Genomic DNA, 288,358 nt, shown 5'->3' with positions numbered 1-288,358 from the left:
GGCATGAGCCACTGCGCCCAGCCTCACCATTCTTAAAGAAAAGAAATTCCAACCAAGAATTTCATACCAGCCAAACTAGGCTTCGTAAGTGAAGGACAAGTAAAATTTCTGTTCAGACAAGCAAATGTTAAGAGAATTAGTTACCACCAGACCTACCTTAAACAAGGTTTTTAAGGGAGTGCTACGCATGGAAACAAAAGACCATTACTAGTGACCACAAAAACACATTTAAGTACATAGACCATTGACACTATAAAGCAGTTACACAATCAAATCTATATAGGAACCAGGTAACAAGAAGATGGCAGGATCAAATCCACACATATTACTATTAACCTTGAATGTAAACAGGCTAAATGTGTCCACTTCAAAGGCATAGAGTGGCAAGATGGATAAAGAAGTAACACTATATGCTGTCTTTAAGACATCCATCTCATATGCAATGTTATCCACAGGCTCAAAGTAAAGGGATAGAGAAAAACCCATCAAACAAATGAAAAACAAAAATTCATAGCATTTCTATATACTAATAAAGTCCAAGTTGAGAGACAAATCAAGAATGGAATCCCATTCACGATAGCCAAAAAAAAAGAATAAAATACCTAGGAATGCAGCTAACCGAGGAGGTGAAACATCTCTACAATGAAAACTATAAAACTGCTCAAGAAATCAGAGATGACAGAAACAAATGGAAATGGAAATGGAAAAACATTCTATACTTATGGATAGGAAAAATCAATATTGTTAACATGACCATACTTCCCAAAGCAATCTACAGATTCAATGCTATTTTTATCAAACTATCAATGACATTCTTCACAGAATTTAGAAAAAAAAAACTATTCTAAAATTAATATGGAACCAAAAAAGAGCCTGAATAGCTAAGGCAATCCTGAGCAAAAAGAACAAAGCAGGAGGCATCACGTTACCTAACTTCAAACTATGCTACAGGGCTACAGTGACCAAAACAGCATGGTAATGTTACAAAAACAGACACATAGACTAATGGAACAGGTTAGAGAACCCAGAAATAAAGCTATAAATCTACAACCATCTGGTCTTTGAAAAGTTGACAAAAACAAGCAACAGGGAAAGGACTCCCTATTCAATAAATGGTGCTAGAATAACTGGCTAGCCATATGCAGAAGACTGATACTGGACCCTTTCCTTTCGCCTTTTACAAAAATCATCTCAAGATTAATTAAAGACTTAAATGTAAAACCTAGAACTATAAAAATCCTAGAAGAATACTGAGGAAATGCCATTGTGGACATAGGACCTGGCAAAGATTTCATGAAGGCTACAAAAGCAATTGTGACAAAAACAAAAACTGATAAGTAGGGCCTAACTAAATTAAACAGTTTAGTTTATGCAGCAAAAGAAACTAACAGAAACTATCAGCAGAGTATGCAGCAAAAGGAACTATATACAGCAACAGAAACTAACAGAAACAGAGTAAACAGACAATTTACAGAATGGGAGAAAATATTTGCAAACTATGCATCCAACAAAGGTTAATATCCAGAATCTATAAGGAACTTAAACAAATTAGCAAATAATCTCATTAAAATATGGGTAAAAGATATAAAGAGATACTTGTCAAAAGAAGACATATACACATCCAACAAACATACGAAAAGATGCTCAATGTTAGTAATCATTAGGTCCATACAAATCAAAATCTCAGTAAGATACCATCTTATACCAGTCAGAATGAATAGTATTAAAAAGTTAAATAATAACAGATGCTGGTGAGGTTGCAGAGAAAAGGGAATGCTGATTTGGTGCTGATGGGAATGTAAAGTTCAGCCACTGTGGAAAACAGTCTGGAGATTTCACAAAGAACTTAAAACAGAACTACCATTCAACCCAGCAATCCCATTACTGGGTATATACCCAAAGGAATATATATCATTCTACCATAAAGGCACATACATGCATATGTTCACTGCAGCCCTATTCACAATAACAAAGACATGGAATCAACCTAGGTAACATCATCAGTGGACTGAATAAAGAAAATGTGGTACATATACATCATGGAACACTATGCAGTCATGAAAAGGAATGAAATTACATCCTTTGCAGCAACATGGATAGAGCTGAAGGCCATTATCCTAAGCAAATTAATGCATGAACAGAAAACCAAATACCACATGTTCTCACCAATAAGTGGGAGCTAAACACTGAGTACACATGGACACAAAGAAGGGAATCGTAAACACTGGAGCCTACTTTAGGGTACAGGATGGGAAGAGAATGAGGATCGAAAAACTACCTATCAGTTACTATGCTTATTACCTGAGCAATGAAATAATCTGCACCCCAAACCCCATGACATGCAATTTACCCATATAACAAACCTGCACATGTACCCCCTGAACCTAAAAGTTGGAAATAAAAAAAAAAAGACATCCAGATTTGAAAGGAAAAATTTAGAACAGAAATTTTACTATGTAGACTTGACCAAATTATCTTTTATGTAAAGTGTTCAATTATGTAATGATGGGTATAAATGGACTCTTTCAAAAGACCAAAGAGCAAAAGAGACTGCTGGCATATCAGCTTCTGACTGTGAACTTCCTAAAGAAATGTCTTCATTTTTATGATCTTCAGAGCGTGAAACTCTGGATATAGCAGCAATTGACTTGACTCCTTTCCTTTGGGAGCAAAAGCAATAACAGAGACATGGTTAACCATTTTTTCCTAGAATGGAAATGTCTAGGTACCAGTGTGGATAAAGAAAAATAACATAGAGATCTGAAGTCAGGGGTTTGTGGGCAAACCTTCCAAATTCAAGCTCTGGCTCCTCTGTTTTTAAGCAAGCTGCTTCTCTGTATGTCTATTTATTCAGTTTTAAAGTGAAAATAATAAATGCAGTAGACCAATTTTTTGTTTGATCACCAAATATTTATGATTCTCTTTTTGATAGGTCTCTGCTATGACTGTACACCTCTGCCCCCTTGTAGTTAGACATGGCTAGGCAACTTGCTTTTCCCAAGTGTGTCACTTCTAGGTAGAAGCATTTAGGATCTGGGACATGATTCTCCATCATCCGTCTTCCCTTCTGCAACAATTCAGAAGCATGTGTCAAGATGAAACATCTAACCTGAGTCTCTGAATAACTACAACAATGCCTTCCACCTGCTAACCTGTATGTTAACAAAGAATAAGCCAGAAAAAAACTTTGGCTGAGGTCATCTTAAATCACTGGATTTGGGGGGCTGTTACCACAAGGTAGCTTAGATTATCTTGACTTACAGAATAAAATAATTCTACCTCCCTCATAGTATTTATGTAAGGAAAAATCAAGTTAATGTTTATAAATCACTTAGAAGAATACGTAGAACATTATAAATGCTTCATTCATTATTTAGCAAACACTTGGTGGAAGGAATATAGTGTGAGTAAAAACAAAAAGTACTTGTTCACAGGGTGTTGACCATATAGTGAGAGAGGCAGTTGTTAGTCAAATGATTACACAGAAAACTGCAACTCTGCAAACTGGAATCCCTAAGGGATAGATAATGCAACAAAAACATGAGGTAATTGACCAAGATGCAGAGGCTAATAAGGGCTTCCTTAAGGAAGTGCTGATTTTAGAAATCACGGGAAGGTGTAAATTAGGGAAAGTTAGAAGAAAGAGTCTTCCTTGAAGAAGAGAGCTGGTATGTAAGACCTTAAATCTGTGCAGTCTGATGCTGGTAGGCTCTACAGATTTGGTAAAGTGGCAAGGTGCATGGTACCTGCGAGACTAAACTTGCAGGTACAAGGGAAAAGAAGTACAAGATTAACTAAAGAGCTAAATAGCGATCAGTCTTTGTAGGCTAGGGAAGATTTTGGTCTTATCTAAAGGACAATGGAGGAGGGAGGTGAAGCAAGATGGCCAGAAAGCCTCCACTGATCTTCCTTCTGGCAGGAACACCAAACTTAACAACTATCTACACACACACAAAAAACACCTTCATAGGAACCAAAAATCAGGGGAGCCATCACAGGACCTGGTTTTAACTTCATATTACTGAAAAGGGCACTGAACAGGGTAGGAATGACAGTCTTGAATTGCCAACAACACCCCTCCTCCATCCCCTGGCAGCGGCCACGTGGCACGGAGAATCTATACACTTTGGGGAGGGAAAGCATAACAATTGTGGGACTTTGTATTGGAACTTAGTGCTGTCCTGTCACTCTGGAAAGCAGCACTGGGCAGAACTCAGCTGGTACCTACAGAGAGAGCATTTAGACCAGCCCTAGCCAGAGGGAAATCACCCATCCCAGCAGTCAGAACTTGAGTTCTACCAAGCCTCATCACCACAGGCTAAAGAGATCTTAGGTTCTAAATAAACTTGAAAAGCAGCATAGGCCACAAGGACTGCAATTCCTGGGCAAGTTACGGTGCTGTGCTGGGCTCAGAGCACATGACCTAGTGAGAAAACGGCTGGGATAGCCAAAGGACTTGTGCCACCTCTCCTCCAACCCCAGGGAGCGCAGCTGGCAGTTCCAGGAGAGAATTCGTCCTTCCACTTGAGGAGAGGAGAGGAAAAAGTAAAAAGGACTTTGTCTTGCAACTTGGATATGAGCTCAGTCACAGTAGGGATGGGACACCAGGCAGAATCCTGAGGCCCCATTCCAGGCCCTAGCTCATGGATGATATTTCTAGGTATACCCTGGGCCAGAAGTGAAACCACTGCCTTGAAGGGAAGGACCCAGTCCTGACAGGATTCAACACCTGCTAACTAAAGAGTTCTTAGACCCTGAAAAATCAGCAGCGGTGGCCAGGTAGTACACACCATGAACCTTGTGTGAGACTCTGAGACATGCTGGCTTCAGGTGTGCCCCAGCACATACCCAGCTGTGTTGTCTATGAGGAGAGACTCCTTGTGCTTGAGAACAGGAAAGGGAAGAGTAAGGGGACTTTGTCTTGCTGCTTAGGTACCGACTCAACCACAGTGGGGCAGAGCACCAACTGGGTTCTTGGGGTACCCAGTTCTAGACCTTGGTTTTTGGATGGCATTTCTGGACATGCCCTGAGCCACACAGGAGTCCACTGCCCTGGCAGTACTCATCTCGTGTTGACTGGGCCTTGACTGAACATCAAAAATAGCCAGATAGTACTCACTGCAGGCTTTGGGCAGTGGTTGCCAGGGGAAAAGACTCCTCTGCTTGTGAAAAGGGGAGGGAAGAGTGGGAAGGACATTGTCTTGTGGCTTCAGTGCCAGCTCAGCTGCAGTAGAATAGTGAATTAGGTAGATTCCTAAGGCTTCTGACTCCAGGCCCTGGCTCCCAAGTGGCATCTCTGGACTCACCTGCAGTTGAGGGAAAATTGCCGCCCTGAAAGGAAGGACACAAACCTGACTGATTTCACCATCTGCTGAGTGTTGAGCCCTAGGGCCTTGAGTGAACACAGGAGGTAGCCAGGCTAGTGATTACCGCAAGCCATAGAAAAGACCCACCTAGTGCTGTGCTGGTTTCAGGTCACACCCAGCACAGTCTCAGTGGTGGTAGCTACAGGGGTGCTTGTGTCACCCCTCCCCCAGCTCCAGGCAGCTCAGCACAGAGGAAGAGATTCCATTTGTTTGGGAGAAAGTGAAAGAAAAGAACAAGAGTTTCTGCCTGGTAATCCAGAGAATTCTTTTGGATCTTATCCAAGACCATCCCGGTGGTATCTACGAGTCTGCAAGAGCCATAGTGTTCCTAGGTTTGGGTGCCCCCAGTGCAGATACTGCCACAGTGATCAAAAACTTGGATCACAACACCCAAGTCCCTTCAAATACCTGGAAAGCCTTCCCAAGAAAAATGGGTACAAACAAGCCCAGACTGTGAAGACTACAATAAATACCTGACTCTTCAATGCCCAGACACCAAAAAATTTACATAAGCATCAAGATCATCCAGAAAAACATGACCTCACCAACCAAACTAAATAAGACATAAAGGACCAATCTTGGAGAGACAGTCATAGGTGATCTTTCCAACAGAGAATGTAAAATAGCTGTTTTGAGCAAACAACAAAATTCAAGAAATAACTCAGAATTCTATCAGAGAAATTTAACAAAGAGATTTAAATAATTAAAAAGAATAAAGCAGCAATTTGGGAGTTGAAAAACACAATTGACATATTGTAGAATGCATCAGAGTCTCTTAACAGCAGGATTGATTAAGCAGAAGTGAGAATTAGTAAGCTTGATAGGCTATTTGAAAATACACTGTCAGAGGAGACAAAAGAAAAGAAGACCAAAAAAAGTATGCCTACAGAATCTAGAAAATAGTCTCAAAAGGAGAAATCTAAGAGTTATTGACTATGAAAAGGGGAAGAGAGAGAGACAGGTGTATAAAGTTTATTGAGAGGGATAAGAACAGAGAACTTCACAAACCTAGAGATAGATATCAGTATTCAGGTACAAGAAGGTTATAAAACAACAAGCATAAGTAACCCAAAAAAGACTACCTCAAAACATCCAATAATTAAACTCACAAAGGTCAAGGATGAAAAAAGGATCTTCAAGGTGGCAAGAGGAAAGAAATAAATAGCATATAATGAAGCACCAATATGTCTGGCAGCAGACTTTCAGTGGAAACCTTACAGTCCAGGAGAGAGAGGCATGACATATTTCAAGTGCTGAAGGAAAAATCTTCTCTGAACACAATGGAATAAAACTAGAAATCAATAACAGGAAGAATTCTGGAAACTATGGGTCAATGAAGAAATTAAGAAGAAAATTGAAAAATTTCCTGAAACAAATGACAATGGAAACAAAACATACCAGAACCTACGATGCAGCAAAAGCAGTACTAAGAGGAAACTTTACAGCTAGGTTTACAGAAAGTTTACAGATAAGTGCCTACATCAAAAACATAGAAAAACTTCAAATAAACAACCTAGAGGTGTTTGTCCTAGAGTAATATGCCCAGTGAAAATAGCCTTCAAACATGAAGAAGAAATAAAGACTCTTCCAGACAAACAAAAGGTAGGAGATTTTATCAACACCATACCTGTCCTGCAAGAGTTGCTAAAGGAAGTTCTTCAATCTGAAATAAAAAGACATTAATGAGGAAATATAAATTACCTAAAGGTACAAACCTCACTGTTAATATTATGGTAAGTACACAGAAAAATACAGAATATTATAACACTGTAATTGTGATGTATAAACTACTCATGTCTTGAGTAGAAAGACTAAAAGATGTACCAATCAAAAATAAAAACTACAACTTTTCAAGTCATAGACAGTACAAGAAATCAACAGAAGCAGCAAAAAGTTGAAAAGTAGGGAGATGAAATTAAATTGCACAGTTTGTATTCTTCTTGCTTGTCGGTTTGTTTGTGCATTCAGTATTAAGTTGTCATTAATTTAAAATAGTTGGTTTTAAAATATTATTTCCAAGCCTCATGATAACCTCAAATCAAAAAAAAAATGCAACACATACCAAAAAAATAAAAACCAAGAAATTAGAACATATCATCAGAGAAAATCACCTTCACTAATGAACTAAGCTCTCTAATCAAAAGACAAAGAGTGCCTGAATGGATAAAAAACCAGGAACCAGCTATCTCTTGCCTACAAGAAAACACATCACTTATAAAGAGACACATAGACTGACAATAAAGGTATGGAAAAAGGTCTTCTATGCAAATAGAAAACAAAAAAGATTATGAGTCACTATACTTATATCAGACAAAATAGATTTCAAGACAAAAGCTGTAAAAAGAGACAAAGAATGTCATTGTATAATGATAATGGGGTCAATTCAGCAAGAGCTTAAAAACAACTGTAAATACATTGGACCCAACACTGGAGCACCCAGATATATAAAACAAATATTATTAGAGATAAAGAGAGATATACCCCAATACAATCATAGTTGAAGACTTCAACACCCAACTTTCAGCATTGGACTAGATCATCCAGACAGAAAATCAACAAAGAACATTGGACTTAATCTGCATCCTAGGCCAAATTGACCTAATAGATATTTCCAGAACATTTTGTCCAGTGGCTGCAGAATACACATCCTTCTCTTCAGCACATGGATCATTCTCAAGAATAGACTATGTGTGGAGCAACAAAACAAGTCTTTAAAAATTCAAAAAAAAAATGAAATTATATCAAGCATCTCTCTGGCCACAATGGAATAAAACCAGAAAATAATAACAAGAGGAATTCTGGAAACTATTGGTTAATTAAGAAATTAAGAAGAAAATTGAGAAATTTCTTGAAACAAATGACAATGGAAACCAAACATACCAAAACCTAGGATACGGCAAAAGCAGTACTAAGAGAAAGCTCATACCTATAAGCACATATATCAGAAAAGTAGAAAGCCTTCAAATAAACAACCTAAATGTGCTCCTTAAAGAACCAGAAAAGCAAGAGCAAACCAAACACAAAATCAGTAGAAGAAAAGAAATAATAAAGATCAGAGTGAAAATAAATGAAATGGAAACAAAGAAAACAATATGAAAGATCAAAGAAACAACAAGCTGGTTTTTTGAAAAGATAAACAAAATCAACAAACCCTTAGCCAGACTAAGAAAAAAAGAGCGAAGACTCAAATAAATTAAATCGGAGATGAAAAGGGAGACAATACAACTGATACCACAGAAATTCAAAGGATTATTAAGGCTACTATGAGCAACTACGTGCCAATAAATTGGAAAAACTAGAAGAAATGAATAAATTTCTAGACACATACAGCCTACCAGTATTAACCATAAAGAAATCCAAAACCTGAAGAGATTAATAACAAGCAACAAGATTGAGACTGTAATAAAAAGTCTTCCAGAACAGAAAAGCCCAAGACCTGATGGCTTCATTGCTAAATTTTATCAGATATTTAAAGAAAAACTAATACCAATTCTACATAAACTATTCTGAAAAGTAGAGAAAGAGGGAATACTTCCAAACTGATTCTGTGAGGCCAGTATTACCTTGATACCAAAACTAGAAAAACACATCAAAAAAGAAAGCTACAGGTCAATATCACTGATGAATGTTAACGCAAAAATCCTCAACAAAATACTAGGAAACAGAAATCAACACATTAGAAAGATCACTCCATCATGATCAAGTGGGATTTATCGCAGAGATGCAAAGATCGTTGAACATGCACAAATCAATTAATGTGATTCATCATATCAACAGAATGAAGGACAAAAAACATGAACATTTCAATTGATGCTAAGAAGCATTTGATAAAATTTAACATTCCTTCATTAATAAAAAGCCTCAAAAAACTGAGAAGGAACATAAGTCAACACAATAAAAGCCATATATGACAGACTCAAAACTGGTATCATCCCAAATGGGAAAGAATAAAAGCCTTTTCTCTAAAATCTGAAGTAGGACAAGGATGCCCACTGTCACTAGTTTCTCAATATAGTACTGGAAGTCCTAGCTAGAGCAGTCAGAGAGGAGAGAGATATAAAGGGCATCCAAATTGGAAAGGAAGAAGTCAAAGTATCATTGTTTGCAGATGATAAGGTCTGCACATTTGGAAAAAACTAAAGACTCTGTAACAAAACTATTAGAATTGATTTTTAAAATTCAATTAAGTTGAAGGATTCAAAACCAACTTACAAACATCAATAGCCTTTCTATATGTCAACAGCAAACAATCTGAAAAATAAATCAAGAATGTAATCCCATTTACAATAGCAACAAATAAAATTAAATACCTAGGAATTAACTTAACCAAAGAAGTGAGTATTCATAAAAGAAACTGAAGCAAACACCAAAAAAATGGAAAGATATTCTATGTTCTTGGATTAGAAGAAACAATATTGTTAAAATATCCATACAACTCAAAGCAAGCTACAGATTCAATGCAATCCCTATAAAAATACCAATGACATTGTTCACAAAATAGAAAAAGAAAAGCCCTAAAATTTATATGGACTCACAAGAGACCCAGAATAGACAAAGCATTCCTGAGCAAAAAGAACAAAACTGGAGTAATCACAATACCTGACTTCAAATTATACTACAGAGCCATATTAATCAAAATAGCATGGTGTTGGTGTAAAAACAGAAACATAGACCAATGGAACAGAACAGAGAACCTGGTACAAGTCCACACATCTACAGTGAACTCATTTTCAACAAAGATGCCAATAGCATACACTGGGAAAAGGACAGTGTTTTTAATAAGTAGTGCTGGGAAAACTGGATATCCATATGCAGAAGAATGAAACTAGACCCCTATCTTTCACCATATACAGAAATAAAATCAAAATGGATTAATGACTTAAATCTAAGACCTCAAACTATGAAACTAATTTTTAAAATGGGAAAAGGCTCCAGGACATTGGACTAGGCAAAGATTTCTTAATACCCCACAAGCACAGGCAATCAAAACAAAAAAGGACAAATGAGATGACCTCAGGTTAAAAAGCCTGTGCACAGCAAAAGAAGCAATCAACAAAGTAAAGAGACAACCCACAGAATGGGAGAAAATATTTGAAAACTATTCTTCTGACAAGGGATTAACAACCCAAATATATAAGGAGCCCAAACAACTCTATAGGAAAAAACTAATAGTCTGATCAAAAATGGGCTAAATATCTGAACAGACATTTTTCAAGACATACAAATGGCAAATAGATATAAGAAAAGTGCTCAACATCATTGATCATCACAGAATATTCCAGTTTTGATTCCAACCCAAAACTATAATAAGATACCATCTCACAACAGTTAAAATGACTTTTAACCAAAAGACAGGCAATAACAAGTGCTGGCAAGGATGTAGGGAAAAGGCAACCCTACTGCACTGTTGGAGGAAATGTAAATGAGTACAACCACTATGGAGAACAGTTTGTAGTTTCCTCCATAAGCTAAAAATACAGCTACCATATGATCCAGCAATCCCACTGCTAGGTATATACCCAAAAGAAAGGAAATCAGTATATCAAAGAGATATCTGCACTCCCACGCATATTGCAGCGATATTCACAATAGCCGAGATTTGGAAACAAGCTAAGTGTCCATCAGCAGACAAATGGATAAAGAAAATGTGGTACATATCATATAATAGAGTACTATTCAGCCATAAAAAATGAGATCCTGTCATTTGCAACAACATGGATGGAACTGGAGGTCATTATGTTAAATGAAATAAGCCAGGCATAGAAAGATAAATATCACATGCTATCACTTATTTGTTAGAGCTAAAAATTAAAGCAATTGAACTCATAGAGAGTAAAAGGATAGTTACCAGAGGCTGGGAAGGGTAGTAGGGGGTAGGAGTAAAGAGAGGATGGTTACTGATACAAAAAATAGTTAGAAAAAATGAATGAGATCTAGTATTTGACAGCACAACAGGGAAACTGTAATCAATAATAATTTTTGTACATTTTTAATAACTAAATGTATAATTGGATTACTTGAAACACAAAGGATAAACACTTGAAGTGGTGGGTACCCCACTTAACCTGATGTGATTATTACATATTATATGCCTGCATAAAATATCTCGTGTACCCTATAAATATATACACCTACTATGTACCCACAAAAATTAAAAAATATATATAATATAAAAAATATAAAGAAAAATGGAGAGCTATTGATTATTTTAAGTGACAGAGGTCTGCATATTGAAAAGCTCATTCAGGCTGAAGAGTAGAGAGTGGATTATAAGAGTTATAAGGAGCACAGTAGATGCAGAGTTTAACGAGCCAAGAGGCTATTGATAGAGTCCATGTAATAGATAATGAAAGCTTATAATAGGATAGTGGTAGTGGAGATGGAAAGAAAATGATGGATTAACTGGCTTTAAAAAATATATCCATTGACCTAATCTAATGTAAGCAAAAAATGAGACTATATCAGGATATTAAGTACCTTATAGAATTTCTAGCAGGGTCAAAGCACCAAGATGGAATGCCCCACAGCTAGAAGCAACACAACAAAGAGAAAAGTCTAACACGATACAAGACTGACTGTTCTACTGGAAACCTCCAAGGCCCTCATGATGCTAAGGACCAGACAGTATAACTACTGCCTTAGCTGCCCCAGAAGAGTCGTCATCTCCACAATAGTGTTTGCTGCATGATCTGAGCCCCTCCTATGGGGCTGCCACCTCTCATTATTTGTATTCACCTTGGAAAATTCACGTGAATACATCTGCCTCACAGAATCCAAGGCTAATGAGAAATCTTAGCTACCAAAAAAAAAAAAAAGGAAATGTTATCTTTAACTTTTTAGCCTCAAAGCTACAGGGAAGGGCACACTTGTGGGGGATAGAGTAGATGAGTAAACCAGACTGAAGCACCGGCCACAAATACATAAAATGAATTGGAATTTGTGATGGATTTGATAAAAGGGATGAAGTTGAGCAAGGTATCAACACAATTCTAGGATTTTTGCTTCCCAGTTTGATGGTTGATAGATGATATTCAGTGAATTTTGCTTGAAAGTAACAAACATAAGTTTGATTTGAACACATTGCAATTGAGATAGCTTTAAGACAGCCAAGAGAAAATGTCAAATAGATAATTCGGTATACAAGAGAAGGTCTTGCTGGAGATATAAATTTATGACTCATCTGTAATAACTGAAGTCATGTTGTATTCATTTTCCTATTGCTGCATCACAAATTACCACAAATTCAACCACTTAAAACAACACCCATCTATTGTATCAAGTATCAATTTCCATGGGTCAGGAGTCCAGTCAGGGATAAACTGAGTTCTTTGTTCAGGGTTTTACATAGCTGCAATCAAAGTGTTGGCCAGAACTTCAATCTAATCTACAACTTAGGGTTCTCTTTGAAACTCACTGGTCATTGAAATAATTTAGTTCTTTGTGGTAATAGGACTGAGACCCTCAGCTCCTGGAGGCTGCCTGCCATTTCCTGCCCTGTGACCCTCTTTAGAACATAGCGGTTTACTTCTACAAGGTCAACAACAGTGCTTCCTGTCTCTCTCACTTTGAATCTCTCTAATTTTGAATTTCAAGACCCTCTTTTAAAGGCTCCACTTGATCTGGTCAGGCTCAACCAGCATGATCTCCCTTTTGATTAACAAAAAATCATCTTACTAGGGACCTAAGTTATATCTGCAAAATCCTTCCATCTTTGCTACTCAAAAGTCCCATCTGCACTAAAGAGAGAAATACATAGCATGTGTACATCACAGGATGGTAATCTTGGGGGCCATCTTAGACTTCTGTTAACCACACACATCACAAAGTGAGGTATCTTAGAGAGAAAGTATAGAGTGAGAAGAGCGTAGAGCCTAAGAAAACAACTATGAAGCATTCCAGTATTTAATAATGGGACAGAGATGACTGAGATTGATGTAGAGAAGTGGAAGCTCTCTTATTTTTAATGTTTTCATAATTGAAAGCCTAATGTGCTTAATTATAATACACCAAAGTATTTTGTTTTTGTTTTTTGTTGTTGTTGTTGTTTTGTTTTGTTTTTGTTTCTTTTTTTGAGATGGAGTCTCGCCGCTGTCTCCCAGGCTGGAGTGCAGTGGCATGCGATCTCAGCTCACTGCAAGCTCCGCCTCCCAAGTTCAGGCCATTCTCCTGCCTCAGCCTCCCGAGTAGCTGGGACTACAGGCGCCCGCCACCATGCCCAGCTTTTTTTTTTGTATTTTTAGTAGAGATGGGATTTCACCGTGTTAGGCAGGATGGTCTCGATCTCCTGACCTTGTGATCCACCCACCTCGGCCTCCCAAAGTGCTGGGATTACAGGAGTGAGCCACCGCGCCCGGCCTACACCAAAGTATTTTGAATAACTGATCTATTTCAGGCTTTGCAACCTGACAGAGAAATGTAATATGGCCTGAGAAGTTTATCAGTAGTTTAGACTCATAACTCTGTAGTTTCTAAATATAATAAAAGTTAGAAAAGACCTAGTAAAGCCTCCTTGTTTTATTAATGATGACACTAATCATAATGACTTTGCCAAAGTCATTCCAGTCAGTGATCTCCTGACTCTGAAATCAGTATTGGCTTTTTTCTTTAAGTGTGTTCCATGAGATTAAAATTTGCTATGATGCTTTTTGCAGAAAATTACCATCTTTAAGATCTTTTTTCTCTAGTGCTCCAGGACTTCCCCTCAATAATTTCCTATATATAACTCATTCAAGAGGCCATAAACATTAGTGTATAAAACACTGTTCCACACTATGGCAAGCATATTGTCTCCATCTCTGCTGAAAATGCTTAAACTATGTTGTAAATTCTATTTTATTACAAGCATATTGTGTCCATTTCTGTTCAAACACTTGAACTGTGTTGTAAATTATATATATTAGTCTTCCCCTACCAGGCCTTTAGGCGTATGTGGGCACTCAATAGCTATTTGTTGTTCATCCACGGAGGACTGGAATGTTTATTGCCTTTGGAACCAAACAATAATATATTGGAGTCCAGCCTCCATTACACAACAACTACGTGATTGAGAAAGTTGTTTCTATGAATCGTTTTATCTGTTAAATATATATGACTATTGAATTCATAATATTTTGAGAATTTAATGAGATAACGGATGTAACATACCCCATGAATTACATAATCTTCAAGGTATTGTTCATTTTCTTTCCATTGCCTCTCAGTCCTTTCATCTATCCTTTTGTCATAGAGGTTCTTGTGAACTAAAAATAATAGAGCCATCCTATCTTTATTTACATTATATATGTTTTGGTTTTCATGTAAATCACTCAATTTTTTATTAAATAAGAGCCATCTCTTTTACTGAGTCGAAATCAATTTTTACTAGCCTATTTAACTCAATTGGAAGTGGAAAGAATAAATTCTCAAAGGAAAGAGGAACTATACTGGGCAAACAATGACATCATGTCCACTACAGATATTAAACATCATCAGCAGTTAATATCAATAACTGCTATTCTCTTGCTGAGATTTTCTCCTGAGAATAGGATCTGAGGTAGGAAAAAATACCCCTTTAGAAACGTATATGAGAAGCTCCAAAAAGAGAGTAAGAGGAGCACATGTAGTTTGAACAGTCTCCCACTCCAGGTGATTTAGAAATCTACCCCCAAGTATGGGCTGCTTCCTCCTGATACCTTCCTGTTAGGATTGAGATCCCTAGATAAATGTTCTGATGCATGTTTTATTGCTATTCAATGCATGTTTAATATTTTTTCTTCTTTGCGGGTAAATCATTACTCACAAACAATCCTTTGTTTCTATTAAAATTAGTCTAAGCTGCTTTTCTTTTCCTAATGTTCAGTTTTAAATGGCCTGATCTCATTTACTTTTTGAGCCAGGCAGATTTATTTTTCTATTTCTTTAATCAATATCTTTAGTTTTAAGCTTGAGTTCACTTTGTGCATTTTGTCTTGAGAATGTTCATGTTCAGTCAAAGTTGTGACAATAACTATGATTATTATATTTTATGTTTTTAGCCTTTTGGTGTCATGTGCATAATGCACTTGCTGGCAAAAAGAGACATGTTTCAGTTGTTCTTCATTAATTCTGGTTCTTGTTTGCAAATTGAGTTTATACACCCTAACTACAGTGTGGCCATGAGATATAGCAGCCTCAGTGAGGCATCCCTCTATTTTACTGTTCTAAAGAAATGTGCATTGGATATTTAATAGGCCTCTTTCAATTATAATCAGTAGACAACCAACTCAAACTGGCTTTACAAAAAGGGACATTTTGGCTACTAAGAGCTGGGTAACTCAAATATTTGAAATAAAAGCCAAAGAGAATTAAGACAACCCAGATCTTTGTGGTGTGAAACTAGTATCTCAATGCTTCTCTGCCTGCTCTTCTCTCTGCACCTACCCATCTCCCATCTCTGTTGGTCTTCCGGTAGTCTTATTCTCTCTCCCACTAAAATCAATATCATCTTGTTGCCTGATTTGTCTTCTACCAGCTCCACGACCCAGGGACAATACCCCTTCATATTCACCTCCAAACAAAACAATTCCTGGGAGACCTCTGTCTCAGGGTGGGTCACTTAACCTTCTCTGGACTAAATCATCTTAGACTGGGGAATGTGCCAATATGATTGGTCTTGTCTTGAGCCCTATGAATGTTGGGCAAAGAACCACAAAACAAAGCCCTACCAGAATCATTCAATTCGAAGTGGAGAGAATAAATTCCCAAAGGAAGAAGGAACTATACTGGACAAATAATGACATCATGTCCACTAGAGATATTAAACATCATGAATGTAAGAGTTAACTTTCAATTATGTGGCATGAGGACTTCAAACTTCTTCTGCCAAAAAGAAATAGAAACAAGGATACTTGGCTAAAAGATACTGCTTTAATTTATACTTTGTTTATTCAAGGGAAAAATTTCCACCTCGTTGCATTCAAGAAAAGAGTGTAGGTGTTTTCCAAAGCAAAGCAGTTTAATTCAGTTATGTTAAATTAAGGTGAATTTCCCTTAAAGAAATGATTAATGATCACATATTCTCTGACTGACAAAGTAACCAGAAGATAAGTATGTTTTGAAGGAAGTCAATCCTTTATCACAGAGACCAAATCCAAGGGAGGCTTAAAGAGTTGTATGAGTTATTATGAGTTCTGAACTAGCAGCACTCAATAAATAACCCATGACAGACTAAAATTAGCATCTCCACCAATGATGTGAACAAACATATGAAGTGTTTTTGTATTAAATGTTTTTATATTGTATTGCAAGGCTGAAAGATATAGAGAATAACATTAACTAGATAACTAAACAGTGCTTGTGCTGTGAACTAAAGTGGAGCAACCTAACCCTTGCTACTCAAAGTGTGGTCCATAGACCGACAAAGATTGACATAACCAGGGAACTTGTTAGAAATACAGAATCTGTGGCCCCACCTCAAACTTACTAAAACAGAATCTTTTAACAAGATCCCTAAGATCTTGTTAAAATGAGATACACCAAAGACAAGATCCCCATAGACATTTAGATGCACTGTCCTAGATTAAGTCTATGAAAGCAACAACTCAAAAGCAGCCTAGGTTATTATGTCAAGCAATCTGGACTAAATGTAAATACAAAGAAATGGCTTTGGCCAAGCTGACAAAGAACAAGAATAGCATTTTCGAAGTTAGACTGCAGATTTTAAAAAGCAGAGTTCTAAACAGAAACAAATCCTAAAAAGAATAACAGTGGCCATTATTACTAAGACAGTATGAGGACATTCCTACAAACTGGCAACAATAGCTTTGGCAGCCATATCTTTATATCGTCATAGGGGAATATAGAAAAGCTATATTCCTGTGTGTGTGTGTGCGCATGTGTGTGTGTGTGTGTGTGTGTACCCTCTCACATGTGCAGGCATATTTGAGCTTCTTGTCTGTGTGTCTGTCTGAGGTTTCCGCCATCTTTTTTTGCCTCTCCCACCCCTATCTGCTAGATGTTCTCTATAACTGCCATCTTCTGGCACAATTTTTCCTTCAACTCCTCTTGCCAGAAAGAGAGATAAGAATACACAAGAAAAAAATGCTGAGAGTCTTCAATTAATACTTTGTTACACCCAAGGAAAGAACATAGATGTTTTCCAAATAAAAATACAATTTAATTGACTACAATTAAAATCAAAGTTATGTTAAGGTAAATTTTTCTTAATTTCCTTATTGTACAGTCATCTTTAAAATAACATGCTCTCTTTTCTTTTAAAATGCTTTTTAATTCTTTTTCTGTTTTTTATTTTTGAGATGGAGTCTCACTCTGTCACCCAGGCTAGAATGCAGTGGCACGATCTCAGCTCACTGCAACCTCCACCTCCCAGGTTCAAGTAATTCTCCTGCCTCAGCCTCCTGAGTAGCTGGGATTACAGGCACTCGCCACCACGCCCAGCTAATTTTTGTATTTTTATTAGAGACGGGGGTTTCACCATGTTGGTCAGGCTGGTCTCGAACTCCTGACCTCGTGACCTGCCCGCCTTGGCCTCCCAAAGTGCTGGGATTACAGGCGTGAGCCCCCGCACCTGGCCTTAATTCTTTTTCTTTTTGCTTCTTTAGAGATCAAGAAAATAAAAAGTGATTGAATTTTCCTATTCCATCTCCTCTCCCTATAAATGCACTTCTTTCAAACTTGTGCATCTGCTCAAATTTCAACTGGGATCTGAATATAATAGCCTGAAAATGTATTGCTGATTATAATAATTTCTACATTTTTACATTACAAACAAATATTTGCCAAACTTTCTCTGATGCCTCTAAATATTTTTAAAGGGCTGTATTGTACAGGCTGCATAAAAAGGGAAAAGGTCCTAGGTGTAAATATCTTGTAATGAATATTAACAAATCCCAAATCATAAAAATTCTATCAAAAGGCCAACAGGTTTAGGCAACTGGCTCTGCCCAATGTGCTAACTAATCCCTGGCTCAACAAGTGTTGCTATTGCTGTAGGCAAAGTTCTAATATATGATTTTGTGCATTAGTTAATACATAGTACTGCACAATGTTGGCAGAAGTCTCAGATAGACACAAAGAACTGTAATTCACCTCCATCAACACTCAAGGAAATGAAATCTCACCACCCCAAGACAAGTTTGGGTTCTTGCCAGTCTGTCATATTAAACTGTAATTGACCTATGGAATCAAGACCTAATAGAGGGGAACACATACATATAAGTACAGACAGGCTGATTTTATAAGTTTCAACCTTGCTGCTGCCCTCTGAAGCAAGAATCAGAGCTAAGTGGACTTGTCAGGATAGTCTATAGTGGCTGGAAGAATTGAAAGAACCCAGTACACAGGGATTCTAGTATATGCAATACCTTCTCTCCCTCCATGGTGTGAGAGAGTCATAGCCTAACGGCAGAGAATCTGGTCCTGAATCTTTTTATCAAACTGGCAAGCAATGTAGCTCACAGATGGGGGCCTTGCCACTTCTCTCACACCTATATACAATAACAGCTGAGGTGATGCATTCTGCACCTGCCACAGTTTCTGGAGAAGTTTCAGAGGAAAGCCAAAGAACAGTAAATTATAGTTGACTGTCCAGAAGAAAATGAAGATGCTTATAATATCTGTAATCGGAAGAAAATAACATCCCATTGAATCTTTTTAACTTATAATTATTTCTTTAATGCCTACAGTTTTATTTAAAAAATGATGAAAAGCTGTAATACAGTTTTCTTGCACATGGAAACAAATCTTGCAAATGGTTGGTTGTTTTTTGCTTGGTTAGTTGGTTGTTCTTAACTAGTATAATTGCCCTACAAAGTCATTATTGAAAACAGAACACATTAATACACACACACACACACACACACACACAAAATGATGATCCCCTCCCAGAGATAACTACATTGTGTTGGACAGCTTTGTAAATTTTTATTTATGCATAGATTTTTTAATGAATCATTCTATACACAGAATATTCTAATATTATTTTTAATATGTAGTAGTACACACCTAAAATGTCATTTTAATGGCTGCCTGATATGCCATCAAGTAGATTATAATTTATTTAACTAATCACATTTAGATTATCTCCAATTTTTGACTATCACAAATAACATTATAATAAACATGCTTGTACATAACAGCTTTGCATACTTTGTCCTGGGGCTGAATTGCTAAATTAACACAAATACATATTTCAAGGCTTTTGAGATACACTAATACAAGCTGGCTTTGAGGTCATCTTTACTTATCGCAATATAAATTGCTTTTCACTGCCCCCAAATTTATTGCACTCAATCTGCTGGTGACCAGGGTAGGCTGAAGTCATAAAACAGACTCCTGGTACACTTGGAGGATCTCAAATGGAAGGGTACAACTTTACTGATATTTCTGCTCAGCGTTTTGAATCTGTCTTCTACTTTTTAAGTGGTTGGAAAAAAATCTAAGTGGTCTCTTCCAACTTTGAAAATGTTATGAAAGATAAGTCCCATGCAGTAGAACAGCTAAGTAATTTGCAGGGCTCACTGCAAAATGAAAATGTGAAAAGATTAAATTGTTCAAAAATTACTGAGACTGTCAAGACAGCAACAGCAGAGCATTAAACAAAACATGGGGCCTTCTGAACTCAGGGCCCTGTGCAACCACACAGCTCCCAGGTACAGAAAGTGGTGCTAGTCTCATGCTCACTCACAAGCTACCTGCCATGATTACTTGGTAAGCCACAGCCAGTTGTCAGACATACTGCTTTATTTCTCAGAAATTCATACTTTGCTGAAGAGCAAGAAACATCCTTTATGCAACTGCTGATGTAACCGTTTGTTACTTCCTACTATCTATATCCAACCACACTTTCCTTACACTTCATATAAAAGGGAAAAAAAATCATCCTAATTCTATAAATGAATAAGGTCATCAGCTGTCAGGGAACAGTTTAAATTTACAGCAAACACCATCTTTGCTTAACCCAGCAAAGATGAAGCTCCCATAGAAATCACATTGAAACAAAAACCTCATTCATGAAGGTTATTTTTCCAAATTCTTCAAGTTTGTGCATGTTTATAACTATCTGTTTTAACTCAGCCAACATATAAACTTTAATTTTTAAAGTTTTTTTTTTTAATTTGAAAAGCCTTGGTCTAGCTGTTAACATTGAATTAAAGAAACCAACACAAAACTAAAAGAAATCAGGCAATGGGCTGAAATTTGGCAACCAAAAGACATTTTATATTCAATCCCTCCCTTTTCTATTGCTTTTGGTTTGGTTTCTATGGAAATATATATTTTCTGCAAGCCAAAGCTTTTTGTGGTCTTAGCTACAGGGGGAAAAGAAGTAGAAAGAAAGGCAGATAGGTAGTCAGAAGACATGTTGACTTAAAACATTTGTGAGGCACATGCAAGCCTTAGAAACTGGATGAAATTCTGACTAGCCCATTGAGTTCTTAATAATCTTTACAAGTAAACCAGTTTGCTCCAAAATATGGGTACATCAACCTAAGAAACACAGAAAATATGTTTATGTTGGCAACAATATGTTAAGCCAGGCTTTGTATATAATGCTTATCTTTACTTTATCCATCAGATATTTATTATTATTAAACAGACCTTTATTGAGCACCTACTATATACCAGACACTGCATTATGTACCAGGGCTACATATGAGTTTAAGTTAGTTTATTTCTGTGGCTGGCAAAATGGTTAAACAATGTTATTTAATTCAGCATTTTACATACACGTATAGGGCATCTTCTCCGTGGTGGACTCTGGAGAATACAAACATAAAAATAAGTAAGACTAGACATATATGGTATTAAATTAATGGTGCAGGGGAACGTGAAGCAGTCATAATTATAATTTAATACAGTAGAATAACGCACCATTGAACAGGCTAGCAGTTTCCACAGATACATTCCATACAATTCAATGAAGAATATAAAAGTACTCTGAATTGGATTTTAATGATCAGAGGCCAAAAAGAAGTAATTGAGTCAGGTGAAAAATAAATATTAGAGAAAATGAGGAGAATGAAGGAGTAGAAAAATAATTTAGAGGAAAATAAAAGTAAAGAGAGAATGTAAGGAAAAAATATAGGAGAAGAGCAGAAAAGAAAAAAAGGAATAAGAAGAGCAGAACCAAGATATAAACCATCAATGTCAAATGCCTGAAGAAGTGGATGAGTGGAGAAGGATAGAGGGCTCTGTGAAATATCATTTGCACAAAAACAGGACAGCAGGCTTATTCTATAATTTAATGGGTCCATTGTGTAATTGATAGGATCCGGATCAATCCACAGGAGGGACATCTGTGGAAATGCTGTCCAGTTCTTGGAAGGCAATGGTCCCATATGGAGTATGTAGGATAAAACAGGCAGCATGCAGGATATACAAATGAAAGATTGTGTTCCATATAACCGCCAACTTTCACACCTTTGTTCTATCTAAGGAAAGCAATTTGTCCAAAGAGTGATGTAGAATTAAATCTGTGTCAATTTTTTTTCTATTTGGATTTTCTTTCTATGAGCAGAAACAAATTTCAAATGTAACATTTATTGTTTAAAATCAATGGCCAATATTCAAAACTGTTTCCGAAGCACTATCATGGCTATTCCAGATACATCAAAGCACTTCTCCATGGACTTCTCCATGCAGTAACCAAGGAGACTGAATCAATAAACATATCATTTGTTAAAGATGCCAAGATTTCATATGGAATATGATATTGGCAGGGAGTACGCTTTGGATTGTCACTCAAATTTGCATTTAAAGCCATGTTAGCAGACAGATCTGCACAGCCTTTGTCTAAACACCCCCTATTCTAAATGCTTCAAAAATATTTGCACCCTTATCTAAAAATCATTGCCTCCATAGAAAGAACTACTTCTCCTAGTCAGAGAAATCAGGACAGGCCAATGATGAGTCAGCCTTTATTTATAAATGCATGTCGGGCCGGGCGCGGTGGGTCACGCCTGTAATCCCAGCACTTTGGGAGGCTAAGGCAGGCGGATCACAAGGTCAGGAGATTGAAACCATCCTGGCTAACACGGTGAAACCCTGTCTCTACTAAAAATAAAAAAATTAGCCGGGCGTGGTGACAGGCGACTGTAGTCCCAGCTACTCGGGAGGCTGAGGCAGAAGAATGTCGTGAACCCAGGAGGCGGAGCTTGCAGTGAGCCGAGATTGTGCCACTGCACTTCCAGCCTGGGAGACAGAGCAAGACTCCGTCTCAAAAACATAATAATAATAATGAATGCATGTTGGACTAGGATGTAGATTTAAACACTAAAGACTAGTATTTTATCACACGTTGCTTAGCAGTGAATTCATAGCTAGGTATAAACTCCAGAGATTAAGATATTGAGTTATTTTTAACTTCTGACTTTGTATTTTAAAATAACGGTGCCATTTTCTAGATGAGAAGTAGGTAAATGCTAAGGCCAGAGAATGTTATGGTAATGATAGCCTTGCACCCGATGTATCTTTCCTACTTCATTTGATGTGGCCATTGCTTTCTTCAAGCTTCCAGGAGCCATCCTCAAAACATGTTTTGGATATCTTCGAGGATCTTTGTCAGGATGTAAACTCCTCCACTGGGAGAGTATTTCCAACTTGATAAACTCTTTCTTGTCTAACTTTCTGTTCTTCTCTGTTTTCTGAATCTAGCACCTTCAGAATTCTGTCCCATTTATACTCTCATGACCCCTGCCCTTACAAGTTGGTTAGGCCCTGCAGCTTCTTCATTATCTAGTCCCATTCCTCCCTTAGCTGATTGCTCTTATCTCTGGGCACCCTATATTGTTTCTCAACCACCTTATACATGTTACCCATCAGTGCATTGCATTTCATTAGTATTCCATCTTAGCGTAACATTAATGAAAAATGTTAAGTTAGATCACTTCCTGGTTCCAAGGTGTATCTGTTCTCCATCTATCACCACTGATGAGGTCTTCATTGCTAGGCAGGCTACAGGTGATCCAGGTCCAAAATTCTATCTTAGAATCTGCCTTCTTTAACCACATTATTTATTACCAACCAATGTAGCTTGGGATTCTAGGAAAACAGACTTCAAGACATACATTAGCATGTCCCTCTGCCACTACCGCTGCCACCATCACCACCCTTTGCTAGTTTTAGTTTCTCTTTTGGTTTACAGCAGATTTACAGTGACCACAATATATACAAGTGACAGTCACTGTTTTCACTGAAATAAAGTTTTAATTTGTGACAAACTAAATTCTATAATTTATAGTGCTAGCATTTGAATACTGACTTCAAGAGCCCTGGATGAGTCTAACACATTTGGACTCTGAAAGCTCAAGTTGTTCCAGCTTGGGAGGACAAAGTATGTGAACATTGGGGTGAATATCTAATCTTCGACCAAAGCAAATATGATCTTTTGGGAGATTCAAAGAGATGTCTGCAGAGCCTGAGCCTGAGATTGGAAGAAAAAAACAGACTAGAGCATCTTTTATTTAAATTCAAAATTGAAATGGAATGTTTGTTACCCTAAGTATACACATAGATGCTTCTGCCACAGTGGTTTTTGTATAAAGCAGGTGCTCATGACATCAGGTGATCCTGCGAGCATATTAGAAGTGTTTGTCCCTCAAGTCCTTTGTTGGCTTTGTGTTCACAGCTGTTATAGAAACTTTTCTCTGTTTAAGCCATTTTTATTTCCAGCTACACACCAATTATTTAATGGATGTCCAGTTATGTTAACATATTATAGAAAAACATTCTTTGTTCCTCCTCCTAGGACTCAAAGTACTTTAGTTATAGTCCTACCAGTATTATTGTCACTGGATCCAAAACAAACCTTTCAAACATGAGAGAGAGAAATAAATTGGAGGACAGAGATCAGGGGTGGCAGGCCCCCTTCATGGTCATTTTAACTACACATCAAGGTTCTTGGGAGGTTGTGCTGCTTACATTTTGGGAGGAAATACTGCTGTGCTCTTCTCCCCCATGATGATGATTTGAAGCATTTACAGTAGAAATCCTTCACCCTGAAAATATGCATAGAGTTTCTCAAAGAGAGAGAGGGCTCATGAAAGCAAGCAGTTATTTTTACCCTCTCACTACCCATAGTGCAAGACATTCTCACGTTTGCTGGATTTCTGTGGCAGCCTTTCAGACAAAGAAAGAAGAGGTTTTGTAAACTGAGATTAACTAAATAGTGTGGTCTAATCCCGTCTAGTTGGTGTTTATGCATGCTTCACTGTGGGATTTACAGCCTTAGCTCATGGAAAGACAGAATAAATGTAGTGAACACAAAGAATCCAGGCTTTATGTTTCTGGAATTAGGATCAGGTTCAGGTGGGAATCCATCAGAAGATTTATCTGAAAATAAGATATGGAAATAGAGAGACAGAAGAAATCAAACTCTCTTAGCTTTCATGAAGACCCATTTAAAATTACCTTTAAAAAAGGAAAACACCCTTATATATGTTCTATACAAGAATAAACACAATGACAAATTTGTTTGATAGACAGTAGTTCTTATGCTTGTTTTTTCCCTACAATGGTTTCCTCCATTTCTGACCCTAAGTTTCTGCCACCAGAAGTACCGCACCAGTGTTAGAGATTTATTTTTTTGTCATGCATCTGGAAGATTCTTGGACTTATAACCCATCAGGCTTGTCAGTAAAGAGATGGCAGTAATTGACAGAGGGCAGTGACTGTGTCCTGAAAGGTTAAGAGTAGAATGTAAGCTATGTCTAAAATGTTCCCACCGAGTCCATTCTACTTTATTAAGCTGTTTCAAAGACTACATTCATTCTTTCCACTCCAGATCAAGTTGACTGATAAGGAGCTTTTATTATTTCTTCTCACCTGGATAAGAAAGGGTCTACTAGTTATGAGAGGTCTTTTTGTTAGATGGCATATGTCCTTTGTGTTCATGTTTTCCTTTGGTCCCTCACTGCCTCTTGGATTTTATCAGCTTTCACCTTGGGAGAGCTGAGGGCAGCTGGGGATCAGGATTGTGATAGCTTTAGCTGCACAAAAGTGGTGGGATATGACACTCAAAGGAACAAAGCCAAAATAAGAAAACCTCCATATTTGTGTCCTTATTGCATTCCTATCTCTTAGATGATCTTGTCAATGATATAACAAAGCTGATTTATGTGGAAGGAAAGGAAGAAGAACAAGTCTGCTTTGTACAATGCAGATATATAATGTATAATAGGTAGTGAAAATAAAAGATAAGGAATCTGAGGAATATACAGAAATCTTTTATGGATTGAACTGGCCATCAGAAATTGCACTAATAACTTCCCATAAAGTGAAATAGTATGTAGCTTTTAAAATGCGTAATGATCAAGGATATTTAACAACATGGGAAAATGTTCCTATTATATGATTAAGTTAAAAATATGTTAGGAAAGAGATTATCAGCCTCTGGATAAAACATGGAAGACTGAACAATTCACTTATATTTGTTTCAACCTGAAATCCCATTGAAATTACAGAAAAAATTTTTTTCTAAGGCATAAATCCTAAAAGACGAAGCAAAAGGGAAAGGAAATGATGACCAGCTAGAGAAGTCAACAGATATTGGAAACTGGTAAGTGGTAAGTGGTAAGGAGCAATAACTGGCCAGATAAAGCAGAAGAAGTAGAAACACAAGCAACTGCAGAGGGAGTGGCCAGGATCATTCAACTTTAATGTGTGTTAAATTAAATACATGTAAAGTTGATAAATAGGTAAGAATAAATAGATAACAGACAGATAGATGATAGATGAATGCTTTAGGCATCAAAAAACTCAATTCAAAATAGTTTACACAGTGAACTTCAAAATTTTGGGGCTAGTGTATCTTCTCATTTTTTTTGAGAAACTATGTATCTTCTCATTTTAAGTTGATATCTAAAATTTTTTCTCATAAGTTTAAATATTTGTGAGGTATATAATACCAGAAAATCATAAACGTTGTTTTTTTAAAAAAAATTTTAATTCCCAGTTTTGAATTTAACAATGGAAATTTAATGGCATTACAGTTTTATGCCCATTGTCATGAATTTTTAAATGAAACTTAAAAGGTCTTATTTAATAGGTATTCCTTTTCTTCCTTGAACTTGTACTTCCAATATACCTTCCTCACAGCTATTCTAATGAAGTATGTACTTTTACGCTTGAAAATCCTTTACAGATATTCTGTCACACTTCTGTGCAATAAAAATCTTTTTTAATTTTAAATTTAAAAATTAATTTTCTAGTATCATAAAACTCCAAGTAATCAAAATATCTTCTAGTTATGTCAAATAATATTAAAGAATTAGTCAAATTGCCAAAAAGTTGTAAATTATTAAAAATTATTAATAAAAAGAAAATTTTTATTGAAAATAATATTGTTAATCAGATAGATGAGGGATTGATTTTGATGCCCCAATTAAGGGAGCTTTCTTGATGTTATTTTACAACTTAGGTGATAAACCTTAGTGAAACTTAGAATAAGTGAGTGGTAGATCTTTCGTGTGTAAAGCGTAAAAGAAGCGATTATGAAAGAGGTGGGAAATGAGAACTGCCACAACCTCCTTGTTTCGTGTGTTTTCCAAAGGTCAATCAATTTTAGTACAGAGTACTTGTAGAAGTTGAGGATCTGGAAATTGATTTCTTTAAAGCTATTTATACCTATTTACCACCTGGATAGTTTTTGACTTTCCAGGGTACTAGCATGAAGTTTGAAAACCATTGGCTTAAATAACAAAGTATTTTATCTCACTGAGCCATATGAGCAGAGATAAACAGTTCTAAGGTTGGTTAATTCAGCAACCTAATGATGTCATCAAGGATTCAAGTTACTTGTAGCTTCCTGATTTGCCATTCTTAGTGCAAATAATTTTCTCTCAAGCTAGCCCAGCATCCCTCATAGCCACAAGATGATAACTTTACTTGCAAACCACACAGAGACATGAAAATGTCCAAAGAAAGAAAGAGGCCATCTCTTCCTGTGTGTATCTCTTAAAACAGTGAATCCTTTCCCTGAGCCACGAAGCTGACTTCCCTTCATGTCTCATTGGTCAGAATTGCATCACCTGCCTAAGCCAATCCCAAACAAGGGAAAAAACCATGATTGGTTTAGACCAATCAAGAGTCACCCTCAGGGCTGATGAAGGGGTCAGCCTCTCCCTCCAAAGTACATGGCTATGGGAAGGGGTAAGATGCCTGAACATACTTGAGATTCTGTAAGGAAGGATAAAGGAAGTCGGGGATGTACACTGAATAAACAACAATGTTTCCAGAAATATATATTTTTAAAGCCCAGACAGAAAAATGCCAGAATGTTTACATCTGTGAATGGTTTTTACACTTTTCCTTTTATTTATTTCTATTTAAATTTTGTTCCAAAGTCTGTGATAATAAACACAAGATGATTAAAAAATTGCCAAAATACTTAATATATGAGATTATCACTGAAAATATTTGGATAAAGGCAAAACAGCAATTTATGTGTGAACATAAGACAAGCAGAGATTATATTCATATTGCTTAAGACTCATTTATCTTATTTTCATCACGATTTAAATATACTTTTACTAAATGTTCACTAAGAATGTTTTGCTTCTATTGAAAATAAAAACATGCCTTTTAAAAGGGGAAACACATTGTTCCAAAAGCCTGCTGTTGAAGCTTTGTGTAATCTGAATTATCTGAATCATAAAGTAATTAATTTTTACCAATAATTTTTATAACAGGGTCTCACTCTGCCTCCAAGGCTAGAGTACAGTGGTACAATCACAGTTCATTGCACCCTCAAACTCCTGGTTTCAAGCAATCCTCCTGCCTCAGCCTCCTGAGTAGCTGGGACAACAGGGGCATGCCACCACACCCAGCTAATTTTTTTTATTTTTTATAGAGATAGGGTCTCACTATGTTGCTCGGGCTGATCTCAAACTCTTGGGCTCAAGTGATCCTCCCTCCTCAGCCTCCCAAAGGGCTGAGATTAAAGGCATGAGCTACTATGCCCAACCTAGTTTTTAAGTACTGCAGGTGATAGGTAAATTAGGACCAATGCTCTGTGACTATGCTTAAATTCTTTCTAATAACTAAAGTTTTGAAGACTTGGTATAAAGTATATTTCTACTCTTTTGAAAGCAAAGCAAATAAGTTTGTTAATGTTGATTCACAAAGTTGAAAGGGACAGTGAAAAGTTGCCTAGTTAATGCCCCCACCGATATTTGGAACTAAACATGCCCAGAGAGTTAAGAACTATCTGAGTTTTTAAATTCATTTAGAGCAGTTCCAAAGTTTGGTGGTCCATTCTAAGTTCTAAAACCATTACAATAAGATTGTATTAATGTATCTGTGAATCAGTGAACATTAGGGCTCGAAATTAATAAGGTCTTGTTGAGTGCACAAGGAGAAACAACTTCATAAAGAAATCATTGTCATATAAATGGTCAGTAGTGTGTACCATCAGTGAAATGGAAAGGACCACAAAGAGGAGAACAAACATGTATTCATCCAATACCGAAGAACTCAAACATATAAAGCACATATTAAGAGATCTAAAGGGAGAGATAGGCTGCAATATAATAATAGTAGGGGACTTCAATACCCCATCTTAAGCAATGGAATGGACAGAACACTTATGCAGAAAATCCACAAACGTCAGAGTTAAACTATACTCTAGATCAAATAGACCTAACATACATTTACAGACCACTTCATCCAACTTCTCTTTAGCACATGGAACATTCTCCAGGATGGACCATATATTAGGCCAAAAAGCAAGTCTCAACAAATTTTTTAAAGTCTAAACCATATGAAGTATCTTTTCTGACCACAAAAGAATAAAACTAAAAAGCTAGAGGAATTTTGGAAACAATACAAACACATGGAAATTAAACAACATGTTCCTGAACATCTAATGGGTCAATGAAGAAATTAAAAGGAAAATTTAAATTTTTTGAATAAAATTCAAATGAAACACAACATACTGTACTATGAAATACAGCAAAAGGGGCACTAAGAGGAAATATTATAGTGATGGAGGTCTACATCAAAAACACAGAAACGCGGCCGAGCATGGTGACTCACGCCAGCACTTTGGGAGGCTGAGGAAGGCGGATCACGAGGTCAGGAGATCAAGACCATCCTGGCTAGAATGGTGAAAACCCGTCTCTACTAAAAAATAGAAAAAATTAGCCAGGCGTGGTGGCGGGCGCCTGTGGTCCCAGCTACTCGGGAGGCTGAGGCAGGAGAATGGCATGAACCTGGGAGGTGAAGCTTGCAGTGAGCCAGGATTGCCTGCACTCCACCCTGGGTGACAGAGTGAGACTGCGTCTCAAAAAAAAAAAAAAAAAAAAAAATACAGAAACGCTCCTCTTAAATAACCTAACAATGCACTTAAAAGAACTAGAAAAGCAAGAATAAAGCAAATAATGGTTAGTAGAAGGAAAGAAATATTAGAGATCAGAGCAGAAATAAATAAAAATGACACTTAAATAATATAAAAGATCAACAAAATAAATGGTTGTTTTTTAAAAAGATAAGCAAAATGGACAAACCTTTAGTTAGACTAAGAAAAAAGAGAGAAGACCCAAATACATCAAATCAGAGATGAAAAAGGAAACACTACAACAGTTACCATAGAAATACAAAGGATTATTAGAGACTATAATAAACAGCTAGATGTCAATAAATTGGAAAACCTAAAATAAATGTAAAAAATACAACCTACCAGGATTAAACCAGGAAGAAAATGGAAAAACCTGACCAGACCAATATTGAGTAATGAGACTGAAGTAGTAATAAAAAGTCTCCCATCAAAGAAAGCCCAGAACATGACGAATTCACTGCTGAATTTTACCAGGCATTTAAGAAAGAACTAATACCAATTCTACTAACCTATTTCAAAAAAAAGTTGAAGAGGAGGGAATACTTACAAACACATTCTACAAGGCATGCATTATGCTACACAAAAGCAAGACAAGGACATACACACAAAAATAAAACTATACGCCAATATCCCTGATAAATGTAGATCCAAAAATTCTCAACAAAATATTAGCAAACACATTAATGAGATAATTTACCATGATCAAGTGGGATTTCTCCCAGGGATGCAAGCATGGTTCAACATAATCAAATCAATAAACATGATACATCATATCAACAGAAACAAGGGCAAAAAAACATATGATCATTATGTTGATACTGAAAAATTATTTGATAAAACTCAACATCCCTTTACGATAAAAACTTTTGACAAATTGGGTATAAAAGGAGCATACCTCAACCCAGTGAAAGCCATATATGACAATCCCACAGCTAATCTCATACTGAAAAGGGAAAAACTGAGAGCCTTTTAAGTAAGATCTCAAAAAAGACAAGGATGCCCACTTTTAACACTTTTATTCAATGTAGTACTAGAAGTCTTAGCCAAGAGCAGTTAGGCAAGAGAAAGGAAAAGAAGGCATTCAAATGGGAAAGAAAGAAGTCAAATCATTCTTGTTTGCATAAGACATGATCTCATATTTATAAAAACCTAAAGCCTTCACCAAAAAACTCTTAGAATTGCTAACCCATTTTAGTAAAATTGCAAGATACGAAATCAACATACAAAAATCAATAGTTTCTATTTGTTAACTATGATTAATCGGAAAAAAAATTAAGAAAGCAATCTCATTTGTGATAGCTATAAAAAATACAATGCCTAGGAATAAATTTAACCAGATAAGTGAAAGGTATCTTCAAGAAAAGCTATAAAACACTGATGAAAGAAATTAAAGGACACCAAAATATGGAAAGATATCCTGTGTTCATGGATTGGGATAATTAATACTGTTAAAATGTCTATACTTCTCAAAATAGTCTACAGATTCAGTACAATTTTTGTCAAATTACCAATGAAGGTCATCACAGAAATAGAAAAAAACTTCTAAAATTCATACAGTACAGAATCACAGAAGAATCCAAATAAAAAAGCAATTCTGAGGAAAAAGAACAAAGCTGGAATAATCACACTACCTGTTTTCAAATTATACTACAAAGCTGTAATAACCAAAACAGCATGGTGCTGGCATAAAAACAGACACATAAACCAATGGAACAGATTAGAGAACCCAGAGATACATCGTACACTTATAGACAACTCATTTTTGACAAAAGTACCAAGAACATACATTGTAGAAAATACAGTCTCTTTAATAAATGGTTCTGAGAAAATTAGATATCTACATGCAGAAGAAGGAACTAAATACCCATCTTATACAATACACAAAAATCAACACAAATTAGACTAAAGATTTAAATGTAAGACCTGAAACTATAATACGATTAAAAGAAAACATTGGGGAAATGCTACAGGACATTGATCTAGGCAAAGATTTTGAGGGCAGGGCAAGACCTCAAAAGCACAGCTACAAAAGCAAAAAAAAAAAAAAAAGACAAGTAGGATTACATCAAGCTAAAATCTCCTGAACAACAAGGGAAATAACTAACATAATGAAGAGACAGCTTATAGAATCGGAGAAAATATTTATAAGCTAGCTATCTATCAAGGGGTTAATAACCAGAATATATGAGGAACTCAATTCAATAGCTATAAAGAAAAAAAACTAGTAATCTGATTTTAAAATACACAAAAGATCTGAATAGACATTTCTCAAAAGAAGACATATAAATGGCCAACAAGTATATGAAAAAATGCTCAACATGACTAGTCATAAAGAAAATGCAAATCAAAACCATAAGGAGATATCATCACACCTCAGTTAAAATGGCTACTATCAAAAAGGCAAAAAAATAACAAATGCTGGTGAGGATGTAGAGAAAAGTTAATGGTCATACAGTGGATGGTGTGAATGTAAAGTAGTACAGCCATCATGGAAAACAGTATGGAGGTTCCTCAAATAATTAAAAATAGAACTATCCTAAGATCCAGCACTGCTAGGTATATATTCAAAAGAAAGGAAATAAGTATGTTGAAGAGATATCTGCACTCCTGTGTCTATTGCAGCACTGTTTACATTAGCAAAAATATGGACTCTTCCTGAGTGTCCATCAGTGGATGAATGCATTAAGAAAATGTGGTATGTAGACACAATAGGATATTATTTAGTCATAAAAAAGAATGAAATCCTGTCATTTTTAGCAACATGGAGGGAACTGTGGGTCATAATGTCAGGTGAAATAAACCAGGCACAGAAAGTCAAATATTACATGTTCCCACTCATAGGTGGGAGTTTAAAAAGTAGATCTCATGGAGGTGGAGCCTGAAATCATGGTAAACAGAGGCTGGGAAGGTGTATTCATCCATTATCACACTGCTATAAAGAATACTACCTGAGACTGGGTAATTATAAAGGAAGGAGGTTTAATTGACTTGCAGTTCTTCAGGCTTAAGAGAAAGCATGGATGGGAGGCCTCAGGAAACTTACAGTCATGGTAGAAGGTGAAGGGGAAGCAGGTACCTTCTTCACAATGCATCAAGAGGGAGTGTGTGCAAGAACAATGAAGTGCCCCTCTTTAAAACCATCAGCTCTCATGAGAACTCACTCCCTATCTCGAGAACAGCATGGGAGAAACAGCCCCCATTATCCAATCACCTCCCACCTGGTCCCTCCCCTGACATGTGGGGATTACATCAGAGTGAACAGGCAACCTACAACATGGGAGAAAATTTTCGCAACCTACTCATCTGACAAAGTGCTAATATCCAGAATCTACAATGAACTCAAACAAATTTACAAGAAAAAAACAACCCCATCAAAAAGTGGGCGAAGGACATGAACAGACACTTCTCAAAAGAAGACATTTATGCAGCCAAAAAACACATGAAAAAATGCTCATCATCACTGGCCATCAGAGAAATGCAAATCAAAACCACTATGAGATATCATCTCACACCAGTTAGAATGGCAATCATTAAAAAGTCAGGAAACAACAGGTGCTGGAGAGGATGTGGAGAAATAGGAACAGTTTTACACTGTTGTTGGGACTGTAAACTAGTTCAACCATTGTGGAAGTCAGTGTGGCGATTCCTCAGGGATCTAGAACTAGAAATACCATTTGACCCAGCCATCCCATTACTGGGTATATACCCAAAGGACTATAAATCATGCTGCTATAAAGACACATGCACACGTATATTTATTGCAGCATTATTCACAATAGCAAAGACTTGGAACCAACCCAAATGTCCAACAATGATAGACTGGATTAAGAAAATGTGGCACATATACACCATGGAATACTATGCAGCCATAAAAAATGATGAGTTCATGTCCTTTGTAGGGACATGGATGAAATTGGAAATCATCATTCTCAGTAAACTATCGCAAGAACAAAAAACCAAACACCGCATATTCTCACTCATAGGTGGGAATTGAACAATGAGATCACATGGACACAGGAAGGGGAATATCACACTCTGGGGACTGTGGTGGGGTGGGGGGAGGGGGGAGGGATAGCACTGGGAGATATACCTAATGCTAGATGACGAGTTAGTGGGTGCAGCACACCAGCATGGCACATGTATACATATGTAACTAACCTGCACAATGTGCACATGTACCCTAAAACTTAAAGTATAATAAAAAAAAAATAAAAAAAAACAAAAAAAAAACAAAAAAAAAACAAACAAAAAAAAAAACAAACAATTCAAGATGTGATTTGGGTTGGAACACAGAGCCAAACCACATCAGAAGGAAAAGGGGAAAGCGGGTAGATGAAGTGAAGCTAGTTAATGGGTACAAAAATGCAGTTAGAAAAAACAAATTCTAGTATTTGATAGTACAGTAGGAAAATTATAGTTAATAATCTATTGTATATTTCAAAATAGCTAAAAAAGAAGAAATTATAATGTTTCCAACACAAAGAAAAGATAAATGTTTGAGGTGATGTATATCTCAATTACCCAGATTTGATCATTACTCATTGTATATATGTATGAAAATATTATATGTAACCCAAAAATATGTACCACTATGATATATTTAAAAATACAAAAGAATCAAAGAATAAAAGGGCTTGTAATGAATATATTTTTCTTCTGAAATAAATAACTTTTTAAAAACAATGACTGTTTTGAGATATAAACAGAAACTTGGGATTACTACATGTTAAAGTACTATATTTACACTTATCTTGTAAAAATGTCCAGTATGCTACCTTATTACTAAGCCAAAAGTAACCTGAGTACCGCAGCCCCAACCAACAATAAAATAAAACCCAAAGAACTAATGACATGTACTATAGGCAAAGTGAAACCTATTTTTATGTTTATTGGCCATAACAGGAACTGAAACCTCAGAACCTGAGGTGCTCCATTTTCCTTAACCCTAAGGGAAGTAATTAAGTAACAATTTTCCCATTTTCTATAAAATTTTATTGGGAAACATAAAAGAGGATTTGAATGTTCATGGATTTAATTTTTTTAAATGCAAGATATTTTTGCCTATAAAATTGGCAAAGATTAGAAAGAGATAGTACCCCAACCTTCTTTAGAATTGGGGGCTACAACTCTTGATTCTTATCAGAAGAAGGATTGTAGTTAATAATATGAGCTGCAATTTAGTGAATACCTACAATATGTGAAGCACTGTCTTGAACACCTTTTAAATGAAACTCATTTAACCTCACCACTGCCCATTAAGTCTGGCATCATTATACAGAAGGAAACTGAGGCCCACAGAGGGTAAGCAATTATCCTGCATTTAAGTCATTGAAGTACTTGGTAAATAAAAGATCAGTACAGGGGTCTGTCTGACCCCACAGTCCAACTCTTAATCCCTTCACCAAATCCCTTAAAGGCTCTGCTTTCAGTCTGTGACAGAAATTAGAAAGAACCAACCCTTCTCCCAATCCACAAAATAAATAAAATGAGAGTCTATAACCTCCTATGATTTTTTTTTTCAATTAGGAGATAGTCATTGCTTTTACCCTTTTCTTTTCATGTTTAAAATGTACTTCCTCCAGACAGAACAGCTGGCTGATTTGAATATAATATAGCTATATGTATTTAATGCATTTCCTCAACTGTAAAATGTACCATTGATTTAATAAAAAGTCCTTGGTAAGAAGATCAATCAGTTGTCAGATTTTGAAATTGGTTGTAAGACAATACATGTGTTTGGGATTCAAGAAAATGTGATAAACAACAGTAACTATATAGTGGCTGACTTAACAAGGCTTTAATTTGCAAACTTGTCTACATGCTCTTTGAAGGTACCAACAACTTTGTTTCACCCATTATGAACTATAAATACATAATTGTTGGGTAATTGCATGGATGAATAACATTTTCCAGAAACAATTTTATCACATAAATCAAATCACTTTGAATAGAATTTAACATGAACAGAAATTGAAACTCATTTCACAATAGCACTGATCTGATTCCAGTTGCTCCATAACCTTACTAACTTTGAAAATTGCCAGACATTGTTTATTTTAGCCATTCTAGTGGGTATGGAATGTTATCTTGTGGTTTTCAATTGCATTTTCTTGAGTACTACGATGTTGAATCCATTTTTATGTGTTTAATTTTTATCATTCAGTTATTTTCTTTTTGAAGTTCTTGTTCAAATCTTTTGCCCATTTTTTATGGATTTGATTTTTATTGTCAATTTGTAGGAAATCTTTATCTATTCTAGATGTGAATCTTGTCAAATGTAAGCATCGTGAATATTTTCTCTCAATTCATGGTTCACTTCTCAGTTCTTTTTTGTTTTCTTGGGATATGGGGGGTTGATGATATCTTCTAATAAGTAGATTATTAATTTTGATAAAGTTTATTTTATGAATTGTGTTCTTTTAAAATTCATGCTTTTGTATCCCCTCTAAAAAATCATTGGCTACCTCAAGATCACAAAGATATTTTCTTGAGGTTTCTGTAGACATTTTATGGTTCTAGCTTTTATTATTATTTGTCTCAAATTAGATTTTATTTATGGTGTGAAGTAGGGAGCTAAGGGTCACCTTTTCCAAAAGAATAGTGAATTGTGCCATTGCCATTTCTTAAAAAGATTCCTTTCCTCTAATGAATTTCCCACTGACAGGGTGCTTGATGGAAAAGCAATTTACTGTATATCCATGAGTCTATTTCTGAGCTCTGTTCAGTTTTCTTGACCTATTTAATCTATCCTTACCCCATCACCTCAGTGTCTTAATTATTATAGCTGCAAAATAAATCCTAAAATAAGGTCGCATAAGTCTTTACACTTTATTCTTTTCCAAGATTGCTTTGGCTATGCTAGATTCTTTGAATTTCAATTTCAATTTTAGAATTTATCAATTTCTTCAGAAGTTTTAGAATTTATCATTTCTCCAAAAAAGTATGTTGAGACTATGATTGAGATTGAGTTGAACATATAGATCAGTTTGGTCTTCTTAACAATACTGAGTCTAACAATTTACAGACGTGATATTTATCTATCAATTTAGATCTTTTAAAGTTTCTCCAAGTAACATTGTATAAATTTTAGTGTAGGGTCTTGCACATTTTTTATTAAACTTGTTTTCAGATATTTGATTTTTTTTACTGTATTGCAAATGGTATTATTTTTCAAGTATTGTTTTCCAATTGTTAGCTGCCAGTATATAACAATTCAATTGACTATTTTATATCAATCTTGGATCTTGCAATTTGACTAAATTCACTTATTATTTCCAAGAGTTTTTTTGTGGGTTCCATAGAGTTTTCTTCATACATGATCATATCATCTACAAATAAAATGTTTTATTTCTTCTTTTCAAATTTACATGAGTTTATTTCTTTCTCCTTATTGTACTGGCTAGGACTTTGATATAATGTGGAAGAGAAGTGATGAGAATGGGCATCCTCCCCTATTTTGATCTTATGCAAAGTATTTCATTTTGCCATTAAATAAAATATTAACTGTAAGCTTTTTTATAGATGACTTTATTGGGTTAAGCAAGTTCTATTTAAATACTAGTTTACAGAGAAATTTTTATCATTAATAGGCATTGACTTTTTATAAAAGTTGGAAGAATATTTCTTTATTAATACTTGAAATTCAAGATTTAAGGTCATTTTTCATTAATTTTACCCAGCACTTCATGAGCTCTCGTGATCAGAAAACTAAAGGTCACGAGAGAAGTATTCAAGATTCAAATGCAGAATTTGAAGCTGTGTCAGAAAATAAAACATCAAGGGAAAAAAGTGACTAAACATTACAAAGATCTATGCGGATATTTAACAAAACTCCTACAACATATATGGAAGATTCCTAGGTAATAAAAAGGTAGTTTCACAATCAACTTGAGTGAGATGTCTAAGTCAATATAATTAAAACAGCAATTTTCCTAGGTAATATTTAATTGTAATTTGTGAATGTTTAAGTCAACATTTTATAGTCATCTGAAAGATGCAACCAAAATATTACATTGCTTTCTTTTCCAAAATCAGAATTTGATGTAGCTTTTTAGTTCAACATCCCACTTCTTGTATCACTCTACAATTCTAGGAATTTAATTAAACTATTTGGTTGTTTCGAAGTTGAATTTAGATATTTTTATAGATCCCAAAGCAAGGTGTTTCCATAATTAAAGGAAAAAAAAGAATACTGCTTTATCTTGAATTTAGATAAAATCAAACAAAATTATAGTTACTTTGTGCCCAAGATACATCTGACTTTATCAGTCTCACCAAAATAAGTAGTGATGCTCTGCCCTCTGTACTGTAAACCAGTAAGCTGCCTATATTATGTTATTTGGTAAGCTATGAAAGACCTTTGTGCTCTGACAAGAAAATTATAGAGCTCCAAATCTCACAATTAAAGTAAAGCTTTGGAAATAAAGCATTTTCTTCAGAAGGATATTTTAAAATGCACATATCATTATGGAGGGTGATATGGTTTGGTTGTGTCCCCACCCGAATCTCATCTTGAATTAGAGTTGCCATAATACCCACATGTCATGGAAGGGACCTGGCAGGAAATGATTGGATCATAGCGGCAGTTTCCCCATGCTGTTCTCATGTCAGTAAGTGAGTTCTCATGAGATCTGATGGTTTTATAAGCATCTGCCATTTACCCTGCTTACACTCATTCTCTCTCCTGCAGCCTTGTGAAGAGGTGCCTTCCACCATGATTGTAAGTTTCCTGAAGCCTCCCCAGCCATGCAGAACTGTGAGTCAATTAAACCTCTCTTCTTTATAAATTACCCAGTCTCAGGTATTTCTTCATAGCAGCAAAGGAACAGACTAATAAAAAGGGCTAACTAAACCCTAAAGCCATTATCTTAAATTATGGTCTCATTTATTTTATCAGCAAGCTTTTACCCTGGAAAGCAGTAAGAAAGAGAATAGAAGAACATTAGATAGAAAAACTAAGTATTGATGAATGAGAGAATATTTAAAAATTAGAAAAGCATATCAGTAAGATAAAACAAGTGACCTCTCCTTAGAATACACAGGCTCAACAGATATGCAATATGTATTTTAGGTGGATGTTAAGAATAGTCTGGGGCCAGGACATGCAAAAGAAGCCTGGCTCCTAACCAGGTCATTGCTCACCATTCTAGAAGCTGAAGAGTCCCCTGAAAAAAGAGCATGAAGAGTGCCAAAAAGATTTGTGATGGCTTCCTGGAGAAGACTGTAGGAATAAAGATAAACTTTGCTGACCAAAACAGCTTATCTATACTAGTCCTACTGACTCTACCCTTCACTTAGAAATAAATCTTCATTACCAAATAAATATATGAATCAAGGAAAAAATGTGACTTATTTCCAGGGGATTGCCTGCAAATACCTCCCCTACTCACCTACCATGTTTTCTCCTTTCTCTTGACCTTCAAGATCTACAATTAGAATTACTCTTTGAATTAGAACAATGTTCCTCAAACTTGAGTGGACCAGGAAGAAAGACATGATCTCAAAGACCCACAATGTTGATATTACATATACTTAAAGTTGTTTAATAATGTGCAAACACAAAACCAGGTCTGTCACTCCTTTCTGCTTGATCCCACACAAGCTGCTGTCCCTGTTTTGTGTTTTTGGACAAGGAAATTCTTTGTCAGGCTGCCTCTGATTGCATTTAACCCTAGTTACTATGCAGCCTCTCATCTTAAAGAAATACTTTTCCCCCATACTGACAACAACAGAGAGCCAGGTTCAGGTTCACCCTACTCTTGGAACCCACAGAATCCTCCTACAACACTGGCTGGGTCTACAATCTTTCTCAGCTACTTTCCTTCAGTTGAGGGAGCCCAAGAAGGTCTGAAGGAACCAAGAGAAAGCACCAAGAGAAAGATACAGGGGGAGAGAAAGGGTCAGACAAGCAAGTTATTGCCATCAAGGGAAACAGGCAGCCTCAGTCTGCATCCCAGCTTCACCATATTGGTTGTGTGATTTGCCATTCTGAGTTTCAGGTTCTTCACCTTTCAAATAAATAATAACAATAATCGAAGTATTACATGTAATGTTTCTGGCATAGTATAGCAGTTCAAAACCTGTAACTGTTACCATGATTATGCTCTGGACTTCAAAGTAAGAACATTGTCACCTAATGTCCCAAAGCTTCTATTTAGCCAGTCAGTGACCAATATTTACTAAGCAGTGGAGAATTAGAGAACACATATAATATACCCTCCTTGCCTTCAAGTACTTAGTTCAAAGAAGACCTCTAGTCTATCAAAGTACAATTTTTGAGAGGTATAGAAAAAACTAAAAATCAAAAATCCTGGATTCTTAACATAGTTTGCACTGTGCATTACCTGTGCTTCATAAGGTAATCACTTGACAGTTCTGAGTCTCATATTACTCCTCTTTAAAGCAGAGATCATGTTTTGTGCTATGCCTACCTCAAGGATTATTATAAAGCCAAATAAGATATATTAGGGCACGAATAAATATAATCTATTATTATTAGTGATTTTCAAGACCAAAATGACATCTCATCCAATTCTCTCATTTTCCAGATGGCAAGACAGAATCCCATAAAGGCTTCATGATTAGTCTAATAACATACAGCTAGAGCTGAGACTCGCACTAAGGGCTGAGGTGCCTCTCTCTCAGGTTGTTCGCATCACCTTCCCCTCCCTCCCACCCTCCTTCCCCACGTATTGTCCCCAATGCCTTAAAAAGAGGAAGCACTCTATAAGTGCTAACAATTAATCTATAATTCTTATTAAAAACGGTGAGCTGATAGAGTAGGAAAATAATCAGAGTTTAGAGTCAGGGAAGGTTCCATAAAGATGAGTTCCCAGAGCAGGTGCTCTGCAGATCACAGGATCTCATTTCAATTCCCTGTCCAGTACCATTGCTTACAAGCACAGCAATAAACTCCCCCAGCATTTAGCACTCCCTGGGACCTCTTTAAAAGGCCCTCCACTCTTCTAAACTGCCCAAGTAGGCTAATTAGTGAGGCTATCTCAAATCCTTTACTCCAACTGTTCAGATAGCTGCACACTTTGGGGACCTACCAATTGTTTCCCGCTTTCCATGAGGTGGCTTATTTTTGTCAATGCAACACCCCAACACCTCTGCCCACTCCTGAAAACTCTCACCCCAGATCATCTGGGCCTTATTATAGAAGAAACTTTTACTCTCAGTACTTTTAACTTGGAGTGCTATTTGGAAAGACTCGGCTCATAAAGTCTTACAGTTCCTTTGTTGGCCTTATCATGACCTGAACATTTTGTTAACAAAGCACCCTGTTAATGTTTTGACCACAAGAACTAATGTGCTTGGGGTTGATGGTGTTGCCAAAGTGATGCTTGCTCCTAAAAAGGGAAAGTTTTAATTCTATTTTCAAAATAAGTCATCTTACCCCTGCTATATTAGGAAATGTCATCAATCAGTCTACGAAGCCTGCAGTGGGTGGGTGGTGTTGGAGGGATGGGTGTGTTAATTCACTTGTTATTCCAGTTTCCCAGTTTCACAAACCTCACCTCCCTGTAGGGGGCAGGTGAAGTTCCAACAGCCCCAGTTGAAATGGGCCTGAAATTGGCCTTTTAATTACAAAATATACAAAGGTATTATCAGTGGGTGCAGCCAGGCTGATACCTAGTGACTGGGCAGAGATTGCAAAATAAAAAAGGTGATCTGAGGGTCAAAAGACAGACAATGATTCAATTCATTATTTCCTGGGCAAAGTCATTCTCAGCTCAGGAAATCACCAGAGTCCTAAGTTCCAAAAATAATCCCTCTAAGAGCAAATCTTTAAAGCTGTCTGCCTACCTGCACAGGAATGAAGGCTGCAAGCTCAAGTCAGGAGGAAATGTAGTATAGTATTGTACAAGGTGTCCCAGAGAAGAGGCTTAAACACCTGGAAAAGGGTCACACTGCATGGTGGGGTTGGGGGGAGTCAGGGGTCAGGCTACCATACTGATCTCAAGCACAGACCCCATAAGGGAAGATGACAAAAAGGGGTCCTCAAAAAGAGACCACTAAGGCCTTCAACAATCAAACCCCATTAGCCCAGATGCACAGTAAAGCAGTCCTATACCAGGTCTTCCTGAGTGGTAAGTCCAAATCCTCTTGAAGAAACGACCACCAAGAAGTGGGAAAAAAAGAAGAAATGCTACCCAAGTCAGCAAGGCTCTATTCACAGACAAACTCCCTTCAACCCTTCTGCTTTGCGAGGATATGCTGATTATCACAGGATCCCCCATCCGTACCTCCCAAAGAGCACCTCTTCCTTCCCCAAAATCTTTCCCTCAACCCTGAAAAGTCATATTCTTTACATCCTTTTTGTAGAAATGTTCTCAATCCCATTCTGCTTTGATGAACCTGTGCATTCTAGAGTTTATGTTAATATGTAATATTTACATTCTATAAAGTTATAAAAGCTTTCATGTTTTATATGCTTTATCTACGAGGTTGTTATCTCCTGTCTTATCTCCATCAGTCTGTAAAATCATTGATAGTAGAAACTGTCTCCAATTTCTTTTGAATCTCTCTTTTCAGACCAAGGAGTTTTATCTTGAAATATCTGTTTTTGACAGGATGACTTGCTATGTATTTGGCAAACTGTATTCCTTACCTCTAAGTGTTAACAAAAAGCCATTAAAATAATAGAATTAATAAAGGAAAAGAAATAAGGCTAGTAAGAACTTTGGCTCAGTAAGCTGCCTCAGTTGCCTCAGCTCTCCTGAAAACAGGCCAGATATTAGAACACTTTACACTCACAGGATACTAACATCAATCCCAGTCTTGGAAAACACCCTCTTCTTCATCCCCAGAGCCAACATGGCTGACAATGTTTTTCTATTAACTATCATAATCACAATCCCACTGGAACAATGGTGCCCTTTTCTTTTAAATCAGAGGTCACCTTGGGCAATTTACATTCCTGACCTTTTAAGGTAAAGCCTTCTTGCTCCTTGGTCCAACCCACAAAACCCTTTGATATGTAGGAATCTGTATTAGGGTAAAAACAGTTGGTAACATGACCCAAGAGGCCTAAATTGAACAGAAACTTCTCTATCACTGGAAGAAATCAAACAGAAGTTAGGTGATAATCTTAAGCAAGGCTGTTGTCAGGGGAATTTATAAAATGAGGACAGGAGTGGGACTAACAATTATCACATGCACTTCCAACTATTAGGGTTTGGGATTATGAATGTTTTAACAAAAATAAGAGGATTTAGGTGAAACATTTCTACCAGCCTGGTCATGCATTAAGCCAGAGGAAAATTTCACCCAGACACAATATCTTAATTCAAAGCAATAACTGGGAGTGAAAACATTTCTATTCTTAACCTCACAGCAAAGATTCAAAAAATAATCTAGAGCAAGTTTCCAGTAACATCAAGCACTAAAAGAGTTTTATGTTTTTAGCCAGAAGTAATCACTAAAACATTCCTTTAAAAAAAAATCCTCTTTCTAAATGTGTGTCCTATTTATGGAACAATGAGCAGTTTAAATCTTGAGAAAATTGTGTTCTTGTAAATACTTATTATGTAAATAATAAAACATAAAGTAAAATATAATTTGTTTTAAAATTTCCAAACAAAAGATTTTACTGCTCAGGGAATGCCCTTTGCGCTTTAAACTATTAAATTAAGTTGTGTAATTAGTTGGGCTTTGTCACCAGAGTCATGTTTCTATTACATGAAAAGACAATAGGACAGAACTTTAGCAGTCAGAGTAAGACAAGCAATTCCCATGACTCGTACACCACAAAACTGTGTGGCCAAGTGACTAAGGCATCAGCACCTGTCTTAGGCTCATATTGCCACATGCATAAGCAGTTGTTGAAGAAAAATAGATAGTAACTCATTGATTTGAATACTGTCTTAAAAGTATATGAATCATTCTTGTTTCTATATGTCATAGCTCTGACCTAAACTTACTACTTTCTTTACAGTAATCCATTTAAGGACTAACATGTTAGGAATTACTGTGTTTATAACTCTAACACTAAATTTTCTTTGCCAAATTTTCCCTGCATAAATTTTCCTGGCCTCCTGGCTATAAACATGATAAACTACACATCCTTGCTAAATTGTCCTTGCGTCCTTTCTGAGAACATGATAGACTGTATAATAAATGAAGGTGATACTAGGTTCACTTGGCTAATGGCAATAATTACTATGGCTTGGACAAGGTATTTATCACTTATACAGAATATTTAGCTCTCTGGTACAAATTCTGATTTGAATGGCATAAAATATACTCAGGTATATTTTTAAAAAATTATAATACATATTCACAATAGGTAATCTTTGTAGATCATCTAAGATGACCAAATAAAATATTTCTGAAAATATAACCTCATGAGTCAATGATCAAAAAATACAATGATTGAAGTTTTGTCTATAAAGTTATATCTTTTTTCCAATTTCTTTCATTCCAAACTATTTTTTCAGTCCTTTATCACGTAGCATATTCTATTCGAACAAAGGAAATTTGATTCAGGCATATTGATTTATTATAGTTTACGAATAGGTTTTTCTCCTTTCTTATACAGAAACTGGTTTGACAGAGTTGGATATAGTCTTTAATGAAAAAAATTCAATAAGCATGAATTTAATTTGTGTGTTTTTAAGTTTTCTTCCCTAATTATTAGAGGTAAGTTAAAATGTGTTCATATTTTTTAGGTGTTTGAACCTTATAACAATATTTCAGAAAACGGAAAAAGTTTAAAATCATTTTACTTGCTCGAGTGCTAAGTGAATATCTTTGAAAAGTATATACTTCACTCTCATTTGTGAGCTGTCTTATAGTTATTCTTTGCTATATGTGAAACCTGACATGTAGTCTTTCAGTTTTGTCATCCTATCTGCTCTTGCACTTTAGTTAATATTATTTGGTAGAAATGCCATATTTTGATTTTTTCATGACAAGTTAATCTTTGGGGAAATGAAAGATTAAACAATGGGAATGAACAGTCAGAAAAGGAGAAAAAAAACTTTGTTCAGTGTGATATCCTAGAAGCCAAGTGAGGAATGTTTCTAAAAAGAGGACAGGATCAACACTGTCACATGCTGCTGATTTGGTACAGTAAGAGTACTCTGATGGGTTCAAACAAGTTCAATCAGAGCATGTATATATAACTATGCTCTTTCCAACTCTACTTAAATAACAATACAGAAATTTTTAAAGATCTGAACCCACATAGATAAAGAGAATGGAAGCAGGGACCACAGCAGAGGAGCAATATTGACAAAATCTTGAAAGATGAAGAGTGAATAGATAAGCAGTAATTCACTTAATTGAAAGCAGAGAGCCTCAAGCGTTCACAGGAAGGAAGAAGGTCCACAAGAAGTGACACAATTTCTTCTGCAGAGCCCTAGAAAGGACCAAGTTTGGGAGGTATACCTCTGAAGGCACAGTGGAGGCAGGTGGGTGGGGGAGCTGATAACTTTAATTTTGAAGTAATTGGTTGAAATTTTGTTTAAGGAAAAATTAGATTCCTCCAATCACTTCCCAATTTCACATATCCTAAAATTACCCCTCCTATATACCCTGATAGACAATAAGAATAAAGAGAATTATCTAAAGAATTCTAAACAGAGAAGTTTAGTATGTTTTTCAGGCAGAATTGAAATTGGGGCTGAAATTCCAGACTAAAAACCTAGACTATTAAATTAAAATGTTTACACTAATAATGTAACTCCCAACCCCTTCCCTGACTAGATCCCAGAAAGCTGCTAGCCAGGTTTATGCTCCCCAAGCAGGAGAAAAGATGAAACTGTCTGGGGTCAAGAAAAAAGACCTAGACACCAAATAAACAGTTGGTTTTCTCAGTTTTTCTACATGGTGACCCTAAGGAAACATGTGCTATACATACTTAGGATTTCAATCAACTTGTCTTTCACATAAGGCAGAACAGAAAGCATCTAGCATAGAAGTCAGAGTCTACAATGCATAAACAGAATAAAAGTAACTTAGAAGAGACAGATATATTGTATGAAGAAGAATATAGTCACAGCTATGTTTCCCTGGGAGGTAGACTCTGAAATGGGCTTGAGCACGCAAGATATTTATTAGGGAGTCACTTTGGAGGGGACAAAAGCAGGGGTGGGCTAACAAAGAAGGCAAGCTGCAAGGCCAGTCCCATGACAGCCTCAGCCTCAGTGTCTGGGGCTAGAACAGCCCTTCAGAACTCTCCCACGTTGGGCCAAGATGGCCAAGCACTCATAGCTCACATGGAACAGTCTTTGGGTATGGCTACCTCAAAAAGGGAAGGTGATCTTGGGCAACAACTCTTTCCTTGAAGGGTGATATGAGTGTTGCATCCAGTGCCTACCATAAAAACTTTAAAGAAACTATAATAAATAAATTTAGAAAGCTAAATAAAAGCACTATTCCATCTGATGAAATAAGAAAATAATGTTATGTATTTTTTAACATAGAGTATTCTGAAAACATAAAATCGCTCTTGAAATTTTAAAATATAACAATGGAAAGGGTTAAAGAGAATCCCCAGTTTGATAGTAAGGGGAAGACCCTGGACCAGAGCTTGCAGTAGGCACAGGGAACAACCAGTTGTGGGAGGAGGCAGCCAGAGGGCTTAAGGGAAAGGGGATGGATACTTTGAAAAAAATGAAACTGATGGGTCACTTATTATATTTGCACTGAGAGAGGTTGTATACCTTGGATTTGGGGGATGAATCAGTAGTAGAAATATAAAAATTAGCTAATGAAAAAATAATGCAATTTTTCATTTAGGAAAGCAAAGAGTTGAAAAAAAAGGTCAGAGCACCCTTCTTAGCTCATCTGTGTATAGTATTTATGTAGTCATAATAAAGCAAACACAGAATAGAGGTTAAACCAAAAATGATAATTTACCAGCATTTAGAGGCTGAGGAAATGGGAAGTATATATTAAGTGGTGTGGGGAGAGTTGATAGGGCTGGGTTCTTTTCTCCAATAAGAGGAAGCAATAGGAAATACCTAAAGCTTTATTGCACATATATAAGAAATTAGTATAAACATGTTATTTAGCCATTTGGAATTAGATGCCAGAAGAAATAGCTAAACAAGTTGAAATTGGTATCTGCACATCGAGAGTTGGGGATAGCAAATGGAGAAGTAGAGTACTGCTGTTTTTCATTATAAATCTTATAATCCTTTTTGACTCTATATACTATATACCTGCATTAAATCCTGCTTTATGTTGATAAAAATTCCTGTTGCCATAATAGTTTTGCATCCAATCTTTTTGAAAAGTTTGGTTTATGGCACTACAATTCAGTCCAAGAGGAATTAACCCAAGTTCAAGCATATTTTATGATACCTGGGAAAGAAGAAATCAGAGAGCCAATGGTATTCGTACTTTAATGATTTGATTTCCCATTTCAATAATTAATAATTTTCTTGACTCTGATGAAATACACTGACTTTGTTCCTACATGACCCATTTTACTCTTCATCTCAGCTAACTTTTCTTCAGCCACAATTTCTTTGTTCTTTTTTCTTGTTAAAAAACATCTGTTGAAGTCTAGGTAAAATTAACTTTAGTTTTGGTTTCTTTCCAAATTCTGCATTTAACCTGGATGAGTGAATGAAGGGTTGAAGGACCATCGCATTTTCATGTTATAATTGATGTTTATGTTGGGCAAGTGAACACTGTTCATATATCAAGCTGTCAAGTATTGTCACCTTAATAGAGTAAACAATTAAAAAGAAGAATTGTAACAATCATTTTAATGGGCTTCTTGTTCATTAATTTCATAGAAAAAAACTAAAACTGATTCGTGAAAATAAACTACCCATACTTTGCCTTTTCTCTCTTTTTAAAGTGATCCATCAGCTAGACCATCACAAGTGTTCTGTAAATCTATTTTATTCCCCTTACTTTATAGGAAAATTAGATTATAGATCCAAGTGGAGAAAAGGCCATTGTCTGGGTTCCTGTGATCTCATTTTACCCATAGGTCACAGGAGGTATTCAAAGTTCTTAAAATTGCACACTACGAAGAAGGAACTGAGGTCCTTTTTCTAGACAAGATAACCCACCACCTCCCTCAAGTGGTCAGTTGGATTAGTTTTCTGTTTCCAGAGCTGACTTGTGGTTTATTTCCAAGAACTATAGAGTCATGTATAATGGCTGGGTTGAATGGACTTTTTTTTCTTTAATAAATTGATTGGATTTTAGGGTGGAGTGTGCTGACTATATTAAATTGCACTATATTTTAACTTCTCTATGTCAAAAGAAAAAGACACTTAACCAGGGGCTAGCAGTTGTTTACAGGGCTGGCCAGCTCAGGATTGCTTTCACTGTGGCCTTTGCCTTTCCTGCTAAGAGCTTAATCCAAACTTCATCATTTTGACTTCCTTAAAGTCTTGTACCAATTTCCTTTTCACTAGAGCAAAGGTGTTAATTCCTGCTTCCTGAACAAATTGGCCTTTCAGTGATTACACATCACCCAGCAAAACTTGCTTAATGATGTTATTTCCTAACCAAAACTGAAAACTTTTTTAAATGTTTCCTCAATTAATCTCTGAGAAAGGGGATAAGGGGTGGAGAGAGGGCAAGGAGACCCAGGCTGTCTTTCTGATGAACAGCAGTAAGTAAAATTCTCAGTGATATCTATAGTTAAATCATTTTCAGGGCATTTTGTACCAAAACATCATTTCAGGAGAAATTTATGAAAGTAATTGCTTTAAGTCATTAAGGCTAACTTTAGTTCTAACAATCCCAGAATAAAATATCCAACAAGGATGTCTGCAGAGTACTAACCTGAATAAAAATATATGAGTTGATGATATTCATGCTTTCTAATGGTAACTAAGTAAAATGCCTTTTCTGTTATGTTCATTCCTCAGGTTTGTGAAAGGATGAAAGGAACTGGAAAAGAAGTCAGCCGGGAAGCTAGGTATCAGAGCAAACATAATGAAATAGACTTTTGTTGCCTTTAGTGTTTGAATAATGCTTATCCAAAGTTTCAGGTTGATTTAGATAACCTAGCAATCAGCTAAATCAGATATTTGAGGGCAGTTTTTAGCTTTTTCTTTTTCAAACCCAACCACAAAATAAACTAACTCTTGCTACAAAAACAGTCAGCCTCTCTGGTATTTTGGCTCCACAACTCACATCTCAATGAAGCCAAACCCCTAGGAATGAAAAAATATCTACAAATGCACACAAAACTTACTAAACCTATGTCAGAAAAGGGCCAAGTGTGTCAGGTTGGAGAGGACCCTGTACACTCTAATCTCAAAGTAGATCAAGCTATAGCAGGTTTAATTCTTCTATACCTTGATCTATTGCTAAGCCCCTCCAACTATTATTGACAAGAATACCTGGGTTCAATCACTGTCCCAGCGCTAGGGGTTTGAAACAGTAGAGTGGACAGACACAGGAAAAGTAGTCAATGATACAAAACATTCCAATATGTGTATCATACTGGCTGAAGGTAATATGTTAATATCATAGTTGGATAGTTTGAAGCCAACTTGGGAAAGCTGCAGCAACTTTGCACATACAATATGCTCCTTTTGATACAACATTCTGTAAGGAATCATTTTCTGAGCTTTGGTTGTTATCATCAAGAATGGATGTGGTTGGGACTCACCAGGGTGCTCCATTTCTGTCATTTTCTCTTTTTGTGACTCACTCTTCTGCTTCTCAATCTGCTCTTGCTCTCTCACTGTCTTTTCCTCTGAAAATTCAAAGGCACAATTATAGCATGAAGTTGCAAAGGTTTTTTACCTTTCACCTGCAAGGAACTAACAAGCAAGGGCATTCAGGGTGGGGATGTAGACCAAAGAGAAAAATTCCTTTAACTAGATATAACCTTAATTGAAGAATTTTGACTTGTCCACAAGAGATCTGTGATAACGGAATCAAATACTGTTCCTATTTTACAAAACAGAAAGCATTTATATTAACTGCCGGGGAATAAATACCTCTGTTTGTTTTTTGTGTAAAGTGCTAAGTGCCATATAGGCAAGCGTGGTTAGGAACAGTGTGGCTTTAAGGTCCTGAGGCTGAGAGAAGCATCAACATTTTCCTCATTATTTGGGTAGAATGCCATAAAGAAATTTCCATATTTTGGTAAATTGAAGGGCATGGTAGCCCAACAGATGTCAAGAAGTACAGATTCAAAATTCACACCCTAAAATGTCCAGCAGCTTTTTGTGGGCTTCCTGACATTTAACCAGCAAAGACTGTAGATGCGTCTGAAATAAGACTGTTCCTTTGCTTTCTGTGACTTAAGACTTTTCTGGGTTTGGAGTCTTCTGGGTTTAGAGTTTGTAAAATAAAGATCAGAATGCTTCCAGCTACACCTTCACCAACACTCCACCAATGCCATTCCTGAGGGTAGCCTATGAGGAGTGGGCGACAGTGGGGAGTGAGAGGCTACGGAAAGGTGAGGAAGGAACATGTGTTGCCAAGGTCAGTGCTCCAAATAAAAACATCAGGTTCTGGGATGGAATTTGATATTCTGCATGTCCAGCAAACTCCTAGGAACACACTTTGAGCAGCCAGGACGTTGGATCAGTGCTTCTCACACTATCTGTTGAGAAAGAATAGCTCCCCCACCCACATGATCCCAGGCAGGACTCTGCTCTTCTGTTCCCCAGACATTCTCCTGGGGCAGAGAAAGAGGCCACAGTGACGTGACCCACTAATCACTTCTGCAGCACACCAGGAACCAGACGCACCATCAAAAATTCTGCTGGTTTCCAGGTTGGGCATATGAGAAAAAAGACAAAAAGAATTCTTCACTTCACTGCTTGAGGCCACACAGTCTCTGTAACACACTGAAGGATGCTAAGTTCCTTTGTTTTTCCTGCAAACAACCGCTAACACCAGTCTTGTATTTAGAGTAGGATTTAAAATCCATCCACAGCCCATACTTTTTAAGGAAGCAAATCATGGGGTTGGCTTCCCATATGCTTCTCATCTCTGGGGTCTGCTTACTAATTGACTTCTCATAGCATGCTTGCCCCGACTGCCTTGCGGTCTTTCCAGATGAAATTCAAGATTCTCCGGTAACTGTAGCAGGACAACTCCTAAGATCAGCGACCTTCCAAGTAACCTTCTCATTCCTCTCATGTTCAGAGAATGGGAAAGGATGCCAGAAAGCTATGTGAGGGTGAATGAGGGCCAGAATTGTAATTTATATCTATGACCTGACAGAAAGGTGGAAACGGGGAGAATGTTACTCAATACTTTTTTGCACTGTACTAATCTCTCCTCAAGGATGCTTTGCCAAGACAAATCATATATTTTTATATAAAGCATCTACCATTTCTACTCCTTTGCCATAAACAGGCATTTCAAACTTAGCAAGGGCAAGAGAACTTTTTTACTAGAATAGAATGTCAGCTCCTTGAAGACAGAAATTCTGCTAGGCTCATTTACTGCCATACCCTGAGCACCAGAATAATGTTTGGCACACAGTAGGTGCTCCGAAAACGTGTTGGCAACTACCTAACCATAATGGTAATGAGGGCATTGCGAGGCCTCATGACATATCTTCTCTACCTACATATTGTACACATCCTTCTTACACCCCGGTTCACCTCCTGCCAGCCTTTCCTGACTCTTCCCACATTTTATAAACTCCCTTCCCTTCTGTGCAAATTTATCATCTTCCCAGTATCCTCACCTCGTCTATATGCCTCCTTTGTTCTACATTTTCTCTGATCTTGCATGCATCAGAGACTTTTACAGCATAAGTTTAGAAACAGTGAGCGTTACAGCTCCACTGTCCCTTCTAAGCTTTACTGCCTAGAACCATGAAAGAATGAAGACTCTAGTTTGCAAAGATTTCCTGCAGAGGCAACAGCTGTGAGTACAGCAAATATCGGACGGATGGGACACAAAGTCACGCTAACAGTATTGAAAGTGTTTCAATAAGACAGAAAAAAAATACACTTGAAGAAAATGTCCTACTTCACACTTTTGACCATGGCTAGAATAAATTTGTGAGGAAATATTTGTTGAGTCTTTATGTGATTCTGAGCAATCTGTGAGGTAAAAATCACATAACTACCGGGGACTCTTTTCAGATGTAATGAAATGCAGCCATGGTCCAACCTTGACTAGAGATTCTGCCTGGGGGTTCTGCCACATGATGGGAAAGACAGATGGCCTACAGGATTAGTGTTTCTCTGCTCACACAACTTCTTGGAGTAACACTCAAGAACAGACCAAAATGACATCTTATTCTAAATACCTCCCTTCGTCGATGTGACACCTCAGCAATCCCCCCACAATGACAGAATTTTGGCTCCTCAGCTAAACTTAATGATGCAGAAATAATTCAGGACATGAAAACTGAGGGGGAAAAAAAGGTGCTGTACTAAGCAAAAACCACGTAGGGAAAATACCTTTTTTTTAAATTTTGATCAAGTAATTCAGCCACTCCAAACAATGTAATCATGTTTGTGTTTCTCATTGAGCACTGGTGAAAAACATTTAACCTTTTTTTAAAAAGCCCTTTAAAGGCCAGGTGTGGTGGCTTTTGCCTGTAACCCCAGCCAGCCATTTGGGAGGCTGAGGCGGGTGGATCACCTGAGATCAGGAGTTTGAGACCAGCCTAGCCAATATGGTGAAACTTTTCTCTACTAAAAATACAAAAATTAGCTGGGCATGGTAGCAGGCTGCCTGTAATCCAAGGTACTCGGGAGGCTGAGGCAGGAGAATCGTTTGAACCCGGGAGGCAGAAGTTGCAGTGAGCCGAGATCACACCATTGCACTCTAGCCTGGGCGACAAGAGCGAAACTCTCTCTCTCAAAAAAAGAAAAAATATTTAAAGACACAGTTTCTCAAGATCCGATTTTAAAACTACAACATTAGAGTATCACCACCTAATAGTATTTTCACACCCTCCACTCTTGCGACAAATTGTTTTATGACTATTCCCTCCCCAGTTCTCACACTAAGAATACTATAAGAGCAGTTAAAAAAAAAAAATCTTGGTTTCAAGTTTTCTTAAATCAGCTACAGTTCAACAACCTGAAATAATTAAAATAAATTAGAACCTAATGTTCAGTAACCCAATCATAGCATGTGGCTAATTGTGAGTATCCAGTCAACACCAGCACCAAGTTCTGATGAAATAAAACCATCCCACTGACATATCCCCCGCACCCACCACCCCCAAGACTCTTAGGATACAATGTCTATCTATCACTTGCCAGGGTTACTTCCTTCTGTTACCACAAACACTCCCATTGCCAGCAAAATCCTTAATCAGTCTTGAGAAAAAAAAAAGTAAGTGAATCCTGCTTTTGCTTTCATAATGCTATAAAAATATATATAGCCTCCTTCGATAGTTATCTATCTCCCCAGTTATGGCCTCCCCAGAATAAATTCTGGTGGGTTTAAGTAGATGAAACCAAATACTTCGAAGTTCCTCTTTCCATAGTAATTACTTACCTCACAACCAAAAGAGGGCAGCACTGAGGGCATCAGTAAAGGAGGTCAAAGTTAAATAGCATATTTAAGTGGGGATCAACCTGCTCATTAAAATCACCTGGTACAGTAAAAACTACCATCCCCAGAGTTTCTGAATCAGCTGCTCTGAGGAGGGACCTCTAAGGCATTGACATTTTATTGATGCTTCCCAGGTTATTCTACTGTGCCTTGTAACCAAAGCGGTTTTCACTTTATGTTTTTCCCTTATTTTCACTTATTAAAATATTTCACTTATTTTCACTTAGTAAAATAGGTTTTCACTTATTTTTCAGCAAAGTTAAACCTGGAAAAACCCTCAAAGAGCATCGAGATTGTGCTTCTCAAACTTCCATGAGGGCACAGATCAGCGGGAGATCTTGTAAAAATGCAGATACCACGTCAGAAAGTGTGGAGTGAGGCCTGAGGTAGTACAGTTCGGGCGAGCTCACAGGTGTGCCTCGTCTGAGAACCACACCTTGTTCTCCCTGTTAACGTTACTAGATAAAAAAAAATGAGACCCAGACAGAGACTGTGGCTTCCTTCAGGTAATACAGCCAGCGAAAGAACAAGATGTGATCAGAACTGAACATAATGACCTCCGTCTTGGGTTACCACAGCAGCTGACATGTGGAAAGAACATCCACTGAATTTTCTATGGGAAACTGGGAGAAAACTAAGTGATAAGGAAATTTTGGCAATTTCAAGTATAAAAAACTCATAGTATAAAGTTAGTATAAATAAACTAGGGAGAGGGTTACAATTAAAACAAGTAAGAATCAGTTTCGGGTTTTTTGGTTTTGAAGCAGGAGGTATGAATGCATGGTAAGAGAATAAAACAAACTGAACAGAAGTGAAAAATAAGCAAACCCTGTATAATAGCACATGACGAAGGGCACAGAGAGGGAGAAAATGAAACAATAGAAAATAAAAGACACCAGGCTGACAAAAGGAAAATAAGAATAAAAGTAGAGAGCTGGAAAATTAGACACAGGTTCTAAAATAAAAGGAAAATACAGCAGCATGGAAAGGAACAAAAAGAAAAATCTAATGAGACGGGAGGATTCCTGGAAAAAGACTATATAAAATAAATTGCAAGAGAGTAGAGACCATGAGAAGGTAAAGTACTAAAGAGAGTCAGGAACCTGAACACATATAAAAAAAATTTGTCTTATTTAGTAGAAAACAGAAAAGAAGTTGTATTTCATGAAATATCATGGTTTTTATTTTTCCTGTTTATATTTTTTAAATAACAAAAAGTAATTTCTCCATTACCAGTTGGGACCTGAAAGATTTGCACAGTTCTAGGAAGGGGAAGTAAGAACTCTTCTGAGGCTACCATCTCCTCTAGGCAGAAGGAGTTGAAAAGAAAACAGGTTTAAGTCCAAAAGCATTCCATTTTTTGTGTCCTATGTAAAATATTATGGGACCCAGAAACTCTTCACCAGCCAGGTGACCACATATTTTACCACAGCATGAGAGACAGGCTTCTTTGAAGAAGCCATAACTCCAGCTTTATGAACTGATCCAGGCAGTCAAAACCAAGAGGAGTCATCTTCAGGAGGAAACGTTTCCCCTGGGCATGTATCTGTGAAAACTAAGTTCAGACTGATTAGTCTTTTCGACATGGGTAACACTAAGCACCATTGTTGCCCAAAGACACTTGGATCGTGGCTCTAGGGAAGTCCATTTAATTACATATTTTCACTGACCATTTCCATTCACTAACCATAGCTCATTTCCAATTCCAAAACATCACTTAGAGTCTCAAGGAAGAAAAAAAAAGATTGCAGAAGTTTTCTTTCCTATAGACCAAACATTAAAAATTCAAATGCCTACAAGGACAGGGCAGCTCACACAAATGGGTAAAGCTGGCCTGCCTTAATAAGACTGGGAGCACGTGTCACATTAAAAGGTAGCTCCATCTACCCAATTCCAGTATGCAGAAATGCAGACTCAGTGCTACCACATACACTTGCATTCCAGGAGACTGAAGAAATGCGGATTCTTAGGTGTGATCTCCTGATTTTTAAATGTTAATGACTAGTTTGTTTGTTTGTTTGGTTTGATTTTGGAATAACTTTGCAATTCTGTTTTAGATCCTGCATTTTCTTTGGAAAAGATGGAAAATTTTCTTAGGGAATCAAAAAGGAAAGAAGTAGACATAATGCTATGAGACAAGTGGATCCACCACAAGTAGACTCACCCATAAAATAAAGCACAAGTGGTTTGTACTTTTATAAGATTTCTTTTCATGGCAGGGCATGGTGGCTCGCACCTGTAATCCCAGCACTTTGGGAGGCCGAGGCTGGCAGATCACAAGGTCAGGAATTTGAGACCAGCCTGGCCAACAGGGTGAAACTCCTTCTCTACTAAAAATATAAAAATTAGCTGGGCGAGGTGGCACACTCCTGTAATCCCAGCTACTTGGGAGGCTGAGGCAGGAGAATCGCTTGAACCCAGGAGGCAGAGGTTGCGGTGAGCCGAGATCGCGCCACTGCACTCCAGCCTGGGCGACAGAGCAAGACTCCTTCTTGGAAAAATAAAATAAAATAAGACCTCTTTTCATCCAAGGAGAGGGAAAGTGGCAATTCTAACATAATGGCCAATATGATCAGTAGGATACAGCTGGCAAAAACTTAGCCTCACTTCTAGCATTTATTCCTATAGCTCCATATATTGAGAGCATTTTCTTTCCATTCACCAATGACATGTCATTCATATCATTAACAGAAATAAGTTTAGTTCTTAGATTTTGACTTGAAATCCCCTGGGTAGTCCCTTTTTACTCAGTATCAACGACTGTTGGAGAAACCATAAAGAACTCCCCCTGACACTGGTTCTGACTACACAGCTTTTCTAGGAGGGCTGAGGTTGCTGGTGTAAGAGAAGGAGTTCCACAGCTTCACTGTTCAGCATTAATATTCACTGATAAAAAGAAATGTGTTTCTTAATATGGTAACCAGCTCCTAGTCTCCTGAGGCTCCACTGTAGCTGAGTTTCATGAGGCCCACATCAATCTTCCAAAACACATCTGAAGCCATGCAGTTCACATTCCAGCTATAAATGGGAGACACTGACCCAAGTCCAAACAAAAACAAAAATCATCCAAAACCTCCTCTTTCCAACATCACAGGCTTCTGAATAAAATGTTTACATTCTCCCAGGCTGGAGTTCTTCCAGACAGGGCTGGAAACCAAAGTCACAGCGAATATCAGAGGCTGACTGATTACAAATCAGGAAACCTACCCAGAAACATATGTCCGAGGTGGAAAAAGAAGGCTGGTCTGTTGAGTGTATGAAGACTAGGAAATACACATATGTGCTGTATCACTTGCATACATTTGAGAAACTAATGATTATCCATAGGCACAAATACAGACACACACCATATACACACACATAAGAGCATTGCCTTCTCCTCAAAATTCACTGATTCCCATACTTTATTTTTTAGATAAGCTGAACACACAATAGCAAATTAATGTTTTAAGAACCATAACAGATGGCTGGCAAGATGGTTAGGAACAGCTCTGGTCTGCAGCTCCCAGTGAGATCAAAGAAGAAGGCAGGTGATTTCTGTATTTCCAACTGAGGTACCCACTTCATCTCATTGGGACTGGATAGACAGTGGGTGCAGCCCATGGAGGGTGAGCAGAAGCAGGGTGGGGCATCACCTCACCTGGGAAGTGCAAGGGGTCAGGGAACTTCCTCCCCTAGCCAAGGGAAGCTGTTAGGGACTGTGCCATGAGGAACAGTGCTATCCGGCCCAGACACTATGCTTTTCCCATGGTTTTCGCAACCCACAGACCAGGAGATTCCCTCGGGTGCCTACACCACCAGGGCCCTGGGTTTCAAGCACAAAACTTGGCAGCCATTTGGGCAGACACCGAGCTAGCTGCAGGAGTTTTTTTCATACCCCAGTGGTGTATGGAATGCCAGCGAGACAGAACCATTCACTCCCCTGGAAAGGGGGCTGAAGCCAGGGAGCCAAGAGGTCTTGCTCAGTGGATCCCACCCCCAATGAAGCCTGACAGGCTAAGATGCACTGGCTTGAAATTCTTGCTGCCAGCACAGCACTCTGAAGTCAATCTGGGACACTTGAGCTTGGTGGGGGGTGGGACACCCATCATTATTGAGGCTTGAGTAGGCAGTTTTCTCCTCACACTGTAAACAAAGCCTCCAGGAAGTTCGAACTGGGTGCAGAACCCACCGCAGCACCATGAAGCCACTGTAGCTACACTGCCTCTCTAGATTCCTCCTCTCTGGGCAGGCCATCTCTGAAAGAAAGGCAGCAGCCCCAGTCAGGGGCTTATAGATAAAACTCCCATCTCCCTGAGACAGAGCACCTGGGGGAAGGGGCAGCTCTGGGTGTGGCTTCAGCAGACTTAAACGCTCCTGCCTGCTGGCTCTGAAGAGAGCAGTGGATCTCCCAGCATAGCGCTCGAGCTCTGCTAAGGGACAGACTGCCTCCTCAAGTGGGTCCTTGACCCCCGTGCATCCTGTCTGGGAGACACCTCATACAGGAGAGCTCCGGCTGGCATCTGGTGGGTGCCCCTCTGGGACGAAGCTTCCACAGGAAGGAACAGGCAGCAATCTTTGTTGTTCTGCAGCCTCCGCTGGTGATACCCAGACAAACAGGGTCTGGAGTGGAACTCCAGCAAACTCCAGCAGACCTGTAGAAGAGGGCCCTGACTATTAGAAGGAAAACAAACAGAAAGGAATAGCATCAACATCAGCAAAGAGGATGCCCATGCAAAAACCCCATCCAAAGGCCTCCAACACCAAAGACCAAAGGTAGATAAATCCATGAAGATGAATTAAAAATAGAGCAAAAAGGCTGAAAATTCCAAAAACCCAATGGAAGGAAGCTAAGAACCTTGATAAAAGGTTACAGGAACTGCTAATTAGAATAACCAGTTTAGAGAAGAACATAAATGACCTGATGGAGCTGAAAAACACAGCACAAGAACTTCATGAAGCTTACACAAGTATGAATAGCCAAATCGATCAAGCGGAAGAAAGGATATCAAAGACTGAAGGTGAACTTAATGAAATAAAGCATGAAGACAAGATTAGAGAAAAAAGAATTAAAAGGAATGAACAAAGCCTCCAAGAAATATGGGACTATGTGAAAAGACCAAACCTACATTTGATTGATGTACCTCAAAGTGACGGGGAGAATGGAACCAACTTGGAAAACACACTTCAAGATATTATCCAGGAGAACTTCTCCAACCTAGCAAGACAGGCCAATATACAAATTCAGGAAATACAGAGAATACCACAAAGATACTCCTTGAGAAGAGCAACCCCAAGACACATAATCATCAGATTCACCAAGGTTGAAATGAAGGAGCAAATGTTAAGGGCAGCCAGAGAGAAATGACGGGTTACCCACAAAGGGAAGCCCATCAGATTAACAGCAGATCTCTCTGCAGAAACCCTAGAAGCCAGAAGAGAGTGGGACCAATATTCAACATTCTTAAAGAAAAGAATTTTCAACCCAGAATTTCATATCCACCCAAACTAAGCTTCATAAGCAAAGGAGAAATAAAATCCTTTAAAGACAAGCAAATGCTGAGGGATTTTTGTCACAAGCAGGCCTGCCTTACAAGAACTCCTGAAGGAAGCACTAAATATGGAAAGGAAAAACCATTATCAGCCACTGCAAAAACATACTGAAATGTAAAGACCATCAACACTATGAAAATACTGCATCAACTAATGGGCAAAATAACCAGCTAGCATCATAATGACAGGATCAAATTCACACATAGCAATTTTTTTTTTTTTTTTTTTTGAGGCACGGTCTCACTCTATCACTGGGCTGGAGTACAGTGGCACCCATCTTGGCTCAGTGCAACCTCCGTCTCCCAGGTTCAAGTGATTCTCCTGCCTCAGCCTCCTGAGTAGCTGGGATTATAGGCACCCACCACTACGCCCAGCTAATTTTCTTTATTTTTAGTAGAGACGGGGTTTCACCATGTTGGCCAGACTGGTCTTGAACTCCTGACCTTGTGATTCGCCCGCCTAAGCCTCCCAAAGTGCTGGGATTACAGGCGTGAGCCACTGCACCCAGCCAACGATATTAAATTTACATGTAAATGGACTAAGTGCCCCAATTAAAAGACACAGACTAGCAAATTGGATAAAGAGTCAAGACAGTGTGCTGTATTCAGGAGACACATCTCATGTGCAAAGACACACATAGGCTCAAAATAAAGGGATGGAGGAAGATTTACCAAGGAAATGGAATGCAAAAAAAAGCAGGGGTTGCAATCCTAGTCTCTGATAAAACAGACTTTAAACCAACAAAGATTAAAAGAAAAAGACAAAGAAGAACATTACAGAATGATAAGGGGATCAATGCAACAAGAAGAACTAACTATCCTAAATATATATGCACTCAATACAGGAGCACCCAAATTCATAAAGCAAGTTCTTAGAGACCTACAAAAGACTTCAACTCACATACAATAAGTGGGAGAATTTAACACTCCACTGTCAATATTAGACAGATCAATGAGACAGAAAATTAAAAAGGATATTCAGGACTTGAGCTCAGCTCTGGACCAAGTGGACCTAATAGACATCTACAAAACTCTCCACCTCAAATCAGCAGAATATACATTCTTCTCAGCACCACATAGCACTTATTCTAAAACTGACCACATAATTGGAAGTAAAACACTCCTTAGCAACTGCATAAGAACAGAAATCATAACAAACAGTCACTCAGACCACAGTGCAATCAAATTAGAACTCAGAATTAAGAAACTCACTCAAAACAGGTGCAACTACATGGAAACTGAACAACCTGCTCCTGAATGACTACTGGGTAAATAACAAAACGAAGGCAGAAATAAATAAGTTATTTGAAACTAATGAGAACAAAGACACAACATGCCAGAATCTCTGAGATGCAGCTAAAGCAGTGTTTAGAGGGAAATTTATAGCACTAAATGCCCACAGGAGAAAGTGAGAAAGATCTAAAAGCAACACCCTAACATCACAATTAAAATAACTAGAGAAGCAAGAGCAAACAAATTCAAAAGCTAGCAGAAGACAAGAAATAACTAATATCAGAGCAGAACTGAAGGAGACAGCAACATGAAAAACCCTTCGAAAAATCAATGAATCCAGGAGCAGGTTTTTTGAAAAGATTAACAAAATAGGTAGACTGCTAGCCAGACTAATAAAAAAGAAAAGAGAGAAGAATCAAATAGACAGAATAAAAAATGATAAAGGGAATATCACCACTGATCCCACAGAAATACAAACTACCATCAGAGAATACTATAAACACCTCTATGCATAGAAGTGAATAGACCAATAACAATTTCTGAAATTGAGGGAGTAATTAATAACCTACCAACCAAAAAAAAGCCCAGGACCAGACCGATTCACAGCTGAATTCTACCAGAGGTACAAATAGGAGCTGGTACCATTCCTTATGAAACTACTCCAAACAATAGAAAAGAGGGACTCCTCCCTAAATCATTTTATGAGGCCAGCATCATCCTGATACCAAAACCTGGCAGAGACACAACAAAAAGAGAAAATTTCAGGCCGATATCCCTGAGGAACATTGATACAAAAATCCTCAGTAAAATACTGTCAAACCAAATCCAGCAGCACATTAAAAAGCTTATCCACCATGATCAAGTTGGCTTCATCCCTGGGATGCAAGGCTGGTTCAACATATGCAAATCAATAATCCATCACATAAACAGAACTAATGACAAAAACCACATGATTATCTCCATAGATGCAGAAAAGGCCTTCAATAAAATTCAACACCCCTTCACACTAAAAACTCTCAATAAACAAGGTATTGATGGAAAGTATCTCAAAATAATAAGAGCTATTTATGAAAAACCCACAGCCAATGTCATACTGAATGGGCAAAAACTGGAAGCATTCCTTTTGAAAACCAGCACAAGGCAAGGACACCCTCTCTCACCACTCCTACTCAACCTAGTATTGGAAGTTCTGGTCAGGGCAAACAGGCAAGAGAACAAAATAAAGGGTATTCAAATAGGAAGAGAGGAAGTAAAATTGTCTCTATTTGCAGATAACATGATTGTATATTCAGAAAACCCCATCATCTCAGCCCAAAATCTCCTTAAGCTGATAAGCAATTTCAGCAAAGTCTCAGGATACAAAATCAATGTGCAAAAACCACAAGCATTCCTATACACAAATAATATACAGAGAGCCAAATCATGAGTGAACTCCTATTCACAACTGCTACAAAGAGAATGAAATACCTAGGAATCCAACTTACAAGTGATGTGAAGGACCTCTTCAAGGAATACTACAAACCACTGCTCAAGGAAATAAGAGAGGACACAAATAAATGGAAAAACATTCCATGCTCATGGATAGGAAGAATCAATATCATAAAAATGGCCATGCTGCCCGAAGTAATTTATAGATTCAATGCTAGTCCCATCAAGCTACCATTGACTTTCTTCACAGAATTACAAAAAACTTCTTTAAATTCCATATGGAACCAAAAAAGAGCCTGCATAGCCAAGACAATCCTAAGCAAAAAGAACAAAGCTTGAGGCATCACACTAGCTGACTTCAAACTATACTACAAGGCTACAGTAACCAAAACAGCATGGTACTGGTAACAAAACAGATATATAGACCAATGGAACAGAACAGAGGCCTCGAAAATAACACCACACATCTACAACCATCTGATCTTTGACAAACTTGACAAAAACAAGAAATGGGGAAAGAATTCCCTATTTAATAAATGGTGTTGGGAAATCTGGCTTTGCCATATGCAGAAAACTGAAACTGGACCCCTTACTTACACCTTATACAAAAATTAACTCAAGATGGATTAAAGGCTTAAACTTAAGTCCTAAAACCATAAAAAACCTAGAAGAAAACCTAAGCAATACCATTCAGGACATAGGCATGGGCAAAGACTTCATGACTAAAACACCAAAAGCAACGGCAACAAAAGCCAAAATTGACAAATAGGATCTAATTAAACTAAAGAGCTTCTGCACAGCAAAAGAAACTATCATCAAAGTGAATAGGCAACCTACAGAATGGGAGAAAATTTTTGCAATCTATCCATCTGAGAAAGGGCTAATATCCAGACGGATATCCACTTTTGATATCCATCAAAAAGTGGGTGAAGGATATTAACAGGCACTTCCCAAAAGAAGACATTTATGCAGCCAACAAACATATGAAAAAAAAGCTCATCATCACTGGTCATTAGAGAAATGCAAATCAAAACCACAAATGAGATACTATCTCACCCCAGTTAGAATGGTGATCATTAAAAAGTCAAGAAACAACAGATGCTGGAGAGAATGTGGAGAAATAGGAATGCTTTTACACTGTCGGTGGGAGTGTAAATAATAGTTCAACCATTGTGGAAGACAGAGTGGCAATTCCTCAAGGATCTAGAACTACAAATACCATTTGACCCAGCCATCCCATTACTGGGTATATACCCAAAGGATTATAAATCATTCTAATATGAAGACACATGCACACATATGTTTATTGCAGCACTATTCACAATAGCAAAGACTTGAAACCAACCCAAATGCCCATCAATAATAGACTGGATAAAGAAAATGTGGCACATATATACCATGGAATATTATGCAGCTATAATAAAGAATGAGTTTATGTCCTTTGCAGGGACGTGGATGAAGCTGGAAACCGTCTTTCTCAGAAAACTATCATAGGAACAGAAAACCAAACACCATATGTTCTCACTCATAAGTAGGAGTTGAACAATGAGAACATATGGGCACAGGGAGGGGAACATCATATGCCAGGGCCTGTAGGGGGGTTGGGGGACAAGGGGAGGGTTAGCATTAGGAGAAATACCTGATGTAGATGACAGGTTGATGGGTGCAGCAAACCACCATGGCACGTGTATACCTATGTAACAAACCTGCACATTCTGCACATGTATCCCAGAACTTAAAGTATAATAAAATATTTAAAAATAATAATAATAAAAAGAACCATAATACCAGATGTACCAGGTGGTGGCTGCCAACGTGTGCCACAGATTAAGTTTTGACCTTTTGACTCACCCCGGTTTGTACTTCGATTTCTAAACTTTCTGTACTTTTATTTCTAAATTTTCTGTACTTTTATTTCTTTCTTCTTGCTTGAAGAAAATTGTCTAAATAGGAGTTTTCTGACAGGCTCCTGTCAACCAATCATTTGTTAGCTTCACCTAAAAGAAGATTATTGTTTGGAGATGGAGATGAAGTTCTAATTATCATTAGTCTTTAACACGTTTTATAGCTCTCAGTAAAAGCATATGAGGTCAGAGTGTCTGCTGTTTTCAGTTTGGGATTAAACGGGTCTCGTCATGTCTGTGAGGGTGGTAAGCAGGAGGGTCAAGAGAAAAGGAAGTAATGCTGGTCAAGAGTATATCTGACTAAACAGACCCCTGGCAAGAGCTTATGCTGAGGGAAGGAGAGTTAGAAACACAGCTACACAGTCACCAGGAGGAGCGAGTAGAACAATGCTTCAGCATGAAGTCTTCCTATTGTTGAGATCACTGTCCTTCTTACCTCTCCAGAATCATCTCTGCCTTCCTTCTAGTCTCCACGGACTTGAGCATGAGGTCTAGAAAGATGGTGACTCTTCTTTCATGTAAATATATTTTTTGAAAAAGAAAAAAAAAGAAGCAATAACAACAACTCTGAGACACATTGGGTGAGGAAAAAAGTGTGAAAAATAAATTTTTCCAGTATCAGTGAAGTACAGCATGGTCATAGTCCAGTGGGCTTCAGTAATAAGTCTCCCTGCGAGCATATAATCACCTCCAAAAAGACATGTTTAAAGTTCTAATCTTTAATATATGTGAGTGTAACCTTATAAGGAAATAGGGTCTTTGCAGATGTAATTAAGATATACATGACTACGAGGTCATACTGGAGCAAGGTGGTTTCTTGATCCAACATGGCTGGTGTCTTTATAAGAGAAGAGCCATGAATATGTCCAGAAGTGAGGGAAGAGTATGTTAAAACACCCGAGGTAAGAGATCAGACAGGATAGTCCTGCTGTAAAATTGTATTATTTCACACTTTTTTTATCACTTATATTTTGTAGTTTCCTTCCAATTCCTGTTGACTTCATGAAAATAAAACTATGTACAATGTTATTATTTGAAAAACGAGAGAGGAGAAAAGACACAGAGACAAACACACAGGGAGAATGCTATGTGAAGACAGAGGCAGATTGTAGTGACCAGGACTGACGGATGCCACCCAAAGCTAGGAAGAGGCAGGGAAGGATTCTCCCCCAGAGGTTTCAGAGGGACTACAGTCCTTGATTTTGGATTTCTGGCCTCTAAAACTGCAAGACAATAAAATTCCACTGTTTTAAGCCTCCTACTTTGTAATAATACTGTGTTATGGCAGCCATAGGAAACTAAAACATGAATGAAATACAATAGAAACTTATTTGTCCGTATTATAATAGTGGAAGATGGCTGTTCCTGGTTGACAAGCAGCTTTCCTCTATGTAGTGATCAGTGGCCAAGTTCTTTCTGTCTTGTGGCTCTGCTATCCTCTAGGGAAGGTACCAGCAAAATATAGCTCAGAGCTTCTTTTTGTAAATAAAGTTTTATGGGAACAAAACCATACATATTTGTTTACGCATTGTCTATTGCTAGTTTTGCACAATAACAGCTGAACTGAGTACCATAGTCATGACAGAGACCATATGACACTAAAGCCTAAGGTATTTGCAGACCTCCGCCCAGAGTGCCATCACCATTTGGATCTAGCCAGCACAAAGGGGAAAGAAAGTTTGGAGGGGACAAACCAGCTATCCACAAAGTGGCACATATCACTTGCAAATATCTAGCATTGTCTAGAAATTAGTTACACGGTCACATCACATTGCAAGAGAGGTTGAGAAGTGTATTACAGGTGTCCCAAGAGGAGGAGAAAACAGACATTTAGAAGAAAAATTAGCACACTCTGCCCTTTGGCATCAGTGGGAAATGTCACCCACATCTGCGCAGTAGCAGTAGCAACTGCAAGGGGCCACCTAAGTAATGTTTCACAGAGCCCAGAGGCTTTAAAGAAGACATCATCAAAGGAAGTCAGAGCTGGATGGGCAACAAGGGAAGTGACAGAAAGATGCCACGTGGTAGCTGAGAATACCATTTCAAGAGCATCCAAAAGACACCATCTAGAGCTTCCCATAGTAACTGGTGAGAGAGAGAGGTGTTTGTAGGAGGGAGAAGTTCCACAAAAGCAGGTGGGAGATAGAGCCACAGAAATTGCTTTTTTCCCTAAAATTTGGCTCGACATTGCCCCAAGCTTGAAGTGGCCTTTGCAACCTGGTTTATACCAAATGCAATAAGTAAAAGGCATTTAGAATGTAAAAAATAAATACAGTACAATTTGGGGAAGCTTGTCTCCTATTTGCCTGACATTTTTTGAATCTTTCATATGCCATAAGGATCCAGAGCATGAAAGCAGCACTAAAGAACCTATTATATAATAGATTTAGACACTAAACATCAACAATTGTTGGCCTCATAAAAAGAAATAGACATGAGCTGCCTCCTATAGTCTTCCCAAACACTCCTTCTAGTATTGCCAAAGATATTGAACTTGAATCTGATCCAGTGTCTGGATCCAGCTGCTAATTTGCAGAAAATACAAAAGGACAAAGGAACATACCAAACTATACCATGAGCATGCATTCAGCAAAGTCCAGACCATGGGAAACTTTACAGGTCAAACAGTCCAGGTGTTCAACAGAAAAAGCACAGGGAAAAGATTGAGGTAGAGAGAAGAACCATAGACTGAAGGTTTCAAAAGACTGATCAAATTTTAAATAATGGAAAAGACTAAATTACAATGTGTAGGAGTGGACTTATATAAATGTTCAAACTAAACATACACACACATACAAGGAAGTGATTATCAAAAATAATGGTAATAAGCTTATTACTATTATTCTGTTATATAGCATAATTATTACATATGGCAGAAGGGAGGGGATTATAATTGGAACAGAGGATATAGAGGGGCTTATGAGTGGCTGACAAAGTTCTATTTGATCTAGTGTTGGTTACAAAGGCTTTTGCCTTAAAATTTATTAAGCAATTCATTAACATACACAAATTCATGGGAGAGCATTCTGTATCTGCATTTTATTTTACAATTTAAAAATGTAAAGACTAAATTATAAAAGAGAGAAAAAATAGCTGAATAACAGCAAGGTAAAGAAAACTAGAGTAACTCTCTTTTGAACAAACTATACAGTCATTAATAGAAATCCAAATGTAAATTTAATTCCTTTTCATCAGACCCATCTAAAAAATCCCAACAGTCAATTGGTGGCTTACAGATGATGTTGATGTACTGGATGTAATCTTTTTGTGATATTAAGCCAATGTCATTTCATCACAGGTAAACTTCAAATTGTAACTTTCCTATAGTTCTCCTTATCTTCCCTGCACCCTCTTAATCCAGCGGGGTTCATTGACTCAGGAAAAGAGCAACACACAGCCAAGAGCAGCAGTCATCAATCAGTTTACAGCTTTATAATATGAAATTTTACTTCCATAGCAAGGCTATTCCCTGAATGCAAAGGCTTTTGGTTTAGCAGGAGCCAGGCTTTCTTGAGGAGGAAAAGGGTTCTATTGAAATTCTCCAAAGCTAAGTATTTGTATATAAAAGCCAAACTTGAAGGACTCAGATCAATAATTACATGCTTCCCAGAGTAGAAAAGAAAGACAATAATCTATTGTCAATTCTAGAAGATAAAAATTGAAATGTAAAGCCATTTCTATGCTGGCAGAAAGAAGAAGAGGAAGTGTGGACGAGGTATCAGAGGTGGGCAGCCCACTTCCTGCCTCCCTACCCGGAGGTCAAACCTCAGGGACAGAGAGCAGTCCATGGACAGGAGAAGCAGTGATGTAGGTTTGGGGGCATCTGAGGGACCATTGTTGATCCTCTGCTTTCCTGGGCAGAGACTGGCCCTATCAAAAACCTTTCAGAGAAACTCTGCATTTGGAATGGTACAACCTCACAATGGCAGCAGGAGTGGACCCAGCTCAAGAGGCAGATTCCACCACTGAGGAAGATGCCTGTGTATGAGTGATATAGTTTGGATGTTTGTCTATCCAAATCTCATGTTAAAATTTAATCTCCAATGTTGGAGATGGGGCCTGTTGGGAGGAGATTGGATCCTGGGGGCAGATCTCTCACGAATGGCTTGGTGCTAGCCTCGTGATAGTAAGCAAATTCTTGCTAGATTCAGTTGTTTAAAAGTTTGTGGCACCTCCTCCCTCTCTCTCTTGCTCCCACTATGGTCATGTGAGATGCTTGCTTCCCCTTCACCTTCCACCATGACGGCCCTCACCAGAAGCAGATGCTGGAGCCATGCTTGTACAGCCTGCAGAATCATGAGCCATTTAAACTTCTTTTCTTTATAAATGACCCAGCCTCTGGTATTTCTTTATAGCAACACAAGAATGTACTAACACATAAAACTAGTACTGACGAATGTTAGTCTGTTCTTGTGATAAGCCTGCAGGTGCACAGACTGCAGGAGTGAAGGAGGCTTGACAGCTCCCACCTATATTCCAGAGGATGGATGGGAAAGCCTGGGTGCTGAGGCAGAAGCCTGCTATATGGGTGTTGCCCCCACAGAGAAACTCTACGAGGGCAGTGCCAGGGGAAATGTGGGGTGGAGCCCCCACACAGAGGCCCCACAATGACACTGCCTAGTGGAGCTGTGGGAGGGGGTCCTCCACCCCCTCAGACCGGAGAATAGTAGAGTCACCAGCAGCTTGCAACCTCAGTGTGCAAAATCCACACACACTCAACTCCAACCTGTGAGAGCAGCAACAGAAACTACACCCTACAAAGCCACAAGGGCAGAGCTGCCCAAGGACTTGGGAGCCCACCCCTTGCAGCAGTGTGACCTAGATGAGGGACATGGACTCAAAGGGGATTATTTTGGAGCTTTAAGATTTAATAACTTCCAAAAGGCTGGGCACAGTGGCTCACACCTGTAATCCCAGCACTTTGGGAGGCTGAGGCCGGCGGATCATGAGGTAAGGAGATTGAGACCATCCTGGCTAACACGTTGAAACCCCGTCTCTACTAAAAATATTTTAAAAAAAAATTATCCGGGCATGGTGGCGGGCACGTGTAGTCCCAGCTACTTGGAAGGCTGAGGCAGGAGAATGGCGTGAACCTGGGAGGCAGAGTTTGCAGTGAGCTGAGACTGCGCCACTGCACTCCAGCCTGGGTGACAGAGCGAGACTCCGTCTCAAAAAGAAAAAGAGATTTAATAACTTGCCTGCTGGGTTTCAGGCTTGCATGGAGCCTACTGTCCCTTTCTTTTGGCCAGTTTGTCCCTTTTGAGATAAGAATGTTTACTCCATGACTGTATTACCATCGTATCTTGGGAGCAAATAACTTGTTTTGATTTTACAGGCTCATAGGTGGAAGATGAGTCTCAGATGAGACTTAGGACTTTGGACTTGATGCTGTAATGAGTTAAGATTTGCGGGGACTATTGGCAGGGGATGATTGTATTTTGCAATGTAAGAAGGACATGAGATTTGAGGGGCCAGAGGCAGAATGATATAGTTTGGATGTTTGTCCCCTCCAGATCTCATGTTAAAATGTAATACTGAATGTTGGAGGTGGGGCCTGGTGGAAAGTGTTTTGGCCATGGGGGCTGATCCTTCATGAATGGCTTGGTGCTGTCCTTGTGATAGTGAGTGAGTTCTCACGAGATCGAGTTCTTTGAAAGTGTGTGGCACCTCCCTGCCAGTCTTACTCCCGCTCTTGCCATATAAAATGCCTGCTCCCCCTTCAACTTCTCCTATGATTGTAAGATTCCTCGGGCCCCATAAGAAGATGCTGGAGCCATGCTTGTATAGGCTGCAGAATAGTAAGCCAATTAAATATCTTTTCTTTTTAAATTACCTAGTCTCAGGTATTTCTTTATAACAACTCAAACAGCCTAATACAATGAGTTTAGAGACCAACCCCACAAGGTTCACACACACCAGTGAGGTATGGAAAATGGAAGGCCCCATGGACTGTCATGGGTGATGCAAAGGTGCTCAGAACCTAGGTCTAAAACAGTCCATCAACATTGATCAGGAATCTCAAAATCAAGGGTGCACGAGCATCAGTTATAGAAATTAGTAGGATGCTCAAAAGATCAGTCCATGCTTGGACCAGGCAAGCCCAGGCACCACTGGGCCAAGACCTGCAGGAACCAGGAGGACAACAAAAAAATCAAAGTCATGTCCCTGCCTCACTGCCTGATTGGAAATGACTTTTCCCAGTGTTCCCAGATGCCACTGAGGAAAATGGAAAGAAATTCTTCCAGATGCCCTTTACTGAGAAGTGGCCGGGCTTTGAAATGAACAATAACTAAAATATTCAATTTTGGCTAAGAAAAATCAACTGGATCAAATTGCTACTGGGCTAGAAGAAATGACATTATCTCCTCTAAGCATAACAGAACCTCAAGAGTATAACTTAGAGAGATTCTAGAAAAGAAACCACATTTCTCTCTTCTTAAGTTGTGATGTATAAATTTCTACATGCTACAGTAAAACTTTTCCATACAAGGGTTCATGCTATCACCCGTCAGAAAGTCACTTCATCTTCTTTAAACTTCTGCTACAGACACACACACACACACACACATATACACACACACATATCTTTATTACTGATATCTAACACTATCAGGACAACACCATCATAAAAATTGCTAAGAAAACTAAATGTCACGTTTAAAGAAAATTTAAATCTCACAAGGTTTATAATTCCATGTATTAGGTAGCAATACACTATAAAGACTGAAAGCTTATTTGATAAGTGGTAGTGGAAAGAACTTATTTATTACAAAATTAGGGGGCTTTTAAAAAGTGGCAGATGTCAAGAAAAAAGTTTTAACTGCCAGTAACCAATGAGTGGCATACAGTCTTCCCTATGCTAGTGGTACCAACGTGGAATAAATATGCCTGGCATCTGGTCTCAAACATGTAAGACCGCACATGGGGGCTTCAGTGTCAATGCAGTGAGAATGATTCATTGACAGTAGCCCAGCCTGGGTATGTCAGTGAAAAAGGAATTCTGGCTGCACATTGGATCTTTTCAGGCACACCCACACACATGGTTAACAATCATCAACACATCACTTAAAAATACAATGTGCAAAACATGCAATGCAGCATACATTGCTTAAACAGTTAAGTTAGACATTAACAAGACTGACGTGGTGAGTGGATACAGAATGACAATCTGAGTGGTCTTTTCCTACTTTATTATCTGTGATGTGGTTATGTGCAGATTTGGTTTAACAAGTTTATAAACAAATCATTCTTCCCTTGGCAACTAAGAGATTAACCCAGCTAAACAAGGAAAGCGCAACCACTAAATTTCTGTTTGTCAGAATTTTTTAAAGAATGGCTTAAAGTGACAGTATCTTCTTAGTCATGTACTCATATTTTACACTATAATTTACTTTACAATATGTGATAGTCTAAGTCAAGTGAATGTACACATTGAAACTTGGCTTTATTTTTATAAAAATCTTGAAACTAAATTAAATGTCTCAGGTTAAAACTAAATCAGACAACATGTTTTCAGTTTACTTCAATGACAAATTTTGCCTAATGGTTTTCACCATTGTTTAGACCAAAACACACTTTAGGGAAATGTTTAAGTGTTTTGTATGTAAATTCATTTTATTATCCTTAAATAAAAAGTTATTAGCCCTTTTAAAATGAAATAAATTATTCCAAAACTGTGTAAATAATGTCTGTATAAATTATGTCATAAATGTTATAGCCTTCTTGAAGGGAAAACATTCATGAATTTTCATCCTGGAATATTTCCAAGATATAATATTATTGAACAACCACATAGATTTTCAGTGCTTCTAATGCTGTGGATCTTTGAGAGGTACCTACATGTTTAGCAATTATCTGGAATTGTGAAAATAATCTAGCATTATTCCCTCAATTTTGCAGATGAAGTATCTGAGCGTGTAAGAAATTCCATCACATTCTTCTGGTCAAAAATGGGTTTAGACTCCGGGTCTCTGAAAACCAGTGTGGGAATTTACAGTCTCTCCCATAACTGCCTCAGGTTGGATTCCTACCCTGTCTTCAGGACTTGAATTGCAACAGCAGTGACTGAGGAAGGACAGCAAGCACAGTGAATCAAGACTGAGTTTTGAAACAGTATCCAAATCAACATGGCTTCAATCTTTCTTCCTGAGTAATACAACTAACCTAAAGAATTTGGGGCCAAATTTAGAAAGAATATTTAAAAGCAACCTCAGCTCCAGCACCACTCCCTACTCCAGCCTGAGAAATAGTTGTTCTTATTTCCTTTGTATTCAACCTTGGGAAAACAGTTAATATCATCTCTGTATTAGTTGTAATCTCTTAATCCCCATTGTCTTCTTTGACCTGAGGCATGTGTCTCCCAGTAATCTCTTCATTTAGTAATGATCATCTGCAATTTCTTCTTGTAATGCTAATAATCCTTGGATTCCACACAGGGCAGAGGGCAGTGACTTCCCAAACCACTGTCTTATCTTCTTTTCAAACACATTATCAAGTTAAAACAATTCTCTACCCACTTAGAGACTGAAGTTATTTTTGTGTCCACTATCCTGTTCTTCAACACACATGTTTTTCTCAAAAGGCTTTAAAAAGTAATAACTGTGCTAATCATGTTTGATTTTTTTTTTTTTTTTTAGCCATTTGGTGACATCACCTGAATCCAAAGTGAACTAGCATGCCACAACCTAATCTGCGTTTCAGGAAGTTACAAAATTTCATTCAAATTGCAGTTTAAACTTTTCTGTGTGAGGACACATACCCACTACCATACTTACTCAATCCCCAAAAAAGGAGAGAGAACTAAATAAAACAAAATCAGAATACATGCTGCCTGTAACAGAAAAAAAGAAAGAAAAGAAAAGAGAGAGAGAGAAACAGAGAAAGAGAGAAAAAGGAAGGAAGGAAGGAAGGAAGGGAGGGAGGGAGGGAGGGAGGGAGGGGAGAGAGAGAGAGGAAAGAAAGAAGAAAGCAAGAAAGAAAGAAGGAAGGAAGGAAAGAAAGAAAGGAAAGAAAGAAAAGAAAGAGAAAGAAAGAAAGAAAGGAAACTAAAGAAAGAAAGAAAGAAAAGACAGAGAGGAAGGAAGGAAGGAAAAGGGTGAAAGGAAGGGAAGGAAGGAAGGAAAGGGAAGGAAGGATGGAAGGGAGGGAGGGAAGGAGGGAAAGAGAAGGGGTGAATAAAAGGGTAGGAGACAGTGGGGATAGTCTACTTTTGTCAAGAAATTGGTGATGGGGATACTATGAAAGTGGGAGGAATTTGGCAAGGTGAGAGAGAGGTTGGGCAGGTCCCACAGGGCTCAGGTCTGACCTAAGTTAACAGTCATTCCTTGGGTCTACCTTGAGCTCTAAGTGTAAGGTTATAAGTATAGTAGGGAAATTAACGATTTTATGTAAGATGTAGAAGAAAGTCAGTAATGGAGTTCCTTGGGAGAAAGAGAGGAAGGAAGAAATCACAAATGGAGGGAAGAGGAAGGGAAACTTTTAAAAAATATTGAAGCCAAATAACTAGGAATCAGGCATGTTTAGTTCTTATTTTAATTCCTCTACTTAATTGCTAAGGGAACTTAAGCAAGTAACATAACTGAGAGCTCATAAATTAAAATGTGAAATTTATATAGTTCTTTCTCAAAGGGCATCATAGCGTTTTAACCAGTAATTGAAAAGGACTAGTGCCAACCTGAAGTGCTTTACATACATTTACAATATATGAAAGTATATTTGATCGATATAAAAAGAGAAAAATAACCGCAAGGTATATGCAAATGCCAGAAGGAAAAGTAAATAATATTTCAAAGGTTAACAGGTAGAAAATGAGAACTAATAATTCTAATAAATTAAAGTCCTTTCTTAAGAAATGTAATATGATGCTTTTGCTCTAGCCAACCATTTAGAAAACACATCCCAGCTCTAGTAATAGCTCTATCACTCAAAGTACACAAGCGGGAAAAAAAAAATGGATCTACAACTTAAGGAAGCTGACGTGAAAAATAATCTTTGTAAGGCAACCATCACTCAGCCAGATTCAAGGAATAGAACATTCCTTCCTAGAAGGGTGCTGGTGACCAAATAAGACCCTAAGCTATCAGATCACATGTTAGTCAGAAAAGGAGCAAGAATTCAGGAACAGCAATATGCAATGTACTTTTAACGGCCGCTGAAACACTGATGTTTTTAAACCAAGTTGGATAACTGGTTCTGTTTATTTGGAGGGCAGGGAGGAGGAGCAGTAAGCACAGACAATCCATGCCTTCAGGCCTGTCTCCTGAGCTTCATAGATGATAGAGAAACCACTATGCCCTGGTATTCACAAGTATTACTTGAGCACCTGCTACTAGCTAGACTCAACGCTGGGCACCACAAAGCCAGTAATGAATAAAATGGTGCTCATGCTTATGGATACAGTGATTGAGGTACTGTGATAAGGTTTATACAAACACCTAAAGATGAAACAATTTCATCTTGCTTTGTGTCTTGGTTCATTTTCTATTGTTTATAACAGAATCCCTGAAACTGGGTAATTCCAAGAAACTGACATTTGTTTCTTCTAGTTCTGGAGGCTGGACCATCCAAGGTTGAGGAGACACATCTGGTAAAATCTTTCTTGCTAGTGAGGACTCTCTAAAGGATCCCAAAGCTGCACAGGGTATCACATAGTGAGGGGGCTAAGTGTACTGATGTGCTAGCTCAGGTCTCTCTTCCTCTTCCTATAAAGCCACCAGCTCTTCACCCACGATAATTCATTAATCTATTAGTCCATTAGTCCATTAATCCATGAATGGACTAATCTATTTATGAGAGCTCTGACCCACTCACTTCTTAAAGGCCTCACCTCTCAATACCGCAACATTAGGGATTAAATTTCAACACAAGTTTTAGAGGGAAAAAGAATTCAAGTCATATCACTTGGGAAGTAAGGGTTGGGTTTTCCTATATCACAAAAAGCATCCAAGTGAAAACTACAAAATATAGTCACACTAATACAGACACAGTCCACTTTTATCATTTCAGAAGAGGTCAAGAGAGACATTCATGAATCACTGCTGGCTGCTCAGGTGGGACAATTCTTCAGTTGTATAGTCCTGAGCACTGCAGAATATTTGGCACTGCTGATCCCTGCCCAACAAATCCAGCAGCCCCCTTAACTCAGTCAGGCAATCAACACCCTCTTCAAACACTCCTTAGTGGGGTAGCACTGCTCTGGGTTGAAAACTCCTATTGCCTTCCCTTTTTCTGTGCTTACACTAAAGTAATATGAAAACCAGTGAACCAATGCAGTGGTAAGAGTATATACCTAACTTGAGTTTGGTAAGAGGGTTAATCTCAGCTCTCTCATTTAATGTTAGGCAAGTTACTGAGTTCCACTTTTCTTGTCTGTAAATATAGATGATAATGCATACTTCAGAGGGTGATTGTAAGGACAATATTAAATAATATCACTGAAAATGTCTCACAAATTGTGTATCCCAAGGTGGATGCCCCATAAGATGACCCCAATAGAGATACAAAATAAAGAGAAAGAATGTTCCTTATCAAAATGATTCTCTTAGAAAATGATGAATAATTCTGTACAGTAAGACACTAGCTAGGACTCCATAGTAGCTACAACAACACTTAAGCTAAAATGGCTTTAACAGGCAAAGAAAACAGAATTTGCAACTGCTTAGCCAGCCGTTCTGGGCAAAACATTCTGCTTCATTACAAACCATCCTTCTGGCTTTCCAGAAACACTGGCCCTAACTCAAAAGATTAGCACTCACCAAAATGTTGTCTTGCAGATTCTGGTCATTACATTGAGGTCAAAAGTCCTACCAGATACTACCTACTTGCTTTCAACTTTGACACAATAATTACACTATGGTTTGTAAATCACAGCCACACCCAGCAGCTCATTTAATTCTCACAGCACACCTGGATGTAGTTTATAGCATCTGTCTGTAGGTAATATTAATATTATCCTCATGTTGCCGGTGAGGAAACATTCTTATAAAAGTTAACTGAATCAAGCCTTATGACAATTATAATAATAGCTAACATTGACTGTTTTAATGTTAATTGTTACATTTACTATGTCATAGATTAATAATGTTAAGATATTGATAACCACTACATTTTTAAAAAATATTCACTATTATCAATCTCATCTAGTGATTATATTAATCACTCGACTAAATGACTCTCTTTTAGTTTTTACTTCTTAAAAAACTTTGGAATAATACTATTATTAGTCTTATTAGTAATAAAAACTTTGCAGTAATACTATTATTAGTTTTACTTTAAAGGGGGGAAAATAAGCTTAGAGAGGTTAAATAACTTACCCCAGATCATTCAGCTAATATGTGGTGGAGACAGAACTTCAACCCACATCTGTTTAATTTCAAACATGCTGCACTATATTGCCTTGCTTAAAATCCTTCTAAGTGATGCCCAGATACAGTGACCAGGGGAACCTTCATTATAGGGGCTTTCATGGAAAATAAGGTGCTTTGAGAAAGAACGCATGTAATTAAATAAATCACATAAACTGCCTCTACATTTAATTAAAGTTTTAAAGCCTAAAATGCATTTGTGATATTCACGGTCATTTCTGCATTGGGTTGATATGCTTGGCCTTGAAGAAAGCCATGTGTCCTTTGCCAGGTAAGACGGTCTTCTGGTCAGAGACCTGTGGCCTGGCTAGCCAGGCTCCAGCCATGGACCAGACTAACTGAGAGGTAAACAGGGCAATACCAGGAATGGTAGAAAGATTTAAATGAACAAATAGCTAAATATTATTTAATTTAACCTCTTTCTAAATTTTATATAGAGCATCATACAATCTCAGGATTTTTTTTTTTAATTATTATACTTTAAGTTCTGGGGTACATATGCAGAACATGCAGGTTTGTTACATAAGTATACATGTGCCATGGTGGTTTGCTGCACCCGTCAACCCGTCATCTACATTAGGTATTTCTCATGATGCCATCCCTTCCCTAGCCCCCTACCCCCCCGACAGGCCCCAGTGTGTGATGTTTCCCTCCCTGTGTCCATGTGTTCTCATTGTTCAACTCCCACTTTTTTTTTTAAATGCCTTCCTAATCTTGCATCTAGTTGCAAAGCGAGAAATGCTGGGTTATGTTTTTAACCTGCTTCACTTGTAGAATTTTAAACAGCCCTCTGGCTCTCCAGTGATTTCCTCTTCTTTTTAAATCCCCACCTCCACAGCTTCCTTCACAGTCTGTGACTATGAGGGAGAGTGAGGACACGAGGTAAGGTACCGCAGGGACGAAGCATTCCAGTAGCACTTACTGCAGTTGACCACTCAGTACAAATTCCTTAATACATGGACGAACAGCCATCATGAACACTAGATTGTGTTTCCTGGTTCGTGGAATGCAGCTTTTCCTTAGCAATTTGATGTTGTCTCTAGGAATATAAACTCTCAATTCTCCTAAATATAAGCACTTCTGCAAACACAGCTCCCCAGAATTAATTCCAGAATTGTGCACTTTCAAAGCAACAGCTGAATAGTAAACCAAGATTCTTAGAGATTTAAAGTGACATGACATTATGAGCATGTTTATTATTTTGGCACAGGTAACAGCTAAAAAATGAAATGAGATTCCATAAAAGGATACCAATAAAAGAAGGGAAAGAGAACGAAAAAATCCACAAAAATAGCTCTAAAACTCTATACTCTTTTGTTATATGCTTACTCATACTTTTTCTCCCCTGACCTCCTCTTTTGAACCTTAAATTCCCTTTTGTGTCTTTTAAATTCTACCCACTCTTCCAGGCCCAATTCAATCCTCACCTCTTCAGGAAGGTCATCTTATCCCCACTTGCTGAACTGCTTAAATCTTTCCTTAACCTGAGAGCCTACGATTGAAAATATGGCCATCACCATAGAGTTTAGCACTTCAGTATCCTCTAGGTAATTAATGCCTAAGTATTTTAACCCCTAAGCAGAATATGAGCATCTTGACATTATGTCTAATAATCACTATTAGTAGAAACAATATAAATAATTTAGTAATATCAGTAGTTACTACTTATGGAGAACTTAAGCACAAATAAAATGTCATTTAGGCTGGGCGCAGTGGCTCATGCCTGTAATCCCAACACTTTGGGAGGCTGAGGCAGGTGGATCACCTGAGGTTAAGAGTTCAAGACCAGCCTGGCCAACATGGTGAAACCCCGCCTCTACTAAAAATACAAGAAATTAGCGGGGCACTGTGGCAGACACCTGTAATCCCAGCTACTCGGGAGCTGAGGCAGGACAATTGCTTGAACCTGGGAGGTGGAGGTTGCAGTGAGCCGAGATCACACTATTGCACTGCAACCTGGGCAAGAAGAGTGAAACTCTGTCTCAAAAAAAAAAAAAAAAAAAAAAAAAATTTCATTTAGTCATCACAACAATCCTATGAGGTAGATGCTATGAAAACCTCATTAAACATATCAAGGAACCAAACTACAGTTAGAATATCAGTTCGATAGAGGAAGAGAGTTGGAATTTGAATCCATCGCCTAATCCTGCTGCTACTTTTTCCTCTGGAGCAAATAGCCCAGAGTGTTACACAAAACATGTCTCATGATGAGGATACTCAGTGTCCATATTAGAGCTAGGCAACTTCTGCTGGAAAAGGTGGGAAATTTCCAAATACTGGATTATGAACGAGACTGAATTCATAAAACAAGATGCAACTGTTCTACTGCATCCTTATTTTGGAAAAAGGCCAAAAGTCCAAATTATCCCAAAGGTCACTGGCAGATGCACACTTCCCATCATGTATATTCAAACTGAGTCACTGGCTTGGAAGAAGGCAATCATTTTGTCTTTTTCCTGAAGGTTAAGTTCTCCAGGATTCTGCAAAAGGACCAAATTCATATCTCTTCATGAAATAAAATGTTTGAGATAAAATAATCCTGTGGGATATTTGCCAGTGAAATACTAAAAGCACAAAGATGATGGATTAATATGAACCTTCAGTCGGTCTGGAGATTTATTTTTAAAATATCAGATTTTTAACCTGTAGAAAGTAAAAGGTTGAGAGCAAAATGATAATATAAAACATAAAAAAGGAGCTTAAACAAAAATTTAAAATTTAATTTTAGCTCAGCTGAATGGGAGAAATAGAGAGCTAGAGATACCCAATTATACAAAACATAAAATGGAAATCCAGAGAGAAGTAAACAAACACAGTAGATAAAGTGACAAGGCTGTTGAAGAACTCTGAAATGGCTGCTGAAAACGGCTAGGGTGCTGACCATAGAAGTCGTTACTGACCTTCTCTCCCTCTCTCCCACCTTCTCTTTACATTACTGTGGAGCGCCTTCTGGGAACAAAATGCCTGGCAGGAGGAGCAGCAGTGCAGCCAGGGCTATGACAAGGATAAATTGTCTTTTCTCCACTGGGTGCCTGGCGCTAAATGGAAAGTTGGCTGTAAATATCCCAAAGCCCCCTCTCCTTTTCTCTCAAGACTACTCCCAACCTGCTAGTCCAGCGTTCTCTGTCCTTCTTTTCCAATTTGGCTCCTGCATCTTATTTTCTACCATTTCCCTGTGCTCTCTTTCTTTTTCTGCTTCCCTCCTCTGTCCTAGGGAGTGAGGGATGGTGAAGAGATTCAGCATCCCAGCACCAATCTATTAAAGTTCCAAAATGCTCATTCACACTTAATGTAAGTGTAGTGTTTGGTTAGTGTTCTAAAATCTGTTGATTCACACCAGGTTGCAATTTCTTTTGACCTTATCAAACCATTTCTTCTCATTTCTGCTTTCTAGAAAGACTTAGTAAATGATACTTCTTTGATCTTCTCTATTTTCAAATCACACCTATTTTCTTCCTATAGTTACCCTAATGTCTAGGACCACAGAGATATAAAACTTTCACTGGCAGTCTTTAAAAAGCAGGATGGAGATCTATATTTATTGGCATGGAAAGGTGATCATTTTAAGTGAAAAATTATTTTAAAGCACAACAGTATTAAAAAGTCATATATTAAAGAACTTAATTGTATAGAAAAATCAGGAGGTCTGTTTAAAAATCTTGAAAATCTCTCTTTCATCTTCCACATCTTCTCAAAAAATAATTTTATAAAAACATACATGCATAGCTTGATTCATCAAAAACAAATAAACAAGAGAGAATTCAAAAGAAATTAAGCCTTTAGTACCTTCCTGACAAGGAAGAGTGTCTGAGAATCAAATGGGCAACAGGGAAGCAGAGTGAAGGGATGTAGACATCTGACTGATAAGAAAAAAAGGGACAATGTTTGGGCAAAAGTGAGGGATATTGTCATTCATTGTCTGCAAAGCTTTGGGGAGAGGCAAACTACTATTTATTTTGGGGAAAAGCTTTTTAGTCATAACAGTGGCACCGGCCATACAAACTGCTTCCTGCACCCTCATTAGCTGGTTTTAAGTAACTCACATAATCCAAAAAGGAGAGAAGAAAAAGTCTGGGCAGCAACCAGGACAAGAGCAGAAAATGCTCTTCCCAAGGAACACGGAGCCTGGGTTACGGTTTTAGTGAGAAATGAATTCACGCCAATTTTTTCCAATTTTAGCTTCCAAATAAGAACCTCCAATTTGGATGTTAGCCCTGTGGAAGTGATAATAGCCCCCATCAAATTCCCAAGAGGAAACAGCTATAGAAATAAAAGGAAAACACCACAACAATGTTTAAAGCTAAAGAACACAAAAACACTGGTCTGAGCTTTACAAAACGGAACAATTGGCCAAGCAAAACCTAAACTTCAGGAGCACCAGACCGTGAAATGGAGAAACAATGCATACTCAAGTGGGATTGAAGACTCAAAAGCAGCTATTAATTCAAACAAGATCAAAACAGAAATCAATCTATTCATGTGACTTCCAAAAGATCATTAAAAACTAATTACTTTCTGTCTACCTCAATTGCTTTGTTGCTTTAACTGGTAAATTGTTGTCCTCACTTTCTGTCTAGATGGCTGTGGAATAAAGCAGTGTGTTCCAATTCAGATCACAGTGAGTCAAGTGGCCCCATCCTAGAGCCCAGACACTAACTCCAAGTATTTCTAAGCATTATAACAGATGCCCCACTTATCAGCACAAAGCTTATGTATGCAGCCAAGCAACACTTGGTTACCTAAAGCAATGTCATGAGTTTTTCCAATTTCACAAAATTAAAGAATTATAAAAAACATGCTGAAATTTCTCAAACTTATAGATCTAATTTAATTTTTTTAAAAACCAAACCCTTCCTTTCAAGGGCTATGGTCAGTGATATGGCATGTTTCTTCTGTGTTGGTAAATTAGTTCTATTGTTCAGAAAAAGTCTAAATGACAGTAAGAGAGACAATTCTTAATTCTTTTCCAAATCTGATGAAATTATCCAAAAATAAAAGAAAAAGAAAATCTGCAGCTCAAGCAAATTTACTCTGTCAAGGGACCTTTCTTTTAGATAAGTATTAGCTTTCAAAAAATAACTTCTAACAATATTAATTTTATTTGATCTTAATAAGTAATCTCATTTTTCTTTCAACCTAAAATTTTCCATTTATCTTCATTCAAAATAAAACTCCCAATATTCTCCATACCCTTAATGTATATATGGTTTCTAGGAGAGGATTCAAGCTACTCTTGGTTGTTTCTTAGGAAGCTAAGGGTCTTTCCGTGACCCACAATTACATTTGTAAAAGAACAAATGTTAATAGTCAGAAAAAAATTATTTTTTGGAGTCCTATTTGCACAGGGACTTAGAAAAATGACCAAGGATAAATGTGGTGAAACATGACAAGGAAATATGTGTTAAAATATTAAGAACTCTTTTTTCCTGAATGTCTATTTATTCTGATTTTGAGATAAAATACAGTGTATACAACATTAGTGCCTGAATTAATATTTTCTTTTAAAGGAAATGGCTTATATATCTTTAGCACTCTATAATTTTCAAAGTTTATTGCATATTATTTTCTCATTTAATAGTCACAAAATTTCTCTAAGACAGACCTTTTATTTGAACAGATACTTCTTCTCATTCTACAGTTTAGAAAATTGTGACTCAGAACATTTATGGGAACTACCCAGGTCAGATACTTTCTGAGAAATGGAGCTGGGGACATAACAGGAGTCTCCCTGCTCTCAGCACTGTTAATATAGCTATTGAGCAAAAGAGGAATTAATAGACGTTAAAGTTCTTTTAGGTGTCAGACAGCTTACTAGTGCTTTACAAAAACATTTTATTTTATCTTCACAACAGCCTGATGAGATTAATATTATCATTCATGTTGATGTGTCTACTAAAATTCAGAAATTGTGAGTGCCTTCATCAAATTAATACAGCTAAAATATAGCACAGCTCAAATTCTAACCTGGGTTTTCTGACTATAAATTCATGTTCTTTCTGTTATTTCTTAACGCAATTTCTACCTACAAATCAAAAGTTACAATTAACTTTGTAACTTTGACCTTCTTTGCAAGATATTAATAAATGCCTTTTATTCTAAGCATAAGTGAAGTCAAGTCTAGTTAATTAAATAATATTTTCTTTCTCATAGTTTTGCATTAAGACTTCACTATTTCAAGACTTTGTCTCAACTGTCCTTGCCATTTTCTTGTCAATTTTAAAGTATTTCCTTCTTTAGGTACATTTAGACAACTCCACTCATTTATTTAAAAATAAAATATGTGATAGTGATGTTCAGAAATTATAATACAAATACAAATCAAACTCAAATGCCATGAAAGTGATCACAATATATCTGATATTTGTGCCCCCCTCTGGTAGGAGCATCTCTCAAGGATGTGGAATTGTTGGGCTGAAAGGTCTGCTTCTTGCTCTATAAAGCAATGCAAATATGACTTTCTTAATCACTCCTCCCCTCCTCTCTCCAGTATATTATTTATTCTCACTATGTATCACACATCTTCTTCTCCAGGGATGAAGAGTTAGGTAAAAGACAGAAAATCTCCTAATCACAAAAAGTCTGGAAACTCCATCAGTAAAAACGTACATTTATTGCTGTGTGACACAGTTTAACTTTATTGAGGAGAATAATGCAAGGAAGTATAAAAAGGACACAAACCTCTAGCCACTTAATCTGTGTCTTCGATTTGAAACTTTAAGACAGTAAGACAAATGTTCTTATGAGGAGAAATTGGAAGCACTTTCCCTGGTAGAGAAGGAAATACTTTAAAATTGACAAGAAAATGGCAAGGACAGTTGAGACAAAGTCTTGAAATAGTGAAGTCTTAATGCAAAACTATGAGAAAGAAAATATTATTTAATTAACTAGACTTCACTTCACTTATGCTTAGAATAAAAGGCATTTATTAATATCTTGCAAAGAAGGTCAAAGATAAAGGCCAGAACTGAGCAAATGTTGCTAAAGAGAAGTTGTTCAGCTGATACTGAATATACACCATATATAATCTCCTTTTCCAAAATAACAGATTTAAGTTGATTAACTGTGTCCCAAACTTAACAGAATATATAGTTCAGGTTCTTGACCTCATCTCCTGACCATTCTTCTCACATCACCTTCACTGGCCTGCCAGGCTTGGTGGACTTGGAGTAGATAAATTTATCTTTCTGTCAATTTTAATTTTTGCAACATCAGTACAACCTATATATTCATGCTTGAATGATATATTCAAATTTGCCACTTTCCTACAATTACAGTAAGACAACAAAATCATTCTCACTGATTTAACATGTGTGTGAAAACACAAATACTTTTGACTATTTAACTTATTTGACTGATTACATTGATTAAAGCTGTAACTAGCTACATGCAATCACTTAATTATTTGTTCATTTTATTTTTAGTTAAGCTGACAGGTCTACTTGTTTGATAACCAAAATTAGACAAAATAGTCCATTTATGCTTTGTCCTGCTAATTAATTAAGATGATTAGAAATAGTCCAAGCCCCACATTCAATTATAATTACTTACACATAGAGGAAAACTCTCTTATTCAAATTCACAGTTTGCTAAGTATATTTTCTCTAAAGCAAAGGGCATATATTAATACAAACTTATCCCTATAACTTAACACACACAAACGTTGTATGAAGACCAGTAGAGTCATTATGTACTTTAACATAACTACCCTCATGAGATAGCTATTTGTTATTTTCTATTTCACTGGTGAGGAAACATGGAGTTTAAGAAAATTCTAAGCATTTTTTAATTCTATGATTCCTGAATTCTGGAATCGAAGGTGTCATTATGAAAATACATTGTCACTTGATTTTTTTAAAAGCAAAATTTCCTATAATTATTTGATTGCAAAATAACTAACTTCATTGAGAGACCACAAAAACTAAAGCAGCATATAGTACAAATACTCTGTAGGTTGTTTTGTTGGTGGAAAGCTAAAATTAACTTGGCAAGTAGAACAATTTCTCTGCCCCTGGCAAGTGAGAAAGCAATAATGAATCTTCCATTTTAAGGTGGAAATTTTAGCATACCTATATGAGCACTTAGCTAAAATGGTCAAATTTCTAGAAAAATCATCAAAATCAGCTCAAAGAAGAATTTTTAAGACACGCACATCAGTAACCACTGAATACATTAAGCTAACAGAAAAGACTATACTTGAAATGGCACCCAACTCAAGATTTTGCTTGTGAATTTTATCACATCCTTAAAAAACACATAATTCTTGTGTTATATAAACTTTTCAAAGTAAAGACAAAGATAAGAAATTATCTGATCCATTTTACCAAGCAAATATAGCACTAATACCAAAACAAGAGAAAGCACAAGAAAGGAAATCATGGACAAATAACTTTTATAAATGAAGATATATACACCTTGAATTAAATATTAGCAAATCAGACACAGGGATTTTTTTTTAATTACACATCAGGACCAAATAGGGTTTATCCCAGGAATACAAGGATGGTTCAATACTAGAGAACCTACCAATTCTCTATATTACAAGACAAAAGACAAAAAATAAGTAATGTAAAGGTATTGACTAAAATTTAATACCTCATTTTTAATCTTCTGAAATTAGAAATAGAAGAAAACCTTTTTAATAAATGTCACTAGTGGAAATATGTAATAAGTACCATACTTAATGGATAAAATATTAGAAGTAATTCCTTAAAGTAAGGAATAATGCAAAATACTATCATTATCTATCCAGCACTTATGCATCATCCTTGTCTATCCAAGACAATAACAAATCAGATATAAGAATCAGAATAAAAAGAGACAAAATTATCATTATTTGCAAATGATATAATAATTACCAAAAAAACCTCTAAGAAATTAACTTGTGAATTGTTAGAGTTCACATTAGAAAGTTTAGCAAGGTAGCCAAATAGAAGTTACAAAATAAGCACATACATTAAAATACTATTTACATTTTAAAACACACACATAAAAAAAAACTATATAGATAGTATGTGGCCATAAATATTTGTTACATAGGCTGGGCATGGTGGCTCACACCTGTAATCCCAGCACTTTGGGAGAGTGAGGTGGGTGGATCATTTGAGGTCAAGAGTTCAAGACCAGATTGGCCAACATGGTGAAACCCCATCTCTACTAAAAATACAAAAATTAGCCAGGTGTGGTAGCAGGTGCCTGTAATCCCAGCTACTTGGGAGGCTGAGGCAGGAGAATTGCTTGAACCCGGGAGGCAGAGATTGCAGTGAGACAAGATCACACCACTGCACTCCCACCTGGGCAATAGAGCAAGACTCAGTCTTGAAAAAATATTTATATATATTTGTTACATAAATAAAAATAAAATCTTCTGAAAAGATATACATCAAATTAAATGCTGTTGCTACTTCTCAAAAAAGGATCAAGATTCATGGTAATGATCAAGGGAGATTGTAGCCATACCTATAATATTTTTATTTTATAGTCTGGATATATGTATTAGTTTTACTATTTAAATTTAATAAAATTTAAAATATGCAAAAAATAGTTTCAGCTACTTCTATATTTATTTGGATAACTTCATATCATTTCTTAAAATTAGAATTATTACCAGGAAAATAAAAGGGCACATCAAATGTAGGTCCATAAATTAACCTTGCTGCTAAGTATGCATTATTGTTTTCCTAGGTTAATATTTATGAGAACTGACTTACTAAAGTTTTTAAATTTCAATAAATAAAATGTAAGACTACTGAAGCCAGATATTGAGAAGGTTTATATATTTATACAAATACATATCTAGGTATATAATTTTCCCTACAACTTCACTAGCATTACAGTATAAAAAAATAAACAGTCCATTAATTTGGGTCAATGAAATACTTTCATTGTGATAAAACACTGAAAGTTATCATTCAAGATTATAACTAAATTTTTTAATGCTTTCAGAAAAGACCCTTATATCATTGGATTTCTCTATTTCTCAGAAATGTCAAACAGATTCCTTTTTGTACATTTTAGAAGCCTCAAATATTCAGAAAGATGGACCTCTGTTCCCAAATTAAATATTTGCCTTAAAAATAATAGCAAACTTTTCAAGAATTTCATGTAAATCTCTGATGATGATTCATTCATTTATCAACACCAGAACACCTTACCTCAGGTATAGCCACAATGTGTGCTTCAAATGATTAATATTATCTATATGCAATGTTGACAGAAAAGAATTCATATTCATTCTCAAAGGGAAGACAGCACATACATAGAACTGCCCTATCAAACTCATTACGCTCCATTAATATTGCATGACAAAATTGACTGTAGTAAAAGTCTTTTAAGAAATAAAATTTACTCTCTAGTATTCAGACTGTTAAGATTTTAAAGATTTTTATTTATATTACCAGATATTCAGCTATTCATAACACACTTTTATTGTATTTTTATTGCTATATCACAGTTGTACACATTTTTGTGAACATGGTATTTTAATATACATATACAACATATAGTGATCAAGTCAGAGTAATTGAACTATTCATCAACTCAAATATTTATCTTTTCTTTGTGATGGGAACATTATAATTCTTCTCTTCTAGCTATTTTGAAATATACAATAAATTATTGTTAACTATAATTTTCCTACTGTACTTTCAAACAATAGAACACATTCCTTCTATTAACTATATTTTTGTACTCATTAACCAACTTTATCCTCTTCCACCTTCTCTTGACAGCCTCTGGTAACTACTATTCTATTCTATATCCACGAGATCTACTTTTATTTGCCCCTACCTATGATTCAAAACATCCATATTTGTCCTTCTGTGACTGGCTTATTTCACTTATAATGACCTCCAGTCCTATCCATGTTGCTGCAAATGACAGGATTTCATTAACTTTTTTATGGCTGAATGATATTCCATTGTGTATATACACTATATTTGCTTTATCTATTCATCTGTAGATGGACACTTAGGTTGATTCCATATCTTGGCTATTGCAAATACTACTGCAATAAACGTGAGAGTGCAGATATCCCTTTGACATACTTATTTCCTCTCTTTTGGACATATACCCAGCAATGGAATTGATTAATCATATAGTAGTACTATCTTTGTTTTTCTGAGGAACCTCCATACTGTTTTCCATAATGATTTGACATTCTCACCAACAGTTTACCAGTGTTCTCCTTTCTCTGCGTCCTTGCCAGCATTCATTATTTTTTCTTTTTTGATAAAGCCAATCAGATAATATCTGATTGTGGTTTTGATTTGCATTTCCCTGACGATTAGTGATATTGAGCATTTGTCGCCATTTGTGTGTCTACTTTTGAGAAATGTCTGTTAAGGTCTTTCGCTCATTTTTAAATCAGATTTTTCTTCTTGCTTGCTAGCTTGCTTTTTTGTTAATAAGTTGTTTGAGTTCCTTACATACTCTGGTTATTAATTCCTTTTCAGATGGATAGTTTGAAAATATTTTCTTCTGTTCTGTAGGTTGTCTCTTCACTTTGTTAATTATTTCCTTTGCTGTTCAGAAGCTTTTTAGCTTTATGTAATACCATGTGTCTGTTTTTGTTTTTGTTGCCTGTGCTTTTGAAGTCTTATCCAAAAAAATATTTGCTCAGTCCAATGTCCTGTATGTCCCCAATGTTTTCTACTAGTTTTATAGTTTCAGATTTTACATTTAAGTCTTTAATCCAATTTGAGTTAATTTTTGTACATGGTGAAAGGTAGGGGTCTTTTTTTTTTCATTTTTCTACATATGGATATCCTGTTTTCCCAGCATCATTTATTAAAGAGACTGTCCTTTTCCCCCAGCATATATTCTTGGTGCCTTTGTCAAATATGAGTTGACTGTAAATACATGCACTTACTTCTGGGCTCTCTATCCTCTTCCATTGGTCTATGTCTCTGTTTTTATGCCAGTACTATGCTGTTATGGTTATTATAGTTTTGTCATGTAATTTGAAATCAGGTGGTATGATGTTTCCACTTTTGTTCTTTTTGCTCAGGATTGCCTTAGCTGTGCCAGATCTTTTGTAATTCCATGTGAATTCTAGGATTGTTTTTCTATTTCTGTGAAGAATGTCACTGGTGTTTTGACTGTAGTTCACTTAGGGTAGTATAGACATTTTAACAATATTAATTTTTATCATCCATGGCATGGGATATTTTCCATTTTTCATATCCTCTTCAACTTCTTTCATCAGTGTTTTATAGTTTCCTCACAGAGATTTTTCACATCTTTGGTTAAATTTGTATTTTGATATTTTTGTAGCTATTGTAAATGAAATTGTTTTCTTGATTACTTTTTCAGATAGATCTGTTAGCATATAGAAACACTACTGATGTTTATATGTTATTTGTATCTTGTAATTTTACTAAGATGTTATTTGTATCTTAAAATTTTACAAATTTTCAGTTCTAAAAGTTTTTTGGCAGAGTCTTCAGGTTTTTCTAAATATAAGATCAAGTCTTCTGCAAAAAAAAAATAATAATAATTTGACTTCCTCCTTTCCAATTTGGATGTCCTTTATTTCTTTCTCTTGCCTAACTGCTTTGGCTAGCATTCCCAGTACTCTGTTGAATACATATGGTGAAAGTGGGCTTCCTTATCTTATTACAGATCTTTGTAGAAAGGCTTTCAATGTTTACTCTTTCTGTAAGATTTTAACTGTGAGCTTGTAATATATGGCCTTGATTGTGTTGAGATATGTTCCTTCTATACCCAATTTGTTGAAGGTTTTTATCATAAAGGGATGTTGAATTTTATCAAATGCTTTTTCAGCATTTAAAAAAATTATCACATGGATTTTGTCCTTGATTCTGTTGACATAATGTATTGTGTTTATTGATTTGTGTATGTTGAACTATCTTTGCATCTATGAGGTGAATCCCACTTGATCATTGAGAATGATTTTTTTAACGGGTTGTTGAATTCTGTTTGCTAGTATTTTTGGGGGGATTTTTGCTTCTGTGTTCATCAGGGATACTGGCTTGTAGTTTTACTTTGTGTGTGTGTCTTTGTCTGGTTTTGGTATTAGCTTAATGCTGGCTGTATGCAATGAATTTGGAAGTATTCCTTCCTCTTTAATTTTTAAATGATTTTAGTATAATTGGTATTAGTACTTCTTCAAATGTTTTGGTAGAATTCAGCAGTGAATCCTTCAGGTCCTTGGTTTTTCTTTGATGACCAAATTTAGACTACTGCTTTAATCTCATTATTCATGATTGGTTTGTTTAGGTTTTCTATTTTTTCATGGTTCAATCTTGGTGAGTTGTATGTGTTCAGAATATATCCATTTCTTCTAAGTTTTCTAATTTTTTGGCATATAGTTGTTCATAATGGTCTCTAATGATCCTTTGTATTTCTGTGCTAACCATCATAATGTTCCTTTCTCATTTCTGATTTTATTTATTTGGGTCTTATCTCTTTTTTTCTTAGTTGATCTAGCTAAAGGTTTGTCCATTTGTTTATTTTTTCAAAACCAGTTTAATTTTGTTAATATTTTGTATTTTTCTTTTAGTCTCAATTTCATTTATTTCTGCCCAGATCTTTGTTATTTCTTTCCTTCTACTATTTTGGGGTTTGATTTGTTCTTGCTTTTCTAGTAACCTGGAAGTGAATTGTTAGGTTAATTATTTAAAATTTTTTTATTATTTGGATGTAGGCATTTACTGGTATAAAATTCCCTCAGTGCTGCTTTTTCTGTATCTCATAGGTTCAGGTGTGTTGTGCTCTGTCTTTATTTGATTCTCGAAATTTTTTATTGTCCTTTTTAATTTCTTCATTGATCCACTGGTTGTTCAAGAGCACGCTGCCTAATTTCCATGTATTTGTATGGTTTCTGAAGTTCCTCTAGCTATTGATTTCTTGTTTTGTTTCATTGTGTTCAGAAAATATACTTGATGTGATTTAGACCTTTTCATAATTTGTTGAGACTTGTTTTGTGGTCTAACATATGGTCTGTCCTGAAGAATGTTTCATGTGGTAATCAAAAAAATGTGTGTTCACATCCAATTGGATGAAATGTTCTCTAAAGGTATGTTAAGTCCATTTAATCTACAATACAGTCAAACAGCAATGTTTGTTTGTTGATTTTCTGGCTGATCTGTCCTTGCCAAAAGCGGGGTGTTGAAGTATCCTACTTCTATTGTATTGTAATCTGTCTTTCTCTTTAGATCTATTAATATTTGCTTATATATATGAGTGCTTCAGTGTTGGGTGCATATGTATTTACTACGGTATGTCCTCTTGCTAAATTGACCTTTTATCATTACAGAATCATCTTCTTTGTCTCTCTTTTCAGTTTTTGACTTAAACTCTATTTTATCTGATTTAAGTATAGACACTCCTGTTCTTTTTGGTTTATATTTGCATGAAATATCTTTTCCCATCCCTTCACTTTCAGTCTATGTATGTCTTTTCAGGTGAAGTGACTTTCTTGTAGGCAACATATAATTGGGTCTTATTGTTTAATCCATTCAGCCATACTGTCTTTTAAGTGACTAATTTAGTTCATTTACATTTAATGTTATTATTTATACATTAGGCCTTACTACTGCCATTTTGTTACTTGTTTACTAATTGTTGTCTAATACACATTTTTATATTTTACTATGAAATATAAAAATCTTATTAATTTTTTGCTCTTACCTTCTCTAATTGAAATTGATTTTTACTCAGATATCTACCCAAATATGAGAAGAAAAGGGGAGTATCAACAACTCAACTCATTACAGAAGGTTTGCTCAAGGAACTCTGGGGCCTATGGAAAATGTTGTAGTAATTTTTTTTTATTGAGAAAGGGTAGTTCTTTTCATTAGATATTGAGGTTCAAAAGACAAAATTTATTTCAGAGGTGCTCAACTTCTCTCTAAAATGATGAGAATATAATTTCAGGTCAATGCTGATCTGAAGGGCTTTATCTCTCACCCAACTCTTCAGGGACATTGTCTGTATATACCCGATCTAAAGCATATGTCGATTTTCTTGAGTTCTCTCCAGGAATATCCTCAGACACCAATCTTCCTGAGAAATACAAGACAGAAGGGAAATCCCACTATGTTGTCTAATAAATTCCCTAGATCCATCCTTCTACCCAGCAGGAAATATCTGAGGGCTCTGAAGGTGCTGAGGATGCAGACACAGTGAGGTCCTGTGTAGCAGTAGCTACCTACATTCATGAAACGCAGCAGAAGGAACTTTTATGGGCATAGCAGACATAATTCCATGAAAAGACTGGCAAGGAGAGAAAAGGCACAATGAAGGTTCAAGATCATAGCTCTGCATCAACCTCAAAAGAAATTTAGAGCTCACTTTTTTGTATATGCTCCTTATTTTTTTAACCTTGCTTTTATCCATTACACTAAAGATGGTATTTTGGGAAATAAGCATTTAGACACTTAACTGTGAAATAAAGATTTAAAAGATGTTCTAATTTAGCACCTTGGCTAAAGCATATTGATATCTAGAAGTAACTAAAAAACTGCAAGAGAATAACATGCGTTTCTAAGTTAAGTTTAGTAGCTTTCGGAAACCTTGTACATTCTCAATTTTCATCCGAACTTAATTATTTTGTGGGTTCCATTTCTGTTTCCAGCAAAACACGACTTCCTTGTACTGCGGAAGAAAAGACTTATAAAATGGGTTTTGTGGAGCTCAAATAACTCTTAAAAACAATATCTTGATGAGTTAAGTGTAAATGAGCCAAAACATATGGATTAAATGTCCCTTTAAATACACATGCCTTTAAAAATTAAGGGAAAAAAAGTTTTGGCAAAATGTGTTTCAGATTTGGTTGAAAGAAAACATTTGAAAGAAATTGTTTGAGGGACTATACTAACCCAAAACATACCTGAGCTCTTCTACTACAGTACAACCAACTCTAAAACATATGGATTTTATACGATAATTCTTCTACCACACCCACCCTGAGTTTTGAGTTCTAAGTTTTTCTTCCTATGTTGGAAGTCATTAAAAACAGTCGTGGTGTCATTACTGTCTTGGAGAGAATATAATCTACTACTGCAATCAGTTTCAGTCAAATAGACGGAATGGCATATTGGTCATCACTCTTCAAAAATTAAAATAGATCTTATTTCAAACCTATGATACATAATTCTCACCAGCACTCATTAGACAGTATGACTGCATGAAAATTATACATTGAGATAGATATAGGACTAGGCCAGAATATGAAATGATAGGATATCCATGTCATAGCTCTTTACTCAACCAAAGTCAAGTAACAGGCAAAGGTCAACAGGAGAAACACCAAAGCACAGCTTGAATAATGTTAGGTCATTTTCACTTTCTTGGGATATTTCAAAATGCATCTACCAGATGCAGGTGACTAAGAGCAAAAGCAACTGAACAATTCAGAAGTGAGTCCACAGAGTGACAGGTCCTTGAACCTGTGCCACCTATGCCTTATGTTTGTCTTCAAAGTTGTTGCCACCTCATACACATACAGATGATAATGCTGTCTTTAAACTCTACAGGCAATGAGGTTTAATTCTAACATGTTTGGAGCTAAAACCGTTAAAAACTGTGGGTATCAAATAGAAAACTGCTAACTGCAAATCTGTGAAATTACCTGTGTTGTCCTATTTGTCCCCATAAACCTGTGGAATTCCACTCTCTCTATTGAAGGTAGAATGGGTATGCATTGGCACTCTCTCTCAAATTACATTTGAAGAACAACCAACCATGAATAAATGACCCTAGTCATTATGCCATTAAGTTGCCCTAATTAGTATGCATCCTCATCCAAGCAACCTAGTTACTATGCCAGCAAGGCATATTGTATTTATTCAAAGGCTGAGGTTTTATATCATACTCATCAGAGCAAATCTCCCCTTCAAAGACCATTTTTGAGGACTTTCTTAAAAAAAAATGATAATCAATGTTTTAAAATTCATCACTAAAAGCATTGTGATCTGAATTAATTTGCTAGAAAAACAATGTCTAAAAAAATTATATAAATTGCTACATGCTTTTTGAGGCCTGGAAGAAAAAATCAAGAGCCTGAAACTGATGTGGTAGTGGGGTGGGTGGGACAGGAGGTAAACATACTTAAGGACTGACAGCAGTTGAAGAGATGAACAGGGGATTTGTCTCCAGGAGGGGCAGTCTGGCCTCGTTTCTGTGCTCTAATTTCCTTTTAAAGGCGTGGTGTAACTGCAGCTTTATGTGTTGAGTTGAGGATTTACTTGAAATATACTTAGACATACTGTTCTACACAGGGGAATTCACGCAAGTTCTTAAAATTCCTGCAGTTCTCTCTTTGGGGAGCAAACACTCTATAGCTAAATCCCATAATGCACCACCCTGCCAATACTGCTAAGCCCCAGATCAGTTATCTCCTGTGTGGACTGAGGTCTATGGGGGTGCAAGTTTTAAACCTAAGAGTTATCCAGACTGTGACAGGGTCAAAATTTGCTCTAACACCAATTCTTTTGTCCAGGATAAAATAATTTTTATATTTCATGCCTGTCTGTTGTCTTCAGACATGAAAGCTATTATTATCCTTTCTGTGGTATATTTTTTAAAGTATATTCTGCTTCGTTTTTCCACAGACAAAGTAGTTTTCAGAAATGTGTTTGTCTATGTCTGCCAAAGAAAATAAATGTAAATATCTACAAATATCAACATAAATAGACTTGGCTCCAAGCAATAACACTTCCCACTGCGTGCTTCGTAATTATAGAAATTCTCCTGAAGGCTAATAGATAATAACCAAAATTGTTCAGATGATGTCTTTCAAATGTATTCACAGAGAATACTCTGATGGCACCTTTCTTATGTGGAGGAGCAAAGGCTCATATTTACCTCGGATTCAAGCATTCATCCAGAGTCATTTGTCACTGCTAACGTTTTCCCATGGAGTTGGATGGCATGTGAAGAGAAAAATCCCTTTACCCTCCTGGAAGAAATCTTGAGAGTTGACTGCTGTGTGGTTTGCTGGGAGGTTGTGGTAAATGTTGAGAACCACCATCTCATAATCATATGCTTGAAGCTTTAAATCATGACTCTGTCAAAAATTCAAAGTTGGAAAACTGTGTACCACTTTGGAGAATCAGAAGTGTACTACAGACTAACAACAAAAAAAAAACAGTGAAACATACAAGGAACCTCTGCGTTTTATCCATTATCACATTCTTCTTCTCTAGGCACATTGGAGCACACACTCTACAGGCAGAAGAACATTCTGACTTCGCATTCTGGCTGGGCAGCCTGCTGGCACGTTATTTAACCTCTGCAAAACTTAGTTAAACTTTGGATTAAATCAAATAATAGTGATGAAGGATTAAAGGATATTACATATATAAAAGGATTTTGTATCCATTGAATTTCTATGTAGGTGTCAATTACTATCTTCCAAGGCATACTTCTCCCTGATATCTAGAGCACCACATCGAGCAACAGTGCAGACTCCTTGAGAACAAAGACCCCGCTGTTGTTCTCTTCATATCTTTCTCTCTTCTACCTCCAGTTGGATATATTTTCTCATATATACAAAACTAGAACAGAGCTTATCACAGATGAAATGCTCAATATATTTAATTTTACTTATAATATACTGAACTGAACTGACGGACCTCTTAACTATGCCAGTGTAACATTCATCATGCTCCAGGCAAAAATGAGGGCTATGGAAAATGGGACATTCTCATGCTGAGTCCTCCATCTCTATGCACCAGGTGTCTCTATCTATCGTACTGATGAGTTCTATGAGTACGGAAATGGCAACACCGAAGTCTCTACATGGTTCCTCAACACAGGACAGTGAGCCAGAAGCCAAAGATTAGTTGTGTAAAAACAAACACACTGAGCAACACAGGGTAGGGGATACAGATAGAAAATTATAGACTACAGTGTGTGAATGATCAGAGATATTCTGAGAACAGATGGAAATACAATTTTATATAATGCTACTTTAAAGAGGAACGTAGCCTGGGCAACATAGTAATACCTCATTCTACAAAAAAAAATTTTTTTTAAATCCAGTCATGGTAGCACATGCCTGTCATCCCAGCTACTTAGGAGGCTGAAGCAGGAGGATCACCTGAGGCTGGGATATCAAGGCTGCAGTGAGCTACGATTGCATCACTGCACTCTAGCCTGGGCAACAGTGGGAGACACTGCATCAAAAACTAAAAATTAAAAAATAAAGAGGAATGATATAAAATAGATTGAAAACCCATAGTGGGTAAAGTTCCTGAGTCAGGCACCATGTCAGGGGTTGGTTTGTAATTTTAACAACTGGAAATACACTAACATATTTTCAGCAAAGTAGTAAAATAAAAAGTTAACATCAGTGAGTATTCCACATCAGACACTGTTCCAACACTTCACATGCATTAACTCATTTAATCCTAATCACAACACTAAAAAATAGGTATCTTCCATTGTATACATGGGAAAGCTGAGCCACACAGAGGTGAAGTAACTTATCTCAAGTTGCGTACATTGTGAGAGGTGGAAAGAAAGGGGACAATGTCAGAGAGAGAAAAATCTCTCAACTTACTGTTAGAGATATGAGAGTTGGCAGGGGCTAGAAATCCAGTTAACTTTGGCTTCTTCATTTTATAAATGAGAAAGCTAAGACCAGAAAGGCTTGGTGCTTGGCCACATTGCTAGTTCGTGGTAGAGCTGAGACTAGACCCAGGTGTCCTGACCTCTTTTATAGCTCCTCATAAGCTCTGGAAGCAATGGCTCTAGACAACAAGAAAAAGCTGTCTGCACTTGAAAGCTGTGCAAAAAAAAAAAAAATCAGAAAACAAAAATCCTTTTAGGTGCATTTTCTTTTCTGCCATGCTCCTACGTGTTCAGAGTAATCAGGTTTTTCTTCTTCTCATATAATGGTCATGATCAATAACTTCCAAAGCAAGTTCATCACAATATCACATGGGATATTTAATGAGTACTGTCATATTAACTGCTGGACCAAATATGTAGTGCATAAGTGAAGGTGCTTATTTGTGATTTGAAATGATTTCAAACCACAAACGTCTATTGAGAATCACCCCATGCAGGAAAGGCAGTAGGTATTGTGGGGATTACAAAAATGTGCAAGGAAGATTCCTTTTTGCCATCCACTGGGGAAAACAGACATATTTACATATAACCAGGCTCTAGTTAAAACACAGTAAGTGGTCCAAGGACATGGGAGAAAATGGGAAGAACCCAAACTGAGAAGATTAGAGAAGACTCTGGGGAGAAATACTAATAAAAGTGAAGTTTATCTCATGTGAAAGAAATGAGGCAGAATTATTCCATTACAGGTCCTCCTAACAGAATTTTCCAGATTTAGCATATTCTTATCTCTAAGTGATGATATAAGAGGAATATTTATATCTTTTCTCTACCAATTTGGAAAGAGAGAAGGAAGAAAATGAATATATATTATTTTCATCTATAAATTGGGGTCTAGAATTAGATGACATTTGTTATGAGCTGACATTTGTTATGTTCTCATCTTAATTCACCCCAATGATTAATTTATGAAAAAAGCAGTCACATGTATTCCAACAATGTGTAGTGGCACTTGTTGACCAATAAATATGTCTAATTTGTCTATATGAGTAATCCATAAGCAGATCATATCCACATATTAATATTTCATTATTATCACTATAATAGGCAGAATTAAATCCATTCTGCTAGGCTTTCTAAAGCACGTACAATATTGTGATTTTAATTTTTAAAATGTGCGGGAATCTCCTGTCATGACAATTTTTAAACACTGTAGAATCTCAGGATAGAGGGAAATCTTAAAGATCATCTGGTCCAATCATCCTGTCAATGAGTCAATCCCTTCTACAATATCCCCACCAAGTGGTCATCCACTTTATGCTTAGTTGCATAGAGGTCCAGACTATTCTCCCTAACAGAAAACTTAAGATTTGGACAAGATCGGGCGCATTCAGCAAACACCACGTGTTCTCACTCATAGGTGGGAATTGAACAATGAGAACACATGGACACAGGAAGGGGAACATCACACACCGGGGCCTGTCGTGGGGTGGGGGGAGGGGGGAGGGATAGCATTAGGAGATATACCTAATGTTAAATGAAGAGTTAATGGGTGCAGCACACCAACATGGCACATGTTTACATATGTAACAAACCTGCACGTTGTGCACATGTACCCTAAAACTTAAAGTATAATAAAAAACTTAAAGTATAATTTTAAAAAAAAAGATTTGGATGGCTCTTCTTTAAATAAAAAAGAGAAAGAAAAAGAAAACCAGAACCCAAATATATCTTTCTGAGATTTCTACCCATTGAATCAACTTCAATCCTTTGGAGTCATTTACCCTTTCTTCCATGTGACAATTTGATAGTTCTGATGACAGCTATGTTCCTGCCCTCTCTCAAACTACCACCCCCGACCCCAAAGTCTCCTCTTCTCCAAGCATACTCTTCCCTATCTTCTCAACTACTCCTCACATGGGTTCCCTTTGGGTTCCCACAATCCATCCTAAAGGCTCTCCTGAGGACAACCTCTAGTTTATCTGCATCTCCCTCCCTCCTTTGGTGGTATGCATGGCAAAGCACAATTCTCAGAAGTGCACTGAACACTGCAGAGAAGGAGACCGGTCATCAACCTCCTTCTTCTAATATTGTTCTCAACTACAACACCCTTGAATTATATTTGATTTTTTGTTGAGTGCATATCTCTTGAAGAAATTAGGCAAAATACAAGGGCAATAGGATTATCAGAGGAACAAAGGAAGAGAGGAAAATCCTTATTCATGCATTTTCATGGATGGGAAGTTCACTTCAGTGTTCAAATCAATCTTAATATCTCAACAGTATTCTGCTCAACTTTGATAACCATCACAGGACCCTAGGGTTAACAAGATATTTGAACCCTCTTTTTTGATCTTAGGAGGGGTGGGTTAAGCAAGGCTGGACCAGGCAAGAGCCTGCAGAGATGCAGTTCTGTTGAACCACTAAAGTTAATCAGAGGCATATGGGACTAGAAGAATGAACCAGGCTGGGATCTTTAAGGGATGCCCATAGCCCAAATGCCAGGGAGAGAAAACATGAAGACTGCTTCTGAAGGCACAGCATGAGGTTTGATAAATGGAGCCATGGGTTCAGAACTGTGTGGAAACTGGATCAAAGTGAAAACAGGGCAGAAGCAATTCAGAGGAGGCTGCAGATCAAGAGAGCAAATGAGTCCAGTGAGTTAACACAAAGGGCCAGAAATCAAATAAATTATGGATTTCACAAAATGAAACATCTAAGAAGGTCAAAGCTAGTTGAGAATCTGCAACCCAGTCATTACCAAGTACTGTTGTTACTTCATTTAGTTTTCAACAACTAAATGTTGAAATATATTTAAAATCTATGACTAAATGTGTATTTGAGTAAATACATTAATATTTAAGAACTTCTGATCTATAATATCTGGGAAAAATATAATGTCTCATGTCTTTGAAAGCTACAGGTTAACAGATTAATATTCCTTTAGGAATTTTTTTAAATAGCACTGCCATTTCCTAATATCTAAAGCAGGTGGAAAACTTAAATGCCCATAAAGGCCAGACAAATAACACAAATGTATAAAACTTTCTTACTACAATGGGAAGTGGTGGTGTCCTAGGCAAATTACACAGACCATGCCCATCTAAGGAGGCCAGCCCATACTGAGTTCTGCTTAATATCATGTAGGAAAGTGGCCCAATATTGCAGTATGTTGATTTTTTGAAAGAAGCGAGAAATCAGAATGTGCATGCATGTGTGTTTGGGAGAAAGAAGAGAGAGATCTTAATTTTTAAATGTTGACAATATAGTCTAATTTTTTTTAACACTTCATCCTACACTGAAGATCCCAAGGCTTAAAAAGGGGTAAGTTACTGCCCAATATTTAAATTGACAACTCTGTGATTCCACTCTTACGCTGGCTCACCACACTATAAACTCCAGTGAACAACGGAGGTAGGTGATGGGTGATCTTAGGATATTTACTAAGACAAGGCAGAAAGAAGGACTTCAAGAAGACTAGTGATAAACCAGTATATCATAAGTTCCTTAAGGACAGGGACCATGTCTGTTGTGTTTCCCACTGTTTCACTAATGTTGGCACTATACGTGGCCCATAATAGACCCTTGATAAATATCCACGAAATAAATTTATATATGAGATTCAATGAAGAAGAGAAAAGGCATTGGATAGGAGTCAATTATTATTATATTAAATTATTCAGAGAGATGTTTATAATCATGCCATTTAACACCCTGAAGTAAATCACACCTACCAGATGAACATTTACAAGCGAAAAAAAAAAGTTTTAAAGTCAAGGTGAAAAATTAAAACCTGGAGACATTTCTGGCTAAACATGGAATGTTAAAGCACATGTTTACCCCCACTTTCTCCTAAAATGTCTTCATATAAGAGGAAAAAAACTAAAGAGCCCAAACCCCACGGGCAAAGTGAACCAAGGAGGGTATCAACGCAAAGAAGAGTGAAAAATAAAACCTCTAAAAATGGAAAGTGTCTGAGCATAGACCAGGTCAAAACCTGGTGCCTGCAGAGAGAGATTCAAAAAGAAATGAAGCCACTTGAGCCACAGGGCCCTGGAAAAGCTCAGGAATTGTCACATCAGAGATCGAGTATGGAGCCCAGATTAATTAAAGATTAATATAAGGTGCAGTTTGATGTCCTGATCCCTCCCCACCCCTATAGCTTGGTGACTTCTCCCCAATCTGGGCAAAAGACAGGAGGTTAATTTCTAAAGAGATTTGCATCTGAGGATGGTGGTGAAACCCTGTAATTATCTGTTATGCCAATAATGCTTTATAGCAAACAATCACATAACCCCAGCAGTATACAACCATAAAACAGTATTGCTTAGGAATACAGTGTTAGCTGAAGATTGGCTAGGAGGTGGATCCTGTCTGCACATGCTCACATGCTGGAACATTGGTTGGTTGATCTAGGCTGGCTTTGGCTAGGGTGACTATGTGGACTCCACTCTGATCTACAAGCCTCTCATCATCTGGCAGCCATGTTCAAAATGTTCTTATGCCAGTGACAGGCCTGAGAGAACAGACAAAAATGCACACTTTTTGAAGCCTAACCTTGGAAGTGATACAGTGTCAATCCTGTCATATTTTATTGCCCAAAGTAGAATAGACTCGGGACCCCATAAAAAGACCCCACCTATTCAGGGAGAGAAACAGCAGTCACACAGCAAAGGGTGTGAATACAAGGACGCATGCAGAATTGGTGCTGTTATTGCAATCTATGACACCTGTACTAAAAAAGAGGGCAATTAAGTGAAAGTCTGAATGCTGAAGAGTGAGGCCACTCATTCCATGCCCACATTCAGCTCTGAGAATACTGCCATCCAACCTAAGACCAGCCAGATAGAATAAAATTCCTCTCCAGAGAAACTAACAGACCCAAGAAAAAAGAACTAAGACAGACATTTTGGGGATCTCCTCCCATAAGAAAGTTTGCATACTCTTTGTTAATATGCTATTAAGCCTACTACCAATACCTTTTTAGTACATCATTTATAATTATGAATGGACAGTCTAGGTTCTCCAGACATTTTGAGGAAATCCCCTAACAAAAAATGCATGAGCCACAATCAAAAAACAAAACCAAAAAACCTAGAAAGAGACTCAGAGAAAACAGTGCAGGAAGCAGAAAAAAAAATTTTTTAACTAAGTAAATCATCTCTTAAATTATAAATTAAAAACATTATTTTAAAAACCCAGATATTCAATCAAAAGCTTAAGTTTTTAAAAAAACTCAAAAAGTACAACAGACAATAAATGGAAATAAGTGAGACAGAACAACAACAACAAACCTAATCAATCAGTAGAGAAGTTTCAATATATGAAAGTAAAGGTCTAGGTATTATACAAGAAGAAAGTCCCTGAAATGTTAAAATGACTTAGCCATAAAATATAGACCAGATAGCCAGAGCAAATTATATACTTCCCTTATTTTTTTAATATCAGAAAATCTGTTTACTTGATTATCCATTCAAGCATGCCTCTTTATTCCTCTTTTATTAAATACCCATGTTGCAAATAGAGGTAGGAATTACATCTGAAAACAAAGAGATATTCCACTATCAGGAAGTTCTTGTGTTTATTTACATGATTAGCAGTGTCTGAAAAAAAAATCCAGTGAAGTCAAGGTTGAAGGACAAGATTTCTTAGGCAGAGCCATCACTTCCTTTGTCTGTGTGCTGGGAGTGTTCAAGTCTGTCCTTACTCACAGGACGCTCCTTATCTCATCTGGCGTCTGGCAACTTTTTCAGCGCACTGTGTTCCTTGACTAGTGCTGTTAACAAATCCAAACCACTATAAGGCACAAGTCTCCATACACTCCCTTCCTGCCCCCAAAAGATGGCTCCAACTCTACTACAGGAGCTTCATTTAGTTATTGGAATACTTTGGCTCAACATAGTCCTTTAAGAGCCCCAGCTTTTAAATCAATTAATTGGGAATTGCTAGCTTTTGTTGAGGGCTTACTATATACTAGGCACTGTTTTAAGCGCTTGTTAGACATTAGCTCATTTTATCCTTAAAGCAAGGCTACAAGGCAGATATTATCATCGCACATTACAGATAAGAAAACTCAGAAACAGAGAGGTTAAGTATAGCAGCAGGATTTTAAATCCAACTGGTTTCGGTTCTGGAGCCCACTAAACTTTCCTGTTTTATTGGTAAGTTATGCTTTAATTATTTAAGAGGTTCACAGATTATATATGTATAGCCAAATACGATTTCACTGCAGAAATTCCTTCAATATTCCAGCTCAGTGTGAGGACCAGGGCTCTGGCCCCTAGAGGTTTGCTGAAAATCACTGATATGAAGCAGACTGATTAACAAAAGAAATGGCATACAAATTTATCTAATGTGTATACATGAGAGCCTTCATAATTAAAACCCAAAGATATAGGGGAAATTGTCCATTTTTATGCTTAGATTCAACAAAGAAGTATGAGCAGTCATGTAGAAATATGCCTGGACAAAAAGGGTACGATCTAAAGCTAAGAGAATGAGTGGGGAAGCCCAGCAGGGCCAGCCAGTCTAGATTCTTCTTGGCTTCTCTGAACATGCATTCCTTCCTTCTGGTGTGGGGCACAGCCCTCTCTGAAATGGCAGTCTTATGTCCTAGAATCAAACAATGTGGATCAGATAATTTCTTTATGGTCAGTTCTTACATATAATATTTTCAGTATTTATGGCTGGCTTTTGGGAAAGGAGGTTCTGCTTTCTATGACCTTCCTTGGGGAAGGATTCTGGTTTCTATGCCTAGCCTTGAGGAAAAATGGGACTGAGAGATAGGAGGGCAAGAGAAGGTCAGAGAAAAACTTTTTCTTCTAAGGCTGCTGTGGAGGCTCTCATTTGGAGGTATTATTTTCTGAGCCTGTATTAGTCTGTTCTCATGCTGCTAATAAAGACATACCCGAGACTGGGTAATTTATAAAGGAAAGAGGTTTAATGGGCTCCCAGTTCCACATGGCTAGGGAGGCCTCACAATCATGGCAGAAGATGAATGGGGAGCAAAGTCTTACATGGCAGGCAAGACAGCATGTGCAGGGGAACGCCCCTTTATAAAACGATCAGATCTCGTGAGACTTATTCACTATCACAAGAACAGCATGGGAAAACCTCCCTCCATGATTCAATTATCTCCCATCAGGTCCCTCCTATGACACATGGGAATTATGTGAGCTACAATTCAAAATGAGATTTGGGTGGGGCACTGCCAAACCATATCAGAGCCCAACATCAGTATTCCTACAAAATTTTCAGATGAGCTGTTTGTGTGTCTGTGTGGCAGAGTGGGGGGTGGTTATGAGAGTAGATTGGTGATTTCAGAATAATAGACCCAGAAATTAACTACCCTGCAAAGTCTAGGGGATATAACCCTGACTTTCCAAGAGAACATAAATTGTCCTGGACATGATGGATTCTCTGTCCTCATGAGCATAGAGACTTAAATCTGTGTGCCAGATACTTTGCTAAGTGCTTTCATACATCATTTTATATAACCCTCACAACAGCACTAGGAGACAGCCATTAATTAACTAATTCCACATTTTGAAAGTAAGGAAACTAAACTTGAAGAAGATAGAACATTAACCCAAAATTTCACTGCCAATAATTGTCAAGATTAGCTTCAAACCCAGTTCTTTCTAACACGAAAGCACAGGTTGTTCTTCCACACTACTAAAGTTCAATAAACCATGGTAGAGCACCCTGGTAACTTAAGTTTGTAGCTCTGTGCTCTATGTTTTTGTTTTCTAAATAGTTTATTCTAGAAAGATATTTCATCAAGAAGTTTTGAAAAATTCATTGTTATTCTTACTTGTGATTTTTTAGAGCTAATAAATGGGCATCATATCTAAATGGCATGAAGTGAGACAGTCAGACTTTGGGCCAGCTAAACTAGTACCTGATTCATTAAATAAACAAATTCAGTTCTGCTAAGATGGGCAAGACATGGGGAATACAAAGTTGAGTAAGGCACAGCAGACCTTGTGCGTAAGAAATTGATAATCTAATAGAGTTAATATGAAAACACCATATAAGTGTGCCATGGAAGTTCAAAGGATGGGGAGATCACACCCATTGGGGGCAATAGTAGAAGTTTCAAAGAGCTATTACCTAATGTGGGCCTAAGAAACCTGAGATAGGAGAGGTTTAAGATGCATTCCAGGTGAAGGGAAGATCACCAAAATGGTACCAAGGCAGTGAGGCCAGACCTGCTCTTCAGATATATCTGAAACATGGGAAGCAAACCAAACTTAGGGAAGAAGTTTGATGACTCAAATCTATGTCCAGTGAATAGATGAAACTATTTAATATAACTTTGGGCTGAAAGAGACTTATTCCACAGGCTTCCTTTGCTTCTGGCACATTTCTACCATTGTCCAGTTCCAGGGGAAAAGCTTAGAAAACATCTCTCGATGCTAACCTCCATCTAACTTTTTAGTCTCACATTTGGCAATAGAGAACTACAATACTATCCAGAATCAAACATCAGGTGCCAAATGTAATTCTATGCAGACATTTTATATAGAATTACAGCCCTTAAACATAAAGGACTCATACATGAGAGAAAGTCTGACAGGTCTTTAATTATCCACTGGGAAATAGCTATACAACTGAAGTCAACCTCCTTAGAGGACATCCATATTTTAGGTTTGTAACATTGACACAAACATTTGCTTTTGGATGAATTTTTAAATAACTTTTTTGTACCTAAAAGTAATAAATGACCATTCTGAAAAATTTAGAAGATATGAAAAGGAATAAATAAAAATAGCAATCATCCATGGACAACCACTATTAAAATTCCTTTCTTTTACCTATTTTATATGTTTGAGATCATATTATTAGCATATTTTATATACTATATTTTGAGATGGAATCTTGCTCTGTCACCCAAGGTGAGTGCAGTGGCGCGATCTCAGCTCACTACGACCTCCTCTTCCCAGGTTCACGTGATTCTCCTGCCTCACTCACCAGAGTAGCTGGGATTACAGGCATGAGCCACCACACCTGGCTAATTTTTTTTATTTTTAATAGTGATGAAATTTCACCATGTTGGTCAGGCTGGTTTCGAACTCCTGACCTCAGATGATTGGCCCACCTCAGCCTCCCAAAGTGCTGGGATTACAGGCATGAGCCCCTGAGCCAAGCCTTATTTGGTCACTTTTACAGCATAAATTTATTTCCATAGTATTCATTTCTCTATTAATAAACATGTAACTTGTTCTAATATTTTTGCTATTTTAAATAATGTCCCAGTGAACATCTTTGGGTTGAAACGTGTTCATTGCTAATTGTTTTTCTTAGGAGAGAGTCCTGCAATTGAAATTTTTGGTTCTAAATATATGTAAGTTCTTTATCCCTTTGATAAATATTTCCAATTTGTTTTTCCAGAAAGATACTCTCAATTTACACTCAATTTGCAGTCAGCTTTAGTGACTTCTATAATGTTCATAGGATATATGTTCATAGGATCGTTCCAAAAGCTAACCCAGTAAACAGGCATATTTGAGTCCTCACTCCTAAATTCAGAACCTGACTCACACCGGTCCATTGGTACTTCACCATCCTTTCCATGCATCGGTTTTCTTCTTTCATTCTTTCCACACTCTTTCCCCAACAGCCACCAGTTTTCTTGTCTTAGTCTTTTTTTTTTTTTTTAATCAAAGAAGAAAGGATCTTATGGTGTCAAGCACACTGCACACTAAGTCATCAGGACCTTTCCCAGGACTATGGCCATTTATTAGAGAAACTGCCCTGGAGAGGCCAGGTTTCATCCACAGGAGTGATACACTATGAAATGTAGAGCTCAACAGGAAAAGTAATGGGAACAGAAGGTTCAGGATTTCTCAAATCACACCACATAGGCAACCATGAACTTTTAAGGAAAATTGGACCTGCTCTTTTTGTAAAGGACAAGCCTCTGTTTAGGGAGCTTTCACTTTGCAAATGGACCCGTTCACATGTTTATCTAGTGATTAATCGCTGTGCTAAATGTCTCATCAGAAAGGCCTCTCTTGGGCCAGTCTTCAGAGAGATCACAGGACTAAATATGGGAAGTGAATGGCATATATTTGGACCCAGGGATTTGGATCCAGATCTCTATGGAAATAAAGTGAAAGCCCATGTCTGTCAACTTGGCCCTTTGGGAAAGTATATAAAAATCCTACCTAGCTAATGAAATGTTTATAAAAGAGATTTGGCAGCCTAAATAATTGTCATTCTGCTTATTAATAAATAGTGATATATGCAATTTAGCTTTACAAAGGGGGAAAAGAAATGTCTCCAGAGCAAATAGCTGTTGAAATATAATAAAGAGATCTCCCTCTGAACTTTAGTGATTTCTATAATTTTTCACTTGGTAAGTTCTTAATAGCTGAAATTTCTATTATGGATGGGATAAGGAAAGTTTATTTTTAAACTCTCCTTGATAAATCAGAAGAAAATAAGAAACAAAGTCAGAAAAAAATCCATTCAAGCCGAATGTAATTGTTGAGTCATATATTTGAAAGCTAGTCATGTATTCAAGAAATAGGAAGAAAAAAAGTAAATTCTTCCATCTCCCTAGGAATCAATGCTCATTTTCCAGACAATATCACTTCATCAGACTTTTACCCCAAAACTGCCAGACAGAAACATTGGTAACCATAGCAATTCTCTTCCACTCAAATGATAGACTTCATTAGAATTGCGCATGCCTGCTTGTTTAGTATTGTTTTAGAGAATTTTGTTGAGGGAAGGGGGATTTTTTTAAATAAAGAATTTATGTGACTCTTCTCTTCCCAGGAACTTTTAGAACTTGTAGAAGATAAGGCAACATCCCCTGAATGACTAGAAATGACTAAGGACTGACAGCCACTTAGAGTGTTATCATTTTCCGAGAGGGCCTGCTGCTGGTTTTGTGGGCACTATCTCCACAGTAGCAGCCACTTAATCGTTCAATGTTATTTGAAGAGGTTTAAGAGGTGCTACAGCTGCTGCATCTCAGGGTTCTATTTTTAATTGGGATGAACTTAACTGGGGCCTGAATCTCTTCAAGAGAGAGACTCTCAGGAAACATTTATGGCAAATCTACTGACAGCAGCAGAATAGAAAGATAACTCAATAATCAAATCCTCTGAGAATAAAGCACTTTTCCAGAAAGTCAACCTGAACAGACGAGTTGGAGGAATTTCCAGCCTCTGTAAAAGATCCCTGTCTGTAAGGTGGACAAAACGCATATTATAACTTACGTTTTGCATTATGGAATAGGAAACTAAGGTTCAGAGAGGTTAAGCGACATTCTATGGTCACGCAGTTAATAAGTGGTAGAGCTTTGACTAGAATCCACATCACCTGACTCCATTTACAGTGATATTTCTACTATTCAGTGTTTTCTGGTTAAAAACATTTTTGACCAGAAAATGCCTTTGTTTGTTTCCTTGTTTTCCTAATCAGATGGCAGGGTTACAGTTAGTCATTCATTCTCCTTTAAGTTAGTGGATGGATCTGTGGTCTTACTAAATAATCATGGTCAGAATGAAAGGTTCAACTGAAGCTCTAGATCACAAAAAATGCAAATAAACTAATATAATCAACATTAGAGTAAACTAGGCAATACTACTAATACTGTTTGACCTACTCATTCAACGTGAGAGAAGGATGATTGCTCCGATTGCTCACATGCAACAGAAAGTGACTCTCCCTGTCAAGGACGGTACAAGACATTCTTTCTGACACACAGAGAGAAAATGTTGATCCCACAGAGAAACAGATCCTACAAAGAAACAGATTCATCAGAGAAAAGCAGATGAGACTATTTGAACTAAGAAAGAGAGCTGCAGTGTTGCTCAGTATCCAGATTCTAGAACTAAATTTTTTTCTAGAGTTAATATAAGTATTCAAAACAAGAAATAAAGATCTCATTGGAGACCAGGAGGTGTAGAATACACAGTAGAGCCTCCAGGCAGTACTGAATTTCCCCTCAACACACTGGCTACTAGTTACTTCACCTCTTTAGCGAGGATACAAAAAGCAAATTTGCAAAACTAACCCCCCAAAATCCACCTTTGTTATTGTTTGGCCCACCAATTTGAATCGTGGACCATAGTCAAACTTCTAGGCTACCAGCTGATCCTGGGTACTTCATCTTAGCAAGGCCTAGTTTTTCTTTACATTGTTGTATACGCAAAAATTCTCAGATGGTGACTGAGAACTTTTTGGATTTTTAACACAAAATATCTCCAAAAAGAGAGCTAATAATAGGAAAGTGTCAAGACAGTGAAGGAGTCTAGGAAAATGATGTGTGAATTTAAATCTCCCTCATGAACATCCAAATTCTACTCATTACAGCTCATTGGTTAATGTATTGCTTGTATAAAACTGTTTGTAAAGTTAAATGTATTAGGTACAGTAGGGACACTTGGACCAAGTGAAACCATCCATATTTTACAGTTAAAATACTACTGACCAAAGCAGACAATTCTGAAAAAGCAAATCCTAAATGGCTGTCTTAATGAGATACATATCCACGTGGATTTATGACAGGTTACATAAGAACAGACAGGATGGTCTCCAACGTGCCACTCGTGGCACTAGGAGTAGTGAATTAACTATTTGCACTACCCTATTATTAAGGACAAAACCACATATGCTTATGTGTGGACAAACTGTGGGCTTATGGGAAGAAGAAGAGATGGAGGCCAGAAGATTTGTATTATTAATAAATGCCACTATGGATTACTATAGACTCTTACTTCCCATTTATCTCTGATTAATACTCTCAGAGTCTCTCAGCTAAGACAGACCTAGCAAAATAATGAAGGTAATAAAGTTTGTATCCAGTGCGCTTTCCTCCCCTATGTCTGTCCACCTCTTCATTCTAGCATCTTCTTCTCACTCTTGTTCCTTGGAAGACTTCCAGCACACTCCCATTGCCCCAAAATGGAGACAAGCCAACCTGAGCCTTCTTGTTATTTGCCTTCCTAGAAAGCCCACCTTGTTGCAGAGCACTGGTTGTTAAATGAGAAGGCATTTTGAGTTAGGTACAGTCAAACAAGGGAAGAATAGATGTTTCCATATAGCAGTTTAGTATAGGAAACTTGCTGGACAAGCACTGAAAATTAAAAAAAAAAAAAAGGACACTAAGGTAACACCAGTAATAAGCACAAGGGATTACGAAAACCCAGAATCTTGGAGGGGGGAGCCCAGAGCTGGGACTCACACTTCATTGCTGCTGGTATCTCTCAGGGGGTGCAACAAGACTGATTTGGGGAGTACTCAAATAATCTAGAAACTTACCTGTTAAGTGAATAAACTTACTGAATATCTGCCATCTTCTAGATATTGGAGTAGGCCCTAGAAAAAAGCAAAGATGAATAATACATGATTCCCAGTGGAAAGACAGAAAAGACCTCATTTGTTACATGTGGTATATTGAGTAGTATGAAAGATATAAAAAGTCACAGTACACTGCAGAAATTCCCCCTGCGGGAAAGGCACTGTTTTAGCCTCTAGGAGTAATATACAGGTCCCACCTTCAAGAGGCTCACAGTCCAAAATCTTGGGTCATACAAAAACCTAATGCCAACTGGTACAAGCCACTAATCATGGGCATCTCATCATCCAATCAGCACACAGCCGTCACCCCTAGTAGAGGATCTTTCTAGCCCCACTGTTCTACTTTTTCCTGGATGTCCTCACTGGGATTCTGGATAGTTCTAATATTAACAGAACCCCTTTGATCTGAGCTCTCTGTTCTAGACTGGAATCACTTCTGAGGACTTCTTTCTGGCCTAGATAAGCTTGTCTAGAACAATAACTTTCAAACTGTTATCAGCTGCGACCTGTATTAAGAAATACGTTTTCATCAGAACTCAGTCTACATACATCTGTGTTTGTGTCTGTGTGCAGATGTACAAAAAGCTGATTCAAGTTTCATGCAACAATGCCTTCATCATGACATGAAATGCACTCTGAATTGTTTATGTACTCTATCCTATTTTAAAATATTTTTCAATGTGCTAGTTACAACTCACTATATTGATTTCATGACCCACTATTGGGTTGCAACCCACATTTTGTAAAGCACTGGGGCAGTCCCTTAAAGTGCGATCCATGGACCAACAGCATTGACATTGCCTGCGAGTTTGTCAGAAGTGAAGACCCTGGACCAACTGAATCAGAATCTGCTCAGATTATTGAGGATCTTTTGAAAATGCAGATTCAGATTCAATAGGTGTGAGGTGGGCCTAAGTTCTCCATTTCTAACAAGCTTCTGGGTGACACTGATGCTGCTAATATTGAGAGCCCACTTTGGGTAGCAAGGATTTAAAGAGAAGACACAAAGCAGATGGATAAAATTGAAATCACTTTTTGAGGCTCCACTCTGTAAGTTCTGTGGGGGCAGAGATATATCTATATAGATCATCACTGTATCCCACGTGCCTAGTAGATTGGCTGACACACAATCAGTGCTCGGTAAATGTAGAATTGATTCATTGAGTTGATGGATGAAGGAATGAATAAATTCCATTTAGGCTATAGAATCAACTCAGTCTCTCATGTATATGCTAAAGTACAAGTATGACTGTTGGTGAGAAAGGTGAGTCAGATCAGGAACTCACTCCACTGCCTCAACCACTAATGTAGAGACAGGCAACTCAAGAATTCTTAATAAATAGAAACATATTTGCTCACAAATTAAACTAGCCTCCTATGTTGGTTTTTGATTTATAAATAGAAAGACCATACAGTTTATCATCCACATAGAGACTCCAAGATTAAAAGAGGGCCCTGTTAATAAATCAGACTGCCTGGACATGCAGAGACATACAAGTACTCTAGAAGCAGTCAAAATACTACAGCTTCAGGTCAATATGGGGGAACATAACGCCCCTCAAACCACTTTGTTTATACTTTAGTGATAGCACTTAGCACATTGTATCATGGTTGTTTGCTTAATGCCTAGGTTCCCAAATGCAATGTGAGCACCTGAAGGCCAGGGAGGGAGTTCACCTCTATGTCTCCAGTGTCATCTAGGACCTGACCACTCAGATGCAAAAAGGCCTATTGAACAGATTTGGTGGTCTAGAAACACACAACCTACCTTAGTAATAGGTTATCTTGGCTGTAGCCGACATAGAAAACTAGAAGACACTGGGATAAACTGATTCAAGGAGACTTGGTTTCTTTTCCCTATAATAAAAAAAGAATACTAAAACTCTGATTTCATGAAAAAAAAATCTCAGTTAACAGTCAACGACTGAAAGAAAGACAATGAAGTAGAGGAACATAGGCAACTAAAGATCTGTAGGGGATTTGTGGTAGAAATGACAGATGAGAGAATGCCAAGAAACAGGATCTAGACAGAGTAGCTAGCAGCCAAGCAGAAACGCAGGATAATTAATAAGTTTCACATTTTCAGAATTGGTTAATTGTGCACCCAGAGATTGTTATTACTACAACCGATCATTGCAGATGGCAAGGCCAGGCTATCTGTAACTTATCCTACAGCCAAAATATCTTGGAGGTACTCCTGGCTGGCATCCAGCCAAATTGTGTCAGTTGAAGGAAGCTTCATATCTCTACCATGTCAGAATGGAACCAACTGCCTTTTGAGATAAAACAGCATTCAAATAGAAAACCCTTCAAAAAAGAAGAGACAGAAAAAATTTATGGATCCAAAGATCCAAACAGTTGATGTAACCACAGGAATTATTTCTCAGATCTACAGGGACTGAACCATTCCTAGTAGATGTTAGCACAGTGTTGCTGACTGAGTTGGGAGTTTATGCAGGCTCAGTGCTAGAATCCAGAGACATGAATCACTGAACAAATAGCTCAGGTTCTCTAATGGGCAGGTGGTGGCACCAGTTCACTAACCAGAAAGAGATGGGAAGGAGGGTTAAAGCTGAGCTAATAGTAGCTCCCTTAAGACAGCAAATCTTCTGCAGAATATACTCCAGTTTGGGCTTCTTATTCTGGATTTTGAGCTGAATGGTCTGTGTGTCATCTTTTATGCCTTCTCAGCTTAGTTCTTAGGAGTTTAGAAGAGACAGAAATGGAGTAGAAAGAAACTAAGACCATCATTCAGTAATAACTTACCTTATGGCAAGTGCCATATTGTATCACCTCATTTAAGATTCAGAGCCACACTAGAAATTAGGCATCATATCCCCAATTTATATACAGTAAGCCAAGAGGCAGAGAAGTTACTTACAGAGAAGGCAAAGAAGATTTCATGTAAGTGGGAAGTTATTGTGCCAGGCATCTGAACTTAGGTCTCTCTGACCCCAAAACTCCATTTGAAATTTCCCCATAGAGTCAGTGGCTCTATTGGGAAAGCCCTACTCACTCCATTCCGCCTTGGAATGATGTGCCCTTCAAACCCAGAAGGTACATTTCCTGTGTGAACTGCAGAAATAATACGTGAGCACCCTGGAAACCTGCAGTTTATTAATTCTGTCTTACACTTAAAACACATGGTGGCCACAGCAGTTGGAAACAAATAAGAGGTGATCTGGTCCTGGGAAAGTGAGTAACCATGTAATTAGCAAAGCTAATGTTGTGCAGTTTCCATAAATAACATGCTGTTTACTTTTGTTATTAAGAGACTTTTAATATTAAAAAGTGTGGGGGGTGTCTAAGGTAGACAAGAAAGATGATTTCAGGCACCTGGCGAAGGAGGGAAAAAACTTACTCTGAGAAACTATCTCTTCATTGTTTAATGTTCTTTACATCCTTAAAAATAATCCCCTCAGTTTTCCTTGCAGCTTGAGAACTTGATTATTTGTTGCATTGGTTATGAGAATGGTAGAGTGAGACTTCCACCTGAAAATTTGCCTACAGAGAAGACAGCTTGTTATTATTATCCAAGACAGGGAGTCTCCTCATCAAGATTCCACCCCATGGGGTCTGAGCCATGGCAGAAGAGGATTAAAGTGTTAGGTCATGCAGCACAAGCAGTCCCTCCCAGGGTTCTTGGAAATGGCTGCAAACCATCTCTAATCTAGACATTTAAGTCTCCTCCCATATCCTTCATTCCTAACTGCCTGGGTCAAACTCATTTTCTCCTTACCTAATTTTTCTGAAAATGCATTATTCAATATTTCTGTTTTGGAAGTATTCTCATCTTTTTCCATTTTGTGGCTTTGCTATCTAATTTCAAACATAAATCCACTAAGTAGAGTTGACATCTAGTTCCAGGGTCTGTCCAGGGGACTATAGGCATGCAATAAATGTTAAATCATGATGACAATAGATACAAATAGCAATGTGATCACAGTGAAATACTTCATTTTCCTAGTTTCATGAACTCTACAAAGCTTTGACCCCAAAACAGCTTTGTATGCACGTGTGTGTGCACGCACATGCACAAACACACACACACACACGCACATGTTTCTATGGTTTCTGTTACCATAGGAAGCATTTCCATTCTGCTCCATTGTATGTTTATACAACACCTCATTGCTATTGCTATGGTATCCAGAAACATTGCTTAAGTTAAATGAATAGAAAACATCAGGGAAGAAGAAAGGGATTAAAATACAGAGAGTTGAAAGAGAACAGAATAACAGAGGGTAAGAATGGGTGATGATTTTTAGAAGCAATTATTTTCCAATGTAATTTTATTCTGGTACATTTCTTTTTGAATACATATTTCACTGAGCATTCTGATTCTCTTCATCCATGTAAAAGCAACTTGGAGGTATGGAAAACAGACCATATTTCTCAGTCTTAAGATATTCCTGGGAAGGATATGGAGCCCAGGCCAAATTATCCTATGTGTTTCTCAGCACTGCCCAAGTGATGTATGGTTGAAGAATAACCTTGAAAGTGAGAAATTTTCATGAAATGCCCCCCCAAAAAAGCCAATAATAATGCCTCCATAAGGTGGTGCAGATAAGGTGGGTACAACTGCTATTGCTGATTGCACAGTTGCTGATTATGAGTCTCAGGTCTTTAGCAGCATCAGCTGGTCATGCCATCAAGCTCAGTCCACACACTGTGCCCTGCTTCTCTGCCAGCTGAAATCTTCTGATTCTCTTCCTCAGTCTCTCAGACCCAGCCAGATTTGAGGCTAAAAGTTTAACTAGCTTTCTAGCCCCATCCTTGGCGCCTTCTTCAAGTCATGCTTGGTGCCAACCCAGACCTGGTCTTGTACAATAATTCTACCATTTTCTGGTTTGTTCCCTGGAGTTACAGTACCAAGTCCCTGTGTCTGCTTAATGTCCCAAGACATTAAGCAATACTTACATGAGGTTATCAACATATTCGACCTAATAATACTAATAGATGACATTTGTTCAATGCCACCTATGTGGCACATAAAATATAAATGTATGTGCCAGGCAACACTTTCCATGACTGATCCTAATACTTACAGATCAGGAAGTTAGTTTTTTCAGAATACCCAAAGCTTCTTAAGCAATGGACTTGATTTGAACCCAATTCTGAGGAAATTAGAATTTAAATCAAATTTTAACTTTAGTACATTGAAAAATTGTAGCCTTACATTAGAGCAATCTGTTAACATCACCAGTAGTTGGACAAATTAGCATGAGGTGCATCCTGGTATGAGGCACTGAGAACATAGCATCACTTCAGTGTCATTCCTGCCCAAAGGGTGTAACTTCAGTGCAATCATGAGGAAGCATCAGGCAAACTCAAATTGAGAGACAGTCTGAAAGACAGTTGACCTATATACCCTTTCTAAAAATGTCAAAATGAAAAAAGACAAAGAGAAACTGTTCCAGACTAAAAGAGACTAAAGAGACAACTAAATGCAACATGTAATTTGATTGGTCCCTGAACATCCCCTCCCAAAACCTTTTCACTGGGACAACTGGTGTAATACAAGTTTGTACTTTAGATGTTAGCATTGAATCAGCATTAGTTTTCTGATTGCAATAATTATAATGTGGCTATATGAGAATTTACTTTTTCTTAGAAAACACACACCAAAGTATTTGAGCATGCAACTTATTCTCAAATGATTCATAAAATAATAAGTGTCTATATAGAGAGAAAATTATAAAAATAAATGTGGTAAAACATTAACAATTAGGATATTATAGTTGGAGGGATATGGAAGTTCCTTGTACTCGTAACTTTTTTGAGAGTCTAAAATTATTTCAAAATAAAAAATTACCAAACAATTAATTCCACACAGTAGAAGAGTGTCCTTTTCAGTTATCAGAAGGGTCAAATGACCCATCCACATCACTAGCCATTAGCAAGGCACCTGAGAAGCCAATTAAATTCAAGAGCCAGTTGTACAACTAATAGTCCCTCAGATCAATTGCTGGTAGAATGTCATGCTGTCCATCTTTCTACATTTAACCTTATTTCTTCCCATTTTCCTCCTCTCTTCTCTCTTTGTTATGCTCTAGAGCACCACATTCAATGAACTATAAATTAATGTTCTAGAGAAGGAGTGCAGCTCAGTGAAGAGTGGATTGTTGGGGTGCAATTTCCAGCTCTTCTGTTTAGTAGCACTGTATCCCAGGGTAACTGATCTCTAAAATGAGTGTGATAATACTACTTACCTCATGAGGTTGTTATGATGATTAAATAAAGTATAAATGTAAGGTGCCTGGCACATACATTTATATTTTACGTGCCACATAGGTGGCATTGAACAAATGCCATCTATTAGTATTATTAGGTCAAATATGTTGAGAACTTCATAAATAAGTTAGCACTATCCTTAATGAGTTCACATCACAAAGGCAGAAGGGGCTAGAATTCAAAAGGGAATGTGAAGTGGAGCAACTATATAGCCATGACTGAAGTAAGAAATGCCCCAAATTCAAAATAACAAAAGACATGAGCATAAACAAGCAACTTAATTCCATTTTAGGGCTGTGACAAATCTAAACAAAGTGGAAATTACAGGCAAGAGCAGCAACAGCTTAAGGAAAAATGAAACCTAAAAACAGTTCTTTGCCTCCCAGGGGAAGACTTTAAAAAGATAGGGAAGAATATTTGAATATGAGACAAAAACATGTGTTACTTTCTCATTTCCTGCTCACGAGATGCTCTGTCTGCCATTATTTAAGCTGTGTCGAGGACATATAATCAGAGACTAAGCAGATATAAATGCTCAACAGGATGATTCTTTATGACTCCTTGGCACCCTATGCCAAACATTAATAAGGTTTATGAGAAGCCAGTGAGCACTGTAAATTGCTCTCCTTCTAATATGAATCACGCGACAGACTTCATTTGTTTCCTGCATGCTGACCTGACAATGAGAAATAAATCTGATAAAGTTCTCTAACTTGGAAAGGATTTGTTTTCTGTCCAGGGAATCTATCTCAATAAGGAAAAGGTTATTGGGCTTGGAGCCACGGGCAATAATATGTATACCTGAACCGCTCCTTTGGTATTCTGAGCATTGTCACACAGGATTCCTTGCTTATTCAGCCTTTTTAAATGGTCCCAAAGGAATGTTTTTGTGCAAGCCGCTCAGCCCACAAACTCGCCTGCTGTGCATGATTTAGGACTGAAATGTCATTAAGTGAGCCATATTTTACTCGCAAGGGCTGGGTGGCCATCACTTTAGATCCTCTGTCACCCCAAACTCCATCGCTTATTTACATTTTTCATATTTAAGGGGTAAATAGTTCCAAGACACATACTCCAGTTCATACCTTGTCAGGGTATCCTGCAAGCAGGTCAAAGAAAAGGGAATTGGCTTCAGCTTGATTTTCGAGTATTTCAGACTGTTTTGCATTCTGACGCTAATGATACTCTTCTTAAAACAGTAGTGTGCTGTATTATAATTGCACATAGGCAAAGTCATAACCAACAACTGTCGGGAAGGAAATTTTCCATCTTGTGGAAAAACATAAATACCAGATGCTTCAGCACTATATTCTCATTTTTTTTCTAAAGGACTGAAATTAAATAAAACTACACTTAGAAGTAATTAGAAATCCAAGCAACGCTCTCTATCCAAAATGGTGAGGTTCTGTTAATAATATCAGTGATACTCTTTCCTTTCAACACAAGGATCTCAAAATATATCCTGAAAAGCTAAAGAAAAAGTTAACTACATAAATTGTATATAGGACAATAATCATAGTGTCCCCACAGAGTCTGATTTTTTTTTTTTTTTTTTTGAGAGAGAGAGGTCACTCTCTGTTACGCATGCTGGAGTGCAGTGGCCAGAATCTGAATTTTAATGCAAAAGTAAAAACTGTGGCAATTACGGATGTATACACCAATACTCCTAATAATAATTAAATTCAAGTCATAGGTAACATGTATTGAATACTTAATATATGCCAGCCCTGGGCTAAGCTCTTTATATGGATAGCTGCTTTGAGTCCTCACTTCTACCCTAAGAAATAAGTATAATTATTATCCCCCATTCTACAGAAAAGGAAAGTAGAGCTTAGTAGGAGGAAAATATTCCACCAAAGGTCACAGAGCTTATGTTATAGAGGCCGCATTCAAACCCAAGTCTCTCTCCAGATCCAGAGCTGAAGCTCAGCCACTTTGCCATACAACCTCTATCTTCGAATTCTAGCCTATTTCTTCAGCAGCAAAACCCTTTCCAACAGCGCGAGAAGTAGTGATGCCAAAAAGCTAGCAATTTCTTAAAAGATCCATCTGGAGGCTGGGTGTGGTGACTCACTCCTGTAATCCTAGCACTTTAGGAGGCCGAGGCAGGCAGATCATTTGAGGCCAGGAGTTCAAAACCAGCCTGGCCAATATGGTGAAACCCTGTCTCTACTAAAAATACAAAATATTAGCCAGGCATGGTGGCAGGCGCCTGTAATCCCAGCTACTTGGGAGGCTGAGGCAGGAGAATCACTTGAACCCAGGAGGCAGAGGTTGCAGTGAGCTGAGATCATGCCACTGCACTCCAGCCTGGGTGACAGAATGAGACTCAATAAAAAAAAAAAAAATCCAACTGGAATCCTAGTCAAAAAAACATTAAGATATAAAAAATAAGGATGTCACATGGACCAGGAGTGGAAACAGGGAAACACCAAGATCCCAATTATGGCCAGTAGCCCATTTGTTGGATATCAAACAATTATGTATTGAGCACCTTCCGTGTGTCTGGCACTATTCCAGGCATTTGGATTTGTGGGAGTAACCCAACTTTGGATTTTTCCATATTAATTCAACACTTTTATCAGAAACCCAGGTATCAGTTTCTCTGTACTGGGAGCCAGGGCCTCAAAGTTAAATACACAGCCCCTGGTTTCAAGGACCTTATAATCCAGTGCAAACCTCACAGACAAGAATCAGGAGTACTCTGCTCTTTTACATGGTTGTGCTTTCCCCTTACTCTCATCCCTTCTTTCCCCTAAAAAATGAAAGCTAACTCTCCATATCGAAAATCAAACTTTTAAGATACATAATGTTGGTTTTCATAATTACCCTTTAAAAAGAAGCAACAAGGCAAAAATCATCTCAATCCATAGAATCAAAATGCATGAGAGCTAAAAAAAAAAAAACCTTAAAGATCATGCATGTTCTGAGGAAACCGAGGCCTCAGTCTCCAAACAACTGGGGGAGCTGTGCCTCTACCCCGCATCATCTGGCTTCCAGGTACTTGGTTCTTCCCCAGTGCACCATGTTGAGCTACCTCCTGCGTGATCAACCCACGTCCCTTCTGACTGCCAGAAGAAAATGAAAAGTTTTATTGTTCATAATTTTGGATAAACTGCAATATTGTAGGTTCATATAAATTCACTCACAAATTATACTCAATAAACCCCAGTGAGCAATTTAAAGGCATGATACCACCCCCTCTCTTGCTGGGAGGGCAAGGTGATGATGGAAGAGGAGGGAGGAGAATGGAGAAAGCTCATAAATTAAGAGAAGCAAAGGAGTGATTTCATCAAAGTGCCAAGCTCAGTCCATGGAATGTTTCAATTGTATAAAATTTATAATGTTCTGAGGGGGATGATTTACGGGTCCTAATTTTTCACAATAAAAAGCTCAGTGGGGATTCTGTGAATGAAATATCTTTTTTAAAATAAATTAAAAATGTAGTTTGAAATGAGGGTCAATGGTGCCACGTCTGGAGAATAACTCCTTATCGGATCAGCTCCAAAAATGAGTCACAGGAGAAAGACCCCATAAAACATGTATTATTTAAAAAGGCATAGGAAGGTGTATGACAAATAAGCAATATGCAGAAAAGCATATCTGATCCAATTTGTTCCATCAATAGGATAATATCTTTATCATTAGGTTTCAATGAAAAAAGAAGAACTCGATAGAAATCTAAGGGTTTTCATGAAGATTAAGGTCTTTAAACAATGGGAGAAGAAGAGAAAGGAAGGCATAAAAATGAAATCTTATAAATAAGTAAATGTGTCTCATATTTAGGAAAAAACAAAATGTAAATATGTACTGCTTCCTGCAAATTTGACCTATATGGAATTAGAACCTAAATGTCATGCAATAATTCTTAGACCCTTCCTTCAGTGAGGTCTTCTACAAGGAGAACATTAAGAGCCTCCCCTCTGTCCATAGGTGCAGCCAAATGATGGTCCTATAAATGGGGACAGGCCCACTGAGCCACAGTCCTACATTAACTGGGCCCACCTGTATGTTGGTCCATCCATTCTTCACAGCTGTGGCTCAACCTCAGCTTCCTGATAGTGACTGAATCCTTCAAGAGGCTATATTCCTGTTCCTCCAGGTTGGGTTATTGACCAACTACCTGGACTTTCGAATTTCTCTCTCTGAAAGGCTGACTGAACCCCAGTCCTAGTACACCCAGTTTCTTGCCACCCACTCCTGACTAGTTGGCCTTGTATCTCAGCTCCAGCAAGAGTAAAGCTTGAGTTGACTACATCACTTTGAACGGCGACTATTCATAGCAAGTTATCTCCCTCAATACACACCTCCTAGTTGATGCTTTATCTCCTGGGCTCCATCTCCACAAGCCAAACCTGCTGTTTAGCCAAGATTATTCAAATTTTGATGGTGATTATTTAGTAGTTGAAACAAGAAGATTGGAATCAGGTTTCTAAATTTGTAAGTGCTATTTTTAATTTCCTAAGTGAAATATAATTGTCTCAAATCTTTGTACATTTCTTGCTTCTTTCATTTCTGTGGTGGATAGGCTGCAAGGTGGTCCCCCCATGACCCCAGATTCTTGTTGTTCATGCCCTTGTATAACCCCATCTCCTTCAGATTAGGTAAGACTTGCGACTTGCTTCCAATCAATAGAATATAGCAAAGGAGATAGGAAGTCACTCTCATTATTACATTACGTTATGTAAGACTCCACCTTACCAGCAAATTTGCTCCAAAGACTCTCTCTCAGTAGCTGTCTTGAAGAAGAAAATTGCCATTTTGTAAAAAGGCATATGAGAGACAACCTTGTAGCATGGACCTGGGGTGGAAGGGGCAGCCAATAATTGCTGAGAAAGGCTTAATCTGATAGCTAGCAAGAAGCTGGAGCCCTCAGTCTTACAACCACAAGGAAATGACTTTTGCCAACAACCTAAGTGAGTTTGGAAGCAGAACCATCTCCACTTGAGCCTCCAGATGAGAACTGAGCCTCAACTAACACGTTGATTGCAACTTTGAAGAGGACCAGTTAAGACATGCCCAACACCTGACCTACAGAATTGTAATTACAGAAATATATGTGTGTTGTTTTAAGCCACTATGTCTGTGGAAATTTGTTAAGCAACAATATATAACCTATACAACTTTAACTCAAATAAATACAAAGACAACTCAATTGTGCATTGCGGTGAATAGTATAAAAGACTCACTTTTAATCCTTTAGACAAAGCCAGAAACAAGAAGGAGTTTACAATCTGGATGGAAAGATTAAACAAAATTAAACAATATCATATGACAAATGAGAATTAGCATAGGACCATTTATGATCAATTGCCAAATACATGAGGCAGGCATAAATTCTCCAAGTATGCTGTGGGAAGAGAAGTCACTGGGTCCCAGGAAGAGTTTACGATGGAAGTCGAGGAAGTTCCACAGTTCTTGCAGGATAAATAGAGCCTGCTTTGGCAGAGATGAGGAGTAACACATTTGAGACAGGAAATAGAAAACAACACACTCTGATCTCTGTAGAAATGAAAATGCCATTCTCTATGGGATGAACAATTATATAAGACAACAATTATATGACTTTGGCAAATTATTTTCTTTCTCTAAACCTCAGTTCCCTCTGCTGTAATACAGGAAAAGTAATGGTATCATACTCAGTAAGTTGTTTTGAAAGTCCAATAACAGAATTAAAGTGCTTAGCACAGTAAGAACCTGATACATGTTTGCTATTATTATTGCCAATAGAACTTTTTTATACTTACTAGAAGAGAGTGCAGTTCAGTAAAAGAACTGCCATTATACCAGACCCTTTAAGTCAGCTCAGAGTCAAAGTAAGAGTCTCAGCCTCTTCTCTGGGCCATTCCAAGGACACATTGCCTTCAGTTCCTGCTTCCTGCCTTCCTGCCTAGCATTGTTAGGCACTTTTATGACAATAAAGATTCTCATACTAAATCACTGGGCAACTTGAGAACAAAGGGCTTGTTTATTTCATCTTCTTAACTCTCACCAGGTCCAAAACAAAGCTTGGCATCTAGTAAATCCTCCTGAAGTGGTTTGCTTTTGTGTTTTTTCAACGACGAGGCCAGCATCGCAGGAGGCTGGGGACTGCGGTGGGTGGCAAAGATAAAGATATTGCTCAAAATTCATCCTATGTCTTTTGAAGTGTTTTGCTTAAGGTTTTAGAATTTAATCCCACCCTGTCCAGCTTCAGGCGAATTTTTCTGGCCCAGTTAATATAGTTAGTTCAAACTCTATTTAATATAGGTGTTGGCTACCATGGACACATTCTTTTCTTCTTTTCTTTCAGAGTTCATCTCAAGAGATGTTCCTTGTTTGCAAGTCTCTCCACAATAACTGATTGCCATGATCAGCAGCAACCTGAGGAGGTCCCATTCATTTGTATGTTTGCAAGCTGCACTGCCTCCATGGAGAGAGCACCCATCCCCTCTCTTGCACCAAAAATTCAAATTTAGAACGCACTACATCTATCGGCATTTATAAACATGAGGCATATGTGAGTCTTCTGGTTAGCTGATGGTATTTACAGTCTTCCTGTTGTTCAGCACTGACACTGGAACATAAGTCCCAGGAGTTTACTGGAATATTCACATATGGTCAAATATTACGGCATCTTGGTATATTTGAGATGCAGTGTGTTTTCACACAGACAATTGGCATCTGGCTTGAATGTTGAAAGGTATGGAGGGAAACGGAGATGCCAATAGGAAATCAAAAGGACAGAGGAGCATGAAGAATGGCCTTTCTCTCAACCAAAAGAGAACTGGAAATGAGGCAGCTTCCTCAGATGATCAGCTGTCCACGTCTGAAAATTCAGTGTGCCTCCAGGGTATTTTCACTTAAAATTAATCCAGAATGTTGTTTCCTTCAAATAAGTGAAAAAGACCTGAACAACTGAGTTGATTTATTTTAGGAACTGAAGCCTATAAGAAGAGGATGTGGAGGAAAGGCTTGAATTCCATCTCTACAACTTACCAGCTGTGTGTCCTTGGGCAAACTGCATAACCTCTCTGCACATTGGTTTCATCATCTATAAAAATGGGAACAGATATACCTGATGCTTTACTGCATTGGGTAGTTGTGATTCTGATTAATATGAAGTAACATATATAGTCTTATAAAATATAGAAGAGTATTACTATTAGCTTCATTGAATCATTTTGCAAGTGGAATATATATAATTAATTTCAAAGTTATTATTAATTGTAGTAAACAATTTCTTGTCTGCCTAAGAGCATGTCTTTTCTGGGAACTGCCCCCTCGACTATCTCCCTCCCAGTCCAGACTTCATCAGCTTTGTAGGAGTCTCCATGTTGAATAACAAGGGTTCTCTACCCCTGGGCCACAGACCAGTACCTGTCCTTGGCCTGTTAGGAACCAGCCCGCACAGCAGGAAGTGAGCAGTGTGCTTCATCTGTATTTATAACTGCTCCCCACTGCTCACATTACCCCTGAGTAATGTGAGTAACCTCTACCTCCTGTCAGATCAGCAGTGGCATTAGGTTCTCAAGGAAGCGTGAACCCCACTGTGAACCGTGCATAGAAGGCATCTAGGTTGCATGCTCCTTATGAGAATCAAATGCCTGATGATGTGTCACTGTCTCACATCACCCCCACAGGAGACCTGTCTAGTTGCAGAAAAACAAGCTGAGATCTCCCACTGATTCTACATTATGGTGGGTTGTATAATTATTTCATTATATATTACAATGTAATAATAATAAAAATAAAGTGTGCAATAAACATAAAGTACTTGAATCATCCCAAAACCATTCCCCCGACTCTTGTCTGTGGAAAAATTACCTTCCACAAAACTGGCCCCTGGTGCCGAAAAGGTTGGGGCCTGCTGTTGTATAGCACAAGTTCAGCCTGGCCACAGCTTATTGGGATGATATTCTTAAGGCTTAGCCATATTCCTGTCCTCAGGGTATGTGACAGCACATTCCTTGTAGCAAATCCATACAGCACATTCCTTGTAGCAAATTTTCTTGCTCAAGCTTGTTCAGGTCGGGTTTCTGTCACATGCAACAAGAAAGACTCCTAACACAATAATGAGCTAAGCATAAAAAAATGGGGAAAATAATTTTTTAATGGAATAAGAAATGAGAAATAAGAAATGAGACTGCCTAAGCTATTTGGTTCCAGCTATTGAAATCTCAGCATTGTGACTAGACACGACACAGCAAATCATAATCTCATAGTGCCTTAATCCTAATCTATAAAATGGAAATTCTCACCACCCTCAGGACGCAAAAATGATCTTCTTATATCACCAAATATAATTGAAACCAACTCAAGAATCTCATACTGGCTTGGTCCTCCACTTCTCCTTCCTCTGCATCATCTCCTGAGAACCGTAGGAGGCTTAAATAAATTAAAGAGAAGAGTCACCTAACTTTCAACTCAAAGCATGCAAAGAGTGTCACTGGTTGGCATGGTCTCTGGAAAGAGGGAAAAACTGCCAGCAGCACTACTCCCTTGGCAGCATACTCCACCCAGGCTGCTGAGACCTGCCAGGCTTATGCTCAGCCAGGCCCCTCTGAAGTCCCAACTACCTACCAGGCTCCACACCCAGTCTGGTGCAGGTGCCCAGCTCTTCCAGACCCACATCCACTTCTTTCATTCCAGTTTCAAAAATCAACTCAGGAGTCTGACTGCTTTCCTTTTCAATCTCTGGGATTTAAAAAATAAAAATAACAATTGTTTATTCTACTTCTTTTTTGTTTGTTTGTTTGCTTTGTTTTTTGAGACAGAGTCTAGCTCTGTCACTCAGCATGGAGTGCAGTGGCACGATCTCAGCTCACCGCAACTTCCGCCTCCGCGGTAGAAGTGATTCTCTTGCCTCAGCCTCCCGAGTAGCTGGGATTACAGGTGGCTGCCACCATGCCTGGCTAATTTTTGAATTTTTAGTAGAGATGGGATTTCACCACATTGGCCAGGCTGGGCTTGCACTCCTGACCTCGGAAGGTAGAGGGATCCAACTTGCCATCCATGAAGTAGATCAGAGTCATCTGGAAAATCTCAGCACTAAGTCACAACTGTCAGTACACGGAAAGTCAATTACCTAAAGCCCATTAGTTCTCACAGCAGGTCACAGGTAGGTGGCCAAATTTTGATTGATGCACTAAATTTATTTTCATTTTAATACAGGATATGTAGAGCAAAACCATTACCCAGAGTCTTGCTGAGCAAGTAGAGAATGTGCAAGTGAAAGCAAAGATGTGCGGTATTAACACCACACCAAAGTGTACAGATTTACTGAAATCTGGGGAAAATTTTCTCCCCTGAATTCAAAATACAACACGTTTGAAGAAGTATACAATTCTATATAAATGCAATATATTCCTGAAGGACAACCAAATGATAAGAAGCTAACAATGAATAATTTAAGAATGCCACCAAGCTTCTAGCAATGAGAAGTAACTTCCAAAAGTGGGAGGCTGAGAAGCAACTCCTAGGTAGATTTAATCCTATGTGACAGCTACCTAATTATGTACCTACCAACTGTGAATGACACATAGCCAGTTCTCAATACATATTTGTGGAGTTAATGGATCTTGTTGAATGCCTACATTTTCTGAATTAATTAGTAACTTAAACCCATCATTTCTTACCTACTTTAAAAAAAATCCCCTTTGTGGAAATTTCCTAAACTACTGAAACATGAAAGAACAAAATGGTGTACCCATCTGTTTATCTAGGCCCATGTGACAAATAGGAAAACTGATCCTTGAGTGATCACTAGAGTAAGGGAATGTCATAGAGATGTTAATATTCCTTAGTCAGCTTCTACTAACTACACTCTTCTCCAACTTTTCATAGCCCCTCATCCCCCGCCAATCTCATTTCACAGATTTCTAACAAGAGAATAAAGAAAGGAGGTAATTGCAACAATGTTGGAGGTGAAAGACAGAGAATTGCTGCTGGGGAGAGGATGCAAACAGGTTGTACGGTCACCGTGGTCTATAGGGAGTGATTTGAGGTACTTTTTAAAAGCTCAGACCTTTATGGAACCAGAAATAACCACCATTCCTTCCTTTCCATTATAAAAATGCATCTGAAGTATGCTTTTATAAAAGGCAAATATGTCTAAAAGGAACATACAGGATTCACATAGAATTATTCTTCAAAATTTAAATAGCATCTGAAACAAAGAGAAGACAAATTCTAAGGAGAGTGGAAGAGTTAGGAGTGGGCAGGACTGGGAGGAGGTGTCAAGACCTGTGGGAGAGCTGTGCAGCGCCTGCCCCCAAGGAAATGAACACAGCAGCAAACACATCAGGAGATCAGAGGTGGGAAGTGAGTGGACGCCAAGCACAGTAAGTACCTCAAAGTTAGCTTAGCGGGTAGGGAAGGCAGGGAGGAGGAAAGGATTTTTTCTCCAGGGTGGCCTTCTGAGGCTAGAGGTGTGACCCATCCAGAAAAACAGTGGGGAAACTCCAGGCTAGACCACATGCTCTTCCAGTTAGTGTTCTGGAAGAAATTTGGAATAATTCTTCAGGTCATTAAAATCCAGGGAAATTTTCAGGGAAATTATCCTACCCAGCACTTTGTAAAACCACTTACCATAAGAATAAACAAAAGAGTATGGAGATGTTTCTTTAAAAGAATAAGAGGTATTTTTAAGTACTTTTCCCCACTTCCTCTTTCTACTCCCCACAACCCCAGCCCCTGCCCCAAGAACACACACATATTGAAATATAAAGATAGAAAGAGTTCAGGAATACAGGGCTTAAACAAATTTTAGTCTTCATTAGCCAACTAAATCTTTATAGGCAAAAGAAGTAAAAATGAGATAAAATCTTGGTTGAAGTTCAGATTTTTTTTAATTTCAATTGATTAAACAGTTTGAGAACATGAGAATTAAAAAAAAAAAATTCCTGAACCATGCTTCACACACTTTTAAAAATAAAGGAAAATTTCATGCTTGATATGCATGCAATAAAATAAAAATTGTGTCATGTTTCTCAGGCAAGCACCACTATATACTATTGCCCTAAGGAAAGAATAGCCAAAATGATGTAAAATGCTCCCTTTATTCATCAGCCTGGGGCATTGAAAATGTATTCTTTGGAAGTTTGCCTTCCCTTGAGTATTATTTAAAATAATTACCATTTATTACTGTATGGTCTTCTTGATGTAAAATATAGGTCTTGTGATGTAGGCATTATTTATTGCTATGTTTTAGCAGTTAGTAGGTCTCCAACAATGCTGATAAACAGAGTGGCTGAGGCAGAAAGATTACCTTCCCAGGAAGGGAAGTCATTTTCTAATTGAAGTATTCTATTAGAACTCCTAAGTTGACAAACTTCTCTCCTAACAATACTATCAGAACACTCCTCTATTTCATATTACCACCCTCAAATCATACATTTCGGGGGAAAATACAAATGTTTGATATGTTAACATCAAAGTTATGCTGTTTGAAAGAAGAAAAGTCTGCAATCTAGAATAGTCTGATGAGACAAATAATGTTCCCTGTAATTACAAATGATTCCAGCCATTGACTGTGGTTATAAACCCCAAGCTTATATCTGCAGTAGTGACTCACTGCCTTAAATTCTGTTCTCCAAATTTTGGTCCTTTTCATTTCTGTTATAATGAGCTTCTTTCCTAAGGAAATTGTCCAAGAAAGTTGAATGAACTTAAATCAATTTCATATTAATAGATAATGCAAAATATTAGCAAGAGACAGATTCCTGGTACAAGTCAAAAACTATTTATAGGAGAAATAAGACTGTGAAATCATCCCTCAGTGAACAGTTACTGAGTTTCTACTACAGGTACAGGATCATTCTAGGGACTACGGGGGATACAAAGATTAAGAAGACTCATCCTGACTTACAGAGGCTTAAAGACAAGACTGCAATCAGCACCAGTGCCCTAATGCCCATGGTGAGCATGCTATCTAAAGCATTTGATTCTCATAAAAAAAAAAAAGCTAAAATCTAATTTATTTGAGCTTTTGACATTAGAGGTAGCATGACCTAATGATGTAAGCAATGGGCTAGGATTAAAAGAACCTGGAGTCCGACTTCAATCTGCTGCTGAGAGTTAGAGACAAGCTGGTTACAGAAGTAGAAAACACCACAGAGGGTGACCTATGATCTACAGAACGGTCTTCCATTGTGCAGATCCAGAAAATCAAGTTTCTGGAGATACCCATAGCTGATCAGATCCCAGAGAAGACTGAAGCTACAAAATTTACAACAGAATGAATGATAAACTAGAGCACCACTTTACCAATCAGGTTAATTGCCAATGCACCAGGAATTCTATGGATCCACTGGCCCTAAAGAAAGACTATACATAAAACCCAAACCTCTACTCTTCCATCAAGTTACCTTCCAAGAAAAACAGAATTCTCCTACTGGTTGGACACACCAAACTCTTCTCCCTCTTATGAGACGAAATGAAATTAGCTCTTCATTTTCTGCAGAACAAAACCCAAAAACCTTGGCCTGGCAATCAAAGTCTGCCAGTGTCGGACCATGTGACTCCAGTGTTACCTCTTTTCTTTCTCCTAACCCTGCTCCTAGGCCCCCAGAATCCAAGCTCCAATCACACAAAACCTGGCATTCTTTCTTAATAAGCTATGCTTTCTCATGCCTCTATGCCTTAGAAATCTTTGATCCCACTTAAAAAGCTCTCTCCTTCTCTCTTATACTGTGAGAGTCAGATTGTCAGCCCCCAGGTAAAAAATTTTCTGATTACTTTGTCTCCCACTTAGACCTGGGCCCAGCATAGTTAGTTGCTTCCATTACATTCTGTTCATACCTTTATTATAATAGGTATCTCATTTTTATGTTTGGTTTCTCTCCCCTCCTCCACCCCAAGTAGACCACAAGCCCCACAAGGACGAGGACCACATTTCTCATATTTGAATGTATGAAGCCTAGCATTTGGCAGACTCAAGAAATGTTTGCTGACTGAATAACGTGAGTCTACATTGAAAGCCAAATTGGTATCAGAAGGTTATACTGCAAAGAAAGAAACAAAGCAAGGGTGTTAAATATTCCCTGTGAGCAGGTTATCCAGCAATTCTAGCCTATGCAATCAACTCCATCCTAGGGCAGGATCTCCCACAAGGACCATGGTGGCTCCCTCTCCCTTAGACTACATTTAAAACCCTGACAGATTCCTACAAATAATTCAACTGTTCATCAATCATCAGTAGGCAATATAGCTGAGGAGATTATTTTTCAGATCTGTACTCCTCAGGTTACCTGTCTCCTTGGGGAAGATTGGTTGCTTAAATTATCACTTAGAAGGACCATTCTTATCCATTGTGTGTTGATTATTACTAGTATCCATTTCCAAACATTCCTGGTATCCAGCCATCTCAAGTATGTTGTCCTTAAATTCTAGAGATGCATGCTATTACAAGGTCAGCGCCAGACCTAATGAAAAATGTGACCTTGAAGAAATAATCTCTGAGTTTCATAGTTCGTCTTAATGTAGAATGAATACAATGAACATTTTAGAAGCATCATACTTGAAAGTTGAAAGTGAGGCTATAAGGTAGTCACTAGAATCTAGATCTGATTCTCAAGCAAGGCTTCTTTCATTATTTCAAAAAGCAGATCTCCATCTGCCTTACAAAATGATTGTGAAGGTAAAATAAGGTAGTATGTGTTGGTAGAGTTAACACATATGAGAGTTCTTTGAAAAATCTCCACATAGTATACTTGATTAATTAGGTAGAAAATAGACCATAGTTAATATGACCTGCAGTGTTTGTCCCAAGAATGTTCCTGAACATTCAGCTCACACATCAGTAATTAAGAGCTACAAAAAGGAACCATTGTCTTGCTTCCTTCTACATTCAAACTCAGGCCAGGCCTAGATGAAATCCTTGGCATTCTCTATGCCCACCAACCAGGAAATAGTCTTGCCTCTGAGACTAAAGGAAATGTGGAAATGTGTGCCTATTGTGGCCTAAGGTTTGGGCAGAAAGTCTGACGAAACAAGCCAAAGGTTTTTTCTTTCTCTATGGCAAGATCAAGAATGGCAAATTCAGGTGACCAGGGCCGCAATATTTAAAGCTCCTTAAGCCTGTGTCAACACTGACACAAAAATTTGCCAATTATATATGTATGATGGTGCCATGTGACATTGTAGCAATTTTAAATGAGAAAATTCTTTTTCTAAAAGAACACACTTTTCCATCCTATTGCTGAATATATGTTCTTTGATAGAGTTCTTAGCTCCACGCAGGATTTAACGATACTACCACGCTCTAAATGACACATGAGATTTTGTCACTGTGGAAAGCACACAAAATTCAATAGCTATAGGTATGAGAATACACCCCAGTCATTTCATCAAAAAAGAGGAGTCAGAGCCAACAGCAATAAGATGGGTCTAAGTTTGGTGTGTGTGTGTGTGTGTGTGTGTGTGTGTGTGTATCACATTTTCTATTACACTGCTTGGCTTAGATAACCATGAATTAAGGACCAACTGCTCAAGAACGCATTACTCTGAAAGTCAGCTGAAAGACATGGTTCCATGAAGCACTCAGTTCCCTTGCCACTCACATTATACTGTGGAAAAGCTCTGAAGCTGAGTAAAGCATCCTGTTAAGTCTTTACTCATTCAGGAAATTTGCAATTATTCATTGCTAGTATTTAGAAATGGAATTTATTTTTATAGGCTAATCTTATTCCCTATGAAGTTGCTAAATTAACTTACTAGTTTCAGAGTGTATACATGCACTATAAGCCTCAAGCTACTTAAGTGCCTGATTAACTGCACTCTCCCACTTACTGTGTTAATTTTATAACACTCTAAGGAGTTAATCTTATTTTCTATTTCTAAGCTCTTGAGCAAGTTCCAGCACCTAATTGATCCTCCAGGACTGGGGGAAAAACATATGTATATATATATACATATCCTGTTACCTACACTAGAGTACCAAATAAGACAATTTGAAGATTGAAGCAGCATCACCCCAGTTTTTCTCAAACACTATTATAATCATAATAAGAAAGCAGTTACATGTCCCTTCTGCTGGTCTCCAAACTTCTCATCTCACATACTTACATTGGAATTAATTATTGTTATAGTCAATTTACCTTAAAATTTCAAATACGTAGAAACCGGAGAGTATGAAATGAGGAAAGAAATCTTGTAGTGCCACAGGAAGAGCCAATAGTGTTTACTTCTGTCTCTCAGGTGTCTGAAGTTCATATTAAGCAATGTGATAGAGTTAATATGCTAAGTTAAATTACCAATTTGTTATTTGTTTTTATTTTACCCAGATAACTCAGATTTATGTCTAACCAAATGTGAGGATAACTTATAAACTGCCTAAATTATGTTTGGACTTGGAAGGAAGTAATTTAATACTTTCTCCAAAAAGACTCCCTCTTTCCACCTCCATTATGTAAGTAATATGGGAAATATTTCATAAATAATAAACAGTTCATGAGGCAGATTAAAATATTACATTCCTTTTCCCACAAATTCCAGCACTTAAGAACTTTGAACAAGGGATCCAGAGTAGATTGAAATAAGCTAAGAGTTCTTGCCCAGTTTCTAGAACTATGTCATTTGTCTCCATCAAGATAAGCAGAACTCACTTTCTGAGTCACAGATTAAAAGTATGTCACATTTACTTATTGGTGATAATTCCAATATCCAATTGATCAGCCAGCAAATAATCTTTGGAAACAGAAACACTGGATTGGTAAAAATTCCTGACATTTCTAGAAATCACCAAGTCAAATGCAGAAGTTGCAATTGCCATGGATTCCAAATATCATAACAAAAGTAAAGAAATAAAGAAACAGACCCATCACTGAGAAGAACAAAAAGCTCAGGTTATATTCATTGTGTTCTCTAGTTCGTCTATCTAACAAAGTTAGAAAACCAGATGATATGGTTTGGCTGTGTCCCAAACTCAAACTCAAACCCAAATCTCATCTTGAATTGTAGCTCCCATAATTCCCACGTGTTGTGGGAGGGCCCTGTTGGGAGATAATTGAATCATGGGGGCGGTTTCCCCCATACTGTTCTCATGGTAGTGCATATGTCTCATGAGATCTGATGGTTTTCTAAGGGGTTTTCCTTTTCACTTGGCTCTCATTCTCTCTCTTGCCTGCCACCATGTAAGATAGGCCTTTCTCCTTCCACCATGACTGTGAGACCTCCCCAGCCATGTGGAACTGTGAGTCCATTAAACATCTTTTTCTTTATAAATTACCCATTCTTGGGTAGGTCTTTATCAGCAGCATGAAAATGAACTAATACACCAGGTGTGGTAGTTGAATTAAAATTAAAACTAAATCTACATAGAGAATTCAACCACTATAAGTCATCATAATTAAACACACCAAATGAAGTTATTACAAGACTACTTTAAATCTGAATCATCTGAATAACTACCTTAACTGGCCATTTTATATTTCTTGAACAGCTCCTTAAATTTTAAAATCATATGATTACATGCAACTTAAATGTTTTTTAGGACTCGTAGACGTAGGTGATGAGTTATTTTTAACACCTCAATTCTAAATCATTTAAACACATGGGATATACATTAACATTTTAGGAAGTCAGAATTTGAGAAAACTGAAAAGATCTCAAGAAATTGAATGAATTTCCATGTGGCGATTTTACGGCCAGAAAAGACTAAAGGAAAGCAATCAATGTGTCATCAAGCTGCACGGCATTCTTTAGACTGAGAGATAGCTGCTGGAGTTTTACTATTTCAATGTCAAAGAATGTAACTAGTGCTCCTTAGGCTTCTATGCAAACAATAGAGTTGCCATGAGAGACATCAGGCCTTTCCTGTTGAGCATCAGCACAAAGGACCTAGCACAAAGCCAGACAAATAGGGTGTGACCGAGTGCACCCAAGAGACTGTTAAAAGAGAAACTTTGGACAAATTTAACGTAACTGAGTTTAAGAGAGCAAAGAGTGATTCGCAAATGGGGTAGCCACCTCCCCCAACACAACCAGAACAGGTTTAGAGAGACTCTGGCACTGCAGCTTGGTGGAAGATTTATGGACCGAAAAAGGAGTGATGTACAGAAAACAGAAGTGAAGTACAGAAACAGCTGGATTGGCTACAGCTCGACATTTGCCTTATTTGAACACATTTAAACAGTTTGTCCACCTGTGAGTGGCGAAAAGTCGGTGATTGGTACGCGTAGGTTACGGCCTGCTTATACTTCCAGTTAGGTTACACTTCACTACTTATGAAGTAACGTTTAAGCTGAACTTAAAATATGTAAGAAGGCAGCTCTAGGCTAATTTTTTTTTTTTTTGAGGTGGAGTCTCGCTCTGTCACCCAGGCTGGAGTGCAGTGGCGCGATCTCGGCTCACTGCAACCTCCACCCCCCTCAGCCACACCCCCTGCCAACCACCCACGTAGCTGGGATTACAGGCGCCTGCCACCGCACCCTGCTAATTTTTGTATTTTTAGTAGAGACTGGGTTTCGCCATGTTGACCAGGTGGTCTCGAACGCCTGACCTCAAGTTATCCGCAAGCCTTTGCCTCCCAAAGTGCTGGGATTACAGGCGTGAGGTATCGCACCCGGCCTAGGCTAAATTTAATTTAACAAGATGCCCCAAGTCTCTCTTCTTGGTAAGAGAGAGGACATCTGTTTCAAAGAAAAGCTTTGAAGAAAGAGGCTGGATTCGGATACTGTTTCCCATATTAACTAACACCCATACCGCACGTGTATGGATTGAGATTCTCTCTCAAAGTGGTTATTTCAGTCATGGAAATGCCGCAAATGAATGTCAGAATGAACCAGTCTTATGTATTAGAGCAAACATGTTCTAAGGATGTCTTGGTGTATTAAATTTTAGTATTACATAGAATCTCAAATTTTCAAAAGAGAGAAATGACTCCATGAGGCCAAGATTTACATTCATACACTCCCACGTACATAAAACTGCTACCAATGGCACTGTAAATCAACTAATTGCTTCCAGAGAAGGCTTTGTCTATGTTCAATATTAAATTGTTTACCTGTATGTGTGTACATATACTTCCCTTAAAAAAATTTAGGAGGGTGACAGGTTTTCAAATGTAGTCGAAATCTAATCAGATCAGGGTGAAGGCTTTTCACAACTTTCACAGCATGGTCTGTTAGGGAAATTGCAATTTGTCTAAGTCATACTTCACTCAAAAGTTCATCCAACTGTCTATTGAATGTATACTCTATGCTCAGCAGTGGGGATACAAGGATCAAAAAAACAGTCCTGCACCAAAGAGGCTTCACTCTTCATCAGACAGACATATGATAAAGAGTTGCCATGAGATCTGTGAAAACTGTAAAAGAGCAAGTGATAAGGTACAGACTGAGATAGAGGTGCAAAGAAAAGTTTAGGCTCCCAGGGCAGGGGTGAAAATAATTCAATAAGGGAAAGATGTCTGAGCGTCTTGGAGGACTGGCTGGCATTTGACACACAGACATGGCCAAGGGGAGGAAGGATACATGGCCAGGTGGAGCAGACAACATGTGCACATCACAGAGGCATGAAATGGCATGTTCAAGAACCAGGAGTTGAACTGTCATTGGATTTAAGCTGAAGGTAGTTGTATTAATGTAGTCTATAATTTCCTTATAAATAAACTGTGCATTAGCACCACATTGCTGCTCTTTCTCATCTTTTAACATTGGGAAAAAATCCCATGAATTTTCTGTGAAATTTTACAAGATCATCCAAAACACTTTCTAGTGGAAAGTTACAAACACAATTACAGTAGACATAAATTCCTAACGACTTACAGTTGAACTTAAATTAAGAAGAAAACCTCTACCATTTATTTTTTTTCCATCACCCTTGGATTTTGGGTTAAGCATTTCATTCAGTTCTTCATTCAGCAGGACGAGGTGGCAGAAGTTATTACTGGGAGCACAGTGCAGAGGACAAGAGCTTTGCAACTGAACAAACCGGAGTTTGAATCCTGCCTTTGTTTCTCAGTAACCATGTGACCCAGGGTAAGTTTCTTAACTTCTCCAGCCTCAGTTTCCTTGTGTGTATAACAGGTGTTATACTAGCACATGATTCAAATAAATAGTCTGATAATTAAATAACATTACATGTAGGGTGGGTACGGCGGCTCACTCGTGTAATCCCAGCACTTTGGGAGGCCGAGACAGGCGGATCCCGAGGTCAGGAGTTCAAGACCAGCCTGGCCAACATGGTGAAAACCTGTCTCTACTGAAAATACAAAAATTTGCTGGGCATGGTGGCAGGCGCCTGTAATCCCAGCTACTCAGGAGGCTGAGGCAGAATTACTCAAACCCTGGAGATGGAGGTTGCAGTGAGCCAAGATCGTGCCACTGCACTCCAGCCTGGGTGACAAAGCAAGACTCCATTTTGGGGAAAAAAAAAAAAAAGATTACATGTAAAGAGCTTTGCAGAGAGTATAATATGTAGTGAGGGCTCAATAAGTAATTTTAAAATTACAAAATAAGACAAGGTGATATTGGTCTGTAAATAAATACAACCAAAACTAGCAATTTATGCAATTATCCAAATAATTGAGAACTCTCATTCTTGAATTAGCTAGCTAATTTGAAATAACTAGCTATTTTAGATATAAAAAGTGATGTAGGTTTCAGATGAAAACAGTTTGGGATTTGATTTCTCTAGCAATATAAGTCAATTCTCTTTTTCCCTTTAAGTATATAAAATCAATCTAAATGTCTGTTCTCCCCAAACCCCCTACATTTCTTGGACTTTGGTTCTCCCATTTTACTCTCTAATTAAAAGATGCTCATACTGTTTACTGTTCACTATAAAGAGATGTCTAGAAGGAAAGTACCTACACACAAAGTGGACATTTGGATATTTGAGAAGCCTAAAAGTTCATATATAGCTTTGCACACTTAAATTACTGGGCAGTTGATAGAAACCCACAGGAATAGTTACCAAGGTAATCTTGAATAGATTTGCCCTGGTGTTCAATAAATGCTACTGATTGACTCACTTATCAGTTGGTATAGTCCAGTGCTTTTCAACTCCGTCTGCATGTTAGAATCATCTGGGATCTTTTAAAACTCCTTACACCTGCCGGTAGATTGGTCTACGTAGCAGCCTTACCATCTGTATTTTTTTTAGTTCTCCAGGTGACTCAAATGTACATCCAGAGTTGAAAACCATTGGTGTGGCATAAGCTTATAATTTGAAAAAGGAAAAAAGAAAATACTTGTTATATACAGGGATGATGAAGACGGTCACAGTCTGATTTTTGTTTCCACTAATAGTTTTGAAAGAGGAAAATAATCTGTCACAAAATTTAATTCAATTTAACTTTAATGCTTACTGAGTGCTTACTATATACTATAGACAGTATATATACTATATATAGAGTATATATAGTATATATACTATGTACTATATACAATATATGCTAATATTGCACATTGTGCTAATAATGGTCATTAAATATTTTTTTAAAGTGAATAACAGAGTTATTGGCAGAGGGAATAATCTGATTAGAGAGGCAATGCATACACACAAAAACATCATTAGAGATAACTATAATGCAATAATATGAACAATTAAATAGTCTGATTCCAAAGCTCTTAAGGAGGTCAGGAGAAATGGCCAAAGTGGTCAGAATCTCTGGGGAAGCTGGAAGCTTGGGGAAACTAAGGTCTTGAAGTGGTAAGATTTGCAGAAACAGAGAGAAAAGAGGAAGAAACTTCAGCATTTCTTTTGGGATGTGTAATACGTTGGGAAGAATTCAGTTTTCAAGTTGTTTTTCTAACTGAGCCTCATTTGTGGCTCCCTAGCTTAAAAGCAAGAACAGCCTGGCCCTGCCTCCTACAAGGCTCTCCTTTCTTCATAATTCATTGCCTGTGTGGCACGTGAACAAACACACACCATGATAAAATGACAGCCTCTTCCTGCAAAGGAAAAGTTTCTGAGATCAGCTTATGGAGAAAAACAAAAACAAAGAAGCAATCCTATAGAAATCAAATATTTTTAAAACTTGAATTTGTTTCATTTTCACTCATTGTTCAAGTGGGCTTCCTGACATTTTATTTTCTTGGCTAATGTTCTTTAGTTTACCATTTGTCTTCATCCTTTGATTTGACTGTGCCCTCCCTTTAGAGTGTTGGCAGTACTTACTTTAAAGTAGGTTTTAATCTTGGTTTAGAATTTTTTTTCTTTAATTTGCAATTTGTGGTTGGGAAATGATCTGCTTTTTGTTTCAGGTTGTTTAATATTTTCCAATATAATGTTCTTCTTGCACTCCAGTGGGTTCATTTGCAAAATATTTAATGTCATTTGTGTCTTTGAAGAACAGTGTATTCCGTTAGAACAAAAGCGAGCTTCTGCATAGAGCTTATGATGGTTTATAATTGGTAAACTATTAATTTGACCACGTTTGTGAACTAATAAAGGGAGTAGGAAACTCTTAGATATTTACTCTTTTTCTTGTATTCATTAATTTATTCATTCAACAGCTCCTGCCTCTAAATAACTTATAATTCTTTGGAGGATTGGAAAGCAGTAGAAAAATATAAAAGAGAACCAGAACACAATATGAATAATACCATGATAAAGGTATGCACAGGGAGCTATGGGGAGGCCAGAGAGGAAACCCTTCTCAGAGTGGTGCCCCCACTATAGTCAAAGCAAAGGGTTATAGCTGAACAAGTAAAAGAGAAAAGATCACCTCAGGCCTTCAGAGGAAGCAATATATACAAATACTTAAAGTCACGTGATGTAATGAAACTTAGAGAATAGATGAAGCGATCGAGATAAGACAAAGAAGTGAACAGGAATCAAGTATGAAAGACCTAGTATGCAATGCCAAAGAGCATGAACTTAACTCTGTAACAACATGGAATCGCTGAAGTACTGTAGGCAGGGAAATGCACGATCTGACTTATCTAGGTTGTGATTTGGAAAATGGACTGAAGGCAGGGAGACGGGATGAGGTAGACACAGCAATCTGCTTGAGAAATAATGAAACTATGAACCATAGTAGTAGAAATTCAAATGTAGAAAAAGGGATGAATTTGAGAGGCAGTAGGAGGTAGAACTGACAAAATTTGGTGAATGACTTGATGAGGATAGGTATGGGAATGGAGAAAGGGCAATCAAGAATGTTATCTCGGTTTCTAGCTCGGGACACTGGATGGATGTGATGCCTGTAACTAATCTATCCACTCTTACACTCATTGTGGCTTCAATAGATTTTGCCAGGAACTAAGTGAAACAAATATGTTTAGGTAATAATGGATGTTTAAGTAATTCATTCATGATCTGATGTATTAAACCGGGCAAATTTTCATTCACACTTTTATCTAGATAATATCTGAATTGAGTCGTGCTTCCTTTTAATCTGTTAGTTTAAAGTAAATCAGCCTAAGAATTAGAGACTAGAAAATGCATCCTTTTAATATGAAGCATCTAAGGACATTTTCCTCCAACTGTTAAAACCATAGATCTCTGATACCACTTCTCATTCATTTGTTTTGTGTTTTCTTTGGTTTTGTTTGTGTCATTTTTGTAGTTTTTAGGAAGATTTTACTTTTTAGAGTAGGAGTAGGTTGAGAGGAAGTTACAGACCACACATGCATCATCTCCACTGTCATCAATATTCTACAAGTGATACATCTGTTACAATTGATGAAACTACATTGACACATCATCGCCCAAAGTACATATTTCTTTAGGGTTCAATTCTGATGTACAGAGTGTTTGGACAAACGTACACTGACATATATCTATCATGATAGTATCATACAGAGTATGTTCACTTCCCTCAATCATCCATTTGTACCTCTGAGTCTAGAAAAGAGACAACAGGCAGGCATCACCTTGAACTCAGACAGGATGTCAACTGACTGTTGAATTCCACTGTGCCAAGGATTTGCCTATTGCAGCTTACTGACACTGTACGTCTTCATGAGTACATGGAAAACATTAAGGCACGATCAGGTCCTGAGGAAACAACTTTTCTCATGTTAAATATGTTATGCCACCTCACACAGCAAACATTTTTCTAATGTTTGTTATGTTCAGAAGTTAAAGGAATTTGAAACAGCAAGAGACCAAAAGAAAATGGGAAAAAGGCCTCCTATGAAACTAGAATAGGTTCATTCCCTAAATAACTAATGATCTAGAGTACTGCCTGGCACATGTTAACTGATTCTATATGTCAGGAACCAAGTCAGATCCCTGCCCTAGCAGAACGTACAGGCTAGTAAAAAAGATGAACATTTTTAGGGGAATAATTTTTTTCAGCTTTACTGAGGTATAATTGACAAATTAAAGTTATATATGTTCAAGGTGTACAACATGATGTTTTGATATTTGTGTACACTGGGAAATGATTACCATAATCAAGCTAATTAACATACCCATCACCTCACATAGTTACCATTTTGTTAGGGAGGAGCAAGAACACTTAAGATCTACTCTCAGTGAATTTCACATAGCAGAACATCATTATTATTAACTATAGTCATCATGCTGTACCTCAGGTCTCCAGAACTTATTTACCTTTTAAGCAAAAGTGTGTGCCTTTTGGCTAGCATCTCTGCATTTCTCCCACCGCTCAATTTCTGGTAACCACCCTTCTACTCTCTGTTTCTATGAGTTTGACCCTTTTAGACTCATAGAGATCATGCAATGTTTGTCTTTCTGTGTCTGGCTTGTTGCATTTAGCACAATATCCTCCAGGTTCATCCATGTTGCCACAAATGGTAGGATTTTCTTCTTAAGTCTGAAACAAAATTACTCTTATTTTATACCATATACAAAAGTCAACTCAAAATGTGTAAAAGACCTAAATATAAGATTATGTTTTCTTAGAAGAGAGGAAAAGCTCTTGGACATTGGCCTTGGCAATGATTTTTTTGGTATCATACCAAAAGCTCAGGCCAAAAAGCAAAATACATAAATGAGACTACATCAAACCAAACAGCTCTGCACAGTAAAGGAAACAACCAACAAAACGCAACAGTAGCCTACGGACTGGAATATATCTGATAAGGGGTTAATATTCCAAAATTTATAAAGAACTCATACAACTCAAGAGTGAAAAAACAAATCACCTGATTATAAAATGGGCAAAAGACATTTTTCCAAAGAAGACATAAAAATAGCCAATGGGTGTATGAAAAGGTGCTCAACATCATTACTCACCAAGGATATGCAAATCAAAACCACCATGAGATACCACCTTCCACTGTTATGATGGCTGGTATCAAAAGGTCAGAAGATAACCAATGTTGGTGAGGGTTTGGAAAAAAGGGAACTCTTATACACTGTTGATGGGAATGTAGATTGGTACAGTCATTATGGAAAACAGTATGGAGACTTCTAAAGAAATTAAAATTAAAACTACTATATGACCCAGCAATCTATTTTCGAGGCATGTAGCCAAAGGAAATAAAATCACCACCTTGTAAAGATACCTGCACTCCTGTATTAATTGCAGCATTATTCACAAGAGCTAAGATATGGAAACAACCTAAGTATCTGTCAACGGACAAAAGGAAAAAGAAACTGTGGTGCATATATACAATGGAATATTAGTCAGTCCTAAAAAAGAATGAGATCTTGCCATTTGCCACAATATGCATCAGACTGGAGAACATTATGAGACACAGAAAATAATTTCTCTTATATGTGCAATATTTTTTAAATCAAATATACAGAAAGAGAGAGCAAAATAGTGTTTACCAGTGGTTGGGAGGGAAGGAAATAGGGAGATGTAATTCAGAGGATACAGAGTAGCAGATATGTATGACGAGTAAGTCTAGTGATCTAATGTACAACATGAGGACTTTATGTAATAAAATTGTTCTGTATGTGAAACTCATGCTGAGTAGCTTTAGCTGTTCTTGCCACAAAAACAAAAACAAAAATGGCAAAGTGTGTGAGCTGATGTATATGCTAATTTGCTTCACTATAATAATCTGTTTACTATCTGTATGTATCCCATAACATCATGTTGTATACCTTACATATGCACAATATAATGTATTTATAATAAATACACTTAAACAATAATGAAAGTTTGCTGAAAATTCAGAAAAGGAAGGTATGGAATACTATGGAAGTAAATAGCAGATTACCTAACTGAAGGGATCAAACCTAGTGCAAAGAGTCATAGATCTTCCAGAGCAAAAGATATTAATGCTTAGGCTTAGGTACATTGGGGTCAGGGAAATGAACAGTATTCCAGGCAGAAAGAAGGGTTAGAGACTACTGTTGGTAAACTCAATGATGGCACTTCAGGTTGCCTCATAGAGAGAAACCATGATGGGACACCAGTTTGTCAGGGACCGAAAGAATGTCAGAAAAGTGAAACTCTCCAAATAAGCTGAAGCTTCCAGCAAACAATCATGGTTAAAAACAAGAAGAAGTTTTAATATACCCATTAGCCATTTTTATGTCTTCTTTGGAAAAATATCTATTCAAGTCTTTTGCCCATTTTATAATCAGGTGATTTGTTTCTTCACTCTTGAGTTGTATGAGTTCTTTATAAATTTTGGATATTAACCCCTTATGAGATATGTGGTTTGCAAATATTTTTTTCTCATCTGTAGGCTGCTATTTCATGTTGCTTATTGTTTCCTTGTTAACCACTACTTTAACCACTTCTTATTTTTAACTATAATTTTTCAATGACGCTTATTGTATTAGGGTGAATCTTTGTACCTGCTTCTTTATCTGTTGAAAACAATGACCTTTGAATTAAAAGCTAGAGAACAATTTAAACAGGACATAAAATTCCAAAATGGCAAAAAAATAGAATAAAATAAAGTCCCTTTTATAAATTTGATTAAGTTTCAAGGCTCTATGAGTCCCCATTATACATTTGATAAAGTTCCCTGGCTCAAAACTAGAACACTGAGAAACCTGACATAAAGTAGATCACAATTTGATTATAAATCATTTTACAGCATAGAGGACACGCCCTAAGACTAATTTTCAATGTGAAAAAGAAACTATAAAAAGTAAACATGATAATGATTTGGGACAAGATTCTGCAAGGTGGCAACCAAGTCTTCCAACAAGAGAACACAAAGTGAATGGTCAATTGCTATTACATTATTACACATGTATATTATAGTGCACAATTGATATTACATTGTAATATATAATATTAGTATTTTAATAAAATACACAATAATATATTGCTAATATAATACAGTATATTATATTACAGCAATATTATATATTCTATTAACCAGGGTTCAAAGAAACAGAAACAATAGGATGTACATATTATCAGAGTCACCCCTAAGGCTGTAACAATGGAGCTGTCCACTTTCGGTGGTATCAGCATAATATGCAAGACCGTCTCTAAACTAGGCTCAAGATCTGTCATTTAGTTGATTGTAAAGAATGCCACTTGAAGATAGATTGCACTGTCCACACTCAACCTTATGGCTAGGTGCATCAGACAACGCTGAATTCATAATGGGAAGCTCACATCACATAGTATCTTGGTGTCCCATGGTTAGGCATTTAGTCTTTGGGTGGTCCAGTAGCAAGCCAGAAACTGCTTTGAAAAGGAAAATTATTACTTGAAGAAGAGAGCATAGATTAGTTCCAAAACCCTACAGATCTGCATTATGATTCTCCTTTTGGTACTTGCCAGAAGCTCCAAACAGCATCCCTATTTGCTATGCACATATTATCACTGGATCTGCTGGAACATAAGGCCCAGGTGTTAGGGCAGCAGTCACTGAAGCTGGAATTGCTGCAGGGCCCCCCCTCTCTCTGGTCCACAATCAAAACTGGCAGCCTGTTGGGTAACTCAGTAAATAGGTGGGAGTAGTATACTCAAATGTAGTATATGTGACCTCCAAAAAAATTGTTTTAACTGCTTACAAAGCATTTTACCTCTTTATTCATGGTAGATGGTGTCAGATCCAGAAACTTATCCCCTTACTCCAGACCACTGAATCCCCGGAACCTCACTGAAGGCACCTGAATTTTTGTAGGGTTTATGTCCCACTCTCTAGTTTACATATGTCTTACTAAGGCATCTGATGCGCTACTTTCTGCTTATTAGAGCCAGTCAATATCGTAATGTAGAAGACCAGTGTCCCCTACATTTTTGTGCAATGTCAAGCTAATCAATTTCTCTGTGGACTGTATAATAGAAGAAAGGAGAATTGACATAGCCCTGACTCAAGAGCGTGAAGTCTACTCTTGGCTGTGCCAGATAAAAGCAGACTGTTTCCAGTGGCCTTTGCATATTGGTATGGAAGAAAAGGCATTTTTCAGGTCACTAGCTACACACCAAGTGCCGAGGGCTGTGTTTATTTATTCCAGTAAAGATACCATTTTTTGGATAGCAGTTGAAATTAGAATTACCTCCCGATTAAATTTATGGTTCATAGTCATTCTCCAAGATCCATTCAATGTCTGTAGAGACCAAACAGGTAAGTAAAATGGGTATGTGGTAGGTATCTCCCAGTACATTTCAAGTCTTTGGCAGTGGCACAAGTCTCTGCAATTCATCCCAGGGATGCAATATCACTTCCGGTTTACTATCTTTGTAGTAATGGGAAGTTCCAGAGGCTTCCACTTTATCCTTCTTACCATAATGGCTCTAACCCTAGGGGTCATAGAGCCAATGTGGAGATTCTGATAGTTGCCAAGTATGTCTATTCCCATTATACATTCAGGAACTGGGGAAATAACTACGGGGGGGTCAACTGACCAACTGGGCCCACTGTTGTGAGTTAAACTTGGGCTCAGACATCATCTGTATCTTGAAGACTGAATGCTCCCGTTTTAACTAGTGGGCTACCGTGAGTAGTTTAGGTCACAGGAGTTAACATAATTAAGAGAGAGTATTTAGTAATTACTGAAATGTCTGGGCATTTCCTTTTCCACAGTGCACAGTCACTCAACAAATAGCTACAGGCCTCTTTGAGAAAACACGTGGATGAAGATTTATAGTATTTACTCGCAGCAATGATGCAGAATCCTTCCTCAAGGAGACCTGGACTCCCCTTCAATCAAGGGGCTCTAAATCTGTGAATTAGCTTAGGTCAGTATACTTGGTGAGTGACCCTGACTCTCCATTATGGAACTTAAGTCAGATTTTTGGCTGTAAGAACTAGAGTTTTTCAGGCTGTGAGTGGTGGTTTATGCCTGTTGATTCCCAGCACTTTGAGAGGCCAGAAGTTTGAAACCAGCCTGGGCAACATAGTGAGACCCTTTCTCTACCAAAAAAAAATTAAGACAAAAAAAAAAAAGCAAAATAACTGAATGCCTGTAGTTCTAGCTATTCAGGAGGCTGAGTGGGGAGGACCACTTGAGCCCTGGAGTTTGAGGTTGCAGTGAGCTATGATCACGCCACTGCACTCCAGCCTGGGTAACAAAGTGAGACCCTGTCTCTAAAAAAAAAAAACAACAACAACAACAAAACAGAACTAGAGTTGGTTTTCTTTTTCCTGTTATGTAGATAAAAAAAATACACTAGCAGACTGCTCACCTATTTCATTTTTAGAATCACCCTGGTAGTTAGCCACCACCAAAGATCTAACGCTTTCTGATCACTAGTATGTCTGCTGCTCTTTATAGTGAATGTGCATACCTTGTGTTTGGTGGATCAGTGCTGCTACTTGGCCTTTACTACTCCAGGAATCCACCATCCCTATTGAAATCAGAATCCCCATATCAATGGCACATCCTCCATGGTCATAGTTAGCTTACCACGGAGCTTTGCAAGGATGCTGGTGATCCCTTCACCAATGCATAGTTCAAAATCTTTTTTTTTCTTTCCATTTTCAACTTTTATTTTAGGTTTGGAGGTACATGTGCAGGTTTGTTACTTGGGTAGATTGCATGTCACTGGGGTTTGGAGTACAAATGATTCCTTCACCCAGGTCGTGAGCACAGTACGTTACAACAGAGGCGTTGCTTGATTTATTGTGTCTTATGAAATAGAAACCTCTTCACATCATGGGAATTAGTGATGGAATTTTAAAAAGAATAACAAAATGAAATCAGGAACGGAAGAAAAAAAATGCCTGAGTCCAACTCAATAGGTAGTTTTTCAGCCCTTGCCTTCCTCCTAATGTACTACTAAACTAAAACAAAATAACAAGAAATAAAATTTTTAAAAATCAAAGTCTTAGTGAAGAAGACATCTTGTGAGCTTTCTAGAGGAATGTAGTCGGGAATGAGTGTGCAGTTAGCATGATACAGCCACTTCAACATTCCTATTTGTCTGTCTTCAGATTCCCTCCTCCTCCTCATGCCTTGGAAGCTGTGGCATCTCAACCTCATTAAATACGGGCAGTAGTGTGCTCACGCCAGCTCACTCCAGCTCACAAGAGCATGGTGTTAAATTTTCAGAAGTTTCATGAGCCAACTGTTGAGTACAGCCATTATTTTTAAATTAAACATATAAACTTACAACTTCAGTAAAAAAATAAATCCGCTACCGTAGAAAAATAAATAAATAAATAATTAAGGAGCTTAGCTATCTTGTCCTGGGATTTTCATGTTTAAAATGATTCTCTCTGGAGACACTGTAACATAGGCCTACCTCCTGAAGGCTTAGGGTTATGATTTATTTTACCTTTATGGTCCAGGGACTCACCAGCTGAGAATTTAACAAGCAACTACATCTTTCTAAGTCCATAGTTTACTCATCTAAAAGACATAAATACTATTTCCCCCCGAAAGGGTTATCATGAGAATTGAATGTGACAATGTATTTTAAAAGTTGCACAATGCAGAACACGCAGAAAATTCTTAATAAATATTAGCTGTTACTATTATCCTATGAGAGAAAAACATGACTCGTTACCATGAGTTCTTCCTACAAAAGTGTGACGTGGCCGTCATACACTGTCCAGAGTGCCAGGACAAGAGCACTCAAACGTCAAAATCTCCCAGGGTCACTTTTTGCCCCATGACTTTTCTGAAGCAGCTGTGGTCGCTCAAGTTGACGGAAGTTTTATACCTTCGGCTCCTCTGATGGGGCTACGTGCATACTCACGGCACTGGCCAAGTGTGTCCTCAAAGCAGCTTGACTCTCTAACCTTGAGTAAACTCAGCAATCCAGGGCCCATGACAAATGCGCAGTAAGGACGACGTTACAACAGAGGCGTTGCTTGATTTATTGTGTCTTATGAAATAGAAACCTCTTCACATCATGGGAATTAGTGATGGAATTTTAAAAAGAATAACAAAATGAAATCAGGAACGGAAGAAAAAAAATGCCTGAGTCCAACTCAAAAAAAAAAAAAAAAAAACCTTTCTAATAAAAAATGCAAACCAGATGCAGTTAGAGATGACTGATAATTAAGGATGATAAATGACTAATGTTTTCTATTGAATTACCAAGTGCACAGCATTGTTCCTACATGAGGGAATGATTTACATATGGCTGCTGGGCTATCTTTTCGCCTAAATTTGATTTCACAGGCAATTTTCCCATTCTCAAAGTGCCCTCTCTCTCCCAGAGTCTTGCATTTCCCTCAGGAAAGTGACTCTTACCTTTCAGAGGTCTCTTTTATAAGAATGGATGGGCTAGATTGTGAGTAAATATTCTCTCCAATGAGCATAAAATTTATGTAATGAAGCCACAGTAAGTAGAATACAAACCCTGTTTCCTCAGCGGGGTGATGCATTAGCACAGAGCTACCCATATTCCCAAACCCCAGTCTGTCTTGAAACTAAGGATGTGTCTTGTTCAGCAGGGGGATAGGTGCACAGTCTATGATTAAGCATTTCTTTAAAGCCCAGAAGGATCTCTGACTCTCACCATATTTATGATTGCAGCCTCTTTTCTGAGAGTTCTAGTCTGTGCCACACAACTTATTATTAATAATATACTGATTTTTACTAGTAACAATTGCTTAATCTATACTAACATTATCTCACCAAACTAGGTTGTGAAAAAGGTAGAGACTGGATATGCTGCCTGCATTCACTTAATGTAGCACGAAGAATATCCTCAACAGATACTCAATGATTGGTTGACAACAGATGTTGTTTTAACATGATCACTAGGATTATAATTGATTAGGATTATAAATTGTCTGGGCGTGGTGGCTCATGCCTGTAGTCCCAGTTCTTTGGGAGGCTGAGGCAGGCAGATTACTTGAGGTAATCTGTGTTCCAGATAGAGGTTTCCAGTAAATGTTGACAGAATTAGATGAAAGAAATTACACAAGAAAGGAACGTGATCTCTTGGAGCCTCTTATCTCCTTTGTGTGTCCACGTGCCTTGTTTGATTTTCTAGTCACACTCTTTCAAAGCCCAGTTGTTGCACATCTGGAACAGGGCAGGTTGGATGCTGTAGTGATGACAAAGTTAAAGGAAAGTCACTCTTCAGTTCAGCATCAGACAGCCAAATTGCTCTGTTAGTTTTACATGTAAAAATTGGCCCCAGCTGCTCCAACTTCTTTTGGCTCCTGATTTAGAACACTAAATAAAGACAAATAATTAATCAGCCCATTGGAAAGAAAGTAAACAAATGTCATGTGATTTAGGGACTGAGGTTGCAATAGTTTGGGTCACCAGAAAGTTATTGCATATCTTCTTTCAGACTTTTCTTGTGAAGTGTTGGGTTAAATAGGGTAACTGAGCCAAATCCCCTGAAACACTCCACAGAGTTTGGATCTGGCTGTGGGATCTATGTCTTTATGCTGCCATGGCCAGAGAAAACATTACTCAGATTGACTTTTGATATTTGCAAAACCTTCTATTGACTAATAGTCTGGTTTTTGTGGAGATGATCAGAATAGAGGGGAGTCTCTCCCTTAATATTCTACAAGCTTTTTTTCTATTTGATTCCTCACAGGTGGAAATGATTAGCTGCCAAAATTAAATCCATTTTAATTCAGGTAGTAATTAGCTGACTGCTAATTAAAAAAACTCTACAATGGTTGAACTAGGGTTAGGAGAGACACACACAGGACATTAGACATTTTTTATTTATATGGTAACTGTACCATAAAAGCAACAATTCTACCATGTAAAGGTAGAGGCTATAATCAGTACTTTTTTAGGCAATGGGTAGTTATTTGAGTTTAGAGACAAAGGAGTGAAAGGATGGTGTTTTGAAGTTTTGTGGAGTGAAAACCGCTAGCTCATCTTTTTTATTTGCAAATTGCAGAAATCCAACTCAACCTAGTTCAAACTAAAGGAATACCTGGCTGGCATAATTGAGGAAGTCAAGATAGGAACTGGCAGTGCTTGATCCAAAGGTTCTATCTATCAATGCCATCCAAATTATCTCTTTTCTCTCGGCTCAATGGTCTCTTCATTTTCAAAAGGACACATTCACTGATGGCATTATATGGGCACAATTATTGTCACATAGGCAGATATGGCCCCGCCCTTCTGTCCTACAATGATCTCTGGTTGGTCAGGTATAGGGCACATGCCCAGCCCAGGGAACAGTCAAGCCAGACTATAAGAGCTGTAATTGGGAGACAGACAGTTCTCATAAGGAAATGTGGGTTCTGCTACTAGAAAAGATAGAAGACATCACTACTCGTATCCTTGTATCCTGTTTCTCCCTACCTCCCACCCCCAACCCCCCACAACCTACTAACCTTAATAGCACACTAAGTAGAAAAAGGGGATGCATACAATTCTAGTTGACAAAAATATAGTGGCAGAAGCAGTTAATGTTCACTAACCATATGCATACTCATAAAATACATTTCCCAGCCTCCCCTGCAGTTCCTTGGGGCCCTGTGATTAGATCTGGCCAAATATGCTGAACCACAGCGACACATGTCACTTCTGGGCTAAGGCAGTTAAAGGCCATGTGCCTTTTCCACCTTCCCTCTCCTTTGCAACCATGACCTTGGAGAATCTATGGTCCAGATGGATGGACAAACTGGACCCACATGAGCAAAAAATAAACTTTATTTGAGTGGGAAACTTGGGGATTTGTCTGTTGCAGCAGCTAGAGGTAATTACCTTCACTACAATATTACCATTTCTCAGCAGCCTGTATCAGTCCATTCTCACATTACTATAAAGATCTACCTGAGACTGCATAATTTATAAAGAAAAGAGGTTTAATTGGCTCATGGTTCCACAGGCTGTACAGGAAGCATGACTGCGGAGGCCTCAGGAAACTTACAATCATGGAGGAAGGCAAAGGGGAAGCAGGCAAGCACCACGTGGCTGGAGCAGGGGGAAGAGAGATAAGTGGGGGAGGGAGGCTGCTACACACTTTTAAACAATCAGATCTCATGAGAACTCACTCACTATCACGAGAATAGCAAGGGGGAAATCCGTCCCCATGATCCAATCACCTCCCACCAGGCCCCTCCTCCAACACTGGGGATTACAATTCAACATGAGATTGGGGCGGGGACACAAATCCAAGCCATTTCACAGCCCCTGCAGAGCAATAAGAACTAGCAGTTAAATAAAACCTTATTTATGGATCTCACATAGTTATTTCAATGTAAAGACTTCTTTACATTGACACTTTCCTTTAATAAGAGAGTGAAAAGCAGTTGTTTCAAGGTATCCTGCATGTGTCTTCCTGATTAATTTGCAGACAATATGTGTTTTTCTTACACAGAGCACTTAATTGGCATTTAGAACACAATAGCAGAAACTCGACACCCTGAAAAGGATGTTCAGCTTATGTTAAAATGATTTTTTGAGGTCTTATGAGAACTTTTCTAAAATGTATTATTTATCTATCAACTATTATTTTTTAAAAATTAATAAAAATTGTGCAGACGGAAGACAATCATGAAAATCAATTATTTTTATATACTTCAATAAATTAAAAAATGAACTGAATGAATACTGACTTTTAGATTTTTTTCTGACAGCTAGTCTTGAAAATAATTGTTTAATTATTTGTTCTTTTTATTTCCTTTTTTTCCCTAAAGTCTGATGCGGGCAGGATCCAGTTCACTGAGGATTCTGGTGAATTAAGTAAGTTACTATTTACATAGGTTTCATTGAAATAAAAAATTGAGACTTTGTCATTTTGGATGCACGTTCTGTCTGATTGAGGAAAATAACACATAAAAAAATTCTTAAGAAAAAAAGCGTGACAAAGATATTTTACACTAAGAATGTAGAAAAACAGACACTGCCCCATGGCCTAACTAGCAAAAATAATAAAAAGCTAACTCCTAGGCCCTAGTGTCTTTTCTCTCCATTTGAATGGCCTTCTTGGTAATTTTTTTTAGCTCTAGGTGGTTATTTAAAATATTTGAGCTTAGATATTTCCACACCTACCCCAAGAAGTCTACCTTGATGACAAAAGTCTAGATATAACTTATTTATTCAACAAATATCATGCTCCTGTCAGAAGAAACAAAACCTGTGCCCTGTGCTTAAGAAAGCTTCAGTCCAATGCTATCCAGCGGTTATGGGTAACAAGAAGTGCTTTGAGAGCATTAAACACAGAGACACATACAGGAGTTGGAGAAGGCATCCCTGAGGGAAACAATACCTCAGCATTGTCCTCGGTGTTTCATATTGTTCACTATTAAATTATTTGTTAAGGAGAAATACTGATATTCCTAATATTAATATCCAAAAGAATCTCCTGGAATGATATGGTTTGGCTACGCCCCCACTCAGATCTCATCTGGAACTGTAGTTTCCATAATCCCCACGTGTCATGGGAGGGACCTGGTGGGAGGTCATTTAATCTTAGAGGTGGTTACCCTCATGCTGTTCTCATGATAGTGAGTTCTCACGAGATTTGATGGTTTTATAAGGGGCTTTACCCCCTTTGCTGGGCGCTTCTCCTTGCTGCTGCCATGTGAAGAAGGAGGTGTTTGCTTCCCCTTCTGCCATGACTGTAAGTTTTTGAGGCCTCCCCAGCCATGCTGAACTGTGAGTCAACTAAACATATTTCCTTTATAAATTACCCAGTCTTGGGTATGTCTTTATTTGCAGCGTGAGAACAGACTAATAAACAGAGTCCTCCCTAAGACACTGAAAAATAATATAACATACTTATAAGAATCACAAAAGTACCTTGGCTTACTATATAACTAGTCAACTTTTTGATATCCACTGACTGTAATAGAGGACTAAAAAAAAAACTAGGAACAATTTTATATTCATGTCACATGAATTGTTTGATTACTAGGTAAGTAACTATTCCAAAGTGGTTTCATGTTGTGACTTTGTGATTTAAATATCCGTTTGAGAATGGATAACAAGAGTGGGTCACACATAATTTCCCATTAACGGACTCCATTAAGTTAAAAAAAAAGTAATTTTCCCTGACACTTAAAAATTAAAAATGGAATTATCAATATGTATTTGGCGTGCTGCATTCAATGATTTAGACTGTATTTTCCAAGAGAAAAGAGTTCAATAGTCTCTCTCTTTTTGGTAGTCTCTCATTGTAGTAGTCATAAGGACAGCAGAGACTGTAGGAGTGCACTCATTCTCCTGGGCTCAGAGTGGACAATGCTCCATCTGTAGTGGTACTCAACTTGGGCTCACAGTGTATCTGCTATAATATAAAGCTGCATTTCCAATTGCATTTGACACCTGGCCATTGATAACTACAGGGAAAATGCCTTTCACAGAGGCATAGTGCTAGAAAGTTGCTCCTAGAAATCTTGGTCAGGGGATCACTAAAATTCAAGTAGGATCTTCCATAATCTGAATCCCAAAGATTGCATCATTTCATGTAACTTTTGTGAAGATTAAAGAAGACAAATATTTGTTTTCCAACTCTGTTGAAATCCTAAGACACACTGCTATGGACCGAATGTTTGTGTCCCCCAACCAAAATCCATATGTTGAAGTCTGAATTCCAACTGTGATGGTTTTGAAGGTGAGGGTCTTTGGGAGGTAATTAGATCATGAGGGTGGAACATTCATGAATGGAATTAGTGTCCTTATAAGAAGAAACATAAGAGAGAGGATCTCTGCTCTCTGCCATGTGAGGATACAATAAGACACATCTGCAAGCCAGGAAGAAGGTTGTCACCATAAACCAGATCTGCTGGCACCTAGATCTTGGACTTTCCAGCCTCCAGAACTGTGAGGAATAAATTTGTGTTATTTAAGCTACCCAGTATGCGATATTGTTATAGCAGCCTGAACTGAACTAAGATACACATATAAAATGTAATTGTTCTGATTATTTTTATATACTCAATATATGCTATTTTACAGACGAGCTCTTGGTATCAAGTTTAAGTTGTAATTTTCAACTCAGTAAGCATTTTTTGAACACCTACCATACTCAAGACATTCTGTTAGGTGCTGTGGAATCCACAAAGATAAGAACACAAGCATGGGATTTGCAGAAATAACACCGATTTCCTTTCATAATACAAGTGCTGAAAGAAAATATCAAACCACAATATGCTGCGCTCAATGTTGGGGCTTTTACATTCATATGAGGATCAGACTCAGAAGCATGTGTTCTATGACCTTATGCTAAAGGGCAGCATTAGTTCAACTTCAGAGCTCCCTAGAAATAGAAAATGCCCACCAATTTTTCAGGAAAAGCAAATCCTACTCAAACTGGAAGGAACATTGAGTAAATATTTTTGTCAGCTGGGATCCTAGTAGATGCTGTTAACTATATCACAGTGGCTCTCAGTGGTTTCTAAACCTGCTCTGAACTAGGTGCAAGTGATTCAAGGAGACAGAGCCATGAAGTGCTCAATCACACAGCTAGTTAGCACTGAGCTCAGATTGAAGTCAGACCCTCAAAATTTGGTGGCAGCAGCATCAGCATCATCTGAGAAGTTGTCAGAAATGCAAATCTCTGGCTCCATCCAAGACCTACTAACTCTGATACTCTGAGCTGGGGCATAGCTATCTGTGTTGTAAAGAACCCTCGAGATGATTCTGATCCATGTTAAAGTTTGAGTATCATTGATATACCATGACATGGAGGAGATTTTAGCTGAGATTTGATTTTCTGAAACTGTTCTGACACTACAACTCAATGCTAAAGGACAATTGTAGTGTGACTTCTAATCCCACATTCTTCTTCCCAATTCTTGGAAGAGTTCACTTTAGCTCCTGAGAGGAAAAAAAAAAAAAGCAAACCCATTTACTCTCTCACTGATCATCGTGCCAGCTTATATTCTTAGAACCAGGCCTGCATTGAATTATCTAAAAAGATCTTAAAGATCTTTAATATTCCACCAACACATGGGAAAATAAACCACTGACAATGTGTCAATGCCTTTTGTTTTTGTTTTTGTTTTTGCTTTGCTTTTCTCTGATTGAGTTACTGAAAACAATTTATAGCTTTTATAATCCCAAGCTCTGTGGACTTACAGGAGATCTACTAAAAATGTCATAAACTCAAAGCAATTTGGTAAACAAAAAAATAAAAATAAAAAGAATTCAAGCCAGGACATGAATGCCAATGGCCCAAGTGGTTTATGATTAAAACACGACGTCGACTTTTTCATGATTTTTACAGCTAATTAGAAAGATTTATCAGCATCCAAAAGACGCACCCCCACCCCCCCAAGGAAACAGGGCTGCATACAGTGATTAATGATAACCAGTTTTCACTGAGAGTGGAAAACTACTGCACTCCAAAGGCTCACGTGTGGAAAGAGAAGAACTGTTACTTCTGAAGGAAAGAACTGATCAGAGTTGAGGGCGTAAGAAGGCCATACATGACACTCACTTGCTCCCTTCTTCCACATGTTCGTCATGACCAGCTCAGGTCCCACCAACTCCGAAAAGCCTTCCTCACTGACCTTTTCTTTCCTTCTCCTACAGTCAAAATCACTGTGGCCTGCCAGGCACAGCGAATGGCGTCGTGGCTGGGAGTCAGACCAGTCTGACTCTTCACTTGGTAAGTGTGTGCTGTTGGGCAAGCTCTTAATCTCTGTAAACCTCAGTTTCCCCATCTGTAAAAATATGGTGAATACTACTACTGACATCATAGAATTGTTATTTTCAGAATTAAATGAGATGACATATTTAAGTTGCTTGGCACATTGTTTCAGTAAATGCTGAATACATGGTGCTATTATATTCTCATTATTGCTCACATTTGGTTTATGTAGGATGTTGTCATTAACTAGATGTACATTTCTGGAGAATAAGTAGTAGGTCTGTGACTTTTTGATATGAAAGAAAGGCAGAAGAAAAGAGAGGGAAGGAGAGAAAACCACTCAAAACCCTCCCACTAACGGGATGATTCCTGGAATTCTGCCTATGGAGTTTTATTTCTTCATTTCAGGTTTCTGATCTCATGAGTCCATCTGATTTTGCAAATATTTCTCCCTTAGGATGAATGTAAAATCTGAGAGTCATTTTTATTCAAGTTTGGAGAAAGAGAAATGTGTGAGAGTAGCAGGTATATGGGAGGGGGCAAAACGAAAGACAAGAAGAGAAGAGGGTGTCTGTGCTGCAAAGTCAAGTCTAGCACACTGCCGAAGTTCTCTGAACTCTCACCACTCACAGCAAACCGGAAACCACTATAGGAACCAACTAGTCTCTTGATCCTGATATGGGAGTCCCAGAAAGAAAGCCAAAAAGTGAAAATTCCTTGGTTCTCTGATGGGAAGCACACCTCAAGCACTGTCTCCAGATACTTATCTCTTTCCTGCATTTAGTTTCTATCCAGAGAAATCAGAAAAGGAAAGGTAGCCCATGGCTACTACTTAATGTGTCATTTGTATGTTTGGTTTTATTTTGATTCATGTCATTCTGCTTTCACAGGACCCTCTAACTGCTCCAAACCCTCCCCGGGAGACCAGTTGGAAAGTAGCCATATCTTAACTCTTCTATGTGACCCTTCAAAAGTAAGGGTGATTTTAAAGGACATTTCTGCTGACAGATTCTCATTTCTTTCAATAAACCTAAAAAAAAAAAAAAAACCTTCATCTACAGAAACCAAAGGTATCACTACTGTCAACCTCTCACATCATATCCACAGTTACTGTCTTGAAAAACAAAAGGAAAAGTGTTCCTTCAAAGTCTCCAATAACCAGAGAAGATGATGCCTCTGAAGGCTGGCAAGTCCCAGATGACATGGTCTGAAAACAGAAACACTCTGCTGGCGGCAGCAACTGGAGAGGCGCCAACATGAAGCTGTTAACAAAGGGGAGTTAGGATAACACGCAGCTTCCCAGCTTGATGACTGTTTCCAAGTGCATGGCTCGGACAAGGGTCTGACAGCAAAACCAGGCATAATTCAGTGTTGGAGTTTTGTTGTTTTGTTTGAGAAGCTGACTTCATTAAAAAATAATAATAATAAAGAAAAAGAAAGAAAAAAAAAAGAAAAGAAAACGAGATAGAAACCAGAGACACCAAAATGATTATTGCTTTGGGGATATTTTCAGAATTTTCCCAGAAACAGTAAAGCTAATGCAGGGCACAGTCAATAGACATTTGTTCTGGTGGTGTTCACAGCTTTGTCTCCTTGGCATCATGGACAACATGGCAGAGCCAAAAGAATTTCCTTTCCCTGATCACAAACTCCAAAGCCATTGGTCTACTGCTGTTGTAGCATGTGGCCCAACATTTATGGCCTGGTTCAGCTGTGTGCTTAGTCAAGCACAGCCTTACAGGTGGTTAAGGCAAAGCCAAGGAACGGAAGGAGGTCAGTTATTTACTGAGCATCTTCTGTGACTTGGTATTGTTTGGGGCTTCATTCCTTCAATCATCATGGAACCAAAATGATTGGATTTCCTCAGCTTCAAGGTGTATACCCTGGTACCCTAAATTATAAAGAGCAGATGGCTTTCAAGCCTGGACAACTGCTGGCCCAAAGGTTAGTTCCTACAAAAACCAATGCCAGACTTCTGTTACAGCCATCATTTCTAGAGTGCACCTGAACTTGGTAGACCGGGCATATTGTCACTCACTAAGTAAGAAGAAATAATCTTTTTGGGATTCACTTAGTAAAAAAACGGAAAGAAAAAAAGATGGATACAGAAAGTCGAAATTCAAACATATTTTGTGGGACTTGGTTTTAAAATTTATAGGAAAATGCAAAGAGTTAAGAATAGCCGATACGCTCTTGAATGAAAAGGAAAAATAAGAAAAGGTAGGATGACTTGCCTAGACAGATATAAAATATCAAATCACATCTAAAGTTACAATGATTAAAACAATGTGGTATTGGCACAAAGATGTACTATTGTATTGATGGAATAAGAAACAAAGCCTTAAAACAGACCCATGCATAAACTGATAATGACTTATGCCAAAGATGGCACTGCCAAGCAGTGGGACATAGATGATGTTGACATCCCTAACTCACACCACACATTAAAATTACCTCCAAATGAACCACAGATCTAAATAAACCTGAAAGGCAAAACAACAAACTTCCTAGAAGATAACATAGGAGATTATATATAACTTCACGACCTGAGTCAAGAGAATACAGTATTTCTTAAACAAAACACAAAAAGGTTCTCACCATAAAGGAAAAATAATGTTTAACTGCCACAAAAATGAAAACTTCTGCTTACCAGACAGTATTATTAAATGAGTAAAAAGCTATAATACAAGTAGAAGAAAGGCTCATATGCAGAATATTTTTTAAAAACTCTTATGAAACAATAAAAAATGATGGACAATCCAATAGAAAAATGAGCCAAAGACTTTAAAAGACACATCACATAAGAAGAAATCCAAATGATCTATACACATGGGAAGAGGTTCTCATCATTAGGAGTCAGAAAAATAAAAATTATAAGCAGTAAGTGATGATTACACAATTCTGTGGATATGATAAAAACTAACATGCTAAAGAGTTGTACATTTTAAATGCATGAATTGTATGGCATGGAAACAGTATCTTATTAAAGCTATTATTTTTAAAAAACACAAGCAAAAGTAGTGTACACCTACCTACTCAAATGAACAAAATTTAAAGATTGCGTCAGTCAGAATGTGGAGCAATTAAAACTCTTAACCACTCCTGATGGGAGTGTAAATTGGCACAACCACTTTGGAAAATAATTTGGCATAATTCATTAAAGTAGAAAATAGAGATACTTTATGTATGATCTAACAAGTAAATTCTGAGGTATCAACCCAACCAAATGCACATGTATGTTCACCAGGAAACATGTAAAAGAATGTTTACAGCAATATTATTCATGAATGCCAAAAACTAGAAAAATGTAAATGTCCATCATCACTAGAATGGATACAAATCTTAAACTACAGTATAGTCACACAGTAAAATCCCACACAACAAAGAACATGAACAAACTTCAGCTAGAAGCAACAATATAAATGAATCTTCAAAACTGTTGAGCAAAATAAGCAGCTAAACTCTGTTTGAAGATGCCATCTTAAGTGGTAAAACTATATGGGTAAGCAATGAAGGATTATCTAAAAGTCAAGATATTGCTTACACTTAAAAGGCACAGAGGTGATTCTGAAGTAGCACTTTGGCAATACTGTATTCTATTTCTTGATCTAAGTGGTGATTACATGAGGTTAACTTTGTGACAATTTATTGAGCAATAGGCATATTTTATGCAATTTACTGGCAAAACAACTTTTTTTTTTTTTTTTTTTGAGAAGGAGTCTCACTCTGTCGCCCAGGCTGGAGTGCAATGGCACAGTCTCGGCAGCAATTCTCCTGCCTCAGCCTCCTGAATAGCTGTGATTACAGGCGCACACCACCATAACTGGCTAACTTTTGTATTTTTATTAGAGACAGCGTTTCACCATGTTGGTCAGGCTGGTCTCAAACTCCTGACCTCATGATCCGCCTGCCTCGGCCTACAGAAGTGCTGGGATTACAGGCGTGAGCCACTGTGCCCGGGCCTTATTTTTTTTTTTTTTTTTAAGTCATGAATGAAGTTGGTCAGTTGCCCAGCATTGCAGCCATTAAGCAATTCACCCTTGTTTTTCACTGTGGCTAAAATCCAAACACCAATGTCCTGGCTGGCTGGGTGGATGGCACCCCCCAAGCCTCATCACTGATAAGCCATGTGACTTGTCCACTGCCCTGCCCTCAGGACAAGTGTAACAATTCACCTAGGGCTTACAAGCATCTCTAGGCAAAGGAATGGAGTATCCTGACTACAGGGTTATAACTCAGCCCGTGTTACAGACTACATAATTGTGTCTCCCCAGAATTTATGTTAAAACCCCAACCCCCAATGGGATGGTTTCAGAGGTGGGGCTTTTGAGAGTTAAATGAGGTCATGAGGGTGGGGCCCCCATGATAGGATTAGCGTCCCTGTGAGAAGAGAAACAGGTTAGAGCTCCCTCTCCCATCTTCCCTCTCGACATACATACATGCACCAAGAAAGGCCATATGAGGACATAACAAAGAGTGCCCTTCCCAAGAACTCAGCCATGCTGGCATCCTGATCTTGGACATCCAGCTTCTAGAACGGTAAGGAATGGGTATTTGTTGTTGATGTCACTTGGTCCATAGTATTCTGTTATGGCAGCCCAAACTGAGTGACAGTCCATGTAAGGCCACACCCAAAGGGCCTGGACTTGTGATTCACTCACAGCCAGGCCCAGACAGGATGAGTTCTGACCCCACAGGATCCAGCCACATCCTGGCCTGGAGGCAGAGGTCAGCTTTGGTCCTGGCGCTCAAAGTGAGTTTCTTCTAGAGGGTTTCCTTGCTCCCCTACTTTCACAATCCAGCCTTGATCATTGCTCCCTCCAACTGTCAAACAAAGGAAAGGGTCTGAACCCTAGTGCCTTTCCCTAAGAAGCCTCTGCTCCCATGCAAATGTAAATAGCTATGCAGGCACCGAGGATATTCCCAACTTTGTCTAGCAGCATTTGAGCTCCGGTTTTCTATAGTCTGAGCATCTGTCTCAGCAACTGTCCTTTTATGATCATGATAAATTCACGATAGGTACTATTATTTTCATTGTACACGTGAAGGACAACTTCAGTCTACAGTCATACCACCCTGAACGCTCCCAATCTCATCTGAAGGACAACATCAGAGAAACAAAGCAACTTGCCCAAGACTATACAGCTAAAGAATAGTAATAATATAATTTCTGTTATTATCTATTGAGTACTTGCTATGTATCAGGCACTGTTTTAAATACTTTGCAAGTATTCATTTTATAATACTTCCCACAATCCTAGGAGATAAGTACTTCTATTATTCCCATTTCACAATTAAGAAAATTGAGGCACAGAGAAACTGTCATTTTCTCAAGATCGTAATAATTAATGAATGAAGGAGTCAAGAAATGAACCAAGGTTGCTTAACCACAAACTTTAGCCAGCAGTTCCCCAGAATTAAAGTGTAGGTTATAAGGTTTTGAAGTTTGAAATCTCCAGATGCACCAAATGCAGGTCACTACCAGTGAGTGAAACACGAAGAGGGTATCCTACATGCTGCCTGAAGGCGTGGCTCTCTGTGGTTGCCTCTCAGCCTGCAGGACTCAGCTCCCCACTCCAGCCCTGCCTCGTCATCGTGGCAGGAGTTCTCCAGCAGTGGACATGTGATAGAAGAACAAGATTATTTGACCAATTATCTTCTCTCCTTTACACTACTCTAGCTAACATATTCCCTTTTTAGTAGGTAGACTTGTTGAACTACGTACCTAACAATAAAAGAAAAAGTTTCATATTCAGTTCTCTGGTTTTTTAGCTCTCATTTTCACAGGCAAATGGTTCACGTTTTGTGAGTGAGATATTATCCGGTAGCTCTATACACTTCTGCTGATAAGGACTCAGCTGTGAATGGAAATGCTCCTAGACTCAAAGCAGGATCACCAACGCTGCCTGGGGGATCAGCTCACACATCTAAAGTAAAAGCAGTTTCTGTTCTAGTATTAAGTAATTACAGCTAATTATACTTTTTAATGATCCTTGCTCCACACCAGAAGGTTCTAACTAAACAAACATAAAACAAGGCTGCTAAACAAATGATTAAGATGTGGAACATAAGACAAAAACCACCTCTGGGTGGAACAAATTATCACAGATTTTTAAAGTAAACATTGACCTTAGGATAAATCTGCAGCCTAAGAGCTGTCTCCTTCCTTTTCAATGAATCTGGGCCTAACTTACATGATTTTTTTTTGGCCTACAGAAACCCTGTGTCTGACCTGGTATTTGCACTTTATGGTTTGGGCGTTTTTATCTTGCCATAAATTGTCATGGTTATTAAATACAGTTTCAAAATTGTCTCTAATCTTTCGTGGTGACTTTTTTTTTTTATCTTGGAGGCAAATTAATTTTTTCCTGTGAGACTGTCTTTCCAGTTCAGAATGCAAGTCAGTCAGGAAATGTGATCTAATAGCTCCTGCCTCACTTACCCTTACACAGCCTCAATCCAGGAGCCCAAGGCTCTTGGCTACCCCAGCAGCTGTGTATTACATTTATTTGAATCCTATTTTGAGAATAGAAGGTACTAATCCTTCTGGAGCTGTTTACAAGTGCTTAAAGGGGTCCACAGAGCTGTGGTTTAATCCACGGTATCGGTCAGCTCACAGGCAGATTTTCAGAGACATGTGGGCTGCCCTCAGACACATCAGAGGTCAAGGGTCCCAAATTGTTGCATGTGCGCTTTCTCCCTCCACCCCATGCCCATCTTTGCTCATGAGTCAGAACCAACACTCAGAGCTCACCCCCATCTTCTCCCTCTCTCCCCCAGTGCTCACGAGCCTACCATTCTCCTAACTTCTCCTCACCAAAGGTTGCCAACCTCTAGCTCCTTCTAATCCACTGACTGAAGGAACCCTGCAATGGCAGCTTCAGAAATGTAAGATGCCAAATCATATTGTAGGACACAGCCACATCAGTGACATGGCCTTGCTCCTCCTGTGGTCCTTCCTCGGCCCACTTCCCTGTTTTGATCCAACATCCCATGCCTCACTCTTGCTCCTAGATCTCCGACCCCAGTCCCACTCTGATGACACATTCAAGCTTCAGACCCAGAAGTCTCGGATCCTCCCAGATTTCTACCCTGGGCTGTAAAAGCTTTTGCTCACTGATTGTTTATTTTTCCATGGCTCAGAGTGATTTACAAAGTCATTAGGAATGACAACTTCTGTCTAGAGACCCTTGCCTCTCAAAGCATGGCCCATGAATCAGCAGCAGCTGGCTTCACCTCCAAGCATGACGGAAACAGAGAATCTCAGGCTTCACCTCAGACCCATCTGTAATTTCACAAGATCCCCAGGGGATTCGTCTGCACATTAACATTTGAGAAGCTCTGGTCTAGAAAGTAGAAATGTCTGTTGTAACACAAAGTTTAACTTATCCTTTTAGAAAAAAATCTCCAACTGTAAGATCTCTTCACAAAATCAAACAGAACTGTTACAGAAACATTTTCTTAATTTAAGTTCCATTGAATTTGGTTAATTAAAAATAAAACCTAGTAAGACTTTTCCCACATTCTTAGGGAAATTTAGTTTTTCTATACTACTCTGCATGGTACAACATGGTATAGTCTGGATATCTAAACTTTAACATATCTTCTCATATTAATTGATGCACAAAGCCCACTGAGTCCGTATTTTGAACCAAAAATAGCCTTTTCCTTTTTTCATGTTATAAAAGCAAAATGTATCTGATAGAAAAATCATAAAATACATATCACTAGAATGAAATAAACAAGTTAATAAAATAAAATAAAGCAAAACTACTCAGAGATAACTATATGACATTGGAATACTTTCACTTATATGTAACATTATTATAAATAACGGATTATAAAATGTGATCACATGATATATACCCTTTATTATTTATCTATTATGAAACATGTCCAATAAATATTAATTTATGATATTGTTTAATGGCTGAAGAGTACTGATGATACAGGATATTAAATCAGCCAGTGTTTCACCAGAATCCATTGCCATCCTTTTCCAAAGGCATTTTGAAAACAGGATAGGAGCCATATGTTAGTTGTTCTTGAGGCTTGATTCAATTTATTTTTTATAAGGCAGTATTATTTATTCATTTAGCAAATTTATATCAGCTTCAGTCCTTTACATTCACTAATAAAAAATAAAGAAACACATTTACGGGAAAGGTGTGAATTTTTATGCCGCTCTATGAATAATAAAACTAAAAACCTGTCAACTAAGTAATATCTTTTGACAGTCATTAAGTGGATTAGCCTGTATTAACATTGCTATTTTCCATATGATAGATTGATAAGTTATTCATTCATGTGTTCTATTTGATTTGGGGCCAATTTTCAACTCACTTGGATGTTCTAAGAGCACCTGAAGACCTAAGTCCTAGGTTTAAAAGCTAAAATAAAACCACACCAAAGTTAAGTTTGAAGTTGCCACGAAAGTAGGCTACCTATATCCTGATGATTATTAATCAATATTAGTCTTTTCACAGATATATACATATTACAATAAAGTACCTCAAGGCAAGGGAGAAAACCTGTAAATAAAATTGGAACAATCACAAAGTGTAAAGTTGTAGTGATTCAAAAGTGTCCTCCCTCTATGCCTTAAGAACAAAATTGGTATTTTTCCACAACATGAACTATATTTCGATTCCTTTGCTCAGCTACGATTCTTTGGTTTGAATCAACAGAAAGAGATCCTGGTTGCCTTAGGCAAATAAAAATGAAAAATATTGGCCAGGCATGGTGGCTCACACCTGTAATCGCAGCACTTTGGGCTGCCAAGGTGGACGGATCTCTTGAGGCCAGGAGTTAGAGACAAGCCTAACATAGTAAAACCTCATCTCTATCAAAAAAAATAGAAAATACAAAAATTAGCCAAGCGTGGCAGCGTGCACCTGTAGTCCCAGCTATTCAAGAGGCTGAGGTGGGATCCATTGAGCCAAGGAAGTAGAGGTTGCAGTGAGCTGTGATGATGCCACTGCCCTCCAGCCTGGGTGAGAGAAGGAGATCCTGTCTCAAAACTGAAAAAGACTGGATATAGGCTAGCATAAAGGAAAAGCTGAAGAGCCAGGTCTTGGGCAGGATGGTGATCCAGAAGCTCTGGGATTGAGGCAGGAAATGGTCCTTTCAGCTAGCATGCTACAGCAAATGAGCTTCATCAGAGGGTGTCCAGTTAACCTCACTTTGGAGGGGCCATCGGAGGAGAGAGGACTATATGAGACAGCTCCACCAGCCTGCTGGCTTCTGACGAGGAAGGTGCCATTACCAAATGAAGGAGAAATAGGCACCTGGGCAGATAACAGCAACAGTCAGTATTTTCTAATGTCAGATTGAACTGTTTACAGGTATTAATAGCTAAAAAAAAAAAAAAAAAAAAAATTGACTGATCCTTAATTCATTCTGAAAACTGTCATGCAAGTAGAAAGTAAGGAAGCCTGTGAATTTAAAACAGCAATTTACTGAGAGGCAAGACAAATGATTTCAGAGAAAGCAGGCCATTTTACTTTAAATAAACAAATAATTCACCTAAATAACAAAAGTTTAAGAACTATATTAATGACTTTAGCTATCTTTCTTCTCTGCCAGCAGACAACAGCTGTAGCATGTGTGGTATCTTGTTTTGAGTTGGGAACCATATTTCCCAGATTGTAACATCCATAGAAATCACCCCGGCATCTTGTTAAAATAAAGATTCTGCTTTGGCAGGTCTGATGTGGGGCCTGAGATCCTGCATTCCTAAAAAGCTCCGGGGCTTCAGATGTGCTGGTCCATAGCCAACACTTTGAATAGCCAAGTACAGGAGGACTGAGACTCTGCTCCCGTGGGGATCTGTGATTCTCCCCTTCTGTTATGCGGGCCCTCTTTTAGCCACTGTACTTCTCACCAGCACTTCCAGTTCCTGGAAACCACTTGCCTTTTGGCAACTCTTAGAAAGATTTGATGGGGAAGGAAGTTGAAACTGCCCACTCCAATAAGTTTTGTGTATTTCACTCATGCCAGTGATCCCATATCCCTGAGCACAGAAACTACATAAACAATGCATTTGTTCTCTGATCTAAAAGCAAACAACAAGAAGTCTATGTTGTGTTCTCAAAATGCTGCAAGACTCAGAAATCTAATATAGTGACTTACCCCTAGCCCTTCACATGGGGCACTGTTCTGTCATCAGGGTTGGGGGATTCATTTCTCAATCAAAAGAAAAAAGAAGAAACTTTGAAACTCAGCTATTGTGTGCCTTCTGGACAGAGCCCAGGCCTTGTCCTCACCTCCAGCAGTGACTAGCCACATCCTGTGAGCAGGGCCAACCCAGACTCTCTGGGTGCTGTGACGCCCTTTGATCTGCATTGTGTCACATACGCACTGAGTGATGGAGCCATTCGTGAATGGACTATTCTCTCTGGAGAGAGGGCAGAGTCAACAGGGCTCTTAGACTACACTTGGTCTGAGTTGCCTGAAGGAGAGGTGGGGGTACTGCAAGGCCCCTCTGGCCTTTCACTTCTCTGGTGGACAGCTTGAGCCAGAGAGCCCGTGATAAGATAAAATTTAAAAAGAAACAGCGGATGTCAGATTCTGAGGCGAAACATTATTTTTAGAGACTGTAATAGAGCAGCTATCACTTACGAGAAAACATTCCTCAATGTTGACATTTGAGTTCTTGACCTAAAATTCTGAATTGAAAAAGTCTAATAAAAATCCTGCAACCAGGTCCACCGCATGAAGAAAGGAAGAATAAAACAGAACCTGCTCATAGAGGAAAAGTTCCTGTGCTTTTCAGGTAAATCCATGGGGTTTATATACTCTTTCTCTGGTTCTTGATGGTTCTTGACAGTTCATGTTCACTAGAATGCTGGAGCATAGCAGACTAGTGACAACATCATGGTCTGCAGAAACAGTTCTTGCCCACGTTTCCATTGACCATGATTTTTATCCTTCTTTTCCTCCAGATAAATTTTCTGAGTATTTCCTCAGAGCTGTTTTTGGACGTGGTGACATGCAGTTCCATGCCAATGAAAGCCTCAGGGTTTTGTGAAGGAGGATTTAATTTCATTCAACCAGACACTATGATTAGACATTGAGATGAATGGGCCAGGGTCTTTATCCTAGAGAAACGTACTTACTGTCTAGAGGAGATGAAAGCCAATTGCTATTGATAGTAGAGTAAAACGGTCAGAAGCACAGATCTCATCAGTCAGATATAGGTTCAAATCCCACCTCCATATTACTCACTATTAAACACCTCAAGTTGCTTAAGCTTTGTGAATTTCCATTTCTTCATCTACAAAATTGATATAATAATTCCTAGGACATAAAATGGTTATGAAGATTAAAGGTCACATAAAATGCACTTATCACAATGTCAGATACTTAGCATATACTAATAATGATTAATATAAGTACTGCAGCTAAGTGAATCTCTCACTCCCAGCCTCTGCCTTCCATGAACTGCTTTTCTTGCTGGTCATGCTTTTGTTCTGTTTATAAAAGCTGCCACAGATACTCCTTTTAGCCAAATAATGCCCAGTCCAAAGTATATCAGGAGAGTAAGGAGGATCACCCTGAACAGTGTGATTTGCTCTTGGCATGCACCAACTCTGGGATCTTTCAGGGTCCAGAATCTTAGAGAGGATAGAAACTCAGAAATCTAGTAACTAACTCAGTTTATAGTAAAGCTGTTATTTGTTCCAACTCCTGGGCATTGACAGGGAGACTAAGTGTCCCAATAAAGAGTAGAGGTAGGCTGGGTGCAGTGGCTCATGCCTGTTAACCTAGCACTTTGGGAGGCCAAGGCAGAAAGATCACTTGAGGTCAGGATTCTGAGACCAGCCTGGGTAACATTGCAAGAACCTGTCTCTACAAAAAAAAAAAAAAGATAAGTAGAGAGAGAGAGAGAGAGAGAAGAGGTGCAAGGAGCCAATTCATTCTTCGATTCAGTCTCCAGGGGAATACAAGAGAATAATCTCAAAACCCAAGGCAGGCTCCTAGGCCTCTCTGAGGTATAGAGGTACAGTAACAAAATCCAGCCAGCTCAGTCATCTCCGTGGGCCCTATCCTTTTGAAATACCACTGGGGATGTATATGTCCAGGAATTTATCCATTTCTTCAAGATTTTCCAGTTTATTTGCATAGAGATGCTTACAGTATTCTCAGATGGTAGTTTGTATTTCTGTGGGATCAGCTGAGATATCCTCTTTATCATTTTTTATTGTGTCTATTTGATTCTTCTCTCTTTTCTTCTTATTAGTCTGGCTAGCAGTCTATTTATTTTGTTAATGTTTTCAAAAAACCAGCTCCTGGATTCATTGATTTTTTGATGGGTTTTTGGTGTCCCTATCTCCTTCAGTTCTTACACTGTTGGTAGGAGTGTAAATTAGTTCAACCATCGTGGAAGACAGTGTGGCGATTCCTCAAGGATCTAGAACTAGAAATACCATTTGACCCAGCCATCCCATTACTGGGTATATACCTAAAGGATTATAAATCATTCTACTATAAAGACACATGCACATGTATGTTTATTGCAGCACTGTTCACAATAGCAAAGACTTGGAACCAACCCAAATGCCTATCAATGATAGACTGGATAAAGAAAATATGGCACATATACACCATGGAATACTATGCAGCCATAAAAAAGAAGGAGTTCATGTCCTTTGCAGGGGCATGGATGAAGCTGGAAATCATCATTCTCAGCAAACTAACACAGGAACAGAAAACCAAACACCGCATGTTCTCACTCATAAGTGGGAGTTGAACAATGAGAACACATGGACACAGGGAGGGGAATATCACACACTGGGGCCCGTCGGGAGGTGGGGGGCTAGGAGTGGGATAACATTAAGAGAAATACCTAATGTAGTGTCGGGCTGATGGGTGCAGCAAACCTCCATGGCATGTGTATACCTATGTAACAATGCTGCACATTCTGCACATGTATCCCAGAACTTATATAATTGAAAAAAAAAGAAGAAAAAGAAAAAAAGAAATACCACTGGGGAGATGGAGCTGTCTAGCTAAGCCTTCCAATCCTTGCCAGCCCTTTAGCAAAGGTGCTCTAATAGAAAGACTCTGAAGACAAAGGCAATGAAGAGGTAATCTCTTAGGCCATTAGGTCTTGACCTAGGTTCCTTGAGCCCCAGTGCTGTCAAAATGCTAAAACCAACTCACACGCAGACGCCGGGTTTGACGGACTGAAGGCAGTGGTGTAGATGACACATTTTCTGTGTTTTCCTGAAGACTAATTACCGCCTAGGCAGAAGCATTTTAACTATTTTAATGGTTGCCAAACATATTACAAAGCTTCTGGTCTCAGTGAATTTCAAGCAACTTATTTAACCAAGCCTGTTTGGTTCATTGGACAGAATGATTTCTCCTCAAATTACAGAATTATAGTGTTCAGAGCTCTGATTTACATTCAACACTGACCAAAAAGCCACTAATCCCTTCCAATCAATAGGGTACTTGAAGTTTCTCTAGACATCCCCTAATAGGGCAGCTAATACAATCAGTGCCTCCAGCCAAATATCCCACCATAATTCATCGACATTGATTCTTCAAAAAGTACTGACTTTTCCCTAATACAGAGATAAGTAGCTTCAAAGATAACCTAAGACATAAGAACTCAATTCAATTCCTGGCATCAGAAAATCAAGACAACCATAGACACCATCAGATTACTTCTTGCCATGGAGGACTAGGTGAGAGGAAAGAGGAAGAGAGGAGAGCCGCAAAGGCTTGTCAACCTTGAACTCTCTCCCAGAAATCCTGCAGCTTTGCTCAGGCTGCTTTGTAAAAGAAAGATAATGCTCAAGACAAGTTTATTATTTACTGGGCCTCTGCAAATAAATAATTGTCACTTAAAAAAGGAAGAAACATACAAAAGGCATAGGCTTAGGGTTCCTTTGATAAAATTGCACCAGAGTTCACTGAACAGAAGGACATTGATCCCTTCCATAATTACTGCACCAAGAAAGCCTCAGTGGGCCCAACCCAGAGCTCCTATCTCAATAGACACAGCTTTGGGGCCAGGTGGAGGCACACAGAAGTGAAAGCCACGTTATCACCGTTCTTTGCTTCCTATCTTCTGTGGATAAAGAAGGGCTCCAGCCCCTAGCTATCAGGCCAGCTCCCCTTCACACATGCACATTTAACTGCACATCAGAGTCTGCATTCCTTCCCAAGCAAAACTTCCTCTGAAGTAAATGGCAAGCTCTGCCTCAAGGAAGATGGTGACATCAGTCCTGAAGTAACAGCCTTACAGCAGTCTGTATTTTCTCCCAACTCTCACGCCTGGCCTAAGTCTTTACTTGATGGGAAACCACTCTACAAACAAGAAAGGAGTTGAGTAGCCCAGGAAATAAGCTTCAGCTGACCCCAAAGGTGGCCAATCAGGAGGCTGCAAAGGAGGTCACATTCTTTGCTTAGGTATGCACCTAAGAGAGGCTACCTCTTCTGGCTAGGTGATGGCAGAATTCAAGAGAAGATCTGAAAACTGGCAGAAAATAAATCTACCTTTTATCCTTCCCTATTGGCCCAATAACCTCCCCACATCTCAGCAGTGGAAGCTTTGAAATCAAATAAAAGGAATTCTTGGGCAACATCTTGAACAATTTGACTCCTTACCATGATTCAACTCCTCGCCTAATGGATTTAGTTTTAGGCTCTGTGTTTTCTCTTCCTTAGTCTTTATAACCCTTATAAACTTTTCCAAATGCATTCATACAAATCATCCCAACAGTTCTCATTCCAAGAGAGATAGCTAAGGAAAGGTTATTATCTTATGTTAACAGTGCGAAATAAGACAAAGATGAATTCAGAGCTGTCCTGGGAGGACTGGGAAGGGACGTCTTACTCCTGGTTCTTTGCTTTTGCCATTGTTTCACATGGGTGCTTCAATGATGGCTTCACATTGGGACTCTCTTGTATTGTTTGACATTGAGCTAAGCCATCTGTGACAGTGGTTGTCTCAAGGCAGGGAGCTGGGTGTCTGAGAGACCCATGAGAAGGAGAAAAAGAAAGAGGGAAACTTTTCACTGGGTATACGCTTTTGAACTGTTTTGAATTTCAAACCACGTAAATTTATTGCTTATTCAAAAAATTTAAATAAAAAGCTTTAAAAAATGGACTGTAGAACTTTATAGAACACTGAGGAAGCATGAAAAATGGCTGTAGAACTTTATGGGAGGAAACATAAACAAAGAAACGGGTTTAGTCATACAAAGAAATCATATATACTAAAGGGAAAAAACGTCAATTCCTTTATGATCAGATGTTGCACCCCATAAAACCTCTCTGCCCTTCCCGATCTCACCCAGTACCTCATCCAGAGAACAGTGTATTGAAAGTGGTATAGTCTTGTTTTTTATTTTTTATTTTTAAGTGCCAGAGTTTGGGACTCAGAATAAATGAGTTCTTAACAATTTAGCAAAAATGAGTTTAACCAAGAACTGTGTACAACTGTTCAACATAAGACATGTATCTTTTATTCATCTGATGTTCATAGTGGTTGCTGGCTGGCATATGCCAGGCATGCAGTAAATAGTGAAGGAGAAGCAGGCAGGGAGTGTTAGAGAAAACCAGGCGGGCCACAAGCAAGGGCTAGAGGATTCCATGCTGTCCTTCCTCTCATTCTCATTAGTAATGGGTTTTTAAAAGGTCGTAAAGGACAGGCACAGTGGCTCATGCCTGTAATCATAGCACTTTGGGAGGCCGAGGCAAGGGGATCAGTTCAGCCCAAGAGTTCAAGACCAGCCTGGACAACATGGAGAAACCCTGTCTCTACAAAACATATAAAAATTAGATGAGTGAAGTGGCATGTGCCTGTAGTCCCAGCTTCTCAGGAGGCTGAGGCGGGAGGATTGCTTAAACCCAGGAGGTTGTGGCTGCAGTGAGCTAAGATTGCACCACTACACTACAACCTGGGCTATAGAGCCAGACCCTGTCTCAAAAAACAACAAAAATGTTCGTCAGCATATGGTGACTCAAAAAGCCTGGTTGCTCTTGGTAAGCATCTTCAAGGAAAGATGGGAAAGAGAAGTGTTGGGAGTTCTGAGCTGTCTTCTTTCAGGGAGCACCCTGTGTCTCAGAAGACAGCAGAGTGGGCTCCAAGGTGAAGTTCTGAAATAGGCAACAGTGCTTGAATCACAAACTATTTTTTATTTATGACAGATTCCTTGAGGTTGATCAGTAAAATATCCTTTATGTATATCACCAGATTTTAAAATCATGACACTTCAACAGCTCATTTGTCTTGGAGTGGAGAAGCAGCTCCCTGAAACAGTGTTTGTATTTTGCCTTGGAGATAAGGACAAACATGAGCTGGCAACCCACAATCTTTATTTTCATCAGCTTGCTCTTCTGCAGGCCTACACCGTCAGCACTGTGTGAAGAGTGAAATCAATAAAAATCATCTCCCTCGGTGCAGGAGGCCAACATGTGACTGTTTCTTGGCTCTGGAGCAAGTATCTGTCAGTCAGGGTCAGGAAGGTTTCTGCTGTACTTATTTGGGAAATCTCTTACCACAGTGTAACTGGGCACCTAGAGGGGCTGTATAGATGGGGAAATGGAAGCTTTGTGGTGTCAATGCCTTAATTCACGCAGCCTCAGCTATGCAATTCACCCAACTTAGAAGACAGCATTAACTGAGACCTAGAACCAAGGCAGAAACAGACCCTGGAGCAAAGGCAAAGCCACAGACTCCCTCTTTACAGGCACCCTTTGTCAAGGAACTGAAGCACTTCAGCCAAGGACACCATTTTGAAAGAAATTAAAACTTCCCAAAGAGCCTTGGCATTACCAAAGGGGAGAGGAGGTCACAGGGAGTGGGCTTCTCCCAGAATTAAGTGCAGATTCTGCAGCAGGGCGTATGAGTCCTTTAGGATCTGGCTCTCATGACCTGTCCAGCTTCATTTCTCCTCTTTGGCTAATACATTTAGCTCCTGGCACACCAACTAGTTGAACTGTTAACCAAATATGCTTTTCCAGTGCTATTCTCTCTGCCTGGAATCCCCCTTCCCGCCCTCACCCCCTGACATGATCAAGCAACTTCCACTTCTTTAGGGGTTAACTTAGATGTCATCTCTCAGACTTCTTCCTTGACCCAGTCCTCTCTCACGTGTTTTTAAATGTAGGTTTTCTTATTATTCAGGTATGGTGAGACCAACAGATCAGAAGACAATTTTAATTGAAAAGACAGTTTGTTCCTCAAAGCTCTCAAGAGGAGAGGACACACCACGCCATGCAGGGCCATGTGGGGAAGGACCAGGGTCGTTCAGGAGGCAGAGGGGAGGGGAAAATGTGGACAAGAGCCTTTATTGTGGTTTCCAGAGGAAGGAACAGGTAAGGCAGGATGAGCAGGCATAGGATTAGCTAGTCTGAATAATTTCAGCAGGCTCTGGGGTATAGGGGTTGTCCCTAAGTTACCTGGTACCTGGCCCAAAAGTGATTAGGTCTGAGAAATAGTGACCCAAAGCATAAAAGCTGTATAAAAGAGGAAATAGAGTGAGTGGACTCTGGACTGTTTAGTTTCTATAAAAGACACACTTGAAGGAAGGTGAAACCTTTATCTCTAGGAATTGGCTGGTTCTGGTCTCTCCAGGGTCAGCAAAGCCCCAGATGTCAAAACATCAGAAACACATGGTTAATACACTACCACTGTTAGAAGTGGCTAGGTGCTCCTCTTAGACTCACCCTGGGCTTGCCCTGTGGAAAGACGGATCACACTATTTTAACTGACTACTTACCTCTTTGTTTCATACCACCGCCATCCTCCAGACCATGAGCTCATTGAGGATAGGACTATGTCTAATTCCTTGTTGAGAGGCAAAAAAAAAAAAGGACACAGAGATGAACTTGATACACTTCAAGGTCTAGCCTTAGGTTCCAATGCATCAGGTGACATCCCCCGCCATAGGAGCAAGTCTTCTGGGCCATTTACCCCTAGCAGAAATGGGTCAGGTCTTCCCCAGAAACCTGATTCATCACACAGCACCAGTCCTGCCCTTCTTGTTTCCTTAGGAACCCACTTAGGATCATGAAAGAGCTTCTCTTTGGGTTCAGAAAGACAGACTGGAGGCAAAAACATGGTTCTCCTGTTTTCAGGTTCTTGATCTGTTTCTCCAAAACTGAGAGAAAACAAGCTAACAAATGCAAGATCAAAAACTAGATCTTTGTTCATTTATTTTGGTCCAAAAGATAAGACTGTAGACTTAAATGTCATCAGACCTCATGACTTTCCTGGCAGCATTTCTGTGTGAAGCTTTTAACCAGTCAGTTTAATCCAAATTAGTAGGAGCTTCAGAAAAGGCTTTTGGCCGGTCCACAGGTGGAAAGACATTGTCATGAGCTCTGCCAAATGCATAAGGATATATAAAAAGGGGGGCAGAGGGAAATTGGGATTTTTTTTTGGCCAAGCATTTTTTAATAAATTAAAAAACAAATGAAACCCCAGATTTAATTAAAATTTTCCCCATATTCTGGCCTACTCTGTAATTTCTATGTTGCTGCCTGAAAGGTATTATGTAGTTACTTAATAAGAGAGAGGAAGGGGAAGTATTTTTAATTTTAAAGGATGAGAGGAAAGGAAAACCCTTTGGGTTTTTCTTTTTCTGCGTCTGGAGCCCAAACAGCGGCAGCCTGTGTATTTCTTTAGCAGGTTTTTCTTAGAGACAACTAACAACAGCTTATCAATTTCTTTACGTCCTAACTCTACAATGTAGCTCACTAACTTATACGGCAAATAGAGCACATCCACCCATCCAGTTTGGGCAGAAGCACATCACCCAAAGCCAGTGTTGTTCTCGCAGCTTCAAGTGGCACAGTGGAGAAATTTTATCTCATTAAGTAATTCTAGTATAAATTTCTTGTAATAAACTTGGAATGGCCTGATCCAGTCTCAAGAGTATTGGGTCATGTCAATTCTCTTTGCCAAATATATATATCATGCTGGGGGAAAATGGCACAGAAGGAATCTTAGAGCTGTACAATGTGTCTTGACTCAGTGGTTTTTTGTTTTGTTTTGTTTTTTGTCCCATACAGGGATCTTCTGCTTCTTGCATAAGTAATCATTGCCTGGCTTTGCTCTTGGATACTCAAAAGCCTGCTATGAAGTTCTTCATGCTTGTACCATAGGCTCCTCTTGTTCAGGATGTCCAAACCTAAACTCATCCTTTTCCCATTATCATCTATTCCAGTTTGTACCCACTCAGTGCCCTAGCTGGAATCTCAGATATCATCCCTGACTCCTCATCTGGTTCCCAACTACCACGACCTGCCTGCTCACTCACCTTCTAAATATTTCTCCATTGAATCCCTACTACCACTGTTCTCTAACCTGGATGACTGCATCAATCTTCTGATCAGCATTCCAGCTTCTATTCATATCTCCCTCCATGACAAACCACTATCATCAGAGTGATGGCCTGACCAAGTCTGATAATATGGCTTCCCTAGTGAAAATCCAGGGTAGGGGGAGTGGGTTAGTATGCCCAAGGTAATCAAGCAGAAATGCAAACCCCTTCCTGCCTTACTCTCTGACTTTACATTGTTGATCCCCAGTTCACACTTCAGTGACCATGAACTGCATGCAGTTTCCCTACATACCATGCTCTCTATTCCTTTGCTATGTCCTCTGCCTCACACATCATTACCTCCTCCCGGATCTTTCCCCAGCTTAACCTGGCTAACTACTACCTACCCTTCCAAACTCACTTCAGGGATGGTGCTGTAGGGATGTCCCTGTGTAATTATTCACTAAACTGTACTTATGCTTTATGCACTCTTTGGTATAAATAATATATCTCACAATAAAGTTATTAAATCCAATACAAAAACTTCAAAAGGCAATTCAGGAAACACTTCCTCTTGGAACCATCTCCCACGCCCCCAGCCCCAGGGCAGGCTGGATTCCTTGCCTGCATGTTCCCATAGGGCCCCCTATATCTCACTGCACTTGATGCCTTGCTAGGATTATTTATCTCTACAGCTACCGAAGGTTCCAAGCTTCTTCCAGGTAGGGATTATCATTTCTAATCTTTGACCCTGTAGTGCCTAGCATACCAATGAGGACAAAATATTTGTTGAATGAATGAATAGATGAGTAAAATGTCTTCCATCTGTCTCTATTGTCTATTCCCACTGTTGGTTCACATTCTCATATGGACTATTTATTTACCTCCTGGCCTGTCTCAAGCACATCCTACACTCCATTGCCAAAATCACTTTTTTTTTTTTTTTGAGACCACATCTCACTGTGTCGCCCACACTGGAGTGCAGTGGCATAATCACAGTTTACTGTAACCTTGAACTCCTGGGCTCAAGTGATCTTCCCACCTCAGCCTCCTGAGTAGCTAGCACTACAGGCATGTGCCACTACACTTGGCCCATTTTATTTTTGTAATTACAGGGCCTCACTATGTTGCCCAGGCTGGTCTCGTAATCCTGGCTCCAAGTGATCCTCCGGCCTCAGCCTCTCAAAGCTCTGAGAATACAGGCGTGAGCCACTGCAACTGACACCCCAAATCACCTTTCTGAAATCAGTCCCTATTCTCAAATCTTTAGTCCCATGACAACTTTCTATTGTCTATTTTTTTTTTTTTTTTTTTGAGATGAAGTCTTGCTCTGTTGTCCAGGCTGGAGTGCAGTGGCACAATCTTGGCTCACTGCAACCTCTGCCTCCCAGATTCAAGCGATTCTCCTGCCTCAGCCTCCCAAGCAGCTGGGATTACAGGCGTGTGCCACCACGCCCAGCTAATTTTTGTATTTTTTAGCAGAGATGGTGTTTCACCATGTTGGCCAGGCTAGTCCCGAACTCCTGGCCTCAAGTGATGTGCTCACCTCCACCTCCCAAAGTGCTGGGATTACAGGCATGAGCCACCATGCCCAGTCCAATACAAATTCTTTAGACTGACATTCAAGGTCTTTCGCAACATGACCCCAGCCTACCTTTTTCAAAGTCCTCTCCCACCATCATACACATGAACCCTTCCCTCTAGTTAGTCTAGTTAGTACCTATCATCTTCTGAACTTGACTCACACATTCTCACATCTGAACTTTCCTCACACTATTCACATAACACCCCCAATCTAAAATGTGCTTCTTTCCTCTCTCCACTTAACTGAATTTTTAAAAAATTTGTAATGTTCTGGCTTAAGCACTACATCTTCTGTGAAATCTTTATTAAATATTCTACTCTGAAGAAAATTCTCATCCTTCCAAACTCCATTGAGGCTTCTCCTGGGTACTTAATTCATTCTACTTTGTGTTAACTATCTTTTTATGTGTAGGTCTCATCACCCCAACCAGACTATAAATTCCTTTGTCATTATTTAAATCCATGCATGGAACTCCCATAGACATCAACCAATCACCAATAGACAAGCCTTAGAACATGTATTACAGGAAAAATAGAATAACACATACAACTAATACAGAGGAACAACAATTGACATTAAAATAGAAAAAAAAATTAACACTCTTGGAATCTATAGAAAAATGTAAAGAGAAAGAAAATTGAAGATAATACATCAGCTAGAATATTTATTTGCCTGCTTCAACATCAATAATGAAGCATACTAGGTAAAGTGGTCCTTTTCAACCGATTGTTACAACTCTCTCAGGTGCTGGTTTTGGAAAATCTTCTCGGCCTGAGACTCAAACTATTAATCACCAATTGTCTGAGTTAAAACCATCAATTAAAAGACTTACACATCCCACAAAGAACAGAAGACTGCCCTGTTGAGAGGTAACTTTGGAGCAATGTGCTGAGTCTTTCTGTGAAGGTTTGGTAAAGGGCTGCCAGAGAAAATATAGAACAAATGTAGAGCAAATTTCAAAGCTCACAGATTCCAGATGCCTGTGGATGGCAGGAAGTATGGAAAGTCTGTCAAATGTCTTGAGTGTAGCCCATGATTGAGTGGCTTTAGTAATAAAAGGTGTATCACTGTCATACCAAATGGTCCAGAAAGCCAAACACATGACACAGATTAGTTTCAAGGGCCAAAGTGGTATGGCTGGAGTCAAATGATTGCACTGGAACAGCAACCTTGTAACCTGAGAAAGTGTCAATAGTATTCATGAACAACCAATAGCTCTAAAGAGGGGTGGAGGAAGGTCTGAGGTAATCAATCTGCCAGGAGTAGTGGAGACAACACCCCATGCAGTGTGTTCGTCCTTACCAAGAGGCAACAAGGTCGACTTTTGGCAGGAGTCACAAGTCTAGCACCAAATGGTAGCCTTTGCATCAGAAACATCAAGTATTTACTTGTGTCCTGTCTATAACAGCGGATGTGTTGCCATGTCCAGTACAATAATGGATCCGGGCAGCAATGACGGCAATCTGGGTGGTGCTAGCTAACCGAGTGATTCTAGCTGGTCTCATCACAGAATGAGACTTTCAAATGGATGTCAATATGAGTGACCCCGACAGTTCTATCAGCCGCCACAATTTGTTTCCACTGTTTGAAGCCCCTAAGGAAGGATGTCTTCAATCTGCAAATCTCTAGTTTTCCAAGTGGTGGATCAAACCATAGGTCTTTAGCAACAACCTAACAGTCAGTAAAAACATAACAAGGCTCCTCAAGGAGGGTATTGGTCAGAGCTTTGAGAATGGCCTTGAATTCTACTTGATGACCAGACCAACTACATCCATTTTCAGTTCTGTTTACCTGGCACTGAGGTTGAACAGCCATTGCAGTCCATTGAAACGGCACTGGTTTTCAGCTTAGCCAATCTATCAGTGAAAGAAGCAACAGGCATTTTGAGGAACCTCCTAAATGCCACCTAAATGTATTTTTAAAGCCCCTATATGTAACCTTTATGAAACAAGGGTGCTGAGCCAGGGGCTTTGTTTCAGGCAGCAGAATGGATGATAAAGTTTTCCCCCAAAGGATTAGCTGCCACTTTTTCATGTAAATCCAAGATGTCATTGAGGGTAGGTCTGTTGCATTAATGATTATTACATATAATGATTTTATATGACAAGCAAGGATAGTTGGGCCCTTTCCACTTTAGTAGTCATGAGGTCTGTTTGATCTACTCCAAAAAGGGAACAGCAGGCTAGCTGGCTTAAGTGTTCAGTTTTGACAGAAGCCCAGTAGTGAAACAGGAGAGTTGCCCGACTCCTCCGTGGAACTTGTGACAGGGGTGTGCTCAAACCCCTTACGGGAAGGGGAGCATGCAGACAGGCAGATGCAGGAGCTGGGCGAGCGCTTTTGGGCTCCAGCCCCACGGTAGCATCTAGGACTGTGTTACGATTAATGGTCTTTTAGCAGTTGCCGTCTGTGGACAGCTAAGTGTTAAACCAGCTCAGTGGAGAGTCAGGGTGACAGCCTTTTACACCCTGCCCTCTTGATACCCGGGTCCTTGTCCAGCATGCAGGAAGAATCAGATCACACACAAACTTGAAGGATGGTGAATACGGGGCTTTAACTGAGTGGTAGAGGTGGCTCTCAGCGGGATGGATGGGGAGCTGTAAAGGGGATGTTGTGGGAAGATGATCTTCCCCTGGAGTTCAGCCATCCTGCAACCAATCTCCTCTCCAACCATCTCCAGCCAAACTCCTCTTGATGTTCAGATGCTCCTTCTCTTCTCTCCTTCTCTGCCACTCTTCTGCTTGTGGAGCCTGGGGTTTAGGGTTTATAGGGGTACAAGATAAGGGGGCATGGCAGGCCAAAAGGCAACATTTGGGCACAAAAACAGGAATGCCTGTTCCCAATTAGGGCCGTGGGTTTTCAGGCTTGAGGGTGGGGCCTTTGTCAGGGCGCTGCCCTCTTCTACCCAGTATTTCCCTGCCTCCTGTCCGTATCAGTAGTAGCTAATACTTACTTGTTTTTCAGAAGCCGTGTATCTGGCCAGCCATGTCAAGGAGTCCAGGCATCCAAAACTCCAAGGGCACCTCTGGATGAAGGGTATCTCCTTTTACCAGAGTCTCCAATCAGCAAAGTAATCAGTTACAGGATATTCTATAGCTCAGAGGTATCATTAGGTTTCTGTATCCTTAAAGATACTAGTACCTATCTAAATGGGGCTCTTTCTGGTTGGGCTCTAGCACTTATAGGGCAGAGAAGTTCAAGCATATAACATGTCATTTTCTGCTATATATTCAGATGCAAAAAGAACAACAGTGCATTAAATTGGTTCAACAGGTCATACCCACAAGTTGACCTGTGGTCATGTTAACTTTCTTTTCCTATTGTGAACCTTGCCCATACCCTATCAGTTGAAACCGAGTGGACCCTTCCCCCACAGGACTGTGTAAGATGGTGAACTGGGCACCTGTATTCAACAAAGCCATACAAGTTTGTGCCCCTTTCTCCTATAAAGTCCCCCAGCATATTCAGATGGGTACATGTGATGGCTGGTCCTCCTTTGAGATAAGGAGTCCCGGGCCCCATCCCTAATCATCTTTCTCCTTAAAGCCACTGAGGTCAGGTTAAAGGTGGAGGGAGAAACAAGGGAACATGGGGTTGGAGTGGGAGGCTCCATGCCAGTATGCAAGGCTTTACATCTACTTTTAGTATTTAGTATAGCAGCTGCTTGGAGCTCAAATAAATGAAATTCCAATGATTTTGGTCCCCAAAACAAAGAAAATCTGACAACGTTTTGGCATTGGGGACCCTTTGACTCAGCAACCATGGACACATGGTCTTCAGACTGAAGCCACTGGGTTTGTGTCCTTTGCCTGACTCTAGCTTGACTTACATTGACATTTTTCTTTTTTTAGGAGTTCATCTTAATTGACAGCATCTTCACCAGTACCAAGAAATATCTCTTAAGTTCTGGCCCGGTTTTAACATAAAAGGTAGAGCACTTTTCCAAGGTTGGGGGGCCAACTGCAAGAATTTATCCAGAATTCTCTGGGTCAGTTTCTCATTCTTCAGTAGGTCGCCTTCATCAGAACGGTAAACTCAATTCAGGGCAGTAAAAGACCAAATACTAGTTAATGCCTCTTCTATCCCTTCCCACAGGAGTTTGTCTCAGGGATATATCCCTGAGATGCCAATGCTCTCTGAAAGCAACCAAGACCCACTGGAAAAAAAAAAAAAAATCCTTTATTATTTTCTCTGAATGGATATTAAGTCTGGCATGACAGACTGCCAGGAGGAGCTGAGCCATAAAATAGCCCACTTGTTGCCCATGTTCCTTAACAACCATGATGTGCCCTGCCACCATATGTCCCAAGCAAAACAGCCAAAGTTCTAATGATTCACCTATTGTCTAAGAAGGTACACCCTTCAGCCCACTCAGGATATATCTTAGTACTAATTGTTATAGTGGGGTGGACCTGAAGCTAACTGGCAAACTGGTGAGGAAACACCTCTCTAAACGCCCAGAAAAGGGTTAGCAAATAACAAGGGACCATTTGGGTAACTATCACTGGACCTACTTTCTGATACTTGGCCTGCAACCACTGCCCCATTTGCTCCTCATTAACAGGCAATGAAGTTGAGGACCATGTATCATCAGGTTGATCATGAAATTTGGTCAACATGCTTGCTAACAATTACTAAGGACTTCCCATGAATCCTGTTAATGAGCCCCAAAGCCCTCCTCCTCTTCCAGAAAGCTATGTGTCTGTCAGCATCCCATCCTCATGATAAAAAACCATCAAGAACCATGAAGGGTCTGAGATTTTGCTCTATTGCAAGCGCCTGACATATTCATTGAAACTGGTAAAAGACATACTCCTAGGTCACATACAAAGAACTTTATTACTTATGGTACAGTAAGCAGGGCATGACAATCTGCAATTTTTTTTTTTTTTGAGATGGAGTCTCGCTCTGTCACCCAGGCTGGAGTGCAGTGGTGTACTCTCAGCTCACTGCAATCTCCACCTCCCAGGTTCAAGCAATTCTCATGTCTCAGCCTCCAGAGTAGCTGGGATTATAGGCATGCACCATACCATGCCTGGGTAATTTTTGTATTTTTAGTAGAGATGGGGTTTCACCATGTTGGCCAGGCTGATCTCAAACTCCTGACCTCAGGTGATCCACCTGCCTCGGCCTCCCAAAGTGCTGGGATTACAGGCATGAGCCACTGTGCCTGGCCTGATAATCAGCATTTTAACAATCAGTTCTTCCTTATACCCAAGTCCCAGAAGAGTGACCAGATTAGGCCCAGATGGGTGCCTGCACTTACAGTAGGTTGTATTACAAAGAAGAAATATTAAGCTTAGGGAACCCAATCTTTTATAATGGGCAGTAAGCAAGCCTTTACTCTGAAAGGAAGACACTATCTTCCAAGGTTGTACACAAACTTAAATCTCTGCTCCAGAAGTTAAAAGCGAGGGGGAGACAGGGGAGAGAAAGACTCTATATCTTCCAAGATTGTTCACTATACAAATATCCTCAAAAACACAGTATAGGACACAAGAAGTCTGTGCCTTTCTTAGAAAGACATATAGAAATGCAAGAGATCTATGGAGAATTGCTTCTCAATTGGTATGTAGAAAAATGGAGGCATCATGCTACCTGACTTCAAACTATACTACAAGGCTACAGTAACCAAAACAGCATGGTACTGGTACCAAAACAGAGATATAGATCAATGGAACAGAACAGAGCCCTCAGAAATAACGCCGCATATCTACAACTATCTGATCTTTGACAAACCTGACAAAAACAAGCAATGGGGAAAGGATTCCCTATTTAATAAATGGTGCTGGGAAAACTGGCTAGCCATACGGAGAAAGCTGAAACTGGATCCCTTCCTTACACTTTATACAAAAATTAATTCAAGATGGATTAAAGACTTAAACGTTAGACCTAAAACCATAAAAACCCTAGAAGAAAACCTAGGCATTACCATTCAGGACACAGGCATGGGCAAGGACTTCATGTCCAAAACACCAAAAGCAATGGCAACAAAAGACAAAATTGACAAATGGGATCTAATTAAACTAAAGAGCTTCTGCACAGCAAAAGAAACTACCATCAGAGTGAACAGGCAACCTACAGAATGGGAGAAAATTTTCACAACCTACTCATCTGACAAAGGGCTAATATCCAGAATCTACAATGAACTCCAACAAATTTACAAGAAAAAAACAAACGACCCCATCAAAAAGTGGGCAAAGGATATGAACAGACACTTCTCAAAAGAAGACATTTATGCAGCCAAAAGACACATGAAAAAATGCTCATCATCACTGGCCATCAGAGAAATGCAAATCAAAACCACAATGAGATACCATCTCACACCAGTTAGAATGGCAATCATTAAAAAGTCAGGAAACAACAGGTGCTGGAGAGGATGTGGAGAGATAGGAACACTTTTACACTGTTGGTGGGACTGTAAACTATTTCAACCATTGTAGAAGTCGGTGTGGCAATTCCTCAGGGATCTAGAACTAGAAATACCATTTGACCCAGCCATCCCATTACTGGGTATATACCCAAAGGACTATAAATCATGCTGCTATAAAGACACATGCACACGTATGTTTATTGCGGCACTATTCACAATAGCAAAGACTTGGAACCAACCCCAATGTCCAACAATGATAGACTGGACTAAGAAAATGTGGCACATATACACCATGGAATACTATGCAGCCATAAAAAATGATGAGTTCATGTCCTTTGTAGGGACATGGATGAAATTGGAAATCATCATTCTCAGTAAACTATCGCAAGAACAAAAAACAAAACACCGCATGTTCTCACTCATAGGTGGGAACTGAACAATGAGAACACATGGACACAGGAAGGGGAACATCACACTCTGGGGACTGTTGTGGGGTGGGGGGAGGGGGGAGGGATAGCATTAGGAGATATACCTGATGCTAAATGACGAGTTAATGGGTGCAGCACACCAGCATGGCACATGTATACATATGTAACTAACCTGCACATTATGCACATGTACCCTAAAACTTAAAGTATAATAATAATAAAATAAAATAAAAAAAGAAAAAAGAAAAATGGAAAAATGCAAAGGCAATTTTGCTCTTTGTGCAGAAGTCACTCCAACTTGTGGTGAGATACTCCAAGATTTATACACAAATTTTAAGGGACTCTTAAAGATTTTTAAAACTCATCAATAACAACTCAGCCCATATTGACCCACTTCACCAACTTACAACACATTACTTTGGCAGTCCATCAAAGTACAACTCCAATATCATGAGTACCATTTACATTTTCAATTTTAATTTTCTCCTCAGCCTTTTTCCTTTTCTTTTAATTTGACTAACTTCACACATAAGCCCAGCTAATCTTCACTGCTGCATGTTAGCCAAAATAGAGTTCTTCCGATAAATCCTCAGGAGAGAGCCAGGGAAGCTTGATTACAGGAGAGATTTTTAAAGTCATAGAGGTCAAAACAGGTTCCTTTTTAGGCAATTCAGTTTGGCATGACTGCAACATGATTATCTTAGTAAGAACTTTCAAATTTTAAAACAAATATATACTAAGCACATCTTAATATTGCAAGAAATAGGGCTAGCAGTTACATAAGGGAAGCTGACTTATCTTAACATTCATCTATTAAGCCCTATTTTGTTCCATGACCCAGGCTTAAAAGACTGCCATTACAATTAAACCTCCATCCCCCAAAGAGCCCTGTCTACAAGGGCTTATAAAGGAAGGGATAAGAGCCAAATTCCAGGTTGGCCTCAGTTATGTCTAAATGTCAACTTGCTTATCCCACACAGTGAAACATATGAACATCGTAAGGCAGATCTCTTTTAAGGGAAAGGGGTCAGGTTCCCTAGTTTTTCACCCCAAAGGATAGACAGGAATGTGCTGGTCTCTATGATTCTATGACCAGATAGAATCACAGTATGTTTACCATTCCATTATAATTCTTTACACTCTAGACACTATGTTCTCAAACCACTCTGTTTTAGAGAAGATCTCAATGTTTTAGTAAAGTACAAACACCATCAGTCTGCTGTTATTGTCTCCATGTGTATGTTCTGGATTAAGGCACTTTTTTTTGTTTGGATTACAAACCACATTACTTGATAAATATCTGAGAAAAATGGGAGTGGGTAAGTCGGAAATCAAAGTAGATTTCACTTATTCTATGAATACAGTCCTTCTAAGAACAAAGATTCTTGCAAGTGTTTAGCTTTCTAAATAACTTTATAATGGAACAGAACCATAACCCAGCAAAAAGAGCCAAGGTTCTTATTTTGGAATAATTTATTCTCTTTTGGTCAAGCAGGTCAACAATAAGGTCATCAATTGCCTTGGCAACACTCACCTCCATTTCCACCACTGCAATGCATTAATGAGTTTATTTATGCCTTGCTTTATCTACAAAGAATTTTTTTTCCTGTTAGAACTATTAACATGAGCCTAGTTCCACTGTGCTTTTTCAAGGGAGATTTATTACAATGGGATGGAAAATAAGATCATTTCCCAAAAAAGTCACCTTCAGTTTTCAACAGAGAAACATTACGTTTTATTCCATATCTCTTTGGATAAGCAATATTTGATAATATTTCCAGCATAAGATGTCAGCAGTTCTTCTAACACCAAACGACTAAGAACTTTTATTCAAGAGCCAGAGTTGCTTATATTGGCATCTATATAACACAACCTCAACATCTAATTTCCTGGTGTTGAAAAAAAGTCAAATCCCTGCTTCTTTAATTTACGAGTATAAAACATATTACCTTAAAAGCTATTTCCATGTCTCAAACTTTTAAAGCACAATTTTAACCCAATAAAATAAACACACCCACTACAATGCCTCCTGTGATGTTAACACATACTCTACTTTCCCCTAAAAAACTTGAAATAAGGTTGTTGTTGTTTTTTGTTTTGTTTTTACTTATAATTGCCATCCTTCTTAAATATGTAGGGAATCTCAATATTTGAGTGAGGTTTCTCAACAAGGAAATAGTGGCAATACTGACTTACCTCCCAGAGCTTAAACAGTTTGAAAATGTTTTATTGCTCAATCCTTGTATTTAAAGAGTTAGTCATAAGGAAGTCAGTGGCAAGCTGGCCCAAAGCTGGGTCACCCTGGGCAGGAAGTGGCTGAGAAAACTGTAGCAGATTTTAAACTTTTCAAAATCTGCTGGCCACTTTGGCTAAACACAAAGACCACCTACTCCACTATTCCCTCCCAGCTATTAGAGCAAAAAGTACTCACCAGAATAGACAGGAAGGAGGCAGCTCTGATGAACACCACCAAGGTAACCGTCTGGAGTTTATGGATATTTAATATATGCCAGAAACAAAATTATACATTTTGTCATATTATAAACATTAAAATAGGCCAGTCCACAGACCACCTAGAATTCCTTCACAGATTATACTGTAAATCCAAACTACAGGACTTTCTGAAATGCAGGCAATTTGCTAGGTGATATTGTTGCTGTAAGCACATGAGGAATACAGTGGTAACATAGAAAACCAGAGCAATCCTGGAAAGGATCTGCTGTAACTTACGCCGAAAGTAATAAGATCCTAACGCCAAAAAATAAAACTCTCTCGTTAAAATAAGAGGGCTTGCTCTAAAACCAAAATAGTTTGGAAGTAATCAGGTTTCTTTTTTATTTATGAGTACCAACTAAACAAATTATACTCTGAGCCTAGTGACATTTCAGGAATGGGAAACTGAACTTCCTGATTAATACGAAAATAAGCCTCATAATAGGAATCATAGTTTAGAAGACCTCAGTTGGTAGTAATAACAAATAATTTCAAATATTTTTTAAGTGTTGGATAATTTTTAAGGATAATGTGACTAAAATTAATATTCCAACTTTCCAGAACTATTTGGACTAATCTTTGTGACCACCCAAAAAAGGGGCTAAGCTAAAATCTCATATTCCAAATTGAGTCAGTGACAAAGTTTCAAACTCACCTCCCATATAACCTCGAAACATTTTAAATAAGATGGTTTATAACAGAAAAACTGAAAATAAATCATCCTTGAATACTTTTAGATTTCCCCCCAGTGTACCACAAATCACATCCAGAAACCCAAACAAAATAATCAGTGAAATGTTTGAGATCTGCTGCTGAAATCCTGAACTACAAGACAAGAAAAAGAGACCAAAGCAGATAGCCTGATGTCTCTTTGCTTGGGCAGCACTAGACTTTTAGAGGTCCTAAGCTGTGCACATTAATACTCTGAGTCCATAAAAGTCAGCAGTAACACTAAAATAATAATAATAATAATAAATACAGGCTCTGGTTAGAGAGAGAGGATCCGTTTACTGCCACCCTGCTGAGGTACATTTGACCACCAAAGGCAAGAAAGCTATTAGCATCCTGAATTAATGGGTATAGTGGTTTTCAAGCAAGATATTTTCATGATGGACACAATGTGGACTCAGCAAAGTTTCTCCTTCAAGAAAAATATAGCTTCTATTTCAAAGGGCACTGATTAGGCTTAATACCATTAAGGAACCATCAAGCATTTGTGTTGCTGTTACTGCTTTTAACTATCAGTTACTTTCTAAACCAAAAATTGTGGGTAGTTAACTTGAGCAACAGTCAACGGTTAGGAATGCAGGAGCAAATCCAAGGTACAAAAGAGCTTCAAATGTAGACAGGCCTTAAGGAGTTTGGAATCTTTCTAGGTTGTCAGGTCTTAGCCTTTCTTATTATCACTATTAGCATTGTTATTACTTCCTTGTCTGGAATTTCTAAATAAAAATTTATTTCCCTCATCACATCCCCCCTGAAGACAACTAGATATGACACAATTTTAGAAATTCTCAATATGGTTTATTAGTGGCAATGTAAATCGATAACAATCAAAAACCAAATAAACATATCTACCAAATGAATAAATTCTTAACTACTATTAATTGCATATAATATATCCAGCAGATGTTTTAAAAGTCAACAATATTAATTCCCTTTGTAGATTAATTGTAAAAAAAATAACTGTTTTGAGTCTATCTCCATCAGCACTTGAAAGTACAAGTATACATTAAATAAGATTATAAAGACTGTAATACATACAACAAAAAAGTCTATAAAACAAAGATAACTTTAAAAGCATTGCTCAATTTACTTTGTAGGTTTTCTATATAAAATATTTTAAAACCGTACCTATTTTCTGGATCATACATGAAAGTTCACATCCAGATGTCTTTTTAAATCAAATTCTTATTCTTTCTTCATTGTCAAAATCTTAATTTTCATTCCTGGGTGGATTTTTCTTCCTTGGCAATTCTTTTTGTTACCCCACTAAAATATTTCTCACGGAAGGAATTATGACCTTGGTATGGCAGAAAATGATCACTTAGCAGATGTGAATACTGGTCCCGATTCTGTTTGGTTGGAAAATACAAAATGTAAAAATTATTTCTTTAGTTAGCTTATACCAAAGCAGTTGTTTACCTTAAGCAAAATCTTAAGCAAAATCTCACTCTCTAGTGCATATTTATCTTCCTTCACTACTTGAATTAGAAATATACCATCACTTTACATTCTTATCATGCTTGGATATCCAAAGTGTTTTCATTTACCTCATTAAAGCCTCACAAAAGACCTCTGTACAGAGGACAAATTTCTTTTTTTTTTTTTTTTTTGCCTCAGGGCAAAGAGAGTGGTTCCAAGTAACAGAGTCAAGGCTATAACTTTCTTCTGATTCCCAGTTCAGCACACACTGAAGTCATCTGTGCCTATGGATAAAAAGTACTAAACAAGGAAGATTCTACTCAAGAAAAAGGTGTGAACCAACAAAATAATGCATTTGTGTGAGGTCATACAGACACACAAAATTGTCTGGGGGTATTTCTATATTCAGTTAATGAAATAAACAATTCGTGGAAACTTTAAGTGAACATAGTAGATGAAGATACAGGCTAAACAAGAGATTTCCATACTTGTAGACTTCACAGACAAGTAAGGACTACTGCTCAGACTGACATCTAATGGTAATAGCAACCTGGGTTAATGTCAAACATATTTTGGCTTAGAAAATTGAGGTTCCTGGCAGGAAACACTGAAACACTGGCTTCTCATCCAACTGTGAAAAATACTAATTAGACATAAAATTTCATTTCCCATGTGCTTCTATAAATTCATATTCAATTACACCTGGATTAATGTGATTTTTGAGGACAGGTATGGAGACTTAAATGGAAAACATGAAGCCTAATTTTTTATCCAGATTTCAGTATCAAAATGGTAGCTAAAAATATAAAAATATATCTGGAATATAACAATCCTCAAAATATTTTTTCATTTTTGCAAAAATATTTTTGCCTGTATAAAATGAGTACCTTAATTTTTCCATCATACCTAGCATTAATAAAAATCCAGGTTTAGCCAAAATAATGTTGGCACATTTGTTTATTCGGAAACTATTTTTGCCACATATATTTTTAAAATGACACCAAAAACCCAGATTATTAAAAATTAAACATGCCCAGATTTCCTGATTCATCAAAGAGAAACAGGTAGCTACTGAAATTTTATGGCACCCAAGTATATTACAGTTCCAAATTCCTGCAAACACATGAAAACATGTTAAAGGTTACTATTAATAACTTCAGTCTACATACAATCCCCAAAAAGATAAATTTTAGAGAGTCAATGTGTAGGTATACAACTAAAGATACCAAATGAAAGGTAACATTTGCTGGTTATTTTGTATGGACCAAAAACAATACTAAATGCTTTATATGTACTACCTAACAAAACTTGTCAGCTCTAAGAAATAAGTAAACGATTAGTACCACTTTACAGATGAGGAATTATTTAAGAGTACAGGTCCAAGATAATACACCTGGTAAGCGGCAGAGCTAGGCTTTGAACACAGATCTGTTTGACTCTAAAGACTGCACCCTTAATTACAACGTAATGAGGTTTTCTCCAAAAGAGCTCTTTTTCCCCAACTCAAGAAGCAGAAGGAGCTCTGAGAATATAGGTGATGGACTAAGGCCATGACAGCTGAGCAGCCCACCGAGAAAGAAGTAGAACTGGATGAGAGGTCTTACTAATGAAGGCCTATTAACTAAGGATATATTTCAATGGCACAGACTTTTCATATCAAGAGGAGGTATAAGAGCCACAGAGAAGCTGAAGGATAACAAAACCCTGAAAGAACAGGTGACTCCACAGGTAGACTCAAGTCTGGTCCACATATCAGGACTGTGCCAGGATAACGGCAACACAGAACAATGTTCCACCATTTAACATCAACTACTTCAACTTTAATCAAAAGTCTGACTGAAGTCCACCAACTACTCCTCCAGGTATTCAAAATTCTGTCCTTATGTCAGTAAGATCACTAGAAAACTTGATCACTTCCTGAGCTGTGTTAGCTTAATTCTGGCAGAATGTTTTTCTTCGGTTTTTATTTTAAAGCTATGTCCAGATGCTGTCATCTTTTCAGCTACTATGTTGATCCTCACAATTCTTGGCATTGTTCCCCATCCAGTCATCAAAATCAGAAACCTGCGTCAAATCCCTCTTCTCAGATTTGGTCAGTCCTAAAAATCTTAACTCGTATATCCTAAACATCTCAAATCCACTTCTCTCCACTCATAACTCCAACATTTAATCTAGGCCTCCCTCATCCCCGCCTCTTTTCCGTAAATGGCCAGCTGCCCTGCCTCCAGTTGTTCCTTCCCTAGTGTATTCTCCATACTGAGACCAAACCTAATTTATTAAAATGCAAATTTAATATGCCAACCGCTTGGCTAAAATCTAAATAAGTTCAAATTGTCCATAATTCTCAGGCTTTCCCTTGATATCTGGGGCTTACATTCAATTACCTATCACTTTGCAGAATGACATCTCACTTTCCTCTGTACAAGGGGAATCAGGATGCAGTCAGGTATTCTAGCTCTGCCCTCATGTCCACTATTCTCCTCATGGCCCCTCTAGGCCATGTAAGATCACCTCCCCCTCAAACTGCCTGTGGATTACTTCATGGAATATTCTAGAACTGCAGTAGTAAGGACGCTAAGGTAGGACAGAAACGTGATTCCAGCAAGCTGACCCAGGCTCAATTACTAGCGTGCCTAGCTGACCTAAGCTGTGGTTATGCAGCTCACAAGAGGGAGGCAGAAGACAAAGCCCAAAGCACAATGGAAGATGGGCTTCCTCTATGGACCAAAGGAAGGGATTAATAAAATAGTTTATCTTTGACCAGAGGGATAGAAATAGGGCAACTATTGGTAATAAAATCAGAGAATATAAAGATTAGAGTCAGAGACTGGGAATGAACAGCAAAAGCCTGAAAAATCCAAAAGTAATGATTAAAATGTATGCTAACGATTATTGAGAAAACATTCACTACTTAAGACATTCTTTTCTGTAATAGTTTAGACCTCTCAGAATAAAGGCAAAATAAGCCCTTAACCGACCATGTGTTCTATTCAGTGCTATGGGGACATGGTGGCAAAGACATACATGCTACTGGAGAAGTTGGGAAAGATCATTAACCTTAGAAATGCAACTCCTGGGGAGAAAATCCTATTTTCTTATTTCCCAGGTAGTAGAGCAGAATCAGTGTGAAGTGTATGTTTGGGTTCTGTGCTAAAATGTCCCCTTTCTAGAAGACTAAATGACTCCTGATTGCAAAACACAACATCTATCATTTATAACAGAAACTCTGGAAAACCCAAAAGCTCCAAATCCCTTACACAGCCAGAGATCTGGCAGGCGCCAGTCTATTATCTAGCAGCACAAGTCCTGCTTCGAGTAAGACATTCCAAGGACTTTGGCTACTATTTTCACTTAAGTGGAAAGACCATAGTTCATAAAATGTTTCTCACGAAACACTCAGTATGTCTATGGTCCAACACATATCACATATAATCATACACATAAATACCACATATCTATGAACAATACACATTTAAAATACACCCAGACCATATGAAATATACTATACTCTATGCAGCATTCAGAACTTTTATTACCTTAATGCTAAAAAAAAATGGCAAACTCATTTTTTGTTTTCTCTTTTCTCTCTACCTCTCTTTCATCCTATCTTTGGTTTAGTTTGCCAGGGCTTACATCTGAGATGATGATATTCAACTCTACATATTTTTCATCACCTTTTCATGACTCTTCTCTATTCACATTCCCTGCGCATCTCAACCAGGAATATCTGCAAGTTTTTTTTTTTTTCAGCACAGTATCTCAAAGGCCAAAGTGCTTACTTAAAAGGAGAAGAGTATCCTCAGCAAACACAATCTTTGATCTCCCCATTAACTCAAGCTCATCCCAGTGTTTGACTTTTGGTTTCGCTAACATTTCTAAATCTGTCTACCACTATTCATTGTGATATCACCTACGTATCATAAAACCCGAGTTCTGCCAATGTTTAGTAAGCAAAACCTATTTGATGGAAAAATAAAAACACACAAGAATTAGGAAATGGCAAGAGAGAAGACTATGGTGATAAAAAGACTACACTTTCCAAATTTCTTAACCATTGATAGTAATTAAGACGATATGAATAAAATATTAAGACTATTGACTATACTACTATCATTTTTTATGATCAGAAGAGTTTCTGTAGGTAAATTTGTGCTAGCCATAAATGGCTACATAAGGAAGATATACAGCATTCAGCCCTATCATTTATCCTTTTAAGACAATCAGCAATTGTAAACATTATAAGAAATACACAAGTTATGATTCAAGAAAGGAAGATATATTTCCTACCAACTACGTGTTATTACATAATTATTTAATTTTCCATATCTTTTTGCAGAAAAGTATCATCTAAATTTTACAGATAGGGACACAAGGGGGCTAAAGAGTTTAAATAATCTACCACAAATCACACAGCTGGTAAGTAGCATTGCCAGAATTGTAGCCTAAATCAGACTTCAAAACTCATGTTTTTCCCATTATGATTCTCTTTTTTTTTAGTAGAAATTACATCAAAACAATGGCTAAAGAGTTAATTTCCCACATGGTGGATTAGTGGGTCATTCAAAATAGAGTTTGACATTTAGAGGACATTCCTCACTGAACAGCAACATTATGGTAGCACATATTTCAGATCTAAAGTTTTAGGCAGGACTCCTTTAACCACTGTCCCACCCAGCCAATTTCCTGTCCTATCAGTACTGCTAATTCTAAACATAAACCACTCGAGGAATTTTAACACACTTGCCAAAGAAACCAAAGGAAGGCTCACAAATTGGTAGTTAACTTTCATGTGTACACTACCCTCTGCTGGCTGGAGCATAGCAATCCTTCTTTAGAGTACTTCCTGATGTGAACTGAAATAGCTTACAGCACAGCAGACCATGCATCTGCCAGGAGCACCGTTTTGATAGCTGTTTGTGAGTCCCGGATTGCTGTAAACATCGAGAGTCCCACAGTCCCAACACGACCAGGCTGGCCTTTTCCTCAGGGAATGTTAGCATTTATTCACACCATTTCATTTTTAAATAATGATGGAGAAATAGACAACTACATATTCACCTCAGCGATTCTAACGTGTAACACTGTCTCAGTGTCCGACCTAAAATTCCAAACTACTCTCTAGAACAAGAAAGAAAGGTATGTAAACGTGACCTTATTCAAGTCAATCTATGTTTACAACTATATATCAAAAATACAGCATTAAAAAGAACCAAAAAAGATGCTAAAACGATTTCAACCACTTCTAATAAATTTTAATCTAATGGGGAATTCATTCTCAAGAAAATAAATCAAGCTGTATGTTCTGTAGTCACATTTGAAACTGCTGCTTTAAACGCAACTCATGACCCTCTGGATTATACCGTGAGAAGACATATATAAAAAAACGTTTCTCAAACTGACCATCATAAACTGCTCAGACTTCCAACACATGAAAGATTCTTCATTGAGAATTCCACTTAGATAAAACTATCCTCCTAATTACTGCCTTCTCCCAGAATTTGCTGTTCTCTTTTATCACCTCCTTCTTAAACAAAGGGAAGGTGTTATAATTTTCCACAATATGTCAATTCAGCTGCTTTACTGGTTTGCTTCTCATGAGAAATGAGGCCTAGGGATCATAGGATTAAAATGTTTTTGTCCCACTGATTTTTGAAGAGTAGTATCAGGGTAATGCTAAAATTCAATGTATTTTCAAACAGAAAACTTTTGGCTACCATAACTATCTGTTCCTACTCTTCCTTCAAATGGATGATTTAAATACCACTGATATGATTGTTTTTATTCTAGAACGGCCTAGAGTAATCATTTAAAAGTCAGTATTCTTTCCATAAATATTTATTGCATGGTGAGCAAAAGAGTCAAGTTCTGTGAATTCACAGAGCTTGTACAGTGGTGGGAGAGACAGACATTAAACAATGTACATCCAGACATATACTTACAAACTGTGATTAAACACTGGCAAGAAAAGAATATGGGAAGAATAGAAGGAAACACCTATCCAGAAGCGGTGAAGGGAAAGGACAAGAAAGGCTTCTCTCAGGAAGTGACATTTATCTGAGACCTAAAGGATGAATTAAATTTACTCATATGAAAAGAGGGGAAGAAAACATTCTACGAAGAGGAAACACAGTGCGTGTGAGAAGACTCTGAGACTAAAAGGAGGTAAATCCATTCTGGGACCTGAAAGACTACGGCCAGGGTGGATAAGAACTGGTAAGCAAAAGGGAAGGTGGCACAAGATGAGACTGGACAGGCCAGAAGTAGATCAGGCTGACATAAAGGTTATGTAAAGGATTCTGAATTTTATTCTAAATTCCGCAGAAAGCCATTGATGAGATTTAAGCAGAGGAGTTTCCTTATCTATTTATATTCTGAAAGATACTCTGGCCACCATGCAGGGCATGGAATGGAGGGAGAAACTGCAGAAGCAGAGAAATCAGTAGAAGATTATTACAGCAGCCTAAGAAAGCAGTACTGCCCCATGGTCCTGGGAGTAGGGATGGGGAATAAAAACATATACAAGAAAACAATCATCCGCTCAGTTGTCCCAAGCCAGATTTCTGAAACATCACCCTTAGCTCATCTCCCTCACCCCAATTATCCAATTAGTCACCGAGTCCTGCCATATCTACCTCCCCCCAAAATTCTCAATTCCAACAAGTCCCCTACAATCTCTATTCTAGATTCCTTGGTTTATAGCCTCACCATCTTTGCCTGACTATTCCAGGAGCCCCCTCAGTGGTATCACAGCTAACTTTCCACAGCTCAAATTCACTAACACAGTGAAGCTAGGAGGACCTTCACAGAACACAGAGCTTCTGCCACTCTCCAAACATCCCTATGGGCTTGCCCTTTTACCAACAGGATAAACTTGAAACTATTCAGTAGGTAAGGTCCCTCAACACTGGGCTTCCCTCTCTTTAGTCTTCCAGGTCATCTCCAGCTGTTCCTCCCCAACTGCTCAGTATTTCCAGCTACACTGAAGTCCAGGGTTCCCCACATACACCACAATGCCTCTCATGCTTCTGTATCTTGCTTAAATTTTTGGCTTTCCAACCAAATTCCCCACCTCTTTTGCCTCAAGCACCATCTCCTTAGGTAGGTGCTTTCCTATGTTCACACAACACCTCTCACAGATCACTACAGAACACAAGATGCTATGTTGGAATATGGTTTGAGTGGCCATTTCTCCTGATGTGCAAGTTTCCTAAGGATAAGAAGCCTTAGTCTGTTCAGCCCCAACACCTGACACGAATGGTCCCATAAACACATGTTGCGTGATGAAAACTATGGCCTTCCTCTCAAGGAACAGGTAATTAAGTAAGAGAAATAAAGTATACAAAAATAGGAAAAGTATATGAATGTAAAAATTGTTAAGCAAATGGCTTTTTTTCCTATTTCTCATAGTACCTTTTCTAAAAGTTCACCTGTCCTCAATTCTTACATTTAGTATCTGCTTATTTACTCTCGGCAAAAACAAAAACAAAAAAACTTGCATCCTTCTTTACAGAGCAAACAGCAGTTATCAGATATGAATTTCCTCAACCTCCTTGCCCCAACCACCATGCCCATCCTCTACTACAAACTGGCTCCTACTCGCTTCACTGTAAAGTCTCATCTCCTGCACCGCTCCCTATCAATATAATGATCAAGTCAAAATTCTCTCCTGGTGTCCCTTCATTGCCAAGAGTTAATTTAATAGAATTCCTGAAACTTCAGTGAAAATATCTAACGATGGTCATCAATTTATAAAATCACTATTCTTTAAAAATAAGATATTTCCACTTTCTAGAGGATGAAGTTGCAGAGCTCTATAGTCATTCAGCAGAAAACCAAATGGCTTCTATTTTAATTGTAGGTCAGGTTTAAGCTGTCCTTTTACTCACTGACAGTTCCTGATAATGAGATAATGATTTCTTCTACCTCCCTAGTATTAACCTTAAGTCATTTATAGTCTCAAAGTGACAGTAGTTTATACAAAACAGCAGCTTCATTGCAAACGCTTGAATACAAATGGCTTATGAAATTTATTCTATGATAAGTGAAAACCAGTGATGCTGTCACCATAGTGAAAGCCACCAAACTAGAAGTGTTCATCTAATTTTGTGGGGAAAAACTTTTTAGATTCATGGAACCAATTAAAGCTATGATATACATTCTTAAGTAAGGTGTGAGGAAGAAGGCAAAGAGATGGAAGAGAAAAACAATGGGTCGGTTTATTTTCTTTTAATCAGCAGAGAGTGAAATGAAATGTAAATGACAGTGCTGAATATAATGGGGCTCAGTTCAGCTTCAGGGTAATTACCCATGTCCAGCTTTTGTTTAAAAATCCTGCTCTCCTTATCAAAGCTTCCCACTGTTCTACATCTGGTACTGGACAGTAGCTATAGAAACCACTTGTGCTAAAGTTATACAACTATAAACAGCACTAGGCCATTTCCAAACCAAGGACAAGCAGGTCAAAAGTCTGGCATCCAATACTATTAAGAGAAACCTCCAGCATTATTCTTAATGAGAACAAGGTACCATTGGAAATCTTCATCCTTGAATTAGGTATTTACATATAATCTATACTTTTTAAAAATTTCACTACATGATAGTAAGTTACCTAAAATCTATGAAAGTATTTTAATACGTATTAAAATCTTCATATCTAGAGTGCTCAAAATGAGTGACAATGATTAAACTTTGACATCTGGCACTCAACATGTAATTTCTTAATAATTATAAAAAAAACATTGGGGATATTAGTCCTTATCATGACAACATAGAAGTATTAACACTTTCTATATGCTATCTACTAGAATCTGTACTTTATAAAAGTCAAAACTTTATCTCAAATGATAAAAGAATACAAAGTCAACACACTAAACATTTAATGACTTGTTAGTTACTGTATCTAATATTTCATTAAAACTAAAAATCTTGTTTAACACCTTCTTGAGTAGCAATAAATGAGTAGCAGACCAAAACATGTGCAGGCATGCACATATATATGCTCTCACTTTAATGTAGAGACTATTCCTCTCCTAGGTGAGTTTTTTAAATTTCCATAATCCATTAAAATAAAAATTAATAAAAATGAGTATGCATTTATACAAAGATCAAAACCAGGCAAACCTATATTGCTTAGGGATGAATTCAATAGTGGTAATATTACAAAAGAAAAGCAAGATAATGATTACCGTAACAGTCAGAATAGTGGTTACACTGCAGGGGGAGGTATTTATGATCAACAATGGCCACAAAAGGGGGGATCTTCTGGAGTGCTGCATTACTCTATAACCTTGACCTTGGTGGCAGGTACATGGATGTTCACTTTATAATTACTAAAGTGTACATTTATGTCTTATGTAAAAAATACGCATTAAAAATCTCAGAGTTAGATTCTTAGAAGATCATAAAGAGGAAAGAGGACATAAGTTTACATGTGAATTTGAATAACATCAGAAAGATAACTCTAAGTTAAATAAACATATGACAAATAAGAAAAATACAAAAGTATACAATGAGGAAAATCTGTCACTCATGCAAGAATTATAAAAGAAGCTCTAAAGGATTATGTTGATTCCACATAGAAACTTCCCATTTCTCTAAATTATTCATACCTTGGAATCTCTGAGTTATATTTATATTTTCAACTGACCTATGCCTAAGACTCTTATAACACTAGTACTTTAAAAACTGTTTTACTGGCATAGCTTAAAAACATGCTGGAACCATAAAGACATGTGTTCTCTCAGGCTTCAGAGAACTGCTTATTTCTGCAAATAAAATAGGTCTTTCTAAACAGAACCATAAGATGCAGGATCCAGATATCTTAAATGCCTGCTTTCCTGGAGCTAGTGGGGAAGAGTTTTGCTTTTTCATGGTTTATCAAAAACAATAGTTTAAAACTATTATGATAGCATTAACTTAAAAAATCCCGTTTGACAAAATCATTTTATTTGCCTAAGTATAAAAGAAAAATGATCCTCCACGATGTAAACTCAAGAAAAAGTACCACAAACAGCAAAAGAAAATTCATTTGGAACTAAGTAGACCAAATGAACCTGAAAACTGAATTCAGGCAGCATGATATGCAGCATCACCAGGCTGCTGTCTGCTTCTCCGAGTCTTTTTTAAGTACCTCAAGTCAAGTCATAATTTATAAATAATGCAAATTGGTTTCTTTCTGACTTGCTATGCAAAATAATTTTTAAAAAGACTCTCTCTCTCAGATACACACATGAACTTTGATGGTGATAAATACTGGATTGTATGAAGACCTAGAATGAGTTTATGTCCAATACGTCTTTAGTGTCACCATGCCTTGTTTTTCTCACCCATAAATGAAGTTATTACCTATATCTATCTTACCCTTTGTTTTAAATGCTTCATATCTAATCTCCAATCTTTTATACCTCTAATCAAAAGGGAACCCACAGTTTTGGGAAGAGACAGGCAAAAATCACAATATATTTCAGAAAGAAAAGTCAGTCAGAAGAGACTCACTTTAATTCAAATAGCTGTGAAAGAAAAACACAACTAACAACATTAATCCTGAGAAAGGATAATGTCTAATGGAAATAGGCATCAGCATTATGCCAGCAAAACACCAGAGTTTATGATCAGCAACACTACTATCATTCTAATATGTAAACTATCATAAAGACTAATTTCTTCCACTTCAAGCCATCTATAAGTCATTTTCTGTAGTGACCTCAGTGTCTATTATCTCCTTTGTTTAAAAAAATACTGTTATAAAGTTAATGGTTCTTTTGTACTTCATAGCTTCAAAATCTTTCAGTCCTTTAGTTAAAACCCTCAGTTTTGGCCACACTCCATTATGATTAATGCATTCATCAGCTTCATGTTACTGGACTCTTTCATTCAATCCAAAATAAAAAATTACATAAACTGTCATCAACTGCCACTGTGACCTTCCAGTATTCCTCTTTTAAATAATCTAAACTATATGATGTAGCTATAAAAAAAAGACAACTGATTTATACATTATAACTTTAGTCTAAATTAATAGCCATATAATATCTTGAATTAAACGTACCCATACTTCAAAACTTCTCAAACCACTAGGAATATAAGATAGCGTGTCAGGTAAATAAACCACAAAATAAATAGGGCACATGATGGCCCACTTACTGTAATAGTAATTTAAAATAATTTTTTATTTTTAATCATGTATCTATTATAGAGTAGACTATAAAAGTTGCATGAATTTTTTGAAAAGATTTCAAGGAAATCTTGAAAAGGCTACCCTGGGTACTCTTTTCATCTGTTCAAGTAGATTCTATGGAGAAGGTTGAGAGAGAATTGCTTCAGGTGACCGTCATTGAAAACGTAACTATTATACCTCAGTCTGTTGTGGACAACTCTGGAGATCAGCCTTTTATCCTATACATTTCATATAAGAAAATGTTTTATAGAAGTAACCACTGTGACTACAACCACATATAGCGGCATCAACTACGTGTTGTGTTAAGTGGGACAGCAAGATCTAGTAAAACAAACCGCCGGGCGCGGTGGCTCACGCCTGTAAGCCCAGCACTTTGGGAGGCCGAGGCTGGCGGATCACGAGGTCAGGAAATCGAGACCATCCTGGCTAACGTGGTGAAACCCTGTCTCTAGTAAAAATACAAAAACGAAATTAGCCGGACGGGGTGGCAGGAGCCTGTAGTCCCAGCTACTTGGGAGGCTGAGGCAGGAGAATGGCGTGAACCCGGGAGGCGGAGCTTGCAGTGCGCTGAGATCCCGCCACTGCACTCCATCCTGGGCAACAGAGCGAGACTCCATCTCAAAAAAAAAAAAAACCAAAAAACCACATTCTACCATGGCCCCAAAAGTAACACTAGCTATACAGCAGGACAAGGAAAGGCTATCTTTAAAAAAAACTAGTAATATGTCACCCAAGAATATTTACCTTTAGAGCCGGGCGCGATGGCTTGCGCCTGTAAACCCAGCACTTCGGGAGGCTGAGGCGGGCGGATCACGAGGTTAGGACATCGAGACCATCCTGGCCAACATGGTGAAACCTCGTCTCTACTAAAAATACAAAAATTAGCTGGGCATGGTGGCGCGCGCCTGTAGTCCCAGCTACTCGGGAGGCTGAGGCAGGAGAATCACTTGAACCCAGAAGGCGGAGGTTGCAGTGAGCCAAGATCATGCCACTGCACTCCAGCCTGGCAACAGAGTAAGACTCTATCTCAAAAAAATAAATAAAAATAAAACATAAAAAGAATATTTACCTTTTAATCTTGGCACATTCTAAAGGTAGAAATATGCTTCGGTAGAGAGGCAGCAAGATGTAGAAAAAAACGACACAGAATTTCAAGTACAAAGAGGAGTTTTGGTCTCAACTCTTCCACTTACTATTTAAGCAAAATGGGATAGTCCCAGGCTACTCTTCCTCATTTCTAAAATGGGGAAATTAATAAAGTCAAATGGATAGGGAAGTTTTATAAACAATAATGCATTATAAAAGTGTTACTCATCATTCACTTGGCTTTCAGAATATATCAACAAGGAATAATGAAAAAACCTGGCCCTTCTTAACAGGCAATTTCAAAATTTTAATACGGTTGTCAAGAATTTTCTTCTTTACTACATATGTGCCATAAGCAAGTCTGAAAACTATGACCAATAATCCAAAACTTCAACATTTTATAAAATATCAATATTGCTTAGACAATTTTTGTTGTAACTTACATTTACACTTTTAAAAGAGGGATAGGGAGAATACTTTATAACAGCATACCAAGTGGGCCAAAAGTTATATTGAAGTTAAACCTAACAAGTGACAAATCAAAAATGAAGAGACACAGTATACAAAAGTGTAAAAATCTAAAACTAACAGTCTTCCATTGCCAAAATCAACAATGCTGAACAAGCCCAAGAATAATTTGTTAGAGGTGTGTGAGGACTGTTTGACAATTTTATGTCACCACTTGCATTATAAAGGATTGAGATCTTGCTGCAATTATATACATTCCTCTCCACACAAACAAAAGGTAGAAATGAAGTAATTAATCAAAAACCAAACATGATTAATTTAACATGACAAAGTATTTTCGGTTACAGTAAATATCATACTAGTAAAAATTCACTAGTTAAATTTGATCTTACATAGGGAAGACCATTTCAAAAAATTACTTGAGGCTTTTCCTTGTTGTTGCTTTTTTAAATCAATTGGAAAAGAACAAAGTAAAATGATAAAAAGTAAACCTGACAAAAATGAGCACTGCCTTTACAGGTTTAAAAATACCAAAGGTGAGTACCCTCATTTATCATTTTAATATAGGACAAAAATTCTCAAAAGCCCAGTTTTCCTTGAGTCTCAAATAAATTTGCTTAGGGAAATATTATAAATCTGGGAAAAAACACCAGACTTTCTTAAACAAATAAAACTCAGTGGAAAGCTCCACAATGGATCTTAATTTTTAAATTTTTCCATTAAAATAGAATGGCTGATTTATTATATGGCTCCATGAATTATTAAAGAGTCTCCACAGCTTTGTCCTCCTAATTCTTTGGAATGCTATTTATGTAGGCCACACAATAAAGAATACTAATGCCATTTACTTTACTTTCTAATATCACGACTTAAAACTGCAAAATCTACAGGTAATGTTTGTTTTTCACATGTATTACTCATGTGCCTGGCACATAAATGTTAGTTACTATTATATTACTAACTCAAATGATTCTATTAAATGCTATGATTTCTAAGAGCTGTAATGTTACCATCTGAATTATCAAAATGCCTTACTTCCTTTAAAATACCAAAAGACAAACATATACATGAGAAGTAAGTGACTAGGAGAGGAGACAAAAAAGCATCCTCTAACATACAACAGACTCCTCTTATTCAATGTGATGGACATTGGTGATGGTTAGTGTAATGGAATGAATTCTGTTCTATCCTAAAATTCATATGTTAAGGCCCTAACCCTCAATATGACTGTATTTGAAGACAGGGCCTTTAAGGAGGTAATTATGCATAAATGAAATCTTAAAGGCAGGGCCTTAATCCAATAGGACTGTCATTCTTTTAAGAAGAGGAAGACAGTCGGGTAAGGCTGGAGGATGGCTTGAGCCCAGGAGTTTGAGGTTACAGTGAGGTGTAATAGTGCCACTGTATTCTAGCCTGGGTGATAGAGTGAGACACTGTCTAAATCCAAAACAAAAAGAAGAGAAAGAGACACCAGAAGTGCAGATGCACAAAGGAAAGGCCTTGTGAAGACAGCAAGACAGTGGACACCTGCAAGAAGCCAAGTCTGCTGACACCTTACTCTTGAATTTCCAGCCTCCAGAACTGTAAGAAAATAAATTTCTGTTAAGTCGCCCAGTCTGTGGTATTTGGTTATGCCAGCCCAAGCACACCAATACAATTAGTTAACTGGATAAGGTAAATAAAAGCAGGAAGAAATTAAAATGCTTTGTAAACATATTAAACTTATTTTAACTTAAAAAACAATATTCAGTTGTATATACTCATACAGAATCAAGACCTATAAAGAATTCTAGTTTTGGCTTCTATAAAATGATGCAAGAGCTTACAAAGCAATCTGGGTGCAAAAACCTAGATTGCAATTACTTTTTTCAAAGCCATTTCTAATTCAAGTCTTTTTTTTAAGCAACTCACTTTGTTCTTTCTAAAGCATTAACTTAGTTTTTATTGAAATTACAACTGTATTCATATACAAATATTTCACTGGTCTAACTAGTATTTAAGTAGATTACATAATTACTGTAACAAATATAACTGGCATAAACAGCTCTGAGAACCCCACAACAGACTCTTGTTAAACAGATAATTCAGCTGATAGAAGCACAAGTACTGTATATAAATATAGTAGAGATCAAGCGACTCACCAGCTCAAAGTATTCAACATACAACATATTATTGCATCAGGCAGTGTGGTTTTTATTTTTGTTGTTGTTGTTTGTTTTGAGACAGAGTCTCACTCTGTCACCAGGCTGGAGTGCAGTGATGCAATCTCGGCTCACTGCAACCTCCACCTCCCCGGTTCAAGTGATTCTCCTGCCTCAGCCCCCCAAGTCACTGGGACTACAGGTGTGTGCCACCATGCCCAGGTAATTTTTGTATTTTTAGTAGAGATGGGGTTTCACTACGTTGGCCAGGCACGTCTCGAACTCCTGGCCTCGTGATCTGCCCACCTCGGCCTCCCAAAGTGCTGGGATTACAGGCGTGAGCCACCGCGCCTGGCCCAGGCAGTGTGTTTTAGAGAAGGAATGGCCAGTATTGGTTAATCAACAGGGTTTGAAATGGATGTTAAATAAGAGGGCTTCTACTGTACACCCAAATAAATGTTAGTCATTTAAAATTTTCATTCTAGAAGGCTGTAATGATGCCAAACAATTTGGAAACTATTTATAGAATTTCTGAATCTGCAATGTTTTAAATGTTTAATGGTTTAATGGCAAATCAACATCCTTGAAATAGAATTTGATTTCCAAAAACAACTTTAAATAATTAGTCTGGTATAAAATAAGAGCACCAAAGTCCAGTAAAATCATTTTAAGAAAAGCAAGGTGTTACTATAAAACAAAATAACTGATTAATAAAAGAATACTTCTTTAAAGGCAAATCTTAAAGGTAAGTTTCAAGAACATGCTGAAAAATTATGACAGAAATAGAATGAGTACAAAGATTCCACTCCAAGGATGTCATTTGAATATAAACTTCTAGTATTTTTGTTTTAAAAATGACTGCCATACATTTTCATTTTAATTACACCACATATACCTATACATCCATATGTTTATATGTATGTACACATATACCTATATATACATATAGTAGATACCAATCAACTACTTATATAGATGTATAGGTTAGCTTTCTGAAATGCCCTGATATTGGAGCCTGATTACAGAAGATAGTTTATGTCACACTGAAAATTCTGAACATTTTCAGTAATAAAAAAAGATTTTGCATAAGGTAGTGACATAATGAATGCAGTGTTTTTAGGAAGATTCATTCAACATATAAACTAGCGGTATGAAGGAGATCATTTAGGAGACTGTGAACATAAACCAGGTGTATGGTAATAAGGGTCTAAATTAGAGACAGCAAATGAAAATAAAAAGGACGAAAACAATGATATACAATAATATATGCAAAAGGCACTGTACAAATATTAGTTTTCATTACTATGAAATAATTCATAAGATGGGAACTATATAAAAACAAATCAAATGCAGGCTAGAGATGGGTATGAAAAATCTTCAGTCTGGACGCGGTGGCTCACGCCTGTAATCTCAACACTTTGGGAGGCCAAGACAGGCAGATCAAGAGGTCAGGAGTTCAAGACCAGCCTGGCCAACATGGTAAAACCCCGTCTCTATTAAAAATACAAAAAAAAAAAATCAGCCAGGCATAGTGGCAGGCGCCTGTAATCCCAGCTACTCAGGAGGCTGAGGCAGGAGAATCACTTGAAACCAGAAGGTGGAGGTTGCAGTGAGCCGAGATTGCCTGGGTGAAAGAGGGAAACTCCGTCTCAAAAAAAAAAAAACAAAAAAACACTAAGGAAAAATCTTCAGACACTACCACCTTTCTTCTGCTTACCTTAAAGGTCCAAAGCAAGAATGGGGGTCATCCAAGTTTCCAGTGAATTTAAGAGAGCTTTGGTTGTCAATCGACAGAAGTACAGCCCAAAGAGCTTTTGTAGATTTAATTAAGCTCCATTATGAGGCACTATTCATGTCAACTCTCGTCTGGGCATGAAATAACAAACGTTTCTTTCTTTCTTAAGCTTAAATGAATTTTGTATGTAAGAGAGTATGAATTTTATAAGAATGTAATGAATGTAAGAGAGTAAGAATTTTGTATGTAAGAGAGAGACAAAGAGAGAATGTGTTGGGCCCTAACAAACTGGGGACCTTTACTTTCTCTCTTTATTTATAAAGCAACATATTCTCTTCATTACAGTCTGCAATCAAGTAGGTTCTGCTTTTGGAGAAAAATGGTAACTAGGACATTGCTAATTAGATAACAGTTGTTTAATAATGCTGTTTTATAACTGAGTTAGCAACAAGGATATCAAATAAAGCCTGAGAAGTGAGGGTCAACGTCTATTTGAACTCTACTCAATGTCTATGTCTATATCCAACTCCTACCCTTCAATCCCAACTGGATGCCACAAATCTCTTCAACTTCTGCCTCTTCCTAAATTGATCTGTAATTTTTAAAATATCAAGGAATAACATTTCCAAACTCTATCACAGGAAAACTATTTAGAAACAACTACTTTTGATTCTTTCAGAATTTATCCCAAAAATACTAAAGCAATTTACCTCAAATTTCTTCACCTTTTCCATTGTGATCAAGCGCCTTGATGTGTGACTGGAAAGCTTCTGCTCGCAGTTGCTAATGAGTTCCAGGCAAGGGTGCCAAGGCACCATCTCTTCAGTGTATCTGAAGAAAGAACAGCTGCCTGTTAGGAACACTCACATGTGTGGGCCACAAAGAATCATGGGGATCGTCCAGTGTAGTGTGGGATGTTCTTCCACTACATGCTCTTTTTCCCCACATATGCTAACTGTCCACATGATCCATAAACTATCTATAAGCAAAGTAGCTTAATTTTATCATATCCCAAAAATGCAGTTAAATTTTTTATCTGTAGAATAAGAGAGAGACAAATATTGTAAGTACGTTTTGTTGAAGAATGCCAAACATTTAAACCACAAAAGTACAAGATGATTCCACCCTACAGAATTCCACAAGAGTAGACAAAAATACACTCAACAACATCCCTTGACATTCATGAAGGACTGATTCATCTGTAGATTTTTATAAATTCCCGAAGTGTATAATCCACTACAGCATATACTTTCCCCTCTAAAATGAAGTGCCCGTAAAATTTTAATAACGTCTTGTTAAAATTTAAACGTCAAATTTAAAAACATCTCTATTACGTTTGTAAATACAGAACTAAAGTTATTTGTAAAATTATTCAAATAAACTACAACTAAAATAAACACTACAGATTACATCAGTCTTCTGGTCATATGAACCAGGAAACAAAATGAAAATATGCCAATGAGTGGTGGAGACTGCTGCTGTACAGCACATGTCCTACATGGATGAAGATGATGACAATGTCTAGAAAGCAGGAGTCAATAGCAGGAGTTCAGAATCTGGCATCTGACAGGTTGTTAGCATCAATCTTGGCCAAAGAAATTGGTAACAGAGGTGGGAGAAACAGCTATAGAACAGAATGTGAAAGAAAAGCAAGGGAGGGGACTCACTAGGCATGGGTACTTTTAAGAACACTGTGTTGGCCAGTATTTATTTTTCCTTTGCAATTTTTTACACCTTTTTGGATGGTGTCTGCACACATTTATTATACAGGTAATCTTAAAGGTCTGCTCCAAAATAGCAAAGGTGCTGATTAGTTTTTCATGTAAAGGACCACAATCTCAGCTACCTGTTTTAATGCATCAACACTGTTTTCACCACCACTCTTTCATGAACTTTTCTAGGTCCCACTGACCTTCAACGAGCTCTCCCTATTACCTCAACCATATGCTCAAACCCATCATCACCCACTTCCCAAGCATCATTCATAATGCACTTTACTTTATTATCAGTGGAAAGAATTATCTTGAAGTCATTCTCTGACTTCTTCCTAGAGCTTTCCAACAAGTAATGAGCACTTCAGATTTCACCTCATCTAGTAATTCTTTAATGTTCACTACATAGCCAGAAATGTTGTACTTCTTATAACAATGACATCAAATTTTGAATCTTCATGCAATGCATTTATGACATGAAAGAATACATTCTTTTTTTACTTTTTCAGAGACAGGATCTTGCTCTGTTGCCGAGGCTGGAGTACAGTAGAAAGAATATATTCTACACCACGGTTGAGACTAAAATAAAAAGTGCTAACAGAGAGAAGATATAGCCTTAACCTTAAGCTTGCAAACCGTAGGATCTATAGATGCTGGAAACAGTTTGTGTCAAACTAAGTAATATACTAATTTTTAAAGGAAAAAAAATCTTTTACTTCCTGGTGGACTGACTTAAAGTATTTTTTTATTAAGGTGTCACTTAAATATGCACAAGCATAAATTAGATATAAACTCTTCATGTTTAGATCCCTAATATAACTATAAAACCCAAAAAGCAAATTTATCAATCAAATCCAAAGTACCAACACAATTTTAATTAACATCTATGACATGAATGATGCTAAACTGCTGAACTAAGTTGCTGCATTTGGTTTTAACAGCAGAAAAACATATTTGCATGTTTCATATTATCTTTTTTGACTCAATCTTAATTCATTTTTAACAATTAATCTATTATATTATGAGCCAATCAATTTAACAGTACACTCCCAAAGTACCATACTAAAAAGATTAAAAAATAGCAGTTAAAAAATTCTTCAGCTGGGCGTGGTGGCTCACGCCTGTAATCCTAGTGCTTTGGGAGGCCAAGGCAGGTGGATCACCTGAGGTCAGGAGTTCGAGACCAGCCTGGCCGACATGGTGAAACCCCGTCTCTGCTAAAAATACAAAATTAGCCAGGCATGGTGGCACATGCCTGTAATCCCAGCTACTTGGGAGGCTGAGGCAGGAGAATCGCTCGAACCTGGGAGGTGGAGGTTGTAGTGAGCCGAGATCACGCCACTGCACTCTAGCCTGGGCAACAAGAGCGAAACTGTCTCAAAAAAAAATAAAATAAAGTAAAATAAAATTATTCACTGTATATTTACCAATATATTTCATTCCAATGGAATGTTCGCAAGTGGTTAAGTAGAAGGCATAAATCTATATTTTGCCTGGACCATTATGACAGTACTAAATCCTATCTTAACTCCCTGTTTTTATTAATATCCCCCTACAATCCAAGTTATCTATTTAAAAACTAAATCATCCTTAATAGGCAAATCCACAGAGATTGACAAGTGGTTGACAGAGGTAGGGGGGTGGTAACTGCTAATGTCTGTGGGGTACTTCTCGGGGGTGAGGAAAATGTTCTGGAATTACCTAGTGGTGATGGTCACATAACTTTGTGGATAAACTAAAAACCATGAAGTTGTATATGTTAAGGGGGTGAATTTCATGATATACAAATTCTATGTCAATTAAAAAAATAATAATTGTGTACATAGGCCCCTAGATTTTCCACTAATCAATTTTGACTGTCACTCATTTTCCTGTGAATCTTCATGCTTCAACTACTTCCCAAATATCACTAGAATTTCAGCTCCCATTTGAGAAACAGATTTTGCATTGATTGAACATTTACTAAAAACAGCTTAAAAATCACTTTTTCCTCTTTCCTAAGTAAGAGATGAAAAACATGTTCTCTTCACTCATTATAGGCACCGCAAAGTTCATCTTACTACAATCAAAATTTATTTCCAAGTCCTACTTTGGGGCACATTATTAGCTTCTTTCTCACCTTTTTAAAAATTTTTAATTAATGAATTATAATTGTATATATTTGGGGGGTACAATGTGCTATTTTAATATAAGTATGTCATCATGTTATCACTAACACTAGCAGCTGGATTTCTATAAAGGTCATCATTTATAAAGAAACACTGTTTCTAATCACTTCAAGAGCTATCTGTGTACAATGAAATTAGATAAAGCTAAATGGATATATGGAGCCTGGGCAAACAGCTACACTCACTCAGTAGCACACTGACTCCTATGACATCAAACACCTGGATTGTATGTGTACACACTGGATTGATGCCCTGTACACGATTGCAACACATAATCTGGGTCATTTGTAAGTAGTCAAAATTGTAAATAATAAACTCACAAATACCAACAGTCTACAGTAATTTTATGTGTTAAGTCTCTATAAGCAGTAAAAACAAGCTATTATGAGAGCACTGAGGACGGACTGATTAATTCTGCTGAGAAGTATCTGAGAAAGTGTCACAGAAGTGGTAACAATTAAGCCAGGCCTAGAAAAATGACTAGATTTTTACCAGTTGAGGAAAGAAGGGCATCTCAAACAATGGGGACAGAATAAACAAAAGTGAAAAGACATAAAATGCACAGAGTATCCTGATGCTGGCAAAAAGTCTGATATACTGGAGTGGGGAGAGTGTAGACTAGAAGGAAAAAGAACAACAGAAGTTTCTGAGTAGCAGCAGTTTCTTTACTGCAATTTAAATTGTCAAACAGTGAGAAAATCCTTTTCAATCATTAGCTCTCACAATTTTCCATATACAACTAAGCTTTTAGGCAGTATTTTGCTTTTATGTCTTATACTTTTCAATCAATCCTGGGTTAAAATAATACCTGAACTTGGTTATAATGTGTAACCTGAATCATATAACAGGGTTTGGCTGAGAGTAAATTAATTCAGTAATAGAACTAATAGCCTGCATTCACCACACCAAAAATACAAAAGACTTAAAATTAAACTACACCAAGGTACAATTGTAAATTGAATTCCTTTTTATTCCTGGTCCAATATAAAGCTACATTTTCAATATAACATAGTTAAACTATTCTAAACTGTTTAATTCAAAAGAATATTATTTCAAACTTTTACAGATGACTTTAGACTCAAATTCATCTTGATACTGTGTTATTTTCAAAACAGTAAAGAATTTTCAAAAGAGTAAAGACCTTGAATATGAAAACAGTTCATGTTTCTAGCATAAACTCAAGACAAATTTAGTTCACTATTAATAATTAATAAGATCGCTTTAGGCTTAAAGAGAGAAGACACAATTGAGGTCTAATAATGAACATCAGGGGATCTGAAAATAACCCTCTCCAGGGGCCAAAAACTCAGGGAAATAAATGCCACCATAGTCTTCCCACATGTGTTAGACACATGTCTAACTAGAAGAAATCTATCCATTGATAAGACATCTAAGACAAAAAAAAAAAAAAATCCCTAAAACATGTCTCCCTTTTCCCTTTCTAAAACATCACTTTGGTTATATGTATTTGGAAATCTTCCCTCATCTAAAATTACTAAAATAGAGAAGTCATTGAAGAAATATCCAGTGGCCACTTTTTAAAGTCTTTAGAAATACATTCAGTTTAAAGAACCTCCAATATTACTTTTTATAAAGGAATAAAAGAACTCCAAAATAAATTCTCAACCACATATGATTTTGATTATAATTAAATAGTAAACTGCAAAACAGTGAACAGTCAGATATGTTAAAAAGGAAGGACTTACATAAAAAACTACTGAGGATATTTCAAAAGGACAGAAGAGCCAGCTCAAACAAACTCCCACTGGTCAAATCTGGGACAATTTGAGCAACAAAATACTGCTACTAATAAATTACAACCCAATGAATAATATAGGAATCCATGACTCCATACCACTATAAATAAATTAATGAAGTAAATGGGGCAGAAAGAAAAGCTCTTTCTTACAGAATACCAACTTACAAATGCAAAAGAAATGATGGAAAAAAGAATCACTTGGCAACCACCTCAGAAGTGGCTGTCAACAATGGAGTCATCAATCTGAGTAGTGGTTTGATGAAAAACAAAATATTAGTGTAATCTTATTTCCCCATAAAATACAAATCAAAGAAGAAAATGATGATTCAGAGAGGAGAAATCTGACAGAGAAGAGCCCGACCAGACAATCAAAGTTAACATTACCAGGAGGAGTGGCTTTGTGTGCCCTATGATGTGCTGCAAAGATCATGTCTGTGGTATTCCTACCAAGAAAGCATGACCTCAGTGTGGTCATAGAAGATACATCAGATGGCCCCGGTTGAGAGTCAACACTCAGAATATAAGCCATGTCCTCTACAAAACTTCCAAGGACACAAGAGATATGGAAAGACAGAAAATATTCCAGACCACAGAAGACCAAAAAAGGATAGGATAGATGATTACAGCACAGTTTCCTACATGGATTGCAATTGGTAAAATTTGAATGGTGTCTCTGATCTGCATGGAATAGTGTTATAAATGCTAACTTCCAGACTTGCAGGGTGGATCATGGTTAGACAGGAATGTTCTTGTTTCTGAAAAATACAATGACATATATAGAGGTAAGAGGGCACCATACCAACAACTTCTCAAATGGTTTCAAAAAGATTAGTGATAGGCTGGGCGCAGTGGCTCACACCTGTAATCCTAGCACCAAGGCAAGTGGATCAAGAGGTCAGGAGATCGAGACCATCCTGGCTAACATGGTGAAACCCTGTCTCTACTAAAAAAATACAAAAAATTAGCTGGGTGCGGTGGCAGACACCTGTAGTCCCAGCTACTTGGGAGGCTGAGGCAGGAGAATGGCGTGAACCCGGAAGGCGGAGCTTGCAGTGAGCCAAGATCATGCCACTGCACTCCAGCCTGGGTGACAGAGTGAGACTCCGTCTCAAAAAAAAAAAAAAAAAAAAGATTAGTGATAATAGATATGTGCAGGAGTGGGGGGGAGGTAGATATATGTTAATATTGGAAAAATCTGGATAAGGGTAGAGATGGGAGTTTTCTGTATTGTATTTGAAACTTCTGTAAGTTTGAAATTACTTCACAGTATTTTTTTTTTATTTTAGCCCTACAACTTGAATTAAACAAAAAGCAAGTAGCTTGTTGCTGGAATTCAGTTTGTCTAAGGCAGCAACCCTTTTTACAAAGACATGAACAAATATACTCTTATCTGAAAATATTAATAAAACCTCACCTATCATTTCATGTACTAAGTATACGAGATCTGGCAGGATGTCGAATTAAGTGACTACAGCACTGGGAATAAGGAAACAAATTAGCTAGCTGGCCTTTAACTTTAGATAGGTCATTTCACTCCTTGGAATTAAGTTTCCTCATTTCTAAAGGAGGTTAAATGAGATGATCATTAGCCACAAAAAAAAACTCAGTGTTAAGGGATCTGGGTACAAATGTATTCTCTCTTATCAGCTGATAACGAAATGCATAACTAAAGTTAGGCCATGGTAATTTTAAATACAGCATTTGTAAAACAAACAACAAGAAATAGCTGAGGGTCCCAAAGCCTGAGGGACTACCAATCTTTGTAGAAAAAGACAGTTACCACTGTATAATTATGTATAGTAAATATAGGAATTGGCCAGACACGGTGGCTCACGCCTATAATCCCAACACTTTGGGAGGCTGAGGTGGGTGGATCATGAGGTCAGGAGTTCAAGACCAGCCTGGCCAACACAGTGAAACCTCGTCTCTATTAAAAATACAAAACTTAGCGAGCCGTGGTGGTGTGCACCTGTAATCCCAGCTACTCGGAAGGCTGAGGTGGGAGTATCGCTTGAACCCAGGAGGTGGGGGTTTCAGTGAGCTGAGATGGTGCCACTGTACTCCAGTCTGGGTGACAAAGTGAAACCCTGTCTCAAAAAATAAATAAAATAAAAGAAAATACAAATACAAATATAGGAATTAAAATAATTGTATTAAAAATATATCTATGGCAGATTGAAGAAATAACCTACTGAGCTTGGCAATACCTTTCAAATTTAAACATTCCATCTTGTTCAAATGTCTTGTCTTTTACTGTTAATATATATAGCTTTATATTTAATAGTTACTGAATAACAAAACTCAAAGCAATAATGCTGAACATAATCAGGGCTTTAAATATATGCACAGCTTTTATTTTGGTCTTAGCTTTTGATTTATTGTACTTAAGATAATCATAATAGCCAATATATATTAAAGCTAGCATTAGAAGGTAGCAGAAGCGTGAATCTTTTAGCTAAGCTGTTGAAAATTACATCTATAGACTGGCAAAAGAGCTATAAAACAGCTGTGATCCATAGGTACTAAGCTAAGTGTAGGGTACAATAAGGGCTGGCAAAACTTTTTCTATAAAGGGCCAGAGAGTAAATATTTTAGATTTTGTGGGTCACATACTCTATGTTTCTGTCACATATTATTTTGCGCGGATATTTTTTAACAACACTTCAAAAATCTAAAAACTAGTCCTAGCTCAAGAACCTTATAAACACAGGCTGAGGACCATATCTGGCCCATAGGCCGTGGTTTGCCAACCCCTGATATAAAATAACAAGGTCAAAACAATTCAGTTGATGAAAAGAAGGAGGCTGAGTACAGTGGCTCACTCTTATAATCACAACACTTCAGGAGGCTGAGGCAGGTAGATTGCTTGAGCCTAGAAGTTTAAAACCAACCTGGGCAACATAGTGAGACTCCACCTCTACAAAAAATAAAAATAAAAAATAGCTGAGCATGGTGACGCATGCCTGTAGTCCCAGCTACTCAGGAGGTTGAGGTGGGAGGATCACTTGAGCCTGGGAAGTCAAGGCTGCAGTGAGTCATGATTGCACCACTGCACTCCAGCCTGGGTGACAGAGCAAGACCTTGTCTCAAAAAACTAAATAAATAAAAAGACTATTTTATACACATTTGAAGGCAAACAAAGGCTATTACAAATTAAATACAAAGATGCACCAAATGCAAGAAGAGATAAAGAGAAAATTATACTAGATACGCAAACATTGTAAGAAAAATGAAATTAAAAATAAAATTAAGATTACATACTCTGGCGTATACACTGGTAACCAATAGACTAGTCTTCCACCTAAAACGAGGGTCTCAGCTGCGAAGTTTAACAGGTCAAGAAACATATCACTCAGATGATAACTCAAGGAAACAGGAACATGGCTTTCTGGACTACACAAAGGAAAGAAAATTTCAAAATCAGTGAAAAATTTTAAGAGTGCTAAGTTAACAGGGAAGCCACATGCTTCTTCTCAAGGTAGTAACACATCATATTTAAATTTCACTTACCATTTTTCCCATTTTTCTATCCCCTTTGGTATCTCCTTCTGTGAACCTGTTCTTCTTGTAGATTCTCTGATACCATATGGAGCTAGACAGAAAACAAAGGTAACACAGATAGTCAAAAGTCACCAAATCATGGATCAAGGGCAAACAGCCATGCTGCCTTCAAATGTGACACCCTGAGAAGAACACAACATCACCAATGCACAAATCCAACTGAAAACGTACAACATAAAGACTTGGGGGAGGAGCAACTGTCTTCTTAAAATATGTCAATGTCATAACAGTCATTGAGAAAAGCTGTGGAAGTGTTACAAATTAAAGGAGGCCTAAAAGATATCATTACGAAATGCAATACCTGACTCTAGAGTAGATCCTGTCCTAGAGGGAAAATATATGCCATAAAAGCTATTACTGAGTCAGCTGACAAAACTGAATGGCAAACTGTAGATGAAAGTATTTTATCAATTTACTGAACTTGATAACTGTATTTTTGCTAAGAGACTATCTTTATTCTTAGTAAATACACACTGAAGTATAGGAGTAAAAGGCCACAATGTATACCACTTACTCTGAAGTTGATCGGAAAAAAAAAAAATGTATTTTATATAAGTAAACACAGAGTGGGAGAGCAAATAATAAAGCAAACTGTTAATTTAAAAAAACTAAATTTTCATAAAGTATATTCACACTGAAACCATAATGCCTTGATAATTTTTCTTTTGTTACATTACATTTGACAAAATCTAAGTTAGCAAAGAACTAAAGAGAGCTGAGATAGAAGGGCTGAACTTTGCCACTTTTTACAGTTACTGTCAAATACTATAGAAAAGGCAGACCTATTCTTAGATAGGCTGCCTAAAAAACTCACGACCTCATGAGGCATGGGAAAATAAATTTTCATGCACATTCCTGAAGCTCAGTAGGTTCACAGGCCCAGTGGTTCCACAGAACCCCAAATTTCTTGTAATGCTAGGAAGGAGATGCCAGTGAAAACAGGCACTACAAAAATACAAATGCTTACACATAGAGAAATGTGTGATATCTGAAACTCTGTTCAAAATTTGACACCATAATTGCAAATGACATTTGAGCTCCAGTTGGTATAATAACCAATTATAGTCAATACAAAAACAAATACTAAATATATGCCTCAAAAAAATAAGCTGAAGGGAAAAACGGGTGACAAGTTAATATAAAAGGATATAAAAGTGGATGGCAAGTCAATATATTTGTTTAAAAAAACAAAACAGTAAGCCCTTAACAAGGCAGTTAAGTACCTTCATAACTTTCTCCTTACAAGATGAGGAAGCTGGGGGTAGATGGGAGAAATACTGACAAGTTGGCATTTTGTGCATGTGTTGGTAAATTTTGTACTTTAAATGTAAATGATTTTATAAAACGAATCCTACTCCTACTTTTGTATAAAAATAAACTTACGATCAGTAATGATTGCATCAAAATATGTGCCCTTCCTCCAGGAAGGTTTAGATGCATCTGAAACCAGGACATCAAGGTAATACTTCTCTAAACCATATTGACGAAGATTGGCCCTAATGTTTTCGTCTGGTCCTCTCCACTTCTGGTTTTTCCTAGTAGCCTTTCCTGAAGGGAAAGAAAAAGGAAGAGAGAAAGTATTAAACAGAGTATTCTTATTTTCTGTCATTTAGAAAAAGTAATGTTTTAACTCACTGAAACCTACATTTATTCAAAATTTGCTTTCATTTAAAATCTTAATTTTATGTATAAAAGTAAATAGTTATTTTAATTTCAACGTAACAGTAAAATGTACTGATGTCTAACTTATCTTGTTCTGTCAACTTCCAAGTAAAACTGCCTTAAAACACTCATTCGATATTTTCAAGTATGAAGATTTTCGTAGTAAGATAAGAGTTGAAGAGAATATGGTTCCTTTCTTCCAGCAGTAAACAGTCCTGTGTAGAGATAGTATGAATCAGATAAATGAAACAAAAATGAAGAGAGAGAACTTGGGAAACGCCGCAGTTGTGACCATGAGGAAGGGAGGCAAAATGGAGACATTGCTAATGAAAGTTAAAGTGGGAGTGGAAGGAAGGCTAAAGAAGCTCGTAAGTTCCTTGTTTAGGAGACATGATAGTTTAGGATGATGACACCAGTGATTAATATCAGAGAAACCAGGAAGAAAAACAAGCTTAAGAAAAAAGATGAGATTCATTTAAGATATATCAATCTTGATGTACCTTGAGGTACCTGCAGAACATTCAGAAAAAGATACGCAGTGGGGACATTCAGCAGGTAGTTGAAGGTCAGAATATACAGACTTTGGAGTTATCAGCATATAATCTTATACTGACTCCATAAGGCTGAATAACATTCTTTTTGTTCACTTAGGAGGCAGTTACATGTTTGCTCTATAATTATTCTTATAAAATCAGAAGAAGAACGACATAACTCTGAAAAACATGCAGTGTGACGGAGAAGTGCTCAAAGATAGGTAGACGCCTGGAAAAAAACAATATAGAAACATAAATCAAAGAAAATTGCAGGGCATCAAGTAGACTGAGAAGAAACAAAAAAGTAAAAGTACCACCTGCCAAGACCACTGTCAAGGAAACCAAGAGCAGCTGTATGAAGGTCAACACTGTCAAATGCTATAAATCTGTGGCCTTTGTTAGCGTTTTCAACAGAATGATAGGCACAGAAGCTGGAAAATAATGGCCAGAAGAGAGTGAAAGATGAAGAAGAGGAGACAACAAGTTATACTAGTTTTTCAAGAAGCATTTTGGCAAATGGAAAAGGAAAACAAAGTGGTAGCTAGAGAACCTCTACAGATTTGCCAAAAAAAAAGTTTTGTACTTTTAAAACAGGAGAAACTTGAGAATATTTTAGGATAAAGTAAGAGTTCAGAACCATAGGAAACAGAGGGTATACCTAACAGTATCTTGGATAAGCTCTAAGGGAACTACCTCAATCAGAATTCTACCCCAGTAGACTGAAGGTTACAACATAAGTTTCCAAACAATAACTTTAATAAATAAAAATTCAAGTAAATTATATAAGACAATTTCCTTAAAAGAAATATACTGCTTCTACTAAAAGCAAATTGGAATAATTCTTAGTACTTTTTAAAACAGATTTCAGATAAAGAATATCTTTTTCTTGCTAGCCCATTTATGTACACCTAATAAATTATAACTCATTTTCCTAATAAATGTTACTAAATTCTTTACAGTCAAGGTAGGGAAAAAGACAGGTCACCAGTACAAGATATCAAATTACTTCCACAAAAGAAAATAAAGTATAATAAATGCTCACCAATACAATAACTTATACTGGGTGAGGAAAAGGAAAAGAGTATTATAAGGGCTGATCCCAGTTATTACAATGAATACCAACATAAACACAAATAATCTCAAAATCATCAATAAAATGACATTTTCAATACCATTAAGCTATAAGGAAATACTTTTTCAGTTTGATTCAATTCCATCCAATCACACATCATTATTGAAGCTTCTAGAGTTTAAAATATTTTCCATAATTACCTGAAAAGTAAAGCAGATGACTGTTTCAAGTACTCTCAGTTCAAGGCAGAATCTTTAAAGTTACTTTAAAGAGGTTTTGGTCAGTTATAAAATTAGAAACATAAATAGTACCTCAAAGACTAGTTATTAATCCAGTATATAGTCAATGTATGATTAGTGAATAATTTTGGTGATAATCTTTAAATGAGTGGTGATAATCTTAACCAAATATGTTTCATTATCATGTATATTTATTAATTAGTTATAATTAATAAATTATAGCTCTGAACTGGTCACTGGGTTATCACTTTCCTGCACTTCCTTAAAGCCCTCTGAGAGCAGGACTTTTTCTCATTCACCTTCATGTTCCCCCAGGAAATCACTCTGTACACAATGGATCATAAAAGTAGATACCCAATGAAGTCTTATAAAAACAAGTAAAATTATATCACAATTTTGTATTTGAAGATTAAAATAATGCCATATAAAACTACAGTTGACCCTTGAGCAACATGGGGGTTGGGGTGCCAACTCCTCACACAGTCAAAAATATGCATATAACTTTTGACTCCCCCAGAACTTAACTACTAACAGCCTACTGTTATACTTACTTTATTCAGTAAAAATAGATTTACTATTCATGAAGTGGAAGTAGATCATCATAAAGGTCTTCATCCTCATCACCTTCATGTTGAGCAGGCTGAGGAGGAAGAGGAAGTGGAGGGATTGGCCTCGTTGTTTCAGGAGGGCAGAGATGGAAATAAATCTGAGTATAAGTGGACCTGTGCAATTCAAACTTGTGTTCTTCCAGGGTCAACTGTATTTTTAAAGGTACATTTGGTACCACAGCAACGACTGTAACACTGTCTATAATCTCTACTCACCCAAGCCATGAACTGTGTTGTAGTCTATGTCTGTCCCATACACATATGCACCAAAATGAGCACATGCTATCAGCAGGCCACCTGAAAAATCACACAATTTTGACCTGTTAACCAGTAAGTCCCAAACTCCTGTTTGTTCCTATTTAACTTCATCCCGTCTTAGAAACTAGCTGCAGGCAGAGTATCCTGGAATGACATTGGTCGTAACATATTTAGTAAGCCTCAGGACTGAAAAAACAACCCCCTAAGCTATAATCACTAAACTGGTAACAAAGTAGAGAAATTAATATATACCCTGGCATCATTATTTTAAACAGCACTATTTTATCTTTTTTTTGGTCAAAATAATGTGTATTTAGACATTTTCATCTTATTTTTAGAGCTCTACACAAAAACATTTTGCTCCTTTCTTAAAAATGAGCATATAAGGCTGTTTATACAAAGAGCTGGCAATAAACAGAATAAATTCTGACAACTAGGCTCAATTCCCACTGAAGTCAGTTTCAAACAAATAAAGAGGGCATAATTACTATGTGAGACATTAGTTCTTACAGAAATTAAAAGGTTAGGACATATTTTAATTTTTGTAAGAATGAACTATTTTAATATAGTTACTCCTGTAACCAATCAAGTAATTATCTCGTTTTAAACTGTAAATACAAATTTCTGAGTAACGATTATCAAACATGCACAAAATAATTAACAAACTGTTTTTATTAGTGCTGTGACCAAAGAACAACTGTCCCAATACAATCTGACCAGACAAAGTAATGTGACAGATGTGACCAGCTCATGCATGAAGAGAAATCTTAATAAAGGTTAAAATAATAATGAAACTCTTTAAAATGAAAGGTAATACTATTTTTAAATTAAGAAAAAATTGTACACAATTAACTGAACTTTTAATAATTGTACTTTTAATTAAATTCACTTTTTTTAATCATTCAAATTAAAATGCTTTTAGTGCTTGGGCAAGTCTTAATTAGCTATACTCTAGGAAGGCCTGCTAGTCAAGCTGAAATCATAAATATATTCTTCAACTACAAAATATGAACAGACTTGGACAAGGGGAAAAAATACTAGGGCTCTTTCCCTTATATCCTTTTGAGATGTAATCTCTGTAACTAAGACGGGTAGTGCCTCTGGAGGGTCAAGATCCATAAATTAATGATGTTCCTTCCATAGCCATTTAAAACATAGTCTGGTAGCATGGAATTAAAAATACTTTGTTCATGAAAATATTATAACTGACTAGTTCTTTTTAGAACCCATGAAGAAGAGAAATGAAAGACTAAAAGTACAGCAGAAACCAAAATCTATGTCCTCTCATACTAACTACAAAAAGCATTTATGTGAGAGGGAAGGTTAAAAAGTCCTCATAATTCTGACTCTGGAAATGGAACATTCCATATTTAGAAAAGGCAGCATAAGTGATGACCTGGAATACTCACAAAGTCACTTCACCCAAATTACAAGGAATTACTACAATTCTGCCAATTAAGGCAGATACTCACCTAGAAGAACTAGTTGTCAAGGGGAACAGAAAAGCTTTCCTGTGCTTCCTTAAACAGAACCTTATCCATTTGGTTAGATTGAGTTTTGAGAAGACCCAACTTACAAGTACACTGCTGAAAGGAGATGAATAATCTGTTAGACTGCACCTGATACTTAACTTCGTGCCTTTTAAGCTTTTATTTTTTTTTAAATAAAATCATAATAAATTAGCTTATCTGAACTGGTCACTGGGTAATCATTGGTAGTCATCTAGTTGTTCTTTTGATTAAATTGAAGCACTTTTTACATTTAGCTATACTTCAGTTGGAGTTTTTTGGGGGATCTTTTTGGTGGAAGAAGGGGTGCTAAGAAAAAGGAGAGTGAAGTGTCAAGGAGGCAAGTAACATGACTCACCCATTTCTTTTTACGTTACCAAAAGTAAAAATACTGCATATGTGATCTATGCTAGCAACTCGGTGTTTCAATTTCTCATTACTTAAATAGTAAGCACTTTAAGGTTAGGGTAGTATCTTACAGGCAAAATAATACAATAAGAATTGAATTTATTCCATGATGTAAAAACTAATTCATGATTTTCATCTTTAAAGAACTAACTGGAAAGCTTTGCAAACATGCAAAAATGAGAGACTAGGCTTTGGTTTTGCTGAGAGAAAAAAAAAGAAAGAAAAATGGCAATATTATTGCATCTATTTTATCTTTTTTAAAAAAAGAATTCTACTTAAATAAATTAAACTAGCAGGCCGAGCAAAAGAATACTGCTAGACAATGGGACTCCCTACTAGACGAACCACGAGATTCCAGGAAAAGGGGACTACAAAGGGTAGTGGGAAAAAAATGCCAAAGAGAATATTATATAAACCTACAGAGATCCATTATCTCACTCTCCTAAACTTCTCTTTTTCTCCCCATTTTCTCTTCCCAGAACCAGGATAGCCAGTTCCTTAACACCTGGTTTCTGCGTCCACTATTTTACAATGATAAAACTTCAAAAGGAGCTACACTCCTTTCCTTCCACCTATGGGTCATCTGAAGGTAGACATGGCCAAGGAGTATACATTAGTCTTCTGGGTGAATTCTCATTACTGGAGGAGCTGACTCACTTGACAGAGGGGATGAGAGGGAATCGATGTACGGCTGCAGAGTTCTGTGCTACCTAAAGCAACTGGCATCCACTTGCACATATTAATTATAAACAAAGAATTTGACATTTATGATTTTATATTTCAATTCCCTTGCCTGCTGCTATAACCTGCCAACAGTTGCAAATTACTAATATCTTGGAAATTAGCCAAAAAGAGTACTAGAAAATGAGTTTATGGTCAAATTCTTTATCATCACCATTTAATATTAGCTACATCTAACATCTTTCACCAAAAAGGCATCTAAAATCTCATCAAAATAATAATTAAAAAGTAATAATGATAACCATTACAGTTCACTAAATGTCTACCACGGTTCAGGCAACTTCCTAGAAATATTATATACACATATTGCCTCACTTAATCCTCACAATATATTAGTATTACCATTTTACAAATGATAGACGTGAAACCCAGACAAGTTAAGAATCTTGCCCAAAGTCACATACTAATTGGTAAAAAGATTTAAACTTTGCTCTATTTATTCTTTTCTTTATATCATACTACCTCTTTTGGGATTAGCACCAATTGAAGTAAATACATATTCACTCACCAATTAGATAAACAAAAGAAAAATATGCTACTAAACAAATTACATTAAATTAAGTAAAGCTACACACTCTGTTAATAAGAGTGTTATATATGCCATTCACAAGTCCTGTACTGTATCACAGACAGGGCTGTGCCATTAATAGGTATTCAATAAATTCATGATGATCATTCCTTTAGCCAAACTCACATGAGAATAGTAGCACTTCCTAACAACTAAGAGATGACACAATGCTATGTCTCTTCCCCTTTGGGAAAGTGGAGACACACACTTTAAAAAAAAGAATTTTTACTAAAATGAAAACCAATGTATTTGTTAAAATTGAAAGAAAAGTGTGTTTCTGCCGCTTATAATGTCATTCTAAACAACAGTAGCAAACAGTCTAAAGGAAAAAAGGAAAAGTATTTAGGCATGAAAAGATTATTTTTCTCCTTTCAGTCTCCCAGAAGCTTTCTACCCTACTCTATATCCCTGAGAAAAATCACTAACCATGAGTAGTAAGTGAGCAATACATTTGGGAAACTACATACATTTCAGTTTTGTACCTTTAAAATAAAAAGGGGATTAGACACATGAATTTTTTTTAAAAAACTATTTAAAAGGCAACCAAAAGAAAAATATCAACAAATGTTTTGTGAAAACTATGGCCATGGAGAAGGACACAGAGCTACATATTTCTCCAGTCCTTCAGAAGGTACTACCCATCGATGAGGCAAAAGGCCCAAGAGAGGACAAACTGTGCTTAAGACCTGTATCTATTCACAATTATTGGTTATTATGTTTCAAAACAAAAGCACCAAAAATTGACTGATGTCCTAAAGCTATACTTAAACTACAAACACAAATTATGAAAATATATTTCAGCAGCACCTTTGCAAAGATCCTCCTCTCATTTTCTATTAATTGTCCTATATGAACAGTCAGACGTTCCAAATATACTACCCACTGTGAGGAGCTGCCCTAAAGCAAACAGAAGCAGGTCTCCTTGCCCCTCAACACACTATGAATGGTCCATATATTGACAGCTGTGAAGATAATTTCAAAATCTAGCCTCATCTACTCAACAAAAAAATATTACCCATACTGGCAACCATATTTTTTAACTCTGTGGTCTAGTCTATGTGTATGTATATATATTAATCATTTTCTACATGTATATATCTAAAAGAATTATTCTCAATTGACAAAAAAAGTTTTTAAAGTCCAAGAACAAGATTAAGAATAAAAGCTTTAGCATTTGGAAAAAGATAAATTAAATCCATTCTTCACATCATACCGGAGAATAATCTCCAAATGAACCAGAGATCTAAAAAGAAAAAATGTAAAACTACAAAAGCACTAGAAGAAAACACAAATGAATTCCTCTATAACTTGAGTGTGGGGAAAACTTTTGCATGGCAAAAATCAATTAGTAGCAAAGTCAAAAGATAAATGACAAGCTAAGGGAAAATACTGCAGCATACATCACAGAAAAATAGGGGGAGTGTGAGGAGGTTGTATCCCAAGCTTACAAAGGACCTTGAAAAATCAGGGAAAGAGACCAAAAATGCTATCAAAAAATGGGCAAAAGACAAAAAAAAGACAAATCAAAGAAAGTCATAATGGCCCTTAAAATATAAAAAATTGTGATACTTCATTCGTAACCATAGACATACAAATTAACACTACATTGAGATATCATTTTTCACCCAACAGAACAAGCAAAACTTCAAAAGCCTGAAATATACTCTGCTGGTGAGATTGTGGAAAAACAGGGACTCTCCTACAACTGTTGGTAGGAATCCAAAATAGTACAATGGAGACAAGTTTGGCAGTATCTAATGAAACTGCATATGCATACACTCTTCAACCCAGAAATTCTACTTGTAAGAATTTACCCTAGGACAGCGGGATCCAATCTTTTGGCTTTCCTGGGCCACATTCAAAGAAGAATTGTCTTGGGCTGTACATAAAATACACTAACGCTAATGACAGCTGGTGAGCTAAAAAAAATTGCAAAATTTCTCATAACGTTTTAAGAAACTTTACAAGTTTGTATCAGGCCACATTCAAAGCCATCTGGGCCACATGTGGTCCATGGGCTGCGGGTTGGATAAGCTTGCCCTAGAGCTACATCTCCAACATTACAAAGGTATATATTCATAAGGTTAGTCATTTCAAGCATTATTTGTAACTGTAAAATACTGAAAACTACCGATGTCCAACTACAGGAGATTGTTTGAATAAATTACGGTACATACACTCATGAAGCAAAACTAAAACAGAATAAAGATAAGCTCCATGAACTGACAGGAAGTGATTTCCAGGAAATACCATTAAGTGAAAAAAGCAAAGTTAAAACCAACACACACAGTATGATACCTTTTGTGTAAGAAAGTAGTGAAAATAAGAAAATGTATATATTCCATTATGCATAAGAAAATGTATTATCATTACAAAAAGAAACAGGAAGAATCAACTAGAAAACAATGAAGTTAGTCACCTAGGATAGGTGGGAGAACAGGCTGGAAGCGTTATAAAGGTAAAGTGACATCTCTCTGAGTACCACTTCTTGTGTAGTTCTGACTTTTGGAAGCAAGTTCATCTTATACATATTTGAAAATAAAAGTAAATCAATAAGGAGTGGGGGATAGGAGATAAAAACCTAAAACAGAGGGCAAACTGGAACAAATGAACCCAAATGAATTTTAAATGAAAAGGGAAAAAGCAGGCACAGTATTTGACTTTACTGCCCCTTAGGGTGAAGAACTGAAAACACATCCTGAACTCTTATTCACAGGATTTTTTTAAGTGGCATAAGCAAAACAACTGTGAAACCATTTCAGATATAGGAATGAGGAAAAGAGTAAATGTGTTGATGTAGCTAGGAATCAGGGTTCTCACTGTGGAAGAAGGTACACATAAACATAGAATAGTGTAGTCAAAAGGAAATCTGTAAGGATTGACAGCAATTTATAGTATATGTGCAAATTCAGTGTCTAAAATACGTATATGCATGTGTATGTGCATACACACAGTATATAAGAATAAATACATGTATATTTGCACATGCACTTACATGCATATTGTGTATATATGCATATATATTTTCTAGTTTGTCCACTGAAAGGATCTATAATCCAGACTTCATTTCCCTGCTAAAAGAAACAAAAATTCCTAGGAGAAATGACTGATACCAGAGCTTGAACAAATAGAAGAGAAAGTAAGGAAGTACTCCATAGAAAAAAGGATAGGAACATGTCACAAAGACAGATTCAATGTGAAAGAGCTCTCACTGGGCAAATCACAATTTGAGGAACAAAAGTAATTAAGAAAATTAAGAAATATAATGAATTATAGACCATCGGGGTTAAAAAGGAGAACCCATTAGTTTATATTAATAACAAATAGAAAAACAAATACATGGAAGACAGGAAAGGGCTTTTGCTTACAGTAGAATAACGAATGTCGACTTGTAACTGTGGAGGGAGCACCGGAGTTGGAAAATCATCCCTTTGAAACCATCAAAGTAAAAACTGGTTCAGGAAAGAATTATCAATGGCTACTAAACCTGACGACCTGAGTGGTGAGAGGAGACTGGATAAGGAATAGAATACTACACGGTCTTAATGTGTCTCTCCACAGATTGCTTAATAGCAAGAAAAAAATAAAATAAAATAAAACCACCAGTAATTGTACTGTTTATGATTATGAATGGAAAAAAATCAAACACAACCTAGACCAGATGATCAAAAATTACCAATACCAATGCAGGGCAGAATGCCATCATGTACACACCCCTGAGAAGGCCACAAAAGTCACTGATGTAGTGGTCCAGCTGGGAATGTATAACCTAATCCTAATCTTGAGGAGACATCAAACAACCCAAAATGAGGAAAAAATTAGATAAAAAATAAAGGGAAGAGAAATAGCATCTTGAAAAGTGCAAATTTCATAAAAGAAAAAAAGACTTTGGCTGTGTTCCAAATCAAAGACATCAAAGAAATATTAACAACAAAATATAATACCTGATCCTAGCCAGGAAAGGGAAAAGGATGCTGTCAAAAATATTAATATTACTGGGTCAACTGGCAAGACTGAAATATGAATATCAAAGTACTGTATTAATACATCTATTAACACTGAAAACAGTACTGTGGTTATGTAGAAGAATATATCCTCATTCTTGAGAAATAATTACTTGAAGGGTAAAGGGATGTGATGGATACAACTTTCAAATGATGCAGGAAAGAAAAGATTATGTAAATAGAAACAAATAGAACAAATGATAAAGCAAATGAGGCCAAATGTTAACAACAGCTTAAACTAAGTTAAGGATACATGCATGTTCTTTGTCCTACTTTTATTCTTGTAGCTTTTCTGAAAGTTTGATATTATTTCCAATAAAAAGTTTAAAATTTGGGGTGAGTTACTTAGGATAATGAGAGTGGGGAAGAAAAGAATATAGAGTATGCTGAGGGTAGGTGATATGGAGAAACTGGCAGAGAAGAAAGACTCACCAGTGAATTAACTCAACAATAAACAGAGAAAGTTATTCCATCAATTAGAAATTTATTGACCTTGATACTACTACTTCCTAAGCATATGTGGTCATATTCCTTAAGTTAGTACATGGTGTAATAGCTGGTTGGCAGATCCCAATGCAGAGAGAGGCAGCTCAAAGTTAAGGGCATGAGCTCTGGAGTTGGACTGCTTGAGTTTGAATCCTATGAAACCAATATACTGTATAACCTTGGCCAAGTCACTGCACCTTTCTCTCTGCCATAATTTCCTCAAGCAAATTTTTAAAGTATCTCCATGTTAGTTGTTGTAAGAATTAAACTAGATAGTAGCATCAGAATGCATAGCATAGTACCTGATACATTTACTATTCAATAAACACTAGCTCTGCATCATCACTGCCCAAGGGGAAAGATGGCTACAGGGACAGGCTCCAACCACAAAATGAGCCATAATGAGTTTGGTCAAACAAATTTAAATACAAGTATTTGCTGGGTATGGGCAAGATCCAGCAAAATTGAGTGGAAGTAGGAAAAAGTCTGCACAGAGTCAGATGGAGTTTTAGGACTTCCATAAAAAATTATCCCAATCATATGCGCAAAAAACCAAGGTCACTGCCACAGCGACCAGGCTATCTAGCCCATTGATACTTTGACACTTTTCTTATTTCACACTTACTTATAAACCTCCACAAACCAACTCAAAGATAGGATATATTAACTATTTTTCTCCACCCACATATACAGTTATGAATTTAAACTGTATGAATACATTTAAACTGGATGAATACATTTTTTTGATCTTGTCATTTAAGTCTTTCTTTCACCAAGAGTTTTCCTATTTAAATAAACTATACAGCTTTACAACATTTCTACAATGTATGGTATTGCAAGTTTTTCTGCTACAAAAAAATTAGATGGATGCTCCCCCCTAGTGGTTTATCTGGAATAAAACCCATACAATTCTATCAGCATCATCTTTGAAGTGGCAAAAGTGTTAAATACTAGCTATTACACAAGTATGTGGTTGTCTCTTGGCCACTATCCAAACACAATTAAAAGATTATCCATTTACTCTTTTAGCAAAAATATTACCATGACCTTCATTAATATAAATAAGCAACATCTCTACACTAGCTTAAAAGTTAAATAAAAATACCTGTTCCAACAAATGGATCAAAGACAATATCATTTTCTTTCACTTTTCCGTGGTTAGCCATAATGAATGACAAACCAGCATCCATACTTGTATTTCCAATAAAGTGTCTCTTTTTGACACTGTATGACTCAATAAGCTCTCTCTGTCCATCTGCAATCTAAATCAGAGATATTTCTTATGTTAGTATAGCCATACAGAACAGACTTAAGATAATCACTCACAATAAGACCATTGTATTTTGCTGATAAGAACTTCTTTCCACTTATTACTGCTCTAAACTTATTTATTTAAAATAATGTAATTGAGGTAGTTATGAACAAAGCCTTTTATTGCTTAATGTCATTCCATTTACTTTTTCTTTTCAAAACAAGTATGAACTGCATTTGAATGCAATTATTCCAGAGGTAGGTGTTAAGGTATGCCCATTTCTTTGTTCTCCTACATAACAATAATCTCTAACATAAGTCACAACTTCCACTCACAGCTTCCAATCACCCACTTAAAGCCTCAGAGAAGTCGGCAGAACTGCTTTACAGTAATTCCATTTCTTTTGGAATGGAAGGCCCAGATCGGAAATCTCCACAAATGAGATTCCTCAACTACCACAGCACTCTGTTTTCTCTGCTTTATAAAAAAAAAAGAAACAAACAAAAAAAACAGTCCAGATGTTCTGGTAAGTCTTGTTTTAACATTTCCAGGTACACCAACTCCTCCCTATATCTAACAAGCCTCTTGCACTTCATTTAAGAATCTCTGGGAAAACACAAAACAAAACATAATCACATACTCTTCACCAATTTTAATCCATTCAGTAGTTCTGACTCTTCAGCTGCTTTAAAGTTCTACATAGGAGTCAACAAAAGGCCTAATATGTAGCCTTCAAAAAAACAAACTGACATAGGTAGAAAGAACACTTGCTCACCCATCTACCAAAATAAATATTATGTGGATTCTCAGGGATGCAGTTTGGGTCTAAACCATAATCCTCCAAAACAGAAAATACATGTTGCGGTTTCTTTAAATTCACTTTTCCTTCAAATGGCAGAAATTCAAGTGCCTAAAAGAAACAAAAGAAATGCTAATGTCTTATAATAATTTACAATGAAAAATGGCGCTTATCTAATAACATTACCTTGTAAGCCTGGAGTCCACATTAAATAAAACATGAAAAGCACTTAGCACAAAATGTGGTACAAAATAAACACTTCACAGACATTAGGTATTCCTATATATCAACAATGGCCAGACTGCATTCATCATGTAGGTTTTTTGTTTTGCTAAATTTACTTACATCTATTCGCTTGATTTTCTCTTCTTGTGTCAATGTCTTATTAAAAGTGTGAATCTTTATTTTATATGTAGAGTCCGAATGTAGAAATGGAACCTAAAATAAAAGGAAATCAGTTTTTTGAGTATTTTAATTCTACAGAATCTGCACGCATGCCTATATAAAACCACATTTTACTACGCACCATCTTCTCCACAGGGTAATTTTTAAGAGAACTGTACAGCTCCTCAGGAGATTGTCCATGACCCCATAGTTCAAATATAGACCTAGGAAATAAATGATTGGTACTAACCTCAGTAAAGAACTTAGTTCACACAGGAATACATACAGTCATTTTACTAGTTCTTTATGCACACTCCACTGATTATTGCCTATGTTTTGCAAAGTATAAATGAATCGGTTATTTTAGATAAATGGGTAAAAAGCTGCAGAAAAGCCAATTATTCCCAATGTCTTCTCCATAATACAAAAATACTAATGACCAAATAAAAATGTTATTAACAATTAGCTAGCCAGGCACAGTGGTTAACGCCTGTAATCCCAGCATTTTGGGAGGCTGAAGTGGGTGGATCACTGGAGCCCAGGAGTTCAAGACCAGCCTGGGCAACATAGTAAAACCTTGTCTCTACAAAAGAGGCAAAAAATCGGCCAGGCATGGTGGCACACACCCATAGCCCCAGCTACTTGGGAGGCTGAGGTGGGAGGATCACCTGAGCCCTGGAATTTGAGACTAAAATGAGCCAAGATCATGTCACCGCACTCCAGCATGGACAACAGAGTGAGGCTCTGTCAGGCATGTGCGTGCGCACGTATGGACACACACACACAATTTTAGTAACTAACTTACCCAAAATGTTGAGCTCTAATAAGGCATATTCCTAGGTACTTGTTATATTTTTCACCTTTTGGTCGCATGCTCAAAATATTTCATGTTAATAATAAATTAACTTTCAATCCCTTCTAACACAGAAAAATTTGAATTTAAGTTGGTTTTGAATCTATGCTTTTATAAAAGTCTACCTTCATTCTGATACAGTTAAATTGTAATTTTTTTCCTTTGCAAATGATTTCTTCCTTTTCTATTGAATTTACAGAGAAAAGGCTTCTACAATAATATTAATCTCACTTAGCTATCACTTAAGGTATACCTCAGCTACACAAAATATATAGATAATAAAAAGCAATTAAAAATTATATTATACAACTGGTAATTGTACCATTAATCAAATATATGAATTAGAAGAGTTATGAAAGAAGCATACAAGTTCTTAGTACTCCAGTGGCTATTTTAAACCTAACAAGCAATTATTCAAAAAGAGTTTTTTAAAAGTTATGTTTCTGTTTTCTAGTCATTTTTATTTCATAATAAGGCCTGTTAACGACCTTCACTGTAAAAGATTAAAGGCTGCAGGTAGTTCTCAATAGGATGAAGTTAACTAAATATTGGGTTGTGTCCAATTCCGTAATACAGCAATTACATATGATGATATAAAACATCGCTAACCATGTTAATAAAACTAGATATATGTAAATTCTTATTTGCATTGCATTAGCAAATATAATTTCTACAGAAAGTTTTCAGCAATCTGCCAAAATGTTCAGGAAGAAAAAGCAGCTTAAAGATAACACAAGCTGTTTGATATTTAAGATGCTAGTTAAAAATACAGTTTAATTTTCAAATCTGATGACAGAAAATTTTCCAACAGTACAAAGAAAAAAGAAATGAAAGAAAAGAAAAAAAAAGTGGATGCCAATGATAAAGTCTAGAAACACTGAGGATAAACAATGAACAGCATCATTACATTAATTCACACCAAGATTTCATACTCATGATTATTTTCTCTACCAACTGAAACAGTAAAACATATCTCATGGCAGTCCTCACTTTTTGTTACCTTACACTTCACTAATCTGCTCATCCAATTAAAAACCATCTATGAAAAAAGTATTTTTGGATTTTCAGCACTTTGGTTATAATTATATGTGGCATCTATCCTGCGTAAGAACATAGTGTTTATATCTCATACTATACTCCCACATAATATGGAAGTTTTAAAAAATTATTCTAAAACAAATGTGTCTACATTTCCCCAGAGATTCTTTCATCCTTGGTTTCGGCAGGTAACCCTCCTCTGGTCCCCCACCGCCACCCAGTGGCAGTTGTATGTAACTGCAAGCTAAACTGAGCCTTCACACTATGCCAATATAGCAAAAAACAGGACTGAGTGGTTATGAGAAGTACCAGTATATTCATGCAGGAGAACATAAGTTTCTCTTACTTGGCACACACTGTCCGTTTCATTAAATTTCTTGCAATATCTTCAGAGGGAATGCTAAGAATCCAAAATGGTGACTAAAAGAAATAACAATATGCAACTTAATTCTAAGTGGCTACATGGCCTCATACACTTTTATTCAAGAAGTCAATAAGGAGAAGTGCCTATTTGCTACTTTCATGCAAGAATATCTGATCTGACTGTAACCAAATAAAAATCGTTCCAATAGTAAAAAAGTAAATTAGAATAATATAGTAAAAACATTTTTATAATGACCCTATAAATGAATATATCCTCAAATGAAACATTAATTTTGTATCTGCCCTTTTATGTAGCTTTACGAAAGGAATTAATGCATATTATATCCCAAAGTATAATCTTGAAATTCATCATGGCTAATCATCCCTTATAATACAGCTATTTTATTTTTAATTTCTAAGTAATGTATTTCTTAGTTGCTACATGAGACCTTTTTCTAGGTAGGTGTGGCCATCTGAGGGTGAAGGAGGGGCCCTTTGAAACAACTATGATAGAAAATCATGAGGTACATTATTAAATTCTCATTAGCTTTTACTATTTTATATTTTATCTAGGGGAAAAAAGCTCCAAGTGCATCAGGGGTGTTTTCCCAATCCTCTGTCCCAACACTCAAGATTACAGGCACTGGTAAGCTGCACCCGGATAACCTCTTGCCAGAACACAGCAAAATCCAAAAGGATCCTGACCTCATTTCATCACCCTTAGCCAATTATATCTGCACTCTCCTTCCTTTCCTCCTCCCCTCAATAAGTGAAAGTCATTCAGGAATAAAAGTCCAACACTACAGGACTTTCAACTTTAGCTCTTTCATCTTTTGCAAGAAATCCTTCCTGTCACACCTAGCTTTTTTCTTTTTTCTTCAACTTTTAAGTTCAGGGATACCTGTGCAGGATGTGCAGGTTTGTTGCATAGGTAAACGTGTGCCATGGTGGTTTGCTGCACAGATCAACCCATCGCCTAGGTATTAAGCCCAGCATCCATTAGCTATTCTTCCTGATGCTCTCCTTCCCCAGACTCCACCACCCCCAACAGGCTCCAGTGTGTGTTGTTTCCCTGGACATGTCCATATGTTCTTATCATTCAGCTCCCACTTATAAGTGAGAACACGTGGTGTTTGGTTTTCTGTTCCTGCATTAGTTTGCTGAGGATAATGGCTTCCAACTCTATCCATGTCCCTGCAAAGGACATGATCTTATTCCTTTTTATGACTGCACAGTATGCATGATCTCATTCCTTTTTATGGCTTCCATGGTGTATATGTACATTTTCATTATCCAGTCTATCATTGATGGCATTTAGGTTGATTCTATGCTTTGCTATTGTGAATAGTGCTGCAATGAACATACGCATGCATGTATCTTTATAATAGAATGACTTATATTACTTTGGGTATATACCCCGTTTTTTTTCTTCCAATATTTACCCTACTCAACAGAAAAATTGAAAATAATCCAAACAAGAAAAAGTATTTTCATCTTAGTATTACTTTTATTGAGAAAATTTTTAAAGCAACCTGAACAAAATGAAATGGTTAATTATGGTAGAGCTAGTCAATGAAAAATATTATGTAGCTATGTTAGAGATAAAGGCCAAGTAACAACTTAGGCCTATATTGACACTATCAGGTGAGAAACACAGGCTGCAGAAGTAGAATTACAATAGGGAAAAAAAAGTACACGAAAAAAAAAAAAGACTGGAAGGCAGCATCCCCAAATTATAAGTCATGTCAAGAAGGAACTGCAAATTATTTTTTCTATTTTCCAAACTTCTGTCAAACACTGATATAGTTTTATGCAAAATACAAAGCTCATAAATTCACAGTCTTATACAATGCACAATTTCAAATTTTAAAATGATTCTCAACACAAGCCCAACATTCTGCTAAATTCTAAATTCGAATTCTAAACACAGCTCACCAATGGAGCACAGCCCTTTTTTAGGTGAAAGGACAGATACAAATTATGACACAACTGTTGACTAAAAATTTAAAACAAATAAAATACTAGAAATAAATCTAAATTACTTAACAAAACCACAAATTTTCCCAAAATATCCACTTTATTCCACTGCCTCTCGAAACAGATACAAGTAACCATACAAATATAAATTTAAGATATGCACTTCTTCTCTTCCAACCCAACGCTCTAAGTATACTCCATATGGTCTAATGAAAATTTAACTTACCTTTCCATAAGTTTCTTGACTGCTGGCAAACTGACCTCCAAAAAGCGAAAGCAAAGACTTTATTTCCTGTATTGAAAATATTATAGAGAAAATACATTTTAACAAAAAGGAACTAAAAATGTACTAAGGGAGACAGGTATTACATGACTAGAAAATAAGAATAGGCTGAAGATCTAACTGAGGCATTTAAGCTTCAACATCAGGCAACTACAATTTAGGGTTCAGAAATAATCTAATAATAAAAACCACAGGTAAGTAATTTCTGAGAAATTTTCGACAACAGAAGAGTTAGCAAACACTTGATCAAAAAATTCCCTGATTTTGGAAAGGAAAAAAACAGGTTACACAAAGTGCAGATTAGTAAGACTGACAATTGACGAATAAAGTTAAAATGAAAATCAGACAGATGATTTGAAGATGTTTGGAAAAGAAAAAAATAATCAGCCAGGGCATACCACTATGTATTCATTAAGCACAAATAACTATCTCATCTTCTTTCTGTGTAAAGTTACAGAACTAGAAACAGAACTAACATAATAGATACTTTAAAAGCATCATTCATGCAAAGTTGAAATCTGTCTAGATAGTGTTTACATTCTTTGAAGCAATCACTTTGTACTGATAAACCCAAATAATTATACAAATTTTATAATTTGTATGACTAACAAGTTATCTCCTTAAATCACATAAAACAGGTAGAATCACACTCTTCCATATAGGTCTCATGGAGGATGGAACCTAATGAGAGATAAGTGTCCCACTGCTGGCTACCTACTATCCCCTTTCCTCCCAACCAGAAGGAAGAGCCTTTAACACCAAGCCCACAGCCATCAAAAGGGAAACTATACCCAGACCAGGAAGTCCCCCACTCCAAGACCAAAAAGAATGAGAAGTTCAAGCTACTAGTGCCATTTCTATTTTTTGTCCATGCAACAAATCATTTTTTAAAATTCAGTGTTAGAAGGGGCTGAATTCAGTCTAATCAGATGGATCGACCAAGAACTATCACAGACTACTGATAAATCAGTGAAGGCAGCCCAAAGGTTATTTTGCAGCAAAGAAAACACAAATCTGAATAGGAGACATCATGAGACTTAGAAATTAAATAGACCATAATCTGATTTTCAGCTCTTCCAAATACTAGCGATGTGGCTTTATACAAGAATCTTAAATCCTCCAACTTTTAGTTCCCTCAAATGTGAAACAGGAATCATAGCTACCTCATCAGGTTAGGTGAACTATAAAGAGAGAAGCATAGAACCTAGGTGGTTATTAAGGGAATCAAAATGATGAGGACCCTGATAACTGTCCTAGAAGTCCAGTGGCTCTAGAAGTCAACCAAGACTGATAGAGTTATAGCACTTAAAAGAAAAAAAATAAAGTTATAGATTAAATTACTTGATCTTGCATGATTGTTGTTTGTTCTATATTAAAGCATATTGTAAAGTCAGTTTTACATTTAAAACATCCAAGTATAACCAAGTTAAAACACCAAAGTTTGCTGCTCCTGGAATATACTGTTAAAAAGCTGCAACAAGCTAAAACACAAAGATCCTAAGAGTTAGGTGGGGAAAAAAAGTGAAAGATTAAAGTTTTATGGCATAGCATTATCTCTGCTACCCAAAACTTAGGCAGCCACCTAAAACTGAGAATAAATATTATAACCCAAGTTTCAAATTGAAAAGCAAAACATGTTTAAACTACTTCATCAATCTACTTGGAAAAAGCAAAACACAAAATGTTCATTAATCTTATGGCAAATTCAACTTTCCAGTTGGGACTCTTTCTATATTGGGAATAAACAATAATTTATATTGAACATTGGATATAAAAATGTAGCATGATCTGGGGCATGTGTGATGCGTTAATTCCATGAGCTTTTCTATTATTTCAGCTACTTGCTTTTTCATCCATTTAAAAGGTTGCTTCAGGACAAGCAATAAAATCCAGGAGTTTGAACTTTAGTAAACACTATTTAGTACAATAAGTACTACATTAAGTAGCTGCCAACTATACTTAGCCCTGATTAACTCTATCAGAGGTAAAACTGGACCACACTTATATTCCTGATCTCTCATTTTAATTCATAAAGGCAGCCATTCATTATAGCTTCTTTGCTTATCAGTTCCAATGCAGATGGGCCCAAAAGGATAGACTGTCCTTTGGATTGCCTTTCCCAGAAGAGATTCTATATCACTGATTTTAATATTTTAAGCAGCCAGGTATGGCGGCTCCACCTGCAATCCCAGCACTTTGGGAGGTCGAGGCGAAGAGATAACTTGAGACCGGGAGTCTGAGACCAACCCTGGCAACACAGTGAGAGCTCCCATGACCCCCTCCCGCCCCCTCACACCAACACTCAGCCTCTGATCAACACCCGGCTCTACAAAAGTAAAAATAAAAAAATTAGCCAGACATAGTGGTGCACCTGTAGTCCCAGCTACTCAGGAAGCTAAGGTGGGAGGATGGCTTAACTTGGGTCTTTGAGGCTGCAGTGAGCCACGGTCACGCCACTGCACTGTAGCCTGGAAAACAGAGAGACAACTGTCTCCAAAAAAAATTTTTTTTTTTTTTTTTGAGATGGAGTCTCACACTGTCACCCGGGCTGGAGTGCAATGGTGTGATCTCGGCTCACTGCAACCTCCACCTCCCAGGTTCACGCAATTCTGCTGCCTCAGCCTCTTGGGTAGCTGGGATTACAGGCGCACACCACCACATCTGGCTAATTTTTTGTATTTTTAGTAGAGATGGGGTTTCACTATGTTGGCCAGACTGGTCTCGAACTCCTGACCTTGTGATCCGCCTGCCTCAGCCTCCCAAAGTACTGGAATTACAGGAGTGAGCCACTGCGCCCGGACCCCCAAAAAAATTTTTAAGCAACTAATATGTGCAAGTCCCTGATCTATGTAAAAATACACACACATTTATCTTAGGGAAATTATGGTCTAGTAGAACCAACAAAACCACCTCACAACTGAAATGTAAAGTGTAAAAAACAGTACATGTTCTTAAACAGTTAAAAGCAAAAAAGTATTACAGTACAAGAGAGTAAAAGATTACTTCAGTTTGAGAAGTAACATTTCATGGAAACTGCCTCAATCCCTGAAAAAAATCTAACCCAATGACAGAGGAATTCAACTTCCAGGGATGGCAAAAGAGGTAATTCAGATTAAGCTTCTTGCTGAAAAGAACTAGAAAAGCTGGCCATCTAATTGAAGGCATAGAAAGATAACAAAAATTACCAAACCAACATCCAGGAGAGGACAAAAATTCCAAGGTGGAGCCACTTTTTCCCTGAGACATTTACAAATCCAAAAACAGCTGCAAGAGTGCACAGCCCTTCTGAGTGCCCGATAGAAAGGGAAAAAAAGAGAAAGGGCCACCTGGGGGAGAAAAGGATACTTGATGAACCACCTAATTTACACTAGGATGTCAAAAAGCTACACTCTGTGAGTACATGGGAATCAGAACACAAACAGGGCTTAACACCTGAAAATGAGTTAAACCCATCCTAGATTCCTCATGCTCCTATGCGTTCCTATCTTCTTCAAGAGGATGTACATCACCCCAGCCCTCAAATTATTTTTTCAAATAAATTTTCAAATACAACATCTGGCATATATTTAAAAAATAGCCCACTATATGAAACAGAACAAAAAGAAACAATAGAAACAGACCCACAGGATCCCTTTTATCATATACTTTAACATAACTACGCTTTCTACATTGAAGGGGATTCAAGAAAAAAATAAGAATTTTGGCAGAGGAGGAAAAACTACAGAAAGGAAACTGTGGATCTGAAAAATAATCATGTAAAACATATAAAGCTAAAAGAAATAAACATGTGATTAACTGTAAATGAATACTTCCTATGTAAAAATCAATAAAGAATGGGAAAGACCCAAACCAGACTAAAGGGAGCACGGAGAGCAAAGGTGAAAGCAGGAATTCAGGGAATAATGAGTCAGTTTTGGCAGCACTAAGGACTAGGTGGGAAGAGAAAGCACAAAGGAAAGAACCATGCAGTGGTGGACCTTGAATGCCCGACTAAAGATTTTCATCTTAAGAAAAATGAGGGTGTAAAACAGAACAGAGTTTTTGGAAGAGTAAACTGTCACAAGTGTAATACACTAAGAAGAATTTACGACGGAAAAAACAAGTAAAAATCACCAAGTACTAAGGTTGTTATTCTGGAGACCACAGTCTAACCACTCCATTGTCACTGCATTGCCTTACTTTACACAGTCACACTCCTGAGCCTCTCTAGTTCTGGTCCAGTATTCTCTAAGTGGTATCTTTTCTCTCGTACTTCAGAATTATCCTTCTAAAACACAAATAATCTTGTCACTTCCTGGCTTAAAATGAAAAATAGTCAGTGGCTACCCATTATATCTAAAAATCTGAACTCCTGGCCAGGCGCAGTGGCTCATGCCTGTAATCCCAGCATGAGGCGGTCACAAGGTCGAGAGATCGAGACTATCCTGGCCAACATGGTGAAACCCCGTCTCTACTGAAAACACAAAAATTAGCTGGGCATGGTGGTGCAAGCCTGTAGTCCCAGCTACTCGGGAGGCTGAGGCAGGTGAATCACTTGAATCGGGAGGCGGAGCTTGCAGTGAGCCGAGACCGCGCCACTGCACTCCAGCCTGGCAACAGAGCGAGACTCCGTCTCAAAAAAAAAAAAAAAAAAAATCCAAACTCCTTAGAATGGTGTCAAAACATTTGCAAATCTAGATCTTACCACCTCTCTGGCCTCAATGCCCACTACTTCAACCTCCCTCCCCAAGCCTTCCAAATTATCATAACCAATCACACCTCTGTGCCTTTAAGCCTGTTTCTGTTTCTCACAGAAGGGGGCTTTCCAATCCTCTTCACCAACAGAACATGTCCTTTGTCAATTAAGACTTAATTAAAAATTTATTTCCTCCAGAAACTCAAAACATTAATACTGCATCAATGCCACAATCTTCCTTCATGACTCCTAAGGCCAATGAGTTAAACACAACTGAAGAAAATCACAGAATCTTAGCATGATTACAGATATACGACTTTCACCTTCAGCTGGTTTTCAGCATTGCTCTAATACCTATGCTCTTCACTCAATCGTTTTACTTTTCCTTGTCAACTCTCCCCTTTGGTCTCAATGACTATTTCAAGTTTTACTATTTCAAGTTTTACTATTTGTCTCAATTTCCCCCATTCAACTGCTGGCCCATCATCTCTCAAGAAATAACTTCCACTCATTCATTACCTACAAAACAGGCCCTCAGGCAACTACTCCACACCCACCCTAATTTTTCTTGTCCAATCTCCCCTCCTACTGAAAAGAGAACCCCTCCCACCATGCCCTTGTATCCCTTCTCTTCCCATCAGCCTACAAATACACTCAACCTCAATCTCATTCTCTCCATGGGGAGAATCCTCCTTTCACCCTAGGTCCTCCTCAAACTGTTAACCAATTTCTTACTTTCCCTTATGCTCTAGCTAAGGACACTCAGTCTATCCTATCTCCCCTTCCTCACTTTCCAGTGATTACTAAACCAAGCCACCTGGCTTCTCCTACTAAAACTCAACATATTCGCTTCAGCAAAAATCACCAATTAATTATCTTCTAATTGAGAATATCAATGACACTTTTTCATTCTTTTCTCACTAAAAAGCAACTGCATTCGACATTATCCATTTGTCCCTGCTTCCTAAAATTTTACCCTTCTGATTTCTGCGGTCTCACATCCTTCTGGCACTTGCCCATCTTCTTCATGGCCTCCTCCAACTTTCCCTTAATATCAATGCTTCCAAGCATCTATACTTGGCCCACTACTCTTTTGACCTTATCCTTTGAGTAATTTCTTCCCCGCTCCTAGTTTTCATATGAAGAAGACTCCCAAATATTTATCAGTAGTCCAGATCACTCTGCCATACTCTATGCATATTCATATATCCACCGCCTCTTGGTCATCTCAGGTTGATGTTACACAACCACATCAAATTCAGTGTAAACAAAATTTAAATCTTACATCTGCCTATGTTTTCTATTTTAAATGGAGACACTCCTACCTATATACACCCCAGGAGTCATACCTGACTGGTGCCCCTTTCCCACATATTCAATTAATCCAGCCTTAATGACTGTATGGCCTAAATATTTTCCCAGTCTATCCCATCCTCTTACTCCTTGCCCTAGGTCAGACTTCTTAATCTATTAACAAGACTATTCCAACAGACTCCTAGTCTCTGGCTCAAGTCTTATTCTTTTCAAATCCATCCTCCATAGTGTTGTCAAACTGATTTAATTTTGTGGTCACTTTTTTACTTAAGGCTTTTCAATAAATCCCCCTTCCAAGCTCCAGGGTATTCAAGGCTATCATTTTCTGGCCTCGATCTACTTCCCTTGCTCTCTTCTTACCAACTCTCTGCCACATAACTAGTGACCCAGTAATAATGAACACCTTGTAATTCTAATTTACTGATTTATCTCCTTGGCCCTCTAACTCCTATTCATCCTTTATTTCAAGTGTCATCTCCTCTGGAAGCCCTCTTAAAGGCCAACATCCCCAACCCCTCAGGTAGATTAGATTTCCCTTCCACGTGCTCTCATATTTCCATGTGCATCTATCACTGCACTTACCGACGCTCTTTTGTCATTCTACGCCTATGTGTCTGCTCAGCCCTTACTCTAAACAGTAAGCTCCTAGAGGGCAGAGATTGTTTACATTATCGTTACATGCCCAGCGTACCGATCTTCGACTACATGCATTCTGAAAACGTTTCTTGAATAAATAAAACACTCTTCTCAACTTCTCCATCATCTAATCCCCACCACCATCCCCTCCACTGAGCTTGATCCGCAGATTCCAATACTTCAAACACCAGCCTGAGCATTTGTTAGCTGTCTCTATTCTCCGCTAGACGAAGAGCTCCGGGAGTGAGATGACCGGTCATATTCACCTGCCTAACTCCGGTACTTGGTACACGGTCAAAAGAATGAATGAAAAGTTTAAGCAGGCCGAGGGGTTTGGTCTCGGACTTCTCTCACACACTCCCTCCGCCAAGCTCACCCCGCCCGAGGACTGGGGACGCGTGACCCGCGCTGACCCCCGAATCCCAGCTTCCTCGGGCTATGCAGATCACCTCCACCCACTCCACTCCACTCCACTCCAGCGTCCTCTTCCGTCGGAAGTTCCGGAGGGCGCTACGGACTCACCGGCAGGCGGAACTCCAGATGCTCTTGCGCCATGAGGAGCAGATACCTGTTAAGGGTACACGACAGCGCCATTGCAGCTGCCCAAAGTGCGCCTGCGCGGCCCGCGCTAGGTCCCTCTTTCTCCCTCCCAAAGCCGAGTCTCCACAGAGACAGAGCCTGAAGGGCCGGAAGCGGAAGCTCTGCGAGGCAGGCGCTATCCCGACGTTTCTCGCGCTCCGAGTCCGAAACTCCGGCCGCTGTGGGAGGGGCTTCCTCACCTGCGAATGCGTGGTGGTTAGGGGTCTCCCAGCGCTGGTAGCTGGTGAGCGGGGACGCTTGGTTTTCAGAAGCAGCCTGTGATAATAAGACAGTATATTTCCCAGTTATCGTTCCACTTGGAGTGTGCTTCCAGCTTTCTCTACAGCCCTTCAAAACCTGTTCTTCAAAATTGGACTGAAATTTCACCATTTCCTTGGAAATTTCACCATTTCCTTGAAGGTTTGTCTAACCAGCACAGCTTTGGGAACTGATTTAGTTGGACCAGTCATTTAACAGTATATTTTTCGTATTTATGTAACAACTTTTCGAGAGCACATGCCTTATAACCCAATTATAATAAACTCTTGAGGTCTGATATAATCTTTTATGGTTCACTCTATTCTTAACAAAAACCAAAAGAATATCTTCCTCAAAGTAGGCAATAATTATTAGGTTGTGTTGTTAGACTCAGGACTAAAATCCACAGCCAGCCATAAATTAAAACTTGGAGAAAGTTCACACTGGCACAGATTTCATAGCAGATAGTTTATGAAATATATTTTAATTGCATATTCTATGTATATATGTGACTTTTTTTTTTAAGACAATCTTGCTCTGTCACCCAGGTGAGTGCAGTGGCGCAATCATAGCTCACTGTAACCTTGAACTCCTGGGCTCAGGGGATACTCCTACCCTAGTCTCCCAAAGTGCTAGAATTACGGGCTCAAGCCCTCCCTCCGGGCTATTTCTGCTTTTGAGAGTACCGAGCCCTTTGCCCTATTACAAATTATTTCTTTTGCATTTCTCTGTGGTATTGTACAAGGTGCAAAAGAGTATGTATCTGGCATGTCCCCAGCGGCATGTGCCAGAAACGTAGTTGATGCGTAGTGGTAGTGATTAAGAACATAGGCTGTGGTGTCAATATTAGATTCAAACCTCACTTCCACCATTTACCATGTATATGCTCTTAACCTCTCCGAGCTTGAGTTTTCTTTTAAAAATGGAAAAACACACTGCCTCCTGCAAAGGACTGTTACAAGGATTAAGTGGAATAATGTTCATAAAGTGTTGAATATAACATCTGGCATATTGAATGGGGCCAATAAGTGGCACTTGACATTTTTCTTAAGAAAATCACATGAGAATTTTTGTTAGCAAGAGATCTGTTTTTGTTAGGAATATGTCTCAAGTTCACTTGTGCTAAGTGACTCTCAGAAGCATAGCTGTCTCTTGACCCCAAAACTTCAGAAAAGGGGGTAAAAGTACTTTGAGACAAGAAAAGAAAGTTGTTTACTATTTGAGAAGAGAGGCCAAGGTTGGGACAGAAAACCAATGAGATGTTGGGGGAATGATGTGCAGTGCTTGATATGCCCCATCCCCAGAACTTGTCAAATCTTCAGCAAAATTAATATGGAATTTTGATGGGGCAACTTTATAGAGAATATCAAAGAATTGCTGATTTTCATGCCTGGATTAACATGATGCTATATAGAGACAAATGAGACTACAAGTCCTGGAGAACCCAAATGGAATCAGGTGTCACTGATTTTTCACCCAGCTCCTTTGTGCTACAGTTCAGGACTAAATCTATACTAAATCTCCACCTCAGAAACCAGCAGGAGAGTATTTACATCATGAATCTAAATTGTTGGATACCTGGTCTGGAGAAGTAGAGATTAACCTTGCACAGGCCACTAGAGTTAGTGTGGAACTACTGTGACATCAATGAAACTGCCTTTGAGGGACTCACAGCCAGACCTATTCAAAGTTTTTGAGCTTACAAGAGTGGTTAAGAAGCAGCAGGAGAATAAGGATTTTGGAATTTGGTGATCAAACTGCATCCAGAGACTTGCTTTTTTTTTTTTTGTACTGTAAGGAGCAAGGAGGTTCATAGTCTGACTTCTGGGAACTGATCCAAAGTTCCATCCATGTTCCATCTTCTAGGGCAGACCTCTTAGAACCTGTCTCCTTCTGTGAGACAGCTATTGTGCAAACGTTAAAGCCTCTGGTATAGGCCGCCTGTTACTAAAAAATCAGAAGACATTCCTGGGAAGTAAGGATCAGAAATTGGAAAGGGGAATTTTGAGTTTTGGTTTTAATATGCCACTTAAGTATTGAGGCTAGTAGGACACACTCAGAGAAATGAATAGAAAATTAACAGGTCCCAGCAGCAGAGGTCATATGTAATATCAAAACTGCCCATGCATCTATCTCAGGCTGAACATCTAACACTTGAAAAGGGTCTAGGTATCACAGAGAACCATAGGGATTTGTACACCAATAAGAGGGAGAAAAGTTATCTTCATATGTATTAAGACTATGATTTTTGCAATTAGTAAAAAGAGGCTTCTGAATAGTTTTGAGAATAAAATTTTATTGGAATAAGTTATATAAGAATTGCACAAACTTTACTGTAGCAGAAGCATTACTGAGGTTTGAATTTCTTGATGTCCCAGAGGGGTCTCCCCTTTTGTCAATCTTAATGAAAATAATTTAGGAAAAGAGAGAAATAATACTGCCTACTCTAAGGAAACAAGCCTGTATGAGTTGGAATTCTGAGGCACCAATTCAGACTTAAGCAGCTGGAGCTGATTTAAGTATGACTCAGTTACTTGAGGTCAAATTTCCAACAAGATCCCCAGAAGCAGAGAAATGTAGATCCCATCCTCTTGTCTAAAGACTCCCCAAAACAAACTTGAAGCCCTAGTTACAAACTATGCCCTCTAATTTGCTACCTGGAAAGCAGGTTCTATGCATAGAAAAATATGTGAAGGGAAACAGGCTTTTTCCCTTCTCCAATAAGGCTTTCCCTTATTGGAGACCCAATAAGGCTTTCCCTTATTGGAGACCCAATAAGTCTTTGAATGGGATGCCATTTATTACTTCCCTTGGCAGAACTTGTGAACCAGAGGTAACAAAGGTTACAGTACATTTGCCTCATTTGAGCCACGTCTTTTGTCCTCCCTTCCTTCCTTAAATCAGAACCAATCATGACTTCTAAACAAAGAAAAGCTTCTGGCAAGTCATTTAAAGTAGGTATGCCTGTCATCTTCTACATGCTTGTTAAATCACACAGATTCTTGTTTAACCACAACTCCCAGTAATCCTCATCTCTTGCTCCTATTTGCTTCCCATGAGTAGGAAAATTATTATATATAGTATAGTCAGTCTCAGGTCCCATAAAAGAGATTTTCTTGAGAGTCTACCATAACAAGGCCCAAAGGGGAATTGTACTTAATCCTATAGGGCACAGGTTCTCAAACTTGGCTGCACATTGTAATTACCTGAGGAGTTTTTTAAAAATACCGAGGCCTGGAATCTATCCCCTGTGATTCAAATTTTATTTGGCTGGTGTATGGCCTTGATGTAAAGATTTTTAAAAGTTCCCCAGTTGTTGATTTTATGTGCAGCCAAATTTAAGCACTACTTATGGCAGGAGTTGTCAAAGTGTGGTCCTAGGACAGGCAGTATCAATATCACCTGGAAGCCATTTAGAAATACAGAATCCTCCCCCACTCCCAGACCTGCTGAATCAGAAATTCTGGGAGTAGGTCTAGGAGTGTGTTTTAAAGAAGCCCACCAAGTGGTTCTGAGGCACATGAAAGTTAAAAGAGTAACTGCCTGAGGAAAAGGAGGATGGATGGACTGGCTGTGAATCCCAGGAGACTCAGGTACCACAGATAAATAGCATGTTTTATTGTCTTCTAACTGCCTTTGAGGAGTGAATTTATGTGATAAATTTGCAAAGTGTTTCAAATATTTTTCTCAGAGGAAGATGTAACAAGAAGAAAATCTTCTTCTTTTACTAGCTAGATTGATAATCTTTTTGTTGTTGTTGTTGTTGTTGTTTGAGATGGAGTCTCGTTCCATCGCCAGGCTGGAGTGCAGTGGCGCAATCTCGGCTCACGACAACCTCTGCCTTCTGGGTTCAAGCGATTTTCCTGCCTCAGTCTCCTGAGTAGCTGGGACTACAGGCGGCCACCACCATGCCCGGCTAATTTTTTGTATTTTTAGTAGAGACGGGGTTTCACCATATTGGCCAGGATGGTCTCGATCTCTTGACCTCCTGATCCACCCACCTCAGCATCCCAAAGTGCTGGGATTACAAGCGTGAGCCACCGCACCCAGCCAGTAACTAATCTTGAGAGAATCTCTTTAGCTGAGAAAATATCTAGAATAATCCTACGTTAAGTTAGGTGATTTCCTATGGGTTAGGTATGTTGGCTAGAACTAGGGCTTCAGAGAAAGTTAAAACATGTCTAATGAGAAAGTAAGAGAAATGTGTTCCAAAAGCAAGGAGTGAAGTAGAGGAAGACAGCAAGGAAGACGGCAGGAGCTATACAGCCCTGTAAAAGTTTGGCTATTAAATTCTTGAACTATCTAGTGTGGGTGAATTCTTTGGAAACTCAGACATTTCACAACTGAGTTATATATTGATCATGGATACTGACCTGAAGGACATAATGCCAGGAAGGTCCAGCTGACATCTAGGTTATACCCTTGATTTTTGGATTGAAAGTTGCCTGAAATCAGGGTCTTCAGTCAGATTTTGGTCTATTATGGTAACATTTTAAGGAACTCAAGAGATTACAACAGATTTACTTACCTGGAATATGAGTCAGTCACTAGGCTAAGGCAATGGAGATGCAAAGACAAATTTAAAAATAAATCCCCCAGCCACAAAACAGCTCAAAATCCAGTGGCAAGAAATATCCTACATCTTTGCTAGATTGTATAAGGTTTATTCTAGGAAGATAAACAAAATACCATGAAATGAAGCTGAAGAAACAATATTGCCGAGGTTGGGGATGAGAAGTTTCAGTGAAGACTTCATGGATTAGGAAACATTTGAACCTGGACTTTAATGGAAACAGATTTTCAAAGGTGTGCCCAGTTTAGTCGTAGTAGTAAAAATGGCTAGCACTTTGGTATAAGAGCAGGAAACAAAGCTGAAAAGGCTGATAAATTATCTTCAGGGTAAATGGCGAGATTTTCATAAGAAAATTGCATGATCAATTTAGTAATTTAGTCAGTAATTTAGGAAGAACTCTGATGAGGCTATGTTAGAAAGGGAGCATCTGGGGGCATGAAATCCAGTCAAGAGTTTCTAGCAACATTCAAGGAAAGAGAGAATGAGTATCTGCAAAGGCAGAGACACTGGGCACTGAAAAGAATGAACTGATTTCTGTTTCAGGTACCTTCAAGGGGACAACCCGGTGCCAAAACTTTTTGTGTGTTTCTGAGGGCAGTGTTTAGGATCTGTGGGTCTGACAGAACACTCAAGCATACATGTTCTGTTTGTTCAATGTGTAAATGTGTTGAGAGGAGACAATAGGGTGGGAAAGGACAAAAGCAGGGGGATAGTGAGGAAGCTACTCCTGCAATCTAGATAAAAGATGATGATAACTTGGCCAAGGTGATAGCACTGATGGGAAGTGGTCAAATTCTGAATGTATTTGGAAGGTACTGCCAACAAGGTTAATAGGTTAGATATGAAGTGTGAGAGACAGGACTCAAGCATGACTCCAAGATTTTCACCCTGAGCAATGGAAAGATTGGAGTTGCCATTAATGAAGATGGGGAAAACTAAAAGGAACAGGCTGGGAAGGAGGAACACTTTAAGCTTGAGATGTCTATTTCATATGAATAGAAAATATTATACTTAAAAGATATTTGGCTTAAGGATTGGTTTAATTAATGCATGATTGTTCATTGTGAATCTGTCTCTACTTTTGTGATTTTAAATAACTAATCATGTAATGAGGATCTCATTCTCCTCAATCAGAATTGGACTTAGACATTTTCATTAAGTTGATTTCAGCTGAGTCGGATCTGTTATTTCCATTTATATTGCAAGGGTAAGAGCTGATTCATAAATAGGTGAATCAACAAGTATTAGTTTCATTTTAGTGACTTGGAGTACTTGTACCTAGTACATACTAAAAAATTAATCAAAGTTGTGGGCACCAGCTTTTGTAAATGACTTTTTCATATCAAAATCTAGAAGTATGTAAGTTATAAGTGTTACAATAATAAAGGCTGTGCTCTTAACCTTGGATTCTTTATATGAAAGAGGTGTGTTTACATCACTACAGTATACCTTTCATACACTGATCAGCCAATTTATAAAACATCTTTCATTTGAATTTCTGTTTTTAATACTACTTTAAAAGTCCAGACAGGCAAAATTTGACAATATTTTTCCATTTTTATTTCATTTTCTTCTAGCAGTTTGAAATAGCTCATTATACAGTTCCACAAATAGTATCACAACATGCATAAACAATGCTCTTGATACCACTTCAAACATTTTTAAGACAGGTTATGAATTAGCCTTGTTTTGAACTAGTGTTATAGATGGCTAGGGAGTTACCAAATATTTAGACTACTGAAAAGGCTAAATGGATATTAATTGTAGTAATTTGATTATTAATCTTTATAAGTAAATAAGAACCTCTACTAAAAAATGTGTTTCCAAGGGTTTTTAACAAATAGGTTGTCTACGGCCATACCATCCTGAACGCGCCCGATCTTGTCTGATCTCGGAAACAAATAGGTTTATATAAGAGCATATAAACCTATAAAAGTTGAATCAATTGGCTAACCACATTTTTGAAGAGGTCCATAAGGCATCTGAGAATTCCTTAAATACTTTACCTATTATTGTTTTTTTTTTCTTTGAGACGAAGTCTCACTCTGTCACCCAGGCTGGAGTGCAGTGGCGTGATCTCGGCTCCCTGCGACCGAGCAGCTGGAACTACAGGCATGTGCCACCATACCCAGCTAATTTTTGTATTTTTTTAGAAGAGACGGGGTTTCACCATATTGGCCAGGCTGGTCTCGAACTACTGACCTTGTGATCCACCCACCTCAGCCTCCCAAAGTGCTAGGATTATAGGCGTAAGCCACCACGCCCGGCCTACTTTACCTATTATTGTTAAATAATGTTGTCAATTATATCACTGCAAGTTCCCATAGTAAAACAATCAAAGATTGCAGTTGTTGAAAATTCCTTCCCTGAAGCTAGTCATATTCTAACTGATTTATGGAAACTTGTAACTGTTAATCTATGTAAGTGCTCAGTGAACTATATCACAAAACAGTGATAAAAAAATCTCTATAAATCTACTTTTGAGAGCCCATAACCCCTACTTCCACATCCTTTCTCCACCTTCAGTAAATAAGATGAAATCTGAACTTCATATCCATTGTAAAGTAAATAATAGTGGAAGCAGAACTCAAGGAAAATACTTGTAAGTTTCTCAGCCTAACCAGTCACTGTCTACCTGCCTAACATTCAGTCTTGAATACTCAGTTCTACTACCACCCACTCTCAGAAGTGTTTATCCCTTCACAACCTCTTCTGGCTGTGAAGGCATCAGGGAACTTAACGCACTAAATTCTAATCACTGATTTTGTTTGACCCCTGTACTAGCAATTGCAGTCTGAATGTCCATTTTTAGTTCTTTATTTCCTGATCCTGGCAATATCTGGTACACATTAAATGTTCAACAAATGTTTGCTGAATGAATAAATTAATCAACAAATAAAACAGTATTGATTCCACATGTTGTAACTTTGTAATAAGTAATTTGTTACTTAAAACTATCTTTAATAGCATGCCCCCTCTAAAAAAGAAAGAAAACTAGTATCTCAGCCTATTTTCAACAGTTCGTTAATCCTCATGTTCATTTATTCATATTCATTTACATGGTACTAATATACACTGGCACAATGTAGGATTAACTTGCAGCACCTACTCTTCATTCATATTCACTATTGTGCCTACAGATTAGCACCAAAAAACCAATTTCTAACAAAATATGCCTATGAAATGATATATCAATAGTATTAACATTGCGTTATCAATTTTTCTCATCTAAGCCTATCTCTACCTTCAAATCAGGCCCTTTTCATGATAAAAGCAAAGTTTAACCTCTGATTTCTCTTTGATACAAAAACATGCCATAAAGCAACATTTTCTGCTAGTTTTATTAAGAGAACCACTTTATGTGTCTTCCCCCTTTACGTTATTAGAGGCAAAATTCCATTACAGTGAATTCTGATAGCCAATTTGATAGTTATTGTAAATTCACTGATAGAAATTATATAATTATATAGCTTTCAGGATAGATTTATTAAAAAGATGCAATGCTTCAAAAAGTGAAAACTGGCATCTGAAATTTGAGGAAAAAGTGGCACATATATAATTCCTTCCCTCAGCAAGATCAGAGATCATTGTGTAGTATGGTATTCTTTATTTTGAAAATTTATGTGTAAAACTATAGAACTGTCAAGAAATAGCTAAGTTCTTTTTCTCCTTCACAGTAATAAAGGTTCCAGCAAAGTACTTTCTATAGCAGTTTATTCTTCATAAATAAATCACTATTATAATTGACTACTTACTGAGAAATGAAAATATTTTAACTTAAAAAAATACAGAGCCCTTGTTGATTAACAGAATTTGTCTTAAATAGGATTTTATCTATAGTATCATATATATAAAATCCTTATACAAGTAACCATTGAAACAAGTCAGTAACAAAATATTCACATAACTGTATCACAGATCTTAGGAAACAGACATTCAGAAAAGATTTAAGGCCACTAAGTAAAAGCCTCTCATAAAACCCAACAAATCTTAAAATTGCCATTAGACTTAAAAGGGACCTAAACACCACTTCATGCTGAACCAAGATTAGAAAAATCTTCCACTCTTGACATTTTCATGTTCTTAGTTTTTCAATCAAGTGATCAGCCTGTAATTAAAAAACATACTTTTTAATCCTAGATATCATAGTCTCTATCAAATAATTCTACTGGTATCCCTATTATAATATGCCACATTAGAAGAGTTGAGTACTATATATTCTGTTCCTAAAAATATCTTACAAAAAAACTCTCAGTATAACATAATATCTATATATAATTATTCTACATTGTATGTAAATAGGCAGTTTGTTGCCTACATTGCAAATTCATTAACAAGTTTCAAGAAGAAAAGGAAAATAAATATAACACTAAAGTTTTAAAAAGTAAAGAAAGACCTGAAATGCATATTACTAAGTGAAAGAAGCCCATCTGAAAAGGCTACATACTGTAGGATTCCAACCATATGACATTCTGCAAAAAGCAAAACTATGGAGACAATAAAAAGATCAGCAGTTGCCAGGAGTTAGAGGGGAAGGAGGGATGAATAGGCAGCATACAGAGGATTTTTAGAGCAGTGAAACTGTTAGGTATGATGCTATAATGGTGGATACATGTCCTTATACATTTATCAAAACCCACAGAATATAAAACCAAGAGTCAACTCAAAAGTAAACTATGGACTGTGGTGATAACAATTTATCAATGGGGTTCATCGATTGTAACAAATATACCACTGTGGTGTAGGATGTCATAGTGAGGAAACTGTACATGTGGAGGGGTAGGGGGTGTGTGGGAACTCTGTAGTTTCTACTCAATTTTGCTGTGAACTTAAATCAGCTCTAAAAAATAAAGTCTATTTTTTAAAAAAGGTAAAGTAAAGTCTGTGAGTTACATCATTTCAGTGTTTTTCTCAATCACACTATATAATCTGGATCATTATATAAGATTTTGAAATTAACTTCAATATCTTTATCTTGATTTTTTTCAAAGTCTCATAAGATATGCTAACAAAGTCAGATTTAAGAAGAGTTCAGATTCTCAGGATAAACCAACAACATATCTTATAACTTTATACATTGATGTTTTCCAAGTAAAAAAGTATTTCCTATAAGAAAATACAGTCAAAACATTACAAAAATGTATTTTCATTCATCTTTTATTGTAAAGGTATAGCTCTTATAGAAAATTAGAAATACAAATATTAAAAAAAGCATTTTTCTATTACACAAACTTTGCAAAAAAAAAAAAAAAAAAAACCCAAACCAGCTGTCCGGCAGAATATCCCACTTTTTAAAATTTCAAATACATACACACACACATATATATATGTATCTTATATATTATTTAATTTTTTATTATTTTTTGAGACAAGATCTCACTCTGTCACCCAGGCTGGAGTGCAGTGGCATGATCACTCACTACAGACTCAACATCCTGGGCTCAAGTGATCCTCCTATCTCAGCCTCCCAAGTAGCTAAGACTACAGGCATGCACCACCATACCCAGCTAATTTTTGTATTTTTATATTATTTAAATAAAATCATCTGGGCAACAAGTTGAAGACAGGGATAATATGTTTGAAATATGAAGTTTCTAGAAATCAGACACTTTTTAAATTTTTCTGTACTATGACTAGAATAATACCATTCATTAACTAATGATAAATAAATACTATTGGATGATTATTCAGATATGGCAACTATAGATCACTTTATCATCATGGACACATAAAATAACACCCTGGTAAATTAGTTGTCAATTGGCCTTAGAGGGACCCCAGAGTCACTTAATATCTAAGGGTTGACTTTCAGACCACAGGTGTATAAACAGCTGAATTCTACTCCACTTTTGCTTTAGCAAAGCAGAATGCTACAATTTTTTAGACTCAAAACTTCAGGCCGGGCACAGTGGCTCACACCTGTAATCCCAGCACTTTGGGACACCAAGGCGGGTGGATCATGAGGTCAGGAGATAGAGACCAGCCTGGCCAACATGGTGAAACCCCATCTCTAATAAAAATACAAAAATTAGCTGGGTGTGGTGGCATGTCCCAGCTACTTGGGAGGCTGAGGCAAGAGAATAGCTTGAACCCGGGAGGCGGAGGTTGCAGTGAGCCAAGATTGCACTATTGCACTCCAGCTTGGTGACAGAGTGAGACTGTCTCAAAAAAAAAAAAAAAAAAAAAAAAAAAAACCCTTCGGCCACAGATCTGATAGGTGATGCTACTACTACAACTCTTTTCTAAGGAATTTGAACTATCAAAAAATACAAAAACTCAATTTCTACAATGATGTTGATGATACAATAGAGGTAGCAGGTAACATTTCCTGACACTTACTATTTGCAAGGTACCGTTTTAAGTGCTTTTCACATAAGTTACCTCATCAACTCTCTTATCAACCCTAGGTATAGGCACTGTTACCTATATGCAGGTAATAGATAAAGACCTTGAGCCTTAAAAAATGTAAGTAACTTTCACATGGACCCTCAAGCAAGCACTGCAGCCAGAATTTGAATCCAGATCTGACTCCAAAGTCAGAACTCTGAATACCATGGTTCTTCTATATCGTATCCGCTACTTGCAATGGGGAAGACTTAGCCATAGCTTCTCTTCCTACAGACTGATGATCTTGAAAATCCCCCAAATTAAAAATATTATTTTGGATATGTGCAAGCAGTATGTTAAAACAGGTAATCAAGTCTATGAGAGCTGTAAGTGCCTACTGTTGAGAAGAAAAAACTACAATGAAAAGGATATTTTAAATATTTTTGTATGCTGCTGACATAACAAGAATACTCACTGTGATAAACCAATAGGAATTGACTCTATAAACCAACTTGGATAAGAAGCCAAGCTGATCCACTGGTGCCAGAACATGAAGGTGCAAGTGGGAAATGGAACAGAATGGTGGCATATGAAAACCCATCCTAAAATAGAAAGTAAAGAGATGATTGACAAACCAGTTCTAAAATAAAGTCATTTTTCAGGTGAAAACACATAAATTTTAATGAGATCCAAAATAAGTACCTAAGGTAAATAGACTGTCACAAATCTCATTAATGTTTCTCTTTATGCACTTCAGAGGATTCACACACTTCCTCTTCTTTTGATGTTGAAGTTCATAGTAACATAAGCTCATCATCAAGGAAGGCCTTAACAGCATATTATGCCTCAGTATAATCTTTATGAATTCTGAGTTGGCATAATGTCTTATCACTTCAGTCTTTATCATCTTAAGCTTTCATTCTCTTAAAATATGCTCTTGCAATGAATTTTTTAAAACATCACTGGACACTCAACTAGTCGTGTTCCTTTATTCAATACATAGCCAGTAGATGGCACACTTTTTCCTTTAATAAAATACTCAGACATTTCCCACCAAACCAACAATATTTCAGTAGTGAGATTAATTATGTCATCATAAAAAACTTTCGTCATCACCCAGGTTTCTTGTTTAATACTTGAAATAAGTTAGATGATAATGATAATTATGTGCTTCCTAAAAGATACACAAGAATTCCTTTAAATGGTTACAAAGTTTTTAAAATATGATTTAAACTCTTAAAAATAAGCTTACAAAAAGTTTTGCAAGTCCACCTATGCTCAGCAGAGCAAGACACACCTGTAACAATAATCAAAGCCTAGAAATATTTGCCTGTTCAAGGTATCAGTGAGTGGAAGTGTGGAAAGGAGGCATAGAAGTGCTATACTGCAGCAGTGATCCTCTGGGACTAGCAGTGTGGAGTCAGATATGCAGTACATACTTTAAAATTTCCACCACCACCTAGAAGAGGAGACTAGGTTTTCCTTCTGCCAAACAGTCATATAATGTAGAATCAAATAATCTAGAAGCTTGAAGCAACTCAAAGGTTCACTCAATCTTTTCATCTTAAAGATGGAGAAGCCATGATCCAGAAAGTTTAAAATATTCCCAAGGTCACAAAGTTAGACAGTCGTGGAGCTGGAGTTGAGACTCAGGGCTCTCAATTCTTTGTCCAGTGTTCATTCTTCTAATAAGCATTCTATGACTGTGAAGGAAATGTGTGGCTTCTGGCCAAAGAGTCTCAAACACCATTTGTTCCTTGTCATTATCACACTTGGTAATGCTTAACAGTTTTTGGAGGATTTTTCACACAGAGAATCTCATTTGCACCTACCAGCAGGCAGAGCAGGTATTATCTTGGAGAGGCTAAATGGCATGTCTAAACTAACACAGACAGTATAAGTAGAGTACACCACAAGTAGCATGGATGGCATTAGAATTCAAGTCTATTCTGAATTCTAGGTCAAAAGTGTTAGAAGTAATCTCCATTATACCTGCTTGGGTCACAGAAGCAAAATTGGAAATCTTTTAAAAAGAAAAGCATTACTTAGACAAATTAAAACATTTGAAAAGGCCCGGCGCAGTGGCTTACGCCTGTAATCCCAGCATTTTGAGAGGCCGAGGCGGGCGGATCACTTGATGTCAGGAGTTCAAGACCAGCCTGGCCAACACAGCAAAACCCTGTCTCTACTATAAAAAATACAAAAGTTAGCCAGGCATGGTGGCATGCACATATAATCACAGCTACGTGGAAGGCTGAGGCAGAAGAATCACTTGAACTCGGGAGGCAGAGGTTGCAGTGAGCCAAGATCACACCACTGCACTCCAGCCTGGGGGACAGTGCAAGACTCCATCTCAAAAAAAAAAAAAAACATCATGTGCTTACGCCAGAGTTCAGCAGACAACAAATTCAAGTTAATTTCACGTTAGAATTATAATCATGTGTTTTTAAATCATATAAAATTTTTCTAAGAAAATTCAACTTGCATACAATTTTATAGGAATGCCCATATTGAACAAAGAAAAGTAGATTTGCTGGGTGTGGTGACTCACACCTGTAATCCCAGAACTTGTGTGAGGCTGAGGCAGGAGAATCACTTGAGCCCAGGAGTTTGAGACAAGCCTGGGCAACATAGGGAGACCCTGTCTCTACCTAAAAAATTTAAAAATTAGCCGGGTGTGGCAGTACTTGCCTGTGGTCCCAGCTACTCTGGAGGCTGAGGTAGAAGGATACTCAGTCTGGAAGGTTGAGGCTGCAATGAGCCATGATCACACCACTGCACTCTAGCCTGGGCAACACAGTGAGATCCTATCTCAAAAATTTTTTTTTAAAAAGTAGACTTGTAACTATTTTACCTACCCACTGCCCATATAGACTTGTCTGTCCAAACTTCAAGTGGAAATTATTGGAAGATATTGAGACACAAGAGGAAGTTTTATTACATTTATACTACCAATGAACTATATTCTCACTTTCAGGAAAACTACATTTAAACCACAAACTGCCACCTCTGTTTCCATTTTCCATGGAGAAATGACATTTTGAAAAAAGTCAATAATGTATAATATTGGTTTCCATCTGGAAGTATACACACCTCACATTCGTGAAGTCAGTGAAATTATTTATTTCAAGAATGGTTTTTCCAACAGTTACCATGTTCTCAACTGTAAAAGAGAAAAGACACAACATTACACTAGAGGAGACATTAAGGTCACAAATTGCCATTGATCTTCACTCTTGTCCTATCAAATGGGTAAACATTTAAAGACACATTCAGGCCAGGCACAGTGGCTCACCCCTGTAATCCCAACACTTTGGGAGGAGGATCACTTGAGCCTAGGAGTTTGAGACCAGCCTGGGCAAAAAGGCAAGGCCTTGTCTCTAAAAAACACTTTTTAAAAAGTAGCTGGGTGGCCAGGCACAGTAGCTCATGCCTGTAATCCCAGCACTTTGGGAGGCCGAGGCAGGTGGATTACGAGGTCAGGAGATCGAGACCATCCTGGCCAACATGGTGAAACCCCGTCTCAACTAAAATACAAAAAAAATTAGCCGGGCGTGGTGGTGCACACCTGTAGTCCCAGCAACTCGGGAGGCTGAGGCAAGAGAATCACTTGAACCTAGGAGGCAGAGATTGCAGTGAGCTGAGATTGAGCCATTGCACTCCAGCCTGGTGACAGAGCAAGAGTCTGTCTCAAAAAAAAAAGAAAAAAAAAGGTAGCCAGGCATGGTGGTGCACACCTACAGTCCTAGCTACTCGACAGGTGGAGGCAGAAGGATTTCTTGAGCCCAGGAGGTCGAGGCTGCAGTGAGCTATGATTGTGCCACTGCACTCAGGTCTAGGTAACAGAGTGAGACCCTCTCTCAAAAATAAATAAATAAAATAAAAAATAAAGACATTCAGTAGCTTTAAGTCACTGAGAAGTTTGCTTATCAACAACTGAAATAAAGTTTCAAATTGAGCCTCAGTGCAACATCACTATCACAAAATCTCACAGATAAGTAGACTTTAGGACAGCTGGCTATTTAGGACATCTGATCATATGAGGACTAATTCTCATCAAGAAGACCAAGTAATTAAACAGAAATTGTTTGATTTAATAAGACAAGAAAACTTTGAATTTGTCTTTGAGCCCAAATTAAGGATATGGTATCCCTTCCAGTCAGCCTATCCTTGACTAGCCAAAAATTTGTATAATGACTCTGGCTTCCAAATTCCATCTCCTTTATCACCTTTCTTCTCTTGGTGTTTTATGGCCTTCAGGTGGGAATAAACCTGTCCACCAAAAAAATTTTGGTCACCTGGGGTCTTCAAAGCACAATGCCAAATGTTAGGCCTCCATAGTTTCTAAATGGTGTAATCATGTATTTGAAAGAGGAAGAAGTAAAAACATCTACAGAGGACAGCTGATATATTGAGACTTACAAAATCATTGTTAATGTTTACTTCTTTAAGTCAGGTTTGAGCTGGGAGACTGCCAGCCTTCCAAGACTAGGTCAGTACCATAGAGTCCAAAAAAAAGCTCCAAATTACTTCAAGCCAGACTATATCTTTTTTTGGAATTTTTTCTTTTTCTAATTTAATTATACTGTCTTTAGAGAACATATTTATAAGATTTCAATCATTTGATATGTATTGAGCTATATTTTATTGCTCGGAATATGGTCAACTTTGGTGAACATATGCCTTTTAAAAAACATGTATGCTGTATTTAAGTGGAGTTCTATAAATGTCAATTATAGTCATATTCCTTGATAGTGTTCTTGAACTCTTCCATATGCTTATTATTTCAACTTTATCAATTATATAAAAATTATTAATTTGCAACAACTTTTAGTATGGAAATATTCAAATATAACACAAAAGCAAAGAGGAAAATGTAATGGAATCCCAAATACCTACCAGCTGCTTCAAAATTAGCAACATTTGATTTGCAACATTATAAAAACTAGTTATAACAGCCTCTATTCTCCACTTCTGCTGAATATAAATTGAAAAATTCCTAAAAAGCTAAAGTGTGAAACCTAAGAAATAACTACAAGAATGAAAATAAAAACTTTTAATAAGAAAGATGAAATGTTTCAATCAGGTAAATCTAAATTGGATCTAATTGTTATAAGCTCAAATGTACAGTACAGGGTACTGTAGTTATAAATCATATGTTCTCAAATGTACTGATAGAACTTCAAATGACTGAGGAACTTTGCTGTATTCAGAATCGACAGTTTAAAAATTGTTAGTTAATTCACTAGCCTAAATATTAATGAACTACACATCAAGATTTTCCATTAAAGTGGTTTCTTACCTTTTAAAAATCTAGCCCAATTGATCTATCATGTAGGCTACCTTAAAATATTGATCAAACTAATCCCAGAACCTCATGACAAAGCCTTTCCAGATTTCAGAAGTCCTAGCCAGAGCAATCAGGCAAGAGAAAGAAATAAAAGGCATCCAAATAGGAAAAGGAGTCAAACTCTCTCTCTTCACCAACAATCTGAGTCTATACCTAGAAAACCCTGAAAACTCCACCAATAGGATCTTGGAACTGATAAACGACTTTAGTAAAGTTTCGGGATACAAATTCAATGTACAAAAATCAGTAGCATTTCCAAACACAACACTCAAACTGAGAGTCTAAATCAAGAACACAATCCCATTTACAATAGCCACACACACACACAAATATGTAGGAATACAGCTAGTCAAGGAGGTGAAAGATCTCTACAAGGAGAACTATAAAATGCTGCTGAAAGAAATCGTAGATGATACAAACAAATGAAAAAACATTCTATGCTCGTGGACTGGAAGAATCAATATTGTTAAAAAGGCCATACTGCCCAAAGTAATCTATGGATTCAACACTACCAACATCATTTTTCACACAACTAGAGAAAACTATCCTAAAATTCATATGAAACCAAAAAACCCAAGTAGCCAAGACAATCCTAAGCAAAAAGAACAATGCTAGAGGCATCACGTTACCCAACTTCAAACTATACTATAAGTCTATATAACCAAAACAGCATGATAGTGGTACAAAAACAGACACATAGACCAACAGAACATAACAGAGAACCCAGAAATAAAGCCACACACCTACAGCCATCTGATCTTCAACAAAGTTGACAAATATAAGCAATGGGAAAATACACCATATTCAGTTAAATGGTGTTGAGATAGCTGGTTATCTATATGGAGAAGAATAAAACTGGACCCCTACCTTTCACCATATACAAGTATTAACACAAGATGGATTAAAGATTTAAATGTAGGACCTCAAACTATAAGAATCCTAGAAGAAACCCTAGGAAACACCATTCTGGACATCAGCCTTGGGAAACAATTTATGACTAAGTCCTCAAAAGCAACGCAATAAAAACGCAAATTGACAAGTAGGACCAAATTAAAGAGCTTCTGCACAGCAAAAGAAACTATCAACAGAGTAAATGGATAACCTACAGAATGGGAAAAAGTATTTGCAAACTATGCATCTGACAAAGGTGCAATATCCCGGATCTGTAAATAAATTATTAAACAAACAACCAAAAATCACCATGAAACAATGGGCAAAAGACATAAACGGACACTTCTCAAAAGAAGACATACAAGAGGACAAAAAAATATGAAAAAACTGCTCCACGTCACTAATCATCAGGAAATGCAAATCAAACCCACAATAAGATACTATTTCAACACCAATCAGAATGGCTATTTTTAAAAAGTAAAAAAATAACAGATGCTGGTAAGGCAGAGGAGAAAACATAACACTTACATGCTGTTGATGAGAATGTAAATTAGTTCAGCCACTGTGGAAAGCAGTTTGGAGATTTCTCAAAAAAATTAAAATAGAACTACCATTCGACCCAGCAATCCCATTACTGAGTATATATCCAAAAGAAAACAAATTATCCTACCAAAAAGACACATGCACTTGTATGTGAGTCACAGCACTATTCACAACAGCAAAGGCATGGAATCAACCTAGGTGCCCATCAGCAGTAGACTAGATAAAGAAAATGTGGTACATATATACCATGTAATACTATGCAGCTATAAAAAAGAATGAAGTCATCTCCTTTGCAGCAGCATGGATGCAGCTGGTGGCCATTATCCTAAATGAATTACACAGGAACAGAAAACCAAACACTCTGTGTTCCCACTTATAAGGAGAGGGTAAACACTGGGTACTCATGGACAAAAAGATGGCAACAACAGACACTGGGGACAACTAAAAGTGGGAGAGAGAAATGGGGGCAAGAGGTGAAAACCTAACTGTTGGGTACTATGCTCACTACCTGGGTGACAGATCATTTGTATCCCAAACCTCAGCACCACACAATATACCCACGTAATAAACCTGCTCATGTACCCCCAAATCTAAAATAAAAGTTGAAATTATCTTTTTTAAAGGCAGATTTGAAGTAAGCTTAGAAATGTCTTAGAAAATGATAGGTGACAAGCCACAGAAGGCATGAGTAGGAAAATGAGCAATCATCCTCAATAGACAAGATTCAGAATCTCCTTTTCAGAAGCTAGAAGTTAATCACTAAAAACTCATAATTAAATTTTGATGCTAATTCATCTTCACAGGATACTATAAGGCAGGTACCAACATGATCTCACCATAAGGCAATATGAGCTCATTTGTCATATCGTAACTTGTTTGTTTATAATTTTTCATAGCACCTTTCATTTCAGAGTCAAGAAAGTCCATCATTTTAAAAGTCATAAAAATAGGCCAGGCACAGTGGCTCACACCTGTAATCCCAGCACTTTGGGAGGCCTAGGTGGGTGGATCACCTGAGGTCAGGAGTTCAAGACCAGCCTGGCCAACATGGTGAAACTCCGTCTCTACTAAAAATACAAAAATTAGCCAGACATTGTGGCGCATGCCTGTAATCCCAGCTACTTGGAAGGCTGAGGCAGGAGAATTACTTGAACCTAGGAGGCAGAGGCCGCAGTGAGCCGAGATTGCACCACCGCACTCCAGCCTGGGTGACTGAACAAGATTCTGTCTCAAAAAATAAAAAAAAAAAAGTCATAAAAATATATTATCTTTTGGACCGTTGAAATGTTAAACAGCTTGATGTCTGGTTTATGCTTCACAATCACTGTGGGAAAAGGTTAATGTATTTTTTAAAATTGTCCATGAGTTCCTAAATGTGGAGGCTGCATAATGAATACATGAGAATTACACTTTTTTTAATGAATTTAAAATTCTTTATAGTGAAAATTTCAAAAAGTCATAATGCTCCTTTTTCACAGTACTTAACTAGACTTTTTCTTTTTAATCTTCACTGCCATCACTGATACCAACTGAAAATGATATAAACATGAAGAATACTGCCATCATCTTACCCAGTTCTACTTGATCTTTCCTTAGAGTTCTGCAGTTTCCAATATGCTTCTTTGGCACCACAAGATAATGATGAGTTGCCGCTGGTTTGATATCTTTGAAGCAAATTAGGTCCTCATTCTAAAGGAAAAAACATTTGTTAGTGAATTTTTAAAAAGAATTTCTTAATGCTGTTCTGGCATGACTTAAATATCATTAATCTCAGTCTGACAGGGAAATGATACTTATGTTACACCTAACCCCCACTGGGCAATTTTATAATTACACATTAAGTTCATAACACTTCCTTCATGAGATGCTCATTGATTCCAGAGAATAAAAAAGACACATAAAATCAATTTTGGGGAAACAATTATGAGTAAAGTTCACTAAAATTTCATTACCAATAATCTCAGAGTTTATTATTTCATTACACATTTCTCTATCCCTACCCTAAAGTTTTTTACTCTTGACACATATTTTTAAAGGTTTGGCTACAGAATCACAGCAAGATAGATAAATTCCTTTCTACATTTAATTTTTTTCCCAACGTAGCATTTTCCTCAATTATAAAAAGAACACCAGCTAGCATTTACATGTCCAGGGATTGCATTTTTTAAACATTTTTTAAAGCAATTATATCCAAATACTTTTTTACTTGCCACTTTACGTATTAAAAAGACTGAAATGCTGAAACAAATTCCAGTATATTGTACTAATTTATGGGACCACTACAACACATGTATGGCATCAGTTTTCTGGTTTACATTACCCCACACAGTAATCTACAGAAAAAAGAAAAGGAAAGGAAGAGCGTGTTTCAACCTATTAACACTTGAATTTTGAACTTTCCTAAAAGAAAATCTATATTCACTAAATAACCGTATTAAATATCTGATAATGAATATCTTATTCAGTATCTTATACTGATTTTAAGTTTTACTTTATATTAAATAAAAATTAATTAAAATCAGTATAAGCAGAGTTTCCCTTAGAAAAAAATCCATGAATGCAATGCTGCTCAATAGTTCTCCATTCCAAGAGCCAAAATTCAATTCAAACAAGTGCATCATATCCCTTCCAGTAATCCTGGTTATCCTAAGATAACAAACATGATAATTATATATCAATTTTAATCCATTTCTATCATTTTTATTATGGTTTTTCTGTCTAGTATTAAAATTAAAAATTGATATCCATGGAATGTTTTAGAAAAGGATAAGGTCAAGGACTACACTGTTTTTGATTGTTTAAAATTTTCCTTTTTTCCTTTCTTTGAGACAGGGTCTCTCTCTGTAGCCCAGGCTGGAATGCAGTGGCACAATAATGGCTCACTGCAGCCTCGATCTCCTGAGCTCAGCTGATCCTCCCACCTCAGCCTCCCAAGTAGCTGGGATGCACATCACCATGCCAGGCTATATATATATATATATTTGTAGAGATGGAGTCTCCCTATGTTATCCAGGCAGGTCTCAAACTCCTGGACTCAAGCGATTCTCCTGCCTCAGTCTCCCAAAGTGCTGGGATTACCATTATTTCTTTAATACTTCCAGCTCAGAAACAATTAAAATTGGGGGTTAAATCTAGTACAAGAAAATTGCCACAATCCTACTTCCCAGATTGATTCATAACACAATAATGTTATATATCTTTATTTCCCCTCAATTACAGCATTAATTTTTTAAAATCCAGAGGTAATTCTGGTATAGAATACAACCTGGTTAGAATTAGTTTGAGATGATGTAGCTGTACTCTACCTCACAGCAGGAATGACACTTCTTTACATTAATAGAACTAGCAAGTGCCAGTCTAATGGCTAGCAGGAGAAAAGCTAAAGAGGTTCCTAAAAATCTGCTGTCTCATACTGCATAACTTAGCCATAAGAATGAACCAAAATGCTTAGTTTTGTCTTCCAACCTCTATATTGAAAGGTTTTGGTTACTAACTCTCATATATCAATAATTTATTTTCCCATTCTTAATTAATTACCCAATCCCAATCCTAATAAAAACTACCAATCAACATGACTCTTATCACCAGGAATAGATAAAATTCCTCTCAAAGATATAGAAACTTGATGTTTTAGTTAGCCTACACCCTGACTAAATTAGATTTCCATGAAGCTTTCTGAAATATTGAAACTAGCTCTGATGTCACCCTTTGTCCCATTCCTACTGCTGATCCAGGCATCATTTACATGGTTCATCTCAAGAAAAATGATCCTCCTATTCCATAGATACGCTGGCAAAAATATGAAATGACTGTGTTTGTGTGTGTGTGTGTGTGTGTGTGTGTGTGTGTATATAAAACTATTCTTTGCAGCATAATTCATGATAGCAAAAGACTGAAAAATAAACCAAACGTTCATAATGCAGCTGGGCCACTGGTCTAATAAATTATGGCAAATCCACACAATGGAGTATTGTGTGGTTCTAAAAAGGAATGAGGAAGATCTTCATATACATATGAAATTATTTCTAAGATATATTCAAGTTTTTTTTAAAAACAGCAAGGAGCAGGAGAGTGGTTAAGCTATCTTTTGTGTGTAAGAAAGAAGAATACAAATACAGACATGTGAATACCTATTTACTCACAATGGAAGGATAAACAAAAAAGTTTTTAAAAGTTTCTTATGGAGAAAGAGAACATGGTAGAGACGACAAGAGAATGGATGCTAGATTTCTCCAAATGTACCTTGCTTTACAATTTTGACTCTGAAAACATGTAAATATTTAACATGTATACGTCACACTTCACAAGAAAAAAAGCAATCCCTAAAAATAAAAAACAAACAATAAACCTAACTGGATGTCATGTTGGTAGCATAATCACTCCATTCAAAGAAGAGAATGATTTCAAGTGACTTAAAGATACAGTATTTTGCCTATCCATCCCTAATGACATCCACTAAAGAGCATTTTCATTCCTGCACTGAATTTGGATCACAGGGAAGCTCCTCAAGTGTGAGGCATGCCATATTCATCTTTGAACTCCAAGTGAATAACAAAGTACGCCTGCCAAACTGCTGAATAAATAAATGACAGATGCTTCATAGAAGATAAAGTTACTGATACACCCTCCTCTACCCCTTAAAAAATGGTGTGTCATTTGGGTTTTCAGGTATTTTTCCAGGAACAGAGATGGATTTTCTATGATCTTTCAGTTTCTCCTTGCAAAACCCCTTCTTAAATTGGAATTGTGGCCATTTTTGAATTAGATCAATGTGTCTCAACCTTTTCTCATTATCACCTCCCTAAGGAGACTTTATATATGTTTTCTGATTGCCCCCTCCCATGATATTTTAATGGCACAGATACAATGTATATATGTTTATGTTCTGTATGGTATACCTATGCTTTACATATAGAAAGAATAAAAATTGTTTTTCTCCTGCCACCTCTGCTCTGCCCCAGGGAAGAATCAACTTTTATCCTTTTGGTAATGCATGGATTAGAGGAAGAGCTAGCCTATCCTGACTTCATTATCACCACTGACTCTAATAAACAATTTAAATACAACGAATAACTGTTTCAGATTTCTTTAAATCTGAAAACCCAAATAGGGCAGACTGGCACTCAACCTCCATTCTAAATATTTCTGTGCTTTCTGTAATGCAGAACTAAGAAAGCTAAAAATCCCAGAGGGAATTTAGATCTTGCCAATCAAAAAGCCATGTTTTTGCTGCTTCTGTTATCATCCATCTAGCAAACTTGGCCAGCTTTAAGACTACAAAGACAGGTTTTCTTTATCTTTCTCCCCCTCCCCCTTTTGAATACCTTATCACTAGCTTCACGGATGTCAAGAATGGCAAGACACCTATTTTTTGTTGGGAAAAAGCTGCCAGCGTGGACCCAGCAGATGGAGTGTGGCTCTGAAGCAGTGTTTCTCAACCAGAGGTGGAAATACATAGATGCTCTTTTGATCATGGATACTGCTAAAAGTTGGTGCGCAGAGATCGGGGATGCTAACCATCCTCCAACAGGGGACAACGTTCAAGTTAAATTGGCACTGAGTTATTTCCTCAGTATAGTCCCAAGCAGGTAAATTCTAGTCCAGTGTTACTCAATTACTGTTTCATTATTTTTTATCTAATGAGCCTTTTAAGACTTTTTTTCTTCTAATCCCATCTCCATGAGATTTTAATACCACAGCTACACTCTCTGTTTACTCTATGTATATCTGTGCCTCATACATGAAAAAGTAAGATATTGCCCCACCACCACCAAGAACCAATTTTCACCTCTTTGGGAGTGTCATCTGCCCCATTAAGAATGCATGGTTCAGCCTTTGCTTAGTTTTAAATCTGCAGTATACAATTAGACAACACCATATGGAGGTTTATGGAGTGAAGAATCTTCTACAGCTTTTGCTGGAAAGGTTTGCCAGACTAACCCCTCATGATGCTGGTAACTCCAATTTTTCCAAATGGAAATTTTTCTCTTTTGTACTTGAATTACACTTTATATAAACCCAACAGTTTCTAAATGTTTGCAATGAATACATTTGAATGAGTATATGAATGTATGATGTAAACCATCTAATTATGTTATGTAATTATTCTTTTTAAAAAGATTAATCTTTACCCTTTAATGAGTGAGCTCTTGTACATCAAGTCATCTTAGATTCAATCTGAAAAAGATACACAACTTTTGGGAGCACTATTATACACGCATATGTATCTTATGTTTTATATTATACGGATATGTGTGTGTGATATATATGGGTTTCCATCCACGATTCCTGGCTCATAACTCCCAACGCCCTTGTTACAGTCTTTTGTTACCATGTTGAGGCATTTTAGGCCTCAGAGACAGGCCTCAGAAAAAGAATCTCTCTCACAATCTCTCTGCCCTTCTCTTGCCCTCCCCTCGCCTGCCCAAGTCAGGACTATAATCTTCCCTGACCTTTCTGATTGTGGGTCATAAAACCCTCATTTCTGAAGGGATTCTGCCTCATACCCTGGAGGAAGGAAAGCTTCACAGAGAGGCCAAGAAGAATCTGGACAGGCCTTGCTGGGTTTCCCCACTCAGTCTACTAGTATTAGATCATACCCTTTTTGTCCAGTCACATTAATACAGAATTGTCAGTCAGGCCTATCCAATGAAGACTCCATAAAAGGCCCCAGAGAACAGAGTTTAGAGAGCTTCTGAATAGCTGAACTCATGGAGGCTCCTGGGAGAGGACACGCCTGAGGAGGACATGGAAGCTCTGCCCCCTTTTCCCCATACTTTGGGCTATTCATCTCTTCAGCAGCATCCTTTGGAATATCCTCTATAATAAACCAGTAAACCTAAGTGTTTCCCTGAGTTCTGTACGCCACTCTAGCAAGCTTTAGAACCCAAAGAGAAGCTCGTGGGATCCCCAACTTCAAGCTGGTCGGTCAGAAGTTCCAGAGGCCTGGACTTGCAACTGGTGGGAAGGGCAGGCCAGTCTTGGGGACTGAGTCTTCAACCTGCGGGATCTGATGCTATCACCAGGTAGATAGTATAAGAATTGAAATGGAGGACACCCAGCTGGTGTCTGCTGCAAAACTGATTGTTTGCTTGGTGTGTGGGGGAAAACCTCCATACATTTGGTCACAGAAGTGTTCTGTGTTGATTGCTGTTGTTGAATGGGAAAACAAAAAGAAGCACAGTTTGTGTTTTTCCACTGACAATGGGCTATTGTATATATTCCCCGTTTCCCTAATTTAGGGTGTAAATTAGTTGAAAGTACTGATCATGTCTTATTTCTACCATGAAAATATCCCCAGTCTCTTCATATTGTTTACTTTGTTCCTAACCAAGAAAAATTCTCACCTTGGATGTGATAGAAGTCTGGATCCCACCCTTTTGATGACTATTTTCAGACAAAGCTTTCTACTGCTACTAGTATCTATTTTCTATTAGTTTCATTATTAGAATTGCAGAATACAAAATTTAAAAGCAGTTTCTAAGGATCTACTAAATATTGAACTCTGAGTTTAAAAATGCACTTTACCTCTCTTTAGCCTACTTTTATATTTAGTAAAATAAAGGGAGACTGAAAAGGCAGAACTAGGTCCCTTCTGACTCTATGGGTCAGTCCAACAGAGATCTGCAAACAGAAAACTGATGCGCGTATTCTTTCTCCCTGTCAGGTGCTGTCTTTACTTCCTTCTCCTATTCAGCATATATTCCATGGTCTACCACTTCAGCCAGTTGCTTGCCATAACTTCTTTTTTTTTTTTTCCCCCCCCAGAGAGAGTCTTGCTCTGTCACCCAGGCTGGAGTGCAGCGGCGTGATCTCAGCTCACTGCAACCTCCACCTCCCGGATTCAAGCAGTTCTCCTCCCTCTGCCTCCCAAGTAGCTGGGATTACAGGTGCCTGCCACCACACCCAGCTAATTTTTGTATTTTTAGGAGAGATGGGGTTTCACCATGTTGGCCAGGCTGGTCTCGAACTCCTGACCTCGTGATCTGCCTGCCTCAGCCTCCCAAAGTGCTGGGATTATAGGCGTGTGCCACTGCGCCCGGCTCCATAACTTCTTAACTGTGTCTCACTACACTTCTATAACACCCACATGGCAAAACCCCAACCCTGGGTCAATACAACTGCCTACCTTGTGTAATCTCAGCCTTTGGCTGCTGCTGGAAAGTGGGAAGAAAATCACACAACTGAGCAGACTGGTATGACCTGAAATTGAATGTCCTCAACCTCACGTGACCCACTGTACAACAATCCTTGTTTCCCTAATTCTCTCTCCTAGCCTTCACAGGAGCTACTTCAAACCTTTTACTTGTAAATAACCATATAATTGCTCCTTCTCCTTTTTCAAGGCTTAACCCAAATGTCACCTGCTTAGTGCAGATTTTCCTGACTAAAATTTTAAAACTGCATCCCCTTCCTCTTTATTTTCTGCCATCTAATAAACTATAAATTTTACTTATTATTTTGCTTATTATCCTTTTCTGCAACTACAATATGAGCTCCACAAGGGCAAGGAGTTTTGCATGTTTTGTTTACGGCCGTATCCCCACGCCTCCAACAGTGCCTGGCACACAGAGAGTGAGGAATGAGTTTCCTCTTTCCCAGGGTCAACATTCTACCCCCTGGGCCATTTTAAACCTCTCTCTATAGGCATCTTCCCGGATTTGAACACACAAAAGGTTTCACTGTTTTAAAAGCTTTCTCTTAATCCCCAACTTCTCCTGTAGCTACCACTACCTTTCCCTCCTCCCCTGGATTGCCAAATTCCTGTGAGAGTTGTCTGTATTTGCTGTCTTCACTCCTTCCTTTCCCAAGTTCTTCTCAATCAATTGCTATCTGCCTTTTGCTTCACCACTTCATGAAATTGCTCTCCTCAAGGTCAATGAACATCACTTTGGGGACACAACCAGTCCTGCTCTGACTCTGCAAGGACATACAAGGGTCATCTAACCCAGATTTGAGGATGAAGGCAGGCTAATATTGCTGCTGACATTGCTGGCAATTCCTTTCTTTTTGACATACTCCCTTCTCTTAGCCTTCCCAGTGTTCCTTCTATTTCTCTGTTCCTTCTCTATTCCCTTTCCAGGTCCTCTTCCTCTGTCTGTCCCTCATGATGTTAGTGTTCTTCAGAGTTCTGTGTAGGCCTCCCCTTCACTTTTTACCTCATGGGTGATCTCATCGCTTCCCTTCTTTTTCAGTTTCCATCTATAAACCGACAGTTCCTGTAATCTGGGTTAGAGATACAGATCCCTCTACAGAGTGCTAGACTATCCAACCATTTAAAAGACATCTCTACTTAGATGCCTCAAACTCACCTCAAACTCCACAACTCCATAGCTGAACTCATCGCTTTGCTACCCCCCACCACTCCCCTGGCCATCTTTTCTCCTCCTGTGTTCCCGAGCTTAATGAAATGGTACCACCACTACTAGTTTACCCTAGCCAGAAACCTGGAAATCATCTTTGACTTCACCATCTTTCATTTCCTTATTCTCTTATATCTAAATCAGGGTTTCTAAACCTTGGCACTTCTGACATTTTGAGGGCTGGATAAGCCTGTTTTATGTGTGTGTGTTGATGGGGTGGTAGGGGTGCTGTCCTGCGCACTGTACCATGTTAATAGCAACCCTGGCTTTTATCCATTATTTAGGTCCCAGAAGCAACCCCTAGAAGTGCCAGAAGTTGTTACAATCAAAAGTATCTCAATACATTGCAAAATGTACCCTGGGAGGGCAAAATTGCCCCCAGTTGAGAATCACTGACCTGTATCCATCAAGTCCTGCCCGTTTTACCTCCTGAATACTGTATCCCTTAAATTGATATACTTTTCATAATCTCCTCTACCACATTCTCATTTCAGGCCATCATCAGGGTAGATTAATCTACTAGCCTTCTAACAGGTCTCCATACCTCCAGACTGGTCTCCTCCAAATCATTCTCCACAATGATGCCAGAATGACCTTTCAAAGATCAACCCCCTTCCTATAACTCCGCAACATCTTCCTCCCAACCCACCATTAAACATTGTGAAGTTTCACTTTGCTCTTCAGATAAAGACAAAATTCCTTCACATGACTTCCACCACACTTAATAATCTGGTCCCTTGTTTACCTCTCCAGCCTCACCTTTCATCCTCTCAAACTCTATGCACTAGTTAGACAATTTCTGTTAGTTTTTCTATCACACAAACCGAACCTCTCGGGCGGGGGGGGTCTCTCCACCTGGGACATTATTCTCTCCATTTCCTCATCTGATCAACTCCTACTTATTTCTTCATGTCTCATTTCCTCTGGAAAGTCTTCCCTAATTCTTCAGAGCTGGGTTAGATGCTCCTCCCACAAGCTTACAAAATACTGTAAAATCACCTGACCACAGCACGAGGCATTGTAACTGGCTACCTCCTCTGTATACATTCCGCCCTTTAGATTGTAAAATCGGGACACAGACTGTCCCTTATCTTGCTCAAAAACCTCCAAAACAAGGTGCTTAGAAGGAATTCTATTTTTTAAAAAATAAAGGAATGTTTACTACAAAAGACACAATCTTTGGAGCTAATTCTCTCAAAAAGTTGTTTCTATATGGACAAGTAAAACCAACAGAATAAAGTGTGTGCCAGATTATCCGTTTAAAAATATCTGGGCAAAGTCTTCATGCTCTGAAAATGTCCACGCATCCCAACTGACAGTGGAATTCAGAGGCAATTCAATAATAGTTTGACCTCAGACCCACTCCCTCCAGCCTATTTTCTGCCAATCTAACAAACAGCTTTCCACAATTATCATTACCTATTTTCTACTAGTTTTCTCATCAGTATCGGTATTAGAGTGTGCAAGATTTAAAATCAGTATCTTGAAGGTGGAGAAGAATCCTTGTAATAAAAGCAGAGGCCACAAAATGTTATTTGTACCAAGTACCTGGGTACCCGCAAACATAGGCCAAAGCATTCCGCCCTGTCATTCACTCTTTGCCCCTTGGAACAGCAAAGATACCGCTGGAGCCACTGCCTGTCCGTCCCCTAGGAGTGAGTCTGTCATCAGCACCCGGACCCCGCAGAAAGGCCCGTAGTGGGCGTATCCCCAGCTTCCCCGAGCCCCATCCACACAGAGCGGCCCTGCCTCTGCGAGCTGAGTAGCGATCGGGATCCTCTGCACCCGCTCCACAACGGCGAGGCCTCCCTGCCGGAGCTCCGAGGGGCGGCCTGGTCCTCACCCACCCCCGGCCGCGCGTCGCCGCCCACCTCGCAGTGCAGGAGTTCGGTGCCCGGGTCCTGCCGCCGCGCGATCCGGCAGAACACGCAGGTGCTGTCGTAGTCCTTGGGCTCTGGTGACTTGGCAGCGGCTTCACAGGTCCCCACTGAGGAAACCGTAGTTTCTGCAGTCGCCGAGGCCTCACAGTCGGGGGCCAGGCTGGCGCTGCGGTTCACCTGTTCCTCCGCCATTGCACCCGCCCCTCGCGGCCTAGAGCCTCGGCCTCTCCAGGGCTACCGGGCCCGCGCAGTCTCCGCGTCCCGCACCTCCTCCGTTTTACCTCGAGACGTCGCCCCTCGCCTGACGCTGGGCGGTGATCCAGGCTTGGGGGAGAGGGAAGGAGACGCGGTGGGGAACTTCAAAGCCTGAGGCCGGCCTCAAAACCGGCTGCCACTAGAGGGCGCGCAATGGCGCTGCCGAGAGTCGTCCTGACCCCTGCGCCTCGTTGGTAATGGCGCACGACGTCTGCCAAGGCGCAGAGCGCCCAGCGCGTCGTGGTGACATCACAGAGGCGCGGGAGCGTTTGACATAATGGAGCTTGTTGGGTGTTCTGGACAGGCGTTCTTCAAAGCCCATAGTATAGCGTGTCCAAATATTGTATTACGCTGCCGTTTTTTTAAAAAAAAAAAACAAAAAGTTTTTTAAAGTTTGATTTTTAAAATTCGTAGGTTTTTAAAGAATGAGCAAAATTCCTAAAGCCTTGTTTTCAACAGACATCATGTTTGCTGCTTTTTCAGCCACGATAATTGTAGGAGTTTAAACTCAAAATGTCCAAAACTGACCTTTACATCTCTGTTGACTTTTTATTGTTGTTAACAGCACAGTTAGATCAAAATAGCGACCTTTTTTTTAATCTCACATTCCTCATATACAAGTAGATGTGGAGTCCTATAGTTAATACTCTGAAATATCCCAGAAATTCAATGCCAGTGCCTCATAATGCCTCACCTAGACCAACGCAATCACCTTCTAACTTATTTATTGATTTTCCTGTCACTCAGACAAAACCTTCTGTAACTATGTGCTCAAAGAAAAAGTACCAGTTGCTTAGCTTGGTGTTCAAAGTGGACTCTGATTTGACCTCAGCTTTTCGTTTTGTGATACTTCGCACTTGCTGAGCATCTAAAACATGCCATATATTTCTCTAATTGTCAAAAAACGCAAGGTTGGTTTTATAACCACCGCTCTAGAGATGAAGGACCAAACTCAGAGTTGCCCAGTCCCACACAACTAATTCATAGTGACAGAGTTTAAGATCAAGGTTTGTCTAACTCCAAAACCCACCAACCTTTTTGACATACAGCACTCCTTTTTTAACACCAAAAAATTTGTTGGACTAGCTCACCATAGTAGTTATACCTTTGGTATTTGCTGATTTAGAAAATACATAACAAATTGGGAATTCAGTAATGATTTTTAATGGATTTATGTTGTAATAAAAAGTGGTTGTATGTGTTTTGAATTGTTGTACATATACATTCAAGACATTTTTCATTCCTTTTTGTAGTTGGCCAGTAGTTTGGGGAACCACTACAATAGCTTCACTGCCTTTCAGCACCCCAAAGCAGAGTTCAGAATCAATACATTAGAGTTTTGCCAAATTTTAGTGTTCACAATTTCCATGCCTGTACTACACCTTCACATCACTGCTTTTATTCACACAGTTCTCTCTCAAATATTCTTGTTTCCTTCTCTTCACTCCAAATTCTACCTTCCAAGCCACCCCTCCACTGCTACCTCCTTCATGAAATTTTCTTTAGCCAAACTGACATAAGCACATCCTCTTGCACATTCATATAACAGGTTTTCAATATTTCTCTTGTAGGATTTGTCTGTTTGTATCTTATAGCTATTTATGTACTTATTTATCCTGCTAGAAATTATGTTTCTTGGCAACAAGATTGGGTGTGTGAATCTTCCATAATGCCTAACACAGTTGGAACAGGAATTAAAGAATGTGTAAGCAAAAACTCAGTTGTATGTAAGAAAACCCGGTTCCCCCTGAGGAGGAGAAAGAGGTAGAGTCCTTTAAAAATTAACTGCATGTTTTTCTGTCTGTGGCTAGTGAGCCTTATCTCTCCCTTTCCCAGGCATTGTGAAGACCCTGTTTCTCTAGCTGTGCAGCTGCAAAGTCACTAGACAGATAAACTCAAGTCATAAAATATGTTTTTCCTTGAAAAGTAAGAAATTATGTAATGCATATCTCAATTAAATAACTGTCATTTTTCTCACTTCTGTAATATGCTTCCCCCTGCATAGATCTCCCCCCAACTGCCCCCTGCCCACGAAATGCTTAAAAGGTAACCTGACCCTTTGTTCGGGGCTCAGAGGATGTTAATCTGACTGTGCCGGTGCACCTAAATAATAAATCCTCCTCAACCCCTCGGTCTTTCTGATTCCTAAATAATCCTGCAACACAGTGCTTTGCATGGAGGTAGACATTTAACAATTTTCTGATGAAGAATGGTTAGGAGCAAGGTCACAGCATGAGAGTGTTCAGGTTTCACAGTGTGCAAGGATACTACAGATAAGAGTGTGCTGATTCATATCATACACATGTATTAACTTATGGAAAAGCACACACAGAACTGGAGATTCCAGGCTAAGTTCTGGAGCGGTGGAAAGCTGATTTGTATATAAACCCCCATTGGGTGCATATGGCCACACACATACACTTAGGCGACCATTCACTTACACACTCGCACGCACACCTGCATAAGTTGCATCTGTTCTGACTGCACTCCTAGTGACACCTGAGATTTCTTCTCTCACTTACCTGGCACTTTCCAAGGCTTGCTTCTCATTCCTCAGCTTTGAACTTGATATCATTTCCCACCTTGGAAGTGAGGGGAGCAACATGAAGTACTTGAAAATTGTGTAGACCATGTGTCCTGTGTGGAAGCAGGCAAAAATACAGGCACTTGTATGTACATAGGCAGGACTACTGCCAGTGGGTGTTCTGGATAACCCTCCTGGGGAACAGCCATTCCGGTTCCATAACAATATACTAACTTAAAATCTGCTTGTGAAATCAGGTTGCTATTTGCTAACTTCACAGGGCTACCATAGGGGCCAGCAGGAGCCCTGCTTCAGAGCAGGCTCTGGAGTCAGACTACTCTACAACTTACCATCTGCGAAAACTTGGGCTATGTTATTTTCCTTTCTCTGCTGAGACACAAATTATTTATCTTCCTGTGCGGAGGTTTTCTGTTCATTCATCTATAAAATGGGGATAATAATGATGCCTAATGCGTGATCGTGTTGCATGTAGAATTGTCACAGATGCTTCAGGTGGTGCTTCACCAGCTGGAAACCCCTGTGGCCAGCAGCCCCTCTGCTTGAGTTTTGCTCATGCCCACTGGCCTTGTTCCACCCACTCAGACCAGCAGGCTGCGCTCAGCTCACACAACCAGCCTTGGATCCCACACCTGCCAAAGGCAAGCCAGGTGCAGAGCAGCGAGGGGTGTGTGTGCAAGCGCGCTGTTTGGCCACTGCACACAGCCAGGCATGCTGGCTGCTGCGGAGGGGCAGGCAGCTCCAGGCACCCGCACAGGTGCTGACTCTGTATGAGGTTGTGGCTGGACCAGATGTACCGCAAGCGGCTTCTGCTGCGGGCACCAGCATCTGGATGAGGGAAATGTGGTGACGCTGGAAAGCTCAGAGATGCCAGGAACCACAAAGCCCCAAAGAGGGTGTTACAGTATGTCACAGCCCTGGCTCAGGGAGCTCCAAGATCTGGGCTCCAAGAAGGGCCACAGCTCTTCTCTCTTTCACATCTACTGCAGCGCAGCAAGTAGGGGTTCATGTTCGGGGTTGGGGAGTGTGTTTCAGCTGATTTGTGTAAAGACTCTTTCAGTCCCATTGCCCTGCTCTGGTCCATGACTCCTGGGCTGGCCCTGCCCCTCCACTGCTTCTTGTTGCATGGGGTGGCCACCTGGCACCAGCAGAGGACAGGAAGGCTACAGTGTTACAGCTCTGGCACAGGGACTCCCAAGGTCTGGGCCCCCAGAAGGGTTGCTACGTTTCACTCCTGCAGCCAGTACCATGCCACCGCCTGCAGCTCAGCAAGCTGGCCAGGAAAGTGTTATAGCCCCTTTTAGCTCCCACCCGCAGCTCAATGAACTGGCCAGGAAAGTGTTACAGCTCCTTTTGCTCCTGCCATTTGGCAGGTCCCAGGTTCTTGTCCCACATCCAGGAAGAATGAGGTTAGGTGGACAACTGGAGGGTGAGCAAGGTGGAGAAGAGCTTTACTGGGCAACTGAACAGCTCTCAGCAGGGAGATCTGTAGTGGGTAGCCCTCACTCCAGGCCATGGATTTCACCCGGAGCTGGAAGCCCAGGCCCAGCTGGCTTGTCACTGGCTTGAAGTTGAGGTTTCACCCGGGACCTGCCCCTTCCCACCTAGAAACCTGTCTGCCTCCTGCCACCATCAGAATGACACATCAAATTACTTGTTTGAAAGTAATTTAGGATATGGATATAAATCTTATTGTTATCAGTAACACACTCTAAGAGCCAGCTTTGAACATTGCTTTTCCCATCACTCATGGATCTATTTTTCTGCTCCTCTTTGCAACAAAACTCCTCAAAAAAGGTATCTGTTTGCTTCCCAATCTGTCTTCTTTTCTCTCTCACACTGCCTCCTGTCAGACTTTTAGTGCCACCAATTGGTCCAAACTACTGTTATCATCAGTAGCTATATTACTAAATCTAATGGTCACTTCTCAGTCCTCATCTTTTCAGCAACAGTTGGTCATTCCCTCTCCCTTGACAAACTTTTCCCCTCTTGATTTCCTGGACACCATACTTTTTTTTTGTTTGCTTTCTTCCTACTTCACTGGCTGTTTCTTCTCAGATTCCTGTGCTACTTCCTCTTCTTCCAAACCTCTCTCATCATTTGAGGGCTTTGGTCCTAGGTTCTCTTCTCTTTAGCTACACTCACTTTCTTGGTCGTCTCATGCAGTCTGTGGCTTCAAATACCATATATTTGCCAATAACTCCAAAATTTAAATCTGTAATATAGACCTCTCCCCTGAACTTCAGACTCAAATATCCAACTGCCTACTAAACCACCCCATACCCATGTTTAATAAATGTTATAAATTAGCCTGAATGAGCTACTATGGGGAGAGCTCCTCTCTCACCCCACCAAAACCTGCTACCATCTCAGCTGAGGGAAACTCCATTCCTCCAACTGCTCAGGACAGAAACTTTGAAATCATACCTGACACTTCTCTTTAACTACTCTTAGCCAATCCATAAAGAAATTCTGTAAAGTACATTTAGACATTGCTGTTATCACTACTATCACTTTTGACTGAGCTACCATCACCTCTCACATGAATTATTTTGACAACCTCCTAATTAGTCTTATTACTTCCAACCTTACCCTCCAATCCCCATTACTGTCTAGTCTCAGCACAGCAGCTAGGGTGATCCTTTTAAAATGTAAGCCAGATCATGTCACTCCCCTGCTTGACATCCTCCAATAGTTCCCTAGCCCATGAGAGTAAAAGCTAAAAGTACTTACCTATGAGGGCCTGTAAGTCCCTGCAGTGTATGCCACCTGCCCACCCTTTATATTCTGACATCAGCTGCCACCAACATTTCCATTGCTAACCCTGTTGCAGCAACACTAGTCTCTTTGTTGTTGCTTGTATAGGCCAGGCATGCTCCTGCATTTGAGCTTCTGCACTGGCTGTTGCTCTGCTTGGAACACTCTTTCTACCACTAGTCATATGGCTTACTCCTTTCATCTCTTTCAAGTCTGTGAAAGATAAAACACAGCTGGACATTTGGTGAAAACAGATTTTATTCAGCAACTACTGACAGAAAGGGATAGAGTTGAGCTCCTTTCTGATTTGTGCAGAGGAGACTGAGTGTTTAGAAGGGAGAATTGGGGGAATGGGAGGGTTAAAGGAGAGTCAGAGAAGTGAAAAATTACAAAGGGTTGGTCAGTGTAAATGGGATTAGGCCAGCTGTGTCTGCTAGCTGGCAATTACCAAAATTAGGTTCTATCCTCCCACAGAGACTTGGGAGACAGGGGCCCTATATTAGTCTGTTTTCATGCTGCTGTTAAAGACATACCTGAGACTGGGAAGAAAAAGAGGTTTAATTGGACTTACAGTTCTACATGGCTGAGGAGGCCTCAGAATCATGGCAGGAGGTGAAAGGCACTTCTTACATGGTGGCGGCAGGAGAAAATAAGGAGGAAGCAAAAGCGGAAACCCTTGATAAACGCATCAGATATCGTGAGACGTATTCACTATCACTAGAATAGCACAGAAAAGACCAGCCCTCATGATTCTATTACCTCCCCCTGGGTCCTTCCCACAACACGTGGGAATTCTGGGAGATACAATTCCAGTTGAGATTTGGGTAGGGGCACAGCAAAGCCATATCAGGCCCTATCCCTCCTGATAATTACATTGCAAAGAAACGGCTTTCAAGTCCTTGAAAAAGACACTTCTGAGTTACAGGAGATACAGATTCACAATTGTGAGCCCTTTTTAGTAAATGGTCTAAAAAGAAAGGCCAAGGGCCTGTCATCCGGGGTTGACTAGAACACACAGTAAATTCTTCTGGCAGCACTGGGCTTGGTAATGCAGGCATTTGCGAGGAGAATGGGGGTGGCGGGGTCATGTTAGGGACGTGGCCTTACGCTGCTAGAAGCAATGCTGCAGTTTAGTCATCTGTTAGTGTAGAGGTTTGGGCAGAGTCATTACACGCCAAAAGTTCTGCAGCTCTCAAGTCTTTGTTAAAATGTTTCTGTCTCAATCAGTTGAACTCAGACTACCCTTGCAACCTACACCCTTACTGTCACCCTAGGTACTCCCTTCCCCTTTAACTGGCTCTGTTTTTTCCATCTCATGCGTTAACTTCTACACATTTAAATATTTAGTATTATATAGTAATATGTATTACATATATTGAAATCCTCATATTCAACTTATTATGCTTACTCATTTCATTATTGTCTGCTTCATCTCTATTGAATGTAATCTCAACAGGAATTTTTATCTGTTGTGTCTATTGTGTTCATTGATGTATTTTCAGTGCCTATATGTGGAGTGTGAGATTCAGAGAGTAATCAAGGACAATTCTGACTTTCTTAATCTGAAAAGTGGAAAGTTGAAACTGCTGTTTACCAAGATGGGGAACTCTGTGGGCAGAGCAGTTTGGAGGTTGGGCAGGGAAGATCAGGCATTCAGTTTTGGGTATGTTAATTTGAGATGCTGTGTCATTCAGTTTAGGCTATGTCTCTTGCAGTAAACAACTCCAGGAGGATAGAGGTCCTCGCTGGCATCCCCATGTATCAAAACCAGTCCACGGCCTGGTACTGGCAGATGTCCGTGGTCAGCACCGGGACCTTGGTGGGCTCAATGTTTTACTTTGGCCAGAAAAAGGAGAAGCCAACAGGTGATGAAGTAGAACAAAAGGATGCCTCAACAAGTGAAGTACCCAGTGAAATATCTGAATGCCCAAAAGGGTTTTATGTGCAAACGATGGTCACATATAAAGAAGATTTTGTCCCAATTACTGAAAAGATCCTCACCTATTGGAAATCATAGACTAGTGGCCCTGGTGCAGAATCGTGACTGGCTGCTGAATTCTGAAAACCAGGACTTGGTTCAACATGTAAATTTGATAGCTGCCTTGATTCCCATTTTGTGTTTGTGAAAAGTGTGTATATTTTATTTTGCTGTAAAACATAATCACTAATAATATGCAATAAACATTTTCTTGAAGGAAACAAAACAACTCCAAAAATCTTAATGCTTTAAAGCAAAAAAGTTTATTTCTTGCTCACTCACATTTGTGTCTACTGCAGGTCAACTGTGTCTTCGTGGACTTTATCTCATGACCCAGGCTGAAGGAGCAGCCCCCATCTGGAATGTTTCTGGTGTCAGGGAAGAGGGAAGAAATAACACAATGGAGCCACATGATGGCTTTTAAGGCTTCTTCTCAAAAACAACTTAAGTCAGTTGCACCGCATGTCATTGACCAAAGCAAATCCCAAGGCCAGCCCTGACATCAGCAGAACAGGGTAAGTATAATGCTGGCACTGGACAAGGCAACAAATATTATGAACAATAATACACTCCACTACAGATGCCTATTTGGTATATCTAAGTGACAATGTCATTAGTAATTGGACATATGAGCCTGAGGTTCAAGACAGAAGTCCAACCTGGAGATACACATTTTGGAATTTTCAACATATAGTAAAGTATTTACATTCACAAAATTAGAAGAGATCATCCAGGGGGTAAGTAGAAGTAGAAAAGAGAAAAATTCCAAGGACCAAGCTTGGAGCAGTCTAGCATTGTGAAATCGGATAAATGACAAATAATGAGACGTGAATGAGAAAAAGTGTCCTATGACACAGGAGAACAAGGAGAGAATGGTGTCCTGAAGGCAAAGCAAAGAGTGTTTCAAATAGGAAGGCATGATCAACTATGCCAAAGGCCACTAATAGCATGAGAAAGAGGAAGACTCAGAATTGACCTAAGGTCATTGGAAAAGCTGATAAAAGCAGTTTTAGTGTTAGAGCTGGGAAGAAAGGCTGATTCGTGTTGGTTTAAGAGAGAATGATAAAAAAGGAATTTAAGTCAGTAAGTTAATAACCAAAGAGATTATTCATAGGAAAAAAGAGAAGTTATGCAAAAAATATCAGAGACTATGAGCTACACTGATAAAGGCCAGAAGAGGTAGAGATACTGGAGTGGCTGAGCAAAGTGACTGTTACCAACTCAAAGTAAATAAATTTCTTTCATGTTAAGTTGCTCAGGTGTCTCCATTCCTTGAAACCTCAGGAAACTCAACTAACTTACCATTCTTTCCCCACCAGCTTTCTAACTCTACGTTTATCACATTTTAAAAATTTTATACACTTGCTTCAGTTTGCAAGCTGTATATCCTGATATGTTAAATGGATTGTTAAATTATTCCATTATTATATGCTGTTTAAATACTATACATAGGACAGATGCTTTCTAGATGTTCCTGTCAGCTCCCAACACTTATTTGAATGTAAATTCCCTGTTGGTGGGACGTGGTCTTGTTTATCAAAACATCCAGCCTGGTATCTGGCACACAGTAGGCTGTGGAAAAACATTAATTGTGGGAATGGATAGATGGATTGTACATATTAAAAAAGGTACAGTGAAATCTGATTTTCTCAATGGCATCACTAATGGCATAGCTACTGGTATTGTCCTTTCAAATTCAACTTTTCTTTTTGTGGGTTTTTATTTCTCTCCGTGATGCTAAATGCATAATACTCTTTTTATTGCTGCTTCAAATACCAGTTAATATCAGTATTCTGGGTGGAGCTGTTCCTGGCAGGCTGTCATGAACCTAAGAGGCTGCCTTGGCACAGAGGCCCAACCTAACTGACGACCAATCCTTTCTCAAGAGCATTCCAGGGCATCTTCTCTCAGCAGGAAACTGCTGGCTGGGCCGTACCCTTAGAAGGGGATAGTGGACCCTTCTAGTACAAGAGATTAGCTCATAAAGACAGTTGTGACAACTGGCCACCATTTCAGGGGGCAAAAAAAATTATATCTCTTCTTTATACCATGCACTCAGATATACTTCTGATGAAATTAACTATTTAAATGTAACAACTGAAACCAAAGAACTGTTACGGGTTTCTTTAAGATGTGGGTGAATATTTACTTTGCCTTGGGGGTGTCAAGGAAAGGGCCTAAGTGCTCAAAATGGATTCCATTAAATAAATTACTGATTGATGTAAAATAAGATTTTTTAAAGTATGTAAAAGTGCCAAAAACTGCATTGAAAGAAAAGTGGAAATTTGAGTGAAAATATTTGCATCATGCGTGAAAAATAGTATTAATAAACTTATCTAGGAAGAGTTCTTACAAAACAATGAGAAAGATTTGAGGCCAGCACAGTGGCTCACACCTGCAATCCCAGCACTTTGGGAGGTCGAGGCAGGTGGATCACTTGAAGCCAGTAGTTTGAGACCAGCCTGGGCAACATGGTGAAATCCTATCTGTACTAAAAATACAAAAATTAGCTGGACATGGTGGTGCACGCCTATAGTCCCAATTACTCAGGTAGCTGAGGCAGGAGAATTGCGTGAACCCACAAGGCAGAGGCTGCACTGAGCTGAGATCATGCCACTGCACTCCAGCCTGGGCTACAGGGCAAGATCCTATCTCAAAAAAAAAAAAAAAGAGTTGAAAACCCCAGCAGAAAAATAAGCAGCTTTTATGAAATTAATTAATTAAAAGAAAAAGTACCATTTAAAAATGTGAAGAAAATATTCATCCTTACTAGAAATTGAAGAAGTCTACGTTAAATAACAGTGAAATAAGCCTTTCCCCAATTAAATTGGCAAAGATTCCTTTATGTAATAGCATTTGTATTGCAAGGGCACAGGAAAATAAACACTCTCCTACACAACTGACATGATGCACTCTACATTTCTGATAACGTAAAGAAAGAGTTTCAGGAGGGAGTATAGGAGACCATTTATGGGAATTACAGAGCTCTATGAGGGTTAGAGAGCTGGAAATAAGGGGTGCCCTGGGGCTCTGACGCTTCCCGTGTAATTCACATGAGCAAGGATAAAGGACATAATGGGAAAATTGAAGCTCTCAGAAGAGAACTTCAACTGATTCCCTCCAAAATGATGACTCATATACTTGGCCTTCCTGACTGATACCAAAGATAAACAGTCTGTGCTCATATCAAAACTAATTCCTCCACTTACATGCTAGATCCCATTCCTTCTTGCTCACGCAAGAACACCACTTCAGAAATTCCCCTTATGTCTTACATCATGTATTTTATTATCTTTACTGGATCATTCTATCCACTTACAAACATGCTATAATTTCTTCCACTCTAGAAAAATGAAATGAAACTTTCTTTTGAGCCTACTTTTCCCACCAGGACCTGTCCCATGTATTTGTTGCTCTTAGCAGGAAATCTTGAAATAAGTGTCCATACTAGCTCTCTCCAATTTCTTTCCTCCCGTTCTCTTGTAAACCTTCTCTTCTTTCAAGCTTTTCTCTCCACACACACTGCTCTTGGGTGACCTCCACATTGCCAAATTCAATGGCCAATTCTCAGTCCTTTTCTTATCTGATTAGCAGCATTTGGCACATTTTAATAATCCCTGTCTCCTTAATACACCTTCTTTATATGTTTCCAGGTCACTGCATTCTCTTGTTTTCCTTTTTTCCTCTTAAGTTCTTTCCCTTCCCTTTGTATCTCCCATCTAAACTCTTAGTGTTGGAATGGTCCAAGGCTCAGTTCTTGGTCTTCTTCTCTATCTACAATTGCTCCCTTGATTTTATCCAGTCTCACTGCTCTAAATATCTATAGGCCCATGGCCTACACTTGTAACTCTTCATGCTTTTCTTCAAGTCACAATCCAACTACATGCTTGATATTTCCATTCAGGTGTCTGATAGATTGAACTGATGATTTTTTTTTTCCTAGAAATCTCTTTTATGCACAGACTTCCAATGTTGGCTGATGACAACTTAATCTTTGCAGCTCTAGAGCCTTTGACTCCTCTGCTCAAAATTCCCATTCTTATCAGCAGGTTGATTAAGTAACTTGTGCAATGTCATCCTATTAGTCAGTGACAGAGCTGGAACCCAGAGCCAGGCAGTCTGATGGGAGCTTGAATATGTTAAATAGGTTACAAAAGAGTATGGCTAGTATGATTCCATGTTTATTAAATATAATTAAGGATTTATAAGAAAATGCCTGAAAAAAGAGATTCACTCATGGTCTGTGGATGGACATATTATGGCTAGATGTTTTTCCTTCTCTTTTATCTCTACATTTTACTTATTCAACAATACTTTTGTCATAAGTAAAACATCCTGATCAACTTTTTTTTTAAGATTCAGGATTCCAGATGAACTTCATTTCCTCTAATAATTCTCTGCTTTATAAATAACCCTATTCCATATATTTTTGAGTTGTTCATGACATGTCAGAAAATATAGGGCATTTTCATGCAGATTTCATGGTATTTCTGGCAGAGGTGGACTATTGAGCTGCTATGACCATATGCATGATACAGTGTCATGTTTCTTTCCATTTTATACTGAGGATGTGGAAAGTGTGTTTGTGGGTTTGTCCTAATCTGATAAAATATCATCTTGACAATAGGTATATCATTTTCTGCATCCAAAATAGAAATTTCCTGAGCATGAATACAAAGACCATTCCTGTCTTATATTTAGTAAATACCAATAAATTTTTGCTCTTTCACCACTGTCTGAAGAATATTAAATTTTTCCAAAGGTAAAAGAATAACAAGCATGAAAACATTTCTCCCTCCTTAAGAAAAATAATAAAAGAAATACTTAAGGCTAAGGTGGCTGTTGCCTGGTACTAAATGCTGCATGTATATTGGCCTCCATCCGTTGCAATGATTGTGAAATGTCTGGGCAAAATAAGGGGAGGAAGGAGTGCTTGTGTGTGGGAAAAGAGAAATTTCCAGTTTCTGATTACTGAACTACCGTACAGCTCTCTTTGAACAAATACTGGCCGGTGGCCCAAAGTCCCAACTGTAGCTCTTTGAGCTTTGCTAAAGGACATTAAGGGAAGTCCTGATCTGTTGTTAAGTGGAAACAGTGTAAATTATTTCTAATGGAAAGAATGACAAAAGCAAAACTTCCCCATCCCTGCTATTTCCTTGATAAATTGCTTTGTTTACTCGTCTACAGGATGTAATGCAGACATTTCTGTTTTTTATAATCTTTCTTAAAAACCATGTCCTTAAACAAATCAGTGAAAATAATTTCTTCTTCTTTTTTTTTTAAATCAGGAACAAGGCTACACCTGGACTTTGTATTTTTGATAAAGAATTCAGCATAAACAAAGTTTGGTGTGACTAACACCATCATATTTCTAACTTACTTTCATCTGGCATTTTACAATTTTCCAAGACACTTTCATATGCACAAATTGATTCTCATGTCAACTCAGAGAAAAGGATATTATTATCCCTATTTTAGAAATGGAGAAAATAGGACACAGGAAGATGAATTTACTTGGTGGATGATAGATGGGTCTGTCTTGCAGGCCTTTTAGTAGCACAGGGAGGCATTTCTTATCTCCTCCAAAGCAGTAGGAAACAGCTACCATGTAAATCAGCATACCTCCAACATCTTGAAGTTAATGTCAATTTTCTTGTCAAGCTCACACCTATATTTCCTCATGATCTCAAGGCCAATGTATCTTATCCACACCACTAACTCTTGTTCTTATTAGTTACCCTCAAGGTAAAAATTTCTCTTTACTCATACCCAAACTTTCCCATGCTTCTTTTCCCCAAACTTTTTTCCACTGCTAACCTCCTTTGAAGCTCTTTCCACTGTAAGAAACACAATTTCATTGTACTTACTCAAACCTATATCCTCAACCTCTTAGCAGAGTGAAACCTTCACCTTCTTTCCTTAACTGAAACTTGGATTTCCTGCAAGAATATTATTTCCCTTGAGCTTTGACAAGCAAAAACTGCTTATTCTCTCTTCCCAACACTGAGAGATTGGAAGCAGGGCTGGCATTCTCCTAGCTTCTAATTGCCAGCTCCAGGTGATTCCATTCCTACCCAAGTGCAGTGGTGCGATCTCGGCTCACTGCAACCTCCACCTTTGGGTTCAAGCAATTCTTCTGCCTCATCCTCCCAAGTAGCCGGGATTACAAGCGTGCGCCATCAAGCCTGGCTAATTTTGTATTTTTGATAGAGACAGAGTTTCATCAGGTGGGCCAGGCTGGTCTTGAACTCCTGACCTCAGGTGATCCACCCACCTCGGCTTCCCAAAGTACTGGGATTACAGGCATGAGCCACAGTGCCCAGCCCTCTGCCCTCTTTGGAGTCTCGTACTATAGCATGGAACACAATCACCTTCATCTACCTGCTTCTAGATCACTCCTAGATTCACAGAGAACTTCAGCACCTGGCTAACAAACACTGCCAAGCTCCTGCCGTTATCTTAGACAACTTCACTGTCCATGACTCACCGCTTCTCAAACTCCTGGATTTCAATGCCCTTTGCCTCTATTCCGCTTTAACACAACTCACCCCTGTGGCAAATCCAAACTTTATAATCACCGAGATTATCTGGAAACCTGAACATCAATGACTGTTCACAGCTCTGTCAGCACTTGTCCTAGCAACTTTTATACTCTCCTGACATGGTAGCAATTTCTGTTCTTGATCTTTCTCTCTTTAACTCTTCCAGCCACCCTCCCATCTTTACTTCCTTCTCTAACCAGCCTACTCTAGCGGCCCACCAATTCCCTGAATTCCGTCTCACCACAGCCTCCTGCTTTCTGCTGTACTCCCCACTAACTTGCTATTTCCTGTAGTTATCCTGGTGGTTTAAGGCATAGACTGGGGGATCCAGACTCCCTCCATTTGAAGCCCATTTCTACCACTTAGTAGTGATTCCACTTCGAATAAATCATTTAATTTTTTATGGCTTCCATTTTCCTTAGCTGGAAAATAATAGTAGTACCTATTCATGACTATCACAAGTTATTATGAAGACTGAAGTAATATATGTAAAGTGCTTAGAATAGTACCTGGCACATAAGTGTTCAGTAAATGCTTACTCTTATGACAACTGAACTTCTGGATGCTACTTCCTTAAAAAAGTCGTATAACCAAATTAATAAGTGCAAATATATGTCCAGATATGCAAAGTAAAACACAAACTGACAAAAATCTTCTTTTTTCATTCCTCTCTCTATATATTGCCTGTTTAAGGGAGACTTTTGAGAAAATACCCTGGTAGGGCCTGAGACTCTCTGACACCATTATGTTAACCGTTTGTCTTCCTCACCAGAAGTATATAAGATTAACAGACTGATGAATGTCTATTATTTTTAAGGCAGGAATGGCAAGGACATTAGGTGACCTCTTCCAAGGAGACAGACTTTAAAAAACAGGCAGTTTGGGCACAGTGGCTCATGCCTGTAATCCCAGCACTTTGAAAGGCTGAGGCTGGTGGATTGCCTGAGCTCAGGAGTTCAAGACCAGCCTGGGCAACATGGTGAAACCCTGTCTCTACCAAAAAACACAAACAATTAGCCAGGCGTGGTGGTGCGTGCCTGTGGTCCCAGCTAGGTCTCAAGAGGCTGAGAGGTGGGAGGATCACTTGAGCCTGGGATGCAGAGGTTGCAGTGAGCCAAGATCGCGCCACTGCACTCCAACCAGGGTGACAGAGTGAGACCCTGTCTCGCCAAAAACAAACAAACAACAACAAAAAAAACTCACCAGGCAGAAGACATGAAAAGAGATCTCACAAAAGAGAAAACAAGAATGGCTAAGAAACACATTAAAGATGCTCATCCTCATTAGTAATCAGAGAAATGCAAATTAAAGCCACAGTGAGATAACATTACACACGCTTGAGACTGGCAAAAACTAAGTCTAACAATATTGGGTGTTGGACAAGATACTCTGATAGGCATATAAACGGTGCAATCACTTAGCAAAACATTGTGAGGTTATTTACCTTACAAAGCCAAACATTCACATACCCCCAAAGCACAAAACTGCAAGCAACCTTATCACTGACAGGAGAGCAGATAAATAGTGGTAGAGAAGTACGTTCACATGAGAAATAGCAAACACACACACGTACACAAGTGAAACGTATCTACAGTAATGACATGAATCTTAGAAACAGTCTTGAAGGGAAAGGAAATGAGTATGTTTCTAACAAGGAAAGCTATACAATGTAATGACACTTTACATATATTAACCCATTTAATTCTCTATTCGAGGTAGGTAGTATTGCTCTCATTTTATAGATAAGGAAACTGAGGCAGAGAGAGCTCAAGTAACTTGTGCTAACAAGTGAAGGTGCCAAGATCTACCTAACATTTCTTTCATGCTTACACAGTACTAGGTACTGTACTGCTTTGCCTAGATTATCTGTTTCATGAAATACGCTTTTTATAAAATGTCATATTTTTTTTTGCCAGATACATCTTCCTAAATTAACATAACGAGTTAGGACTGGAGAATCCAGTTAATCACATGCCTTTGCACTCTTCTCCCAACTCTATCACCTAAGTGTAAAATGAATTGAGAGTTTGAACTTCATTTAAGTAATCTTCTGAACCATTTTCCAAGCATGATTTTTGGAAACCCAGAATGTGACTCACTGCCAACACCCTAACGCCCTGAGGCCCTGGAATTTTCCTTTAGTCTACATTTTTCAGAATGTTAATAACTTAATAAGAGACATGAAAATAAAGGAATTCTCCCCGAGGACAACCATCACCCAGAAATCTCCTCCCCAGCATTCTTTTACTTTCACCCTTAAAACCTTAAGGGAAGAACTCTAGCAGCTAGAAAGGGGATCATTCCTTCCTGAATCGCAGTACTTCCTCTCAAGAATAATACTGGTAAATCTGTAATTCAGCAGTGTGTGTGGGGCAGGGGAGGAGAGCTGGGAATCCAAACTCTGTGTTTTAGTCCCAGCTCTGCCCTTTAGCTGTAGAATACTAGACAAATCCATTAGCTTCCCTGGGGCTCATTTCCTTCACTTCTGCACTTCCATTCTGTTAAACCCGACAAGCATTTCTTGAAAGCTTCCTAAGTGCCATGCACGCTACCAGGTTTTGGGGATATAAAGATGAGTAAGACACAGTTGGCCATAGAGGAGTTTTCCAGCCATTCAGGAGGTTTCTTTCTAGAGTAGAGGACTGTGCATCATGGTAACTAAGGTGGCTAAGCAGAATGTGGGTATCCAGGTGGTGGAAACATTGTGAAAAGTGAACAATGCTAGCATACTATTATAAAAGAGGTCAGCTCTGGGGCCCAATGTAATAGCTCCGGGGCTCGATGTAACAGAGATATCCTCACTGTGACCCTCATTAGCTTTGTGATATTAGACAAGTTACCTAACCTGAGGAATCAGTTTCCTCACCTCTAAAACAGAGATAATAATTGTACTGTCTTCTTTTTGCAGATCAAATAAGATAATGTATGTAAAAAGGAGGGTTGATAGTCATCCTAAGTAAATGTTACCTGTCCTCCTCCTCCTCCTCTTCATCACTATTATTAGTATGTAAGTTGCTCCTTAGCAAGGCATTGTGACAGGGTCTGGAGATCTAGGTAGACATCTGTTCATCAACCTTGCTTAGCGCTAGCTTACTCACTAGAGGATGTCACTGAGGTGAACATTCATTTCTTGCCCTCAGATCTTTCCTGAAGATGTTCACATGCATTAAAGGAACGTTAAGAGGCCAGTGCAAAGTAAAATTGATTCCGGGAAGGTTATTTCTAAATGTTCTGAAGTATGAGTAAGATGCAATTTAGCACAGAAGAAGCAAGAGGATGCATTTTGATAAAGATGGTGTTAGTTCATCATTTTGGGAGATGTTTCAGAAGTGAAAATCATGCTGAACAAATTTGACTTATTAACGAAAAGAGTCAAACTCTGTAAAAAATATTAAGAGATTTATTCTGAGCCAAATATGAGTGACCATGGCCCATGACACAGCCCTCAGGTCCTGAGAACATGTGCCCAAGGTGGCTGGGGTACAGCTTGGTTTTATATATTTTAGGAAGGCATGAAACATCAATCAAATACATTTAAGTAATACATGGGTTTGGTTCTGAAAGGTGGGACAACTCAAAGCAGGGGCTTCCAGGCTATAGGCAAATTTAAACATTTTCTGGTTGACAATTGGTTGAGTTTGTCTAAAGACCTGGGATCGATAGAAAGGAATGTTCAGGTTAAAGATAAAAGATTGTGGAGACCAAGTTCCTCTATTGTGCAGAGGAAGCTCTCAGCAGCCTTCAGAGAGAGCAGGTTGTAAATTTTTTCTTATTGGACTTAGAAGCGTGCCTGACTCTTAATTGATTATCTCCTGGATCTGGAAAGAAAGGAAGGAAAACAAAGGGGGAAGGGGAGGCTCTATAGAATGTGGGTTTTTCCCACAAGAAACTTTGCAGGGGCAATTTCAGGGTATGGCAAGGAAATATATTTTGAGGTTAAATATTTTTTCCTTGTCTCACAATGTTATGCCAGAGTCAGATGGAAAAGTAAGTCACAATATATAGCATCAAATAAAACCATCTGATGATAATTTATGGTTTGTAGGGCTTGACTCCCCAGACCCCTTAGGTAGGAATTTGGGTAAGATGAAAAAGTCAGAGCTTAGTCCTCAGACTTGAGTTGAAAAAGTATGGCCTAGAAATTATAAAGGAAATTATAAATCTGACTACAAAGAAATTATTATAAACTCATGTATAAAAAAATTGTTTTAGGCCAGGCGCGGTGGCTCACGCCTGTAATCCCAGCATTTTGGGAGGCCAAGGAGGGTGGATCACAAGGTCAGGAGATTGAGACCATCCTGGCTAACATGGTGAAACCCCGTCTCTATTAAATATACAAAAAATTAGCCGGGCGTAGTGGCGGGCACCTGTATTCCCAGCTACTCGGGAGGCTGAGGCAGGAGAATGGCGTGAACCCAGGGGGCAGAGCTTGCAGTGAGCTGAGATCGGGCCACTGCACTCCAGCCTGGGCGACAGAGCGAGACTCCGTCTCAAAAAAAAAAAAAAGTGTTTTAAAAATATAAGCTAGCAAAATATTTCCAATATATATGACAAAGGACTAAGTTTGTGAATATACAAAGAACACTTACAAATCAGCAAGAAGATGAATAACTGAATAAAAAAAATTGACAAAGGACATGGACAGACTATTCAGGAAAAAAGACATACAAATAGGCAATACATGAGGAAAGATGTTCAACCTCATTTATGATTAAAGAGTGAAAATTAAAATAGATATCATTTGAGCAAAGAATAAAAAGAGATTGACATAACCTGTATTGGTGAGGGTGTGTAGTAACTGGCATGCTTATACACAGTTGATGTAAACTAATGTAATTTATTTATTTTTATTTTTATTATTATTTTTTGAGACAGAGTCTTGCACTGTCGCCTGGGCTGGAGTGCAATGGTATGATCTCAGCTCACTGCAACATCTGCTTCCCGGATTCAAGTGATTCTCCTGCCTCAGCCTTCCGAGTAGCTGGGATTACAGGCACCCACCACCATGCCCGGCTAATTTTTTGTATTTTTAGTAGAGATGAGGTTTCACTATGTTGGCCAGGCTGGTCTTGAACTCCTGACCTTGTGATCTGCCTGCCTCGGCCTCCCAAAATGCTGGGGTTACAGGTGTGAGCCACCGTACCCATACCCGGCCAACTAATATAATTTTTGAGGAGGAATAATTGATAGTGTGTTATAAAATAAAAGGTGCTTTTACTCTGACTCACTAATAAAAATTATCCTAAAAATATACAATTCATAAATGCACAAAGCTCTAGATGCAAGGTTGTTCCTAAGAATTGTTTGTAATAGCCAAAAAAGGGTCCATTAATGAAAACTGTTTAAACAATGATAGACCCATGCAATGAAGGATGAGATGGCTACATATATTGATATAAAAAGGTCACGTCATATTGTTAAAGAGGCAAACTGAAGAATAGTATATAGAGTACATTTCCCTTTACCTGAAGAAGATATAAATTAGCTTATATATGCATAATAATGCTCTATAAGGAAACAGAATTTTTGTGATTGTTACCACTGAAATTGTAGGAAGGGAAACATTGCCTTTTACTGAATTCTCTCCTGCACTGTTTAAAAATTTTACCATGAACATATATTATTTTTAAATTAAAAAAGAAGGAAACAAAACCTTAGTTAAAGATTTTAAACAGCAAATAAGAGGCATTACAATATTTCTGAAATTAGTTTTAAAAACTAAATAAGTTATTATCTTAAAAGATGAACTTTCCTTTGCAACTGTTAGTTACATCACTAGGTGATTCCTACATAAGATGAAGGAATTTCTCCATTATTTTATTTATCTAGTGCTTAGTAATGCTTACTTTATGCCAGGCTACTTTAAGTGCATTAATCATTGTATAATTATGAGTGGTTATTACTATTATCCCCACATTACAGATAAGAAAATTGAAGCACAAAATCAATGTGCAAAAATCACAAGCATTCCTATACACCAATAACAGACAAACAGAGAGCCAAATCATGAGTGAACTCCCATTCACAATTGCTTCAAAGAGAATAAAATACCTAGGAATCCAACATACAAGGGATGTGAAGGACCTCTTCAAGGAGAATTAAAAACCACTGCTCAATGAAATAAAAGAGGACACAAACAAATGGAAGAACATTCCATGCTCATGGATAGGAAGAATCAATATCGTGAAAATGGCCATATGGCCCAAGGTAATTTATAGATTCAATGCCATCCCTATTAAGCTACCAATGACTTTCTTCACAGAAGTGGAAAAAACTACTTTAAAGTTCATATGGAACCAAAAAAGAGCCTGCATTGCCAAGACAATCCTAAGCCAAAAGAACAAAGCTGGAGGCATCACGCTACCTGACTTCAAACTATGCTACAAGGCTACAGTAATCAAAACAGCATGGTACTGGTACCAAAACAGAGATATAGACCAATGGAACAGAACACAGCCCTCAGAAATAATACCACACATCTACAACCATCTGATCTTTGACAAACGAGACAAAAACAAGAAATGGGGAAAGGATTCCCTATTTAATAAATGGTGCTGGGAAAACTGGCTAGCCATATGGAGAAAGCTGAAACTGGATCCCTTCCTTACACCTTATACAAAAATTAATTCAAGATGGATTAAAGACTTAAATATCAGACCTAAAACCATAAAAACCCTAGAAGAAAACCTCGGCAATACCATTCAGGACATAGGCATGGGCAAAGACTTCATGTCTAAAACACCAAAAGCAATGGCAACAGAAGCCAAAATTGACAAATGAGATCTAATTAAACTAAAGAGCTTCTGCACAGCAAAAGAAAATACCATCAGAGTGAACAGGCAACCTACAGAATGGGAGAAAATTTTTGCAATCTACCCATCTGACAAAGGGCTAATATCCAGAATCTACAAAGAACTTAAACAAATTTACAAGAAAAAATCAAACAACCCCATCAAAAAGTGGGCAAAGGATAAGAACAGACACTTCTCAAAAGAAGACATTTATGCAGCCAACAAACACATGAAAAAATGCTCATCATCACTGGCCATCAGAGAAATGCAAATCAAAACCACAATGAGATACCATCTCACACCAGTTAGGATGACGATCATTAAAAAGTCAGGAAACAACAGGTGCTGGAGAGGATGTGGAGAAATAGGAACAATTTTACACTGTTGGTGGGACTGTAAACTGGTTCAACCATTGTGGAAGGCAGTGTGGTGATTCCTCAAGGATCTAGAACTAGAAATACCATTTGACCCATTTATAGACATGTGCTATAAAGACACATGTACAGGTGTGTTTATTGCGGCACTATTCACAATAGCAAAGACTTGGAACCAACCCAAATGTCCATCAATGATAGACTGGATTAAGAAAATGTGGCACATATACGCCATGGAATACTATGCAGCCTTAAAAAAGGATGAGTTCATGTCCTTTGTAGGGACATGGATGAAGCTGGAAACCATCATGCTGAGCAAACTATTGCAAGGACAGAAAACCAAACACTGCATGTTCTCACTTATAGGTGGGAATTGAACAATGAGAGCACTTGGACACAGGGTGGGGAACATCACACACCGGGGCCTGTCATGGGGTGGGGGGAAGGGGGAAGGATAGCATTAGGAGATGTACCTAATGTAAATGACAATTAATGGGTGCAGCATGCCAACATGGCATATTTATACATATATAACAAACCTGCATATTATGCACATGTACCCTAGAACTTAAAGTATAATTTAAAAAAAAGAAAAAGCAATAAAAGTTATGAGTTGAATCATAAAAAAAAAAAAAAGAAAATTGAAGCATATAGAGGTAAAATAGCTAGTCACGTAGCTAGTAAGCTCTAGAGCTGAGATTCAAAATTTGGACGTCTGACTCTAGAGAATCCATACCTTAACCATGCTTTGTTGCTTCTTGAAGTCTTTTTTTTGTTTGTTTGGGTTTTTTTTGAGACGAAGTCTCGCTCTGTCTCCCAGGCTGGAGAGCAGTGATGCGATCTCGGCTCATTGCAACCTCTGCCTCCCAGGTTCAAGCGATTCTTCTGCCTCAGCCTCCTGAGTAGCTGGGATTAGAGGTGTCTGCCACCATGCCTGGCTAATTTTTGTACTTTTAGTAAAGACGGGGTTTTGCCATGTTGGCCAGGCTGGTCTTGAACTCCTGAACTCAAGTGATCTGTCCACCTTGGCCTCCCAAAGTGCTGGGATTACAGGCGTGAACCATTGCACCCAGCCATGTCTCTTGAAGTCTTTAGAAATTTTTGGCATAGTCTACCTGGGTGACCTAATTATATAACCTGCAAAGGGGCTCATATCATATACC

The 288,358-nt window shown here is 38.0% G+C and overlaps 2 protein-coding genes across 8 annotated transcripts; both read right to left on the bottom strand.

Moving 5' to 3' along the window:
• Positions 1-145,933: 145,933 nt before the first annotated feature.
• Positions 145,934-236,949, bottom strand: TRMT11 (tRNA methyltransferase 11 homolog). 6 transcript variants are annotated; one of them, XR_008681071.2, is made up of 15 exons: positions 236,716-236,872; positions 229,512-229,577; positions 227,292-227,365; positions 225,197-225,278; positions 225,016-225,108; positions 224,647-224,781; positions 223,725-223,881; positions 214,863-214,943; positions 211,916-212,080; positions 210,482-210,563; positions 210,233-210,364; positions 202,043-202,163; positions 184,436-184,656; positions 182,520-182,570; positions 145,934-145,951 (listed from the first exon to the last, which is right to left on the bottom strand). XR_008681071.2 is itself a non-coding variant. In XM_004044642.4 (13 exons), the coding sequence occupies exons 1-13, from the start codon at positions 236,785-236,787 to the stop codon at positions 184,525-184,527; spliced, it is 1,392 nt and encodes a 463-aa protein (XP_004044690.1). In that variant the 5' UTR covers positions 236,788-236,949; the 3' UTR covers positions 184,084-184,524. The 6 variants fall into 6 exon arrangements, 3 of the variants coding, with proteins under 3 accessions (XP_004044690.1, XP_063563907.1, XP_063563908.1); XR_008681070.2 differs by lacking the exon at positions 145,934-145,951 and adding an exon at positions 167,563-170,228; XM_004044642.4 differs by lacking the exons at positions 145,934-145,951; positions 182,520-182,570 and having other exon boundaries at positions 184,084-184,656; positions 236,716-236,949.
• Positions 236,950-243,140: 6,191 nt separating this feature from the next.
• Positions 243,141-266,438, bottom strand: HINT3 (histidine triad nucleotide binding protein 3). Of its 2 annotated transcripts, XM_019030187.4 has the most exons (5): positions 265,948-266,438; positions 256,286-256,403; positions 251,024-251,093; positions 248,406-248,532; positions 243,141-245,711 (listed from the first exon to the last, which is right to left on the bottom strand). In XM_019030187.4, the coding sequence occupies exons 1-5, from the start codon at positions 266,146-266,148 to the stop codon at positions 245,679-245,681; spliced, it is 549 nt and encodes a 182-aa protein (XP_018885732.3). In that variant the 5' UTR covers positions 266,149-266,438; the 3' UTR covers positions 243,141-245,678. The 2 variants fall into 2 exon arrangements, with proteins under 2 accessions (XP_018885732.3, XP_055247549.1); XM_055391574.2 differs by lacking the exon at positions 251,024-251,093.
• Positions 266,439-288,358: the final 21,920 nt, after the last annotated feature.

Source organism: Gorilla gorilla, chromosome 5 (genome assembly GCF_029281585.2).
Source record: "Gorilla gorilla gorilla isolate KB3781 chromosome 5, NHGRI_mGorGor1-v2.1_pri, whole genome shotgun sequence".
Classification (NCBI taxonomy): domain Eukaryota; kingdom Metazoa; phylum Chordata; class Mammalia; order Primates; family Hominidae; genus Gorilla; species Gorilla gorilla.
This window is presented reverse-complemented; position numbering and strand designations above follow the sequence as displayed.

Excerpts from the sequence above, each read along its gene's own strand:
- HINT3 (XM_019030187.4), bottom strand. The coding sequence starts at position 266,148 with ATGGCGGAGGAACAGGTGAACCGCAGCGCCAGCCTGGCCCCCGACTGT. Across the intron at positions 251,094-256,285 it reads GAAAGATCAAGTAGAACTGG|TTGAGAACATGGTAACTGTT; the intron begins GTAAGATGATGG and ends TCTCTTTTACAG. Across the intron at positions 248,533-251,023 it reads ACTGACTTCACGAATGTGAG|GATGGGTTTTCATATGCCAC; the intron begins GTGTGTATACTT and ends TTTCTATTTTAG.
- TRMT11 (XM_004044642.4), bottom strand. The coding sequence starts at position 236,787 with ATGGCGCTGTCGTGTACCCTTAACAGGTATCTGCTCCTCATGGCGCAA. Across the intron at positions 225,279-227,291 it reads AAACGGACAGTGTGTGCCAA|GTCTATATTTGAACTATGGG; the intron begins GTAAGAGAAACT and ends TTTATTTCCTAG. Across the intron at positions 210,365-210,481 it reads ATAGAAAAATGGGAAAAATG|TCCAGAAAGCCATGTTCCTG; the intron begins GTAAGTGAAATT and ends TCCTTTGTGTAG.